General features: G+C 40.2%; 3 protein-coding genes and 1 long non-coding RNA gene across 6 annotated transcripts; 2 read left to right on the top strand and 2 right to left on the bottom strand.

Moving 5' to 3' along the window:
- Nucleotides 1-44,511: 44,511 nt before the first annotated feature.
- Nucleotides 44,512-75,125, bottom strand: ABHD5 (abhydrolase domain containing 5, lysophosphatidic acid acyltransferase). Of its 2 annotated transcripts, XM_074860605.1 has the most exons (8): nt 74,978-75,125; nt 58,047-58,132; nt 57,396-57,768; nt 54,280-54,434; nt 51,607-51,663; nt 50,126-50,237; nt 49,403-49,589; nt 44,512-47,100 (listed from the first exon to the last, which is right to left on the bottom strand). In XM_074860605.1, exons 1-8 carry the CDS (start codon nt 75,100-75,102, stop codon nt 47,011-47,013), a joined length of 1,185 nt encoding a protein of 394 aa, XP_074716706.1. In that variant the 5' UTR covers nt 75,103-75,125; the 3' UTR covers nt 44,512-47,010. The 2 variants fall into 2 exon arrangements, with proteins under 2 accessions (XP_074716706.1, XP_074716714.1); XM_074860613.1 differs by lacking the exon at nt 51,607-51,663.
- Nucleotides 75,126-75,277: 152 nt separating this feature from the next.
- Nucleotides 75,278-89,658, top strand: LOC141939906 (uncharacterized). Its single transcript, XR_012627796.1, has 4 exons — nt 75,278-75,856; nt 77,342-77,510; nt 80,065-80,108; nt 86,208-89,658. It is a non-coding gene; the product is annotated as an uncharacterized LOC141939906 (long non-coding RNA).
- Nucleotides 89,659-95,990: 6,332 nt separating this feature from the next.
- Nucleotides 95,991-220,662, top strand: ANO10 (anoctamin 10). 2 transcript variants are annotated; one of them, XM_074860579.1, is made up of 13 exons: nt 95,991-96,096; nt 99,099-99,251; nt 100,337-100,519; nt 102,491-102,625; nt 104,270-104,389; nt 106,907-107,476; nt 109,859-109,914; nt 111,463-111,537; nt 112,508-112,690; nt 116,055-116,246; nt 118,824-118,952; nt 177,564-177,680; nt 219,775-220,662. In XM_074860579.1, the coding sequence occupies exons 2-13, from the start codon at nt 99,113-99,115 to the stop codon at nt 219,808-219,810; spliced, it is 1,935 nt and encodes a 644-aa protein (XP_074716680.1). In that variant the 5' UTR covers nt 95,991-96,096; nt 99,099-99,112; the 3' UTR covers nt 219,811-220,662. The 2 variants fall into 2 exon arrangements, with proteins under 2 accessions (XP_074716680.1, XP_074716686.1); XM_074860585.1 differs by lacking the exon at nt 95,991-96,096 and adding an exon at nt 98,901-98,997.
- Nucleotides 220,663-226,402: 5,740 nt separating this feature from the next.
- On the bottom strand, nt 226,403-267,025 carry SNRK (SNF related kinase). The gene is made up of 7 exons (XM_074860565.1): nt 266,742-267,025; nt 255,394-255,492; nt 253,349-254,042; nt 238,964-239,105; nt 236,172-236,384; nt 234,938-235,072; nt 226,403-230,273 (listed from the first exon to the last, which is right to left on the bottom strand). The coding sequence occupies exons 3-7, from the start codon at nt 253,935-253,937 to the stop codon at nt 229,055-229,057; spliced, it is 2,298 nt and encodes a 765-aa protein (XP_074716666.1). The 5' UTR covers nt 253,938-254,042; nt 255,394-255,492; nt 266,742-267,025; the 3' UTR covers nt 226,403-229,054.
- Between the last annotated feature and the right edge of the window lie 21,333 nt (nt 267,026-288,358).

The raw sequence follows: 288,358 nt of genomic DNA, 5'->3' as shown, positions 1-288,358 counted from the left end.
GCAATTTAGTAAAGGATAGCAGAGTGAATAAATAAGTTTTATTACGAGTGACACCAGATTGCAGAGTCATTTCAAGTACATTGTAATACTCAGAACACAAATTGATCCAGGATATAAAGTTTCTCGAGAGGCAATGGTTAAAAAATCTTCCAAAATCAAAACAGAACAAGGGTATCGGGACTGCCTTTTGTGCTAGAGAAAAAATACAGGGGTCCAGACTTTGTCCCACTAGCCGTCTGATGTTTGATGGCAACTAAGCAGAGCTGGACTGGTCATCCTTCTTCCAGCAAGCTAAGAAATCCCACAGAGAAAGCTTCACGACTATTATCTGAGGACAGCTGGTTCCCAAGCCCACCACACATCCCACCAGCTGGGGGTAGGTGCTGGGGAACAGGTTAGTGAGCTAGACTGTGTCCATGCTGAGATCCATTCCAGCTCTCCTGGGGCTGTGCCAGCTGGTGGAGGTCAGGCCAGCCCCTACCATGTGCTGGTGACAAGGACAGGAGTGAGATGTGCCATCAGATGGAAGCAGGCAGAGACTGTTCACTGCTCTAATCGTTAAGTGGGTAGAAATTGTTCATTGCCTTAATCTATGCTAGATGACAAAGCACAGCCAGGCAGTGATTTTTACTTCTTTGCATTTTCTGTCTGGGTTTTCCTGCTTCTAAATTTTATACATGAAAAAGGAGAAGATAGGGCAAAATTAAAACAACATCAGCATCAAAAGGATGATAGTCTCTGCATGGATGTCTACTTTTTTCGCTCTTACAGGGTGCTACTTGGATCAGTCAATGTATGTAATGCCCAGGAGTGCCCATTACCAGCAGCCAGGATCCTCTTGACTGGCTGAGAAGAAAGCAGTGGCATAAATGTGTCAATAGAGCACCAGCGATGTGTCAAGCAGTTATAATGCACTAATCAGGGGGGTGGAAGGGAGAAAACCCTGCCAAGACTCAGCCAGCTCAAAGGAAGCCACTTCTAGTGCATGATGTCGGGGTTCTTTCATCTGAGGGCAAGCCCAACAACTTCCCAGGAGTCTCTCAGTAACGAGGCAGTGCCAGCTCCCCTGGCTTCGCTGGGTGGCTCACAGCTGCTCAGCCGCCCTGGCCCTCATACAGCCACCCCATGCTGTCAAGGGATGCCACGGCCCCTGGGTGCCCCAGCAGCAGGGGACAGTGCCGGTGAGCATCAGGACAGCCCTTCGAGCTGCCCACAGGGGCACTGCCTGTGGTTGTCCTCCACCTGTCTGGCCTCACCTCAGAGACCTAACCACCTCTCCTTCTAGAAGCTCAAAAGTGTTGGGCCCGTTTAGAGCTGGGTTGTTTGCCATGAAGTACTACTCACCACCTGATTTCAGAGCTTGCCTGGCATAAGAAAAAGCATTCCAGTCCTTCTGTGGTACTCTCCCTGATTTTTTTTTGTTAATGCAGCACATTTCAGTTGAGAAAGGTGCTTGAAAAGCATTGGTAGGCACAAATAAAAATATACCCATGCGGATGGACAGCAAGGGAAGGAGTACTGCAGTCATGTGCAAAGATGGGGGATACTTCTGCAAACCAGCCCCCACGGTCCTTAAAGATGCTCAAATCCCCCTGCAATTGGCAAAGAAACCTTTGGAAAAAAAGAGATCTCCCCTGCATCCAGTGTTGTCTACATTCCTCTCCTCCACGGTCAGACCAGATAGGAGCAGTATTGATTCATTACTTAAGGATTTTGGGGGGAGATGGCTGTACTGCATATTCCCCATGCTATCTTATCATTAATGCATTAAGGAGCTGAACAAGCAATAAGGGCAAATGGACTTCAAAACACAGGGAACTGTCTCCATAGGGCTCAGACTGATTTACGGCAATTACGTCTTGGCAGCATCGCCAAAGCCCATTAAGCCCCGCACCTGGCTGTAACTTGAACATCCCCAGGTTTCAAGGGGGGACTCACCATTAGTCACCCCGGCACAGCCACAAACCCTCCTTCTCCGTGATGGAAGGCAAGATGTAAAACAATGTGGGGAGAATTAACAAAAAGTTAATAAGCTGCAGAGCACAAATTGATCTGAACTTCAGGGTCGGATACTGTTTCAGATACCAGGATGCTCTGCTGGCCTCCTTCCAAGGTCTGAGGGGAAGGTATTGGAGATGGAGCCTGGAGCCATTGCATTTGACTCAGGTTCTCCTTGTCTATCTGCTTTCTGTTTCATTACCAGAGGAGGATTGGTTGCTCAGCTATTAATTTTCTTTCCCTGTTTTTGAATTTTTATTGCTTTTTAAAAGGTGTTTCTTTGTGACACCATTACATTGGCAGGATAGCTGTGTACAAATCACCCAGAGAAATTGTAGCGCTGCTGGAGCTGACGGAATGGCTTGTGCAAAGCCCTCTGAGGGAGGATGCTGTTTGATCTGAGGGCCGAGGCGTAGGAAAGCCGGGTTTGCCATGTGCATACTGTTTGCACCTGGGGGAGGAACTGATAGTGGGGAATATCACACCAAAAACACAAAAAGGGGGAATACTTCTGCAGCACTGGCGTATGAAGAATGCATAAGGAGTCTCCTGACAGATCCTGATGCTGGGACAGATGAGGATGGGCGAGGTCTTAGGGGGGAAGGCAGCAAAATATTTCATTGCAGATACCACCAGCACGAAAGACCTTCAGAGGACTTAAAATTTACTCAGTGCTCCAGAAGTGTTTATGGCCCACGTAAAATTTACCAGAAAAATGTCAGATGTCAGTGGATTGTATTAAATGTAAATATTATACAACTCGCAGCCTCCGTTTCTTATTGCAGTTTGACACGTAGCTCTTGTGGATCTCCTGTTTGAAGGGAAGTCTCTGGAGGTGCTACTGCTCGGCAGAGGGTTTGGAAAGGTTTCAGCATGAGCTGTGCCAGCCTGCATCTCCCCCTTGCCCCCATGCCATGCTGATGGACCAACCAACTGACGACACTTATGGTGGCAAGGTTGCCTGGTTCATCAGAGGAGCCCACCCCGATATGTCTGCGACAGGCACTGCTGTGACACCAACATCCATCCCCTCCAAACCGGCTGTGTCCTCTGGCAGCACCCCAGCAGGGAGAGGAGCAGGCAGCAGAGGATGCTTTCCTGGGTCCCACCGTTGCTGCCTTCAGTCCCAGGGGCTGAGCTGGCTGGCTCTGCCCCGGTGAGGTGGGCGCTGGCACCGAATGGTGTTTCCTACGGGTGACGTGTGAAGGAAAGAGGGAGAGCACTGGCATTGATGCTTGCTTGGAAGAGGCTCAAGTGCATAGCGGTGATGGGATCGTGCAATCATTAAATGTGCTTGCATTTAATGAAGGAGAAGGCACTTTGTGCAGCCATCCTGGGGGCTTGGGCAAGTCCCACCAAGGCTGAGCATGGACTCGATACAGCTTTCTCCATCAACTCCTCCCCAACAAGCCTGAGAGACATCTGGCATGCTTACATTACTGCTGGACCACTAATCCGTTTTGTTGGATGTTTCACCAATTTAACAAATTACTGCTTCTTTGTCCTGGCCTGTGGAACTCAAATGCTGTGTTGTGCACAGGATATGACTAAGGACTTGGTACATCTTTTCAGTATTAAGGTGTCTTGAGGAGGTATGATGCTGTCATATCAACGTGTTTTTGCAGCTGGGCCGAGCCAGGGAAAGTGAGTCAGTGTAGCGCATTTCAGCCGGTAGCCACAGATGCTGGGAAAGGACTCCGTGCCATGGAAATGATGTTGTGTGTTGCCCTGTTGTTCACTGTGGACATTACTCTCGTGGTACCAGCTCTTACCAAAAAAAAACCACACAGGAATTTTTTTTCTTGCTTGCTCCTCAGAATGTGTAAAGGGAAAAAAAACCCAATGCCAAACACTTCTTGCTACACCTTATATCATTTAGAGCTGCAGTAGATTTCAGTGTATTTTTCCCCGAAAGGATTAGCTTTGATAATACTGTTCCTGAAAAATCCCTCTCCTGTGGTCTCTGGGAAGCTCAGTGGCACAGCACGAGCGCGTACACAAAACACGGGAGCCTGGTCCATTCACGCTGCAAGATAAAGGTGGTTCAGAGTCACACTGCTCCTATAAAAAATGTAAATACGACAGGCTTTGGGAGGATCTCACAACAGCTTAAAAGAAATGTTTCTGGGTTCTCTTTAACAGATAGAAAGATTTTCACTCTATGCTTTAAACAGTGAGTTGACTATTTTTAAGTCAGGAGAATGTATGCTGGTATTATCTGGAAATAGCTTCTGGAAAGCAGTTTCAATTCCTGCAGGCATGTAAACAGGGATGATCCTCAAATACAAATTATATCATGTTTTTCTAACACAAGAGACAAGACTTATTAACAGTTCATTCCTGTGTTTTTCAGGAAGCTGAGGAATCCTGTGTAGATTTGGAGGAGGGAGAAATTTCCTGAATGAGCAAAATCCTTCTCTCTAGTCATTGTTGCAGAGCCATGTTGCGGATTTGGCTTTGAGAACAGATACCTCTTGTGCAGACCAAAGAAGCAAACTCGCTAAAACCATATAATGAGATAAGCAAGTGCAATACCTGCTGATAATCACAACAAGCCGAGGTGCTGTGTGCTTATCGGAGACCTTGGCCTTCATGAGAACAGCAAAATGTTTAGTCATCCCCTCATTGTTAAGCAGCTGAAAGATGCCCCAGCAGCTCACTGTTCCTCCTGGCAGACTTAGGCTCAAGCATGTGCTGCAGTTCGACATTTTGACTTCCAGAAGAGGATTTGGAAAAAAAGGGAAGAAGTTTCCTGCTCAAGAACCCCCCACCAAATCTACCAAAAGTTATCAAAATAATTTTAGGCATTATTCATGTATTTTGATCTGGCTATATGTAAATGTATTTGCTTCTCCCCCGATAAAAACAGCTGGGCATACACCGGAGAATTTCATACAGGATTTAGGGCTTGTGTTTCCCCGTAATACCACAAAGCCTTTCAGACTTGGAGCATAGGAGGAACACGCTGTGAGCCCCCATGGGCATCTCCACTCTCTTGACAGAGAAAGCGCATGGTTTTTCCCATCTCGTTTGACATATGCAATAGGAGCACTTTGCTTTCAATCTGTTAAAGCAAGCGATTGCTGCAGCAGTGAGATCTCCTTGGATGGACACAGTTGAAAGGTTAGCAGTGTTTATTGATTTAATAATTCTCGCATTCTTTCTCGACAGATTATCTTTCCAGAGACATTAGCAGAGGCAGAGCCCAGAAGTGCAGGAGAGCATCTCCAATATGTTAGGAAGGCAAAGGACAAGGGGAAAGGTGATGAATTGCTCTGGTCCTGACCTATTAAGCCCCCAGCACAGATTGGAAGATAGAATAGGAAATCCATGTACCTATTTTCTACAGGGAACGTTTATAAGGACGCTGTTTACATTGACCTTTCACACTGAGGTCGTGCACCACTTCGTATTACATATTGGTTAGTCAATCACCGGTGTAGGCAGCAGGTAGGGAGAGATCACGGCTCGGCACCTTCTTCCCGTGGGAGCTGGTGAGCTCATCAACAGGGAGGAATCATGTGCCCTATTCTGAATCAGGGTAAAGTGCTTTTCTAAAGGCAGAAGAGTGGGATTGCAACCCCAGAGTACGTTGGTCCTGAGTGGCAGCAACTATCTGATACCTGCAAACACACTGTGGGCTTCCCCAAACCAGGCTCACCCAGCCCACTGAAGGGATGAACAGCCAGGCACTACTACCCTGCTTTCCACTGCTTTTTTACCATTTTCATAACATCAGAGGGAATCAATTACAGCCCTTCATGTTTCCTTTCAGCTCCTTCCAGCAAAAAACGGTTTGTTACGTGTGGGGAGGAAGCCCCATACATCTGGCAGCTGAACAACCTTGTTTGGAGCAGGATGAGTGCCCACAGAAGTTTATCACACCTTCCAGCCAGACCATGGCAGTGCCTGGGACCTTGTCCTTTTGCCACTGAGATCGGTCCAAACCAATGTGCTGATTTCCATGATTTTGTTGTATTGACTGAAAACTCCTATTCTGAGCACCTGACCCCTCCTCTCATTGTAGGTTTGCTGTCCTTCACAACAGATTGTAACCAGTGGGTCTTCTGCCCGAGTTTCAAGTTTTGGAGTTGGACTGGGTCAGCTCCTGGGTTGCACTCCTCACACCCGCAGCCATGGGCGTGCTGAGACCTTTAATGGGTTGCTAATTGCTCTGATTACAAGTCAAGACTGAAGAGGAATTGTTGGATGATGAGCTCCCTGGCAGACAAGAAGATACCAGTGGAACATTTTAGATGAATAATTCAGTAGACAGGAATGGGAAATGAACAAATCTTCTGTCTGCTAAAGGGAAGAAAAAAAAGACCAAAGAAAAAGAGAAGGAAAGACATGTCCTGTATGAGCGAGGCAGACTCCTTCCGAGCTTGGGCTTCAGTTCATGGAGGGCAGTGAAGCCTAGCTATGTACAACGGCAGCCAAGCACCATGCAGAGCCTTCACATGATTGCACCATACCTAGTTACAAAACACTGCAAAGCGGAATAAAACCCACGTCTCTGTAGTGATCGCTGCAACCAAGTGAGAGCTCACAGGCTCAGGTTCTCATGTAAATCCCTCAAAGTCTATTCAACTGAAAGAGCATACACTAGTCACAAGCTAGCAAGCCACAAAAGCTAGGATAGAGATTTCACTTTGGGAGAAGGCACTAAAAGGTTTTTTTGCATGTGTTTTTAGTTTTGGGTCAGTAGAGTTGGAAGGTCTTAGCAAAAATTTGTTTCTGCAGTATGAAGAGGAACTTTTTGCAAGTGTGGCTTTTTTTGTCTCCAGACCAGAGGAGAACATGCAAGTACAAGTCCTAGGGCAAGACAGGAGCAGTGAGGGCTGCTTTTGTTTCATACACCTCCTTATATGTGCCAATAGCAGTGGAAAACTTTCTGCCCATTCACAATGCTGGAGTTATGATATCTTTATTTCTGTCTTTATATAGTTTCCAATTACGTCTCTCACCCCCATTCTGCAGATAAAAACTAACTTAATCTCTTCATTAACGAAGGTCTGCTGTCTTAATCTGATGGTGACAACAGCAGCAAATGTTTCAATTAAAACTGCGTTCCACAAAATAGCTTTATTTATTATATTGTCTTCCTTCCTTTGCAAGAGAACTAATTGAGAACAGCCACATGAAGGACTTGCATCCAGAAGTCTGCAAATAGAAATACGCTGGTTACTCTTCCAGTGGGGAGAGAGGCAACTGTCCAAGCTATTAGAGCAAACAGCCAGGGTAGAAAGCAGCAAACGGGAAACAAGTGTGCCAGGAGTGAAAGGCTTCAGCCCAGTGTCCTGAACCATCCCTGAATCCATTACAGATAAATTCTCCACCCTCTTGAGAGGTTTCAGTGCTGCAGGCTGCAGAGGAGTCAATTGGTTGCTACAAAGCTGTCATGGGTAGATGGGTCTGTACAGATGAGCTTTGGCCCTTGTTTTGGCACTGAAGCCTCAGGGCGCTGCCCATCAGCTGCTGCTAGAGCTCCCACAAAGGAGGGCAAGGGGGAGACTTTTATTTTAGGCTCCATTTACTCTACCAGTTCATGTGCATAACTCAGGTTATGTTAACTTCTGCATTTTGCTTCCTCCCCTGAAGTCAAATTGGGTCTCTGGTTCATTTGTACAAAACTGGTATGATCTCATTTGAGACTCGAGGTCTTAAACCCAGGACACAGAGCTTTGCATCCAACCCTTATTTTTTTCTTGGGAAGAGCAGCTCACGTGAGGAGATTACCCTAAAGTCTATGCAGTTCTTCTCACAAGCAAGTTCAAAAATAATTTCCCAGCTTCATTTACAGCTATCTCTAGAGATGTTAAAAGCCTGCTAAGACAAAGACTGGACACCCCTCTCCCCAGTGAAGAAAGATTTGTTTTATTTGGGAGCCTGTTGAATCAGTGAATTGTATATTAAAATCTTTTGTACTGAAAAGCAGCCAAGTTTGCCATTGAGTTCTTTCTTAACAAAAAATAAATGAATGACTGCAGCAAGGTGTGTTGCAATCATTATTCCTGAGCAGAGAGGGCGGCACAGATCCCTACCTGGACGCCTTGCAGCAGTGTAAAGCATGGTCACAGGCATAACATGCAACACGCAGTCACAGAATTTTCTTTCTCTTCACTTCTTATCCAGAGCCTGATAGGCATATCACAAGCACCCTGAAAGGCTGTGGTGCAATTTACCATCTGTTTCCAGATAGTCTTAAATGGGCTTTTTTAATAGGGTGATGGATAAGCTGGTAAATGTATGCTGCTGTAGGTAGAACTCATCTCTCTGATGATGTCTACTGGGATCTAGGAAGACATGATAAGAAGGATAGGATTGAAGTCCAAAGTTTCTGTGTCCACCTGTAGTAAACCCACAGTTTTCAGACGATGCAGGATTCTCACATCTGCTTCAGTTTCAAACACTTAAAGATCATTTATCCTTTGTACCACACGAGCTCTTTCACCATTGCTCACGCTCCTTACTGTCCACTTCTATCCCCGGATATTTGTAATTTGAGCTGCTGTGCTGTACTCAAAGGCTCTCCTGCAACCCAGCCCCCATAGTTTAACCCTTGTGTTTTTACCAATTTATCCATCATGGAAGAATATGACGCTTATGAGGACAATGTTTGCAGCACGGAGGTCTTTGGTGAGGTTGGAGTGTGCCTCTCACTTTTGAGTGTTGGACATCCTTCCTTGGCCATGTCAGTATTATTCAGGAACCTCGTTATGCTGATTGAACCTGAGAAGAGGACAAGGACGGAGTCAGGAAAATGTTGCAGTGTGGATTTGAAATCCTCTTTCAGATGCTTTTTCATCCACAATAAAATATCATAGACTCCATAACACTTTTCCTTATGCCAAATCTTATTTCAGTATCTTAAACAAGAAATAATGGGGTTTTTTTTCAGTGGAAACAATAGACACCCCTCTTCAACTGAGATGGAACTGAAGCTTCAGACCCTAGTTTTGCTCAAGATATAAACAAGCTTCAGATAAAAATTCCCTTATTAAATACATCCTGCGGGATATGGCTCTAGGGCTATAGGTGACAGTCACAGGTACTGTCTCAAGCCTCTTAAACATACGATCCTTCTTCCCTGTAGCTGCATCATCTTTCACTAGTTCTGAATTTGATATATTTGAAAACTGTGTGTGTGTAAGGGAGCACAAAGACAATTGTAAAGTAACAAAATATTAAGGAGAAGGCTTATGTAAAATCTGGGTGATGACAAAGTATTCATGATGCAAATGAGCTTACAAACACAGCCCATCTGCTCTGCTTCAATACTTTTCTGACAATTCAGCACATTATTTATTTGGTTAAACAATTTTCTGACCTTCCTCTTGCTCTCCTTCCCCAAGGAAATAACCTTGACCCTTTTTCTTTGCAGAGAAATCCTTAAGAGCGGCTTCTGAATGAAAACACATTGGAATAAGAGCAAACACCAAACATGCTATAAATCAAAGCAATTCCATGTCAAGAGGGACCAAAGTCTTGCTAAGCATCGCAAAGAGCACTTCTGCTCTTGAGAGGAAAGGGAGACCATTCTTCCAGGTGACGTAGATGGTGGGAGGAAGGGTTCAGTAACAGTGGTAAATAATTCATGGTTTCAGGTGATTTTGCCCAAATCTCTGAGGGGCTTTATGTGCTAAGTCAACCCAGCCACAGTAGAAATGCTTCCTAAGTTGCACTAGGTAGTGAGGTATCCGTTACGTACCCCAGTTTAGGCACATCCCATGTGGCCATGGCTGGCAGCACCCAACATCGCAAGCGGCTGGACCACGCGTGCCCGTCTGGGCAAGGCAAGGTGCAGCCGGGGCGATGCTTAGCTTTCACAGTGGAAAGGAGGAAAGACTCATCACTCAAGCAGAAACATTTTCAGAATCAAGAATATAAAAAGAAAAGAAAAAAAACCCCAAACTTTTAGAAGTCTCACAGCTGCTATTGCCGATCGTGTGTGTGACTCAGAGGGTAGACTGTACGCTATAAATGGAAATGGGTTAGTTACAATTTGACTGATAATGTCTTAGTTTTTGTAAGAAAAATGTCTTTTGAAGAAATACTATAGTGGGGTGGCAAGCTGTACCATATGTTCTTTGCTGCAGCTGACTTTATAATACATCTCAGCTACACTTTAAACTGTATAGCGCTGATTGCATTGTAACTCCTATGTCCTCTGCAGATAAAGTTATGGAAATATAATGATTGCGCTTCAGATACATGCCAGCGCTGCCTATGCTATTTCAAATCATCAGACAAGAGAAGAGCACCTGCTTGCCTAGGCTTTCCCCACATGTTTACCACCTTCTGCACTACAGTAAGGGAGGCTTGCAGGTCCCCCAGGGAGAGTAAGCACCAAAAATAAAAATCCATGTCTGCTGGAGCCATGCTTTGACTGTGTAGTACATTGTGGCAAAGGATAGATGCCTTGTGCCCTAACACAGGGCAAAATCAGTAACTGCTTGGGCCATTCCTTCAGAGGATTAACCAGGAAGGAGACAGCCAGGAGAAAGCCTGGGTGATGCCCTTCTCCTCCCTGAAGGAAAATAGGTCTGGAAATTATAGCCATTACATCCCAAATTCATCTCAAAATGACTTGTCTGTTGGGAAATTCCTTGGACCATCTCCTGGTGTACCTCCGGGAAATGCTGACACCATTCGCAAGAGCTGTGGTCTGGCCAGCACCCCTGTGATTATTGTCATATTAAATTTTGATATTGCAAGAAGGTTGAAGCCATCTGAAATGCTGTGTTGTGGTCTCCCAGCAGTGCCTTGCTGGGTCAGAGCTAGCAGAGCCCTGCCTCTCTCTGTCTCTGGATAAACAAACCGGCAAGATGTCTATCTGTGCTTGAAAGCCTGGCTGTCTTGACATTTGCAGGGAAAACAATTTGTCACTGTAAAGTTGTCTGTACAGGGTGAGCCATAGAAAACGGTTGAAAAATAACTTTCTCCCTGAAGATTTTGATGCATTGTCTTTGGTGGCGATTTTACCAGCAGGCTGCCTTCACCACTGCTTTATGCGTGATATTTTAATGTAGGGCTGGACCAAACAGTTGTCACTCCAGAAAATCTGTTTGCACTACACAATTGGCCTCAGTACTAGTCTGTTCAGGTGCATCAAGGGCTTTAACATGTCTTATGACAGGGAAATGTCTTAAAATCATTGGGAAGTGGCAAGCATCACAGCTTAAGAAGTTCCTAAGTCCCTGTGCCTTACTCTTTGCAACCTCCTACAGCCCCCATTGCTGCTCCTCTACTGCCTTTTGCCATAGGGTTGAAGTGGTCCTGCATGTTGAGACAGATTGTGGCAACCCTTCCCGTGGCTGCCTCCTCCCTGCCTTCATGCAATATTTTATTTTTTTCATGATGCTGCAACTTGGGGACTATGCTAACCTATACCATCCAGGACTGGCCAAAGTCTCAGGCAGGACAGGTCCTCAGGCTATGTTTTTTCAGCAGTGGCCAAGGCCAGTTTTCCTAATTCCCCACATGTCTCCAGCAGGTACTAGGGCGATGTCCCCTGCATGGCTGGGTATATGGCATTAGGCACATATTATCTCAGGAATTCAAAAAGGGGCCATGGCAAGGCAGAGGGCTTGATCTTTCTGTGTCCTCCTAAGCCAGCTTGCCTTGGAAGGTTATCATTTAACCCACATGCTGATCGCAAATCATTTTATATAAGACCAACAGTGAACAAGCAGGAAAAAATGCTGTGAGAGATGGCAAGAGGTGATGGTTTATGCATTGCAACATCGTACACTTCCTTCATATACATATATATATCAGCCTGAATGCATTCTATCTACTGAATGCTTTATGGGATGAGGGATGCACAGGCTAAAGGTTGAAAGGAAAATTTAATATCACATTTAAAAGTGACTCAGTGACTTGCAGAGATAATTCCTGATATGCTGGATGGATCAGCACCAGAGTGAGAGTGAGTATGAGTCAGAGGCATGGGGAAGGGCAGTGAGGGACGGGGAAGGGACTGAGGCCGGGAGAGGGGGGCTTTGAGGGCAGGAGGGCTGATGGATCAAGCCCTTGGTAAGCTCTGAGGGCTTGAAGGATACTGTGGGCAGGGGCTGAGGGGTAAATGAGTGCCAGTGGCCACGGCAGTGGGTGATGAGAAGATACTTCCCATCCTCAGTTGGGTCCTAAAATTCAGGGAAATTACTTTGGGAACAAAGCAAAAATAAGTGTGTGTGGCAGGAGTGCTGGCCCCAGGGAAGGAGCCTCGGAAAAAAAATCCCCGAACAAAGGGTATTCTAGGTTGATTGCATCAAAATAATGTATTGGTGGAGGTGCCATGTGGTGGGAGGAGGATGACAAGGACAAGGGCACCAGAGCCATGCCATGCCTGCAGCCTCACAGTGTGCCATCCCTCAAGCAGTGGGATGGCATCGCTGCCGCTCGCTGTCTTTCCAGTGGTTAGCAGTGTCTGTGAGTTGGAGAGGGGAATGTGGTGTTCTTCCAAGGTTGGACCACTGCAAACTGTAGTGTCCTGGGCATGGTCTGGGTTCTGTCGTGGTAAGACAGGAATGAAAAGGAAGGCAGTAGAGAGCCCAGACCTTGCAATGTACTTACATATCCTGTGGGATCAGAGTCTGAGCTTGAAATAAGAATTTCAGTAAAGTCAACCTAGAGATGGGAGTCTGTCAGCAGGACAGAGGTAAGAAGTTGATTTATTAAAAAAGGCAACACAAAGTTTATGGTCCCAAGTACTGCTAAAGATGATGCCTTACCCATGTCAGCCTCTCAAGGCTTCCCCAGGAGGCAGCTGGGAGACAGCCGAGAGGTGACCCACACAGTGGCCAGCCCCAGGGGACATCTACACTGGTGTCAACCACGGGGAGATATGGACCCAGGCAGACTGACAATGGAAAACGCCCTTATGGAAGAGAAGGGATCTGGAACGAAACCGGGCACTCATCCATCTAATGTTCACATGGCTTGGTCCTTCTGTGGCACAGAAAGGAACTTGCGGGTAGAAATGATGCTGAGGGGAGTCTGCTGCTGCCAGCGGCATGGGAAACACAGCTCGTTCGAGTTCTGCGAGGACCCGCACCACTCAGCAGTAGCCAGGAGTGAGCCATGAGGCCATTTTTGATGGATGATGCTTCAGTGTACAATGTAAATTGGTGAATATTTAACAATTGCTCTGCCTCCTGGCAAGAAGACAGGACATAGGATCTGAAGGAATGAGAGCCCATTGCCTGATGAAGAGAAGACACGTCAGGGATCTGTTTACTTGAAGGAGTCACTCATTTCTGTCTCCTGTGAGGTTATTAGTTGTGATCCACTCCTGACATACAGTAGATGCAATTTTATTGCAGTTTGAGAGTAATTAATGCCCATTGCTCACTGTTTTATGCAACTAGGTGCACACATTTGTTTTAATATATCTCAGACAAAGTACAGTAGGGGAGAATAGTCCTTACAGCGGTATTCACCAAATTTCATCAGAGTACCTGTACTCCTATCCTAATTTCTTTGGCAGGCACAGAGGAAACACAGGATTTGCCTAGACTGGGAAAAGAAATCCCACATTACTATCAGGCCAGATACCAATGCTGTTCCAGACTGCCATATACTATTATCCAAATATAATTTTTCTCCTTCAGCACTTGTGCCAGCAGCAGTGTTGGTGGTGCAGCCTACAGAAAGAGCTGGTTCAGGTCAGCAGAGGGGTTTTGCAAACATGCTGGCAAAGGTGTTTTCCCTCCTCCTCATGAACAAAATGACAGCTGAATCTGGAATTGACTCTGAGTAAAGCATCATTTTGTAGCTCTCCAGGAAACTTGAGTATCAGGAGAAAAGGAGCCCCTCATTGCTACCCTGGCCTGTGAGTTGCCCCTTACAAGACCTTCTGTCCTGCTCCATCAGAGCAACATGCAGAGGCATGTTTGTTCCCTGCTCTCCCATCATTGAGATATCATTTAATATTAAGACACAGAGGACCGCAGACCTCAAAGGTGGCAAGGGAAGATTTACGGCAGAGTGGCTGTCAGTTGCTTTGGTCTAATTAAATGGCTCCTGCCTCCTTGACTCGGTTCCAGTGCAGTGGAGCTTGACTTGTTAAGCATTAGGGAAGCATCCTGGCTGCTCACTGTTACTAATGCCTCAGCCCCGAAGTGTGGCTCTTTGGCTGAAATAAGCTGTAAAAACCTGTCATTGCCTTCCCACCCCCCCCTCTTTGCAGACAGCTGGACATCTCTCCTGGTGGGTGCCTGTGTCTGCAACAGCAGAAGCAGACTTCATGGTGCAAGGTGCACCACGTGCAGGCAGCTGGATGTGAACTAGATGCTGCTCCCACGGGACCACCGCTGCCCCGGACCCTGTTTGAAGGAATAGACACTTCTACTCTTCTCTGCCTCCTTTTTGGAGGGGGCAATGGGGATCTGGCAGTAGAAGGGCGCTCTGGAGGTAAGGACCAGCCCCAGCGGTGGTCCCATGAGGTCTTCTCCATATGATGCCATGCCTCTTGGACAGGGGTCCTTCTCCTCTTTGCCCGGAGCCACCCTGCCTCTCCCACGACACTTCCCCACCTGCCTTGCTACTCTTCACATTTCTAAACATCTGGAAACAGAGCCCACCAAGTCATTCACGACGAGTAACTCACCCAACACCCTTAGCCCATTTTTTTTGTGTAAGTGAAATAAGGAACAGGTCACGGTTTGAGTAAATGTGTCTATTAGCCTCAGTCACTTGAATTATTTTTGATTATGGATTATTATTTGTATCTTGTTAGCAAATTGGCTGGTGTTAGTTGTCAGAGTACATGCCATCTAATTGGCCATTTACATCATATGTTATACCCTCCCTTTCCCGATTGGATGAATTAAATTTCATTAAACAGCAGCCTTCTTTCTCTCTTGTTTGCAGATGATGCATGAACATTTGTAGCTACTTGGCAATTCTGTTGTGAGACAATAAAAGAGCTTTTCAAAATGCCAGGAGAGGAAATACAGCGTGAATACTCTTGCAAATATTTACTTGTGCTCGTATTTGCGATATTTTATTGTGTAATGGATTTAATGATGCTATTTATCAAATAATTATGATTGCTCTCTTTAATGAATTCAAATTTAACTGAGTAATTTCCAGAAATATCTGTCAAAATTAAAAGAAAATTCCAGTTCACTAAATGCACAAGATAGGGGAAACCGTTATAAATTATTATAGCTATATGGTGCTTCAATATTGCACAAATGTGTGTTTCACAATCACCTTAGAGGAAAAATAAGCAGAGAGTTATCTCAGATGCAACAACAAATTAGCAAATAGTAAATCTCCACTTCCTCAATTTGGCGGCACCAAGTTAGGATACAGTGAACTGGTGTTTTCACCGCAAGCAGAGCTGAGCAAAGATGACCACATCCAAAGATCTGTTGCTTCGAGATAGAGCTGTAATAGAAGGTGTATTTTAGAATCCTGAGATGTTTTCAGGGTTTGGGGATGGTTTCACAACCTGGGCTGCCTCATCCCCGCAGCCTTTGCAGCCCTGCCCTGCGACCCTGGCCCCGATGCCACCCCTTTCTCCTTCTTGGGGAAAGGGGACCCAGCAACAACAGGTCTAAGAGTCCCTCAGGCTAAATGCATTGGCCGACCAATTCTGGCTGTGGCTGATGTTTATTCTGTCCAGTCCAAGGAAGCAGACATGGAGACATTATCCTTTCTTCCTTCTTTTCTGCTGTGCATTTTACCTGTGAAGTTTCCAACATCCGCAGAGATAGTTTCTTGCTACCTGATACATCTTTGTTGAAAAACAAGAACTACATGTTGAATTTCAGAGGTATTCAAGAAAACATGGATGAGCATAATGAGACCTTCCCAAGATGGGCAGCAGCCATGCTTTTCATGCTTTTCTTTGAAGGATATTCAAGGATGTGTTCCTGAAATACTGAAGTCAAGGTCAGTCTCCAAGCCCAGTCCCTTTCCTTGGAAGCTGAGGGCTGGACACTTTCCAGTGGCAATGACTTGAAAGACTCCATTGTTGTGGTTTGACCCAAGAGGGCAACCGAGCATCATGAAGCTGCTCACTCACCCCTTTCCTCTTGGGAATGGGAAGGAGAAAATAGAGCAAAAGGCTCGGGAATCGACATGACAGAAATGGATGATCCACCTATTATGGTCATGGCCAAAAGACAGACTCATTAGGGGAAGAAAAAGAACACCAATTTAATTCAAACACTAACAACAACAACACTTAAAAGACAGTGGGAAAGTGGGAAGCATTGCCACATCTTAAAAACACCTTCCTCCCCACCCCTCCCTTCTTCCCAGGCTCAGCTTTGCTCTTGATTTCTCTACTTCCTCCCCTCAGCGATGCAGGGGCAGGGAATGGGGGGTTCAATCAGTCCTGCTACTTCTTTCTCCTCAGGGGACGACTCCTCGCATTCTTCCCTTGCTCCAGCGTGGTGTCCCTTTCATGGGAGACAGTCCTCCACAAACTTTCTCTAACATGAGTCCTTCCCACAGGCCTCAGCCGTTCCCAAGATCCTCCAGCGTGGATCTGTCCATGTGTTGCAATCCTCCCAGCGCTGAACTGCAACACCTGGGGCTTCTTCCCACAGAGTCCCGGCCTTCTTCAGGTGCAGTCACCTGCTCCAGCCTGGGGTCCTCCATGGGCTGCAGGCAGATATCTGCTCCACTGTAGACCTCTATGAGTGGCAGGGGGGCAGCCCTGCTGTCTCACCACGGACTGAGGGGAGTCTCTGCACCAGTGCACCTTCCCCCTTCCTCCTTTCTTCCACTGACCTCCATCTTTGCACAGGTGTCTCCCTCACAACTCTTCCTCACATCTTCAACTCCTCTTCCCAGGTTCCCCTTCTTAAATATGTTATTGCAGAGGTGCAGCCACCATTACTAATTGGCTCGACCTTGGCCAGAGGCTGGTCCAACTTGGAGCCAGGGGAGCTTCGAGAAGCTTCTCACAGGAGCCGCTGCTGTAGCCCCCTCCCCTGCTACCAAAAACCCGCCACACACGCAAACCCAGCACATCTATCCATATGTCTATTAAGTCACTAAGCTGACAATAGTGGCCTGCAGAAGTCCCTCAAAATCTATGGAATCTAGGCTAGGTCTATGAAAAAGAAGCAATGAGGACACATTCTTAGCCTAGTCTGAAGGGATGCCTAGTAAGCATCAGAGAACAGGACCATTTCCAAAACACCCAAGTTTCACTGAAATCAAACACACTCTTTCCTCATCTGATTAAAATGAAGGTACAGCCTTTTTTCACATTGCTATTTTGACTCATGCCTTGTTTGAATATGCAACACCAGCCTCTATTTCCAAGAAATGCAGTAAATGTGTATTCTTGGAGAGCCAAATTTCTCTTTACTAGTTCTGAAGCACTCAAATCTTCAAAGCAAGAAATATTTCCTCCAGCTGTCCATGCATGGAGTTGATTTATGACTAGTTTTCTGTTCAAACCACTGTAATTTTGTGAAATGATAGCAGTATTGATTCTAGCAAGAGTTTCACTTTGCTGAAACTACCAGAGCAGAGGGACTAAATGGAGCCTTGGAGTGAATAATATAGCTTTCCACTTTATCAATTTCATCTGTTTTGCTCCCCACCTTCACTTAACAACCTACATGTCTTCTTTCCTTCCTTCCTTCTTTTCCCTTTAAGACACTGGTCTTTTGCTGTGGTTCACAGCTATCAATGATGGAGCATATTTTCTTACCTGGGAAACTCTGAGCAGCATCAAAATACAATCTGAGCAATGAATAGACTGCTCAACATCTCTGAGTGGTTCGTGTTACTGTGTGGGAAGCTGAATTCTGGCTCTGAAAGATATTGAATTATGGAGGTGAAAGATGATTTTTTTTTTTCAGGGAAGGAAATATTTCTGGTTCAGTTTTTCTTAAAATAACAAGTGAGCAAGAATATTTGCTTAGAAGAATAAGGAAGTTGCTTAATCTGGGCTAGATTCTTCTCTCAGTTACATAGATATGAATGAAGATAAATTTTACTGAAGACAATGAAAATATCTTAGCATAAAACTGGTCTGAAGACCAGTTCCACAACAGACAAATCCTCATCTATGTAGGAAAGAAACACAAGGGAGTTGGATGACATTTCTGGACATCTCAACAATGTCCTATTTTAGACAATAAGTGAAAATTGCAGATGAATTCCATACACATTCCATCCATACTCCCTGTGTGCAGGTGTGGCTGTGTTTCCATTTCTAAAGTCAGAGTGAAAAAAACCAGAAAATACAAATGCTTCAGTGGCACTATTAATTCAGCCATAGGCACAGCATGTGTGTCAGCACAAATCTTCAGTAGCCTAGCCAGCTACTGAAACTGCTGCTTCTGCATTTGCTTTCTCTGTACTTACTTAAAGAAATTTCAGAAAACCAGAGGGCTATAAAGGTGTTAGGAACAAATTCCACTCAGAAAAATTAAGAAAAAGTTAAATATGATATTTTTCTGGGCATACATACAACACAGATTTATTTTTGCAAATGGACCATCCAAGGCTCTGTAAGCACATTAGATGTTTGAAGATTTTGAGGCAAGTGTTCAGGAGAAAACAGGCAAATAGTAGAGGCAGATTTTAGTATGATCAAATAATAGTTTTGATTCTACCACAGGAAACACAGTTTAAAGTAAAGCTGAGACACGCTGCATTTCTCCAAAATGCTGCACGTAATGGTGAGGCTCCGGAATGGGGACGTCACCAGTCAGCACACGGAGTCAGGTTTGAAGGTGGAGGTGGGTTGCTGTCTCCGTGCTGGTGATAAAGAGCTCCATGGTGGCCATGAACCCCACTGCCTGCAGCCCATCCCCTCGGCCCCAGGGAGAGAGAAAGGCAGGTAATTGCTCAGCAGCTCCTGACACAGAGAAAAAAAACCCACATCGTGATGCAGGAGGGAGAAGGCTCCTACTTGAGAACCAAGCCAAGCATGAAATTAATATTTCCTTTACAGTAAAAAAAAAAAAAGAAAAAAGAAAGCCTGTAACACGGGAATAAATGTAAAATTGAGGTGGGAACAGGCTTTGAATCTCCTTGCGAGAAGGGGAATGCTTTGGCTGGTTCATGTCTCTCCTTGTTAAGCAGCACGGTGCTGAAGAAGTCTAGGACAAACCACACAGTTAGATCCTGATACCCAACTTCCCGCCTGGGTGGAATTCCTATAGGTCTTGTATTCTCAGCCCCCTTGGGAAAAATCTCACCTTCGAAGTATATGCAGGGCCCATGCAAGTCTGCAAGCCCCCAGGAGTGGATTAACTCCTTTCTCCCAGCTCTCAGCACTGCTTGCCAGGCCGCCAGCTGCCAAAAAAAAAAACCACTGCAGAAAGCTGATGGGGCTTCAGAAGGGTTTTTCTGGGGACAAAAGGGAAGCAGTGTTGTGCAGGGTTATGCATCAACAGGCATTTTTACTTCTGTGGTTGGATTTCATGAAGTCATTTGTATTTCTTCATCCCTCTGTTTCCTTTAAGGAACCTCTCCAAAATGTCTCATGTTTGGAATGATCAGTGCTGGGACTGACTGAAATCAGGGTGTGTAACTAAAGCCTGGGCAACCCAAGAGGTGCGGGATTTAATCAAAACTGCATCTTGATTAAAAATGGCACCCTTCCTTTTTCCCAAATGAAAATTTCTCAGGAAATGTTATTTTATTTGTGGTTTTCCCCCTTTTTTTTTCTTTTTTTTTTTTTCCACAACCACATCTCAGCAGTGCCCTACCCTTCCCTCCTGTCTGCAGTTTCCTGGGGAGGTGCTCTGCACCCCCCAAACCCAGTGCAGTGTGGCCAGCACATTTCTCCTGGCTGGCTTAGGACAGGAGTGGAGATCCCCACAGCATCACTGATGCTCCCCCGAGGAGGCAAACTCTTGGTTTTGCTGTCACCACCAAGTAGCAGAAGCAAAGCAAGTGAGCAGTGGGGACTGGCAAACACCATGGGTGGCAAGCAGAAATGAAGCCTCCCCCAGCCTGGAAGAGCCACATCCACTCAGGACTGGCATGTTTTGGAGTGTGCTGGTGAGGGCAGGGGCCAGGTAAATATGAAATGTGTCCTGCCTTTACTGCCTTTACCCCCCAAAAGGTGTGGGATGCAGGAGAAAGACATGGCCATTCTGCAATGGAAACAAATGACCCAGCTTTGCCCATTTTGGGCACAACACATAAGGGAAGAAGAGCAAATTACAGAAAATGCAGCAAACTTTTCAGTGCAAGGAGAAAAGCTAAATAAATTCCTATGTATTTTTGATTCTGAAAAGCTTGTGTTTGAGAAATCCAGTTGAAACTAGCTTCATCTGCCTCTGTTTTCCTGCCTCTGCTGGGCTGAGCCATTACTGGTTCATGAGGTCTGATGTGCAACAATGTCATCCGTCCAACTTTTTGGTCACTCAGACATACTGAAGCACAGCTCTGCTTTGAAAAGCCACGATCTCCTCCTAAGTCATCAAGATGCTCCTTCTCTCAGCTAGAAACTTGACATGTCTGTTTAAAAAGGCAAAATAATTCTCTTTTTTCCCTGCAACTGCTATTTCAGAGACAGCCAGTCAGTGCAGTAGGAGGTGGACTCTGCCCACTCTGTGATACCTACTTTTCCCAAAAAATGCTGTGCTGGAAAGGGTCTGACAGGAGGAAGCAACTGGGGTGAGGAGCCACTCGGCGTGTTTGGGACGCCACCATGCTTTGGTCCCTTTCCCTGGCAGGCTGCCACCTCCCTCCTGCCCTGGGTGCACCCACAGGCCTTTAAATTCCACGAAAGCTCTTTGTTTTTGTAGAAAATAATAATTAAAAAGCGGAGGAAAATTCCTCCCTGATTGCTGACACGCTGATGGCAGGACCCCTCCTCCCCGGTGAGTTTCTTTCCCTGTCGAAGCACTTAATCAGGCCAGCCCTGCCGCCTCCAGCAGCCGCCCCCCCAGCAGCAGCGGGTGCCCACAGAGGCAGCCTCGTGAAATCTCCTCATCACCGACAAATGGCTCTGATGATGGCACAGCAGGTGCTGAGCAAGGCCAGATCTTAGTGAGCACAGAGGAGCTTCGCTGGCGGTGCTGGAGCTTCCCATCTCTCATCAATGCTGGCAGGGGGGAGGCTGCTCTGCCACCCCCCTGGGCAGCTCCCTGGGGCTCTGGCCACCGGCTGCTGATGCTGAGGATGCTCAACCCGAGCCATGGTGCTGGCAGTGAGGGCACAGCCCAGCACTCCCCCTTTTTGAGCAGGAGGACTCATAGCTTCTTGGACAGTGAGGAAACACTGGGATTTCAGAAGAAAGGAGGCATCAAGGGACTACTTGTGACACAAACCAACTTGACTGACCATTTTCCTGGAGTTGCACCTCCTTTTTGCTTACAGCTACATGGCTGGGCAGGCACTCGCTGCCCGTCTTCTGGGATGTTGTGCTTTCATGTATGGAGCCCCCATACAGGGCCCTATAACCAATCTGAGTCAATCTTTATGAATGACAGTAGAAAACACAATTTGGGCACAACCCTAGTGCTTTCCCCTTGGTTTCTGTACCACGAATACTGGTGCTTTCCCATGACCCACAACTCTCTGCCCCGGGCATTACCAGGGTTACGTGGCTGCCCTCCCAACTTTACTTGAGCTGACGTGATTACAGACCCTGTCTCCTCTGGATAAATGTCTTCAGTTGCTCAGCAACCTCCACACCAGGATTAAATTAACTTTGATTACAATTACAGACAGCACGAATCAGCCCGCACCATCAGAAGAAAGCAGAGCGCGGGCTGTTTTTTTCTGGAGGATATTCTTCCCAAAGTGCCACTCTCGGGGGGAATTGCATCTCCCCCCACTGCTTTGTGCTGTGTGTGGATGCATCCCAACCCTGACACTTTAAATGCACAGTGGGATTGAGCACAAAAGAATTGATTTATGTGCCTGAAAATATTTCCCTGCACGGGGAAGGAAAGCATAGAGAAGGCATCTTTGCTCTTACGCCGAGGTCCCAAAACTTCCTCTGGTGAAACCGATAGGCTTAAATACAGCTACTCATCACCCCCATAGGGCCTTTGCTGTCACCTTCTCCACATCCTCAAATTAATATATGGGAATGTGCAGTTATTATATACAGCTCCACAGCTCCCTGGAACAGGCTTCCTGGCTGGGGGGAGCAGATCCAAGAACCCTCTGGGTGATGAGGGGTTGCAGGGGACTGACCCTGCACGGATCAGAGCTACTGGGCACGAAGCAGGAGGGTTAAACACCTCTATATGCTGCTTGTGGTCTACCCTGCCTGTACCTGGAACAGAACTGCTGGGCTGGCAGCACTCTTTCATGGTGCCCAGTGTGGTGCCCAGTGTGGGCTGCAGTGGGCTACACCTGGACGGGAGGGAGGGCCTTTGCCCAGGGTCTAGAAAACTGAGGGTTGCCTGAAGCACTGCCCATTTACTCCTGGCCTTGGGGAGGTCAGGCTGATCTGTTCCCTGCTCTTGCACCTCTTCATTTCATCAGCTCCTCTCAGCCAAACCAGAGCCTCTCTTTCCCTGGTTTTCCCACTTCCCCGGCTCATCGCACAGGAGAGCTGAGTGCTGCTGGCCACCACCAGCCCCTACGAGATCCACTGGCATCACGCTGAAGCACCTACTGAGCTGTGTTTCTTCAGGTGAGAGCCTCCCTCAGGTAGGTGGAGAGGAAAATGGTGTGGAGTCGTGTGTCAATGTGGGAAACAGGACTGGCAGCTCTGGTGAGAGGCGTATAAAGCCTGGGTGTAGTTAAAATTGAGGTTTGATTTTTAAATACCTTAGCAGAGGGACAGTGTTTCTTCTCTCCCTGGGTGAGGAGGAAGAGAAGGAAGAGAAGACAGGGCAGGGCAGGGCAGCAGCTTTTGCTCCACTCCATGGTCCCCTGGCCAGGAGACTTTTGCCAGCTTGGTAGGTAAGGGCATTGTCTGCTGCAGGAATTGGCCAGCGGCAGATGACTGCTCCCAAGTGGGAGTGGGGAAGGAAGTGTGGAAGCTCATTACATTTAATGTAATTACTCTGGACTTACAGCAGCGTATGCGACAAAGGAATTTGGCCTTCTCTCTTTTTCCCCCCCTCCCTGCCTTATCTTCAATGATATAACGGTCTGGTCATAGAGCCTGTGATCCAAAGCATCTCTCTGCAGCTTCTCCTTAAACAGGGACACTCCTGACCTTGCACAGGCAGAGGTAACATGGCAGAAAAATTTATGAATAAGCCTAAAATTTGGCCAAGGCTGCTGCTGTGCAGAGGTCTGACGCAGGCAACTCCTGCCCTGGCATCCCCTGCCAGGCAGGTCCCTGTGTTGTCAGAGCTGCTGCCCTCCCAGCTCTGCCAAGGAAGAGTTGGAGCTGCATCTTGGCCATCTGCCTATTGCCTGCACAGGAGGCATGGCCACGGAGGCCAGCAAAGGTTTGTCTTTGCCTGGGACTCACCACCACACCTGCACCACCTGCAAAACAGCTGGAGAAGCATTGGCCAGCATGTCCCAGAGGAAGGTGGGATATGGGGGCTTTTATCCACCCACTCCTCCCTCCCCCGTTCTTGGTTCTGCCTCCTTTGCTTACTGCTGGGGGAGATGGAGGTGGCTAAAAAGCTGTGGCAGTGCTGTCCTGCTCCCCTGGGCACATGTCTCTCCTCAGCACCCTGTGCATCAGGGTTGCACTGGCATGGACCCCCTGGGTCCTGGGTACTGACCTTCAACCTGGGGCTTCCAAGGCTTGTCAGTGCAAGTCAGGCTGGGGCTACCTCCTGTGGGACACCTTCACGGGTGTGGCACTGGGCGGCTACCTGCACACTGGGAAAGCGCATGGTCATCATCCGTCACTGCTCACAGCTGTCTTTCAGTATCTGTGTTCTTTCTCTCATGAGCGTTTTGATGTTTTCTGACACTTTCACCTTCCTCCTCCTTGTGCGTGCCCAGAGGAAAGTGTCTTTGACTCACATTCCCTTTTTACCGTGACACACTTCAGTCCTGCTGCAGCCTGCTCTGGCCACTCACCTGAGCGCAGCGTGTCAGATATGCCACAATTTGTCAGGATTTGCCTTTCCTAACTGTATTTCTTATGAAAGGAGCCTTTGTATAGTCCACCTCTCACAGACTTGGTCAAACAGACCGCTTTGAACTTGCAGTCAAGAAGTTGCAGGTCCACACTCACCTCTTCCTAGGGTCAGATTGGACCTTCACACAGCTTACATTCGGCTTTCTTCTGTCCCTTGCTGTACTCTTTGCAAACACCTCACATACCTATTTGTTCCAGTAGGAAATATTCTCTGTGTCTGATGTGTCTCCAGGAGTGCAAGGTTTATCTGTTTCACGCTGTCAGTTCTACGTTTGCTCGCATCCCTGAGCAGCCTGCTTTAAACAAAGTCCCCATCTGTGTATACTGCTTCTCATTTTCTGGTGCTGGACGGAGCACGGGACACTTGGTCCTTGCAATCTGGCCATCATCAATTTGCCACCTTCAAGCTGCCCTGCACCCAACCCTAATCAGTGCTTGGTAGGAGTGCCTGGAGCCTTCTGCCAAAGAGGCCAAAGGCACACAGCAAAGGTGACAGGGTCAACCTTTTCTTTCATTGACTATCTGTGTTGTACCCTGTGTGTCCTGCTTGTGTGGGAGACACCTCCTACTCCACGTACACACGGAGTCACCGTTACTGTTTGTCAGACAGGTGGTGCAGTCAGCCATGGCTCCTTCCTGCTGCTTCCTCCTGGCTGGTGATCAAGCTGTGCATCCCCCTGTCCCCAGCGATGCTCTGTAGTAACCACCCATCTCTGCCCTGCACCTCTCAGGGCTCTGCTGCAGAAAGCCCCAGGCCATTGTCTCTGCACCAGCAGTGCTCAGAGTCCCTCCTCCACAGCGGCACATGTCAACACTAGCAGATCCACCTGTCCCCAGCATGTCAGGGCTTAGCCATACATATCATTTCTTGACACTTCCAAGTGCAGAAAGTAGACTGGTCGCCAAAGTCAACTGGCTGTGTGCTACAAAAAGAGAGGTTGAGCTATCGCTTGCAAAGGTATTTCTGTCTCAAGGGTTCTTGTGATCCCTTGAGTCATTGCTCCAGCAGCAGTGATGGAGACATCCAAAATGAGATGCCCAGGTGTTATCACTTCCCCATCCTGTGTCTCCCCAGCCATGGAAACACCTTTTCTGGCCATGCCATCCACACGTGTCAGCCTACAGCCTCCACTGAAGGTGCTATCTGTCCTCTGTTTCCTTTTCAGGAGTGAATGTCCACAGCATCCATTTCTCCCATGCAGATAAACCCAACTTTCAGAATATGAAGGACTTTAGGTCCATTTAAATACTTATTTGCTAACACAAAAGCAAGTGCCTCCATAATTTAATATTCTTCTGGAAGTAATTGGATAGAAGTCCTTTGTTTCTTTTCCTCCTGTCAGCTTGCATTTGTTTAATTCGGCTGTTGTGACACGACGTGACAGATCCCATGCTCCGTTTTTACAGATAGCAAAACTCTGGGATTCTTCTTTCTGCATTGTTAGAAATTTATGTATTCTCCCCATTCACTCGTACATCACTATTGTGTCAGATTACTGACCCCCTTAAGAATAAATGCATTTTAATACAGCTGACCCAGAAACCTCCCAGAGGGGAGATAAAGCGTAGCTCCGAGAACCCGTTGAATTTGCTGTAGTTTAGAGAGGAATCAGAGAAGGGTCCGAAGCGGGCAATGGCTCAGTGCCATGGCTATTTCCTATTAACAAGCCTCCCACCATGTCCACATTTCCTGCTACTCACAGCAGTCTGGTCCCAGGGCTGCGTTCGCTTCTCTGGGTGAGAAGGTGATGCTTGCACAGAGTTTTCTGCAATGTTTTCCCGGAGATACAGATGCAAGGGAGGATCAGGCTTTATCCCTGTGCAGAGCAGGCAACAGGTCTGTCCTAGAGACCAGGGATTCTGTTGTGAGGCACAGCAGACACCGAGGGGAGCAAAATTCAAGGACAGGTATTACTCAAGCTCAAAGTCTGCAAGGGCGAGAAGGCGAGGGACAAAGCTGTCTGCAGGGGTTGGGGAGGTGCATTGCAAATAATGCCTCGTACTACATTTGCCTGGCTGGCAATGTTCCTGACACTTCTCTTTAAAGAACATTTTTCAGAAGAAAGGAGAAACAGCAGGAAATTGCAGATTCAACCTTGTATGGAAATGTGAAGCTGCAGAATGCAGGAGAAAAAGATATTGTCTTTCTCTTTCTAGAAGTCTTTAGACATATTTCTCAAATTTCATACAGTGAATCTTGCTCCCTGTTCATTTTAGCAAGTTGTTTTAGAATGATTTTTATAAAATGTATTCAAAGCCTAAAGGACTTGCTCACTTCTGAGGACCACAGGCCAGTAGCACTTCTCCTGCTTTGAGGTTTCCAAGTTGTGTGTTTGGGTCCCTGCGGGGATCTTCAGTTCAAAGGAAATTTCTTCAGATTATAGCTGTGGCAAATTGTTCAGGGGAAATTTGTGTTGTTGTGAATGACTCCAGTTACCCATCATGTTATTCTAACATCTTTCCCAAGCACCACCAGCCTTAGGTGCTTAATCTCTGTGCTACAACATAACAATTACCAAATAAGGACCTTTCCAGGCAAAACTTCTCTTAATTTACAAACTGCATGTTGACTGTTACCCTCAAGCAGTTTATAATGGCCATGTCGTTATTAGCCGTAAGAGGCTGGTCCTGCAGTGTCTCTGGCAATGACCTTGCCCCATGGGAACAGCAGATGCAGGTGGACGTTGGACCCTGCCCATGCGTTTGGTTTGCCACCACAACCAGCCCGGGTGTGCAGGGCATGGGTCTGCATCCACAGAAGGGTTGGAGCCTCCCACCGATGAACTTCCCACACAGCACTTCTGAGGCCACCAGGAAGGTCCTTCACCCCAGCGATACGCTTTGCAGCCACCCTCAAAGGGACTAAACCCTCCACAGCGCTTTCCCTGTTTTCCGCACACGTGGAGGTAAGGTGCCCTCTCCCAACTGCCAGCCCGGACCCTGCAGTCACGAGCTGCAACAGGTCCCTGCTCACACTGCTGGAGCAAGAAGTTGTGGGCACAGCAGGCAGTTACACATGAGCTGGTGAAGATGTGCTTGCCCCGAAGGTGCGGGGACCAGTGCTTCCACACATACTGGGAGCCAACACACCTCGTTTAACCTATTAACACAGTACAGGCTGAGCCTTTCTGCTGTTTTATTGATGATGATCTGCGGTGTAGGGATGAATCAGAAAGAAGCTAAGCTCATTTGCTTGGTCTTCCAGGGTAGTGAAGACTGGGTAGGCTCTTCTAGTCCATGTTTCCCTTCTCTGATGGGATATGAAAACCAAGAGGAGAAAATAGCTGAGGTTTCAGATCTCAGGTTGATTTTGCAGCATGGGCAAAAAAAGAAAGCAAGCTTCTCCTCTTGTCTGGAGCTGAAGAACATTTGCTCTGGAGGCCCTTGAAAGAAAATAAACATGGCGCAATATGGTGTTGTTTGTACAATCAGCTTTCACTTTAAATGGTTATGGAGATCTGGATAGTGCTGATCATGCATGTGAATTTAAGGACTATGCAGTAGCCAGGGTAATATTTCTACAAATGCCTAATTAGAGAATAAAGCAGGCTACAGAGAAAGATGCATTTCTGAGGGCTGCTCTCCTTCTCTGCGGTACAAACAGGCTCACACACATGCATATATATACATATATATACACGAGTTTATTTAGATCTAAGGCCCATTAAACAACCTGGCTTTAAGACTCATGATGAGATTAATCGGGCATGGTAATTACATGTGCTTGAAAATTACTTAGCAATTATACTTGAAGTTACCAAGAGTTTCTATGATTAATTACCTTAGGATTTTAATTCTGAAAGAGGTAAGGACAAGGTTAACAGAGGTCTAGTTTGAAGTCAGTTGAGCACCAGATAATTATCCCGCGCTGATGTCTATTTACAGCATGTACTGCTGCCATGTATCTTCAGACCTGTTGCAATGTAATTATTTCTGTTTTCCATAATATGAAATTAATTCTGCACCATGACTTGGGATTCCCTGCTCAAATCCATGGATTTTGTCAGCGGTCCTGAGAGGGGATCTGACAGTCCCTCAGATCACCTCAAGTGGATCATCCCACTCTCCTTTCCTTATGCACAAAGACATGGATTAAGATGCCAGATGCTGGGCACCTATTTTGGGAATTTTGGGAGTTTTGATGGAAGAAGATTTTAAAAATTCTGTTTGCAGCATAATTCTGTTTGCAGCATTTAAGTTCTTCAAAAATGCAGTGTAAAGGGCTGCTGCTTGCCTGTATCAGCTGAACTGAGGAGAAGATGGAGGGTTGGCATACAGAAGCACACTTTTTTCAGCTACAAACATTTACTCTGTGCATTAAAACCAAAGAGGCTGTAACTTTTCTTTGCTGGCCTCAGACCCCCAGGACATATGAAGCTGTGGTCCTGGTGGGAGTGGGATGGAGCCCTAATGGGGGACCAGGGGATGGTTTCAGTAGCCAGGCTTGGTACACTGGGTTTGCAGCAGCTGTGTGGGTGTCCCTGAGCATGGTGTTAGTCCCCTGGTGCTCAGGCAGGACCAGCACCTTCCTCATGGCAAACAACAGGCAGAGCCTGGCTCATCCTTGGCAACATTGTCAGGGCTTCAACGGAGTTGCACAAGAGAAGAGTTTTGTCTCCGGTGCCCAGGCAGAGGGAGCAGGGGAGAGGTGGGGTTGAATGAAACCTCTGCAGCACTTAAGTTCCCAAGTAAATATCTAATTAGATAAATGTTTGACTTCAATAATAAATGAGCAGAATATCAGGAGACATGAGTACTGGCAAAGTACATCTACGGCAAAGTCTTTACAGTAGGGGCATTTTTTGGCCTGCCCTCCTATTTAAGATCCTCATGTAAGTGGAAAACCATGTGTGCAGATGCTAAGGGTAGGGCATGACTTTCTTTGCTCTTGCTCGAACAATTTGGAGGCACCCATCGGCAAACCCACCCTCATCAATTCTGCATCTTCCTGAAAATGTACTTTTAAGCACCTTAATTGCATTTCAGAGATAACCCTGCAGGCAAAGTGACAGGAAGAGAAACCATATGGAGCAGTTTGGCGGTCGGGCTCTTTGTTTTAAATCAATCAAACATCTGCGGCTAATGTAGCTTTGGGCTGCTCCTCAGGAAACATTAGCCCTATTAGTCTGGGCTGGCAGGAACACAAAATAATATATTTATGGACAAAGCACATGTGCATTACTGCTGGAGAGGGAGTGGAGGAGGAGGAGGAAGAGAAGATCTGTGGTCAGCACTTTGCCTTCTTGGGAGGTCAGCTCCAACACGCAAAGAGCAGGAACGTGGGGTCCTGTCTCCGTGCCCCAGCCCCACACTGCCCACCTCCCTGCCTAGGTGCAGCCTCAAGACCTGCTTCCCCAAGCCCAGAGAGGAAGGACCACCAAAAAGAAGCTGGGTGGCTTCTTACCTTAAAGGAAATAAGGTGGGACGGTGAAGCGGTATCTGTTGCAGTCTGCGGGGGCAGCAATGGGAGAGGAATGCCAAGAGGTGGGGCCGGCCATGGGCTTGCATCTGGCTTCCCCCAACCCCACATCCCCGTAGGGCTGATGCGCCCAGCAAGCAGAGCACAGCACAGGGATCACACTCATCGCTTACAGGTGGAGGCAAGGACTATGCACCTGAGGGAGCAGGGTTTTACCGGGCTGAAACCACTGTTTCACACCAAGGGCTATGAAAGCTGGAGGTGGGCTGATTCCCTGTATAGTGTTCCCTTTTAAACCTAGACAGCCTCCAGGCAGTTCATCCCATTTTCCTCCCATGTAGTGTCTTCATGCATGCTCATGTAACAGCAGCAGTCCCAAGGAGAAGGTGGGAGATGAAAGGGTAGCAAGGTTTTTTCATTTACACTGTCATGCAGAAAAATACGTGTGCATTTGCATGTACATCCATAAATGAGAGGCATGAGGACATATGTTCACCTGCCAGCACCTCTCTAGTCCATCCACTCATACCTCAGTTTCCTGGGAAATGAAGAATCATAACTGAGAACAAGAAGAGCGAGAGCTTTGGGGCTGCTTTGCAGCTGGCCCCTGCCCCTGTGCGGGAGGGAATTTGCACTACAGAAATCTTAAAAGGTGTGAAAATACCGTATATAATCTTAATTAACCCCCCAACCACAGTTTTAGGCTTCCTTGTTTCTATTCCCTGCAGGGGAAAACTAAAAAGCCTATGACCTTAAGGGAGATAAGGTAGAGCATCCGTATTTAAGGAAAAGTCCATCATTGGCATGTATTGATTCCGCCAAAACAAAATGTTCTGAATCCTGAAACCACAAATAATTGTTGAATTTAAAAAAACCCCCAAACTTATTCAGAGTAAGGAGTTGTATATAGGTAGGCTGAGACAAACCTTAAACCTGCCCCTTAGTGACACTGTGAGGTAATCATATAATAATGACATTTCTACTAAGTTTTCAGTCCAGCACTAGATGAGCCTGATTTCCAAAATATGATCTTGTTAATCCTTTTGTATTTCTTTCTGATGCTATCGACATTGGGCAGAGTCAGTGATTTAGGGATGCCTTAACTGTGACTTTCCAAATTTTAAAATGTTTTATTCCATCTTTGCACTTCTTCAGATTATAATGCCAGGGGCTGGGGAGAGGAGGATAGCAGCATGTGCAATTTGGGTATTCTTTTTTTAACCATGCTTCCATAGATGCATTTAACATTAGTGTATCAGTTTGAGGAGTTTCCTCTTTTGTCAGTTGAAAATATCAGACTTGTACAGTGACCATGAAGTGTAAAGAAAACATTATTACATGCAGGAAATGTAATGACTTAAATCTGCAGAATACCAGTTTTATTTACATTTCTGGTCTTTCATGAGCATGCCCATTTGTAAGCTCTGATGCTCTTGCAGGGATGCAGAGAAGCTAAGCTAGTTTTGTAAAGCAGAGCTGCTGAAGCAGGTAACCCACCACATCCCGCAGACCTCCCCGCCACCTCTGCATCTTATGCCCCTCACATGCCCTACATAGTCCTCCTGCCCACATCCTCTCCCATACCTCTTGTGCACAGAAGCCTCACGCAGGGGTGTGGGTGCCCCCACACACCCCATCCTCCTGCTCCTTCCACAGCCCTTGTGCTTTTTCAAAACCTGTGTCAGGTCCCAATGTTTTCAGTTGCACTAAGACCATTCCTGCCCCAGCAAATATCCTTAATTCCAAGCAGACACATATCTCCACCTTCCTCTTCTCTAAAGGAATGGATGAATTGTGCCAACTCATGACCCCCATTCTCCCAGCCGTTATTGCCTTTTCCTTTCCCAAAGGCTGACAATCTTCAGTGCTCAATGACAGGAGAGGGACTCACCTACAGTCCTTTGAGAGCCAGTGAATACAGCCTGTGTGGAATACTTTGCCCCTAATGGAAGGCTGGAGAAACATCTACACATTTCCTCTGGCACATTCATGAGAAGGCAGAAGTCTGAAGACTGCTGCTAAATTTGTCAAAGGATGTATTTTCCAGAGTACTTATAACTCAGGCAAATTATCCAATTTATTTGCAAATTATTTGAAAATCCATCCTCTACTCGAAGGCTAAGTGCTGTAATTCTGCCAGAGATCCACTGCATCTGCACTAGTCACTCACCACCTTCTCCAAATGCAAAGAAACGTCATAATTCTCAGCAGCATCCCCATCATGCAAAACACACTGGTTTGGTTTGATTTTTCCCAGCAGAAGGTTTCCTGGAGTCATTCAGAACTAAGGGGCTTCAGGAGGAAGCTGAGGGATAGCTCATCTGCGAGGACAGGGAAACTGCTGCCAAAGAAGCTTCCCAGTGCGGTCGAGGGCCTCCTGGGAAGGTGGGAAGAATAAGCAGGAGGTGTTTCTGGGATGGAAATATGGCAGAAAGGAGTTTGCTTTGAAAATAATGTGTACCTCCACGCATAGGCCACATAGCATGATGGAGGAAACACAGGGGATAGATGAGGTCTTGCAGCAGTCCTCTCCCAAGTGTCGGCTGCCCCATGGTTCCCTTGGTGACTCAGCAGAGCAGGGGCCTGTGTTTTGTGGGTCACAGAGCAGGATGGGGTTCCAGGCAGCACATGGGGTTTGAATTGACCAAATTTCCATAGCTTCCCACAGAGGATATTGTCATTAGGAGTCATCCTAGTCCATGCTGTCAAAGGCAATCATTATATAACATATATATCATCAGCTATAACAAGGGGAAAGTTTTTCTTTCTTGATCTGTACTTTGTGGGAACTCTTTTTCCAATGAAAGGGTGTGGGAGCTTTTCACCAGCAATGACAGCAACTCAAAGCAAAGGCAACTCCTTCCCTGTGCAACTGAAGGTCTCTCATGAACACCAAGAGATGATACAGCAAAAGATTCAGAGAAGAGTCAGTGTAATTCCAAGTTTAGTTTGTCCTGTCTCCAGCTGCTTGAAAGACTTCAGTGCTGGACCAGTGTCTAAAGTGAAGGACATGGGAAGATATCGATGCAAGGAGAAATTAAGTCAATCGGCATGAAAGTTTGCTGCTGTGAGGAGAGGGAGGTTGCGGCTACCCTTGTGAGGAGTGTGCCTCACAATTAAGAGAAATGAGAAACAACATGGTGACCACATGTACATTTGAAGATGGTTTGATAAAACTCTGATCCATGTTCAGAAACAGATACAGGCGTGGGGAGACCCAGGGGAGGGATGAGAAATCAAGGAGATTGTCCCACTGCCTTCACACCCCTTTGGATGAGATCCATGGTGTCCTCCCTCCAAAGGATGTGCAAGATCAGTATCAAATGAGCTTTGCCCTGTAGCCTCCGGGGTGGGCCCTGTTTGCCTCTTGCCCCTTCATTAGTTGTTCATTGATGAGGCTGTGCTCAGGTGAGCTGCAACAGCCCTTTGCAAACAGGCGGCGAGGAGCCCTGCCCAGCTCACACAGTGGGTCACCAGATAAGATCCGCTGACAGTGGCTTTTTGCATCTTCACCCTGACCAGCACTGCTTCCATGAGCTTTGCAAGATCCATTGTCCAAGAACATAAAGAGTGGCCCTAACCTTCTCCTTAGGTACCAGATCAAACAGTGTTTGTTTCCTTTTGCTTTCAGCAGGTTCTCTAGTTATTAACCATGCAGAAGGCCTTAGGGTTCACCACACTGGTTACTGCAGAGAACGTCACTTGGGGAAGGTGATCTGCACAAGCCAGGGGGCTTGTTTGCTTCTTGGCGTTCCTGTGAGATAAGAAAGACATTGAACAATGGGAACCCAATAATCTTCCTTTTTCCCCCTTGACCGTTAATTTGATTCATAGTACTTTTTGTTTGCCACTGATGAGTAATGAGCTATTTCATCTACACTCCAGATCTATGCAGAAATGATAGGTACACATCATGCAATGTGAAAGACATATATTTAACCCCTTTGCCCAACAACGCACTGCTAATAACGTGCCTTAGAAATAGTGCTGTGGTAGCAGAGGGGAGAAGTATGTTTTTTTTAAATCTACCTTTGATTAGGGACATACATTTTTGGAATGACGGCCTGACAGAAATACAGTGTTACACAAGCTCTCATCATCTGAACCAGCACCCTGGAGTAGCTCATTTTTCTCTCTCTCAAGGTCATTTTGTTATTATGCAATTGCACAAGCAAGGGGTAGAAAGACAAAGAAGGTTTTGATGCACTCCCAGGAGCACAGGGCCTTTAGGACTGCCCATTTAAGTACATATGTTTGAAATATTCCTCACACTTTCGCTCAATTTGGCCATTTTTTGTGCAGCCCCCACGCAGTCTGGGGCACAGAAGTGCCACCTGGCCATGCACGCCGGGTGCCTTGGGGTCCCGCTCTCCCTGTGCCAGGCTGGAGCTGTACAAGGAGGGCATTGTGCAAATACCCGAGCCTCCTTCCCACCCATGTGTATGCCAGGGCATCTCCTTTGGTCCCACCCTGAGCAGTCACAGCCAGAAACCTCTGCACCAGGTCCCTCCAGCCCAGTCCCCTTTCTCTAGCAACACCTAGTACAGCAGAGCCTTGGTGCCTTTGGGACCAGTATAGGCTAGGGGCAGTGGCACCCCAGCTGGCAGGCAGCCCTCCCTCATGCCCCCCGACTCACCCCAAATGCTGGCATGAGAACATATGTGCGGGTTAATAGCAGTGCTGAAATGGCAATGGTTTTCCAAAGACCTCCAGAGCTGACTCACAGGACAGAGCTGAGCCAGAGATGACAGGGGGATAGAAATCAGGGCCCTGACGAGCTTCTCCGTCAATTATCTATTTATTTTGTGCACCATCTTCTCCTTCTGCCTGTTGGCAACGAGGAGAATTCATAAATGACGGTAATAAATGCGAAATGACAGCTAATCTTAATTGACCAAAGCTTCCCTCAAAAGCCTGGGTCGTGCTGGATGTAATATGCTCTAAACATAAAACTATAAGCCAGGAAATTACACTGGTGGTTTTACATGCCTTTAATCGGGTGGGTTTTATGCTGCCAAGCAACAAAATCAAGGTGAGATCTGGCTGTGAGGGGGATATTTTCCCCAAAACGAGAACTCTGTGGTTCAGCAGCCTCACATCGCTCCTCCGTCCCGCTGTCTCTGCTTCCCAAACCTGCAAATTTGGGCTCTGAAGCTGCACCACTTGTTAGGAGTTTATTTTCTGCCTAATCTAACCTCATCTTTCTGGGCACCTGCTACCTGCTCGGTGCAGCCACCACGCCGAGATGCAGCCGAGATGTGCTCAGGGGGAGCCCTGTATTTTGCTGGTGATATTTTACCTTATGGGGTACTTATTTTCTCTCCACCTATAATGCACCACAGACTGTTAATTTTCCAAGAAAACATTTTTCCTCCCAGGAATCAGGTGTTGATAGCAAGGCGTCCCCTTATGTCCCATCAACTCCAGCACATTTCTCTCTGGAAACCAGTGTGTGATGCCTGGAGGCTCTTTGAGGCCAGGGGGAAGCAGGAGGAGGCCAGGCACAACCCCAGCTATTCCCTTCAGGTCAGGCAGGCAGTGCTTGGTGCACCCCTGGCAGACCTCTCCTCCCATCACAGGGTATCCAAAAGCTGCAATATTTTCCAGTGCTCCCACGGGAGCCGTGCACCAGGGAGCCAGGGCTGTGGTGGCTGCTCCCAATTTGGGCTTTGCGGCACCATCTTGCTTCCCAGACTTCTTGGCTGAGTGGGCAGCGCCCAGGATGCTGGGGCTGGGACATGTGAAGGATGAGGGCCAAAGGAGAGGGGAAGGCGAGGAAGAAAACCTGAAGACAACAGTGGTTTTGCAGTCCTGCCCGGTTGTTCCTGCTTGCAGTTTCTTTCCCCTCTCCCCAGTTTGGGCAGGTCCCCTCCCTGCCACCTCCCCCACCTGCCATGCCAGCTCGGCTGGGGTTGTACTGCGGCACTTTCCTGAGAGCATCCCAGAGATTTCAAAACCTCCTCCTCAGCCTGGCAGAATGACTTGCAGCTTTTCCGAAAACTGGCAGGCAGCCTCAGTGCTTCACCATGGGAAGAGGGTTAACTCCTTCCCTCCTTTTCTCCTTCTCTCCCCCCGGCCCAGCACATCGTCCTGCTGGGTTGTCTGGGAACTGGCTGGGAGGAACGACAGAGGAGGAAATAGTTTATTTTTAAGAGCATTTAGCCCTCACGGCTCCATGGCTCAGGGCGACAGGAACAGAGCCTTTCACCGACAGCCTGAGGTTTCAACTGTCTGAGGCCACAAAGATAAAATCATTTGCACATGATTTTTGAAAGGGGCAATTATTGAGGATTTGGGGGTCGGTTGGTTGGGGCGTGTGAAACATTTAGAAGTGGGGAGAAAAGATTTATCCTTCAGACGCTGCAGGGAGGAGCTGGCAGCTGCTCAAAGGGTTCCCAGCCCAAAAGGAGTATTTGAAAGTTTTCCTATTTTCTAGCTCTATGTAAGAGCAACCTGCAGCAGTCGTGCAGCATGGATCCGGGACTCCCGCCTCCTCTTCCTAGCTTTGCTTTGGGCTTGCAGCATGATCTTCTTCAAAGAATACCTGATTTCTTGGTTAATTTTCAAAAACATTGCTGCCTTTTTTTTTTTTTTTTTTCCCCCACAGGAAGCTTTGCAGGTACAAAACCACCAGGGTTCAATGCAGTGCAGCTGCAAACCCAGCTATCCATGCAGCTTTCTGGTTTGCACCCAGTCAACATGGGACCCTGGGGTGCTGCCTCTGTCTCCCTTTGCCCCTGGGCTCCTCTGCACTCCCCACTTCCCTGGGGCATCCCTGGCCCCCTGCCACTGCTCCGGCAGCAATAACTGCCCTTTGCCCTTGGCAAAGGCTGGCCAGGATGGCCAAGGGACCTGTAGTGGGAGAGGTGAGGGCTGAGGAGGAGGAAGACTAAGAGGCTACTACAGCAAAAGGGTCCAGCTCAGTAAGCTGGGCTTTAAACTTTCTCATTCTTCTTTTGCAGACATGATTCCCATTCCTGCGATGTCAAGACTTCAGATTATTGGGAGATAAATTTAGAATAGATCTGAAAAATAATTTAGAGACCTAAAAATAGCCTGTGAGCCTGTCTATCTAGCGACTGTAAAACCAGGAGGGAAGAGAAAGGAGAAAAAATGACTGGGGAGTGTGGGGAAATAGGAATAAACAATTGTTAGAGGGGGTAGCCATGACAGAGAGAAATCTTGAGTGCACGTGTGCTAGATCACTGAGATCAGGAGCCGGACAGCAAGCTATCTTAACTTGTTCCTGCACATATTAAGAAAATATGGCCAGCTATTATGATATTAAAATAGAGAGATGCTATTTGATGTTGTAGTGGGTAGCCCCACAAGACTGCCTGCTGCTTTGCTCTCCGCACCCTGCCCTGGCTGGGGTCATCACCAGTGCCTGTAGCCCAGCGGGACGTGATCCCTGATCTTTTTTCTTTCTTTCCCTGGCAGAGTTGTGGGAAACACCATTTGCCCTGGGCACTGAACCAGACGCGGAGCTGGTGGGAATCCAATAGCAAAGGGGAATTTTTTTCAGGCGCTTTGGGAAACTGAGTAAACACAACTTGGCCAGTGATGGGGATTTGGTGTAGCAGAGTTGGACCTGGGGACCATTGACAGCCCTCAGCATGGTGAGCTAGGTCCAGGGTCCCACCAGAAAATCTAGCCAGGAGCAAAAGGAAATGGAGATGGAGACAAGCAACAATGTATGAGCAAGGTGTCTGTGATGGGGAGAAGCCACCTGCAGCACAGGGCCACAGTCCACACGGGAGGCAGGATCAGAGACAGGCAGCATAGTGCAGGCAGGACTGGGTGCAGCAGCTAGAGTTGAAATAGGTCTCCTGGTCCCCCATGAGAAAAAAAATCGTTGGACAAGGGTATTCAACCCACATCACAGCACCAGAGCCCCCGGGGGGAGTGTGGCAGCCCCCGGGAGGCATGACGAGGAGGTGGCGGGGGCTGCAGATGTTTTCTGCGTGCTGAATGCGAGCTGCAGAGAGGAGATAAATGTCAGTGCTGTGAGCTAAGCCTTGCCTCGTATCGTGCCTTGCTTTTATAACCTCTCCTTTTTAATATCCTGTTGAGACAAACAGCCTGTGCACACGTGCTGGGGGGACCTGCCAAGCAGCTGAGCATCTTAGGGCATCTCAGCCTGAAAGATACTCAAATGTCCCAGAATTTCTTAGTGCATCTCAGCCTGAAAGCCCCCAAAGGAGGACATTTGAGCATCTTTCAGGCTGAGATGCTCTAAGAAATTCAGTATTGCAGCAAGTGCTGGGCTGCCAAATCACTCCTGTCCCAACCTTGGCTTCCTCAGGGGAGATGTGACATGGCCACACGGTGTGGGTTGGGCACCTTGGTTTGGTGGTGACGGACCATGGAGGGCAGGGATTGGAGTGCGACAGGGAGACAATGTTATAGGTGCTGAGATGGTCAGTCCAATGACCAATAGGATGCCACAGACATCTCCCACGCAACCTTTTCAAATGCCACCTGGGCACTATAATGCCTTTGGGTAGGTGAAACATGACTTCATGTGTGATGACACTGCTGGCCACCATGAGTTTGTGTCCTAAAAATGCTACTGGCTGCAGCAACACCACCTCTCCTTCTGTATCTCCCATTAAAAGAAAGGGGGATGTTGCAGCCAGAGGTATTTCTCCTTCCAGCCTCAGCACAAATCCCTGTTTATGGAGGGTTTTGTTAGATGTCCAGCAGCACATGGGAGCAAGGAGGCAGAGAGCAAGAGCCTCTCCTTTACTTACACCCATGTCCCCTGATGACTGATGCCTGGCACACGGTGTCATTTCAATTTTCCCCCTTGAACCATGAATAGCACCCCGTTCCTGTAACAAGCACTTTTGTGGTGGACATGTCATCCCTCGTGCAGTCTGTCACCACACTCCCACGTCTGATTGGAAGGAGGGATGAAGGGATGAGTATGGATGTGGGCCAGGGTGTCACCTCTTCTCACACCATCAGCACCCAGACTGGGAAGGTGGGTACCCAGCAGTCACGTCCAGCAGCGCAATGCCCACGTAGGCTTGGCCATGGCAATAATCCCCTAAACTGTGGGGTGAGCTTTCAGCCTCACAGGCTTGCCCCAGCACCCTTTGGCATCCTGACCAGCCCCATGGTCCATCGTAATAGGGCCCAATCCTGCTCCCTGCCATGGGTTGGTCACCCTCCTGGGTGGGGGAGCCGAGGTGAGGGAAGCAATCTCACCTTGCCCCAGCTCCCATGGTCACCAGCCCCACCAGTAAGGTCTGGTCCCTTCCCCTCAGCAGCAGCTGGTGCAACCCCAGTTGCCCCAGTGAGGGACTGGACTGACTGGGAATAGCCAGGGAGGCACTTTCTACTCCCCTGTCCCCACTTATCAACACCAGGTGCTACTTTGGTGCCTCTCTCAGAAAAAAACCCACCCTTTTAATTAAACACATAGCTCAGACTACTTGTTTCTGTCACTTTGGGGACAACCTATTTTTGCAGAGAGCGCTAAGCCTTTCAGCTGCTTTGCCCCCCCCAGGGCAACGGGCCTTGGGTGTTGGGTCCCCACAGCCCATCTCCACAGGGGTGGTCCCTCTCTCGGGGACAGCGGGGTCTGTCCCCACCAGAGCTGCACAAACCTCAGCCAGCTCTTCCTGCGTCGCTCTGTCCTAACAGTGACATGCAGTGGCGGCATGCTGCAACGGAGCCTGGAGATAACCTTGCGCTTGGCCCACGCTGCTGGTGCCTAACGGGTTTCTGCAGCCATACCTTTATTTTTTTGAACTAATAGGTCAATATTATCTCGATGATGAATTCTGTTCTTGTTTTGTATAGCATTGTTTTTTCTTCGAGCTCCTTTTTGTTACACCCGTGCATGCACACACGCAAGCCAACTACAAAATTTTCTGGGGAAATCCAGCTAAGCAGCAGTAAAGCTGCCACCACTTTTCCTAGGGCACGGCCAGCGATGGGCTGCTGCACCTCCCGGAGCAAGCAGGGTGTATGGAGAGATGAGGCTGGCACAGGCCAGGGGATCCTGGCTGCCTCACCCATACCCCACATCCCACACAGCCCCCACCGTCTCCCCATCTCTCGGGGTCTCGACACCTGCCCGTCAGAGGTTCACTGAAACAAAGGCAGCTTGGCCCCAGCCCTGCAGCCCAGGACAGCGGCAGCTCTCCCCCTCAGCAGGTTGGCAGGCTGCAGCGCCTGCCCAGCCCTGGCAAAGCGTGCCCGTAGCCATGCCCCAGCGCATACTTCTGCACTGCTTACCTGCTGCTGCTCGCAGATCAAGTAGCTAATGTCTAAGCAGTCCCATTTAAACCCACAATCAAATTACAGGAACAAAATTAGAAGCCAGACTGGAGCCACTTTAAAAGTTGCCCCTTATTTAATAATTCTGTCGCAGTTATTTTTCCTCTTATCACCATTTATTCTCATTCTGAGGCCGGTTTGTAATAACAGAGGAGGTTCATTTGTGCTCCCCCTCCTCCTTCCAATGTCTAGTCTTTCTGCATGGGTTTCATTTCTGCCCTCTGAAAAGACATTAGGATAAATAAAACAATGATGCAGTACTACAGAGGTCTACGTTAATGGGACCACACTGCACTCACCCCTTCCACAACCCTCCCTTTCCCGTATGAAAAGGGTGAATCAAATAGATGAAATTCCTATTTCACCCCTGCCCATGCCTATAGGTGTGGAAGAAGAAACTGCAGTGCAACTCTTTCCTTCAAGGCAGCACCATGCAGAAGCAGGAGCCCGGAGGAAGTGCCGGGGTGGTTCGTGAGCACCATCTCCTCTTTAGTGGGGTCTGCACAGAATTGATGGAGGAAAGGAGGCAAGAACCTCTGCTTCCCAACTGATGGAGGGAAAGAGGCAAGAGTCTCCCCTTCCCTCCCTGATCCTGCCATCCCCCTGCGTGGCCAGTGGTGCAGGCGTGGAGATATTGGGGTGGTGGGGACACAGAGCCCCAGCTGGGAGCTGGCTTGCACTGAAGGAGCCAGGGGAAATACTTTTGTAATCATTTGCCTATTAATTAGAGATGTGACTCAATGAGAGGTCGGATTCATTCACCTGGCTGGATTTTCATCTGTCTCTGGATATTGTCAGGAAAAAAAATAAACACAGCTTCTCACTAACCCTTCAGCATTTTTAGATCCCCTGTAAAAACAAATCTATAGCCATTCTACAATAGGCAAACACTGCTGTGTGGTTAATAACTGTTGTCCCCCAAACTACTGCTGAAATCTGCCAGTAGTTAAAAAAAATAAAATAGTTTAAGAAACATTTTGGCGACAACTGCCTCTGTGGCACACCTGAATTCTTGTTTTCTATGAACAAGGCATGACCCTAACTTGCGGTAGGTACCGACTCAGGCATTTTCTGGCAGGAACCATGGCAGGTGCCACACAGCCTGGAAGCTGCTTTGGGGTGATGCACAAAGTCCCAGCATGGTCTGATCCTGCCTGTGCAGAATAGAGTTACCCACTCTGGGGAGATCTCCATCAAGAAAAGCATGAGGATTTGTGGTTGGGGAGAGGCGTTCCCGAGTGGGGGACCTGCTGCATGCCAGGCCTCTTGCAGGGCACAGAGAGGGGCTAAACACTGGTCAGGAGTCAGTGCAGGGGGATGAGTCAGCCAGCAGGTTATCCCCTCGGCTTTCTCTGTGCCTTACCTGTATCCACTATTACCCTGCAAATTTTCTTTGTAGAAACAGCCTCATATTTCTGAAGACTTCAGCTGTGAGCGGGCTAACTGCCAGTGGATTGCTTGGACAGAGGTGTTTAAGATGCCCAAGAGGCTCAAAGGGTTCGTCCTGCGGCTCAGGCAGCTGGATGCAGGGAATTAAATTGTGAGTTGGGAGCGTGCAGCAAGCAGAGCTGACAGCGGCACAGCGCTCGGGGCCTGCAAGCCTGAAAACAAGCCAGAGCCAAGGGCGGGATGGGGCTCACCATCACACTGCTCTCAGGAGTCACCGCGTGCTGGTCCTTCTCCCCCATGCATGACCCTACTACCGGATTCTTCCTTTCACCTGCACACCCTTGCTAAGTGGAGTGTTCCAGGGTGGTTATTTTCCTTAACGCTGTATTTATCAAACCATCTACTGGGGGCACTCACGAAGCAAAACCAGCCACTGGCACGTGGTCAAACACAGGGCCTCAGCATCCAGCAGGATGAGCTGAAGGAGATCGCTCTCACTCCTGGCAGGCGCCGAGGAGAATATGAACCTCGGGTAAATGTGAGCAATAATCCCCTTTTCAGAGTGGTGTTCTAGCTGGGGGATTTGCATTCACTGAGCTGTTTAGCCTCCGTTTTAAGTTTGAGCTCTGAGTGAATGCAAATATCTTTAAATAAAGTCAAAGCAAAAAGGCTGCTGGATATCAGGCAAGCATTTAAATATCATGAAGCTACAAAGGAAGTGATAGCCTCACCTTGCTCCACACACAGCTCCAGTCATTTACACATCAAGTAGGTGAATTCAAGAGTGCAGAAATAGACCTGTAAACATATGGAAATTCTGCTTTTGCACTAGTTCGTTTTCAAAGCACATCTACTTCCTAGCGTGCATTTGGGGTCACACTCCACCTCACAGCCCTCACCCTGCTTTCCAAAACAAGCTGTTTCAGCTTGCTAGCTTTCCTCTACAAGTGAAGCATAAAATACAAGTAAACACCTAACTTTCAGTGTTGTCACCACTTTCACCTTGCTGCTAATTACTATTGCAGATTATGTACATATCCAAGTGTCTAAATTTCAGTGCAGTATGTTCTTGTTACATGTGTATATTTTTAAAATATACATGGCAAATATTTCCATATTTTATATTTCTATATTCTATTGACCACGTCCAAATCTTAAAGTGGAATATTCCTGTGATTGAAATGCGATGAGGCAAACTGGAATACAGCCAAGGCCCTCCACTCCTCTCATTAAAGATGGATTTATGATCTTTAGTGACAAGTCTTGTTATACATCTTGATTTTTCATCTCACCTCAGGTAGGTTCCCCCTACCTCATGCTTCACCATCAGCTCATTTTTGACTTGTGAGAACCCCGTTTCTCATGATTTCCTGAGCGCTGGAGGAGACAGCCACTCTTTAGATGTTTCCCATCCAAGTACCAGTCTGAGGCAACTGTGTCCAGCTTGGGAAATAGCACTTGCAGAGGACAAGCTTTAGTCGAAAGTAGGGATACCAAAACTTTACAGCACCCTGCATAGCATAGATCCCAGCTCTCTGGCCAGACTCCCTCTAGCTGGTGCAGCAGGCATCTGCCTTACCTCAGTAAGCCCTGTTACTGTGCAGCAGCTTTAGCTAGACCAAGTAAAACTGAAGAGAAGGGAGCTCGGAGACAGAAATGCTAGCTTGCTGTCTAGTTCCAGCACCCAGAGAGAAAGCTATCATTAAGACAAAGATTCAGTGTTTTAGGGAGGCAATGAGGAATTAGTTATACGAGAAGATACTTCAGTTTAGCACTTAGCTGGATTACAGATGCAGGCTGCCTGGGGCTTTGCCATCTCCTTGCAGGCACTCCTTTGGCAGCAGGCTACCTCCTGCTCTAGCCCAGGTGGTCACACCTCCCCCAGGCACGTCAGCCAGGTTCCCCTCTCTCCTCGCATGCCACCCCTTGCTCTCTATGCTCTAGGCACCCCTGAGCCTTTCCCTCACCACTTCTCTTATCCTCACCCAGAGCTGAACAAGCTCTTGAAGCAAACATTCACGCCCCTCCCCACTCTTCAGCTGAATTTTGTTTTCAGCCGCATCATTCACCTTTAGCTCTTACTGTTCCTTGCAGTGTACGCTGCCATTCCGGTTACGTGCCTCCGCTCTGTGCACTGGCCCATCCATCACCTGCCTGAAAACCTGAAGTCTCCATCCATTTTCATCTACTGCCACTAATACCAGAAAGCAGCTGCTGCACACACCCATGTCCTGATCTGATCTCACTAGTCCCACTAAAATGTGTCTCTCTCCAGTTACCTTTAGTGACTCACCCTTTGACAAGTTTCACTTGTGTTTCCTACAAAACAAACCCCCAGATGAAGGCTTCTGACAACTTGGGTGCGCCACCATGCTTAAATGTTGCAGGGTGGGCTGACAGTGAACTGGCCAATGTAAAAGAACCCAACAAAATGACAGATACATGGAGGAGACCCATTTAAACAGCAGTTGACTATTAGCCTTAGGCTTCTGGAGGGTCACATTTTAATGAATACTAGCAAGACAGGCACTCCTGAATATGTCTGCCCATACATTGATTCCAGATGTTTTTATTGTATTTAACCTTGTCTTACTCCCAGTCAAAAAGCTGAATAACTGTTATCTGTAAGGGCTGGGAAATTGAGGAACCACAATGGACCACAGAGAGCGTTTCAGACAGAGACTGTCACATCAGTTCAGCAGAAACAGTTGTAGAAACCTTAAAAAGATAGGGTTTAAAAAGAAATGCCAGCTCTGGTTTGATCCCAGTAAAACCAGATGACAGCATTTCTCCTCCTTGGGCCCATTTTTCCAAGCTTAATGCCTACGAATTCACATTCTCCATTTCCATCTCACAATCAGATACAAACGGGGATTTCTTGTGATGGTTGTCAATGTTTTATTATAGAGTCTTATCAATAAATTACTTCTCTGAAAATCAGTTTTTCAGCACTAAAATCTAATCTGGCAGGGTTCAATAAGTAACAAGATGAACTCAGCCATGCAAACAAAATATTACTAAGTTACTTTCATAAAATTTTATCACAACAACCTCAAAAAGAATAGCGAGTCCTGGAGACTTAGACAGTTAATCTTGATTTTTATTAATATTTTGGATTCTTTTTGTTAGGCCCTAGACTCTGGTACACAACTGTCTTCATTTGGATGCTAGGACAGGACAGATCTTTGGATCCCTTTATGCTTGTGATTCTTGCCTTATTTTATAGCGCTGTAATAAAAATAGCACCATCAGTGTTCAGTGCTCACCGCAGTGCATTTAAGCAACTGGTCATCACACTGGAACAGAACTTCTGGAGAAATTGAGCTTATTCCTAGACAGTAATTGCTCACAAAAGGTCTAGCTCCCAAGTCTTTTCAGTATGTGCCATTCATTTTCTGTTCAGCACCCCTTATGATGTTTATTAAAGTAACTTTATTGGGTTATGTTGCACACAACAGAACATTCAGAATTCCATCTTGACCTTCACAGCAATATCTAATACTGCCTGGAAGATAACCAACAAACATTTTCTTTGTATATACAATCAGCATTCTGAGCTTGCAGCTACTTGCTGACAAATGCTTACCAGTTTCAGATACATACAAGAAAACCTAAGAACACTGAAACATTTGAAAATAAGTATTACTGTATTTTTAATGATTCTGGATGGTTTAGCTCAACTTATTAATTAGTCTTGATATCCAGGGCTTAATTACACACAATTTTTACAAAAGCAACATCATGTCTTAATATTAATTAAACATAACATTTAACATTATTTTTTATTGTGCAAAACTTAAGCAGTAAGTCTTGTTAGTACAGTAAGATGAAAAAGGAAGGGATATTTATAACAATATTCACATTCAGTGCACAATTTTTATCCCTACTTCCACCTTTTGCTGTGGAATCTAGAGTTCCCATCAGTAAGTGCTATCTGAAAATACCAATAGTTTGTTTCATCTTTTGTTATTTGAAGGAGACTCAGAATCTATTTTTGCATTAGGTTTTTACACACAATTAAAACAGCAGTTTAAGTTGATCAATACAAATTAACACACCGAAAAGGGTGAAAAAATACATACCGAAGGCATCCACCTAAATGGTGGCATGACTGATAATTTATAGCTTATATTCAAAAATATAACTGATATTCTGATTTTCCATTTTGAACTCAAGATTTTAGCAATTAACAAAAAATTTTCTTTAAAAATTCTGGCATGTGCTAATTGAAAAAGTAATTTAATTTAATATTTAATTTTGATTAAAATCTTTAGCTTGTTAGATATTAAGTGCTACCAGTCAAGGCAGTCACAAGACTGTCTGATGTTTACATAGCACAATATAGATAAATATCTCCTTCAGAAAGAGAGAGATTATGTTCGGCTGGGAACATAATCGGAGTATTTCCTGAATATTTTAGGTATCTTTGCCTTCCACATCATAAATATGTGCAACAATTCTTTAATTTGAGAAAAAAATGCACAGAATTCCACTCAAGCTTTAAGACTGTGCAATCATTAATTCAAATTCTCTATGTATAAAAGTATCAAGAACTCTTCAGTAGTCAATTTAATATTCAAAAGAAGATCAATAGTTTTATGTAAACTTGTTAAAAAACAAACCACCACATAATTTGGCTTTAAAGTGACAATGTATTTTGCTTAATATAATTTACTAAGAATGTGAAGAACTAATATCACACTACAATTTCAAAAAGATGCAGAGACTGGATTATCTCTGATATTGAAATACTCAGTTAAAATATATAATTATATAAAGAATCTCCAAAACATATAATTATAATTGTTACAGTGGTATTGTTCATTCCAGTTATAATCCTTCCTATAAGGAGGCTGCATGTTAACTAAAATACACTAACCTGTTGTAGTTCCCAAGTAGAGAACATCAGTATTTTCCCTCTGCCTCTCCTCCACCCTAATTTGACTAAAAAGCAGACTAGGTTTTGTACCTAAAAAAAAGGGAATTATGCTCCAGATGGCCATTCCCTAGCCCTAATCAAAATCCTGTCAACTTATCTACAATTGCTAGGTTTAGGCTAGTGACAAATCTTCCAGTAAAGTGTTAAAAATAGATGGAGTAACTAACGAGCCCTCTTCTGTATTTTAGATCACTGAAATCTACACATCAAAATATTTATGGAAGCATGAGTGCTGGTGACATCATCGACTCTTACAAACTGAGCCTTCCATAAAAGTTGCACAGATGGAAAAAGATGCCTTGAGATAAATGGAAATGAAATTCAACCGAAGAAAGATTTCCTAATATTGAGCCCCACTTCCTTTGAGACACACATATTTCAGTGACAGACACTGCTCATTATTTTGGCCCAGTGCCTCTCCCAAAATCAGCTTCATAAGCTGTTTGTTATAACTCCAATAAAGAAAAAAAACCACACCCTCTTAAAAAACAGTATATGGAGTTCTGGATTCCAAAATTAAAATGTATAAGTGTTTTCATATTCTTGCTATGAAACATCAACTAAAAAATATGAATGCTTATAAAGAAACCGAATTGCATTTTATACATTGTATCTATATCGATACAGTTCTCTGTGTTAGTGGAGAATTCAGCATCTTTAGAAGTTCAACATGTGCAAAATTCAATTACATTTTGAAGAAAATTCCAGTCTAAAAAGTTATATTTAATTACATATATGACAGGCCAATAATCTAAAAACCAATCTCAAACAAAGCTGTACAAAGTTTGCTTCAAATCTCCCTATACCCCCCCAAAAGGCACTAAGTGGTTTAACTGTGCAAATGGCTCTTAGAAGAAACAGTGTGCAAACAGAGCCTGTTCCAGTAGCTCTGCATTCTTTAATGATTTTCTAGAAAGTATTGCTATTAAATGCTATTTACAGTATGACTTGCTAAAGAACAGAAGACAGTCAGTCCACAGAATCACAGATATCTTTCACTTTCTGATTGAAGTCTTCAGGCTGATCAGCATATACATAATGACCTGCACCAAGGATAGCCTAGAGGATAAAGGTGAAGAAACAAGTCAAAATCACAAGAATGTAATAAACAAATAAATAAATACTGGGATATGTGAAGAACCTGACTTTTACACATTAACTACCTGACACATTATTACTTGAAAAGACAGATTTCAAAACTGGAACTGATCTCTTGCACCCAGCCTGCACTAATGCAGTTAGCACAATTGCTGCCAGGAGGTGGTATCATACAGCCAGAAAGGACTGTAAACGTAAGGAAAAACAAAAGCTTGTTTCATCTGTCAAAGGCACTTTGCTACACAGGAAAAGAGGGTAAAACTTACCACTTGTTCAACTGCACACCTTGTTGAAAAAAAACCACCATTCAAGCAGACACAAGTCATTGGAAAGCAAACTTAGGAGAACGTGCTTTACGTATCAAACTTCTGATTCATCTTCATCCCCTTCGTTCTCCACTCAAATAGCTCTGCCAGGCTGCTCTTTAGTTCTGTAAGCGTTTGCGTTACAGAGAGCATCAAACCATTTGTATTCTCTTATTATAAAAATGATATGGAAGAGACTAAAGAAGGTACTAGGATAAATGATTAAGAATTCAGAAGCTTAAATTGCTGGGGATTTTCTAGACTTGTGGAAGCAGATTTCAGCCCTCCGAATTAACGACTGTGTTAAGCAGGAAACCAAACGATGCGATTTCTGGGGGGGAAACCCCACATTTGGGACCTAGACTATTTCACAGCAACTATGTAACAAAATTAAGGGTTTAAGTAACCACACACAGGGTGGTTACCCTTTTTCTAAAATTTATCATTCTCTGCCAAAACTGGTACAAGCAAGCCATCACCATAGTGTACATACTTGACCTATTTTCTTCCCATTTTATAATCAGGTTAATTTGTAGTTAAAGGTTAATTTGTATTTAAATCTATTCTTCCCCTCCCTCCATTAAAATACTCCCTCTTAAGTCTCTAATTGAAGCCCAGAAAAGTACAGCTATGTTATTGTGTTGAGAAACCCCACAAAGTAAAAATTAATTCGAAATAAACACACATAATAAAACCCCAGAACTTCTGTGGATGGCACTGTCAGTCCATGTCTCAGCCTCAGACTCATGAGAACCCTTTCCCTCCTACGGTTTTTTACATGTCCCTATAATTTCTATCACTCCAATTTACCTTTTAGAATCTTACTTGGCTTGACAAAATTTTAACCCGGAAGTAAACTTTTCCACAATCCCTTCTAAAAGCCACTGACCAGAATGGAAAAATCTGCCTGAATGGTAAATGCTTATCCTAGCAATATATCCTACACTTCTTAACAGTGACTTTTTGTTACAACTTTGTCTCAGGTTAAGCAGTTAAGTAACACTTTCAGTCTGGATGTCAACATTTATGAAACATATTTGTGCTCTTTAACACATGTAAACAGTTCAATAACAATGTCTTTTCTTTGAGTTCCAGCTCTGATGTCAGCTATATCAAGATTATAAAATCTTATTTGAATGACTCGTTATAGTATACCATCATCATCACATATTATACACTTCTGTCCAGATAGATCTAGACATCAATAAGAAGACAGCTGGTGTATTCAAACATTTTAGCACCTCATAGCATTGGTACATATATGCACATTCAATTATCATGGCTGACTGATGTGCAGTGTGTGAAGAATACTTTTAAATTCGTTTGTTTTTATAGAAATCAACAAAAAATGTAGTGTGCACATTCGCATCAGGTTGCAAGTACACACATTTTAGGTGATAATGCCATACCTCTGAACAAGAATGTATTAGCTAGGAAGATAACGTTAAGTAGTTTTTAATGACTTAAAGACGCTTACAAGAACCTAAGCACCAGGTACAAACCACTCTCTTATCAGAGAAACAAAAGCATTATAGACAGATTAGAACAGTTTATGATAGCCTCCTCACTATGTCATACATATATGCAAGTATCAGAGCTGCTGTGGTTTAAAACACAGAGAAAACCCCAGATACTTACAGTGACCACAAAACCTATTTCTGTTAGCACCCTGTAGAGCAAATTATTTTGTAGAGCAGAAGAATGACCTTGCCCAAAGATCTAATTCAGCTTCTAGTGCTACAGTAGGTTTCCTTCTTACTCTGAGAACTCAATAATCTTTTGTCTAGGTTTTCTCTGCTCTACACTTGTCGTCTCTCTCTCTGTTACAGAAATTACAAGTTATTACCCCAGGCTTTAAATCAAAGGGCCAACATTTCCACAGTTGGTATAAAAAACCATAGATACCATTTAAACAAATCCACACAATAAACAAACAACTGCTTTAAAAGTCAACTTACTATTGTCTTCACATATGAATTTGGTCTCAGAGACTGGATAGTGCTGCCAGAATTGCCATCTATACATGAACGCGCTCCATAGACCACAGTGATAGGAATGTCTTGATCCATTTGTGGAATCCGTTGCAGCATCGGCCTTTTTGCCCATCCGTAAGGAATAGTCATGTTCTTGAAAGCTGTTTCCCCACTTCAAGTCATTCAAAAGGGTAAAAACAATTAAGTTTCCATTGGATCTGCCTGTTCTCTACATCGGAGTATCTGTGCATTTTGGTCACACAAAGTGCAATAGTACATGAGGCTGGAATTTTTTACTATTAAGAAAAATAAGTTTTCAAGGTTTGCATGTAATTTTCAACAGAAAGAGCCTCTGTTTTTACAGTACTGGTGATAACACAAGAATGAAATGCCTTATTTTTAAAGTTTTTTAAGAAATTCTTTACAAATTAAACCACTGTAACAATTTTTTTGTTAAAAAATTAGTGCCCAAACTCTCTCAGAATTACCACACAGGTAGTTTAGAAGAAATATAGAATTAGGATACCTTTTACATTTATCAGTTTCTGGAATTCAGAAAAAGTGCAATGCTACCTTTTTCTTCAATTAATACAACAAATGTTACAATTTTTTTAAAAAAAACACTGTTGCCATGGCCATTGGAGGGAGTAACAGACTCTCAGTAAATGAAAGAGACTTCAAAACTTACACTGGGAAACTCATACTCACCTGGGTGACTGTACATTGCAGTGATAGATATATTCAGCCACAGTGTTATCATCAAACATTGATGAATATTTTCGCTTGAAATCTGGTCTTAAACGCTGAACAAGGCTTAATCCTGTTAAAACAGAAAACACTATTAGAGGAGGAATTAGTATAGATGACTTTAGCAGATTGCCTAATGCTTTTCATTACAATCCTCCAAACACATTCCCTTGAAACTTGTGGCTAAACTTCATGACTTCTAAACCAATGTTTTGTTTCACCACTTGTACGTCTTAGAAAAACATGGTATTACACCAAACAGGAATGAAACATAAATAATCTAAAGGATTTTATGCTGCACCAGAAAAGGGGCAATTCAATCCCTCTGAATACATACGGGGAATGTTTGAGAAGGGCCACTGCAGCAACAGAAGAAACATGCAAAGGGGACCAGCAAAAGGACTGAGCAGCGTATCTTCTTGCCACCAGTTTAGTTTCACACAATACCAACACTGTCCTTGCTCTGGCAGCACTGGGTGGGCCAAAAGCATCCCACCTTTCAGAACCAGAAGGCACTGCTGAAAAAGTTGGGCTGTTTTTCTTCCTTAGATATAAGTCTGTGCTCTCCTCTTACAAAACAGTCATCTTCTAAAGCTAGTTCATCTAACTAGTATTTAGTGGAAAGAACAGAAGTCTATGCTGAAAAACGGGTGTAGAAATCTTGACATTGAGTATAAGCACAAGAACTCTCGTAAATTAAGAGATTTAACCTAGGAAAGCTGTTGTCCCTATGCTCTCTTAACAGCCAAAATAGAGAAGTGGGTCCCTTCAGGGGCCAGTTCAGCCTTTCTAAAGTTAAGCTGCTATTCTGACTCACTTCTTCAAGGAAGAAGCCTCTTCAAGTTGACCAGATGGATCTTTGAGACAAGAGCCTCACCAAAGGCTAATCTTAGACTAAGAATACTATTCATCCCTGAAGAGCTAGGCTCGCAGTTTACCACTTGGGTTTATCAATTGAAAATACTGTTGTTAATATGTGCAATTATGATGATGTCACTTCTTCCCACCTGTCTCTGCACAAAGGCATGGTACTATTTATGTAGACCTTGTAACACTGATCTATGCTTTTGTAACCTTGAGATTAGACTATTGCAACACACCTTTATGTATGCTTTAAACCAATTTAGAAAACTAATACAGTGCAAGAGAAAATAATTCCATTATGAAACAGTGATTTCAGTCCTGAAGCGAAGATTTTGCAAACATTCTGCAATTTGCTCTGCTGCTTGTATTTTCTCTATAGAGAGTTCAATTGCCAGACTTCTATCTTTTTCTATCTGTCTGTTTGGGGTTTTCTTTGAACCCAAATGATATAGCTGGCTTGGAGTAAGAGTACCTGGAAGAAAGAGACAATGTGTCTTCCCCTGCTATCAGCATAGCGGCAACAGCATCCCCATTTCCAATCACTAGGGGACTGAAAATTACCACATTTTAGAACTCACTTTCTGTTTTGATAAATGTTCTGTCGGTGGGTCCAATCACAAAACTGTTCTCCTTCCCTGGGAATTTAGAGGGGAAAATGAAACAAGGAGTCAAGGCACCTTGGAACAAAATTTGTAATGAAACCACACTGGTTCCTTCTTGTGATGTTGTCCTTCTTGTAACTGAAGACATCCTCAATCGTCCGGCTGACGTTTTCCATAGTGTCTATGGAAATATTTGTGCTGTTTTTGCTGGGATAGAGTTCATTTTCTTTACAGTAGCTAGTATGGGGCTACGTTTTGGATTTGTACTGAAAACAGTGTTGACAATACAGGGATGTTTCAGTTATTGCTGAGTAGTGCTTGCACAGAGTCAAGGCCTTTTCCACCTCTCACCCCACCCCACTAGTGAGCAGGCTGGGAGTACGCAGGAAGTTGGGAGGGGACACAGCTGGGACAGATCCCAGCTGACCAAAGGGATATCCCATACCGTATGATGTCATGCTCAGCATACAAAGCTGGGGGAAGAAGAAGGAATGGGGGGACATTCAGAGTGATGGTGTTTGTCTTCCCAAGTCACCGTTACATGTGATGGGGCCCTGCTTTCCTGGAGATGGCTGAACACCTGCCTGTTGATAGGAAGTAGTGAATAATTCCTTGTTTTGCTTTGCATGTGCATGTCACTTTTGCTTTATTTATTCAATTGTCTTTATCTCAACCCATGAGTTTTCTCACTTTTACCCTTCTGATTCTCTCCTCCATCGCACCAGGACAGAGTGACCAAGGGCTGTGTGATGCTTCGTTGCTGGCTGGGGTTAAACCATAACAATGCTAAAAGAAATACTAACATTGAAGACTCTGAGTTCCACAAGAAGGGTGCGATCACAGTTGATATTACTGTTGTCCTGAGAAATTTTTAGGCATTCAGCTCTAGGAATGGAATTCAGAAATCCAACCTAAGCACCGAAGCTCCTATACTGTGAGCCTCCTGGGTGACTGTTTCAGTTAAGTGAAGGAAAACATGCAAATCAACTAACTGGAAACTACTCAAAGAAAAAGATGTCTCTTGATTCTGTCTCCCTCCCAGGTTTAAGTATCTGCCTGCGGGTCTCATTAGGTATCCATGTGATACCATTGTGATAGCCCAAAGAACCTGGCTCACATTTAAGTGCCTAACTCATACCTTTGACCAAGAGCAATTGACTTTATAGTGAGGATCAGGCAGCTATGCCTACCCAGCAGCTTAAGCACATGTGCACGTAGAAGGAAACCTGGGTTTGGTTCAGTGCCTTCATCAGGTTGGGTTTGATGTCTACCTCGCAGCACAGTGTTTAACTCACCCTTCTCTAAGAACTATGCTTTACCTGTCAAGAATTGTGCATTAAGTTTGATGACGGAAAACTTTTTCAACATGTGGAATGAGAAATGGATGGAAAATTTTGAAAATTAGTGCCCTCCACAGCAACTTATAAGTGAGGCTAGGTTGGGGATACCTTGACAAGACAAGGTCTGTTTCTGCAACATGGTTTTGACTGCACTTCCTTGCTAAGGGAGATAACTTCAGCTTTGAACTCTTCCACATGGATTGATTTATGCATGCATTTGTTCTTGGATAAAAGGCATTAAATCAGTGCTTATCACTCAGTATGCTCCAGGCTATTTTGTTAACTGAATTAGCATTTTACTTTTAAAAAAAAATAAAATCTGTTCATACAAAACATGTTGCTTGTCTGAAAAGCTAATTTTGTCACACTCCTGAAAACAATCAAATAGATCAGCATATTAAAATATATATTCTATAGAAAGATATTTAGGAAATGGACATGCTTTAAATGTAAACGAAGCCTACAAATGTCACTAGTCTGAATACTAAAAATGATGAAGAGGAGAGTTAATTTTAACATGTGAGGGGCCTGAAGGATATCTTTTTCGAAGCCTCTGCAGCAGATACTCCTGTAGTAGTGAGCGTAATACACAGATAACCTCTTTCCCCTCTAGAAGGAATACATATGGTGAATTGACGATTTGATCACACCCTTCTCCCCACTCCCCACATCAACTAAAACTGCAGTATTTTTGGTCATCCCTACCTAGCCTAGTGTTAGGGTATATACAGTTTATCTAACATCAGTGTTGCTGAAGAAATGTAGAAACATAAAGGATAGACTGCCACTGTAATGCAGGACACCAACGAGACCCACAAAATTTGCTAGAGTAGTAAGAAAATGTCTAATGGAAAGAACCCAATTTCAATGTAACTCCTCTAGGCCAAAGACAAATGAGTTTATGAGAGACTGCCTTCTAATGTTAACCAAATTTGGAAATCCTGTTTGGCCATCAAATTGCAGTTGAAGGGAAACTAAATGGACTGTGACCGGAGGCAAACAGAAAAAAAACCTTTTCACATTCATGCCTCTTTGTCAGCTTCCCCAACAGATGTCCGCATAATCTGACTCACTATAACTGTAGTTTACAATAGTATAATGTAGCTTGCTATAAACTATGATACTAGTATTTCTAACAGAAAGAGCTTGCCCTCCTGTCCTAAAGAGTTCAAATCCTCCCACCTTCTCCTCCAACTCTTTTCTCTGTGGGTGATATGGGCTTGCAACAAAGCTTATCTTAATGGGGTATCTGCCCCATGGTTATGTTTAACGAAAACAGAAATGGTATTTAAGAGTAGCTAAAACTCACCAAAGGGTCCTGCTATCCTCAGTCCAGCTAACGGATTAAATGGACTCAATATAGCTCCTAGTGCTTTGATCCAGATTGGAATTGGTCTCTCATGTTCAGCATTGTCAGGCCTCTCTGGAAAACCCCATGGCTCCACTAAGATAAGATGTTTGACCCTGTTGGCAAAAAAGGTTCAGAGGTTAAGAGTACATCAATTTTTCTTCGACTGAGTATGATGGAAATATGCTATCTGTGGACTATGCAACCTGTTTTAGTCATTTATATCATAGTGACTTACTACCTGGTTTCTGATTCATCAACGGTTTTGCTTTCAATTGCTAATTAGAGATAGACTGAATTGCAACTAATCATACGTATGAACACCAGAAACTCAGAAGCTTATGTCATTAAGAGCAACTCAGTATTCAATACATACCCACTGTCATACACATATGAGAAAAAGGCCAGTCTTGTTTCTATTTTTAAAAACCACCTCATATATATGCTCAGTCAATATTATTTGCAGGAGCAGTTTAATTTGAGAGAAAAGAAGATAATTGCATCTGTTTCATTTAAATAAACTTGCTAAAAGTCTTTCTTTTCAAGTCATCTAAGATCTCTGTTGTAAGAAGAGATGCAATTTATCTGAAAAATCATCTTATCAAAGTAAAATTTGAACTGAGAGAGGCAGAGAAAAATTAGCAGATGTTTTCTAAATTTATTGATTTTAGGTCATGGAAGAAACATCAGAGATACAATTTATAAAACTGTTACTCAAAGGAACCTCAGTACAGAGAGTATAGTAGGAGTCTCCAGCAGATGCAACTATCAATCAGTTCATGCTGTGAGACCCCCTCAAATAAAAAAATCTATTTCATCTTGGTAGACTGGAATTGTCCATTTCCGTTTAATCCCATAATAACACCTACTCTAACTGTCCTAGATACTGACAATTTCTGAAAAAGCGACTGTTAACCACAGTTTTGCATATTTAAGGTGATTTTCCATGCAAGCTTCATCATCTTTACTTTCTTCTTCATGACTTCCTTCTCTTTCAAAGCCATGAGACTAAATATTTTATACAGCAGAGTTCTTAGCACCTAAAATGATATCAGAGGTGATTCTGAAGGCTATTTCTGGACTATAATCAGTTGGGAAACCAAAAATCTGTGTTTGAAACGAGGGGTTGAAAAGGATTAAGCTCACAAAGATGTTCCTTGGCTGTCAGCTCAGCCATGAGCGCATTTGCACACAGCTGCAAACACCAACGGTAAGAGAGGACTGGGTAGAATTTAACTACACAAACCAAGCAGGAGAGATTAGAGGCTAAGGATTGCAAGCAATGAAGAGCCGTCCAGGACAGCCACACATTCTGTGCACGAACTATGGCATTAAACATAATACAGCAAACACATGTGCAGAGTTAGATTTTTTTCATGTTTTCTTTCTTAATACTTTCTTTCCTATTTGGCATTTCTCCTTTTGGTAATCAAGTCTACAACATAATCCAGGATAATGGGAAGTTGACCCTGAGAATCACTCCAAAAGTAGTAGTCCAGAAGTTGCAGTATTTGAAAATCATGACCCATCACCACCTGGAAATATTCTAAATGAGAATCTTTTTGGACTAGTAGCCTCAGTTGTCTCATGAATGACTTTGGTGCAACATAATAAATTAACAGATCATCTAAGCTTGGAGAAACAGATCTACTTTCCTCACAATATGTATCCAGAATCTCTTAAGCCTCTAATGCATTGTTAGATAATCTGGCTGAAAGCTGTGCTATATTTATCACTTCATTCAATGCTGTCTTAAGATCCTACCAGTCAATTTGCTAATTTGATGGTGTTAGTTTTATTTCAGAGAAACATTAGTAATGTGACAGCACAAACTGAAACACCCCCTAATTAATTAACCCCACATAAGCACAGTGAGGCATGAAAACAAAGTGTCACTTCCAACGTAAGTCAGCAGGGGGCAGAAACAATATCCCATCCCACCGGGATAGAACAGCACCATTTACAGATACTTCAGAAAAAGGGGTAAGGAACCTGTAAGTGATCTCTACAAGAAACTAACTACAGTTAGCTAAAAGTTGTTTTATGCCCAAAAGGACACTAGAGCAGAGAGTTGCATTTCTTCACTGCAGTTCTGGATTTAGACACACATCATTTCCAGCTGCACAATGCCAGCTGTCGTCCACTTGGAAAGAAAGAGGGAAAGTGTTTTAGGAAAAAATAATGTATGAATTTATTTCAAAATCTCCAAATGAGAGACAAATAAATGTATATGGTATAAATCGGTGTGGATATAGAAGAATAAGATATGTTTGTATAATACAGAATCTGCCATATGATGTGGAAAGCTAAACTTACATTCACAATTTTTCACAGGAGTCCACTATGACTATCTAAACAAAAGCAATGTCATTTCTTGATACAGAATGACCTCAGTTGGTGGAATCCTAGCTCACCAGGGGCTATATAACCACACTATATCAAAAAAAAAAAAGAGACAAATTATTAGTTTAAGGGAAAAAAAATGGATTAGCTGTGGCCACAATGCGGTGAGAAAATGCTGATGAAATACAATTACTGGACTGCTGCAGCTGGGTTGTTTTGCAAAGAAGAAATATGAAATGGCATACAGACAATTTAAATCAAACAGTTACTAAATAATTTTTACATCATCATGCTGGCACCAGGCTGACTGCTAGCATATTGGCATAAATTACCTAGGGGAATTATGTTCAGAAGTTTCAATGTTATCCATAATAATGGGAAGTTTGGCAGAAACAGGCCTATTTTCCCTTCACAAACATATTTTTGACCAGAAATGTCACAAAACATTCACCCATAAATACAATCTTTGCTATTTATGGCAAGGGGGTACTGAACAAAACCAAAGAGGTACAGAAAAGTACATAGAAAAGCATGTTTACCATATCTACTTATTTCTATTCACCTGGAAACAAACCATACAATTAATACTTTGGGTTTAAAATTCAGTCTCAAGTTTCTTTAAATCAGCACGGTCATTTACTTAATCTATAAAGAGCCAGATTAAATAAAATCTGTGTTAAAATCACTAGTCAAATACAGAAAAGGAATTCCTTCATTCCTTTATTTTCACATACCTTGATGGGTATTTTAATGAGTAAGCAGCAGCCAGGAATCCACCTAGGTTGTGTCCAAGTAAAATCATTTTTTCTAACCCCACCTCCTTTCTCCATTCTTCTATGGATTCCACAAACTGATTTTCTGCTTCCTGAGCATCAGTGTCAAAGTGTGGTCTACTGCTATGTCCAAATCCCAAGAGGTCAAAAGCATGAACGGTCCTGTTCTCACAGAGATCTTCAAAATTGAGAGCCCACAGTCCAACACCTCCTCCAAATCCATGCAGAAGAACAAGTGGAGTTTTATGTGAAAGGTCCGGAGAGAATGTCAGGGTCCATATTTTATTTCCATTAGATATATACACATATCGTTTACTGTATGTGCTTGCAATACCTGAAGAAAGAGTTGGAAAAAAAATTATGTTGCTAGACATGACTGATAAAATATGAAGTACATTCTGTGCAAACCACTGTTTTAAATAGGAGCTCCCTTTCAAAGGAGGGAGCCTACAATCAAATATCTAAATAAGGGAGCAATGAAAATCTAATTCTAAACCTGTTTATTTCATCACAGTGTAAAGGCCATATTTAAAAACTTCTTTGATTATATTTAATGTAAATTTATAGAAGAACTAGTTATATCTATAAATCTTATTAAAAAACAAGACTTACATTTTAGCATTTTGTCCTCAGCCTCTTTAAGGTGTAGCAGTGATGTGGGACACCAGGCAGGAAGCCAGCTGAATAACCATCCTAACCTACAACAACAATACAGAATAAAAATTTCCTGAGAAATATGGTAATTTTTTGCACTATCTGATGCTTTGAAGACATTTCTTTTGCTGTTCTTCATAAAAGAACCCATATAAACTACAGACTATGCAGGACAGGAGTGCGCAGTGGGAGGGAATTCCCTTTCTCCTGACTTGTATAAAGTGGTGTCATGATCGGGGGCGATCTTCAAACAGCATGCTGTTTCTCCACTGTGTCTTCCTTATCAGAGTGTACTGATCTATCTCTGTTAGAGCAGGTTTCTTCTGAGAACCTGGAGACATCAGCCTGCACACTGACCTGACAAACCTGTAGCATGTATCACAGAATCATTGGGGTTTCCAGTCTCCTCTCAAGTTCCCTTGGAAATCTGCCTGCACACACATTACCCTGCATGAACCTACTATTTCCAAAAAAGCAATAAACTGTGTCCTCGCCAGCCTAACCTGAACTGACTCATACCCTAGATAAATATAAAACTGAAAAATAAGCAGGTTTATTCTAACAAAGCAAAACCCTAGAGCCTGCATTACCAACTTAGAAACAAAGTCCCAGAAGAAAACAAACCAGCAATTTCAACTCCCCCAACAGAAGTTGCTTTTCCAGCTGTCAGTTACTATCTCAGTAGTACTAGCTTGACCGTGAGAGCAGGGAGAATGACTCAGCTAGCAGCACTGACTCATGGTCAGTGCTTCAAAGGACACAGCAATTGGGTACAGCTCTTCCTGGGTGCTAATTTATCCCTTGTTTTCAAGCAGGAATCCTCTTTCTCACTCCCTCACCTGTTTTTGAAGTGGCTCAGACTATCAGTGTAAAAGGCTGCTACTGTAGGACCCCAGATCATTCCTTATACGGAAGAGGGTAAGGTCACCAAATTCACAATCAACTGTCTTTCTTTAGCACTTTTTTTTTATGCTGAAATGCTTTCCAGTTAGTTATAGTATTTTCAGGACTGAATGCTGCAAGTATTAGTTGTACAAAAATTAATGTTAGAAGACTATAAGGTTACTAATGTTCATTTTTTCAGTGTATGCAACACATTGATAACAAATTACAGATCTGCCCCCCCCGAGTTCTTCATCCAAAAGACCTTCTCCCCACCTTTTTAAAGGGCTGAGCTACTCCAACTGCATAGCTACTTATGATACAACATGGAAGGTTTTCTGGGGATGCACACTGCAATCTAAGCAGCACTGTTCAGATTCATAGACACATATTAGGGGATACAAGAAAAAATCCCCAAACCACACATGATCAAAATGGATTAATCGACTAATCACCTGTGCCCACTGCTATTCAGTATTACTTACTCCTCTGAGAAACACAATGATGTCTGGCTGTTCTGTAAATAACTTTCCTAAACCACCAGACCGTGGGAATTGTTTTAATGGTGCATTGAGGGACTGGGAAGGGATGGTTGTATGTCCTTCCATGCCATGTCCTCATGCAATCTAAGAAATTAAGGAACTCAGCATCTTACAGGAATGGCCATCCAACTGGTTTGCTTCCACATTAATCTATGCATTTATTTAAAAGTAAGATTTTGAAGAGGTTAAAGCTGGCACCAGCCAAAAGCAATTTCACCAGCAAGTAACGGAAATCTGAGTTTAACAATATCACTAGTTGTGTCCAATGTTATGAATTAGTCTGGTAAATTATTAAACAATAGCTATGTCACCACCTTTCTGAGCCAAACCTTCTGCTAGTTATATGCTCAACTAGGCACTGTCATTCATAACTCCTAGGTCAGAAGCACAGAACCCAGTCATTATTTCTACTAAGCCAAAACTATATGAAACGTTTCCTCTTGGCAAAACCACTGATTTAGCAAAGAAAGTTCTTTCAAGATTTTTTCTTTTTACAGAAATGTACAGCTGCAACATGTTAATGTTAAGACAGTGCAGAGATATGACCACAATGAAATAAAAATGAAATCTACAGTTCACAGTCCCAGAATTTTATTTCCCAGTCTTAGGGAGACACCTGGATACTCAGGAAAAATATTTAGAAAATTGTATCAGAATGGGAAAGTTGTAACATAGATGTTCACTCTTTCTTTTGTTAGTTATCAGTACTGTTTATAAATACTGAGATTTTCATTCAGAAGAGACATCACATTACACATAGCTTGATAAATACAGTCAGCAAGCTGAAACGCTTAAAATAAAAATTATGTTTGCAATTCAGTCATTCTGTACTTGCTGAACTAGAAGAGCAAGAGAAGAAGCTTTCTGTCAAAAAAAGCAATCACTTTCTAGAAAAAGTTATTTTAGAAAGAAAATATTTAGTTACTATATTCAACTTAATCCTTTGGTTTTCCCCCCCATTCCTTCCCAAGATGGTTTACCACATCGCTAGATGTTTCCCACACGTGCAGAACAAACTATTTAACCTGTTTGAATCATTTCTCTGACAGCTTTGGAAGACTGGAGTGTGGCTGTATCATTTCTTTTGTACATCTGTGCTAAACGTGTCTTCTTGCACACAAGAATGTCAATTGCTTTCATGGCCTATCATTTTTATTTCTGTGATATAAAGTTAAAAGAGCTATGTAATGTCAAAAACAAAGCAATGGACCTTTCAAGACAGTGTGCTCACCAGAAATGGAAATAAAATATGAAAGAAAACTAAAGATTCCAGCAGTAGCTTCACACTGTGAGCAACCCACCACCAGAAGAGGCAGACCACGCTCTGCTCTCATCACCCACCACTTCCCAGACACTGTTTCCATCCATACAGGCTCTTTAGGAAGGACAGGCAGGGGAGACGAGGAGGGGCTGTCACCCTCTATGTCAATGACCAGGTGGAGTGCATGGAGCTCTGCCTGGGGATGGATGAGGAGCCAAACAGGAGTTTATGGGTCAGGATTAAAGGTAAGGCAGGGACAGGTGATGTTATAGTGGGGGTCTGCTACAGGCCACCCGACCAGGAAGACCAAGCGGGTGAGGCCCTCTATAGACAGATAGGAGCAGCCTCACATTCACTAGCCCTGGTCCTCATGGGGGACTTCAGTAACCCCAATATCTGTTGGAGGGACAACACAGCAATGCATAAGCAATCCACGAGGTTCCGGGGATGTGTTGATGATAACTTCCTTCTCCAAGTGACAGAGCAGCCAACGAGGAGAGGTGCCATGCTGGACCTTGTTCTCACCGACAAGGAGGGGCTGGTGGGGAACGTGGAGCTCAAGGGCAGCCTTGGCTGAAGTGACCATGGAATGGTGGAGTTCAAGATCTTTAGGGCAGCGAGGAGGGCGCACAGCAAGCTCACTGCCCTGGAATTCAGGAGAGCAGACTTTGGCCTCTTCAGGGGTCTGCTTGGTAGAGTAGCACGGGATAAAGCCCTGGAGGGAAGAGCGGTCCAAGAAAGTTGGTTGATATTCAAGATCACCTCCTCCAAGATCAGGAGTGATGCATCCTGACAAAGAGGAAATCAGGCAAAAACACCAGGAGGCAAGCATGCGTGAACAAGGACTCCTGGACAAACTCCAACACAAAAAAGAAGCCTACAGAGGGTGGAAGCAAAGACAGGTAGCCTGGGAGGGATATAGAGAAATTGTCCAAGCAGCCAGGGATCAGGCCAAAGCACTGAGAGAATTACATCTGGCCAGGGACGTCCAGGGCAACAAGAGAAGCTTCTATAGGTATGTTGGTGATAAAAGGAAGACTAGGGAAAATCTTGGAAGGTAACAGGGGACCTTGTTACCAAGGATGTGGAGAAGGCTGAGGTACTCAACAACTTTTTTGCCTCAGTCTTCACTGGCAAGTGCTCCAGCAACCCCGCCCAAGATGCAGAAGGCCAAGGTGGGGACTGGGAGAAAGAAGAACCAGCCACTGTAAGAGAAGATCAGGTTTGAGACCATCTAAGGACCCTGAAGTGGCACAAGTCCATGGGACCTGATGAGATGCATCCACAAGTCCTGAGGGCACTGGTGGATGAAGTGGCTCAGCCGCTATCCATGCTATTCGAGAAGTCGTGGCAGTCCAGCAAAGTTCCTGCTTATTGGAAAGGGGAAACATAACCTCTATTTTTAAGAAGGAAAAAAAAGGAAGACCCAGGGAACTACAGGCCAGACAGTCTCACCTCTGTGCCCAGCAAGATCATGGAGCAGATCCTCCTGGAAACTATAGGGCACATGGGAAATAAGGAGGTGATTGGTGGTGGCCAACATGGCTTCACTAAGGACAGATCATACCTGATAAATTTGGTGGCCTTCTGCGGTGAGCTTACAGCATTGGTGGGTAAGGGAAGAGCAACTGGATTTGTACAAAGCTTTTGACACTGTCCCACAAGACATCCTTGTCTTTAAATTGGAGAGACATGGATCTGACAGATGGACGGCTTGGTGGATAAGGAATTGGCTGGATGGTCGCACTCAAAGAGTTGTGGTCAATGGCTCAATGTCCAAGTGGAGAGCAGTGACGAGTGTCGTTCCTCAGGGGTCAGTGTTGGGACCGGCGCTGTTTAACATCTTTGTCAGTGACATGGACAGTGGGATTGAGGGCACCCTCTGCGAGTCTGTCGACAACACCAAGCTGTGTGGTGCAGTCGACATGCTGGAGGGAAGGGATGTGCCATCCAGAGGGACCTGGACAGGGTTGAGAGGTGGGACCATGCAAACCTCATGAAGTTCAACAAGGCCAAGTGCAAGGTTCTGCCCATGGGTCGGGGCAATCCCAAGCACAAAGACAGGCTGGGCGATGAGTGGATTGAGAGCAGCCCTGCGGAGAAGGACATGGGAGTACTAGTGGATGGAAAAGTATGAGCCAGCCATGTGCGTTCACAGCCCAGAAAGTGGAAGGTGTCCCTGCCCATGGCAGGGGGTTGAAACTAGATGGTTGTTAAGGTCTCTTCCAACCCAAACCATTCTATGATTTTGTAAGCTTGAAAAGTGAGAGAATGAAGCTCCATGTATGTATATCTTTAACTCCTAGATAGTTATAAGCAACTTCTGCTGAACATTTGTTGAACATCTTTACATGGTAGAGCTTAAGTTTTTAAATCCACATTACAAGCCAGAAATCAAATAAGACTATTCAGCTGTTTGAGTGCATACCTCAGTGTTACAAGAGATGTTTTCAATTCTTCAGTATCATCTGAGCTTTCATGAGCTTTTTGTGGTGTATGTCAAATTTGTAACCGGCTACAGATCCATCAGTTGTCTTGCATGTAATCAATTCTCACCAAGCTAAATAGGATTAATCTAACTGACAGAATGGTAGTACCCGAGTTACCTATTTGCCATGTTCTTCATCCAATTTGACCTAATTAGAGGAGGTGGATGGGTGGGTCAGGTTTGCTATGCCTCTGCCTCTACTTGTTTCTCAGTTTTTTGAAAGTTGCCCTCAGGCAATTTAAGCTGTGCTGTGACAGCAAGTTCTTGATTCAGATTATTCAAGCAGCTAAGGAAAAGCAGTATTATCCTTAGCTACATTTTACACAATATTCAACTATTCTTTACTCCTTAGATGTCTAAAGACAGTAATAATTTATTTTTAAATAATTTATTTTTATTTATTTTTATTCTTTCTTATGCTTGGACCCAGGGAAACAGGACACTTCCTCCAACCAGCCAACGTGTTAGGTCCTGATGGACAGCTTGACCCCTGTGCATAGCAGCTGCAGCTCCATGTTGTCAGATGTTTATGTCTCTGCCCCTTTTGTTTTCATTATTTATTAGTCATCAGCATAGGCTACTGATGGCCCCACTAATCTTCCAGGCTCATACGAACACCATGACTTTCTCCATATCTAATGCCATTCAGTGGGTGTCTCTGGGGCTTTCCCTTAGCTTCTGGTCTCCTGCTCCAGACATGTTACAAGAAGTGTGGAGGTCTGCTGGCAGAGAGAGTGACTTCTCTGAATGCCCAGAAGGTCAACAGCTCCCCACCTGCTGGCCTCTGATTTTCTGGCCTCCAGTACTTCAAAATTTTTCAGGTGGCTGTGGAAAGTGTAACTGACCCCAAATAGAAGATGCAAGGGAGCATCCTACGGCATGCTCTGCCCTACTGATTATTGCTTCTTTTAGCATGGATGTGCACAATGGTTTATGTTACTACATGGCCACAAACGAATATAGAGGTTAAATTCCACTAGTTATGTGCCTTCATAATTTCATGTGTAATGCCCATACGTACAATCAGTATAAAAATGATAGAATTTGGGTTGTCAGTTGCCAGATTTATTTCATACTTTTTGATACAGCAAGCAGCTAAGCCAAATGGATTTCTCCATTACTCAAAGATTCCACGTTTAAGTTTTCTTTTTGTAAAAAGAAAGATAATAGAATGGTTTGGGTTGGAAGAGACCTTAACAACCATCTAGTTTCAACTCCCCATGGGCAGGGACACCTTCCACTAGACCAGGTTGCTCAAAGCCCCGTCCAACCTGGCCTTGAACACTGCCAGGGAGGGGGCAGCCACAGCTTCTCTGGGAAACCTGTGCCAGTGTCTCATGACCCTCACAGTAAAGAATTTCTTCCTTATATCTCACCTAAATCTACCCTCCCTCAGTTTAGAACCATCACCCCTCATCCTATCCCTACACTCCCTGATAAAGAGTCCCTCCCAATCTTTCCTGTAGGCCCCTTTAAGTACTGGAAGGCCTCTATAAGGTCTCCCTGGAGCCTTCCCTTCTCCAACTCTCTCAGCCTGTCTTCGTAAGCGAGGTGCTTCAGCCCCCTGATCATCTTCGTTGCCTCCTCTGGACCTGCTCCAGCAGGTCCATGTCTTTCTCATGTTGGGGGGCCCAGAGCTGAACACAGTGCTGCAGGTGGGGTCTCATGAGAGCAGAGTAGAGGGGGAGAATCCCCTCCCTCCACCTGCTGGCCACACTTCTCTTGACGCAGCCCAGGTTATGGTTGGCTTTCTGGGCTGTGAGCGCACATGGCTGGCTCATACTTAGTGACACGAAATTTAAAATGCGTAAGGTAGTACCACTAAAATTAGGATGTCACTAAAATGAGGATGGATTTAATTTTATGAACAGGTTCAAGTTCTCTATATGGTTCCAGACAAGTCAGCAGTCTCTTTAGCATTTCAACTAATGTAATAATTTAAAATCCATTAAAATTACACATTCAAGCTTGGTACTAGTTTAATGCAGAAATCTTGCTATGAGAGGGAAAGTTGGGGTGGAGAAAGTTTTAATGTAAAGAAGTAAACAAAATACATCCTTAAAGACCAAGATAAACGCTCCCTGTCTGTTCAAAGAATATATAAGCATATAACAGTGAGATTTTATTAATTATAAAATGAAGTAAAAACTACAAAGCAAAGCACATTTAATTGAAAATGACAGAATGCATTACTGATTAGCATGAAATAGGGCTCAAATTTCCTAATTAAATTGGGAAAGTTTAGGAAATTAGAAAAATGTTTATTATGTGAAAGCAACACGCTCTGCATCTAACTGAGAACAAGATGCAGCAAATAAATATATATTAGACTCAAACCTTTGACAGAAGTAGGTGACTGCAGTTAATATTCCGTGTTAGTCTGTTAAGTCAAGGAAAGCCAATTTTTAAAATAAGAAAGATAAAACACACAGAGAAGTCTGTGTGTTAGTCCAACTGTGAGAAGCACCCTTCTTCTGCATTTTTATTCCTGCTGGAGCCAGTCTGCAGTAAACTGGGTGATTTAATGCCTGAATCTCAGGCCATCCTCACTACCAGCAGGTCAGATCAGATCAGATCTAAGGGGTTACTCTTCCCTCCATTTTGCCAATTCAACTATTTAGCAGCTGCTCTCTCTATCAGATTTGTGAAATGATTCAGCTTTAAAAGAAACTATGTTTTAAACAGGATAATTATGGAGACCCAGCCATAGAGAAGTTAAACAGTTAACCGGCAGACCTATTGGGTTTACAAGGTGAAAAAAAAAAAAAAAAAAGACTAGTGAGGCAAGGTGGAGGATGGCAAGCTTTTTAAGTCAGAGCTGCCACTGACAGACAGTAACATATAATCATGACCTCAGTCAGTCTGGATTTAACTGGACAGGGATGTCTCAGAAACAAGGTTCAGGATATGGTTTCATGAGAACTGTAAGAGCATAACCAATTTTAGGAGTCCTTGTAGCCCTTCATTCCTGTCCTCAAAGTGCAGCATGTTCCTCGGTGCTTCAGTTTTCTGAGAATAATGAATACAGTCAGAATCATTCAAGTATACCCAATCTATGTACAGTAACTGTTATTGCAAAGGCTGTATATCCAGGGGTAGAGCTGCTGCATGTACAGTAGAAGTCAGATCTAGTAACAACAACAACAATTTGAACAAAATGTTCCCAGAACAAAAATCAGGCTCTGGCAGTCACAGACAAACATCAGGCGAAGAAAAATATTCCATGTTCCACTTCATGACCATTACATGAAAAGACTAAAAATGTTGTAATCCTCAGGAAAAGACCCTGAGGAGCATATCAAAGAGGCAAGACCCAAACCCAAGAATTAGGAATATGGTATGGGAACAGAAAACCTCAATCCTTTAACAAATGTCTGTTTACCATTTTCATGAGGGGCCAAAAAAATGTATGAAATTGCTGTGAATGGGTTAAAAAGGAAACCAATATTTTTCCCCAGATGACATTATAACCCTGCCTATAAAGTTCTGTTTAGATGAGTTTCGAGCCAAGATGTTCCATGCAATTAGATGTTGTAAAACTCTTGGATACTTCAGTAACATTAAAATAGAATGTTTTGAAAACCTCTGCATAATATTTCTAGGAAGTGTAATGTACATCAGCCCCATTCCAACAAAAAGCCTGTGACAGGTTATTGCAGAATATTGCTACACTAGGGCAGAGGTAAAACAAATGCATTCCTCATGTACTTACTGCATCTTGAACTCTGTATTCAGAACATTCAACATCAGAATTAATGTAAAAATTCAGATGCAAATTTTGTTACTGTCTATATTAACAGTGCTACACAGGACTATCGCTTATCAAAAGTAACTTGAAAATGTAAATAATGAATGTGAATCCATAACCAGTGAGCATTTTCTGGCTATTTTAGTGATACCGAAGTTTACCATGTTATTTAAATTCATTTGAGCAACCTGAGCATTCAGGCAGTGGAGATGACCTACAACTTTGCTTCCTCTCACGCTGAACCTCAGCTATCGGTACACCTTGCTGTATACCTTGCATTACTGTGGCCCCCTCCTCATTTTCTTCTCTATTCCCCAGTACTGCCTTTCATTTTTTTTAATTCATGTGTATTCTTTTTATACATTTTTGTCATTTCTTCCATCCTCTTCCTAGCTATACCCAAAGGTGTCCATTTCAGGGCATGTGCTTTTTCAGTACATACCACAAGAATTAAGTTTATCCCTGGTCTGTCACCCAAGCCTGCCACCTGTAACACTCATACTGCTTACAAAGTAGCTGTGTTAGCACCCAATGCAAGAAACCATTAAGCATGTGTGCAATAACAAAGAAACCATGCATGTGGTCATACAGCTATTACTTATTCCTATTACTGTTCACTGCCATATAGGTTCCAAATCTACAAACGAGGGCAGCGTCCTACTGTCCTTCAATATACCACAAAGTCTCCACAGCCAGGTTAAAGTCAGGCCACAAATATACTACAGACCAGAGAACTAATTAATTCTAATAAGCTTTCAGAAACATTGTTCCTCCCTAACTCACACCACACTATCTAACATACAGGCATTTCCCCTTAAAATATTTATGGTCCACTAACTGCTAATAGTAACCAGCTAAGCAAGCCCTCAGTTACTTCCTTCCATCTCTTCTAAGGACCTGTTATTTTATGTTTTGATTTAAGAGCTAAAAATCAAACACAATCTAGAGAAAAAGTCATACTAGCAACTACAGACCAAGTATGGAAGAATACAGAAATAAAGATGCAGATGCAGGGGAGAGGAAAGGGGGGAGCTGCACAGTCCCACTAAAACTACTCAACCTTGTGACAGAGACCACGTGTGTAACACACAGGTTAGGTACCACTGAGGACCTACATCCCTCTGCCTCTAAACTCACATCTGATAGAACCTGGCATTGCCAAGCTGTTAAGTGTTTTTACAAACAACACATTGCGCATTGCGTTAAGAATTTATGAAGAAAAGCATAATTAAAGAAAAATAAAATTTCCTCTTGGTGCCCTTCAGATGTTACATAACTTTCCACTACTTTCGTTTTATTCATCTACCTAGTGATGCACTTCTGCTGCCCTTCAGATATTGCATAACCTCAACCTTGCTGAAACCTTGTTTGTCAGCCTTCTCATACCTACCATGACAGAAGCCTGCATTTCATACTGTCCCCAAGTTCCATCAAACAGGACAAGAACAAAACATACAAGTAACAGGCACCTCTCATAAGTCTGCACCACTGCCCATCCACACTCCACCTCGCTTATCTTTTGTTTATATTCCACAGTGTATTATGCACAATTCAGGTCACAACTTAAACAGGAGATGGATGTTTTCATTTTGCCATAAGGAGCCATATAAGTACACAGATAAAAGACTATCTAAAGTACATTATTATTTCCCTTAGCTCCAAACACACTATACACAAACTGCACTCATACTTGAGTGTGAATACACAATGAAGATGGGTTGTTTTACTACAGATCATTAGAACAGCATCTACATTGTGTTCCTTTATCACAGTCACCTACGGTGACTAACAGTTACCTATGTCAAACTTCAGGAACTGGTATTCAATGTTTTGGGTTACCTAGTCTCATTTCCACTTCTTGGAAAACCTAAGAAACACACAACCCTTTTCGTAAGAGACTGTTTTGTGTACATGCCTACACTACAAATGCTTTAGATGTCAAGAAAGTGTAAGTAGTCTTAAAAATAGTTAAGAAGTTAAATGGGTCTAAAAAGCCATTGCATCAAGTGTCCCCTTATGGAACGGTATGATATAATTAATAAGCCTTTAGTGTCAATATGACACTTACTAAATCTAATCAAGAAAAAAATTCTACAGTAGTCTGCTAGCACTTAACCCACATTTCTTTTTTTTTCTCATTGCCATACCCTTCTCTTCCTCCCTTCAATATATGAGCCGACTTTCTCAATGGCAATAGGTGCTCTTGCATCTTTTGTTACAGAATGCATTTTTACACCTGTATCTTCCCCTCCTTTCTGTTGTCTCCTATGATCCTGAGCTTTCTATTACAACTCAGAGCACCTTCCTCCTCTGCCTTTCCTCACCATGTTTTCTTGGTGTCACTTAAAATCCTCCTCTTTTACCCTCTTAACCTTATTCTAGACTGACCTCATTCCCTTACACAGCTTCACTGACTCATAAATCTCTCTTCTCCAGTGACCTCTCTCCTGCTGTTCAGCTTCTCATCTGGATCTTTCAGAGCCAATGCAAATGCAGACACTCACCTTTCCTCCCATGCCCTCTTCTCTCTGTCTGTAAATATAAATCATGTACAAAAACCTATCCTGAAAGAATGTCAGAGCTGCAAGTAAACACTCAAAGGTTATGAAACATGAGAATCAACATTTCCTCAACAAGCAATCTTAAATCGCTATGTAAGAGAGAAAAGACACTTTAATAGTTTATCAGTTGACAAAGTTGTTCAGATTCTCCCATAAACCTTCAGAAAAGTCAGGAATCCTCCTGGAACAGACACTAGGTAGTGTAGAGGGGTAGGTCTCTATCTGGGCCTACCAGCCCCCTAGCAGGCTCTAAAAAACTTTGAATATACCCAAATGCAGGCAACACTGGCTAAAGTTTGCATCGTCCAATGACCCATAGTCACCAACACTATGGCAACCCCACAGCTAGTCGCCTCTCTGGATTTATGACTCCACTTTAATTCCCACTGGGGCTACAACCTTTCCTCACTCACAGGTACCCTAATCCGACTTTGACAACTTCTGTAGCAGAGTCTTTGCTTGATACTTGGAAAGTTTCCACTTGACCCACACAATTAGTAGTGGACTTTCTAATGCTGCCTCTTTAACCTGCCTCACCCCCCACCAGTAACTTCCTAAATGTAAATTAAAAGCTACTATATAATTACTGTCCTCCTCCCCCCGCTTCTCATATTTTTCTTTAAAGACTTGAGCCAGATGGCTGATAAATCTAGTCAGATTTTTTTTAATGGGGGATTCCTGTCATAGCAGATGACTTGGTCAGGTAATTACTGAAGGACAGCAAGATCTTCTACAGGATGCAGTGAAAACTCTCAGGCCAGACACCGGAAGTGTTTGTTCTCAAGTGACGGTATCTGTAAAAAACTATGTCTATCTACTGCATACACGAAGCACAAAGCACACATAGCATGGGATCACCTGCAAGCCCAGTGGTGGCGGTGGAAACCACGCATCTGAATGCTGCTTCACTGAAGGCAGCAACCAGTGTTACCACAGGTCACTGGAAAGGAGCATCTGAGAGGATGCCCTGCTGCTCGAAGAGAGGGAGAGACCTTCCTACAGCTCACTGGAACATGTCGATGTGGCCTTTCCTCCTATTGTCTAATATAAGAAGTTGTTTCAGAAAGAGTGGAGGAGAAGACCTCAGCCTAGACCTGTGGCATTCAAATCTCTGGATGTTTCCTAGGGCAGTCTCCCTTATGAACCATAAAGAACTACAAAGAACTAAAGAATTATCTGGAAAAAATCACAAATGTAATTGCTGAATTATGAATTAAATGTATGGGATGCCCTAATTTTACTTTGTTTTCAAACTGTGAAGGATAGTCCAGGGGCCTCACTGTCACCTAATGAACAGATTCTGATGAAGGCTGTGGTCCTTCAGTGACTCTTTGCCAGCAATTCTGTCATCTGATTTCCTGCTAAGCTGAGGGAGCTTGAAGAGTTGTAGGTAAATGTATAAACAGGTCTACCTGAAATGTAAAAATCCCGTTCACAAAGGTAAGTACATCACGTATAACCATGGAGGACCAGTGTGAAATGGGTGAAGCAAATGAAAAAAATTAACAAACAGGAAAGTCTAATCTCTGTGCTAAGCCTAAGTCAAAGAATACCCATAAGCAAGGGGATCCAAAGAGTAGTCAAAACCAAGTAAAAAGAGCTGAACAGATCATCTACTATATACTCACTGTATTTTTTTTTAACCTTTTTCTATAATGTTTGCCTATGGTTGTCAGCCAGGAAAAGCTGAACATTACTATTCTGTCTCCTACACTGTTTTATCAAGCCTCTCACGGGGGCATTTAGATGAGATTCTTCCTTGTCCAGGGACAGGGCCATGACCATCTTTCTTCTGCCACTGGAACGAGAAGATAGCACCTATTATATTTTGCCATCTTTCCCTCTCTCCCTTGAGACTATGTTCGGGGAAAAGAGAGATCTTCCTGATCAGCCCAGACTTTCCCTTTCCAAATTATACAAGGACAGAAAAACTGTTTGAAACAATCCTATAAATGCTTGAAAACTTGATCATACATATACTTTCAGATGAGCACACAAATGTAATGCAAAAGGCATTAAACACTGAAGCTATGACTGACACAACCCTGCCAGTGAAAAAGACAGAATCAGAAAAGAGGAAGGAAACGTCCTTTAAGCTTTTCCCACATGTGCATTTGTGTCTCACTCACTCTTTAAAAATGCAAGTAGTAGGTCCAAGCCCTGCTGTCGCCTGTGCTATAGGAAAGGCCCTTAGAAATAGTCTCCTTTCACAAAGAAAAGTAAGCAGCACCCCGCTTTCAGCAGTCTACCCACAGTTTGCTTTAAAACCCAGGTGTAATGAGCAAAAAAAAAAATCAAGCAAAAATTTCGAGCATTCCTTCATGCTGTAATATTATGTTTTAACATACCACTACTATATCCCTGTGAACTGACCTACTCACAGGCAGACATAGGCTCTATTACTCCTAATAGACTATTTCTCTTTTATTAGTCAAACATCTCACTTCACATAAAAAGAATTCTGTAATACAAACAAGCTTGAAGGATAATACAAAAATACTTGTGATTATCGGTGTTGCGGTGTATCTTTTTACCTATTACTCCAAGCCATTATTCTGTGAGACTACAGGCCACTTACAAGCAATTTGATGTAGGCTTGTAAATGCAGATCCCTTTAAATTTTTGTTTTAATGAAAGCTATTCCACTTATCTCAGAGGGGGAAAACCCAGCATTCCGGTTTGGGGATTTTTTTCCATATATATACACATGCATTTAGTAGCTGCTATTACTAGTTACATTACAAGACATAAGCAGTCCTGCTGAATCCAGAGCGGGTGTAAGCGAATTCAACACTGGTAAAAGGCTTATGCTAGGCTGTTTGCCTCACAGGAAGAAGTGTACATCTAAAATTTATGCAGTGAAGGTCCAAGGCTGTGAAGAGGTTTGGAAATTGTTAGCTCATGTAATTTCTGAATTCATGGAAAAGAAGGATGAGATTTTGTTCTTAGAAGTTTTTAGTGAATTGAGGGGGCTTACTCTGAAAGATTTCACATCAAATGGCCTAATTGTTCAGAACCGGAACACTGACAACATCCTGAAAATCAACCTCCTTTAAAAGCTATCCAGCTGAGTAAACCATGATGAGGAACTTGCCATAATCCTTTTAAAAATTTAGCCTGTGATTCCTAACACGATGTCCAGATCATCTAGCGTTACGATCCTGCAGTCCTGACAGGCTACTGAAGTTGAGAGCACTTGGCACGGTCTCAGCAGCACTCAGCACTCCGTGTGATCAAACCAGACAGCTAATATAGTGCAGGCTAACGCACTGAATGAACATACAAACCAAACAGGTTGAGGCAGAGCTATTTTAAGACTCTTACTTAGAAAACCCATTAATAACAAGAGGCTTTGCAAATGATGTGTATTTTATGTACGTGAATGGGTCAGAAAGAACACAGAAGCAAGAAAGGGACTGTAGTTTCAAATGGGTAATGTTGCAGAAGGGGCAGGGGGAGAGATTATTTTGAAAAGCTATTTTAAGTTTGAGGAAAGGAGGAGAGCACAAAGTTACAGAGTAGATGAAATTGCACAGTGCTTTGAAAGGGAAGCCTTTGAAATTTATACTTGAAAAGAGAATGCTGTGTATATATGGTGATAAAGGCATAACAGGGAGTTTGGAAAAGATGGATTGAGCTGGCGGAGCAGCAAAATATGTAAGATGGAATACCAAAGCCAGAAATTGGAAAAAGGACTAAAAAGAGAACGAGACCGAGAATGCAGGTAGTTTTGAAAGATAACAGAACAGACACATAACATGACAACATGCAAATAGTAACTTCCTTGATACAAAGTCATGAATGCACAGCAGGATTTTCTTGCAAGTAGCTAAAGAATCTTAAGTGGAATTTCTCAAAATAACACAAGACGTAATTACGAGAGAAGGGAGATGGAGAAGAAAAGGCAAGAAACGAGCTTTTGAGGACCAGGCAATCAGCAATGAGATACATCACCTGATGTTTAAAGGATGGAGAAACAGGAAAAATTCATGTAAACAGTGTCTACAAAGCACATTTACACATCCGATGGACAGGATAAAGCACATGTATGACTAGAGCACAGCCAGCTATCTTCTGATAAGTTTTTTTTTTTTTTACTGGAACCATAAAATATGATGGAACAAACTGGGACCAGCAGATACATTAAGTATGTCTGGTGAGCAGACTCAGAGATAGGATGACTGTATTATTCTATAGTGGGATAAAGGAGGGCAGACAATATATTTGAGGGCAATGGAAGGGTATAAGAACAGGTCTGTACTGGAAGCTGAAGTGTACAATGGGAAATATATACTGAAAGACAAGGTATGAGAAGGCACACACGAGTAAAGAATATGTGAAGAAGAGCAGACCACTGATTAACAACTTCATTATTATGGAACTATTTGAATGTACACAGACAAAAGGTTATAGTGTGGAACTACATAATTTCAGGCAGAATAGATATAATGAAGACATATATTGAGAGTGTCAGTAGTTACAAACAAGTATTAGGGATGTATGTTAAGAATGGGGGGGCAGGATAATTTATGCCTGAGGAGTTATTTTGGAAGATGTGAATGCCTTGAGATAGCAAAAGTAAAGAAAAGGTTAGCAGGGATAGCTGGAGATGAGGGAGGCACACAGTACTAGAAAAGGGAAAAGTTAGAGAATATATGTTTGTAATTGAGAGATGTGCTCTCATCTCCTACTTGCATCAAGCATTACACAGAAGAATGATGACACAGTGGCAGAGAGCCTTCCTGTCTGCTCTACACCTAAGCGAACATATAGAACAGATGGAATGAGAAGGTAGGGTATTTGTATATACAGGTAAATTGCAAAAGCACACAAAAGCATGGGATGACAGCATATACAGACGCGTGCATACTGGACTCTGGGGTGACAATAAAGAGTGTGTCCACACGCCAGAGTAAAGATAGAGAAATGTGTCTGTACCCCTGTGGGCAGGTATGCCATTACAGCGGCGGGGCCGGGCACTGCGCAGCTCCTGAGCAGGCGGTGAAGGGCAGGGGCCCGGGGCTCGCACGGGAGCTGCTGCCAACGCCTCCGGGAGCCCGCCCGGGCATCCGTGCGGACGGGAGGAAGGCCCGGCGGGAAGGCGGTCTGCGCGGCAGCACAACATGGCAGACGGCCCACAGAGCCCACGGGAGGCGATGCAGGAGCGCAGAGGACAGGCGGGGCGGCAGCAGCGGCGGCGCTGCGGGGCGGGGAGGCCGCAGCCCACCCGGCCGCGACACCGGCCGCCGCTCGCAGGGGCGGCGGCGAGACAGGCCAGCGGCGGGAGGAGGCGGCAAGCAAAGCCCGTAGCGGCGGGGTACGGCCGGGACGCCCCTAGGGGCGCCCTCCCCCCACCGAGGAGCACCTGTGGGGAGGACGAGGCTCTCCCCGGGCTCGTTCCACTCACCCTTCGCTGGAGGTCTCCTCCTCGGCCATGGCGGCGGCGCGGCGGCCGGGAGCTGGCAGCGGAGGAGCGGCGGCGGCGGCCGGCAACGCAGCGAGGGACAGCGCGACGGCGGCGGCACCGGCCATCACGGGCTCCTCCTCCTCCTCCCACCCCCCGCCTGCCCGCCCGTCGCCTGCGTCATCCCCGCGGCGGCCGCCCACAGCATCGAGCGGGGCGGCCGCCGGCGGCCAGCGCGGGCCCCGGTGCCAACAGCCCTCGGCGGGGCGGGGCGGGCCCGCGCGCCCCCGCGCGGCCGTTGCGGGTCGCGCGAGCTGGGCGGGGGCCGCGGTCGCCTGCCGCGGCGTAGTGTGGGCGCGGGTCGGGGTCCCCCTCGGAGGGGAGGGGTCAGGTCCCCGGGCGCTTCCTAGCCGGCAGCGGCCTTGCCGGAGCACGGTGCCCCGTTTCCCGTTTTTAGGCCCCGTGTCGCCCCGCCGGATGCCGAGACAGCGGCCCAGGCCGGGAGCGCCCACCCGTGAAGGCCTACGGCTTGCCGGGCAGGCAGAGGGCGAAGCCTCGCCGGGGTTCGCCCTCTGTGGTGCTCTGCCGGGTCACCCCGATGCTCAGCGCCTCTGCCCCGAGCCTGGCGTCTGGGGCACGGGCCTGTACGCGTCTACCGCGGGAGTGTGGTTTCCGCTGCCGTGTGAGGTACAGCCCGGCACCGGGCCGTTACTTCGGAGGGGCAGCGAGCGCCCGTGCCGGCACGCGGCTGACAAGTAAAGCGGGAGAAGTAGCAGAACCCAAACAAAAGTCTCAGCCCTTCCCCAAACAGCGAGTGTTGGCCAGCTCGCTTAGCAGGGCCCGCAGAGGCGGCAGCTGCGGTAGTCAGCACTGGGTTTTCAGGTTGGTAGTTTGTTTTTACGTATAAGAAGCAAATGAGAAGCTCTGGAGGTAACTTAAATCTTATCTGTCCCCGAAACGACTACGAGTAGAATGCCTATTGTGATTTTCATTTTCAAGTGTTTTGAAAGACTTAAAGTGCAGTCATGCTTGTGGGGAGGAGAATGCTGGGAGAAAGGGATGTGCTTGCTTTAGACAGCATTTAGCCTCCGTATAGGTTGTGTTATTATTCAGCTGCGTAAGAACTGCATTCCTACTGAACAATCAACAAACCTTAATTGAAATAAAGCAGCAAGGTGCAGTGAGTGGAAGGAGTGGCAAGAAGCTTAAGTCTTGTGTTTCTTCTGATGTGTGCCACTGAGCTGAAGCACTTTAGAAAAACAGATGGAAGATGGATTACTGTTTCTTTTGGTTTCTGAAATCCTTTGATAAAAGGCATAAGGTTAATTTGGTAATAGCTGAAATTATTCTCAGCTAAAACCATTCTGCAATTTTAACAACAGGGATTGTGTAATCTCAACAATCTCAGATAAAGTTTGTTTGGCTGTGTCACAACGGTTTGGCAATCTGACATTTTTCTCTGGAGAGTGTGTTTATTTTTTATTACTGCTCGGAAAGATTTTATCTACGAGAAACGTGAATATCGATGAGTGTAGAAGTATATGATCACTGGCAAACATTGGTAACGATGCTCTCTAGAATTTGCAAACAGCCTGAGACAATAGCTCTGAATGCTAGGAATTTTTCTTCTTAATTTCAATTGAATAGTAAGTTTAAAACCTCGTAAGCAAGATTTACCCCCTACTCATGGAACATGCAAGTGTTCAGACACCATTATATCTACGATTTTAAATCAGTGGTGTTCATACAAGCACTAATTGGTTACACTTGTTTAAGAATGTAAATGTACCAGTAGCCCACTCCCACTTAGCAGCCCTTCTTTCTCTTACTGAGAAATGACTCCGTTTCTTTAGAGCTGATTTGATTATGTGGATAAATCAGGTGTATTTCTGTGTATGAAGAAATGACTGCGATAATGCTGATAGAAGAAAGAGGGTCATGCATCAGTTGGCTGATGTTGCAGTGTAAATGAGTGAAGGACAGCTGTATCATAATAAGCAAATAGTTCAGATGAGTTTTTCCATTTTTGTATTTCAGAGACATTTCTGGATGCTGCAAATGTCTCTGACTAAGGGAATGGTCCCTGCCACTGTTTAATCTCTCACTTCTCTGGGTTTTTTTAGTGGGACTTGTATCTTGCCCTCTTTATTGAATTAGTTTAATGTCATTCTCTTTAATAATAGGTATGTTACCCAATGTTGCTATTATAAACCAGAATATTATTTTCAGATCCCATTGTCTAACATAGATAAGGTTAAAATAGACTTTCCTCTCTCACAGTGATAAAATAAAATGTAAAAAAAACAACAGATGGCCACTTGCGTTGTCGTTATCCTTACAGCTTCCTTTTGGTATACCTTTTTTCAGGGCAAACATCTTTTCCTGCTAGCATCAGAAGAAGCAGCAAGTGCCCTTTGCTGGGAGAAGAAAAGCAATCCAGTTGACCTCACAAATCCCCCTTGTCCTGGACTAAGATTAAAACAAATCAGTCTCCATGCTAGAGAAAGACTCCAGATGACGTTACAGAAGTTTGATGGTAAGCCATCTTGCTTACTCTGGATTTCACATAATAACTTTGAGACTGTCTATATTAGAAGCTGGTTCACAGTAACTGTCATTGCTCTTAGCTGTTTAACATTTGGGCTCTACTATTGTCTATGGCAATATTCTTCAAATACACAGAATTTCTATATTATATGTACTATGCTTGTGATTCTACTTGATCCAACAGAAGTAGCTACTTGTCAGCTAGAACTTGTGATTTAATAACGCACGAAAAGAGAGCAATAGTATTTATCACCTACATTTATAACGACACACTTAGTAAGCTACTTCTCCAAACTGCATCACAAATAGCTTGCTAAAATCAGTCTGAGCAAAAACCATAGGGAAGGTTGACCTGGTCAGGTATGTACAGACTGAGGGGAAAAGGTTGTTTATGCTTGTTATTTATATGAAAGTGATAAAAAAGGCAGCTTGATGAAAGTAACATCTTATACTATGCCTATGCTGATTTGGTAGCAACAACTAAGGTGGCACCCCAGCTCATGAGCAAAGGTGCTCACACCAGTTGCATCCTTGTGGTGTTTCAACAAGCATGACTTGACTACCATACAGCTGCTGTAGGCCCTTAGTCACTTGCTCCCACAGATCCTCCTCCTCTGAGTGTCTACTCCACACATTCTTTGTCCTTTAGTTCAGGCATAACTTCCAGCTGAAAATTTGAGCCTTGCCCTGGTTGAAAAGGAGAGCCACCTTATTTTGACATTTTGTGGGGACTCAGGATAACAAGGAAAAAGCAGAATAAAATTGATTGATTTCTGCAAATGAACCTGTTCATGATGGCAAGAGGACTTTGAAGCCATCAGAAGATGTTCCTGGGAGTTCCTATCCATACCTTGCTGTTACTGGAGGACGGCCATGCTGCTTGGGGAGAAGCCTAACGCTTGTCAGCTGCCTCAGGGACGGGAGTTGCAGGTGTTGGAGCTAGCTGTGGCTAAGCCTAAGTGGAAGCTCAAATGGGGCTGGAGGACTGAAGATTTACACAGCTTTCAGGCTGTGTACGTGAGGAAGTCTCCCAGAGTCCTGTTGTCTGTGTTTCTCTGGGAAGAGCTCTTGGTGTTGCTGAGGTGGGGGAGGAATTCGGACATCAGCTGAGTCTCTGCTGCTTGGTTCTGGACCTCAGTATTATGGCAGTCTGGCAGCTGGTTGTTTCAGCCTTGGATAAGTCAGTGGAGAAAGGAAAAGTCATAACCAGGTCAGTCTTTGGTAATCTGGAGATTCATATTACTGGGCACTCTTAGACCCCAGTGGTCTACAGGGGCACTGCAGCCCACAGGCAGCTTGCTCAGCTTTTTATCTGTCTTATAGCTTTGAAGACTGTCACAGCGCTCCCCTGCAAACTGGAGGGGTGGTTTGAGACCAATGGCAGCATGCTTGGTATGTTCCTACTGTGACTGCTCCATGTTATCCTGTTTTCTAGGCATGCATGGGTGTGGGAAAAGGAGTTTAAAATCAGTGTAGGTTGAACAGGAAGTGTTCAACTACTTTGAGGTCTTCCTTCACGTTAATTTTGCCAACATCTTCCAACCAACATGTCTCTGCCTCCGGTGAGCATAAGGAGGCTATTTCTACAGATGCCCAGGGTTCTGGAAGCTGTGAGGGATGTTGGTGACATGGGAGACCCTCCTTGAAGCAAGGCTAGTGTTTTGCTATGGGCCTTGTGCCTGAGGCCTGCCCTGCATAGGGAAATAATCTGTTGCAGCCTCTTGTCCTTTCACATTCTTGCTGTGCAGGATGGCAACCTTTCTTGTGCCCCTTCCAAGACTCATGTCTGATCCTACTCTAGGAGCGGGCTGGCTGCGGACTGGGAAACCTATGACACTGTGGCCATGACTGTGAGGGGACTGAGTCCTGGAGGGAATGGCTGGGGCAAACGAGAGTCTCTGTGAGCCTGGCACTTGAACAAAAGCAGTGCAGCTGAGGAGAGTTGTAAGAAAAGTTTTGCTGGTTACTTCACCAGGGTCACGTCATGTAAGCTGAGTAAATAGTCCTGATTGAGTTGCTGTTTGCAACATCTCAGAGTGGGTTTGCATTCAGAGCCGCTATAGCACCATTTTGAAATCGTGCCTACAGCAGTTGCGGTAGGAAGTTGAGTAACGGTGTGCAAGAGTCAGCTATAGGGAGGCCAAGAGAAGTTTAAGTGCTCCAAGAAGCGAATGAACTCCAAAGAGGGGTGCCTAGATACATCTTTATTAATATATGAGTATCAGCAACAGCTGAGGCCATGACAGGCTGTGTCGCTAGCCAGAACTTCCATCTTGTCATACTTGGCTATTCCAGAGTACATGACTCACATGTGATTAACCTGAAATTCCCTTCCCGATACAGGAGTGGCTGGGGAGAGACAAGGTCTCATGTTTTCAGGTGGGTGGAAGGGTGCTCCCATCAAGGGTACTGTGACTGTGTCTGCCTGGGTCACAGGCGCTAGCTGTGAGAACCCATGCCGATGAGACATTCAGCAGCATGAGACAGGGCGGGGAAACTAAGCAGTGTCCCTGTGCCACAACCTTCTGTTTTCTCTTCCTCAGCTGTGAATGTGGATACCCTACATGAAGACACAAGCTGGAGACAGGTGAGCCTTCCAGGCTTTCTGGAGAAGTCCACGCAGAGCAGTGAGGCTATTCAAGTTTTGATTATAACCAATAAGAAGCAACTAGCCGAAAAGGTCAGGGTAAACATTAGATGAGACTGTCTATGAAATAGCAGAGTGAGCTAGTGATCTGCAGGACCAGAACAAGGAGTAGGATCAACATGAACGCCATGAAAGTCAGGAAGGCAACCTTCAGTGAACTTGGAGAAGAGGAAGGCAGGGGTCCACTAGGAAGCTTCTATAAGAGGTAAACAGAAAAGAAAGAGTGAATTCACAGGAGCTGCTAATATTAAGAGTACAAATACAGGTTTTCCTTGTGAAGTGAAGTCAGCAACTGTAGTTAGGAAACCAGCTTGGCTAAATCACTCAAACTGAGGAAACAAACCTATAGGGAAGGAGAAAGCAGGTTAGGCTATTAAGTCTGAGAATAAAAGTATAACGGAAGCATGTAGGGACAAAATCAGAAAGACACAAGCATGAAATGAAATGCAGCTAGCAAGCAAAATAAAAAAAACCATATCATTGTAGAAACCCACTAATTGTATGAAGTAGAAGGGGTTCTCTGACTGTAAAGTGGGAAAACTAAAAGGTGTCAGGAAGTCAGTACGTTCTAGACTTCCCTACAGAAGATCAGTAAAATAAGAAAACTAATGCATTAGCCTCATTTAAGAAAAGAGTAGAATATTTAAATCGGATATTTTCAAATGGACCTCAAGTCTCTCTTTAACTTCATCCTAGTGTATTTAAAGATCTTGCTAACAGAATCTCAGTGTCAATAATCAATGTCTTTGAGAAGTTATGGATGTTCGGTAGGATAGAGGGAGGCTGTAAAGTGACAAGCATGGTGGAGGGGAGGGAGGAGAAAAAGAGAAAGTATGACATTATTGATTAAGCAAACTAATTTCAATACATAGTGAAAAATATATTTGTACATCCCTGAAAAATAACATAGGGATGAGTAACTGTCAACAAGAAATCACATCTCAAAAATCTGATTGCCTTTACGACAGCATGACGTATCTTATGGATAGAGAAGAGCTATAGATGCAATATGTCTTGATTCCCGTAAGCAAATTAATAAAGTGTGTTCTGCATTGATCTGCAGCTGGGTGCGTGCAAAGCTTGTTGGAAAACCAGAGTTATGGGTGGTTCTCTATCAAATTGGAAATGTGTATCAAATTGGATTGCGCAGATCCAGAATCTGGTGACCTGGATGAATGCTTATAAAAGGGAAAATGCTTATTGAATTCACATATGTACCAGGCAGGGAAGGAGTAAGTATGCTGGAGGACAGGGACAGAATAAAAAATTATCTTCAATTAGAAATATGAAAAGAATGGGAAGCCTGTCAACCAAAACAGCTGCAGACCTAGGCAAGAATAGTCAACTGGTAGGTAAAACTGGTTAGGTAGCAGTTCTGTACAATAGTAGCTCAGGCTTTGAGTGGTCACAGACTGGGTGTGAGTCAACTGTGGCTTGTTATTGCAAAAAAAGATAAATGTACTGCTGGGATGTATTATGAGGATTAGAGTTTGCAAGACTTGGCAAGGAATTCTGCTTTGCTTAGCAGTTGTAAAGCCAGTTTTGGATGTTGCACATGAAGAAGGATGTGGACCACCTGGAGAGCAACCAGAATGTCAAGGGGCCTAGAGGAAACAGTGAATTATTTCAGATTGGTTAATTAGGGAAGAATAAGATGAGTAGGAGAATGACAACAGTCCACTAATATGTGAGAAGTTACCGATGAGATAGGAATAACCTGTTTTCTGTGTCCATCACAGGCAGAAATTGCAACCAGGATATTTTAAGTTAAGCATTAGGACAAACATTTTTCAAGGGCAGATGTACTGGAAAAAAGACTGCCAGTGGTATGGTCAGGGTCTGTCATTGTGGTCTTTAAGAACAGGCTATGTAGATATCCTCCCTAAATAGAAATTTAGTAGGTGTAGCGGAGCTGCCTGGAGGCAGGGAGGCTGTCAGCATGGCTTTCTGAGGGCCTTTCAGCCCTATGTTTCTATTGTTGCTAATGTCATAGAATCATAGAATGGTTTGGTAAAAAGTGGATCCTGTCCACCAGTACACCCATTGTCCCATGTCATGTCCTGGAGTCCATGCCACTCCACTTGATACTAGTTGAAGGTTTCAGCCCAAAAAATCCTCCTCATAATCCTGCTCCTAGTTAATTTACTGATGAAACACAGTGCAACTTCTCAGGTGTAATCCTGATCTCATCCTAACCCTGTTGCTTTTAAACAAAAACTTGTGCAATGTTTTGAAGTTCTCTTTTCATAAACCTACATCTCTTTTTCAACTTTGAGACTTATGTTATAATACACAACTGGCCAACAGTCCCCAAACATCTGCCATGGGTAAATACAGGAAGTGTCTTATGGGTATTGTACTTGATATCTGGTAAACTCTGAACCTGAGAATTTCCAGTCATTACTCTTGAGAAATACTTTCCTACTGCCAGCTTTTTTTGTTAAAAATATGATTGTTAATACTTCTCTATACTTGAAATAAAAGAATAAATTCTTACTGTTTTCAACCAGATTCATAAAATAGTTTTCCAGCCATGTTGAGTCACAGTTATTTATGTATACAACAGGAGTAAAGAATAATTAACTTTACTTGTGAAATCTTTTGCTTTGTGTGTGTGAAGAGAATATTGAAAGCAATATTTAAAGTCAGTAACCATGTTTGGCTACAATTTTTTAATTGTTGTTTCTTTTGAGAGAAAATGTTCTTTTGTTCTTTTTTAATAATAAATCATTAGGGCTCAGTAAGGCGAAAAGAAATATTTGTTATTTGTACTGATTCTAGCTGGTAGAAAATAGTAGTAGTAGAATGGAAAATACTTCTCTCCTTGGAGTCTGGCCTTTTTAACATAAAGATTGCTTTTGTAAGGCAATGTCAAGATGAGTAACTGCTTAAACTCAGGTTAAAAGTACTTTTTTTTTTTTTTTTTCCACTTTGTAGCCTCTGTTGCTGGCCAGATTCAGCCTTGCAAGGTGTTTTTTTTAATTAGGGAATGTAGTGACAGAGAACCCAGTTATGTCTGTGGTGCACTGTTTTTATTTACAAGAAATGTACACAAAATCCTATTTATCTGAAAAGAGGAAGAATCAAACAACACGAAGCAGATTGTCTCCTTACAGTTTGTTCTTTTGACTTTCCTTTGGTGACATGCAAATGTTGCTTCTCTTACTCTCTGTGACTTGTTTTCTGTTTGCTTGCTGGGTGCTGATGACACACAGATACACCCTGTCCTTCCAAACCAGTCAACATTTGCATTCAAACCACAGTGCTATCCTTTATACTACACTTATTAGTTCCTACCCCAGCCTTGTCATGCTTGTCTGGATTTCAGCCAGTATGTTTTACTGTGTCAGTTACTGATAAATAAAGGCAAATTTAGCATGATTAGATAATTCTGTTCTGCCCACTGTTTTCAGCAGTGCCCACAGAGCAAAGTCAATGGCTACTCCCAGAGACAGCAAAACTACAGGATGAATTTGTATTAAAAATTAAATATGTATTTATGTAATCTTAGTGTTTGAAGTGCTGTGGTATATGGCACCATGTATGCTGATTTGTGTCTGTCTTTCTTCTGGATGAAAATATGCTATCACTTCTGAGGGAAAAGGGCTCTTTCTCCCACTGGTATTTCCCACAGGACTTCAGGAGAGGACTGGCTTTGGAACTGCTGCTTCCCACAGCACCAGAATGGTGCTGAACTGTTGCTGTGAGAGGCAGGGACCCCCGGAGCACAGCTCCTGCTGGGTCTTGAGCTAAGTAGGAGGAAAGGACAAGAGACCCTGCTGCTCATGGAGGCAGCCCTTCCCTTTCCTGGATGCTGTGAATCTCTTAGTTCCAGCTGAGGTCCTAATTCAGCTGTCCCGCAGCTACTATCTATTGTGGCTGCATGATCTGCCTCTGTGTTGGGCTGGGAGCTCACTGCGTTCAGAGCTTGGCCAAAGGCAGGAAAACCTGCAGTTCAGCAGTGGAAGAAATGGCTCCTGTGAATGGCAGAGTTGGTGCATCTGAAGTGGCAGAAACTCCACTTTTACAACAAATGCCATCCATGAGCGTTCAAGGATTTAACAAGACAGTCTCTGAAATGGAGTAAAAATCTTTCGGGAGGAAGACAGTATAACTTTTTTCCTACCTGGCTGCAGAACAGAGTTATTCTTTCAGTGTTACCACATCTCCGCCTCAGGACAGCTAGCCGTCACTCACGCCTCCCGGTAAGCTCCTTGGTGAACAAGTTCTTCAGCTGAACTGACTAGATCCAGATGGGATGCCAACAGCAGCTGTGGTCACACCTTGTCATTAAATCAAGCATATGATTCTGTGTGATGTAGGGGAGTTTTGTCATTGACCTAATTAGGATCAAAAGCAAATCCTAATGGCTGCCTGCAAGACCCTGTAAAAGTTTTGCCATTGTACTTTTGTACCAACTGCTTAACACATCATGACTCCCATCTGCATGTGCACAGAGACCCAATCAACTAGAGCTCTTATCAAGCTTCTGGGGTAAAGCTGATCAAAAATAAAATACTGGACCAAAATCTGCTTTGAGTTATTTTCTGTTTCGTACAAATTTAACTCCATTAATTGTCATGGAATTTCTTTTCAGTTGCACTGTTGGAACCAAGTGCAGAGCTTTCGCCTCAGATGCCTCCCAGCTTCAGAAAATGTTCTGATCAGGAATCTTTTAATTTTTTTCATTTTTCTTGATGTTGAAGTTATTTCACTAACCCTTCTTTATCTTTGCTACTGAATATACATTTGATTACTAAATTTAGTGCTTCTCTTCACACGACCTATTTCTTTTGAGTCTTAATGCTGTTGCTTGGATACGCTTCTGTCTTCTAAGTGAGGCACTTGGTTTCATCTTGCTTTTTTCTGTGCTTTGGGCGATACAAATGGATTGTTACTGAATATTTTTTCAGGTTTTTAAGTGTATTTGGTTTGTCTGGCACCTTGGTTTCAGCAGAACTTTTGTCTTTGCAGGTCTGTGGTTTTATGTGTAGTATATCCTGTGTAACATTGAATAGCTTGCTATTCTTGCTTTTCTTTACAGTCAGTTACAAAAATGACACCATTATGCCAAGTAAAGGCCAATCACTACATAACTTATGGGAATACTGAGATTTATAGATAAATTTCCTTTTTGTATGTGTAGCTGCAAGTTAATTCCTGGAGCACCTTACACGAATTCATCTTTTTGTTTTAGTCCTGGGCTAGTAAAAGGATACAACAGGAATAAAATAAAGCATTTCAGTTTGGGCTGAAGTATTCTTACTCCTGTATGGAGTTTTGCTTATACCATTTTGAAATAGATATAGTAGACTGGAACAAGAAAAAGTTGAAGGAAGGGTGGCAGAGAATAGCTACCATGTGTGGAGAAGGTAAATAGGTTGGCTTAGAGGAGTGACGATGGAATGCAGCACAAGAAAAATCTTTAAAGCAAAGGATGGTGTGGAAAGGTAAATAAGAAGAAAGCATTCATATAATCTCACAATACAAGAATTAGGAGCATCCTGTGAATCAGATGAAAAAATCAGAAGGAAGTACTTTTTTATGTGACAGAAATAGTGGAATGTGATGCTGTTGGAGACTGAGGAGGCAGTACTAAAGGGAATAGGTAGGGTCATGGAAGGTGTCTGCTGGTTGCCATTGAAGATAGTGGCCAGATACAAGCCCCATCTCAATCCTTTGGTCACTGCTTGCTGGAAGCTGAAAAAATGTACAAGAAGAAGGTTCAGAGCGTGTTGCTAGATTTTTGTATGGGTTGTATTCTGATTTATGTAATGTGCTGTCTGGCCTATGCTGCTGCATCTTCACTGCTACTTGTAACTATGCTAACTGGATTAAAGATAGCACACGTATACCTCCCTATGCTACAGGCACATCTTGATTTTTCTGTGTAGGGTGTTTTGGACGTGTAGAGCAATTTGGAGAAGAAAGGGGATACTTCTGAAGTTTACCCTTGTCAAAACATTCCATATGCTTACTGGTACGTGGCTAAGTAATCATACTGACGTGCGTGTTTAATACTGTGTATTTTCTTTGTAGGCACACCCAAAGTTTCGTTATGGTTTGTACTGCTGGAGAAATAATAGAAATCAAGGAGATAGAATTTTGTGAAGAGGGCAGTAATTGATGGTGATGTATTGTGGAAGCACATGCCTGAAATGAGTTAAGTACTTGGACATCCCATTTATTAACAGTATTACCAAATGTTACTTTTATGAAGATGTTACTGTAGGCTGCGTGAAAGAAAATGAATGCATATGCTTGTTAACAGTCAAAATGAGAATAACGTATATAATCACGCTCTTGATGGGTAACTTCTTGTGTAATTGTTGGCTTTTGAGGCTGATGCAGAACACTGCGCTCTCAAGAAAAACAATAAAGTGCCCACCTAACTAGAGAAGCAAAAAGCTAAATAAGCTGCTTAAGCATAGCTGTCTAGTACCATTTTAGTTGCTGTGTGATATAGCTCTCCTGTCCTCCAGCTGTTGCTTCTGAAGGCTGCAGATCTATCATCAGTCTTGTGGTGTATTTGCCAGCCCTCTGCAGATATCTTTGATACCCAGGGGTGTGTCAGGTGGCACTAGATGATGCAGATATTTCTGTGAGTGACAGCTGAAAGGTCACCCAGGGGAGTCTCGCTGACACTCCTTCAGGTAACTGAAGTGTGGAGGAACCTATCTGGGGAATCAATTCCTCACCTAGATGTCTCAGAGCACTGATGTACAGCCCACAAAATATAGAAGTTTATACTTTAGTTACATGGGCTGAACTTAGTGGAGTTAATGCAAATAAACAACATTAAAAATCATGTATATGTGAGTTATGCAAGAGCAGGTTTCACACTGTATGCAGTACAGTACTGGGTACCTTACTTTGATTTTTACTTGATTTTGGTATCTAGTATGGAAGAAACTTTAATAAAGGTCAGTTAAATGCTAAGGTACTTTTTCTTCTGGTCTTTTAAGGAATTGTAATTTCTTTACCATTTTGTTCCTTATTCAGATATGTTCAGATGCTGTTGAAATTGTCCTGTACCAAACATGTATATTTAAAATACCAAATACATGTATATAGCTTTTGAAATTAAAAAACCTAATTGGTGAACTAGCTTTATTACCCACTTTATCCCTCAGAGAGTTGAATAATGACACATGGTGGATAAATCAACAATTAAATGTAACTACCCTATGACAATCAACTACAAAAAAAAATTAACAAAACAATGATTACAGGTTTAGATAAAATCAAGGTATATATTAATATCTAGAATAATCTGAAAAAATTCCATCAATCAAAAAAATCATTAAAGTAATTTTACACAAATAATACTACATCTTACCATAAGAGCTTTGCATTTTTTAAATCAATGTTAACATTTTTGTCAAACTTACATTGTTTTTCTTAGTATTTATCACACAACATTACTTTGGTCATACAACAAGGTACATTGAGACCTCCTGAAAGACCATTTAACTAAATGAGGCACAACTGTTGTCTGCTGTTGAATTTCACCTTTTAATCTTAAAGTGCTCTTTAAAACTGTCAGAAAGGGATGAGTGTTTGATTACTTTGCTAATGATTAAGGAAAAAATCCAATGTATCTGATAACTCAATATTGCTTCTTATTAACAGTTGCCTAAGCAACGGATATGGAAAACCTAAGTATATTCCCAACACGTCTTCTGGCTAGGTGATGCTGATATCTATAGTCTTACAGCATGCTATGTCAGTGTTGCCAAGCGGATCATTACCTCCAGTGTGAGGTACTGTAATTACATCATCTAATACTGCCAGCATTTATCCTAATTCTGCCATTTACCAATCTCCCTGTTTTTAAATGTTAAATGCCCAGAATGTTTTAGATTGGAATGTTTCAAACCTAGGTTAGTGTGAGTTTCAAACTTCTCTGATTTGATAAAGCTCTGCAGTGGCATATGTTCTCGGTGGTTTCAGAGTACACAACTGTATTAAGCAGGAACAGGCCCAGAATAGCCTGTTCTACCAGTTGTTGCATACATCCATATTTCCAGACACACAAAGATTGTAATTTCCAGCAGCTGCTACCTATCTGGTGTGTGAACTATCTCTCCAAACACCATTGTCATATAGCACTAAGGGAAGCCTTTCAGCCCTCACCACCAGCCACTTGTAAGGGCTTGAGGGAGTGTCTTGACTGTGTGTGTTACTTGTGTGCTTACACGGGTGTGTGGACAGTACCTGTGGATGCCTGAAACCATCTCACTTAGTCTGGACGTGGGATTTCAATTCAGACAAGCTGGCTCAGCTGGAACGCAGGACCAGCCTTGCTTCTCACTCTCACTTTTGTTAGTAAGCTGCCAGCTTCAGAGTGATGACATAAATGAGTGCTGACAGTCACCCAGTATTTCCCAGCATTTCCAGAGTGTCCAGAAGAACAGACAAGTTCTCTTACAGTTAAGTGAGAAGGAATCATAGATACTGTTGCAGGTGTGGATTTAATAAAACAACAGAGATTTAATCCTCCCACACCTCAGCCTTAGCCTTCACTGCCTAGTTCCCTGCTGTCATAGAGGGAACCGGTGCTATTAGTATAGCGCTGAGGCTCCTCTCAGAGTCTGCAGTCCCATGTGACTGGGAGAAAGCTGTGGCTGTCTCTAACAGCCAAGGAAGGTACGTCTCTGCCTGCACCGCTGGTCCACGCCGTTGTGTGTCCCAGCCCAGGGAGCCTGCCTACCTTACGTGACCTCTGGGGGAGTGTGTTCTTGCCACGTTGCCCGATATGGCCAAGGTGTGCACCTCCAATGCGTGGTTCTGCACAGAAGAGAGAAGACTTCATCTGTCATCTTCATGTGGAGCCTTCATCCATCCCAATGCTGCAGTAACATAGAAGGCTTTATGTTCCCATGAGTTCTAGGGCCTCACATGCAATACTAGTGGGACTCACTGCGGCTCACATACAGCTTTAAATACACCCACTCACACCCACGCTGGACTAACTGAGATTGTCTGTCTGTACCCAGACACCTGTCACTCTCATTAAATCTGAAGTGAACACAGACTCTTAGTTATATAACATAATACCAAAATACAATTTTATTTTTCCTGAAAAAAGAAAGAAACCCTTAACGGAACTTGCATTCTATACTCTGTTTTCAGTACATGACTTCAGATCCCCCAGGAAAATGATTTTTAAGGGCAATATTAATTGTTAATCTTTACTTGACTTTCACTTGACTTGACATTTGATGCTAAGAATGGAGAATCCTTTTTTAATGTAATGTTTTGCTTAGCTTATTTCACTGTGGTACTAGCATGAAGAAGCAGTCCCTTCTGTGGCTTACAATGGGGCAAATACTACACTCTTCTGCCATTCCATCTTGACAAACTAGACATCTGCTTCAGAAGGAACTAAATGAGGAGAACAGAAATAGGATTCCTGTTTTCTACCACATTGCATTTCTAATTGCTGATTGGAGATGATTTTCACTAAAATAAAGACTTTTTAAAATTAGATTTGATACGTCTGAGTGTGCTTCAAATCAGATTATCGAATTATACACTACAGAAATAAAAGACAAATTCAATGACCTTGATAAAATCAAGGTTTTTCTGTACAGATTTATGGTACTAAATTTTATGTGAACCCCTTCCTACTAACAAAGATAATATACTAGTCTCTAATTAGTTAGAATTTACAGAAAATTTCTTTAAATTTACAAACATTACATCTTTGGTATTTCTGAATGTATACCTATACCTGACAGGTCAGGTTAAACATTTTTTCAGTTTTAATCAGAGTGCCTCATGTTCCCTTGAACTGTCAGAATATACCATGTATCTTTATTACCCCATGCTCTGAACATTTGATGACAGCACTGGGACCCATGGGGACTCAGATGGTGAAAAACTGTACCAGACTTTGCATTCAAGGAACAACTAGATACCAAAAGCACATGTTGAACTAGATCAGCATGTGCAGTCTTTTAACAACAGCATATTCACTCCTCCTTGTTCTGTCAGTACTCTGCTTGCCGGCCCTGTAGAAGAGATCACAGCAAAAGACTTTCTCTTTCAACTTCTCCAATTTTTCTTTAATAGCTAGTATCACTTTAGTGATTGATTTGCAGTGTTTCAGTGATTATTTCAAATGGTACTTTTTTCATTAGTTCAATATTTTGTTCTTGGTGTTGTTGGTTTCTGAGGGGACAAGTTCCACAATTTTGCAAAGTCCAGTATCACATTTATATTTTGCCCAAAAAATTAAGAGTGATTTATTCAATGCTTGCAACTTTTATTTCTGTTTTGGAGTCTTGGATGAGTAGATACCTGTATGCATCAATTGGGGGTGATCTGAAAATGAAGGGGAAGCTGTGTTTCTGAGTATGTAGATGTACTATGTAAACTAGACTGACATCAGTAATAATGACAAGTTTGGGCCCTTAGAAATAGCACTTAACAGAAATAGGATATCTGTAGTTTAACAGATTTAACTAGTTTTGTCATTTTCCAAGCAATGGTGAGAACAGTCAGATGAACAGATGTACAGTTCAGGGGATAGTAAGTAAACAAAGAAATTGTAGGCAGACTTGCAAATGTACCATACAATACAACAGTGTATGAAAGGAAAACAGATCTCAGAGTCTTTAGATTTGAAACTGTTGGGCAGCTGTCAAATCTATGATTGTTTTGCCAGCAGTATGCCAGTGCTACAGCCCTTGCCTAACTGTATAAGCCAATGTATTTCCTTAGAGAAATCAATTTATGACAGTTTGAAGAATCAGCTAGAAAAACTTACACAACTCATCTTTTCATAATCAAGAGCTCCATAAAAGACCAGTCCCCCAGTTATGCTTCAAGTTACTTAAAACAAGAGTAAAATGGACGGTATAAAGTAAAGATGTGGTATCTACATTTTACATAGGTACTTTCATGAAGTTGTCTGTAAGAACACGTGAAATATTTCATGAAGCATGTGCACATCTGATGTAGTTTGGAATGGCTGATGGTATTCCTGCTCTCTGGGTTTGGTTTGCCTTAAAGCCTCATGCTGTGGTTATCCAGCAGCTGAACAGCAGCTGAATTCAGGCACAAGGGGTGAAACAACTGGAACCATTAACTGTGTCAGCCCTCCTACGGCCGTTCCCATTCATAATTCAGAGCCCTCAGAGTCGGGCTGTAAGGAGATTTATCATGTCGTTATCTCTGGTGAGTGTCACTTTGAAGGTAGTGGCTGGAAGGACTTTTACCTAATACTAAATTCCTGAACTGGCCTCACCCAAACCTTGATTAAGCTCTTTCTGCTATGATCATAATTTAGCAGCCTGGTTAAGAGTTCCTTCAGTTCCTAAATCCAGGGAGACATATTATTAAAACAGCTATTTGAAAAATCCAATCTACTGAAATGCTGCATCAGATGGTGCAGTCAGGGACTTCTGTGAGGCACAGCCCCAGTCAGAGCATCATGGCTACTGATGAATCCAGTCTCTGCACGTTTTTTTAGAACATGTTAAATTTTGCTATCTAATAACTCATACCAATTAACCAATTGGCTGCGCAGGGCTGTTTCTAGCTATGGACTAACAAATAAACCAAGTATGTTCTGCCCAGGTGGAATGAACTTTGAATCTTAGAATCATAGAATCATTTAGGTTGGAAAAGACCTTTAAGATCATCAAGTCCAACTGCTAACCTAACACTGCCAAGTCCCATGAAACCATGTCCCTAAGTGCCACATCTACACGTTTTTTAAGTACCTCCAGGGATGGTGACTCAACCACTTCCCTGGGCAGCCTGTTCCAGTGCTTGACAACCCTTTCGGTGAAGAAATTTTTCCTAATATCCAAGCTAAACCTTCCCTGGTGCAACTTGAGGCCATTTCCTCTCATCATATCCCTTGTTACTTGGGAGAAGGGACCGACACCCACCTTGCTACAGCCTCCTTTCAGGTAGTTGTAGAGAGCGATAAGGTCTCCCCTCAGCCTCCTTTTCTCCAGGCTGAACAACCCCAGTTCCCTCAGCTACTCCTCATAAAACTTGTGCTCTAGACCCTTCACCAGTTTCGTTGCTCTTCTTTGGACACACTCCAGCACCTCAATGTCTTTCTGGTAGTGAGGGGCCCAAAACTGAACACAGTAATCGAGGTGCAGCCTCACCAGTGATGAGTACAGGGGGACAATCCCTTCCCCAGTCCTGCTGGCCTCACTGTTTCTGATACAAGCCAGGATGCTATTGGCCTTGATGACTTTTAATTCACTTTCCTTCAATTCATGTAGAAATGATGTTTAACATCTTATGCAGATGTTTTAGCTTTTACCTGCTCCTTCTGGATAATATTTTGAGAGTGGTTTCTCTCACCTCTTTCAGGCTTAGGCAGGCTGATCTTTTCATGCTGTTTCCATTTTGTTTGACAGGACAGGGTTTTCTGCTCTTTGATGACCTAATTTGGAAATAGGTACCTAAGATAAAAGTAAATGTTTCTAATCAGCTAGACACAGTGTGAAATGGAAGAGATGTGTCTTCCTTGTACATTACAGATTAAAATTGATCAGCTTCATCACTCAGGGTTTATGAATCAAAGCTTCCACACTTCGACCCCAACAATTTTCACTTATGTGAAAATTCCTGGCAGGATGTAAAAATTGTGCCAGATGTGACTCAAAAAAATAATTTCCCCTCCATCTGCAGGAAGGTAAAAACATTTTAGTAATGTTTATTACACTGTTGGAAAGATCCGGTATAATCTGACCAAAACCACCGTTGAAGATGGGTAGAATGTCACTGTATTTTACTCTGACAAATACATCAATTTAAAAGTAATTACTAAAATTTAAATGTAATTACCATGTTAGCCTTAAACTTTAGGTGTCCGATCATCCACTTTACACTCAAACCAATGTCCTTAGCTTGTGAATAAAAAGTATATTTCACTGTTAATTGCTCCTTACTTTTACGATAACAGGTAAATCTTAAGAGAATGATTGCTATTATGTGTGACTTCAGCTAAGAGCCAATATTAATCTCATTTACATCACTATATAGTGTATGGTTGTCACACCATACCTATGTCTATGTGCATTTGAATTAATAAGGTTTACTGTATGGAAATGTGCTTTACCTTGTGCCAGCTCTTGATCTTATCTAGCCTTTCTCTGAGTTTATTTAAATCACTAAAATAGAACAAAACAAAACCAGCCAAAAGGGGGTAGTTTTCTGGGGAGCTGGTAAACTGAATGGGCTCAGGGAAGGATCTGGTGAATGCCAGAGTTACTGCAAGTATGGGGCAGAGTCTTAGAGCAATGAGAGCACAGGGAGAAGGAAATGGTTATGGTGGACTGGGAGTGAGATCTCACCCTTTTAGTAGCAGTGAGATGTTGGATGGGCTCAGCTAGCCATTGGATTATACCCAGAATGTGAGCAGAGTTTCAACCAGGTGTAAAAGAGAATTTCACTTCACAGTAGGTTAATGGCTTGTTAATTTAGTTAAGTACTGTGGTAGTTATTAGTCCAGGGAGAAAAGGGTTAACCACAGAATAAAAAACTTCCTCTGCTCTTGAAATTTTGATGGATTCTTTTTTGTCTCTCTTTTTTTTCCCCCTGCCTTACTACAGCTCATCCATTATACTCTGGCTACAGTCTGTATTGTGACTGACAGAGACAGACCATGAAAATGCTATAATCAGCTAACAGAATCACAGGACTGGACTACAGTCACAAATGGATACGAGCGTGGGATTTATATTTAGCTATAGTGGTAGTGCAGCTTGCAATTTAGGGTGGTCATACCTGATCCATCTTTAAATTAGCTAATCCTCCTAATGGAAAATTTCTAGTCACTACAACACTGCTTGGCACAAGGTAATTTACTTTTTGCTATGGTGGTGAGACTGTGTCCACTGCCCTAGCAGTGTATGTGTATGCAGGTTACTTTGTAGACACATCCACCATCTATTTATGAATACTATTTTTCTTTTGTGAACATGAGATTATGTTCTAATCTTTATGCATGGCTAGCAAAATGTGAACCTTTTAGAAATGGAGTGTGTAACAGTTAAGAATTCATTGCATAGCAAGAATGTGACACCTAGTGGATAGATGACATTGAGGAAATGTGACAGTCCCATCAAGGAATATTGACATTAAATGACCCTACCCAGTAGAACAATGAATTTGATACCAGAGAAGACATTGATCTTGAATGACTCTTTGCACGGGGCCCAGGTAATTGGATAATGGTAAGTCCCCACTGAAAGCTCAGAAGTGAAGAAGGTGTCAGAGATTGTTTTAAAAGGATTTTTTGTAAACTACTAGCAGAATGGTTTACATTCTGTCTAAAAGACAGAGACCAAAGCCCATGAGGACTTTGTGGGTACTTACAAGATACATCATAACTGGAGACTTCCAACATGCCAAACACATGAATAAAGTGTGTCTAAGAACCCCCTTTTGTTAAACCCATGTCTCTGTTATTGCCATGTTATCTTCAGGAAGTGGGAGTTTTCACAGAGATACTCAGTGGTGAATAACTTGTTATTCACCGCTGTTTAGGCACTGTTTTAAAAAGTCTGACTGATATATTCTGCCCAAACTAGCTGATACAGACTGCTACTCCTCACTGCATTCTGTAGTACCTGAATTTCAAGTATTCACATATCTCCATTTTCCTGGGTGCCCTAGTCCCTCACTGCTTCATTGGCTATAAATAATAGAAAAACTCATCACCAGAAAGTGGTATTTTATAGCGGGTACAGAATACAAATCAACTGTAAACTGTAAAATTTACAAATTTTAAATCTGTATGTATTTCCAAATATGCTGAAAAGAGCATGTTGAATAATAGCCATATGCTGGAGGAAGGATGATACTTTACCCTCTGGCGGTTACTGTATGGGGTCTATACATTGGCTCTAAAAAACCTCTAATACTGGGGGCTTTTTCCTGCAGCCAGTCCCTGTCCAGTGGATAATCCAAAATGAAGTTGCTTTGTAGCCAAGTGGTTTGCACCAGTCTCATTTACCTGGTAAGCCGTTATGAATCCACCCTTAGTGGCTCAGAGCCGTTTGCTGTTAAGCAGTGCGGTGTATGCCTGCTTGGCGCAAACCACAGAGGTAAACGCTGTGCCAATCCCAGCCGGTGCCTTTCAAAGTGTGAGGGACAGTTTCTGTAATCGCTCTAGATCTGTCTGCGCTGTTCACATCTGTAGGTTGACCTAATTTGCAAGAAACCCCGAAGGCTGTAATATCATACAAAACAAAAAATATTCCGGGGACCTGGTTTAAAACATCATGCACAAGCCCAGCAGGGCAGTGTGCTTTTCTTGCCAGCTTCTTCGGCTGCCGTCCCTACTCTGCAGTCACATTTTGCTCTTCTCGGCTACAAATGGATGTGTGGAATTATATTCTCTGCAAAAATCTTGGTATCAAAATGTAAACGTGTTCTCTTTTGCCTGTAGAAAACGATATTTAGAAGTAAAACTAACCCAGCTGAAGTGCAGGGCTTTTAGCTCGAGCTCCAGATGGAGATTTGGCCTGACAGGAGACCGCACGGGAAGGTGCAAAAGAAAAGGAGGATGAAGCGAGAGCTCACGGTCCATACGAGTGTTGATAAATCACTGTAATAAAAGTATTTTGAAAGCATTATGGCACACGGGACAGAGAAGGGCCGGGCCGCGGCCGATCACCGCCACCGCCAGGAGTGCCCGGCCAGGACCCTGGGCCTCCCCTCAGCCCTCCCGCCCTTGCCCGTGAGCACGCGGACGGGGCGGGGCAGCTCCGCCTCCGGCCAATGGGAGGAGGGGAGCGAGGGGCGGCGGGCGGAGCCGCGGGGCCGGGGGCGTGGCCAGCGGCGGCGGCGCACGTTGGGCCGCCCCGGCGCCCCTCCCGCCAGCGCCGGCCGCCTGCGGCCGCCTCCCGCCTTTCGCCCTGCCCTGCGGATGTGGAGCCGGCAGCCGGCGGTGAGTGGGGAGGGGGCTCTCGCTGCCTGCGCCGCCGCCGCCGTGAGGGGAGGAGCCTCTCTCCTGCCCGCCCACCCCGGCCTGCCCCGCCGTGGCGCGGAGCCGGCGCTGAGCCGCCCCTAACCGCTCAGGCACGCTCGCCCGGCGGCGTTTACGGGAGCGGGAGGATGCTGGGCCCGGGGGCTCTGGGCCTGGCCGGGAGCTGGCCCGTTCCCGGCGCGGTGCCCGTCGCAGCTGTGGGCACCCCTCTTCCCCCATCCCCCCCGCCGCTTCGGGCGGCGCTCGGGCGCCGACCCCGGTGGGCTCCGGGCGGTGGCAGAGGAGGGGAGGGGCGCGGCCGCTGGCGGAGGGCGGCCTGGCGTGGGGGAGTGAGTCACCGGCCGTGCTGGCGGGGGGGGAGCCGGCCGGGCCTCGCCTCTCTCCTCCCCGGTCGTCCGGTTCCTGTAAAAGGAGAGCGAGGCGCAGTCTGGCAGCGGGAGGGCGTCGCCTCAAAGCGGCCGCGGCGAGAGGCGCTGCCGGTTCTGGCTGCCCGGGGTCGCCAGGCCGGTGTCGGGGCTGCCGGGCAGCGAGGCTGCCTCTGCCTCTGCACGGCCGCCGTGCGGGCCGCCCCGGAGAGCGGCCGCAGCTCCCTCGGCCCTGAGGGGTGCGCTGGCTTGGAGACCGCCCCGGGCAGCCACCCAGTGGCTTCGTGCCTGGGAGGTGGACTGAGGGGGCCAGGAGTGCTGTTGTCTCTGTCCCCAGGCTTCTGGGTCTGTCGTAAGTTAGGCTGTGAGTAGGTGTGGAAGAAGAGGCTGAGTTACATCTCGCAGGGTCTGTGCTGGGCGTTGAACTAGCTCCTCTGTGGCACAGGACATCACAAACCAAGTTGGCAGAGTGCTTCAGCCCTGTTCTAGTTTTCGGTAGTAATATGCCAAAAAATAACAAATCTTAGTCACCACGCCAAGCACAATGATTCTGAATAAATGGTAGGAGCCAAGTTTACCGACTAGCATGCTGTTTATACAAAGGCTATGTTCAGAAGGTAACGGTGCTGTGAAGTTATATTCTTAACTAGTAATATTTAATGATTATCTAGTGCCTTTCATTTTTAAAATTCTTTAGAAATTGCAATATGCACAATGTGGCAGGCATTATCTTTTTTTAAAAATAAAACTGATTATGGAAAGTGATGCAGTAAGGTGGAGTGACTTGTCAAGACAGTATAGTCAGTCATTGACAATCGCAGTTACAGTGCCTTATCCCTGATTATGTTTTCTTTTGTCTGATTCATTCTGCTTGTGCAGATTTTCATCTAAAATGTTTTTAAATATTTTATTAATCTAGTGTATTTCTTTTGAAGACATACATACTTGGGTTCAGAGCTTTTAAATAATGCTGCAGAATTGTGTGCGTGTGAACTGGCAAGTGAAACTAACTGAAAACCCCTTTGAAGTTTGGCTTGAAAGCTTTGCCAGACAAAAGCAAATAGACTTGTTTATTATAATATGTGTATGTTTACAGTATCACTGTGTTGGATAATTCATATGAAGTAGTGGAGATTGACATTTTTCTGTGAATCACACAATGTCATAAAAGCTGAACTGCATCCTTATAGCAACTTATATAGAAATTAAGTAATTTTTAGTCTTTGAACAGGAGGAGGGAAACTGCTTAAAGACAGTGGGTAAAATCATTTCTTCAGTGAAGTTAATAGCAAAAGAAGCCCCAAAGCACCAAACCTTCCCCTCAGTTTTAAATTCAGTAAATTCAGTCTGTTATAGGTTTTTTGGTTGGGTTTCTTAAATTTTAACTGAGTAGGTTAAGTGCCAGATTTATCTTTTTCTATCAACACATTTAAGTTGGTTTATGAAGCATGATACAATGTTCTCTCTAGAATCATTTATATAAAAGTTGAAGGCAAAATGTCAACAAGGCTGAAGAGGAGCAGCTGAGGGAACTGGGGTTGTTCAGCCTGGAGAAAAGGAGGCTGAGGGGAGACCTTATTGCTCTCTACAACTACCTGAAAGGAGGTTGTAGCCAGGTGGGTGTCAGTCTCTTCTCCCAAGTAACAAAGGATATGACAAGAGGAAATGGCCTCAAGTTGTGCCAGGGGAAGTTTAGCTTGGATATTAGGAAAAATTTCTTCACCGAAAGGGTTGTCAAGCACTGGAACAGGCTGCCCAGGGAAGTGGTTGAGTCACCATCCCTGGAGGTACTTAAAAAACGTGTAGATGTGGCACTTAGGGACATGGTTTCATGGGACTTGGCAGTGTTAGGTTAGCAGTTGGACTTGATGATCTTAAAGGTCTTTTCCAACCTAAATGATTCTATGATTCTATAAAGGTTCACTTGGATCACTTGGATTATTTACATATAAAGCTGTGCTGATACTCAACACTATGCAGCTGGACTTTGTCACTGAACACGTGGTTTATATCTTTCAACAAGTCATTTAAGTGCTTTGTGCATAATTTGCCTATCTGTATGATAGGTGTCCTGCTCACCTACCCAAGGTGGTATAAGTTTCCTTGGTATGGTTAAAGCTTCACAAGATTAACTGAGAAGGTTCCTCCTTTAACATATAATGTGTTTGTACACTCTCACCAGGAGAACCTTACTGGTTTTAGATATCAGTTTGACTAATGTTCCCTTCTGTTAATGTTTTCATTTGCTAACAAATACACTGTAGGAAGTTGCAAGCTGTTGTTTTTGATGATAGTTTCTCCTTATTACTTTGTTTATTTATTTGCTTACTTATCCCTACTACTTTGCTATACATGGCAACAACAGTTTTCCTACTTGGAGAGTAGTACATAAATGCCACTGAAGTCTGGTAGCATCTTGCCAAGTGACAATTGGAGAGGTTATTCAAACTGCTCTTCCCAGTGGTCCACAGAAGTGGGCACCTGCCACTTAACCACAGTGAGTTACATATATCTGTGCTTAGCAAAGTTTTGTGGTTTTTAGATTGATACCAAATATTTTTTTTAACACTGGCATTTTTGTTTTATTTTTGTACTTAGCAAGCTCTCAAAAGATGGCGGAAAGCTGGTCTTTCTTGGATACTTTTGAGTCTAACTTCAGGCCTCTGGTAGTAATTGAGCTTGCAAAAGGCACCAAAAAGGAAACCATAGAATGGTTCACTAAACGGATTGTGGACAAAAAGGCAAATGGAGGTGAGTACAGTATGACCTTCTGTAACACTTTGAAATCAGAATGGCTGTTGTCATAATCTGAAGGCATACAGAGAATTAGTTTTCAGGTAATTTGTAGTTTAATTATTGTTTAGCCAATCCCACTCCATTTTGCATTTTTGAAGCCATGTAATTTTATGTAAGAGTAGAGCTTCGTGCTGGTGTCATGAAGGTGTAATAACACTGTTAACCCAGTTATTAATGAAAATTTTAGCTTAAGGTCACATGCCTGTTGAGCTCTAGAATCTTTCAATTTTTGTGGTAAAACCTTTCTTTCAACATAGTTTTGATACCAGTTTTTAATTGTCTAGAGCATATTTCTCTGGTTGCTTATGGGAGTGTTGTAAGCCTTGCCAAAATGAAAATGCATCACATCTACTGTCCTGTCCACAAGACTTGGTACCATGTTGTAGAACATAAGTTGACTTATCAGGAAGCAATTTAGTCTTGATAAATTCATGTTGGATTTTAATTATCTTTTTGCTAGCTTGTAGGCTGTTACAAAGACAGTATTTCATTACTTGTTTTAGTATACTTCCAGGAATTGAAGTTAAGCTAATTAATTTGTAATTTCTTAGACTTTTTTTTCTTTACATTTTTTAGAAAGGCATTATTTATGGCTGTTGTAGCTTATATCTTATGGTCAGTGATATTTCTGTGACTACTGGATTTGTGACTACAAACTTGCTGTCAGGCCTCTGTTAGATAAGTCAGGGGTGTTTCTTTTTCAAAAGTCTAGTCTCCTTAAAAGGATAGAGACTGTTTGCAGAAGCACTGGTTGCTTACATGGTGTGAGCGTTAGGGGAGTAGATCCAAACTGTTGCTATTGTTCCAGTTCACTGTGAGCACTTCTACAGAAACGGGGCTAAATCAGGGGGTGATCCTGCAAGATTCTGAATACCACGCGTCAGGTGCTGCTGAAGTCTTAATTCTTTCTGCCCTTAAAAAGATGCCGCTCTCAGTGTTCCTGATACCTAGGTCCAATATGATGGATGCTAAAATACTAGGTTTTTGAGATGTAATTTTTATGTATTTTCTTCCTTATTTTACCTTTCTTTACTTTAAAGGTGCACAACTGCTGGTTAAACCATTGGTCACAGAAAAGGGAGAAGAAAATATTTATCTAGTTGGAGCTTCCCACTTAAGGCTGTTGCTGGGAGCTGAAACTGTGGGTTTGGTGAAGGAATGTAATGATAACTCAATGAGAACTTTTACATACAGCAGTAGAAAAACTTTCAGAGATTTTGCAGGTAAGCAGTTTTAGGGGTCTGTCTTTGTCATTGCAAAGCTGTGACTAAAGATTATAAGCAGTTACACTGCTAAATCTTGCACGGTGTTTCTGTTCCTTGGAGTGGTAACAGTGAACAGAAATAGGAAGAACGAGCCATGAAAAAAATACTAATTTTTACCTATTCAGATATAATAAAATTAAATATTTTTTTTCTTTCACATGGTTCTCACTTTTTGCTTGTGTTTAACTTTATGCTTTTGTATGCTCCAAATAGCCTTTTATTTGTATGAAATATTTTGGTTGAAAATAAAAAAAGAAAAAATGGTCAGTGAACATGAGTGCAGGATTAACAATCAATGTTACAAATTAACAGAGCAATTTAATTTCTGTGACCCAATTTTGAGGCTTATCATCTTATAATTAGCTGGAGAAAATAGAAACATTTTGCTCTATTATATTTACACATCAAACAAAGTTAAATAGTTAAATAACACTACAGAGCCATTCAATGGCATTTGGGCATGATTAGCGAAATCATTCCTTTTCGTCTTTTATTTTGAGGAGGTGCCAACAAAGTAACATTTTCTTTTAAATGTACTACCTGTAAGGTATTTAACCCCCTTATGGTAGCAGAACTCATTTGCTCTCTAGGCAAATGTTGGAGTTCCAGTTTAGACTTGCTGATACTTCTTATGTGCTTATTTTGGTGATGCCTTTCACAGTTTCAATATAAATGTTCTTGGGTCTGTCTGAAACAGTAACAAAGTTGAGTTTTGTTGTTTGTTTGATGCCAGTTTATTCAACATTGCTGCTGTGTGCAGTAACTGTTGCAGTGCCTTTTCTTTTGTGACCTTGCTTTCCTGAAATTAGGAAGCCTTGAGAAGAATTGTCAGTTGCAAAGGTGACATTTCCATTTCTTTTATGCACTTACATTCTTAATGCTAATCTGACTGTCATTGCTAACAGATTCTGTAGTAGCAGCTGGAACTCCAACTACTGTAAATCTAAAAGATAATTTTTGCTGTATCTCCTGGTCTTTTTTCTGTTTTAAAACCCTAATATAATTTTAGTTTTTTCCAGATCTGATCAGCCAATAAAATAGTTGACCGTGCTGAGATGAGGTGAAATATGTGTTATCTACAAAAGAAACCCTGCAGCCTGTCTTGTCTTACTAATATTTCTAGTTCTTCAATTTAACTGATACTGTATTTTTATTTTTGTATTAGAGATTTGTTGCTGATTTAGCTTCTTACTTAGTGTATTTAGGACTATTCCTATAGTTTCTTATTCCTAAGGGGGGAAAAAAAAAATTGTTATCTCAAGGAAATCAGACTGTTTCCTTCATGATAAATTGATGGGGTTGACGATAGGTTTGTTGCTGTAGCTCTTCAAAATTCGGGATTTTTGGAAAGGTTTCTTATTGTTTTACCTTATTTCTGTATTTTTATTAGAGCTAATTGTTGCAATTGTCTTATCATTGTGTTGTACGGGAAATAAAGAGCAAGGTACTGTGATACTTGTGTGAAATGCTTACTGAAAAGGAGATTTGTCCTGACATCTTACTGGTTTTCGTTCTGAAAATACTTCAGGAACTGTATGGCAGAAAGGGGTATGGAGATTCCAAGATTTGCAAATAGCAGATGCCTATGTAGGAGTCTTTCATCAGGGCAAGACCATGTAGTACTTGCTAGTATACTGTCCCAGCCTCCAACAATCAATACTTCAGGGGCGTCTTTGTCTCTTGAGTAAGATTTGTTCTCTTAGTTCACCTGGGTAGTCAGAAATGTAGTGGCCAATATGTGCTAGTTAGAGAAAACTTCTTCCCAAGACATTTATTTTAAAACGTGGAGTTTTTGCTAATGGATGTTGGTTGGCAGTAGTTGTTACATAACTTAATATTTTTTCTGATTCTGGTAATTTTTATAGTTATTTGCTGCGAAGGTTGTCTCCTAATGCTGCGCAACTTCATACTACCTTCTTTTTGATTTAGATGACAATCACAATTTCCTTACAATGGCAGAATGTCAGTACATCATCAAACATGAACTTGAAAATTTGAGAGCTAAAGATGAAAAAATGATCCCTGGATATCCTCAGGCAAAGCTGTATCCAGGAAAATCAATTGGTAAGCAATGTAGTTTGTTGCTTGTAACTCACTGTGTTGATGTAGGATAGTGAAAGAAACTTAATTTTCCTGCAGTGAAGAGAAATCCTTAAGACATTAAAGTCCCACTATTTTTAATCAACTTTGTTTTCTCACCACTCCACAGCAGTGATAGGACAAGAGGCAATGGATGCACAGTGCAACAAGAGTAATTCTGAATAGATACTGAGCAAACGTTTTTCGTGATGAGGGTAATCAAACACAGGAACAGGGCTTTAGAGAGCTTGTGGTAACTCTCCCCTGGGAGACTTTTAGATCTTCACTAGATAAGGCCCTGAGCAGCCCAATTTAAGCTGGACCCACTCTGAGCAGGAAGTTGGACCAGATGATTTACAGAGGGCCTTCCATCCTGAGTCTGTGAGGTTGAGGCTCTGGCCTTATGCTCTTTGCAGTTGGATAATTTTCACATATATTGATGTCATTCATTATTTTTATAATTAGTACCCAAAATAATTGTGTTTTAAAAAATTACGTAATGATATACGTGGATTGTCTTTGTATAAAAATACTGGAATTAGTAACAGTGTTCTAGAGGTATACATTTCACAATACGAAGCAAGTTTTATTTAATTTGATTTCATTTATCCTCCTCTTTGCTTTAAAAGCTCTTCCTCTTCATGGGAGAAAGAAGCAATGAGAACTAGTGCTATTTTTATGGTAGCTGGAACTGGTCCACTGGCAGAGATGCTACAGTTTCTTAAGAGAATTTATCTTAATATTTGTATGTCCTTTTAATAACAGTGTCTTTATTCATTAGTGTTGGTCATCAAAGAAAGAGATCTGTGCATATCAGTGGTTCAAGAATAAATAAATGTAGATGTCAGATGAGTTTACATTGGTAATTTTTATATAGCTAAGGTATTTTTTCTAGTTATGTCAAGTAGATGCTGATGGGAAATGGTAAAAAACTATCTCAAAACTTCCAGAGCCTCCCCTCTCCTGTTCTTGAGTTTATTTTCTTTTTTAATATTTCTGTGGTTGTAACTTCCAGAGCAGTTTGTTAATTGTTTACCCGCACAGGTAGTATTGCTTTCCATAACAAAATATTATGGAATATTTGGTTTGTTTGCAATGAAGATGTGTTGTAATTTATGAATTAGTGTAAATTGATAGTTCAAAAATGGTTTTGGTATGTTTCCCACAACTAATACAACAATGGCTCTTCAATTTAGTGTTTTGTTTTGGTTTTGCTATGTCAGTTTGATTTGTTATGCCTTCCTTGGCTCAGATGGAAGAGCCAGACCTTTCCCCACAAAGCTACACAGGGCATTTCAGTTCTGACCTGTAGCACTTCTTGTTATTCAAGCTGCAACTGATTATATTGCAAACCTATGTAATAGTTAATAGATGTAAAAAGGTTACTCTTTCTCTTCCAGTGGACAGCCCAGTCTTTGTAGGAATAGGTAGAACTGCTTTCTATAATGAATAATTTTTAACTAATGTGCAGACAATTTATTTGGTTTTAGGGTTTGAATGCTAGAATTATTTCAAAGGAACTTTAGGCTTGCTAAGTACGTAATGTAACCTGTTTGCTTGTATCAACTTCACTGTCCTTTGAAGGGAGTACTAGGTACCTCTTTTCTTTTTTTTAATTTTTCCTTCTAGTGAGAAGATTATTGACCAGTGGTATTCTAGTTCAGATTTTCCCACTGCATGATAGAGAAGAGTTGAAAAAGCTCCGTCACAGCTGGTATGGCCGAGTGAAAGTTGGCTATCAACCTTTAGGTATGTGAGCACTTACTCCACTACAAATAATGTGCAGGGTTTCTTCTGGAGAAGTTTTCTTTTCAGTTTGTTGAGAAGACCAAGGGTCTTTCCTAACTTCTACTCCAGCATTTAGCCTCTATAGAAGTGAAACTCCTGTGTGGAAGGTAAGTATTATACCAAGAAGTCTGTTGTTTCACTAAGAGTTTATCTTTTCCCATCCCCAATTACCCATTGCAGCTCACCTCCTCTAACATTGCCTTTCTGCCCAAGTTGCTTTGTTGGCCATTGTGAACCAAAGTTCTTGTTTTAGCCAGCCTTGCTTTTACTGGTCTTGGAATCAACAGAGTGGCTTAGGCTTGGTTAAGGAAGCATCCACATTTCCAGATGTCTTGACATGCACAGTTGAGGTCTCTTCATTGAATTCTCTTTGATTCTAAGGTGGCTGTAGGATAATCTTTTGCGATAATGACTCACGATACAACTGTTCTGGAGTGAAGTGCTGGATGTGCAGGCTGCTGTCTCCTGATTTTCTTTCTCATGGCTGCAGGAGTTCTGTATGTAGGCCTTTGGTCATAGTTTCCAAGTTGGAGCTGGAGGGCAGTTCAGAGGCTCAGTATTTGCACTGTGATCATCTAGCATAGTCTTGAAATTAGACCATTGCTCTTCTACCAGTTGGGCAAGTTTTTCCTCTTCAGCATTTCCTGTGTAACCTCCTGAAACTGTTCAAGACTTGGGAAAGTGGTGGCTCAGAGTCTGCAGATTCAGTGTCTGCAAACTTCCATGTTACAACAAGCTGCACATCACAAGTTCTCCCTACCCGCTAGTAAAGAAGTAATGGACCAAGCCAAGACTGTTTTCTCAAACTGACTCTTGGCAGGAAAGCTCCTCAATGTCTGGAATTCCCAAAGCTATTTTGAATTGTAGGCATGTCAAGAGTGTGTTTACAACTGTTTGTTTTAAGTTCATTATCTGTATGAAGACTGTATGTTGTTACATGCCAGTGTCACTTAAGTATATTTTACACACTGAATAAGCTTAAAATTATTTTTAGTCTGGCAATGTGGAAAGTTAAGTTCTGGATTCTAAACCTGTAAACTTTACTTAAAAATAAGAAAATAAACATTTGAGAGTTTGCCTGATTATTAACCTCTGAGTTTTGCAGATTCTTCACTGAGCTACAGGAAGTTAAAGATCTGACTCGATAATGCCTGCCTTTGGAGTATTGTGTTGGGGTCTTACTGTGTGCTTGTCTTTTGTTTATGCAGGAGAGGGGTTTTTTTGACTGATACTGAATATACACAGAATTTCAAAGTAAATCCCAGGAACCCTGTTATGTATGTACTAATTAAGGGATGTCTTTCATGTTGTGTGCTTGGAGTGTGAAATGATGCTAATGACCTACACTTGAACTTACTTGTTAAGAAAATTTTGAATGAGAGGGATGTTGGAGTGCTGATTCTTCTGTCTTTCTTTCAGACACTTATCTGATTGGCAGTTGTGAATTTCTGCTGTAGTGTTTTGTAAACTATAAGCCATAAGAATATTCTGGTATTGCACATAAGGTTTTGATGTGCTAGTCTATCATGGAGAGTACATTTACAGTGTCAGTTCCGAGGTTGTGATGTCATGGCTGTTTTGTTAAGCTGATGAATACATAGCAATGGCATACAAGCAATCTGGTCTTCCAAGCAGGCAAGGATAAAACAGATTTCAGCATTCTAAACTCTGTTTGCTAGGCATTTCTATATCTTATTATGTGGTCCCATTTCTAGATTATGTTGAATAATACTCCTACATTCTTTTTATTAGTAGTAAGATAAGTGAGATCTTGTCTTCCTTGGAGGTAATACATCTGTCATGAAATATATCCATTAGTAGTGCACTTTTCAGGTCTTTAACACCTGAGCAGACAACCTTGGTGAGTATAGCAGGTATTTCATGTATCCGTTTTCTGCTGAAGGAGATGTCTCAGCCTGGATGTGCTATCTGACATGGTTAAAATACCTTTCCATCTATTCCTTTAGTTCCTTTAGGGCTGGCACAACACAACTAGTCTTTTTTGGCCCTGAGCGGGCTGTAACAGATTTATTTCTCAGGTGTACATATGCCAGGGAGAAGCTGCAGAAGTTAGGTGTCACTTGCTGTTTTAAAGTTTGTTTTTTATTATACCGAATGTCTTCTATGCCATCCTAGCCATTCATTGATAGATTCTGTTTTCAAGAATGCTAGTCTTTTTGGTTTGGTTTGTTTTTTTTCTCTGGGTATCTGATGTTAAGTATTGAGATACTTGACTTCCCTACCATCTGAATAGATCTATATATGTTTATGTGAGTGTATATATGTAACATTAAAAAAAAAATTCAAACAACCTTCTTAATTTTTGGAACATGGGAGAAGGAGGAACAAAGAAGCAATAATATTAATTATGTTATTTAGAAAAAAAATTTGGGCTAAGGGATTCATGTAAAGTCAAGTTTGATATTATACTGACATCTGTGCTAAGTCTAGTCTTAACTGATAAATTTTTCTCTGCAGATGAGATACGCTGCTATTTTGGTGAAACCATTGCTCTCTACTTTGGCTTCTTAGAGTACTTCACATTTGCTTTGGTTCCAATGGCTGTCATTGGGATTCCTTATTATGTGTTTGCATGGGAAGACTATGACAAATACGTGATGTTTGCCACATTCAATCTGCTCTGGTCCACTGTCATACTGGAAGTTTGGAAGCGGATTTGTGCCATCGTGACATACCGTTGGGGGACGCTGTTGATGAAACGACAGTTTGAAGAACCAAGACCAGGCTTCCATGGTGTCCTGGGTATCAATCCCGTCACTGGGAGGGAGGAACCGGTGTACTCGAGTATTAAGAGACAGATACGGATTTATCTGGTGTCCTTACCATTTGTGTGCCTTTGTCTCTACTTCTCACTGTATGTGATGATGATTTACTTTGACTTGGAACAGTGGGCTCTGGATTATCATGAAGAGAATGAGTCTAACTTCAGCAGCTTGATGCTGTTTGTGCCCAGTATCATTTATGCTGTTGTGATTGAAATTATGAACCGTATCTATCGGTATGCTGCTGAATTCTTAACTTCATGGGGTAAGAAGGTTGTTTATTCTTCTTCCTTAAAGTTAGAATTCCAGATGTTTAGAATTTTTCTTTGTTGACTACATTACTGTGAGTCCTTGTTCAATGGAATGCTAACAAAATTTCCTGAAGTAGATTTTTACTGTGGGGTAAAAGAGGTGGCCGTTTTAACTTCTTACATTTATTTTGAGCGTTCTGAGACTGCAGTTTCATGTTTGGTTTAATTTGGTCTGAGTCTAGCATGCTGTCAGAAGGGATGATCTGGTCTTCTTCCTCAGTCTCTCTCTGCCTTTGGTGCAGAAGACCCCTTTCCCTGATTTAGCTCTTTGTTTGGCTGTATTGGCTCTAGTGCTGGCAAAAAGGATGAGATGAGATCATGAGGATGGGAGCTTGGAGATGGATGGCAGGAGGGACTGTCCTGGCAGGTTGCACTCCCAATTTACGTTTGCTGAGTACGTCTTAGTTTACTGACATATCTGTGCACAGGACAGAGACACTGAGATAGTGGAACAAAATCTAAAAACACCAACTAAATGTCATATGAGAGTGTTTGTATATGCTATATTTATAACAAAGACTGAGATTTCACATCCCTATCAAAATATTTTCCTCTGGGCACTCTCAGAGGAGGAGGAATTTTATAATAGATTGCCTTTTTTTCCCCTTGTGCATGTGATTTAACAGATTGGGCCTTATGTTTTGTAACCTAGCATAAGGATAGTGAAATGTTACTGCTTATTTTGAATTTTAACACTTCTATGAACATGTGCAGTCACTTTCAGACAAAGTTAATAGATGAAACTAATGAGGAGTTAACTGGTTTGTCTAGCTCAATATGACATAATTTATAGGACAGAATCCAGATTATTAAAGCTGGAGACCCAGAAGATTAACCTAAGAAAGATTAAGCAAAAGGAAGATCGATGCAGAAGATGAAATAAAAAGAGGTGTTGAAAGGGGGATTGGTTATGCATGTCAGAATGGTTTGCTCAGCAAATTCAACTTGACAGCAGCGGTAGTAAAAGCGAGCAATTTCTTGATTTGTTTATGACTGTTTAAGGATTTTATTTAAATAATATCTTTTAAATTAATATCTAGGTTTCAATTGACTGTTTTTTTTTTTTTTTCATTTTTTTCCACTGTACTGCAAGAAAAAGCCTTTATGCAAAATGTCCAGTTGTGTTGATCAGGTAGACTAAAATGTCTTTAACAGGTAACCCAGTTTTTTTTAACCCAGATTTTTTTGGTTTTAAACTGATGTTTCATATTCAACAGCAACAGCGTTTATGTAACTCACTACACTGACAGCTTCTGCCTTTTCTGTGCTATCAAACGTGTTTATGCTGCTATGCTGTGAATAGGATGAAGAGCTCCGCTGGCTGTCCTACCTCCCCTCCCACCTGACATATTTTCAGCTAATATCTGACTTAAACAGCTAAATTGTTTCCTATGCTTTGTCAATCTGGGGTATTTTTAAGCACACCTCTTGCACCCATTTATCATAAGAACTGATCATTTTCTGAAAGCTAAAAGTAAAGGTTGCATTCAGTCACTTGGAGTGCATCTTCCATGTGTCAGGCCCAACTTCGCACCCCTGTCAGAGTAGAACTCTGCTGTTTTGTCCTGAGCAATGTCCATAGGTGATGGTGTCTCCTTTCAGCCTTGTTGACACAGCTCATGCTGGTGTCCTGCCTTCTCATTTACTGCTTAGGCAGGGCTTTAAAGGGACAGTCTGATAAAACAGCAAATTCATTTCACTTCCCTTTCCTCCCCCATAGTAACCAGCCTTCCTCAAACATCAGCTTCTGACAGTTTATCTTGAATTAACTGAAAAATCTTAATTTTAGAATGAGTAATGCATCTGTTGAACTTTACATACCTCTAGTCTTGCTTTAGAACTTGGGGTGTCATCTAAATTCCTTGGAGATTGATGGGAATATTTCTGTGAGCATTTACTGGTTTTGAATCAAATCTAGTATTGGTTTTTTCATAATGTATTCCAATTAGTTTTGCATTTGTTTTCAGCCAAAGAAAAATCAATAACTAGGCACATTTTATTAAGTGTTAAGAATGATGGATGGTTTTTCTGTTACAAAACGGCTCTTCTGAGAAAGATGTAAAAGGAAAAACCTTTGAAGTAGAAAAAAATACCAGAGTTGTAGCCAAAAATATGTATGTCAATATTGTGCATCAGATCAGCTTCATAGGTTAAGTGAGGTACTGGTACAGTATCAATTCTTTTTCCCATAGAGTGGAGGAATTATTCCCCATAAACTAATTGTTAAGTAATTTTTAGGTGGAGGAAAAATATCTGTTTACTTCTTGTATAACAATGTCTAGCATATGATAAGTGTTTCTGCTGTTTACTAATCAATAATTTTGTTGGTATTTTAGAAAATCACAGGCTGGAATCTTCGTATCAGAATCATTTAATTCTGAAGGTTTTAGTGGTAAGTATGTAGTATAAGCAGCTTTTAAGATTAGTTAGAAAGAGAACTTGTCATGTGTTTTATTAGTGCTTTGCTAGCATTACCCCACTGACCTAGAGTTCAGGGCCAAATACTAGCACAAATATCAGAGTAAACAGGATTTCTGTTGTAGTTGCAGTAACTGCTGGACTGTTTTAGATGCCTCCTTTTATAGTGGAGAGTTGGGTTTTTATTTGTATCGATTTGTTCTTTTATTAGAATTCTGTATATTTAAGTTTTTCTGTTAATTGATGTCTTCAACTGGGAACTATTCCTTTCACTTTTTGCAAGACTTTATGGTAAATCACATTTTTAAAAATTCATGTATTAACTTCCACTTGTACTAACATTCAGACAACTAGTCAGAGGATGCTGGAGATACACGTTCATCAGTCTGTTCCTATGCAGTTCATAGTATATACTGATCTATTTCCTTTGTGGCTCTGAACAAGTAGCTTTTGTGTGTGTGTATGTATATATGTTTGGTTGCTCTCTTAGGTGTATATCCAGATGTAACACTGATTCTAAGCAACTGTACTCTAAATACTGAATTCCCCTATAAGATGTTCAGTAAAAGCAGTTGTAAAGATTGGCTGATTTTGAAACTTAATCTTCATGTTTCCTTTTTGAAAAGATCGTTTAAGTCTCTTCCAGAGTTCCTTTTTTTTCTCTGCATGCTTTTTTAAAAAAATCTGCTTGTTATCCTTTTGTTATTGGTAACCTTTAGAGCTAAAAGTCTTGTATGTATCCTTTATAGCTTTGTCTCTGCCTTTCTCAAAAAATAGCACCATCTCTTTTTTTCCCATAGGAAATTTACTTAAAATAGTTAAAAAAATTATGAAATGTCAAATGTAAGTTCCCCCCCCCCCCCCCCCCCAACTTTCACTTTCACCCTGTGAGTGGTTCTCTGCATTCCCAATATTATCTATGTTGCTCCAGAAAAGGAGCTCCAGCCCTGATAGGAAGTAGGAAACTTCAGAGCTTGATTATGATTTCTCAGGTATAATAACGTGATTATGTCTGATTTTAGAAGTAGGGAATATTTCTCTTTTTCATAAAACCTCTTGAAGTGATTAAACATAATTCTCAACTAACATATATTGAGAAACAGTTGTATGTATTGAGATTTATGTTGGATGACATATATTTTGATAAAGTATTTATTTGAAAAAATAATTTCCCTAAATTAAGAACAATATGTCCCTTTAATTGTGTTACCTATGGGAAGACTGCCAAGAAGAGAAAATTAAGTAGAAGGTGACGTGTTTTTATTGTCTGCATTTCATAATTGAATTGTAGTTCTCTTTGTATACCCTGCTTTAGGAAAGCATTAAGCTTGTCAAATGAAAATCTGAATGAGACCAATATTGAAAACAAGGTTTTTCTGACCTAAGTTTCAAAAACGGTAAAGAAAATCTTAATAGTTTACATTTGCATGAAAGCTATTTAGCCAAGGTAACTGTTAAATTAGATGATATTCTGCATTTGGACTTTTGCCTGAGTACTAATAACAAATACTTCTATTTGCAGTTCAACTTCTTAAACTGTTTTGCATCTCTCTTCTACATTGCCTTTGTGCTGTTTGATATGAAGCTTTTGAGGCAGGTGAGTTCCAAGAACATCTTAAGAATGTTGATGAATCTAGGAAAATAAAGGATTGATTGAAACAGGACTTTAGTTTTTAATTGTTTTTCTATAATATTAAGTTGACAGTGAATATATTTCGTATATATTTTCTTAGAAATCCAGCTTTCATATTTCAGTTCCTCTAGCACAGTTGCAGAATCGTAACAGACTGAAGCAATTCTTTCCCTCTGTATAAATGAGGAACTGTTTTCAAATAAATTGGTTATTCCCTCACACAGATGGGGCTGGAAAATTTTCATTTCCTCCTTCTTTCCCTTTATGTTAGAAAATGGTTTTCTCTGTAGTATTCTTAATGAGAAACTCTTGAGGATAGGAGCATGATTAAGTTTATGACTACAATGAGGAGCTGAGAATAAATAAAAGCAAAAATAATACCAAAAGTTGTCATAGGTATTTTAAATTGGCTTTCTGTTGTTAACATCTTTCATACTCAAATGCATGAAAATTGTGTATAAGGAAAATATAATGAACAACACAACAAGAACTTCAACTCAAGATCTCTGTTCCGCTAAAGAGATCCCTAGCAAAACACTTGACATATCTATACCAAGACATGACATTTGTGTCACTTCCTATACTTTAAGGTAAAAAGCAAGAAGAAAAAAAAATAGAAAAAAAAAGTTCATTGTTTAGCTCTGTGATTGGACTTGGCACATGTTAAATGTGCGTTGGACTTTGTGTACTGTCTTCAAGATACATTCAGATCCACAATATATTTAGACATCTAAGTTCTATTTTGTCCTTTTCAGCATGTAGCAAAGAATGGGAACTAGACCACTTATACTTTCCATATGCTATTGCTAGTTTTGTTAGGCTGGCCTTCTTTTGTCATAGTATAACACCTTACAGTGTTACTAGAACGCACAAAATTGAAAATTACCATTGGTTTATCACAGTTTTATTAATTTTTTTTTTCTTTACACCTAAGAGCTTGGCAACTTTGCTGATAACTTCGCAGATCCTTAACCAGTTTGCAGAATCCTTGCTTCCTTACTGGCTCCAAAAGAGACATAAGAAGAGGATGAAGAAACGCATGAGTTCTCTGAAAACAGATACAGACCTGACATTAGTCGAACAAATCAACTTGGAGAAAGAAATGGGCACTTATTTTGTACGTTTTACTACTGTAAAAAGAGTTCAAAGTTTTATGGGCAGAGACATTAGCCAGTGCAACCTAAGATATTTCTGGCTGTCTGGCCTGGCAGTTTATTTCCAGCTTTATCAATTTTGCTGTTAGTCTTGTTTATACAGCTATATGGTGGAGTGGATCAAGAAACTGATACAGTGCAGGGTCCCAGTTACACCAGAACAAAGGGGTAGGAATGAACAGCTGAATCTGGAGCTATCTTACCCTGTATCACTGGAAGAAATATTTGTGTAATATGCCCTTAATCTCCAAGGGTAGCCTGTTGACTACCAGAATGGGTAGCCTGGAGCAGGGAAGGGGGAGGCTGTTTCTGTTTTTGGTTTTGCAGCAATGCTGGTTTAAACTGTCAATTAAACTATAGCCTGAGAGAGTGTGATCATCTGGCTGGGGCCAGAAATGGAGAGGGTGGAAGAGACCAACTCTTCAAACTAATACGACTGCTGGAAGCTTTTGCCTCTTGAAACTACAGCTTTGGCATTTGCTGTCTTCCTAGTTCCGTTCCTGACCACCTTCTAGCCAGTACAATTTTTAATTGTATTTAACAGGCTTTGTGCAATTCATTACTTGCAGTTCTAAAGGAATTGACAAAGTAGACATCAGTGTGTATGCTAAGGCCTTACAGACTGGCTGACAACTTGCTCGATCAGATGCTGCAAGTGTAGTCACGAGAGTGTTAATACTGTATGATTTATACTTTTATGGAATAAGAATTATATGTAGATAGTCTATATTTTAGGTAAAAGGTAGAGAATAGCAGTTAGAAATTTGATATTAATACTGTATCAGGTTCCTCTCTTCCTGCATAAAGTGCTGTGAAATAGGAAGAGGAAAAAGAAATACTACCTTTGCAATTGAAAAACTGTATAAATGTTAATACTTGCGTTCTTTTGGGAAGGTTGGTATTTCCCACATTTTATATGAAGGGAGATAGATTTAGAGAACATTTTTCTTTTACAATGGAGGACACAGCAGAAATCCCCAAGTTAGTGTCTGAACTGGTAAATCAGCACAGTCTAGCGCCATGTCTGCAGATAGGCCAGCACTGCTTCAAAAGCTGTGTATCGACATCAGCCGTTGGTATGCCTGACCAAATAAGCCCTACTTCTTAGACCTGAGCTGACTTGTGATTCTCAGCTGGCGCATACAAAGCCAGTGTGGTGTCTCTGAGTCACATTGCCCGGTGCTGCTTGTTCAGGGCTGGATCAAATGTATCTGCACCTGTTGTACCGTTCTGCCCTGAATAATTTTCCACGGGGACCCAACAGGTCAATTGTAGAGTTTGACTTTGCCTTGGAGGTGTCCACTGCTGGCCTCGGTTTCAGTGCAGGGTACTGTGTACTCAAGGCCTTAATTTTATTTTCAGTCCAGAGATTTTAATTGTGCTTGTGCTTGGGAATACATGGTATCAGACCACTGATTCGTTAGCAAGCAGTGAGCTGTCAGCATGCAAGAGTATTTCTAAAATTAAATCTGTCACAAGGGGGAAGCATTTGACTATGTTTAGTAACTGAAGAGTTTAGCAGGAGTCTTGACAGAATTCTGTGTTTCAGGCTCTTCTCTTTTGTTTTCCTTCCTTCACTTACTCTTTAACATTTTTTTGTTTGTTGTCTTTCTCTCTCACTTTTCAAGTCTCCATCCCTTAACCCAGTTTAAGATTTAAAAACATGCTGAATTTTTTTTTTTAAATTTCTACTTCTCTAGTTCATTTTCTCCCTGAATTTGTTGATTCTATTTTCTTGATGCCATAGTTCATGTGCTGACTTTAAAGTTTCTTTAACATTGTATCAGACTCCTGTTTTCCTGCACAAAGTGTCATAAATTGAGTAGGAGAAAAATAAATACTTCTTTTCATACTCTGCTGTTCTAAAAGTCAATAGGTACTGGGCAAGGAAATGAGAAGAAAGGAGTGAGGAAGCAGTGGGAATACTGTGCAGTTACCAGAAGGAGGAGCACAAAGGGAAGTGCTGCTCCCTGCCTGTAGCAATTGTCTGAGAAAGTGATAGCAGGGACAGATACGTGACTGCCACTCCAGTGAATGATCCTGCACAAACGTCCCTAAGGAAGACCTTACCAAAATTCAGAGTTTGTACAAAATGTTTCTGTGGAAAAATTTCAATGGTTTTAAAAGTTAGGTAGCTCCTCATGGCCTGGCCTTCAGATCAGTTTGTCAGACTGTGCAACTTGAAAATAAGCTCAAGTGAAAAATGTGGGTAATGATCACCCCATGCTGATTTCTGAGCTTGCAGGCTTCTACTGCCTCTCTCTGATAGAGGAAATAAAAAAAAAAACAAACCACTAGGTTCTGGAGAGGGCAGTCAATTTAACAACTATAATCAGCAAAAAAGATTAGAGAACCATGTGGCTGATGCATGGAGCCAAAACCAATTTTATGGGGCTTCTGTAATAATCTCTGTTACTGTCAAGTCTTTATCATTTCATTTTTGAGAGACAATCTGGGCAAATACAAGATAGCTAGATCCCAGTTTAACTTGGTAGTATTTCACCATCCTTTGTTCACTAAACGCTTTTTCTTTATAAATGGTTGGTTTGGTTCTTCACTTTTATAAATAATTGCTGCAATCATAGAAAACTATTATTAATACTACAAAACTAATATGCAAATATATATGATAACCTACATGCAAATATTTAATCAGCATTTAAGTACGTACGTTCTTGGTTTAAAGATCAGGTGACAGATGTGTTGCAGATTTGCCAGAATGGGACTTCTTGTTTGCATTAATTGTTCCTTTCAGAGGTCAGTGCTGCATTCTGTCATTTCAGCCTTCAAGTGGGCCACTAATTCTGAGTTACCCGTTTTGAAATAAACAACCAGAAATAGCAGAAGAGAGTTGCCTGTCTACCAACCTGCCTTTCTGGTTAGGTCTTTCATGGACTGTCTAAAATACTAGGACTTTTCTTGTCACAGTGCTCTTAGGAGATGTTCTGCCAGTTTAAATGCATGGTGCTGTTTACCTGTACCCCACTGTTCCTTCTGTAACTGTTCCACGGAGATAGTCAGGAACTTGAATGGGATGAATGCATTTATACAATTACTTCATGTAATAAGGACAAGAAGTGTGACTTACAGAAAATGCATTAGGCAAAAGGAAAAACCTTGGCCTCCCCTTATTAAGAAGTTTTGAGTAATTGAATAATTCCAGATTAACTAGGTGGGGTGAGTGCTTGTTGTTGGTTTCTGTCACCAGTCATTCCCAAACAACTGATTTGGGATGAGGAAGCGTGTTTGCAACTATATTGTTAATTCTGTGTGTGTTCATACATTTTTACATGGGTTAAAGTTGTTCTTATTTTTGCTGTTTTCCAGGGTACTTTTGATGACTACCTGGAGTTGTTCTTACAGTTTGGCTATGTGAGTCTTTTCTCGTGTGTTTATCCACTGGCAGCTGTCTTTGCAGTGTTAAATAACATCACAGAGATATATTCTGATGCCTTAAAGATGTGTAGAGTTTACAAGCGTCCATTTGCAGAACCCACAGCAAATATTGGTGTTTGGCAGGTAATTTTTGTGTCTGTCTTTCTATTCACTTGTTTTGAAAGAGGGAGGTGGTGGAGTCCCCATCCCTGGAGGTGTTTAAGAGTCGGGTTGACATAGCGCTGAGGGATATGGTGTAGTTGGGAACTGGCAGTGTTAGGTTAATGGTTGGACTGGATGATCTTCAAGGTCTTTTCCAACCTAGACGATTCTGTGATTCTGTGAAATGTATTTAAGCTGTGTGTTTGACCCATCAGTCACTTTAAAGTTTAGTGGGTACTTTGTTGTCTTCAAGTGCCTTAGGATACTGTCTATCCAACTGTATATCCAAGTGATTTTTTTTGTAGGGTTTTTGACCACGTCTTTCAGTTGCCTTTGAAAAGAAAACAAATCCTTCCTTTAGTCCTTGTATATGTCTGTATTTGTACTCATGTTGCAACTAAACAAAGCAAAGCTGCTAGATACTGCCCAGTACTTTTTACAGCCAACATATTTTAGAAATGATAACATCTGATGCAATTTCAGAAGCATGGAACTCAGCAAGGGTTTCAAAAAAATTGAACAGAATGATAGGTAAATACTTGGATTTCTAAGCCATGCTTGGCTGTGTGCCCTTGTGGTTACTGGTGCTGAAGCTGACTAATTTTAAAATAACCTGGCTTGTGAGCAAGAGCTGGACCTTTCTGCACAGCCTGAACATTGTAGTCTGTCTAAACAATTTCATGCTACTAGTACTGGGTTAAGGATTTTCTGTCCTCATTTGTTTGCCCGTGCAGTCATGCTAGCACCAGCTACTTTGGAGCCTGCTGAGTACACTGAGTCAGTGAGCTGATTCTGACTAAAAATAACCCTGTAAAACTTCTCCAAAACCAGAGGTTTTTCTGGAAAGAAAGGCTATTAAGTTGCATTCAGAGAATTTAGCATTCTGTAATAGCAGTGGCCTGATAAGGAATGTGAAGTAGGTTGGAGGAAATTTCTAGTGGGTGATCCATATTCTAGTTTTATTTAACAACTTTTCTGATATGTAATGGAGACAAAGGGCACAATAAACTAGTGGATTGTTTCATTTGGTGGGGTTGTAAGTGTTGGTACCGAATGAAACAAATGGGAGATGAGAAATGAAATCAGCAAACCTCAAATGAAACATACTCTGAAAACATGCAAACCAAGTATTCTGAGCAATGTTTGTTAGAAATGTACATAGGTATTAATGAAGTCGACTTATAAGAGAAGTTTAAGTCATTAAAATGTGTAAATTATAATCTGATTACATTTTAACATTTCAGCATTTTTCTCAGTCCAAATCCATGCTGCCAACATCTTGATGGCGTAGCTGCATTGACCAGTGGTGTGACCATCAGATAAATGAAGCTGTGGTCATAAGTCTCAAGCATAGCTGCAACTATATTAATAGCATTTGGTTTTGCTAGAATAGTTTGTTCCAATCTAGGGAGTAGGCTGAAAAACTGTAACACTGATGGTACAGTCATGTTGGGTTGTTTTATAGTGTAGGCTTTTAATTGTAGAAATGTTTGCTTTGTGAATTAAAAATAATACCTTAAATTTAGTTATCTGTTTCATGAGGGAAGTTAGAGCATTGGCTGAAAGATTTCTGTTAAAGGAATACTGGAATTATTTTATCAGGTGAGCTGAGTCACCAGCTTGTTGTCAAGGAGAAAGTTACTTCTGCTAATTCATTGTGACAATTGCTACAATTCAATGTCAGTCTTTCTCATTCCAGAGAGGACCTTGGAATAAGTAGCCATTATATTGCAAAAGTAATTGTCCTGCTGTAGTAATATTTTTCAGACATTTTGAGGGAGCTCTGTAGGCAAGAGTTTCTTAGACTTGTGCAATTGCATGCATTTAAAGGTAAATTTTTCTTTCAACAAATTTCAGCTTGTATAACTGGTTGTGATTTTAAAAAGGCACTCTGAACCATCCTTACGTTTTCCTATTACTTAACTTTCAGACAAAACCTCCAAAACCAGAGTGTTCGGACTATTAGTTCCCCTAGGAGTTTTGCATTTTTTCCTTTATCCTGAAAGAAATTGATGTTTGGGAGTACAACTGTAAATGAGTGCATACTCTTTTATGTGTTTAGCTTGTGAGTCCTAAAGATACCAGGGAGAAGGCTGATTTCCTGTCCGCTTCTCTCCTTTAGGATTATTCCAGATTTTTCAGGAGGTGATCTGGCATTACGTACATCTAGAATGTTAGTGGTCTCTGAATAACTTCTCAAGGTCTTTACAGTACCATGGAATTGTGGAAGAATACTGTTTTAACTTCTTCACAGCAGACACACATACATGCCCACAGAGAAATCAAATTAGAGAAAAATTCAGGGTTGCCAGGTGGTCTTAGTGGTATTACAGACCTTGTTGTGGTCTTGTCCTTGACTGTTCTTAAAGCTGATGAAGTCTGGACTGCTTGCCAAACAAGTCCTACTTGTAGAATTCAAAAGAAGAAGGAAAATAAAAAGTTAAAATAGTGGGTCTTATGAGGGTTTAATGAAGAGAGAGGTATTGTCCAGAGCAATTTAGGGATTGGTAAATTAGAGATAATGGTCATAACTATAAATATATTTGTGTTTTATTTCAGTTGGCTTTTGAAACTATGAGTGTAATATCAGTTGTTACTAATTGCATACTGATTGGAATGTCTCCACAAGTGAATGCCCTTTTCCCAGATTCAAAAATGGACCTTATTCTGACTGTGGCATTGGTAGAGGTAAGTCTGCCTTCAAACAGTGCGTGTGTTTTCAGTAGCAAATAACATGAACAACAGTGGAAATGATACCAGGAAGTAGACTTCCCCCCCACATATTGAAAGGAAATCAAGATTTCCCAGTCAAAGTAGTGTTTCAAAGTCTTGCTTTTTGATTTCTTTCTTTTCTGTGTTTTCATGTACTGTGAATGTTGTCGTACTTCTCAGCATTCAGCATGAACAGAACTTAGGTGGCATAGCTTATAACACAGAAACCTCATTTAAGTTACTGAAATAAAAAAAATAGATGTCGGTTTAATTATATCCAGTGGGAAAGACTACAGACACAAATCCTAGAAAATATAGGTGGAATTTAAGCAATAAAACTCGTGAAAGAAATTAATCTGTAGAAAATACATCACAAAGACACAGAATGAATTCACAGTTAAACGTAGAGCTGAAGGAAGCATGCCCAGCAAACCATTAATCTATGTAAATTAATCTTTAACTTTTTTTTTAAGCTAGTGTGGAGTTTCCAGAGTTGTGGGATAGCCCACAAATGTTTGTCAACAAATGCTGTGAAGAGATCTGTGTGAGAGGGAGAACACCACCACAAAGGTCAAACCAAAAGTCCATCTAGCACAGTGTCTTTAAATAGCAGTGAAAAGTAGATGGTTAAAGAAAGAGTAAGTGCTAGGAAAACAATATGATATTTTATCTACTATATCATTTCAGCTTCTAGTCTGTGTAGATAAGTGACTTCATAAGCCAGATGTTGTAACTTTGTAGTTAGTACTGCTTGACTGATTTTCTGCTCGTGATTTTAACTGGTTGCTACATCTGTGTTCAGACCATGGGCTCATTTCATTTACTTCTCTCATGAGCATTTCCATGCTTTCTACCATGCAGGCCACTACACTTGAAGTAACTTCTACCTATTACTTCATTTGATTCTCTCCATCTTAAAACTCAGAATTGCTCCAGAAAACCTCTGGGGAAGTAGTAGTGAAAAGATTGATGGACGTATCTTTCAAATTGTGCATGTGCTCGAAAGCTTGATCCAAAATCTCATTGCTAACTAAGCAAAAAACATGATTGGAGTCAGATACAACTACTTCCAATGTGATTTTATTTTGAGAGATGCCAGAAAGTCTCAGGGCACTTGAAAACTCAAGTGTCATATAAATCAGGATTGAACATTAGATCCTATATTCACAGAATCTGTGATTCTCCATACGTTCCCAAGATACCGTGTATTTGTTGCTTCCATGTATTTCAGGAATTTAATAATGCTATTTCAAGAAACAAAATAACATCGTTTTTGTGAACTGGTTATTTCTCTACTTGGTTTTTGGCCCCAGCATATCTTACAAAGACCTCCTATATAATCTTAATGGGTGTTTCCTGTAAGGCTTATCTGAAACAAGTATGTATGGTGACTGTAAACAGTAGCGATTGTAACAGCATTTGGGTTTCATCTTTTCTTAATTCTATGTAATAAGCACTTGAGTATCATTCCTTTTCAGACAAGAAGGGATGATTATGAGCATTTTATATAATAACTGAGATTGTAGGACTTTGCCTTGACTTTCATCATTATGCTATTTTAGCTTTTCGGAACTGGATTACTTTTCTTGTGGCAAAAAGTCTATGTGTAGTTGTTAAACTGCGTCACCTTACAGAGGTGCAGCAGGAGCATGTACTTTTTTGTTGTTGTTTTTATAGGTGTTAAGCATTATGCAATGAATTATGAGCTTGCTTTGAGTTTTATTTTCCAAGCCTTAAGGTTTGCAGAGTTTAAATATGAATCATGTCAACTGGTTTTCTGAAGTTCGAGTCTACAGACAGCCTGAAACATTCTTCTATTGTGTGTGTGTGTGTGAACGTTTGCATTAACCTCAGTGAGGTATTTTAATGTAAAACTAATTTGGCAATTTAAATGTAATGCTGTAGTGCATCAGTGGACAACATATCCAGAGAGATTGTATATGAAAACTGTATGACTAAATGTAAGCAGTATGGATTTATGGCAGCTTAAAGAGACGGGGCTATTTTTGCCTTTGCTTCCTGGGTATTTATTCCTATCTTACCTGTTTTAATGTGAAGCTGGCTATGTGGTCTCTAGGCAGACCTCTGTTTCTCAGTAGGCTATAGGAGAATACCAGTATTTTTCTCTCTAAAATGAAATTCTGTTTATATGCAATCATCTAGATGACAGGAATTGCAGCATGGTAATTAGGCAGCTGTTGGAATTCCTTTTTAACAGTGTATCTCAAATTATCTATAATACTGTGGAAAGGGAGATTAAGAAAACAAAGGGAAGAAAGTTTGAAGAGAAAAGGTAAATTACTGCTGAGGAAAAGAAAGGCAAAATGTTACCTTATACCAAGAAGCAACTTTGGCGAAGACCACTGATCTATAATTAATTGCATTGTATGAAGAGACTGATGGAGGCTAATGCTGGGTGAGCCAGAGGAGGGTAAAGGCAAATATCTGGTTAAAGAAAAGTCAAGTTTTCTCTTATTGTTCTTCTTCTTAGTTAAAAAAAAAAATTAAAAAAAACCCCAAGCCATAATGTACTTGTCAGAAAAGGTATATTTAAAAAATAGTTTTAATCACAAGCATTCAGTATGCTTGATACTTTTAAGTATGCTGGTTCGAATATATTTTTTTTGGCTGTTTTTGTGTTATTACAAACTATTGTCTGAGAAAACAAAGACAAAAAGCCAACATATGAGTCTTTTCTAGTACTTTTCTGCAGCATAACAAGCCATGTTTATAACCAACAATATCCCAAAAATCACAATTCCAAAAGTGTTCAATGTAAAATCTAAAATTTTTGCAGTCGTCTGAGGGACAGGACATTTTAAACAATATTTAACAACTTCATGGGTATGGGTTTGGTGTTTGGTTTTTTTTGAAGTCAGAGAATAGCTCAGGTCATATAATCTGGCAAGAAGTTTTGTAACACAAATGAAGTTTCTGGAGTCCAAAAGAGTTCTCCGAAGTGAAACACACTTTATATATAAATTTTATTTGAAAACCTATATGAAAATGAACACAACTAACATGACTTTCACTTCTGTTGAAGACAGTTTCCATTGTGTTGATAGTTAAACATGTTCTCAGTTACAGAAATTATTTTTTTTCATCAGTAGTTATGTTTACATATTTGAGGTTAAAACATTGATTACAAAAAGTAGAAAGAAGGGAGAATTACTAGATGCTGTGGAACTATGAACAGCAGCAGTATGGATTTATGGCAGCTTAAAGAGATGGGGCTATTTTTGCCTTTGCTTCCTGGGTATTTATTCCTCTTATTTGTTACACTAGCACTTTCTTTTATCTGGTGCATGATGAATCAGATTAGGGAATTGATCTGGGAGAAGCTGTCTGACTCAGTTTGCTAGTGAAAGGGAGCAGGGCAGAAGCAACTGTGTGTAGAAGACACACAGTAGTGTTGTATGTTTGTGCTGGATTGAATTTGTGGGACTTCTGCACCACTGAGTCTTTCTCCTGTAAGTATTACTACTTTTGCAGGAAGTATCCCTAAACTACGAGAGGAGCATAAATCTCATGTATTGGCAGTATTCTCATGCACCTTTACTATATTTATTAATGATTAAACTGTGCATTTCAGTTGTAAAGAAAAAAAATCAGGATCAGATTATATCACATTAAACCTCTAGGATAAACCTGGTGCATCTGAAGTACATCAGTGTCAAGGTAGGAAAAAATTCTGTCAGATGTGTCAGGGTGTTCATAGAAAAGCATTTTAGATCACGTAGTAGAGATCCAGAAGCACATGATACAGGTGAGTTATTTTACTTTCTGGGGTTTGGTACAGGTGTAGATGAGAATTTTATGGTGTGTTTATGGTATTTTGACAGCAGCTTGGCAGGCAGTGTGAAAATGTTAAGGAACACAAGAAATTTCTTTTAGTAGGCTATGTATGCTTTCACATGTTCAACTGATGGGGTAACCTACTTAAATCTTAGCTGTCATTAAATATTTTTATCAGATTGAAGTAATTGAGAGTCCAGTTGAATATTTATTTATCTGTTCGATGCAAAGCTAAACAGAAAAAGCACTGTTCTTACCAAAGCCAAGCATAGGTATTAGCAATGTCCTTTTTTTCAAAAGAAGTTAATGCTTTTTAATAATAATACTACTAATACTCTTCAAATGGAAACATGTTTACATGGCAACATTTGACATCACTCAGTCCAAATGTAATGAAGTACTGTGTGTGATATTCTTCTAAGCATTCTATACCCAGCCCCTAGAGATTTATGCAAAACAATTGTTTTTTTTCATTAACAACACTAACTCTGGTGCTGTCTAGATTTTTGGTGGGAATACGTGTTGTATCAGCAAAGTAAATGGTGATTAAATAGAATAAAATATTAAGCATTTCATAATAAATAATGGTAAGCATTAAAATAAGAACACTTAATAATAATTTTAAAGTATTAAAACAGTGCTCTTTTTTTTTGAACAGTTGACCTATTTTCATCAATCCAACATCTGCTTCCATGGCAACATGATTTGAACCAGGAGCAGAACCATGAAACTCCCCTCTTTTACTTATGGATGGATGCTAACTGAGTGCAGCAAGTGCAGTTTTCAAACAAAGAAGTAGGTGAATGTCCTTAAAGCAGGAAACAATAAGCCCTTATTAGCATAATTTTAAAATAGTTATATCCCATAGTGTGTTTGGTTTTCCAGGCTTTACCATAGACACATACTTCTGGTATGAACCACAGGTGCAAAGTAGGACATTCCAAGCAAGCGTCTGTGCTCATGTGAAACTGTTCCCAGTCACCTCTAACTTTACACTGATTTGAGGGAAGGAAAAAAAAAAAGGAAATTACTCTGAAGAAATTTGGTGAATAGTTGGAGTGTGTTAAAGCACACACTATTACAAGGTGTGATCTTAATTCTGCAGTGCTTTCTTATTTTTCTTTAAAAATTATTGATAAAGAGTTTTGTTCCTGATGACTCTTTCTTTTTAATGTAGACTCACATAACTTCAAAGAATGCTAACTAAATCAGGACTACTCTGAAAGTTGAGTCCAAGAAATCAGTTGTATGTACAACTCTTAATGATTTTGTATTTTTTTAAACAGTACTTCCATAGGGGTGTTTTGAAGCAATGGCTGTAAAGTACAGCTTAACATGAAAGTATCCTAATCTCCAAAAGTAACTCATTGTGTATTCAGCACTCAAGTGTAGTAAACTAATGGAGAGCATTTATGCAGAGGTGCACTTAGCCTGGATGTTTTACATCACATTGAGGCATCTGGGCATTAGCTTGTGTTGTGGTTTAACCCCAACTGGCGACTAAGCACTGTGCAGCCTCTCACTCACTCTTCCTTCCTCCACCCCTCAACCCCCACAATGGGATGGGGAGGAGAATCGGAAAGGAATAAAAAGTAATGCCTGTGGGTTGAGATAAGAACAGTTTACTAATTCAGATATAATAATAATTATAATGGTAACAATAATAACTGTAATGAAAAGGAAGATAACAAAAAGAGAGTGAAATAATACCCAAGAAAGACAAGTGATGCACACTGCAGTTGCTAACCACACACTGACTGATGCTCAGCCAGTCTCTGAGCAACAATCTGCCCCTCCTGGTCAACTCCCTCCAGTTTATATACTGGGCATGATGTCATATGGTTTGGAATATTCCTTTGGCCAGTTTGGGTCAACTGTCCTGGCTGTGTCCCCTCCCAACTTCTTGTGCACCTGCAGCCTTCTTGCTGGCAGGGTGTGAGAAGCTGAAAAATTCTTGACTTAGTTGTTGCTAAGTAGTGTTTATACTAAAAACATCAGTGTGTTATCAACATTATTCTCATACTAAATCCAAAACACAACACTATACCAGCTACTAGGAAGAAAATTAACTCTATGCCAGCTGAAACTAGGATAGCTTGGAAATACTATGTAATAATGGAGAGCCCTCTTGAGAGCTGTAGTGTAGCCATAGTGTAAAATCTGACCTTACAGTCTACAAATACAATTTTGGGAAGAATGTAATCAGCTCTGGTATAGATGAAATGAGGACCTTAGTGTAAGGGCAGGACTGGCATATTTGTAGTAAATATGGCGAAATAACAATTGGGCCATGTGGATTTGATTTCATGGAGTCCTCAAAAGGATTTGAAATGGGTCTTTATGAGCTTCATAAAAAAGAATATTTAAAAGTCAGCTCTGTAAGAGGCATGGAGTGGAATAAGGGAAGTAACCATTTCTTAAGATTTGTTTTTTCTGGTTGAGGATGAGCTGACAGTCTATTTATCAAAGGCTGGAAAGCAGGAATCATAGCTTGTTAATAAAGCTGAAAAGTTGGTGTTATGTTTAAAAGTGTTAGCTGATCCAAAATCAAAGTGGTTGAGAGTTGCCTAGTACATCTACTTTTCTCTAGAGTTCCATTTTATTAAGTGTATTTCTTCCTCAAAGGCCTCCTGGTGTACAGTAGAAGCTCTTTGAGCTTCTGCTGAGCACTCTTAACGTAGTAGCCCCAACACTCAGTCAGCTCAGCAGAACTTGACAGTTGTTTCTGAAATGATGTGCTGAAGAAACCGGGAAACACTACCAGAGTTGAGCAGTTTGGGTTCTAGTAGATGAGAAGGTGTATTTGTCATCTGGTTCTAGGCATCATCATACTTCGCTTTCTAGAGAAAAATTGGTAAGATTTCTAGCTAGAAATTAGTAAACATTGCATCCTGAGTGCAGTTGAAGATCTTTTGAATTCACTTCCTGGGCAAAAGCAATTTGTTAGGTCAAAATTAAAGTCTTTTGCCTTTATTTCCTTTAAAAAAAATCCTTAAATGTTTTGCAACAGATTTCAGTGCTGTTTTTTCCTGATAAAGCTGGGTTTTTTTATTTTTTTAAGAAACAATAATAGTTGGCTTATTTGTTATCAATAATGTACATGACTCCATTCCAGCAGGGTAGAAGTGAGACATGGTTCTGCATGGTACAGTGTTCTGCATGTGTGAAGCAAACAGCTTTATTAGTGTAGAATTCAGGAGTTTGCGATTTAGCAGATATGTGAAGTACAATTACGTACTTACATAGTAAAGAAACTGGAAAATTGCTCAAAAATAGGCTGCATCAGCATGCACACATATATAAATCCTTTGACACTAATGGAGTTATAACAGTGCAAAGTTAAAGCAAAAGAGCTGTGCATAAAGCGATTTTTTTGCTAAATTACTTCTGTGTTTTTGACAGGTATTAATTTAAAATACAGTAGCTGCAGAGTTTCACATCCAGAATCAGAGAGAAGTCTAGGTTGCAAGGGATCCCTGAAGATTATTTAGTCCAACCTTCTGCTGAAAACAGAACCCTAGATTAGGTTGTCCATGTCCTTGTCAAGATAAGCTAAGACTTGAATACTTCCAGTGAGGGAAAGTTGCTGCTCTGGGCAACCTACTCCATTGTTTAATTGTTCTCATGGCAAAGAATTGTTTTTTTTTCTTATGGCAAGAAAAAATTTCTCTGAAGCAATTTGTGGCTTATGACCTTTTCTCCTTTCACTGTGCATCCTTGTGAGGAGGGCGCCTCCGTCTTCTCTAAAACTACCCATTAGGCGTTGGAAGACTGTGATTAGATCCTCCCCACCTTCCAGAGCTGCCTTCTAAGTGGAGCAAACCCAGTTCCTTCAACCTTTCTTCATATGTCAGGTTCTTCGACCCTGTAGTCTCAGTGGTCCTCCAACAGGTCCCCTCCAGGCTTTCAGTGTCTGTTTTCCAAGTTGCCGGTGCCACTTTTAAAGAAACAAGGAGTGCTTTTTGTGTGGTCTTATCCCCTTATATCTTTCTACTAGTTGCAGTGTGTATTCTTTCTTTGTCCTGTATCTATTTGCTTTTTAATCAGAGAAAATAATCTCTGGGAGCAGTTGTCCAACTCTTAACTTTCTTACTACTGAAATTTTTTTGGCAACAGTCTCCAAGTATCTGTCTTTCCACATGCTAATTCTTTCCTGTGGCAGAGTGTTTTTTCCATACTAATATGCCTACTTGTATACATGCATCTATACTACATGAGGGTGTTTTGTTTATAACCTGAGTAGTTTGTCAGTTTTCAGGTATAAATGTAAGGAGTAGTATTTACTGGTAAATATTTGATGTGTGGTTTAAATTTCTGTTTAATAGTTAAATGTACAGGAAAAAAAATAATAGTTTATTTAGCTATAATGAGAAGTATTAATTAGGAAGTTATACATACAGCTCTTTTTCTGAAATGTTTCATGATAAGGTACAAACTGACTGACAGCCTTACAGTTCCTTTTTGAGAAAATACTTAGGAAGCTTATTCATCATGTATTTTATTTTAGTGAAGCAGGTATCCTAGCCAATACCGATCTGTGCTTGCACTTGTAATGAAAATAGGAAAATGCAGAAAGATAAATGGAAAAATGCACTTTGTGTAATCATTTGGTTCACTGATGTATACATACATAAAATAAGTCTGCAGCATTACTAATTCTGAATGTTAAAAAAGGTTAATCCAAGCTACCAGTGATTTCAGTTAACATATTGTTCCTGTTCAAGCATACCTCTACCTCAGCTGTGAACATAGATGTAATATTTATACATAAGAAATAATGAGATTTAAAAATCTGTTGTCTATTTTCATTTTTAATATCGTACAAAGCAGTGATTTCATTTTTATATTCTATGCTAGACAGGTAAGCCATTGCAGTTTGGTTTATTCCTAGATTTGCAATTGTGAGCCGTAAAAATATTTTAATTTCAGACTGCCACCCTGGCAGAAATTACCAGAAGATGCTGAATTTTGTTGGTATAACACTTAGTGGAGGTTTCTAAAGGTTACTGTAGTATAAAGACTTAACAAAGTTTACTGATTCTTTAGTTTACTGTTTGTATTTTAAGAATAAAAATGAACTCGAATTTCTATGTATTTTATACACATTGTACTTCACAAAAGATTCTTGAAATTGTAGGTTGAGTTTGAATGTAAAGTTATGAAATATTTTATACATGTTGTTCTTCTGAGTAACAGGGGAACAGATTGTTCTCAGGGGTTTTTATTTTCTCACCACAGTGAGAATTTTAACCTTTCAGATGGGGGGAGGATTTATGGATTTGCCTGTGTAAAATTTTACAGATGCTTGCTGCTGAACCAGACTCTGGGGACCATATCAATGAGGTTAAAAAAAAAAAGACAGTTTTGCTGGTTGTACATTAATACAGATTATGTTTATTTCCAAAATCAAAATTTATCACAGATCTTTTTTTGCCATCTACTGGTTCTTTTGAGATACTCATTCTGATTTAGTGTAGATTTTTGGTCACTTTGAATAGTAAAGATTAATGGCAAAAGCTTGTCAGAATGAAACCAAACATCAAAAAATTCAAAGATCTAAGTAAGTTTGTAGCTGCTGGTTGTATTCTGTAGCTTTCTGCTAGCATAGAAATGAAAATGCATATTAACATCTGTCTATTCTTGAATAGTCCAATGGTTTTTTGAAAGTCTCAGAATTTAAAACAGTATTTATGTGTCTTCCTATTTGTGAGTCACTTTGTTTGTCCTTATTGTCTGTTCTTAAACCCTTCTTTTGATTCTCAATTTGCTATGTTGAAAATTGAAAAAATAATCACACAGGTGAATGAATCGTGCTGTTCAAACTGTGTACAAATGCTGAAGTGTGTTAATTATGTGGGTATGTGTAGGACAGCAAGAAATCACTGTATTGCATCAGGTTTTTCAACTTTGATATTTGAAATGTGTTGATATATTTTACTATTGTGTCTATCCCAACTGAAGCATTGTATTTTGACAGTAATTTTCATTCCTCAGTTTAGGGTGATGCAATTCAGAATGTGATTTTTATCTTTAAATAAATACAAGTCTTGGTTGTAAAGGTGAGATTTGGTATATGAAATACAGCTTTACTTTTTTTTAAATAGAATTTTTTGATCCAGTTGAAATAGACGTATGTGCAAAGGAATGGCTGAGCTAGGTCAGATCGTGGGTCTAGGCCAGAATCCTTCCTGCAGCAGAGGCCAAGGGAAGAGTATATTAGTATACTCAACTATGTAGTCATGCTTCCTCCAAATTAATTCTCAGGATCTGGTGATTCGCAGTGTAAACCTTTTCAATGCCTTGTCTCATTACTCAAAATGAGCTGGCCAGAGCTGCATATGAAAGTGTGCAGTGCTTTTATACAATGACATACCACTTTTTCAAAAGAACTTGTATTATTTTATAGTAAAGAGCTAGTTAAGCAACTAGTGTTAATATACTCTTAATAAGGAATCGTCATGTGTATTGGTTCTACCTTGGATTTTTCTAGCTTTTCTCTGCTTTATTTTCAGTTGTCTTTTCTGTGTAAGAAGGACTTTTAATTCTAAATTGGATACTGCCAGCGTGGGTGTGACATTATAGTGGAGATTAAGAAGTTGGTGGTACAGGCAGCCCTCTCACTGGGAAAGAAAACCTGGGAAGTGTCTTCGTAGAAACAATGACAGCAAGAAGGGAATACTGTCGTCTTGCCGTCAGCCAGGTGGTGGTAGGAACGGGGAGCTACAAAGGTATCAGGTGCTAGTTAGCTGAAAGACCTGAACTTTCAATAAGGATCATGGCAAAGCTTTAGTTCATATTGGGGCCCGTTCAGTAAGAGGCAGAAATGCGTGTGTCTTCTGGGATTGTGCCATTCCTCATGAATTCAACATTATCTGGTAGATACTACTGTATTTTTAAACCATGTGTATACTAGTAAGGTTGGATGGGGTGATACCTTAGGAATTCTTCCTGGAAGAGAGTATATTCCTTAACTATGCTAATAAGTGCTTCAGAAGTATCAACGTGGAAAAACAGCAGAAGACTATTTTTTTCTGTTCGTTTGGGATTGTGCAAGGCTGCCAAAATGACAAGACTTCAAAAGGGAAGATGAATAGAGGACAGATCTTTGGAGACAATTACAAGATATTTTAAAGAACTTTGTAAGAATCAGACTTTCAGATCTCTCTAAAACCCACTTAATTCAATACTTGTTTTAATGTATAAATATGATATTTCTAGCTCAAGCCTGATCAGGATGTACAGCTTCCTTGCTGGCAGTTCGAAGTTGAATGGCCAGACAAAAGCCAAGTTAATACCTATTAATCGTCATTGTTTACCTTCTAGTTGACTAAGATTAGTAACTGCTTAATGACAAGATAGGGTATGAACATTCAAAGCCTCCTGGCTTCACAACTGTTCCAAGGTTGGCTTGGCATTTCATGGAGCTGAATTGTTTTGTTTTGTAAATAACATATTAGTTTATTCTGTTAAATTATTTAAATAGTTTTCTGCAAATGTGGTATTGGTAGCTGCCAGCACAAGCCTGAATAATGGCATTTCCTAGAGAATAGGTATAGGATTCAAATACCATATTTCCATATATCTCTGTTGCAGTTTGCAGTAGCATTTCTTGTATCATTCTTACCAGAAGCCTTACTTCTCAGGGACTGTGATGTTCTTCCTGTCTCCAAAGCTTTATATAACTTCTTTGTTTAAGGTGGTATGTTTTGGTTGGTTTGGTTGGTTTTTAAACTGTGTATGGCACTGAAGGATAAGTCCAATTCATCGTTTGTATCCCCATGATTGAGAGTGAAAATGGCTCTGAGCAGGTAAGGGAATCCAAAGGTAGAAAATGTGGGGTTTGCATTTGGGAGAGAGATGGAGAACAGGGGATCAGTAAAACTGTTTCCAAATAGGAGGAGAAAGCCAGTCATACATGTGTTGGAACCTCTGTATTGTTGGTTAGATGTAAACACCTCTTTTCAGAGAGACTCTTAATGATGTAATATTGTTGCTTGCATGTTTTCCAGTTATAAAATTGCAGAAGAATTTGCTTTTATTAAAAATTATTTGCAATAACTTCTAACAGTAGTTTGCAGTGTTAAGCCTTCTGGATTGACTTTTGTATTCATGCTGTTGACTATTACACTCAGTACTGTAATTAGTAGTTATTTATTGGAAATGTGCAGCATGAGTTCTACATTCTCCTATTTAAAAATGAGCTAAATTTGTTGCTGTAGTTTTTCCCCTCCTGACCCTCCATAGAAAAACTTTGAAAGCATCATTTGCTTTTTAAAATCTGGGTTTATAAAAAAAAAAAAAAAAAAAAATCCCTTTGTGTTTTGCTTGCTTTGTTTTGTTTTTTAAGTGTTGAGAACCACCTGGCACACTTAAATGAAAACTGACTTTGGAACTTAAATTGTGCAAGAAAATGCAGTACTGGAATGAAAGGCTGTAGTATAATTTTTTTTTTAATAATCTCTGTGAAAACATTTTATTAAACACAGGCTGAAGATGGTCATGAGTCATGCTGTAAAGTAAATGTCAAAAGAAGTGGGGCTTAATTACTTCATTTTTGCACTGAATTTTTATCTTGTACTGGAAGGAAGTGTCAATCCAGAATTTCACTCTTCTGATCAGAAGAAATTAGTGGAATGATGTGTAATTTTCAAAGGGATTTTTCATTAACTGTAGCAGTGTGCAAGCTGCCTGGTATGCTGCTGCTTTCTATTCTAATACCTTGAACAGTCCTTTTGAAGTCATGGGAGATTTCTAATGCATGCTTATAATCGGTTAAACCTCTACAATGAATAATACAAAGGAGGTACAGTTAGAAGCTGCTGCGAATTCATAAACCATAATAAGTTTGATCAAGGGTAGTTTTAGTCAGAGGATTTGTTGTAAGATAAAAAGTGTGTGTCTGCATGAGAGTGTGTTTGTGTGCATGGTATAGGCCTTACAGATAAATCGATATCAAATATAAGGGTATCTTTTATTAAACTTGAAATACAGTTTTTGATACTTGAGTTTATCTGCATCTCAGTATTTTTTTTCAGAAGTTCATAACCCTTGCAAATTCTGAGTGAAACTTCATTTAAAATCTGGTGAAATGGGAATAAGCAGTTTACTAAAGGAAATGTTTAAATTTTTACTGTTATAGCTTAACAAATAAAGTTACTGAATTCAAGTACTTCCTTATTCTTCTAGCTTCTAAAAGGCTTCATTTTTAAAAAAAGGTGGCTATACTAGGAGTAGTTTGTAACAGATGAATTATTAATGCATCTTGAAGAATAGTATGTTGGAAAGAATTGGTTGCATTTGGTAGTCCTGCTTTATTTCTTGTGTAATTATAGGAGCTGCAGGAGGAACCAAGAGAAATATAATGAGTATTAGTGTGACCTCTTTCCAGTGTTTTTCATGCCAGTTTATCAAAATAGTTCCGGGGAAAGTGTATTACATTTTTTAAAAGCATAAAATGTGTATATAGGGAGGATTTGATGGTTAGCTCCTTACATGTGAATAAGGATCTACAACCCAGACTGTAGAGTCTTCCTGTAAATGCTCCTGTTTCTCTTTCACTCCCTGTAATTACAGGAGACCAAAACTACTTTCAAATTCTGACTGCAAACTGTCCTTTAAGAGTCAAAAGCACAGCTGGTAGTGAGAATGGGGTGTGGCCATATTGCTCCCTGTGGAGACAGCAGGTTAAAGAGTAACACTGGTACCATTATGTTAATAGGGTCGTGATTTGGTCTTCCCTAAACTTGAATGGTCTTGTCATGACCAAATAAACCTAACTTTGGATATGTCAGAAGGAATGAATGGGTCTGACTCTTTAGGACTTCTAGTTTGGATTATTTTGGTGCATATCTTGAAAGTCACATGTAGCACAAAACCTAACTGCTAATTTCCTAGGTACTATTGAGACTGCAGTTCTTTCACAACTGCAAGGTCTTTGTATCAATGTGTTTGGAACTGCAAGTCCTGTATTTGCTGAGGATAGGTAGAGCCTTCTACCGTTTTCTTTTCCTGGTTTTATTAATCTTTCGAGTTGCTCGGGCTTTCCAAGCAACCTCAGGTGCTGTGATGGTTACATTAAGACCTTAACTACCCAGAGAAGTTAACAATAACAGTTACTGAAGAAGAAATGTTAGGGGTGCACCTCTTCATATGGATGCTCTGTTATAGTATTATAATAATTTGATTCTGGTATAAATCTTTACAATGAGAGGTTCCAAGTCTGCTGAGATTTTAGTCTGTTTTCCATGTCTCCTCCCCTCCCTCCCTAAGTGTTTTTGAAGGTGGAGTGAATAACAGTAATGGCAGCCTGCTCTTCCATCCTGCCCTCCCAGTGTAGATTAAACTTTGAGATCTGTAGTTACGCAGTTTAAATACAAAGTAACGTGTACAGCAATGGATCAAAAGCTGACATTGTAAAATGTCTTCTGAAGCTGAAGTGTAAGAGTACCTACAGCTGTGTGATACATTTCTCAAATTTTAGATAGGGAAGCTATATGCAAGAATTGTCTTTCTAATAGAAACGCCTAACAAAAAGACGGCGGGAATCCAGCTTCCTTTGCAATGTCACATTGTATTAATAATTGCAGCTGCATCTTTCTTTGCTCAGCTTCCCTCTGAAGATGTCTGAGCTGCAGAGATATAGCAAGCGATAGGAGCATAATCTTAGAAGCCGTAAAAAGAGACATATGCTTCTTTTGATCCCACAAAGTAATTGTGGCTAATATGTAAAAAAGTTGTATTGTGGCTGCTTTTTAAAGTTTGGGAGAAATCTTACAACTTTGCTGACTCTATTTCAAACAAAAGAAGTCTCCTTCCTTGTCTTTTTCTGTTAGTGCATTGTCTAGAGATACTGCCTTGGTACAATAATACTGATGCATTTCTGCCGGTGCAAACATGTTCTTATGCATGTGTATACATTTTATAACACACAGTGATAGCTTAGATTTTTTTTTTTGCAAAAAATCAAGGCTTAAAGATAAATTCATATTAGATTCTTTGTGCATACTACCATCTATAGCTATAAACTGTCTCTTTGTCATATGTACCTTTCTAATGTGTTTTATATTATAGAATTATAGCTACATCTGGAAAATCACTGTTGAAACTTTGGAGGGCCTGAGGAGGCTACCTAGTGTTTGGGTGTCTACCTCAGGCAAAGCTTGACTTTAAGATGAGAGTGAAGTGTGTGTTGTTCTCCCTCTGTTCCCATCTGTCCTGTTTTTTCATCAGGAGAAAACATGGGTAGCTGTTTGAAAGTGGAGGAGCTACAGTACAGTGTAACAGCTCCCCCAGTCTGGCTGATGGGGAAATGAAGGTTCAAAGTGTTGTGGACCCTGCCCTTAAGTTTAAGACTTTCCAACTGCTATGGTGTTCCTGTCTTCTGTTTTCTAAACCGCACGGACTCATATTTTTCAGCTCTTCCTCACAGGTCAATTATTTCAAAATGCTTGGTTTTGTTCTTACAGGCTTGTCTCTACTTTTTAAATTATGATACCTGAAACCAGATACAAGTGCATAAGTTCTACTACTTCTGAGTATAAAAAAAGTTCAGGTATATCTTATGTTGTGTGTAATGCATTTTAGCATGTCAAAAGTTGTTTTTTTTTTTTCTTTTCTGCAATAATCTTGTACTGAATCTTTTTTTCTGAATTGGTGCTATATATCTTTCAATGTGTAGCTGTTTGTTTTTACTGAATCTCATCTTGTTCATTAGGACTATTTCTTTAGTTTTTCAGGATTGCTGAGTTCTAATCCTGCTCTTCAGAGCACTTGGATTTCTCCTTCCTTGATATCGTATGTGCAGTTCTTAAGCAGATTTTCCTGTTCAATCACTAAAATTGTTACTGAAACTATTGAACTAGGTTCTGATCCACTACAGATCTTTGTAGGTCCTCACAGAGGTAGTCCTTCCAGCTTGACAGTTGCTAATGATTACAGTTGGAGGGCTTTTCTTTTCCAGTCAGTTGTGTGCTTCCCTATTCAGTTATTTGATTTAGAGTATTTTGAGAGTGACACAACTACTATCAATCTTGTTAGAGTAGTTACATTTACTTTATTGCTGCTTCTGACCTCACATGTGAGGTTGTATGCATTTTTGCACTATGGTTTCATTTGTGAATGGTTTTTCAAGGACTTTCAGAAATACACATTGATTTTTTTAGAAATTGGTTTCTAACTATTAAAATTATAACAAAATGTGTTATTCATCCTCTGCCACTGTTCTTTGAATTATAACCAATCAGTGTTATATCAAGGGATGGGCATGACTGTGTTAAACGTGCATGATAAGCAAAAATCACACAAAAAGGTTTATGTAGGCCAAAAAGTTAATAGTTTTTTGTGTTGATGGAGTTTTGTTGGCAGTTGCATTTCCAAATAAGTCGTCTTGTTAAATTCTGCCTGATAGGCTGCAGGTTTGTCCTGGTGAGAAAAGACAGGGGTCTATTCTGTGAACTGATGGTGTGCTGTGGTTTCCTATGCTTGCCTCTCCTCAGAACAGAAAGTCTGAGGTGTTCTTAGGTAAGCAGTGTTTTGTGGAAGGTGATCAGTGACCTCTCCCGGCATAGTGTCCTTCATTATAATGGCATGTGAGATTGCAAATGCACCAAGATACTGTCAGTGAGCTCTTGAGTCAAAAAAATAAAGTGAAAGCTCTGATCTGGCCAAACACCAGATAATTGTGTTTCATTAGAACTGCTGAATATGTGGAAATATGTACCAATTCAGAATGACTGTCCCTTTGGACCATTGTTCATGTAATAACGATTTGCTGGATTGCTGCCTTAAAGAGGACAACTGTGTGGATGGGAGGTTTTTACACATACTTGCTAATCTAAAATATAGCTATTTTATTTTAAAACTAGATAGTGTGCTAGTCTTCTGTTAAGAAAAGATAGTGTAATATTTAGGAATATTTGACTGTGTGAAGACTTGGCAGTGCTTGAAGCTGAGTTGCTACAGAGAAAATATCTGATGCTTTGGCAACATTTTGCCAATCATAATGCGAATTGCTGCCACAGACATAGGTCAGGGTGGGTGGTGTTTCTGTTTTCAGTTCACTGACTAGTATTTAAAAGTAGAGAATAAATATACTTAAGGAAGGGGGAGGAAATGCAGTAGTTTAGAATGAAAGGAATACAAGCATTCATTTATGATTCCGGTAATCAAAGGGTTTAAGTGCTGGTGCATGGTGGAGTTTATTATCTATGTATTAGTATACTTAAAAATTTGAAAAATCTGGAGAATTTGGTGACATTATGCTAAATTGCCTTTGTACCTTTGTTGACAGTTCTGTTCTTTGATTATTACATTTTTATCCCTGGATTTAATAACCAAGCCACACACTCGTGCTTAAGATAACATAAGATTGTCATCTTCAATGAATGGCTTTCAAAAAAGGTTGTAGATAGGCCATTGGTGGCTCAACTTTAGTTAGGAGATATTATGAGAGATTTTTTTTTTATCGTGAAGAGGAGGTGCATAGAAACTCTGAATACGGTAGGTCTATCGGTTCTTTCACCACTAGAGGGCTTATTTGTATAAGAGTGAAAAGTGTGCTTGAGAAGGTTGCCTTGAGACAGCTTTCTGATGCTTCATATGGTCCAAGAAAAACAGAAAAAGCATGCATGCAAGTGTGACATTGAGGAGATGGATATCAGACTGCAAAGTTGAGAATATTATGAACTAGCTAGTTCTTCTAAACTCAGAAAATGAAATCAGAGATTGTATCTTAGTTTACTAGTCATAAGGCTGATTAAGAAAAGATCAGAGAAAATGAATTAAACTAGCCCGTCAAATTATGTTTTTTATGAGTTTTGCTGTTTATTTGACCTATGCTTAAAGCACCTCTTTGACAGAGCCATGCGTTTTTTGATATCAGTTGTATTATCTTGGTTTCTACTTTTCTTTTGCTTTTCATCACAGCTGAACACTTCTTCATTTTTACAGTCCACACTAGGATGCATGATATTTCCTTGGGAATCTGCTTAGTACGGAATGTGCCTCATTCACAGCGCCAGTGAGAATCCTGGTACAAGCAAGCTCTCTTTCCTGTTCATAAAGCCTGAGTTGTAATGGCAGAATATAACATCTCTTCTGGCACTTTCCAAGAGCCTCTCTTTTGTTTTGAAACATTGTTTGGCAGTTGCTTGGCTCGTCAGCACAGAATCTGTGGAGACAGCTTTCGCGAAAACTGCTACTAGCTTTGAGTTTTTGCATGCATATGCACTTAAAATTAATTTTTGCAAAACTAACATTGTTGGTCAGATTCTAATCTTTTGTTTAGAGATCTTGCAAATTCTATTTAATGAGTCTTAAAACGTGCAGTTATTCTGAGTTTTGTATCTGTCATTAGCAAGTATGGAATCCCTTATGTAGGCAGCGCAGCTTCATATTTTCTCAGTGATCTCTAGATACATTGGTTTGGGGGTTTTTTATTTTTTATTTTTTTATAAAAAGTACTTACAACTTGGCAACAGAGCTGTTGATTATATACCAGAGTTCTTGCTGGTTCTGGGGAGTTTAAAGGAAAGTTTGACAGAATATCCCCTTTAGAAAAGAAAAAAGGTTAAGACAAAATTTTGTATTTTAAAACACACAAAGAAAGAGTAGTTGTCTAGTTTTTATTTCCATCTTGTACGCTGATACTTCTTTTCCAGAAGAAACCATCTCTTTGAAAGTCTAACATTCCACACCACTACAAAACTGTTTCTGTGCAGGTAGTATTTTTTCGCATTTGGTGTAGTGGCTTGGTATTACAATGCTGTGATGAAAACCAATGGTGGCATGTATCGTCTTTCCGTGCTAAGTTGGCTCTTAATAGTTGGAGATAAAGATTTGGGGTTGTTTTCTTCTTCCTGTTTCCCAACTGTTTCCAAAAACTGTAGACAACAGTGACTTCTCTCATGAGTGTCCCTGACAGCTGTAAGACCCGGATGCCAAGTTCTGGCTCCCAAGCCTTGACCTCTTCTTTGGCTTCTTTTCTGGTCTCTTGGCTGGCTCCTCTGCTTGTTGCTGTGGCAGCTGCAGAGTCGTCTCTGGAGCTGATCGATGCAAAGCTAGCTTGTTTGGATTCTGCTTTATTGGTGATGCCACTTCTCTTAGCCTTAGATCAGTGAGAATTGCCTGTATGTTTTTAAATATATTCTAAGAGTGAGAATTCTTAAAATTCTTAAATTGCTGTGATTACAAATACTGAATTTTTAAAAAAAATTCTTACTGTAAATAGAAAGTGTTTGGTTCTACTTTACTTGGAAGTAAAAACAGTCTGAATATAAATACATGGCACAAAGAACAGTAATCCTTCATCCCTGACATTTTTGTTTGGCACTAGCTTTCTGGATAGAAAGACAGACAGTACTTTCATTGTATGAAATATTTCAGCAACTTTGTAAAGAGCAAGTATGTCTGAGACATGGTTAAAATGGATTAAACGGGATGTGCTTATAATTTGAAGGCCAGTGTGTATTGAATGTGTGTTACCTATTCGTGCATTTAATATCAGTAGCTATGCATGAAGAGTCTAATCTCGTTTGAAAGAGGTTCAGTAGATTTATTAGAGGGAAGGGGAGAAGCAAATGTGTGAGTGCAGGGCCGAGTGATGTGTCTAAACCTTGTTTTAGGCAACTGTGATTTATGAAAAGGGAACAGTTACAATATCCTCTTTCTTTTATCTCAGCAAAAAGTGAAATTCTAATGCCCAACAAAACTGTCTATTGAAGTGCAGTATCATTAAAATCTGACGTACAGTGAGAAAATACCAATAAATGACTAACGATGCTAGAGGTGAAGCACTACCCATGTCTTCAGCAAAACTATAAAGCAGGACCAAAACCAGTCCTTCGATGAGGATTACATGGTTGTGCATTGGCAGAGGATGTGCAGGGTTTTGAGAAAAGCTGCTGTAACTAGATAACCTCTTGGTATGTTTATTGCAATGCCTGTGGTTGTATTTCAGAGCAGAAGAGACAGTTAGAAACGCTGAGTAGAGGAATGTAAACTGTTTCTGAGCATTTCAGTAAAAAGATGATGGGTGGAAAAAACAGGTTTGACCCTAACTACTCACAGTATATTATAACATAACCATTCTTCCTCAAACCAATCCAAAATAGCTGTGAAATAAACAGGAAGATTCAGAAGGGCCAATACCCCATCCTGCTGGAGGGAACACAAAGAACAGATATTCCTTGTATCAAGGATCATCCATATAAATGACAGTTTGGGTACTGATTACAAGCTGGATTTGGAAAATTCCATGTGTTCTCATAACTTTAGGGACTCACAGTATTTTGAGGTAGTCAGGTGTTGGTTGCATCCACCAAAATATGTAACATGCCAAATCCTTCTGTCTTGCTGCCACCTTGCATCCCACAGGTATGGCCACTGTTGTTTATGAACCTGATCTGATTCCTGAGTAGAGTTGCCCCATCTGAAAGCTCATCTATTTGTCCAGGAGAAGAAAAGTAGTAGAACAGTGCCATAGTGCCTTGCAGGAGAAAATGTAGGAGGACTGTGTAAGAATCCAAACCAGCTCCAGTCTGCAGAAATACTAGCTCAGGAAGAACCAATATCTGTTTAGTTGAGGTTTTCATTCTCACAGCAGTTCCTGACGCTACTGTATACTGAGTTAATACTCCTTGCTTCCATGAAATGGAGAGAGACAGCTTGTCATGCTCTTGGCCTCAGCTGTTTGGGGAGAGAGAGAAAATTAAAGAGAAGTTCAAAATGAAATGTTTGTATGAGTCATTTCAATACTTGAGAGCTTTTTGTAGATAAGGAACATGAGGTGCATAATGGTACAAAGGGTAGGAGAAAGAAAGGACTAGACCAAAGCCCTTCTGGTTGGAATTATTAAAACATATTTGCATAACAGTTAATAATTTGCCTTAATTTTTATGGTATATATTAACTTTCTAAATCTCTCCAGAAATATACACTGTAATTTACACAAGTAAATTAATTCCATCCTGTAGCCACTTTTTAATTTTTACCATTTACAGTTTAAACATTAGTAATAAAAATAAATTCAATTTTGTAAATGTGAAGGCCAAGATTTTACTCTAAGTGCAAAGTAAATCCAGATCTGATTTAGTGATACTTAACTGTGTCTCCTAATGAGTATACAGTTTTGTGAGACCTTGAGTGTTAATTTCTAACACATTGATAGTTTTCTTTTTGTTAGCCAGTTGTAAATATATGTTCCCAAATTAAATTTCTGTCCAGATGCACCTCCAGATCCAAGATGTTCCCTTAATAGCTTAAATCTTCATCCTCTGACTTCTGGAAATCTTTTAATGTGGTTTCAGGTTTTGAATCTCTGTGTTGGTGCATATTTGAATCTAGGTTTCAGCTCTGTCTATGAAGACATGTAGCAGAACATTGCCTTTGTTTTGCACAGGAGAGGCCTTTTTAATGTTGGATGCCATGAATGCTGGGCATTCTTTGAAGACTTCTCTTGTATATGCGATATGAGGGGATTGTTACGTTGCTTAAAGGTTTTTCTTATATTTGTGCTTTTTCATCCCGCTGTTACTGCCTCCCGCTGCCTGTCACAGTGTTGGCAACCACTTCCAAATGTATGCTTTCCTAACTTTATATAACCTCTTCTGCCACTCTGTGTGTGTGTGTTTTTTGGAGGTTTTTTTGGTCAGTGCTCATTCAAGCCCTCAGCTTGAAGCCGTCCTGGCTGTGTGCTCATCTATTTTTATCTGATAATTGGTTTTCCTGCTTGAGGGATTCACACATTGTAAATGAAGGTACTGATTTGCCTTGTCCCTGCATGATCTTTTTGTTTCCTGGTGAATTGTCATGTTGCTTGGTGAAACTGGTTTATTTTAGAATATTAACTGCGGATACCTAGAATCAACTGAAGTATAACTGAAGGAAAAAACTTACATAAGCATGTGAATTTGATAATCACAAAGTTTGTTAATTACAATATGCTTTTTTGTGTGCATACAGAGGAGAATGTTCACTATAAGGACATCTCTATTTTTTAATACAAAAATAATCAATTGATATATGTATTCTTAAAATTGATTTAAACCAGAATTAAATTTCAGTATTTGTGAGTTAGGAAACTGGAATTGAGCAATGGGGTTGTTTTTACCAGAACTAAGCATTAGTCCTTATATTGATGGAAGGAAAATGAGGAATTGAAATTCCTCATTTATCTAACTTACATAATGGAATAAATATAAATATCTTATTTGGGATTTGGTCAGTTTACTGCAGCTAATGCTATCTTCTTCCCATAGAACAGAAACCCTGCCCAAGGCAATTGACGTTATTGACTCGTAGCTCAGGCTCACTTCCCATAGCAATAAGTCTATAGGCAGACTTTTTTTTTCTGGATCTAGCTGCATGTTTCCACTCAATGTTTTCCACTCCTTTGTCAGAGGCAACATCCCTGCTAATCTGTTGTGAGAGTACTCCTATATCCATATCAGTCAAAAGGAGTCATTGTAAATCATACATACTTTTTATCTAACTTGAAATGGATCAGGGGCACATGACCTTCAAATTCTGTAAATGTCATGGAATAAGTAGCTTAAAAATATCACAATACACTTAGGAAATTACTATAAGAAAAAGTTGAAGAAGGTTAGAATGCTGAAATATGTAGAAAATGTGTAGCTATCATCAAATGAGGCAAATTACCTGGATCATGCACTGCACAGTGCATGACATTAATGACCGTAGGAGTTGCTGAACAGGAGCAGTATAGTGAATTTAGCTAGCTGGACTATCTTTTAAATGTGAGAGTTGAAGTTTCTTGCTGGATGGAAATGATTTATTAAAATACCCTTTCAAATGTAACATTATTTTGTAACTTTGTGTCAGATCTTCATATGCAGCACTTTCACTGTGTATTTATTAGAGATGTAGTTTGATCATGTACATTAAATTGAAACCTTCATACGTTCACCACAAAATATTTCAAGTATTGGGTCAAACTAATAATTGCTAAAGCATTCTGTAGTTCCACTTTCAGCATCGTGATGATACTGACATTGATAAAAATCTGTTTGTGAAAACTTCTGCACAAATAGAACAGGATTGTATTTATGGTGAACAAAATAGAAAAAAGTTCATACCGTTTTGTATATTAGTGTTTTTTCAGCCTATTTTTTCCTAAATGGTAAGCTTTTATTTCCCTTTTAAAATTGTGTGCATTATGTTAAAACTCTGGCTAACTCAGTTGTGTAACAATGATATTATTCCAAAGTAGCATACTAATGTTAGTTTGTTTAAACTGCAAAAAAACATCTGTAAGACAGATGTATATATTTTCAAGCTTGTGGTTAATTAGCAAAGGTTAATAAAAAGGAGAGGTAGTATGTTTACAGCCTGTTAGCAAAGTGAAAATATAGCAAGTGGGATTGAAGAGCCACTTTATGGGACAGAGCTAATTATGAAAATAGAGTTTATAATGTGAAAGATAATTTTATAGTCCATATGTGAGTTATCTCCCTAAAATTGTCAGTATATTTTTTAACTGTATCTTTAATCTTTTATTTTCTGAATGTGTTGACTTGGCAGATTTTTTTTTTTACTTAAAATTTTCTGAGTAATGCACATCCATTACTGTTGTGCTGAGTGGTGATTGCCTACACAAACACAGGACATCATTTCAGCAATAGGGTTAAAAGAAAAAAAAAAAGTTAATGTGTTCTCAGTAGCAGCATATTCGTTTTGGGGGTCCTAAACAGGGATTATTCAAAAGAAGTTTACTAACAAGTTTTTGAAGTTCTAGTCCATCATTTCACATTGATAACTTCTAACATGTGTTACCGCATGAAAAAATGAGTCAGATTTTGTTTGAATGGGGCTCTTTACAAATTTTATTAAATGTATTTTCATATATGTTATTTTGCTCTAGCAATTGTTCTTTAACTGTTTCTCTTGTATGAGGAACTCTGACTTCTGCCTGGAATCCTTTTGGTTCTTTCCGAATAACTGCATATGCTTACAACTGTGATCCCCGCTAGAATATGTAGCAAGAAGTTAGTGACTTGGTTTTATGTTACACAGTTTGTTAGGGTACATCCAGGAATACAGTACCATTATCTTCACTTGCAATGTTAAGCTCTACAAGTATTGTTCGTAATCTTTGCTCAGGAGAGGGTTATTTTTCCTTCTGGCTAGAGTTACCTCATACTACTTTCTCCAAAATAACTTTCAAATGCAGAATGTGTAAAAATATGGAGTTAAGTTAAAGGAACTTGTAGGATTAAGTTTGTTACAATGCTTCTTTTCAAATAGCTTCTAATACTGAGTAAATCAAAATGCTGTATATATCTGTAGCTCCAAAAAGAATCTTGAAATGAGAGAGAGATAAAGTTTGACTAGACAAATACCATTGCCTCAGAATTTAGACAGCTATTTCATTTTTGGTTTTGATAATCTTTTTTTTTTTTTCGAGTTTTAGCCCAAGGAAGTTAAAATGGTACCAGTATAATTATTTGGTGCATTAATTATACCAGTGCAATGCATGAACTAAAATTCTAGCAGGCTTCCAAAGTGACATAATCTGCTCTTGTACTAGAATAAAAATATCTACAAGGAATTATACTGAAATAACCCTAGTAGTATGAATGTACACGTTATCCCATACTGGTGTCACTTCTTGATTAGGCAAGCTCTGAACATTTATAATATGTATTTCATTGTTTTGGAAGTTGCCCTTTCACCCTGCTGATTTACCGAGGTACTCGGAACTCAAAACAGTTTCTGCTTGTTTAGTCTTACAGCTTTAAATTCTGTCTGCGTTAGCATTTTAACCATATTCAGGAACCAGATGGGTTTTAGAAGTTCCCTAGTATTGTTTGGGAGGTGGGGATTTTAGTCCAGATCAGCACTAAACTGGAAAATGTATTTGAATTCTGATAACGGATAATTTTTGGATGGTTTCATGGAATACACTAAATGGAGAAAAAAAAACAACCCAAAACAACAACCCAAAACTGTTTCAGTCTAGCAGAACTGTGGAACCAGTTTTCAGAAGTATTTTAATTGTAGAATTTTTGAAAAACAAAGGCAAATTATTACTTTTTTTCTTTTATGCCTCCCCAGACATAATTGATAATTTGCATTCCTGCCTACAGATGTTTCCCTAGTGACAGGATGTTTGGACTGTGGAAAATAAACTCGGTGAAAGTTGACTTAAAATAGTTTTAACAGGTATCCATTTGTGATCAGTGATAACATAGGTGTGATGTTAGAATAAGCAAAATAATCATGTTGTTCAATGGAGAAGAATGAGTCTGTAATGACTTGAAATGAGAGTAATCTGAGCATTTAAACAGTTTTTCTCTCAATCTTGAAAGCTTTTTGAATAGTGCACACAGAACAAGACCTGTTTTATTGTTCAATAGACAAGATGTTTTGCAATACAGTACAACTAGTCTGCTGATCCTTTGAACCAATAATGCGTTTTAAGTGAAGAAAAATGTTTTAATCCTGGGTCAAAGTAGTGATCCCACGTACATTGCTGTATTATCACAGCAGGTGGGAAAATTGCCTAAGCACAAATACATGGTCTGACAAAGACCAGCGTTCTGTTTCATTTTCCATTTGCAGGCATGTTTTCTCCTGTTGATTTAAAGTAGGTGGAAAAATGTGTAATGATGGGTTTAGAATTTGGTACAGGGCAATTAATTTATTCCTTCTAATTATCTGAGACATACTTATTTTGTGGTAAATGATAAGGTTCTTGTGAACTTATAACTCTGCTTTTATAGTGCAGCTAAGATGCTATTTTAAATCCCAACTGTGGGAAGCAAACTTTGGAAAAAATATTACATAAGCAGACGGGATATGATTTGCTCTCCTTTTCCTCTGCTTGACACTGAACTGGCTCTGCACGTCTCCTGTGTATACTCAGGAGTATTTTGAGCCAAATGTTTCAATATTTATATCACATACAAGCAAACAAAAACAAACAAAACGGGCAAAACAACAGAGCCAGGAACCCCAGTGGGGTTAATTTAGCTGCTCTCTTCCTCTGCAGTTCAGATTTAATGTATTTATTTATTAAAGCACAGATTGGTTGTTTTATCTTAACATCTAGAATATACTTTGAGAACAAAATCGTTGTGCAAGTCCATCTCTTTTTAAAGGAAGGTAATGATGAAACAGAAATGCTAGCTTTGATCAGTGCTGTCAGAGTTGTTTTGCAATAGTTGCTTGAAGGTAAAGTATATTTTTTCAAGATGCTGTTCAGATGGATCCCACAGTCGAGGATATACTTCATCCATGTATGGAGGAAATTTTAAGGTTAAAAAAAGGCTTTTGATGAAAACAGCTTGTTTGGTCTGTTTCCCTCTAACATTGCTGCACAGTGATCAGGCTGCAAGGACTAATTTATGTGTTTTCAATTACATTTTTCAAAATGTTTTATGAATGAAAAGACTAACCTGAAGATACAGATATGACCTCTGGTATGAGGAGTCCTGAAGCAGTAGTTCGCTTAGAGGTACAGTGTAGGAAGTTATCATTATCCACTTGTCTTCTGCACTTGCTTCCAGGGACAGGATGTTGGATGTTTGTATGTTCTGTTCTCAAGTAACACAATAGCATTTGTTTTCATAACCTTCTAAAAGCAATTTTCACATTCTTCAATTTTAAAACCACTGTCAAATTGGTAGGGCAAAGGAAGGGCTAGTTTGAGGAGACTCAGAAGGTGATGGTAAAGATAGAGCTTCTCCACCACGTGTTTTTTTTGGGTAATCTGTAGTCTGATGCTGCTGTCAGCACTAACTTCTTCAGAGTGCATTGTTTTAGCCAGGGCAGGTGTTTTTCATGGAGAGCTGTGCAGGCACAACTGAGAAGTTATACCTGTTTCAGTAAGCAGAAACAGTCAAAAGAAGAATGAACTTGGAATGAAGGACAAGAAGGCAGGGGAACGGCTGCCGTGCTTCTGCAGGAGCGACTGCCTTTCCCCAAGCAGTGCTACTGAGCAGAGACTGAGCACTATGGGTTTGAGAAACTTTGCACCAGTGCTCAGGCTGCATGGTGGCAAGGGGAGAAGGGTGCTGTACCCTTGCAGTGAGATGCATCGGTGGGCAGAAGAGACTTTAGGCTCTCTGTGGAAGGGCTGGGGGTGCTCAGAGATTGCAGGATCTGAGTAGGGTGGCATACAGAAGTGTTGGGTAGGAGTCCATTCTGAAAAGATGTAGAGTTTGTTTGCATTTTTGTACATTTAATGCTGAATTCCTCAAAATGCATGAGGTTCCTCCTGAGATCTTGGAAAATAGGCTTTCAAGCCATTTTCTTGGTCTGGTATCTTTTTCTTGATTTTTGAACTTTGTTGGTGTGGCTTTGCTGCTGTTTCTTGTGACAAACTGTTGGTGGTTATCCACCCTGTCCATGCAGTCAAAGGGAGTGATTCAAGAATAGCTTGTAATAAAAGCTACACAAAGTGCTCAGAGGAATTGCTCAAAAAGAGTGTTCTATGTTATGTCAGTATGTAATCAGGAGTAGGCATTGGCTGCTTTTTTGGGAGTATTTATATGCATAAGGGAATGGATGCTAAAAAATTAAAAAGGACATGCAAATAGTGATTTGAAGTTACAAATTACTGTTTGGAAGACTTCTGGTAGTCTCTCCCACTTAGCTATCTGAAGCAACATTCGATAATAGAAAAATCAATTAATGGTTACGTGTGATAGCATAATTCCCTCTCACATCTCAAAGTTTAAAAAAAAAAAAAAAAGAAAAACTGCTTGGTGTAAAAATTTTGAAGCATTGAATTGTGCTAGATACTGTCAAATGTCTACCTTACAGTATGTTTTTCTCCTATAGTTTGAGAATGATCTTAGAGAAGGGGGAAGTTTCAAAAATACTACATAGTTACTAAGAAAACCTGTCTTAAACAGAATGGGCAAATGCTTATTGTGACCCTGTTTGGTAGTTTATGTCTGAAAGGACATGAAAGGAGATGATAAATAATTACAGTGGAGTTATTCCTCTTCAGCTATTAATCTGTAATAAATGATGTTCCTGTGTTTCTCATGTTGCTGGTAACACCATAAGCATGTCAGTTCATGAGGAGTCTTTATGTATACTGGCAATCTTGGTTTGGTTTTGAAAGGAAAAATCCACATGTAATAGCGTTAGAAACAATAAACTGCCTTTTAGAATGCTTGATCATTCCTCCTGTACCAGCTCCTGTAGTCTCTGTAGCGTGTAGTGAAATGTAAAGTAAGAAAATTCATGTGGCTTTCCTGGGCACGCAGTGAAGACAGAGGGCTGGATCTGTATCAAGGTTTATTGCTAGGCTATTACTAGGTCTGAAGAGAGTGCTATAAAATATTCTTTAGCTGGAAACATGGTGACCCTCTGCAAGGTCTGGAAAGTGAGATTGATACTGCTAAAACTTACACTCAGATATATACACTGAAATAATTCAGAAAAGAAATCTTTAACCTATTATTCAGCTTATATTATTCAGAAAATACATTTTCTTTTAGGATAGGTACAAATGTTAAATAGTAATTCATGGTGCTTTCATATATAAACTGAAAACTTTTAACTTTACAGACAGCCCTGAAATTAATTTCATGCTTGTCTATTCTTACCAAAATTCTATTTGCAATAATAACTCCCTCTAATTTTGCTTCATGATTTTTGTTGAACTTCTGTGTTCCCTTCTTCCTTCATTGTGGAGTTGGACTTCAAACCCCTCTCTACTTTCCTCCTTCCTTCTGTTCCACAAGTGGCAGCTGCCTTTGTTTTTGTGGCTATTTCTGTGTACAGTGCTTATATATCTTAGCCTTCATACCTTATCTGACACACAAGCTTGCTTTCATTGAGTCCATAGAGGGTTATTGTATATACTGCTTTCTTAGTATTAGATTATTCTGGTTAACACTTGCTCTGTATAGGAGTGTTACAACAAGGGATCTGATAGTTAGCAGGGCTCTGCAACAGCAGTGCTGGCTATTGCCATATCTTGCCTGTAATACTGCCACAGAACTGGCTGAGTGTCTGCTGAAAAAGGATGAAGAATGAGCTTTTGAAGTGGCAACTTACGCTGTCTGTGGTGAATAGCAACAAGGAACAAGGCCTTACAGAGTGGTATATACCTTACTGCTTTGGAGTGCATTAGTTACTTTTTTGGGCAGATATGCTACTATCATACAGAATTTCCACATTATATATTTATCAGTGTGACATAATTCAGAGTACTCATATATGCTTCTTAAAAGATCTTCTTTGTATTTATAGGTGAATTTTCAGTGGCTGATTTTTGCTCTAGAAATGTATTGCCTTTTTTCTTTGGAAGCTAAAAATTAAGATCTGAATGATATATTTATGGTATATTAAGTAAACAGGCACAGGATATCAGGCGGAGACTCTTGTGTGATACTTGGCGGAACAGAGAACAAAATGTATTGTTTGCCGTCTGTTTTGTGAACAGTGCAGGGGCCAGTCTCTAAAAATTGCTTACTCTCCAAGTTACCAGTGAAATAGTTAAGTAGAAGTTTTCAGAAATGAGAAACTGAATTTGTTATTCCATTGTTTCTTTCTTTTTTAAATAGAAAAATAGCATTTTAATTTCCTTGTCTACTTGGTGTTATGTGTTCTGACACACAGTATTTGATGTTTTGTTTTGAAAAGGAGATTATTCAGGCAGGAAGTTGAACAAAATTAAAGACATTTGATTATTTTAATTTGTGGAAGTGTTTATATGCTTCTTACTTAACACAGCCTGTGCTGTCAGCCTGGAACCTTTCTACCTTTAAGATGTGTTTGGACCATTGCAACTGCTGTGAAACTACTGAATTGACAGATGTGGATTTTTTAGTTCAAATTATTTTAACCAAAACAGCAATAAAATTGAGTTTCAGTAATTACAAATGCAATTTAAATTTAATTCTGTGTGTTGGAATGATGCTTTGTTGGGCTTCACGCGAGTTTTGTCTTTGCAGATGATTATTATTTTTTGCTTTAACTGTCTATGCATCAATTCAAGAAAAATTAAGAAAACTATTTCAAGATGTGTATCTTTAGCATGAGGTCAATTGATTTAACATTCTTATCTAAATATACTACAGGGCTTATTAAAATATAAAGTAATTTGGTGTAAGAGCTAACTTATTAAGAGCTGCATGGTTATTTTACAGCTAAGTATGATTGCTTCTTCCTGTTTAAGAAGATTATCTTCTTTCTGTTTTTAAAACTGTATTGTCTCTCCTGGCTAAAGATAGAAGGAGGACAATTTAAACTTCTGATGAGACAGTATAAGGACCGCTTGAGAGCTTAATAGAAATTTAGTTGATTTTAATTAAAAGTCAATAGAATCAAGTGCACTTACCCACTTTAATGTTACTCCTTTACCATACTGATAATTCACAGATCTTATTTCAGTAGGAAAAAGTAACTAATGGAGGTGACAAGAACTTCATGGATTTTTTTAATGAATTGTGCTCTGCTTTTAAAAGCAGACCAGCATTGAACCTGTCAATCTTCGTAAAGATCTGAGCATCTGTCATGTGCACACATAAATACAGTTACTGTGATTTGAAATCTGAATGTTTACCCTTAGCAGGATAAGGAACTATTAAATAGTTTTTCCCATTGTGAATTTATCATGCGCTGGGGGTTAAAAGGAGTGCACTGAATGAAAAGGCTTGGATAGCCTTGTTCATGTGTGGTGTTGGAAGGCTCTGCCTATAGCTTGTGCCTGAGAGGGCAGTCATCACTTATCACCCAGCAATGCAGTAAGACTTGCATATATTCATGATTTTTGCATGGTGCTGCTTTTAGTGAGTTCTATCTCAAAAAATATATTTCCATCTCAAAAAAGCTTTCATTATAGTTAAACAGGATGTTTAAGATAGATAATAGGTAAGAAGTTTGGAAAAGGAAAATATGTAAATCAAGATTATGTATTTACTGGAATCATTTATGTCATGCATCCATTTTTGTTACTATTTGTTTCTTGTTACCTATGAATTTAAGGAAGTTATCCATAGGAAAGTTTAGCTAAGGTTTTGTGGTAAGTTTTAAAGAAGGAATAGGGAGTGTGGACAAATGTATGGATTGTCCTATAAGAAAATAGGGTCCTTCAACAAAAAAACTCCCTAGTTTGACTCAATAGAGGTGAGACTTTTGAGACATATGCATTTTTATTTCTGTACAACTCTTCAGTGTTTGTGACATTTAAAATATAGCTGAGTAGCTAAATTAAATGCCCTTGCTTTTATTTTCCTAGACTTTTGTAGCTAATAAAATGTAATAGAGGATGCTGGTTTTAGGGGATGCTGAAAAAAAAGTGTTGCTGCAGGAGGTCCCAATTTTTATTTGAAATTAATGTTGGTAGAAGCAACAACTCTGTATTTTGTGTCTGACTGTTAAACTGCCTTTTTTTTTTTTGTAACACTGGTAATGCTTATGCCAGATCTTAAGAACCTCATATGTAAGTTCATGGCTTAGAAGAGAGGATAAATGGTTACTAGAAAATCTAGATCCAGATCAAGACTCTTACACTGCATACAGAAACCAAAGATGCACTGGAGCATAGACAGTAATAGTTAAATTGGTCAAGAGAAAGCAGTTAATGAGAAGATTTTGTTTATCAAAATAAGTGCAGTTCCACATCCAGATCTGCAGGCTGGTGAATATTCGGAAGGAAATGGTACAGAAAATAATGTGACTTCAACACATCTTTCCAATGCACTGCTGATCCAGATAGTGTGAACTGCTGGGGCTACGTAACACATAATTTATGCACGCGTTAGACTGATTTAATGCATTGCTAGTAGTTACATTTTATGAAATGGTAATAAAATAACTTAAAATTGTTCAAGGAAAAAATAAACATAAGGAAAATACTTGGAAGAAAAAACTGAACAGATATTTTACAACTTTTTATAGCTGTATAAGAAAAAGAGATTGAGTTCTAATCCAGATGGAAAAGTAATAATACTAGTCTATTTAAATATTACATAATGATTACAAGGGCTAACCTCTGGAAATCTTCGATAAAAGTATCTCCAAAGGATTGAACAGTTCCAGATGTTAAATCATTTTGTGTGTGTCTCCTTTTACACTGTCATTTCTGTGACTGATTTATTCCATAAACCTCTTCTCAAGTTCTGAGAGAAGTATAGAGGAAGAATAGCACAGAATGGCATGAACCTGAAAGTGGAGCACTCCGGAGTGCCCAGGATGAGACACTTACCCCTATGGCTTAATTTTCTTACTGGGCAATTATCTTTACTTACCTCACAGGGATACTGTGACACTTCATATATCAAATACCTTCAAGATGTTTGAATGATCCTCCTTCCACTAAACCAAGGAGAATGGAAGAGAAAGTCTAAAGCTATTCTTGTCTTAATTATTTACTGCCATGAAGGTTGTTGCCAGTTACTTTCCTGTTCTCAAAGTAAGCATGGCAAACCTTTTATGGTTGTGTAATGCCACTTCTAATATAGAACCAAATGGATGATTCCAATTTATCACCCACTTCTGAAAGGAAAACATAGCTCAGTTTCCCATAGCCATTATAAGGAGGGTCCTTGATGGCTTTATGCAAATTCCAAGTCTTTCACAAAAAGTTGTATCTACAGAGTAAACTGAAGCAGCATTTCCAAATTACAATTTTCATTCACAGATGCTTTATTTCCTATTCTTGATTGCTGTCAGGATCTTCAATTAATCTATGACAACAGAGTCACATTTCTTAAGTTAAAAATAAAATACCTGCACCAATTATAGCTGCATGCAATACCGCCTGAATTCTGGTAGGGAGTTCCAGTCTTTTTACTTTTCTTTTTTACTCTCTGCATATTGAGACACACTCCTGTATGTCTCAGGAGTTGCTCTCATTCCAAAGTAGGGAGATGTTAGCATCCTTCTAACTGGTTAAATTTTCATTATTTTGCTTCTCAGGTCTCTTAAGCAGCTGGTTTGCCTGCTTGTCAATTAATCCTTGAATGGGAGTATATAACTTCTTTTGATTTGGGAACTGAAAGAAAGGATGTCTTGTTAATCTCATGCCTTTTAAAGCACCCTAGGTGCTTATCCCCATTATAGGTGTTTATCCACTCACGTTTTCCTCCTCCTTGAAAACATCCTTTATTGCATATTTTACTAACAGAAGTACAGAAGAATATTGGGAAATGTCAGATCCCTTTGCTTGTTAATTTGACTTTGGGGTACACCTAAATATTTATTACACACAGCATATTAACTGCTTTAAGCTATATGGTATGTTAATTGTTTTCTTATGTTATCCCCCTTAAACCCTACATAAGCAATCCTTGATTATTTTTTTAAATGTATGTTAATGTTATATGAACAGGTGGAATTTGAATTTAGACCATTTTCTAAGCCCCTCCAGGGTAATTGCATTTTACAAGGCCTGTATGATACCTGCTGGAGATTGACATCTTGAATGGTTTGATAAATTTGTCTTCCTTTGTAACTTTTTCTTGGTTTTCAGCCCTTCAGTAAAAGGTGGCTACCTATGCTCAAGTTCACAGTTCATCACATGAAGTGTTTTATCTTACATATGAGTGCTCTCTGCAGATTTAATGTCCTTTCTTTGAAGTTCTTCTTTTCAAATGCATTGAGAAGCTTGGTTCTTTTTAGGAAGTGATAAGTAGAAGCAAAACAACAATAAAAAAAATCCCACCACTTCCATTACTCAACAGCTGTCTATTTCAAAATAAATCTCTTGAAATGTTGCTTTGAGTGCTGCAACATTTTTAAGATTTGAGTGAAAATATATTTCATCTGAAGAACTGGCTTCTCTCAAATTGGTGCAGTACAGGGTCAGCTGTTTTTCTTCTCTGAACAGCAAACAAAATTTTGCATCATCAGACTTCATTTGTGATAACAGGATTGCTAGGTCCCATATCTTACTGAAAAATTGATTATAGAACATAAGTGAAATACTAAACTTATTTTGGAGTCACTTGCTAGGAGAGTCTCTGAATGCTTGGCCTGTTTGTTCATTCTGCTACTATTCCAGTGGTTCCTTTCTACTGCCATCATTTTCAGTCTGTTCTTACTGCTTCCCATGTCCATGTCAGAGAAAAGACAATTTATTTCAGTGTTAATTAGGTGATTTGTGTGTCATTTGAAATGTAAGCAGTTTGGTTTCTAAGTGGTTTTTTAATTATTATTTTCATGATTCTTAATAGTTTTTTATTCTACACTTTGAAGTAAAGAAAACATAGCCTTTTACAGTTGGCTGATTCTTTAGTTAGTACAAACATGCTGACCTGTCAAGACCCTTTCAGCTCAAAATGAAGGAAAGTTCCTTTGCTAGTACAATAAAATTAAAGATTTTTTTCACTATTATGGAAAAAAATGCCTGAAAAAAGGAATTATGGAGCTTTGCAGATTTAATTTTCTGTTGCTGCTGTTTGTAGAGTATATGTAGTGAATGAATATGCAGTATTTGGTATGTTGACATAATGGAGTTACAGTAGATTTCAAGTAAGTTAGAAGTAAAATGAGATTACTAGAGAGGAAATTGAATAATCATTGTTTTTCTTGGTTTAGTCCTTTGGGACTCAATTTTGTGTGTAACATAACCTCTTGAATCTGGCTTTCAGCTAAACAGAAATTCAGTGAGTATGTGATACACAGATGAACATTTTAACTGGATGTTTTTCAAAATGTCAGTTAAAGTTCTGATGAAGGTGATCTTACTTTCCGAGTTATTCTTGTTGGTTTAAAATTAGTTCTTTATGTTGGCCAGCTTCTGTAGAACGTTTTTTACAAGTATTGTTTATAAAGCAACTGTATATAAACTTAATGGTTTGAAGTGTTTATCACATTATACACAGGGTAGACTGTAAGACTAGTGATAATAAGAACATCTTAGATGGTATCAGATTTCCTTCATCAACTACGAGACTGCCATATGACATTTGCACTTGTGAAAGTACTATGTATGAGGGTATAGGTGTACCTTAAAAATGGGTGTTTTGCATAGAATACTTTAGGCGCATAAGAAATTATTGTTTAGCTGGCTGTAGTTTATTTGTATTTAATATTTCTAAAGATGCTAGGTTTTGAAGTCAGAAAACCACTCAAGTTCTCCTACCACTGTCATGATGTCTGTCCTATGATTTTAGTTCTTGCTTTTTAAAAATTTGAGCTTGTAGTAGATTTTCTTTTTTGAAAAAAAACCCCAAACAATTGCTGAAAATTATGCATACCTGTACACAAGTTGCAAAAATTATGACCCTTGGTACTTTGTTATCTTTGCTATTGAAGAAAAATCACCTATTTTACATTTGACTATCTTCTATTTCTTGTCATTCATTCTTCTGTGCCTCCTTAAGTTTAGGACCCTTCTGTTCCCTTTGATATCTCATTTGCATACTTTAATGAAATTACCCTTTAATTTTCTTCTTGGTAGATAAAGGGTTCTTTACTCTGTCACTGTTATTCTTTAATCATTCATATGTTTTGTTTTCTGTGAGCTTTTCCCATTTTTTCATCATTGTTCTTGAAGTGGGGAACACTAGATTTCCTATGCTTTTCCGGTGCTACACTCATCAGTACCAGAGGCAAAGTAATTTTGCTTCTATCTTCTCCAGAGTCCTTTGTTTACCAGGTCAAGTACAATATTGCCATGCTGTCCAAGGAATAATGTTCAACTGATGATTAATCAGTATGCAGATCTCTCTTTGGAGTTCTTGCCTCTGAGGACAGTGATCTCCCATTCTGTACCTGATCTTTGTGATCACTTGTAGATAGAGCGTTTCTCGCTTGCTCTGAGAAGTTTACTTATTGGTTGTATGCAGTCAGCGAAGAGATGTAGTATCTCTGCATCAGAATCTTGGTTTCTTCAGAATTTATTGCTGATTAGGCACCACAGGTTTTTTCCGGAAATTATTTCACTTTTCTTCCAAATAATCAACAGCTGAATATTCTGATCAGTACCAACTGGTTATGAGATGCTTCATGTGCTGCTGCAGGAAAGGTACAGCCATAGTAGGATGGTATCCTCGAGCTTTATCACGTGTCTTTATTTTTAAGCCTGTTTAATTTATATCATGCTGGTGTATTTATTTAATCAAAATGTTGTGTAAAATCAAGTCATGTTTTCAGAAGTTGTAAGTATACTACATCAATTGTTGCTTTTTATCAACGAAGTTTTATAATGTCCTCAAGAACCAATATCCACTTAATGTGATACATTTTATGCCAGCGCAAGTTGATTGGCACTAATTGTTGATTGTTAGTAGTGACAAGAACTTATGACTCAGGCATAAAACAGGTGGTGACAGTGTAAACCTTCTGTGTTGCACTCTGTGTCTGTATATCAAATCCTTCTTGATGTAGTTTTATTTGTAAGCTCATTCTTTCTGATCTTTTCTAGTTAGCATGATGTGTCAGAAAAACAAACGTGTTACTCAGGACTGAAGACACTCAGGAAACTTAGTTGTGATTGTAAATAATGAGAAAACCATGGCTCTGTTGCGGAAACAAGACCTGGCCTAATAATAGAGTCCACCATGATAGAGACAGTCTTTTCATCCTTTCTTTTGGGATTCATGAATTTGCATACAAGGCAGCTCTGACATTGGGTGCGGCATGTAGAGTGGGATTCTTTATTATCTGTAGGTACTTACTATTGTGATGGCTACTCCGAGTTTACCTTTATAATATAATTGTGCTCTTCAATGACTGTAGGTCTCTGTTAAAAATTGCTGATGTAGTTACGGAATGAAGAGTACTGTTGACAAGTAGTGCTCGATTCCAGTTCAAAGAGTTAAGTCTCTTTTAATATGCCATTGTGTAATCTACTGCAGTGGTTCTCAACCTGTGGGTCCGTGATGTTGTCACAGGGGGTCCATGAAGGCTTAAAGCAGGGGTGGGGAACATCCAGCTCGGAAACATTTGGTCTGGCCTGTGGCAAGCACTGTGCCTCCTTTTCCCACAGCCCCCTCCCCTCACTGCTCGTCTCATACTCAGGCCTCTGCCCCCCCGGCCTGCCCTGATGCACTAGTATATTCAGTGCTAGTATAGTTGGTGGGCCCCACTTGAACTAGATGTTTTTTCTCTTAAAGACATTTTCTTAACCCAATGGCCCTCTTTAGGGCCACAGTGGGGCTGAAGTCTGTTCCTGCGAGTGGTGGCCCTGGACCCGTAAACAAAAATATATGGTAACTTGAGCACAGAAAAACAAGGGGGAAGGTGAGAAGAATTGTAAAAACTTTTCGTCAAATTTTAATGTAAAAGTTGGCATCAAATTTGGAATTAGCACGTTAAAATACCATAAAATGGGCCATCCGAGCAAGAAGAGTGTTGATGCTATTATTTTAAATTCATATGGAATCATTGCAATAAAGATATTGTAGGAGTGTGTGCAGTAACAGATTAACTTATTTCCCCTTCTCTCCAAATTTGAAGACCCTTCATGAGAAAATTGAAATAAATATTTGATGCAGTCTAGTGCTTTAAATCTTGAATTAAGTCTTGGTGGTCCGCAGCCATAAAAGGTGTTTAAAGGGGGTCTGTGGTGAAGGAGAGGTTGAGAACCCCTGATCTTATGGCATTTTTCTTTTTGTAATTTTGTATTTTATATTAAATTGGAAAGGTGCTAAAAACAAGACTACATTTGTATTGCAGTGGATTATTAGGATGTCAGTAGAAACACAACAAAAACTGAAATGGATGGATATTGTCAGCATAAATTTATCCATCATTGAGATCTTCTTACTTTCTCAGGAGCTATTGAAACAATTATACTGGTGTGTGGGGCAGGGAAAGCTTACCCTAAAGCCTCAGAAAGCAAGAGAAAAAACTTATGTACTTTTATCATTATCCAGCTACCAGAATGCTCACAGCATCAATACACCATAGTTTTGATACTCTATTTCTGTTACATGCTAAAGTTTTTCAGTTTAGTTTAATGTCGACACACTACAAGGACATGTTATTTACCTATGTGAAGCCATGTCCTTTGGATATGAATTAAATAAGTGACTTTAACACGCAGGTGAATTGTAGATTGGGCTTTTGACTCATGTTTAGAAGAAGGAAAAAAAAAGATATTTTTTCCTGTCTCTTAAAGGAAATAGCTTAAGCCCTTTTCCTTTGTTGCATGATGAGCTTTTTGCAGTAGCAGGTATATTTGCCAACATAACCAAACTCCTAGAAATGGTACAGGCATTCCAGGATTTTTCAGAAGCTCTTATATAGTATTTTAAAACTACTAAAAATTTTAGAACTATTTTAATGGGCAACTTCTCAAGAAAGTTACTCTTTATATATTGTATGGTAGCTATGTTTGCTATCACTTTTTTTTCAGTACAATTTCTTGTTAAAAAGATGACAAATATGACATTGTCAATAGTTCAATTTATTCTGTGCACACAAAGCAGGACTGTCTGGAGGTGACTGTTTGGTTTCCCAGTAGGCTTAGAAACCTTGGACTAATCTCTTTTATGACAGTGCTGCTGTTAAAGCTTCTGAGTGTGTTTAGGCTATAATAATGTCTGCACCATTATTTACCAAAAGAATTCCAGAAGTACATTGTATGAGGCATTATTTGGTAAGACTTTACATGTTTGGTGGGTTGCTGAATGTAAGGAAAGGGAAGGGGGGAAGCACTTGTTAAATGAAATATCTAGACTCTTGTCTGCAGGGATCAATTGACTCTTACCTATTTGTATATTCATAACGCATATCTCTAGCATCATCATTTTTCTCAGCTGTCACTTCACAGCAACAAAGCGACAGCAGCAGTGCCTTAGACATGGCATTTATAACTACCAGAGCAGCAAAACAAAACAAGAAGTCATTCCCTATTGTACTGAGTTTCTTTTGTCTTTATGAAAGAAGAAAGGAATATTTAGCTTCTCAAATATTTTTTCCAAGATTAAAGAAGTAGATGGTTCTCTTCTTCAGTCTGGTATGTTTTCATTTACGATTTTACACACACTTCACTTGCTTTGTTGTTTTAAAACCTGCTGCACTGTATTATTTTCCAAATACAGTAACTCTGTCCACACTGTTTGGTTATGCAACTCCTTTCATGACCTGTATGGCTGCCAGTCAGACTTGATTGACAGTATTACCTCAGACATGCTAGACGTGGATGTGCAGGAGGCACTCTTACAAATTTACCTTCTGACGCCAGCCTGAAATGCATTTTAAAAAAAGTCACGATAGGATTCATACCATTCATAGCGAGGGGAAGTAAAACAGAAACAGTGTTTTGAGATGTGAACTTCTAAAATAGTTTCAGGTGACTGACACCTGTATGCACAAATAAATTCCAAAAGAACTCTGTAGATAATGTTGTTCCCCCTTCTTTAATGTTACGACTTGTGTTATGAAGCATGTGTAACAATGTGTAACACTTTATGTAATAATTCATAAAGGCTATTTTCTGTTAATAGCATGTCAAGGATTTATTTTCAGAAAGTCCTAGTATGTATATTACCTCTCCATTAGGAAAGAATGAAGTAAAAGGAGATGGTAGATGCTAATTCTTATGAGGAGTATTTTGGTTTGCTGATAAACACATGATAATGATTGTAATGCAATTCTCCACTGGAATTTCAAGGCCAGGTTGGACGGGGCTTTTGGCAACCTGGTCTAGTGGCAGGTGTCCCTGCCCCTGGCGGGGGTGTTGGAACTAGATGATCTTTAGGGTCCCTTCCAACCCAAACCATTCTGTGATTCTGTGAATAAAAACTCCTTTCCTTGCACCTTCCCTGAACAAGGCCTGGCCCCTATTTTCAACCAAGACTATTCCAAGAGATTGTGTCATTAGCTTTTGAACTGGTTTTAAAAAAATTTTTTTTTTTTTTTCAAAGAAAGGGTCATAATTTTGAGAGAGTCATCCTTCTATGGCTGAAGTAATTCTTTTGTATGGATTTACTTTCATGAAAATCTATGAATTCTAGCTTGACTTCATTAGAGGTAAAGGTTCTGATTCTGCTATCAAAAAATATCAGTGGACTGACTGCTGCATACCATACAGTTGTTACTAATTTCAAGGAATGGGTGTAACATGAAATCTGAAGATGTAGTTTGGGATTGCAGTAGAGTTTCAAATGGAAATACAATGGAAAGAAGAATATATATATATTAACATAGGGTATTTTTATAGTTAGGGAGTATGTCTTGGAAGGACTCTTCTTCTTTTTTTTTCTTTCCTATCCTCGAAATACAGAACTTCTTAGTTAATGGACTGTAAAGTGGATGTGTCCTGCAGGGCAATTTTTTACCTGAGAGGACTGAGGAGAGCAGTAGGTCTTGTTTGTACTATGAATTAAGCATTTCCCATCTAGTGAGTGCTTAACTAGAACACCTGATCTTCTGAGTGCTGGCCATAAGTGCCTGGCCAGTTGACTTGTATTCAAATTGGTCAGTGCTTCTCTTGTTTAAAATAAAGATTTTAAAAAACAAAACATAAAATGGAAGTGTTAAGAAGATAAATAAATCCTCATTACCCCCATTGTTGGGGTATTAATTTTTGTGGCTTTGCTAACTTGTAATTTTGTAGAATAGACCTAATAAATTGTGATAATATATACCATGTCTAGCAGAGGTTAGTCTTTCAGTTTCTGCTGAAGTGGAATAGTGACAGTTTAGCTAGCCTGAGAGGAGCAGTGATTTATGTGTGTGCTTCCAGAGAGGGGAAGACAGCGACTTCATGAGAGGAACAGGAGGCGAAGTTGGTAAGGCATTTTATCTAACACAAGGAAGAAGTGACACCGTTGCTTCAGGAGGGGCAGTGTCCTAGGTGCTGGCAGCTAGGCTTAATTAATCCTGTTACAGAAGCATATGAGGTGAGACAAAGTGAATTACAAAAAATAGTGTGCAAAATAATTAGGTCTCGGTCTTCACATGTATTAGTGTTGATCTGCTATACTAGGCAACCTTAGGAGGCCAGGACTCCCATCTTTCTTGTTGGTTATCCTCTTCTTGGAAAGTGTCAGTCACATGAACTAGCTCACTGCCGCAGTTTGTTGAACTGAAGAGTGCGGATAACAGTTGCAAAACACTGGAATCAATAGTGTGTATGTGTGGATGGGATGTACTTGGTACGTTGTCAGCTCATGCTATAATGTTTTCTCACCATCTCCTGAGAAGGTTTTAAGATGAAGGTCTGGTCTCATTCATTTTACCCTAAAGGACCGAAAGCTACTTTGTTTTCAGTAGGATGTTACTTTAGATTGATTTGCTTGAGCACAGAGAGTTGTTTTGTTTGTTTTTTTCCTCCAGTGAAGACAAGGTCAAAGGTATTGAAGTAGCTTCTAGCTATGGTGTATGTAGTTCTGACTTGTGTGATATTATTTTAAGGTGTTTGCTTTTGGGATTTCCTTTGTGATAAATCAGATCATAAATATCTGCAACTGTTTAAATAGTAAGAAAAAAAAAAGGGTTTCTATTCTCAGGTGTTCTGGAAGACGATGAAAAAACTTTGCAGAATTCCCCACAGATTGACAGAATTGAAATAGAAAGGAAAAGTCCTTTTAACCAAGAAGCATTTATTTTACTGTCAAACTGGAGGAATAACTCAACATTGAAATGAGCAATAGACAAAATGATTCATTCTATAATACACAGTCAAATAACCTGAGCGACATATACTCTTCCTCCCCTCCCACTCCCTTTTTTGAGGGAGGGCAAAGAGGTTTAGACTGTACCTGTGTTGGTGCTGTGGTATCCAGGTTACAGTAACTTATTTATAGCCCAGTTCAGAAGTTGCTTCACTGTGCTAAGATGGCTTCTTTTGTTAAGATTTGACACTACTGAGGGAACATGTTTAGCTTTATCATTAAAGGGTATGTACCAGATAACAAACTCTGAGTTGCTTGTTTACCATTAAACACTGTCTGAACAACTTGGAAATAATTAAGCATTATGGCTGTATGCAAATGACAAGTCAATGCTTAAAAAATGTTGCGAGTGAGAGCTTAAGTTGCATTTATCAATGAAGTGAAAGGCTAGAGCAATATAGTTCTGTATACTGTGCATATATGATTTTTTTGAAAGCTCTTACTGGACTGCTGCCATAGGATAGAGTTGATTTCTACCAAATTTTACAGTAAATTTAATCTGAAAAAACTGACTGTCATCGAGTTGTTTCTTGTTAATGGTGATAATGTGATTGGTGCATTGTTATTGATATCAGATAAATTTCATTACAGACACATACTTCATATGCTCATCAATGTTGTCTTAGAAGTTTAACAAGTACGGGACTTTCTGAAGGTGTTCAGGCAGTACAGTACTGAAATCTTGGGAGCATCATTAAATTTTAAAGACAAAATATTCTTTTCTGTCTTCTTTTAAACTTCATGAAACACCCTTTTTAAAACACTTCATAAGCAGTACAGTGAATAAGACAGAATGCTGCACGTTGCTATAGTTCTGGTAAACTGGAAGGTTCATGTGTGTTAAATCTGCATAGTTTCAATCTGTATTTGTATATACCTGGATATTTTATTTACTTTTTTAGCCTTGAGTGGTGATTGTTCAGTGCTAAGTAAATGTGGTGGATAAAACCAGAAATATTTTTCAAGATAGACTCTATATGTTAGAAGTTTGGTATGTAGCCAGTTGTGAGTTCAGACTGGAAAAAAGCTTTCATTTACAATATAGGAGTATTCTGGCTTGATGCTACAGGAAGGCTGATATTAGCCGTTTGTTTTGCATCATCTTTTTTTCTGACAAAAGAATCACAGTTATCTTTTCAGAATTGTGTGTCATACTGTGTGAAGAGGAGAGCCTAGAATTATTGATTGGTGTTTATTGTACAGATTAGGACAGACAGAAAGATGTTTACTCATTAGAAGAGTGTGATGGTTCACTGAGCTCCTATCTCACAGGAATTCTGTCACACTTGGATAAAGCCATGGTTTGATTCATTTATAGTCATCGTAAACAGTGTTACAGCTCTGGATTTTATCATCACCTAATGATGTGCTCATATTCCTCTGAGAGCTACCTGTGCGTAGAAGAACTGAATATGCAGCCATAGCAAAGAGCAAGATTTTAAAGTGGCTTTGAACATTTTAAAGGGAGATGCCTTTTGGATATTATATCCTTGAGGCTTACCCTGAAGTCATGTAGAGTTGCTTGTATGTATCTGTGACACTTGTATACATCTGTGACATGGGTAAGGCTGTGGTTACATTTGGTTTTCTTATGGTAGGGCAGGTAGATCTTAAAAAAAAAATGTGTATGTTAGGAACAGTGCATGGGTGAGAAAATGAGATGTGTACTTCTGTAAGCTTTACCTTGCATTTTTTTCTGTGCCTGTAATTGAAAACTTTATTTTTTTATTAGCTAGTGTGACTTTTCGTCGTACTGAAAAATGCATACTGAAATCTTAAAGTAACTTAACTAGAATTTTATTCTTCAATCATTTCTTAAAAGAAAAGCTGTAATGCATTTTTTCTCTGATAATTTAATGCAGACTTGTAGATTTTTTTTTCCTCTGAACTTTTCAGGCCCATTAAATCTTTCTATATTTTCCTCTTATTTACAAATTTTCTCCATCCATGAATCTTAGATTGTAAATGATAAATAACTTTGCAGTATCATATAAACTAGCTTAAGAACTCCATTTACAGAAGCAAAATATATGTAGCATTTCCAAATTTTGTGGAAATGGATGAGCAGGTCTGAGCCCAGAATAAGTCTTTGCTTTGACTGCAAGATCTTTCTTTTCCTTTTTCATCACTGTATCTCTCCACCAGAGCACCCGACTGGAACTACTCAAAAAGGATTGAACTTGAATGGAGGCAACCTTTTTACCTGTTATCTTCATTTTGTTCTTCTATACTTCTTTTCATATTTTTAGATATTTTTGTTTGAACTCAAATACAATTACATTCTTGTAAGAAAGATCCTACTGTTGCTTTCTAATCCGGTGTTCATGACTTCAGTGCTCATAATCAGAAATTGAACTGTGATGGGAGAGAGGAGAAGTTTGGTCTAAATACACTGTCAAAATGTTTGCATAGGATAAAAATGAAATGAGAAAATAAAATACACCCATTTGAAACTATTTTACTATTTGTGTAGTGAGCTTGCTGTTTTTAATTTTGATATGAAAATGAATTTATTTCTAAAATCTGATTGTTGCATTCTGCAAACAATCATTAAGACAGCAAAGTAGAAGGAGCTTCATTTTCCAGTTGGATTTGTGTTCAGTTTTATTTGCCTAGAGTCTTCTAGAGCACAATGATTTTTTTTTTAAGTGGGATTTGTGTTGTTAGGTAAGACAAAGAACATGAAAGGAATAATTTAATATTTCTGAAGTTATTGGTAAAACCTCATGAGAACTCCTGGCTTCATTTACAAGAGTGTGGTAGTATTGGCTTATTGACCTGAAGCACTTGAAATAACTGTCTTAAACATCTCATGCAGAGGCTAGATTCTCCAGCTGAACTACCTGGGCGCTGAAGTAATAATGTTATAGCTAATAATATACAAATGTTTAACAAAAAAAAAGTGATTTGCAGTCTCAAGAAGTAGAATAGTCCTAGAATTCTTAGGACACGAGCCTGATGTGCTGGCGTAGTTGTGCATCCTGGTTCTTGAAAAGATAATATAGAGTTGTCATGAAATGGGGAACCTTAGGTTTCAGCATTTTAATGTAGCCTGCTCTTCCAATTTGCTGTACAGCATTGGGGAAGTGGACTAACCTCGATCTTTTTTTCAGCAGTAGAGTGAGGAGAATAATTTTGCTCTTTTATAACAGATGGTATAAATAGTTTATTTTATGATCCAAGTTCTGAGTGATTTTGTAATACTGTAATTCCTCTTCTAGCTTAAGAGATAGAGTAGTATACAACAACCTGATAGGTAATCAAGAAACTGGTGTTTGGGATTTCTGAAGGCCAATGTAGCTTAAAACATTCACATTTTATGTGAAATACTAAAGTGAAAATACTAATGTCCAGGGGGCTTTACCAGTAAATTGACCTAAATTTTCTGAAAAGGTATGAGACTCCTAATTTAATGTGTCATTTAAAAGCACATTTGACTGCATTAGTCTGCACTGGGAATTCATAGAGTAAATAGACTAAAGGGAGGATAGGTGGAAGTGTGTGGACATGCTGCAAGTTACCTATTTTGCACATCTGACAAGAAAATTATCTCTGAACACCTACTCATCGATTTCACAGTACTGCTTTTACCCAGATTCCTTTGTCTCTTCATTGTTTTTGGTTAGAATGAATTTCTTATTATCTGGGCCTTGGTCCTGTGAAGGTGGAGTTTTGGTTTTGTGTTTGCTTTTCTGTAATTTGAGTTTGAGTATTCGCTTCAGGCAACCCAAGTTGACAAAGAAACTCTCCCAATTTACCTGATTTCAAAGTCTAAGTGTTTGTCTTGGAAGAATAATGATGCTAAAGTCTAGATTACATCTTCAGAAGAATCTTGAGTGTGAGTGGTCCCCAAATGTTTTTTTTGAACCATGTTACCTAATGCTTTTTGAGTGAGAGAAGTTGGACAAAAATAAGTTAATGTAACATGGAAAGATGCAAAGTTACTTAAAACAAAAAAGTTCCTTCAAACAGTGGAAAACCTCCAAATTTCTAAAAACCTGAGCCAGTATAAAAATACGGTGATATACATGTGTAATGTGTTTAATGATACAGTATTTGAAATATGGTAACTGATTTTAAAAGATCAGGTAGGCAGTAAAAAAACCTCATTGCCTGGATGAACACATAAAACCAGAAGCAATACAGCATTTGATATTTCTGTAGTTTACATTTGGCATCCCTGCAAATTCTGAACAGGATCCGGATGCTTTTCAGGTTTGAGGTGACAGGGTAATATGCTTGTTCCCATTGGAAGTGAGCAAAACAATATAACTTCATCATATGTCTGCTGACTAGTAAAGACATTGTTTCTGGCCTGAGAGAGCTAGGTATTGGTGATGCTAAAATGAGTCATTATAGAAATGGCTTTGTAAATTGCTATATAGAGCAAAGTCATCTTGTCTAACCCAGAACCATTCAGTACTATCAAAGAAAGGTAATGACCTTCTGGGTTGAAAGAAAAATATACTCAATTTTTTTCTCATAATACTTTTATGTCATGCTGGAAGGTCTTGCTTTTGAATACTGTTTGCAAAATTTTTCTCTTATGTTTGAGATTTCTTCTCCCAGTAAAAATGCTAGATGAGATGTTAGGATAAGAGTGTAGAGTAGCAAACCTGATTTATGAGCCTGTTATCTGACATGACTTGAATCTGCTAGGATTTTTGTGTGACAGTTTACTACATTAAAAGATAATTCTTTAATTGTTATGTACAAAAACCCACACAACTTCAGGTACTGCCAGCTCTCTCCAACATTCCAGAACAAGTTCTCCCATTGTATTTTTGTTGACCTTTTTGAGTATATGGGGAATATTTCTTCTATACATAAGGATGTGTGTATTTGGGTTATCAAAGAACACTTAGTCAAGGATATAAAAAAGAAAAAAAGATAGAATCTAGGCCAGGAGGTTTTAGGAATTTCTTCTCTCAAGTAACATCTCTTAAAGGACTTCTAAGGAAAAAAGGTGGGGTTGCAGCAAAGTAACATTTTGAACCCTGAAAATTTTGTTCGTTGTGTAGTGAGCTTGCTGTTTTTAATTTTGATATGAAAATGAATTTATTTCTAAAATCTGATTGTTGCATTCTGCAAACAATCATTAAGACAGCAAAGTAGAAGGAGCTTCATTTTCCAGTTGGATTTGTGTTCAGTTTTATTTGCCTAGAGTCTTCTAGAGCATTAATTCACTGTGCTATTAGTTTGTTTCTAGTTAAGATTCATGTGACTCTTGAGGGAGTGTGTGTTTGGATAAAAGATTTGAAGTGCTATGATCTTTGATGATCCATCTCACTTTTATAAACATGTATCTTTGTAAGACAGAAATTGCATTAATTTATCAGGACTGCCTATTTTTAGAGGTGATTGCTGGCCAGGAGTCATCTTGTCAGTTTTGGAGACAGCAGGTCTTGGAGGTGGTAAACTGGCTGGTGTTAGTCTTTGGGGGCAGTGAAGCTGACAGAGTGGTGGTCTATCACAGCTGGTTCCAAGACACACTCTGCAGCAACAGCCTTACCCTTGTGCACCAGGCTTGCCGGTCCTGTACATTTGCATCCTTTCATCTTTCTCTGTATGCTTCCCTCATTTTTCATGAAGAACTCTCCTTACCCACGTTTAGCGCAAAAAAGAAGCAGCATTTTGCTTCATCTAGACACTGAAGGAAAGGCACTGTAGAATACTTTCATTTCCAGCATTTCCTTAACTCAAAGAAGAAAGAGAATCACTTTTCAGTCTGCTCATAAGGAAAATGAATAAATACAAATGCTTCCCAGATTGAGGAAATAAATATCTGCTTTTCACCAGTCTATCTGTGCAGACCCAGGACTGGTTCAAGACTCAAGTTCTACAGGATACATACTTCTGTAATGGCATCCTCCTGGTTCACAGCTGGGCCAGATCGCTACTGCTAGAAGTGAGGTAATGCACTTTTCTCTCAGGTTTCTCTCATTCCCAGGATGAGTTTTGAAGCTGAGACAGAGTCATTTGTGGGATGTGTTACCTATTTTAATTATGAGTAGCAGAGCAGTTGCAGGTACAGTTGATTTCTTCCTTTAGTCCCTGGACTTTTCAGATTCCTGTCATAGCACTGGTCAGCTCTGAGATTCATGTGTGAAAAGTCTCAGCTTCCCACCTGTCTCTGCTTGCATGTTATATTATAGTTACTCAAGGACCTGTTCAGATTTAGTCACTGCTCCAAGATCTTGTCTGACATCTCAGCATTGCCCATTTGAGATGCTTAAGGCATGGCTCATTTCAGAGCCATGTTCGGAATTGCTACTTAATTCATTTCAAATTGAAAGTGGCCTTCTCAGCTGAGATCATTTCAGCCAGAGAATGAGTCAGCTGCAGGTTTTTATGCCTGATTATTCCTATGTGATAATGTTTCATAGCAACAAAGTGATGCTGAGCCCTTGCTGCAAGTTGAGACCAAATGGTCTTAAATTTCTAATTGAATTTGTAAGTAGTGCTTTTTTTTTTTCTTTTAGTCTTGTTCTTTGTAGGGAGATGAGAAGTTATGCTCACTGCGTGTTGCCAAAGCTGTTACACTGCTGAGATTAAACTGTTGGTTTTCTGTTCTGCCTGTAGTTTCAAAGGCCAAACTACTAAGTCTCAGAAAAAAACCCTAAGTATCGCTGGTAGTCCTTTCTCCTCATACATCAGAATTCAACTGAGAACGTCTTCCTGATTCAAACATGATGGGTTTTGAGGTGCCCAAGATGCCCACTGATTTTGTCAAGCAGTAAGCACTGGATTATGCTGATAGAAGTCTAGTTTTGAAGAACAGTACTGCACTGATGGAGCTATGTGTATCCTGGTGTATAGGAGAGTTGCTGCTTTCTAGTCTTTATGTTGAGATTTGCATTCAGACTTACATTCTCAGCTGATAGAATCACTTACTGCCACTGTGGAGACAACATCTTGTTCTTCCTCTCTTCCACTCCCTGTTTCCTCCCACCTCTCTTCTGGAGTCTGTACCTTTTGATGGGCTTTGCATTCCTTAAGAATGTAAGCAGTTCTGGAGGTGTTCCATAGGCTGCTTTTATGTGAATGCATGGAGAGCTAAAGCTGGGACGTGTGTTATTGCTGAAAAACTTGATTGCATGCACATGACCTACAAAGGATCTGCATTAACTGCAGTATTTTGTCTCAAAAGTGAATTCGGCTCACAGTTAAAGATTCTCTTTTTGTCAGTTTGAACAGACCATTTATGTTCCCAACAAATTAAAGCAGGTCATCAGTGAAGGCTAAACTTTAGGTTGTGCTCTGTTGCAGAGATCTGCCATGGCCATAAAATTGATGTGAGAATTGCATGGCTAGCTTCCAACAGCTTTGATGAAGAACTCTTTTATAGCAAGGGGCAGGTACTGGTCTTCCAAAACAGAGACAATTGTATGTAATTTTGTGAATACCCATTCATAGAAAAGACAGATAAAGAGGGCTTGAGGATGTATAGGTCTTTTTTTTTTTTTTTAAAGGTACAGTTTTTATGCAAGCTTTTCAGGAGTTGGCAGCATATCCAAACACCTGCTGCAATGTTTAATTAAAATGCTCCAGCTGAATGGAAAGCTTTTCTTCTGACCTTTATTGAAAAGCAAAGGATTGTTTGACTTTGCATAGTTCTGATGAAAAACCCTCTAGTTTTTACAGGAAAAATGCAGGTGATGAGTTTCCAGTATGAAAATTGTTGATTTAATTTTTCCCTACAGAGTTGTTTTAAATTAGCTAGTTTTATTGTACCCATTTCAATTAATTTGTTTTGATTAAAATTGCACAGGAATAGAGACAAAAATTAATCTGCAGTTTACAGTGTGATATATTGCAATACCGTTATTTTTCTCTGATGAGTCATGCCTGTGACATTTTGTTCATTATTTAACATTGCATGATTCACCTTTTGGTCCAGATTAAAAAATGTACCGTGTCCTACAGAATTTACTTACAGCTTTAAACAGAAGTAAAGGATGCCACTTACAATAGGATGAATAGACAGAAGAAAGCTGTGCATTACACTAAAATTTTGAATCATTCAATGAACATGCATTTACAGTGTGGTGAAATACTATGTTTTGTTTTAAATGTGTTTATTCAGATACAGTTCTTACCTTGGTGTTGTGAGGTGAACAGACTTTTCAGTAGGAATAATGTTCTTGTAAATCTGATTTGAAAGCATCATAAGATGGTTGTATGTAAAGCCAAGTGGTTGCAAGAGAAATAAGCAAGTATCTGTAAATATGCATCCAGTTGGAGAACTTGCTATTCACAGTTAAAGGTAAAAATTTAGGTGTGTATCATCTTTGAAGAATAATTGGTTGAGACTTTGCACTTAAAACTAAACCCCAGTTACATTTTGTGCTACTTGCTGTCAAGGCGACAGAGGAAAAACATCCATTTCAATGTTTAAAATAGTTTAAATTCTAATATAGATGCAACATCACCTTTTCTTAGAATAAACTGAAGAAAAATGTCAGATTGACAAGTCTCTCAATCTCCAGAACCAACAGGCAGTTTTGGGAAAACCATCTGTAAGGCTTACTAAAGTATAGTGGGTTTACTTTCGTATGTGTACATTCTGAGTCTGTCCAAAACTCAACTGGGAGTTTTATACCTCTCCACTTCAGCTTGGACTAGGACAAAATGAGGTTTGGTTGAGGCAGGAGCAAAGCGTTCTGAAAATCTGTGGTACATACAGTAGGTGACAATTTCTGTTTATTGTTGAATTGACTTACAGTAGTTTCAAACCCCTGGCAGAAACAATGCTTCATATCTCCTTACTAATTAATCCCAGGTCATGCAGTCATATCACCAAGGAGGAATTTCTGAGTCCTGACAAACAGAATTCCTTACAATGCATAATTAAAATGACATGTGCTGTAATTTACTTGCATCTTTTTTTCACAGAGAAAAATGTATGGCTTAAAGGTGGAAAGAAGTATAAATTTTGTAGATTAATAGAAAATAGTAAACTTTTTTTCCTTCCTTGATGTGGAACGTTAGGACATTTTGACAATAAACTATACCTGTCAGAATGGGAGCCAATATCTAATGTTAGCAATCAGCTAAGAGGCACTTCATAGGGCTTGGTATTAATCATACTGTCAATTTTAATTCCATGGGCATCCTTCTTTCCACTTAGAATTTATTTCAGAGCATGATCAGAGCTCTGCTGTTCATTACATTCAGCATTAGCTAATTTGGCTTTTGGCAACTCTTATCCCAGTTCCTATTAAACTCTAGCCATAAATTGAGATAAGGGTTGTGCCAAAACATTTCAGGATTATCAGTTGGTAGCATAGAGATGGGTGCATTATCATGCTGCTTTCAAGACTGTTGGGTTACAGCAAAATTAACTGTTAGCAAATACTTACAAGCTCCAAGACAGATGTACACCTACAGTGCTTTTTTTTCATGTCTTTTGAATTGACTACAGAATGAAATAAATGTGAGGAAAAATCGTGTCTTGTAACATTTCTGATAACATTCGTTTGTGTACATTGTAATTTCACAGAGACTTTTGTAGAGACAATTTTGCAAGTGTGCTGTATCATAAAATACTTTGGGTCACAGCATATGCTGTGTTCATAAAACAAGATTATTAGGGTAACTCTTTTTTCCCAAGCTGCAGTCAGTTAGAAGTCTATATACAAGATTGATATCAGAAGTTCTTTTATTTAGAATGCTTTCTTTCAGCAGGTGTTTCTAGAACCTGATGAATATATGATTTCTAGTGATAGACACAAAAATGACAATTTGCTTGAGAGAGGGGAAAGTGTTGCTTGGGTATGTAAATAAAACACACTACCTTATCAGCCCTTGCCCTTCTTTTTTCATACTTCAGTCCTGAAAAAGTAATCTGAAAGTGGGTTTAAAAATTCCAGTGATCTATGAAAAGGCTTGAACAGATATGTAAATGATGAGAAAGAACTGGTGGCTTTTTTGCAGCATCAAATAAGTTGGTGACAGAATTTCTATAGATTTCTAGGCTGCCTCACATCTTAATTGCTACTGTTGGAGAAAATTATGGAGAACAGTTGAGTATCTAAATCTTTCCAAAAAGACTAATAAAACCAGACAATTCTTCAGTTCATTTGTGACTGAATATGGTGTATATCAGCTGTGGTTTAAATGTTAGTAAGACGTAATCTATAAATAATTAGAAAATTGTTTTTAAAAAATGATAGATTACTAGGAAGTATAATGGTGCCTTAAAATGAAAAAATTATCATGACTATGCAATTGATCAGATTACTTGCACTTTCAAGTTTATTAGTATGTGCACTGGCAGAATATTTAACAGATTGCCCCTGATGACTTATGTTTGAAGTTGTATCTGTATACTTCCTAAGGCTTTCCAAGAGCAGGACTGAGTTTCAGAAGTAGGACTGGCTTACTTTGCTTGCTTTCCAACCGGTCTTGTAGAGCTTTTTTGAAAACAGAGGGACAGTACAAAATTATGTAAGGGCAGAAGAGACAAGCTCCCTCACTAGGAGATGATGTTTGCAATATTTTACTGTATTTCTTTTTGCTTTTCTTAACCCATTGCTTTTGCAGTTACTTCCTGGAAACATGAGCACAGAATCTGCTTCCTTAGAGATTATCTTTTTTTTTTTTTTAAAAAAAACTTTCATGTTGTCTTGTTAGTCTATTGCTCAGGAGCGCTGGTCTCGAATTGGCTTTTTTTCAATAGTGATGGTATATGAAGCAATTGTAGTATTTAGAATAAATTTACTTCTGAAAGAAACCAATTCAGTAGCCTTGAGGCATGAGGCCGGTGCTGCTAATGTATGTGTAACAGTATTGAAACAAACTCCTATTCTCCTGCTGTAGCGTAATACTTGTTTTCATGATTGAAATATACCTCAAAACAGTATATTAAAGCCTGGTACCTTGTTCAACATAGGTTTTTACTTGAGGTTTTATAGTGGATTGGTAATAGAAATAGAGAGCAGGATTTCTGCACTAATTAAAACCATTTCAGAAGTGTAAATGTAAGGAGACTCTGTACAAGCTGGCATTCATCTCTTCAGACAGGTGAATTTAATACATGTCACATCCTACCACCCCCAGGAAAGGAAAACACTTACTGTGATTCAACTGTTGAATTTTAAGACCCAGATTCAGCAAATGACCTGGGCATTATTGTTTTATCTACTCTTAAGCCTGTGCTTAAATGTTTTTCTGAACATAAATATATTTATAGATATGCTTAAAACTAAACATAAGCTTAAATACTCTGAGCAGGGCTAGATTTCACAAATGTGCTGGTGCGGTCAATAGGAGATTGACAATATGCTTTTACCCTTCTGATGGTCTGCAAGTTGTTCTGTCTGAAATGTAGCTACCAGTTTTCCTTGGGCAGCCTTTGTGGGTTTGTGTGTGTGCATGCGTGTGTGTGCTCATCATCTAAGAGGAAGAAACAGACGTTCTGTTACAAATTATAAATGGACCGGATAATGACGTCTCTGCTTATGCTTTCTGACACATTTTGCAATAAGCTTCTGTTTAGTTCTATCTATCTCAGCCACATTTTAATGGGGCAGGCTGAAATTCTCCTTCCTGGATGGTCTTTTTTTCAGTTTTGAGTTTTTGCATTTTTACATAAACATCTTCCTCCTTTTAAGAAAGGAGAAAATATATAAATAAAAAATATTTATAAATACATAAAAATAAGATTACTCTTGTGTTGAGAAGATGCATTGTATCTGTGCTCTGAAGTAGCAATACAAAGGTTGACAGAAGGCTTACTCCAGTCTAAAGAATGTGCTTTGTGATGCTCCTATGAGAAAACTGCCCAAACTTGGCAAAGATATAAGTCTCTGAAACATCTTTGGTTTATGTGCTTTGTAGAGACTTAAAGGAGCACAGCAGGTGTAAGTGCATGAACATTTCACCTGTACTGAGCATATTCCAGTTAAGAGCTGAGACAGACTTCGCTGTGCTGGAGTGGCGAGAGGCATTGGATCTGGGGCAGGAAGGCTTCACTTTGGTCCTAGTGTTTCCCTGGAGTTTTGGCAGAGAGGAGGAGAAAGCTGCTTCTGGCTGAAATGAGGGAGAGATGTGTTATGCTGATTTCGGGATAAATGGGGTAGATGGAGCATGCAGATTGTGGCAGGCATCTGTACTGTAAATGTGTGCATACGTATGTCTGTGGGAAGAGAAGACAAAGTCTCAAGTTGAATGGGAGATGTGAAGAAGCCTTGAAATAGGACCAGCATGAAATAACAACTTTTTTATCATTCCCCAACCCCCCAGGAATTTGGACATGTCTGTGGATAAAATGAAATTTTGAAAGGAATATCAGAGATTTTTACTCAGGCAGATTCCATTCCCTTTTTACAAAATTTCCACCATAATATCTGGGATATGAGGTTTTAAAAGCAGCATTTATCAGAGTAGCAGAAGAAGGGCCCTTTTTAAAGTCCCTTAGCTGTGATGATTCTGCTCCATTAGCAAGACTCTGTAATGAAGCCAGTTCAGTCTAAAAGTGGGAAGGAAAGTTTGGTTGTGCTTTCTTTTTATATATATTGCAGAAATATTTGCTCATAAATTTATTTTATTGCTGTCTATTAAAGACAATTTAATTTAATTAAACTTCCCTGAGCTTTATGGAAATTTTCTTTGCCTGTATTGCTCCCTTGACAGAATTATTTTTCACTTTCCTCTCGCCTTTTTTCTACTCTCAGAAAGATGCAAGACCCTCAAAGCTAAAAACTGTTGCCACAGAAAGACAGAAATTTTTTTTTTTGGTCTGTTCTTAGTGTTTGATCTTTGCTTAGTTTAATGTCAGAATACTGTGATCTGGAGTCCTAGCACAGAATCTGATGATCTCCCTGCCTTCTGCTCTGACAGCAACATGATCTTGCAGTGATACTTGCCTTTACATTTGCAAAGGCATTTTGCATATACCAGTAGAGAATAGAGGTTCAAAGGGATGTGCCATCCTCAGGCGTTGGCTTTTGTATAGGGTTCCCTACCTGTGCAGAGTTAGTAACCAGTGACCATCTTGCTTCATAGTATGTACTGCTTCTAGGCTGGACTACGTCCAGATTTCTGATTTTAATTTAAAGTTTTTATAAATATTAGATTCTAAAATAGGCTTTTGATACAAAATTTTATTAAAGTCTCTCCAAGCTGATGTTTGGCATGCACTTTGTCAGCTAACCAGCAACACAGCTACTGCCTATGTTCTTCTTTTTCTTTTCTTTTTTCAGTTGAGTAGATTTTGACAGGAATTGCTGCAGAAAGACCACTACAGAAATCAAATTAGCTGTTCAAAATTCCAGGAATTTAACCCTAATTTGCATTTTCTGGTTTAGAAGAGACGAGGTTGGGGACCCACTGCTGCAAAACACAGCTGCTGCTTCTACTCTTGTCGGTGGCTTTGGAGAACAGAATAGTTCTTCTGGCTCTCTAAGCACCTGGCACAAAACCACAGTTTGATGGCACTGCATTTATCAAGGGGGAGAGACTCATTGCTGTTTCTCTCTGCCTGCTTGGCAGATTGCAAAATAGGAGGGGACTTTGCTGTTGGCATTGGAGAGCTTACAGCTTGTGTGAATGTTATCCAGGGTTTTGCTTGCAGGGAAATAGTCCTGTTGTAATCATGAAGGGCATGTTCTTGGAAACAACGCCGCTCTTTAATGGTTGCAGTTAGAAATAATGGTTGGGTTTGTAACCTGATTTAACAAGAAAAACCAACACCAAAACCAACTCTGAAGAAGTTTAGTATTGGACATACAAAATTGCACTAGTTGTGTAGCAAATTTGGATAAACTTTTGTATATTTTTATAATATATTCATACTAGTGTTAATGTAACTATACTATGAAAGAGAATTTTGATGTCTATTCTGGTGATCTATACTGTACTCTTAAGACATTTCTTTTTTGAAAGTGGATGTCTCCTTTTTGTGGATCTGACTTGCAGGAATGGTACTAAAACAAGATTAAGAAGTCAGTATGGCATATGAATGATATAATGAACATAACTACTTGTCTCCCTACTTCTTCCTTCAGTTTCTTTTGAATAACTACTTACATTTCCTTAGCCAAATAGCAATTCCAAAATGTGATATAAACTGTTAATAAAATTACATACATTTTCTTTTAAAGAAGTTTCGTGAATCACATGACCCACATTCATTGTTTCTGCCAGTTACCTTCCCAATTTTATTAATATTACTCCTAATTTGCAAATAGAAACAGCTGGAGAAGTTGTCCAAGGGAGGATGTTGCTCTGATGTTTTTTTTCAGGTTCACTGGGAGTTACGAGGTGGAACTGAACTGAATTTGCAGTCTGTCAAGTCCAATGTGTTTTTTGAGGTCAGAGTCTTGTACACAGGGACATCCCACGCAGTTCTGAGCAGTTTGACTGATAAAGCTTTGTTTTGATGGGAGGGAAAAGAACATAAAAAAGCCATTCGAGGGGTAAACCAAAGGTCTACCTAAGCCAGTCATTTTTTTTTTTTTCACAGTGGCCCATAGTGGATGCCTGGGAAAGAGGATGACAATAGGGCAAGCAAAAGTACTGACTTTCCCCACCCGTACTCCAACTTTTGAGCCCTCTCTGGCTTGAAGGCTTTCTGCATTGGAGGTTCTGCCTTCATGTTTAAGGCTGTATCTCCTTGTGTTTACAGGCTATGAGTTGTGCTAGCATGGAAACTGACTTTTCTGACAAACAACTAGCATGTGTCAAAGGCATTTTTCAATACATGTGGGTAACAGGTAGCCTACTGCCAAAAAGCCCATCTCTGAAATACTGCTGAACTGCTGAGCTCTGGTTAGTTGATACAGCAATGAAGCTCTTCACATGGTGAAGTAGTTAAAACATGTTGTCCTTCTAAATCTATTTTAAAAATTACAGTGTTTTCTAAGATTAACTGCAGCACTTTTGTTGGTTTTATTTCTGGTTTCCCTAGATGTCTCCTCTCTTCCTTCCTCACCCCTATCAAAAATGGGAAAAACTTAGTCTCTGTCCTCCATAATATTATTTACATTTCCCTGAAATGATTTTGATTTATATTCTTAAATTGTCTGGATTTGCAGCTATTTTGAAGTCTCTGTGTAAAGTTACTAGCTCGGTGTATGTTTTTGAGGCTTTTCAAGAGCCAGTGGCTGAACAATTACAGCTCCAAAATTTGATTCTCTCTCTTTTTAATATGACCAAAAAATACGGGTTTTTTCTCTTTTATTTAGCAAAGTGAGATGAACCCCAGTCCAAAGGACTCTGGGCAGCTGCAAGTTACATTGTGTAACGCTGAGTCTTTTTTCCACTGTAACTTTTCAAACATCCCTGTGCAAATCCCTCAGTTTTGCTAGTTCTGTCAGACTTTTGCCTTAAATGTAAGATTTTGCTCTAATCCTGTTACCTGGTTTTGAGTTACTCCAAATTTGGTCATCTTATTTTCCTGTTTTCAAACTAAAATTTTATCTGTAAATTAGTTATTCCCCTTCAACCTGTGATTCCTTATGACTCTATTCTGCATAGGAGTATTTTTTTTATTATTGTCTTCAATACTTTACCTTCTTCCATGTAAGAGATTCCTCCAGTGCTAGTTCTGAGACATGTTTTGTTGTTACGTATTTCTATCATAAACCAGCATTGTTTGCTATCATTTTTTTTGCAAGTTCCTTAGTAGCAGATACTAAGTTGAATGGGAAAAGAAAATTTGTATGAGTAGAAGAATGTTTTACTGTTGACATAATTTTTTATAATAATGTGGTATTACCCGTTGCATTACAGCAGACATGCTAGTTGCTTCCTTACGCTCTTAATCTGTGTTCAGGTTTTAATTGATGATGTATTAGTGTTGCATTAATTTTTAGCCTTCCTTTCACCTCTTTCAATAAAGTGTCATTCCTTGCACTGTTTGTTTCCTAGACCTACTAACTAGTTTTGTCATACATTTTTAAAAAATAATTTCATGTATGACTCTTCTCTTACTTGTTGCTGTTATCTGATTTCTTGCTTTAGCTCTTATTTATTGGAATTGGTTTATTTAGAGTTTCACCACCACTCCTGTGAAGTCTGTAGTGGTTTTGCTAGCTTCTTGCTCCCATTAATTCCAGGATCTCAGGGATTTTTGGTCTGTTACATTGTTATTCATGTGCCCAAGTGCATTAAGATCATACAGTTCAGCAGAATGTATTTCAGAAAGGAGTACTGATCTGTTGCATTTATTTAAAAAATCAAGGAAATTTGATAAGTAACTTGGACATACAATCTAAATTTAAACATGTCTGTGAGTATTGTTGTATCAGTGGAACTTAAGCACTTGCTTAAAGTTAAGCACATGCCTTATATTGGTCAGGGTTTTCTCAGCTAGAAGCAAGTTCCTGCTTGCAAACATGCAGCATACTCTTAGCTCAGCCCTTGATAAGATTTAATGATTCTTGTTTAGATTATATTTATAGTTGACATAAATGAAGAAATAAAGCCACTGATGCCACAGTTTGGTACTTGTTTTTGTGAGATGAGGGGAATGGTGCATGTTTAAGTGAAGTTTAAAAGCTGATTCAACAGAACTTCATGCTTGTTTTCTCTTTAGTCATAATTTATCACAAAATATTATAATCTTAATTTGGCATCTTATATGTGGAGTGATTCTCCATTTCCTGGAAAGTTTCTGTTCATGAGTGTGCCTCTTCTTTAAAGGTCATATTTTATTTTGTTTTGTTCTCTCCTGATGCTTTCTCAGGAGTGCTTTTAGTTTTCAGTAATGTCTCTAATGCAGAAATTCTGTGTTTGTTCATATGTTTTACAATGTGCTTGTTTCGTTTGTATTACTACATGTGTATGTGTGTGCATGCACATATGTATGTTGTTACAATTGAATCTAATTATGTGGAATTATATTTACATGTGTGTATATATATATGTGAAAATTTCACTATGAAACTACACGTGCTGGGTGCCATAATTCAATTTCTGTGCACCAGTGATATGTTTTAAAAGCTATTATGTTACCTGAAATCACAAATACAAAATTGATTTAGAAATTTATAGTACATAGTGAAAATAGGATTATTATGAAAATAAGACAAACTATATTCAAATTATGAATGACTGTAAATAGAAAAAAGTATGGAGTAGCAGAGGCTCGGTGTGGTTATAGTATGCTGTGTTGTACATGTCACAAAAAAATAATTGCTTATACCTCTATTACTAAAATTTGGAAATAGTATTATGCTGTTCTCTCCATGCTTCAAACTCTATAGAAACAATATTTTTCTTTTTACTTTTTTTCCAGCACTTGCTACTAGCAATAAAGTTTATCATGGCGTTTGTCATTCCGGATAAACCAAGAGATATCCAGATAAAACTAGCCAAATTGGAATTTGAATCTCTAGAGGCTCTCAAACAACAGGTAAGAGCAACTGACATGTAGAACAGTGAAAAGCATTGGTGGCCTGAAGGAAGCTAGGGAGATTCAACTTTTGTTTTAGGTGAATAAACATGTAAATCCCAGGGTTTTGAAAGTCTTGTTTACATTGTATTAAGATTAACTAGCTAAAACTGTTCCACCTCTACCCCACAGGTTATGGTGACAGAGTGGGGGTTGAAGCATCACTGGTAGTACAGTGTACAGCACAGAGTATTAAACAAAGAGAAAACAGCACTGATTTACTTGTACACATTGAGTTGTAAACTGTAGCATTTCAGATACTGCTTCATTTTCTGTTAATCCATCACTGCTTAAGAAGTGGAGCAGAGAGCTGGAAGTTTTAACAGATTCATCTGTCCTTTCAATCCACCAATGTATGTGAGTCAACACCAGGAAAAATGGCCTGCCTTTTCAGACAGCTTGAAATTGCTGGTATGGCTAGTAATGTAGCAACTTACATCTGTTGTGCTTGTGTGTGCAAACATACTTTGTTTATATTGTCACTTCTAAAGGACACTGGGCTCTATGAAACCTCATTTGATCCTCTGGAGGTGCTTATTGTTGCAACACCAGGATTTCTTTCATTGCTGAAATACAATCACAAATCAACAGTGAACTTGGCTCTAATATTAACAGAAATTGTGAACAGGCTGAACATGTTTGAAATAATTGTGTTGAGAACTAAGTATGTATGAGGGAATGGTAATGTTGCCTTATTTTATTGTCCATAAAATATTCTTATTTTAATTCATAAATAAGGTATATTTTACAACATACATAGCAAGCACTACAAAGCAATTTAGGAAAATAAGGAACTAGATTTTTCTACTGACAAATTCTGTTTTGACAAATGATTCTATAGAAAGTGGTGGTGATCACAAGAGATGAAGAATCATATGGGATTAGCTTCAGTAGGATACAGAGATTCTACGGAGCTGGTTTTGCAGTGGCAGCATTCTTTAGGAGTTTTTGACTGTACCATGCTAGATAAGATTTCTAAGCTAGCTTACATGGCTGCAACTCAGGGAGAAAAGGAGAGTTTACAGCCTTTGGAAGAAGGGGCTAGCCACTCACAGTGATTACAAAGAGGCTGTGAGGCTATGCAGGGCGGAAATCAGGAGGTCTAAAGCCCAGCTGGAAATTAATCTGGCTTCAGCAATCAAGGACAACAAGAAATGTTTCTATAAGTATGTCAGTAGCAGAAGAAAGACCAGGGAGAGCCTCCATCCCCTGCTAGACGCAGGAGGAAACATGGTAACAAGTGATGAGGAGAAGGCTGAAGTCCTTAATGCCTTCTTTGCCTCAGTCTTTAATAACAAGACTAGTTGTACTGAGGGAATCCAGCCTCCCCAGCCAGAAGACAGAGACTGGGAGAATGACCCCCCTGCATTCCAGGAGGGGATAGTCAGTGACCTGCTGCATCACATAGACACACACAAGTCTATGGGACCAGATGGGATACACCCAACGGTGCTGAAGGAGCTGGCTGGGGTGCTCGCCAAGCCACTTTCCATCATTTACCAGCAGTCCTGGCTGACCGGGGAGGTCCCAACAGATTGGAAACTGGCCAATGTGACACCCATCTATAAGAAGGGTCGGAAGGATGATCCGGGAAAATACAGGCCTGTCAGCTTGACTTTGGTGCCTGGGAAGCTGATGGAGCAGCTCATGCTGAGTACCATCACACAACACATGCGGGACAACCAGATGATCAGGCCCAGTCAGCATGGGTTTATGAAAGGCAGGTCCTGCTTGACAAACCTGATCTCCTTCTATGACAGGGCGACCTGATTATTGGATGAGGGAAAGGCTGTGGATGTAGTTTACCTTGACTTCAGTAAGGCCTTTGACACCATTTCCCACACTATTCTGCTGGCGAAACTGGCTGCTCGAGGCTTGGATGGGCACATGCTTTGCTGGGTAAAAAACTGGCTGATGGCCGGGCCCAAAGAGTTGTGGTGAACGGAGTTAAATCCAGTTGGCGGCCGGTCACGAGTGGTGTCCCCCAGGGCTCGGTTTTGGGGCCACTCCTGTTTAACATCTTTCTTGATGATCTAGACGAGGGGATCGAGTGCACCCTCAGTAAGTTTGCAGATGACACCAAGTTGGGTGGGAGTGTTGATCAGCTCAAGGATAGGGAGGCTCTGCAGAGGGATCTGGACAGGCTGGAGCGATGGGCTAAGGCCAACTGGATGATCTTCAATAAGGCCAAATGCCGGGTGCTGCACTTGGGCCACAACAACCCCCAGCAGCGCTACAGGCTTGGGGAGGAGTGGCTGGAGAGCTGCCAGTCAGAGAGGGACCTGGGGGTGTTGATTGACAGCTGGCTGAATATGAGCCAGCAGTGTGCCCAGGTGGCCAAGAAGGCCAATGGCATCCTGGCTTGTATCAGAAATAGTGTGGCCAGCAGGGACAGGGAAGGGATCTTACGCCTGTACTCAGCACAGGTGAGGCCGCATCTCGATGACTGTGTTCAGTTTTGGGCCCCTCACTACAAAAAGGACATTGAATTACTCGAGCGTGTCCAGAGAAGGGCAACAAAGCTGGTGAAGGGTCTGGAGCACATGTCGTAGGAGGAGCGGCTGAGGGAACTGGGGTTGTTTAGTCTGGAGAAGAGGAGGCTGAGGGGAGACCTCATCGCCCTCTACAGCTACCTGAAAGGAGGTTGCAGAGAACTGGGGATGAGTCTCTTTAACCAAGTAATAAGTGATAGGACAAGAGGTAATGGCCTCCAGTTGCGCCAGGGAAGGTTCAGACTAGATATTAGGAAGCATTTCTTTCCGGAAGGGGTTGTTAGGCATTGGAATGGGCTGCCCAGGGAGGTGGTGGAGTCCCCATCCCTGGAGGTGTTTAAGAGTAGAGTCGACATAGCGCTGAGGGATATGGTGTAGTTGGGAACTCTCAGTACCAGGTTAACGGTTGGACTGGATGATCTTCAAGGTCCTTTCCAACCTAGATGATTCTGTGATACATATCAGAAAAAAAATGGAGCTGCAGAGACTGGTTCCCCTGTTCATTGTTAGCTCAGATTTTTTTTTTTACACTGTTTTTTACATGAACTTATTCTTTGTGTGCTCCACATGCAGATATATAACCTCCTCTATGCTGTGTTTGTTGTGTAGAATGGGAGGTTACTTTTTAAAACATCTACTATAGCTGCCTGTGAGAAAATGATCTTTTAATTCTGAACAAACAGCCTCTAAACAATACACTGCCTTTTCTAGTTAAAACCCCACAGTTTTGTGTGATACTAGAACATCACTATTGAGGTCAGCACTGTCCTCCATAATCAGCCATAACAAACAAAATCCAAATTACAATTGAATTGAATGCCTGATAGTTTTATTTTGCCTTCCTCTAGTATGTCAGTGTGAAGTTACCAGCTGGTCGTGGATCTCATGTACTTTTTAGATAATATTAAAAGGAACAGGACTAAATTTCTATTTTAGTTGTTCATTCTCTGTTTTCATTTTGTAGACAGGCAAAACTAGGTCATCCACTGGAACCTGAAGCTCAGCTGAATATAGTCACCTTTGGTTATAACGTGCTAACTGGAATATAAATGGAGTCTCTTTCACTATGAGTGTGCATGTCAGCAGTTAGGACTTGATCTCCTATCCTTGAATCTGTGCATTCCCTACAATAATACATGCCTGATTCCTAGTTCTTCAGGGTTGTTTCATTAATTCAGTGGTAAAAAGTGAGTATGAATTTCAGTAAGAACCAGAAGCCTGGCAATTCTCACCTAATACTTCCAGGCTTCCTACAGGACCCAGGAAGAATTTTGGCTGGTTTTCAGGTGCCTTGGTAGGTACTTTAAACACCAAGTGTCTACCATCACCTTCTTAGATTTCCTCTGATTGCTACTGTGCTATGTATCCCATAGACATGTCAAAATTTGGGCTTTTTTTTCTGCTGCCTTAGTTTTTTGAGTGCAAGATACCTGCATTTAAAAGTAACACACTGGCAATGCAAAAAGGTCCTGAAGCATTTATTTTAGAAGCACATTTTCTAGTTCTTCCTCTTGGTACTGAGAGTCATCATGGTAATTTATGCTTTTCAAGCAAGAAACAGCAACGAAGTCCCTCAAAACAACTGTTTAAAAAAACAGACACAGGAGTCTGGGGCAAATGTGTTGTGGAATCATATGTTACGGAGAAACTGGTTTATATACATTTGTGCAAGTATGTGTCACATTCCCTTCCTGATACTATCCAGACATGCATGCTGTTGTATTTCACCATGAGCTTTTAGAGTACTGCTGTCTTGGGATGTAGCTATTAGAAGGGTATTAACACTATCCAAGATGCCTGTAAGATGCCAAAATAGATTATTAGGCTCCATATATAGTGCATGGAGAGAAAATTTCCCAATACAGCTGCTTTGAACAGTTGTATTGATTATGCTTGGGATCCTTAACTTCAGACAGCGTGAGCACCTTTACACTTTCATTAATGCTAAGCTGATTGGTTTTTAACCTAGTACAGTGGGACTGTGACTATTTTGTGTTCAAATCCATTTGAAGACTGAGTTAGTGCCTATTTGAAAGGGATTTTATGGAATACAGTGTCTCAGCTCCCTAATATAGATGATCGATCATCATTAGAGCTTGTTAAAATATCCTACATGATGAAAAATGCCGTAATTTAAAAAAAAATAATTTCATATTGGAATGATAGTTTTGTTTTGAAGTTCTCAAACTTTAAGAAAGGTTTTTAGGAAGTTCTGAAATGTTTCTTTGAAACACTTCTTTACATAGTTTGTGTTAGGACTGTTGAAAGATGCTTGAATGTGTTGTAATAATTTGATCTATTTTGAAAAGACTTTGTTATGATGCACTCGAAGTGTCATAACAAAGTTTGTTGTCATAACTCAAGACAAAATACCTTAATCTTTCTGGATCCAAACTGGGGAATGTGCTACATCTGTAGACTTTACTTCAGGTTTCCCTGATGTCCTTCAGTGTAAAGAATGGTAGAGGAGGCTGGTTAGACTCTATTTTGTGCGGGCTGGGATAGAGAATAAATTAATGTGAACTCTTTAATAAAGAACTAAAGAGAATATGGATCAAGATTTTTGGAAGAGGAGCAGGAACAATTCCATTCACATTCTCTAAAGTATCACCAGTTTCTTTATCACCTGGAAGGAAGCCTGGATGCTGAGCAACTAGAAATGGGTACTGCCTGCTGTACCCTTTCCTGGTGAACATCCTGATCCTTCTTAGGGAAGTAGCTAGCTAGTACAGTGGGGTGAGGTGCCTGAGAGTCCCCTTGCTTCTTTGCAGTACTCTGCTCTGTTGCATCTATTTCTTGCAAGTGTGGAAGCATGCCATGCTCTTTGGTCTAGTTCCTATTTTAAGGAAGATAGACCAGGTCTAGGTGTGCCTGCAAGCATCAAGGGCACAGTCAGTTAATTCTTAAGTGGTTCAGGAATTATGATAGGCGTAGGTGAGTGCCACTGCTGTAAAACTAGTGTGAGGACACTATCTAGCGTTTTTGGGCCAGTGACAATGAAAGCTACACTGATAAGCATTTTAGCTTCTGGACAGATCAAAGCTTAGTGAATAGACAAAAGGCTCTCATGGTTGGAGATGGGTCAGCAGTCTATCCTTATAAAAGGTCTACAAGTTCCAGAAACACAAGATAACCACAGATTAAACAGCATAACTTGCATTTTGTGGGCTAGATTAAAGTCATGTTTTCAGGTATTATGAGATCTTCCCAGTATTACCTTCTTCCAGTTGAGGCAAACATCAAATTAATACCTTCTTTATGCACCGAAACTAGACCCAGGCAACGCAAATGAGAGACAAATTGGGGGAAAATCATTATTCATGCAATTATTTTCTGAATGTGAAATACAGAGAGTAGCAGCTCCAACACGATGTATAACTACTAGCCACTTTTCAAGGAAAAGTAAAGTTTTAAATGCCGGGGAATGCTGTATCTTTTCACAAAGTGCAACTACCTAGATAGCATCACTATTACCTCTGAAAACAAAAGCTTATTGATCTAAAAATGCTTGTGTTTTTTATGGTACTTTTGCATTAAAAAATCTGAATTATATTAACTGGATAAAGATTTTTTTTTCCTTATAGCATCTCCTTCACTATCTCAGCAGAATAAACATAGCCCTGATAGCAACAATAGAGAAATAAATTTTAGTGCAAGAGTTTGCTTTTTCAGAGGAAATACAGGGGAAATAAATCTGTCCATAAGCTGGAACAGAAATGTGAATGTGGAGGATTTTTTGTTCTGTACATCCCTTCCCAGCTCCCTCCCCACCCCCTGCCCTTACCTCCAAGGGGACCTAGGCTTTAAACATCTCATATCTCTGTGCTCTGCCTTCCTTTCTTAGTGTTCCAGCCATCGGTGGCCAGTATCTTTTAAGAGGAATGCCTTTTCCTTCTGATAAGTGAAGCCTTTCAGTGCTTGCTCTGAATAAGTGTGTCCATCTGTTGGATATCTGGTGTCCATCTGTAAATGTTCCACCAGAAGGAGACTCCAGATAGATAACATGCTCATGAGCAAAGGGCCTCATCAGCTGATGGACAGTTGTCATCCATCCTCAACTGCCAGTAATGAAAAGGGTCAAGCTTATTGAACACCAGCCATGAAAATATGCCTCCTTTGTCCTCCCTGGTGTATTTGTTTTCAGAGTGAGATAGAGCAATGTAGTCATTCAGCCTGGGCCAAGTGGAGAAAGACCTTTTGATCTTCCATACGGTATCTCCCATGGTGGTTGTACTATCTACATAGAACAGCTTAGTGACAGTGGTATAGTCTGAATATCCATAAACAACTGCTTCAGTTGCTTTAGAGTGAGATTTAGGTGTTTGTAAGTCAGCACTGCTCCTTCTTAATGATTTCCATCAGAATAACAAGTTTTCCAAAGCAACAGTAGGTGGGACATTCACTAGGATCTCTACAGCAATGTCATCCATTTCCTGATAACAGGTCTCTTGTCTCAGTTCCCTCTGCAGCAAATGCAAGGAGTGAAGAATGCTGTGACAGACCTCTGCATCATCTTGATTGACCAAAAGCTTATTCAAGACATGATAGTGCATTAATTAGATTCTTTTTGAAAGGGATGGTGACAATGACAGAAAGAGGCAGGTATCTGTTTGCCTAGGTGCAGTCACATGGATAGTTTAAACTCTTTCTCCCTCCTTCTACAGGCATTTTGGCATGTAAAAGTTGCTGTTCTCTCCAGTAAAAACCTTCTGCTTCAAGTAATTTCAGTGCTTTAACATTGCAATTCACCGCACTGCAGCAGCTCTAATAATGCCAAACTTTCTAGTTTCTGGCTGTAATGGCTGGACCTTGCTGTTTCCCCTAGGAATAGTATCCACCAGCACTAATCATGTGCTTTCCAGAAGGAATACACCAAGTTTGAGTGGTCCCTGTCCTGCTACAAGTGCTCAGCCTCTCTGGGAAGAGCTTTCGGTAGCTCAGAGCAAAACAAAGAGATTCTACTAACTTAAGGATCTTCTGCTCTGGGCAGCATTTATGCTTGCTCCTTGCACCTCTTCAAGCTGTTGTTCTTGCAGAGATTTTCTATTTGCTAACATGTCATGTGTCTCAGAATATGGCAGTGGGTGTGATGGGCTGATATAGCTGCTTGAACTATCAGTGAGCCTCAGAAAGGACCCTTCTTTTTTGGCAGGGGAAGGAAGAGAACAGGATCTTGGGGCCTTTTTAACCATTCAACATTGGGAGAGCACGAGTTGTTAGTTACTAACATCCTTCTTATTTATCTTATGAAATGGGAACTGAAGACAGTTTTTGTGAGGCTGAAACAAACTTAGTGGATTTCTGCCTCATTCAGTGCTATAATTGCCAGAATTAGAGGGCTCAGAAAAGGACTATCTGTAGTTTCAGGACTACCCTCGAAACACCCGATAATAAAAGCAGAAGTTTGTTCCGTGCTCGCTGGCAATGCTGAGCAAAGACAAGGCTGCAGTCAGACAGGAGGAAAGTAGCTGAAATGAAAAGATTTCATTCAAATAATTAAAGATTTGCAAATCAATCTGTAGAAAAGACTGGTGAAACTTGAGCTCAAACACTGAATTTAGGTTAAAACAGAATGAGATTAAATAAAACACTTGCTTTATGTTTTGACCACAAAAAATCCTTAAAACCAGTATTGTTTCTAAAGAAAAAAAGTATTTTTAACAAGACCTCTTTTTTTTTTCAGCAAAAATGTGTGCCTGTGCTTCTTTGATAGGCTCCACTGGTTTGTGTAATCAGACATAACTCATGGGTGATGTTAAAATAGAACCATTACTAATCATTGTTATTTGCTATAAGTTTTTTTCAAGAGTCCAAACCTGTTAATACAACTTCACAGATGCAGTTTTTCCCTAGAGAACAGTCAGAATACTTTCAGACATGTCAATATAACATTTGCATGTGTTTGGTAGCTATGGGGATATAATGCAAGTAAGATTCATTACGTTTTCATAACACAGTTTTTAAAGCATAGAAAGACTTGCACCCAGTCATAGGAGAACAGATTGTGTTCAAACATAGTTTTGCCAGTGCATTTTAAACATGACTTCCTTTAAAGCTGGACCTTTCTTGAGAGTATGTTTCTGAAAATTACTTTCAATGTAAAAGTGTTAGCAAAACCGAAATAAATGATGATCCTTTAAGAAAAAAAGTAAAATCACAAGCCCATTAATTTGGTAAGAAGGCTTTTGTGTCCCCATTTGTGACTCTTAACTGAAGGTGAGATGACACCAAGTCTGCCTGGTTTGCAGATAAGTTAAACATTTAAATACAGGACCCTTGCAAGCTAACAGTATAAATATAAACTTTTAAATAGATATGAGTATAATGCGATGGTAGCTGATACTTCTGCATGCTCTTAACGGGAACAGAAACAAACAGTGCACCAACTTCCCAGCAGGTGTAACTTTCTTTTCCAACAATCCATTCATTCTCTGTGACTATTGCCAGGGGTAAAATTTTCCATCAAGTTATGTTTCCGTAGCAGCTGAGTCTCTCTGGAAAGATAACCCATTTTACCTTTCTCAAATCCTGACCTAGAGCCTGGTGGTGGAATGAACATCAGTCAGTTTGGTCCTCTTTTTTTTTGCCAGACATCCCAGATCATTGACAAGATACAATCTCAACTAGGAAACCTGGAGTAAGGGGGTAGGATAAAAACTAGGTTTAAATTGTTCCTACTGTAAGAATACTGCAGCTACATCAGGTTTTCATAGTTTCAGAACCCAGAGGGGATCCCAATTATATGTGAACTGGTTTGAATACAAAGGAAGAGGCTATTCCACTTCCCATACAAATGAGAGTAATGTGCACAGTGAGATTTGATTTCAGGAACTCTGGTAACCAGCTTTCAACAGGTCATTCATGTGTCTGTAGTTACAGACTTCTAAATGGTTTCACCTGTTAGTGAGGAGGTGAAGGACTAGAGGGAGAGAAAAAATGAAATCTCTTGTCTTGTAAAAATTCCTTCAAATGAAGAGTCCCACAAGATTATACTTACCATTATTTGATAATGAAATTTTCTTTATAGACCTGAATAGAACTTGGTGATAAAAAAAGTAGTATTTGTTGCAAGCAGCTGTGGAGTCTTACAGGCCTCTCACATTTTAAATATCCTTTTCCCTATGCCACCTCAAAAGATCCCAGTGAGAACAATAAGCCTTTAAAGGAGATGCTAGCTTAATCAAAATAATTGAACTTGACTCTGGAAAGCTTTCTCTATGACCAGGAAGACAGCAAATAGGATATATCTCAACTTCTCAGAAATTATTTCAGTCAAATTTTAGATGTTTAAATATTACCTGATTACTCCCCCACCCCCCTCAAGAAAATCTCTGTCATCCTGTCTTCAGGGAGAACTCTCTGAGACTAACTGGAGATCAAAAAGCAAGAATCCACAGAATTCCTGAAAAAGAGACAAAAATCTAAAAGTGGATTCATATCTATGTGTTGATGACACCTGCACCATGACTGAGTCTGCATGTGCTGTGCAGCCTGATCATGCTGATTCTAAGAACAAGTATCTAATATATATATGTTGCCTACATAGCCACTGGGGTTTTATTCATTTTGAACTTGAAAAAATCTCTGTGCCTACTGATGCTGCCTTGAATACTCATACTTTTTGTTGTATGAGAAATAGCACTCACTGTATGTGTGTGATTTCAGTGAGGTGGGTAAGATATGCCAAATGGGCAAGTCCTTGCTACATATATGGATTGATAATTTTTCTTCTGAAATGAGATGTAATCGCTTGTCTGAATAACATAAAAATAAGTGGCTTGTACATGTAAATTTTGTTTAAATTGCACAGTGTTCATGAATACTGTGATATGTTATATATACGACTTAAGTAGCGCATGCTTTTTGTATGGTAGAGTAGGCCTTATGTAAATAGTTTTCAAACTTTCATCATGGAGTACTTTGTAAAGGTGGTTTCATGGACCATTGCTTCTTGCACTTTCAAGTATCTAATTCTGTACCTTCCCCTAGCATCTAAAGAGTTGATATAGTTGAAAGTGTATTGAGAAGAGTGACTTTCAAAAGACAAGAGAAAAATTACCACTCCTTATGTTCATTCTGTGTTATTTTCCCTATTTTTCAGTCTGTTGTTGGCCTGAGCGTATAAGTTAGAGGTGCGGTATTTTCATGGGTAGGCCCCAGCTTTTTTTTATAATCACAGATATGTACAAATAAACAAGGCATAAACAGTGTTACCAATGTATACACAGATACAGAACATTTTTGCTTAATTCACAAGAGACAGCAAAATCCCTTAGTACAGTCAAGGACTGTGTTGCAAGGTAAGAGACTGCTCTACAGACTTTTTGATCTGTCTGCAACTGAATTCACTCCCAGCACTGCTTTTCCTGATTACTTTCTGCTGCAACTATGGCTTGAGATTCAATCTGATAAGGGGTTTTTTACTGCAGAGAATATTCCCTCAACCATCACAGACTGGACCCTATCCTGCATGGCTTGGATCCCTGTCACGGAAGCAGCAACAATTTTGCAGTTAGCTCTACATTAGTAATGTCCATTAAGATGACTCTTTTTTTCTGTAAAACCTTTCAGCGTTATCAAAGAATTATCTTAAAGCATTAACTTCCCACTCCCTCATCCTCTCATCTAATTGTAGTTGAGGATGAGTGAAATTGTTGCTCTTCATTCTCCAAAGCTAGGCAGAGAAAGGCTGCATTGCAGGAGGTTTCGGGCTTTGCATGCCTCTGGCTCTTGAGGTGTCTTAGGGGGACACCTGCCTGGCAGGCAGTGCAAGTGATTGACTCTTAGTCAGATTACTGTCCCCTAGGAGCCACTGAGGTCTCACAAGCTGGACAACATGTGGCAGCATTTGGGTTTTGGCTTGGGATTTTTGTGCCACTCATAATTTTCTAGAACAAATTAACAATTCATATTTCATTTACTTGTAATTTATGCATGTTATTTGGCAGCTCAGTTTTGTCCACTTGCTCTCTTTTGCTGCTTTTCAAAATTAGTGATAATTCACAAATTTGAATGTAGTAAAATTTGTGCTGAGGAAAACCTTCCAAGTAAACAGACGGATGTGAAGCAGCTTGGTCCAACAAAGGTGGTTTTATTTGTTTTCACTCCAGTGCATTAGAAGGCTTCTGCAAACTCTACATATGTTCATCTGTGTTAGCTGAAAAGTAATCATGTCTGACATACGTATCTCTATTGCACCAGAATAGACACCACCCAGTTATTCATAGATAGTTAGCAAATATGTGTTCTGTGTCAACACCCATTTTTTAAGACTTGCTGTATCCATAATATAAGGAGCTTTGCTGTGATGTCTTAAATAACTTTGCCCTTTACCAATATCTGAATTGATACCTAGACTACATTTAAACATGACCTTTAAGAGTTTGTGATTTCACAGAATCATAGACTGGCATAGTTTGGAAGGGACAGCTGGAAGTCATCTAGCCCAACATCCCCATGTTGAGCTAGTTGGTATAGCTGAAGCTCCTTGTGTGCTAGGAAAGGTCATATTTTTAAGATAAACACTTCCTCCAGAGTGACAGTTTGTCAGAGAGCTTTTTGGGGTTTTCTCCCATTTGCTTTGGAAGATTAAAATAAACAAAATTCAGTATTTGTTTTCTGGAACATAGTGAACTGTATGTGAGACTTTTCTTTGTGAAAACATTCCACGCCTGTGTAAAAAATCAGAAAGCCCCACTTCTGTTATTAGTAGAGAAGTAGGTGCTCTGACTCCCAATTGAATATACATGTGTGGCAAGGCAGCACCAGCAAAATTTAGTCTGTGTATTTCGTAGATCTTGTAAGGAAAGTAATATTTTCACTAATTATTATATAACCATGGTGGAGATACGTTATTCAGTGATGGGCACTGCTTCACTGAAATGAAAGTGCAAGTGATGAGAAACTTTGATCCCTTAACAGAGCATGACAGGTTGTCCAGTGTCTGAGGAAGGAGCAGAGATGGCCTCTGTGTGTGAAGGGGAAGGGAGATGGGTCCCCTTCTCTCCCCATGCCACATCAGGCGACAGAACCACGACCCTGTGTTGAGTCACTTCGCTAGAAGCAAGCATTGGGGTATCAGTCAGAAAGAAGTTTTAAGTTGATTTTCTCTCCATTTCATGTGTATGCCCCACCAAAGCAACCTGATAGCTTCCTTAAGAAGGGACTGGTAGCACTTGTATTCCCAAAGGAACTTGGTTTCAGCCTTTTTTAATCTGTTATATAAGATTAGGAAATTAGAAAGGAGCTGTGATGCCGTACCAAGAATGCAGAAGGTGAAGATGGGGAGGTCTGCAGAGATTAAGCTCTGATAGTTTTTCTGGCTAATACACATTTAAGATGTGTGTGGGAAGAAGTCTGTATCTACCATAGATAGGTTTATACACATTTTGTCCCAGTATCAGCAGTTCTTTTTAATACATGTACAAATGATTCTCTTGAGTTATGTGACAGTCTGAACCAGCAGTTTGTAACCTTTACTGCCTTAATATAGGGGACATTATTTAGTGATGTGAGTCTTGCAAGGCTCCATTTATTTAGCTTGTCAAGAAAAGGATTGAGAGATGCCTTGTTATGTACGTATGTATTTACTAGTGCATGGAAGGATAGTGGAAGACTTTTTAACCTTCTTGATATAAGCGTAATGTGGCCCAGTGACTGAAATTAGAGGTTGCATAAAGGAGGCACAATTTTGTATCTGTGAAAATAGGTGAATGTTGGTCCAGATTAGAAATTGAGTGTATTAGGGACAAAACAAACTTTTATCAAAGATGGTATGTCATCTCTACCAGCAGCCACAAACAGATGTCTGAGAGCAGGAATGCATGGCAACTAGGTTTCTCCTAAAACTCTCCCACTTTTTCCACCTGATTTTTCTAAGCCAGATGCAGTTTCTTTGTATTTAATAATCTTCAGTGATTTTCTGTTCCATGCTGGTCCGTCTCCCTTTGAACCATTTTTAGCTTTAGGGTCCACAGTGTCCTTCATCAGGAAGTGCTACAACTCATTATTCTAGGTGCTTAGGACATGGGCTGATTATTTGCAGATGTCTTAATATATTCTAATCAGGTTTGTTGGAAAAATTCTTCAGCTTTTACATATGAGAAAAGGTATTTGACTGAATTACCATGGAAGTAATGGTTTGGCTTCTGGAATCTGTGAATTTGTGTTTCCATAATTTTATTTTATGGACTTTGTGGAAAACATGATGGCCTGATTTGCTTCTAGGTTGTTAATGATGCTTGCAAATTTGCTTTAAGACAATTAGTGGATGTGCTTCAGGGCTTTAGCTAACTCGTTTTTCCTCAATGTATAGATGGCCAAATAATGTGAATCAGCGCAGAGAGTCCTCTTTCATGGAGGCCAGGTTAACATTTTGCTAACACAATGAAAGCCAGACTGATTACCAAATTTGGGAAGATTCAAGCTGGCAAGGTTCTTGTAGTTTCTGGTCTTCCACTATGGTATGGTACGTGAATCAATTTATCTAATCTGTTCCTTGCTGCCGCAGGGGGTATATTAGGCTCTGCGTGTACTTTCCTGTCCCTTTCTCATGGAAAATTGTTTAATCTGCCACAAACTGGAAAGTCTGAGAACTGTCAGTTTGGTAGTTGTCATTAGGTGAGATACACAGGAGTTGTTGGTGGTTGATCTATACTATAGCCTGTTGTGTCTTTGAAGTACACCAAGCGGTTATGTCACAACATAGCAAGTGACATTGTTTAGTTTCTTAAAATAGCTAAGGTGATGTCTGTGACTTGGGACTGGGACACTTAGAAGTCCATCTTCCAAATTCTGTTAACTTTATAGAAGAAGAAAATATCTCACTGATGAGGAATGGGTTTATATTGCTTATAGTTATTTTCATGTGTGACTCTTTTCTATAAAATTGTATTGTGTATCTAGAATTTTAATTTAATTATAAATTTAAAGTAACTACTACATTAGTAGTTAGCTATATTGGCTTTCTTACTAGAGGCATTTATGTGTAGAAGGGTCAAGAGTTTGTTTCATGACAGGAGTGCTCGGAAATACTAAGAGGTTGAATCTTTCTGCTGTTTGGGTTCTCCTGTGTTTCAAGGGGGGCATTTTACTTAGGGAGTTCTGGCCAGCACCTCCATAATGCATAACCAGATTTCTGCACCCCATGCTTTCTGCCTAACAGTTGAGTTACATCTTTCCTTTCTAACTACTGTACGCCTTTATTTTCTTAAAGGCATCTTTATAGTCACAATAGGCAGTTTTTAAAAGTTCAGCTGAATGTAGGCAGCTGCTTTCCCTGGAGTAGATGCATTTAAAAGTTCTTCCTACTCATATATTGTGTGCATAACGTTTTCCAGCAAACATTAATCATGCTGGGTAGCTTTGAGGGCAAAACTGTTGCACTAAGATAAACATTTCAGAGTCTGCTTTAATGCCCAAAGCCTCTTAGCTTTTTTAGGTCAAATTATCTTGTATTCTCTGACTGTGTTTCTAGGCATGCTACTGCTAAATGCTACTTCTTAAACTCAAATTCTATGTTGTATTTTTGTTGACAAGGTTAAAGAAAGGATATCTCACAATTAAGGTCCCAACTTCAGTGTCAAGAACAAGATAGTGGTTCTACTTTCTTACAGCTGGCACTGAAGAAGAGTGCTAGTTGTATTAGGATTAAAATATTACTTATGCTTTTTGTATTCTGCCAGTGTCAATATAATAATACTGGTGCAAAATGAGGATGTTCCATTACAACAGTGTGCCAGGACTTAAAATTTTTATTGACCAGAATGTATGAGTTCAAGTAATTTACACTTTTAGTTTTCTGCAAGATTTTTTTTACAAATACTGTTTTCTGCAAGGTATAAATAATTATAAGCAAACGTGATTTTTTTTAAAAAAGCATTATGCACTGTGTAGCTATCCTAGAAAAGACAAATAGAACTTATTTTCTTAAAAGCAAAATGCCTTGGGTTTTGCATTGATATCAGCCAAAAAAAAGAACTCAATTGATAAGAATTGTTTTTTCACAGATATTTTCAAAAGTTGTAGCTTTGTTAAATAGATGAGTATTGCACAACAAATTTCCTTTCCTCCTCAGTGAATGCCCCCAGCTAATATTTGCCATCCACTCAGCTAAAGGTCGGATTATTGAGGACTGAGAAGAAACATTTGTAAAAACACGGGTTTCTCCTGCTGTGAAACAGTGGCTATAGTATGTGCACAATGTGATTTTTCTGAAGTTAGGTTTACTGGCAGGGGATATATGTGAAAATGTCCGAAAATCAGAGACCTCATCTGTTTCTGCTGGTAGCTAGCATGATGGTGTTAGTGTCAAGGTGTATGCTCAAGGAGGCAGGGGGAGTGAGACATGATTGTTAGTAGTTTTTTTAAATAACTCCTTAAAAGCTGGATAGTGAGAGAGTTCGAGAGGAAGAGCTGTCGGATAGTCAAATATCTGGGAGACAGTGTGGCTGTCAGAGTATATAAAAGTTATGTAAGGTGTATAAGCACATTACATAAGTGCTCCCCGGTGCTCCGGGTCACTGGCTGCTCTTCCAAAACTAACCACCACGCACCTGAAACCAGCCCAGAAACACAGGCAGCACACTTGGAAAATAGGCATCGACATTATTTCTACAGCAGTGGCAGCATGTTTGCATGAGATACACACATGAGTATATTCAAAAGTAGTATATTGATTTGTAAGAAGAACAAAATCAAATATCCGTAAGGAATGCATTGAATGTTATGTTGGTAAGTATCAGTTTAAAAGAACAGATCACATACAAAAGCTTGTATTGCAGTGGAACATGTTTCCATACTGTGAAATGGTGGGGAGTTTTTAGGCCCAGCAGGAAGGACCTGTTGTTTATATACAGTCCAAATAAGCATTTTCTTGCATTTGGAAAAGAGAATTGCAGCTCAGCTTTTGCTAGCTTTTTTGATATTGCTGGTAAAATCTTCTGTAGATTTAACTGCAGTTGTGCAAAAAAGAGGTGTGAATATTTCTCGCGGGGGGGGGGGGGGGGGGGGGCAGATGGTATGGTGAAATCTGCTGAGCCTTCTCTAATCCATCACTGTTTAAGATCAAGAATGAAAGGTGTTTGATGGTGATGAACCTTTTCCACCCTCTGAAACACATTTTAATGGTAGCAGTAAGAGTTCAACTCCATGCTTCTGTCAGAGAGCTGCAGCACCTTCTTGACAGTGTGCCAGATTTAATTTATATTACAGGTTAAATGGTTGAAATCACTGTATTTAGTAACTGTAACAGATAACAAATGAGAGCTCTACAAGATGATCTTTTCTCCTTAAGATATTGGAAAGACTGAATTCAGCTTTGTGAAGGAGTACTCTTTTTCATCTGCCAGCATCCTCTCAAAAAAATCCCTCAGAGGTGGGGGAAATGGCAAAATACCTTCATACAGGTGGCATGGGGGTCTTTGCAGGGAGCTTGTTTTCATCCAAATGTTCTGGAACACAGATGACATGTCCTCTCCATGGGTTCCAGACATCAAGTGCTGACAGAGCACTACAACGGTCACAAACCAGGAGGAGTATTAGTTCCCTCTGCCCAGAAACACTTTGCTTTGGACTTGGGATATTTGCCATTAAGCTGAAGCCTCTGTACCTGTCAGACATTTAACCAAACTAAACACATTTTTTAAAGATATTTCTTGGATGTTGCATCCTGTAATCAACACTTGTCTTGAAAATCCTAAGAAAAGAGGTTATGCCTAAGACTCCATTATCATGACGCAGACTGTACTAGTACTCTGCTAATATATATGTCCAACCCATAGCCTGATTGCCTCTTCTGCCTGATAGTAATTCACAGAACTGCAGTCGGGATCTGTGTTCATATCCAGCATTGCTGCATCTGGCACGTTACAGTAGGGTTAATGACTCATTGCCAGAGGGGTAGTTCAGCTGTATGTCAGAACCTTCTTCTCCATAAAACAAAGAACAAAATTTTGTGTAGACTGACTTGCTGTGTAAAATGAAGGAAATTCCGTCTGTTGGCAGTCCAATGTTAATCACTAACCTCCTGCAGAAAGCTTTCTGCTATTTCAGTCTGTTGGCTGGTCCTAGAGTAATTGCAGCTCTCCGTTAACTCTACAAAGAAACATTTGGCAGAAGTTGCTGCAGCCTGTTTTACTATCTCAGTGCCATAAAACACATTTTGTCACCTCACAATTTCTGGTGTCTCATTGTCTAGTTTGTGAGCAACCGCTTTTTGCTTTGTTAGTGCAAACTGAGTTTTGTGTCTTCTCCTTGAGGAACATCTCTTGTTCTGACTTCCCACGTCATAGGAAAATTGCTCCATGAAGCCATCCTGCAGTCCCTGTTCTGTTAAGTGGAACATTTCAGACACTCATCCTGTCCACATGGTAACTCAATGCTAGTCACTGGGAGTGAGATCTCTGTGGACAGTTTTTAAAAGAAGAATAATTATTTACGTGTTGTAGTAAGTAATAGGTTGTTCTTCAAGGTGTATGTTCAAGCCTATGTTCATCATGCTGTACTCTAATTCTTTGCCTCAAAAGAGTTTTATATCTTACTGATTCCTTATTGATAAAGAAATGGGGAGCTGGTTGTTCCTTCTCCATCTGGGACTTCAGGACAGTCAGACCACAACGATGGGTGTGTCAAGTGTATCACCAGCAAAATCCATATGACAATATAACTTAAAGAACCAGTTAAAGTAAAATAATGTTTCTGTAGCATTTAGCTTGTAGGTAAAAAGGGGTAAATTAGTTAGCTCAGTGTTCTAGTTCTGTACATCAGTCTGCAGCCAGACTGTTACCTTTATTTGATAAAGAGTCCCCTGACTATGAAGTAAATGTGGTTTGTAGGGATTGCTGTGTATGAAAATGGTCTCCTCCCCTTCCTGCCCTATGCTCTCAAATTTTGTACCTACTTTTCTTCTTATTCTGTCTGTTGTGCTTGCTTCTGAAAGAGTTTTTGTATTCATTAATTTTGGTGTGAGGACTCTTCCAATCTTTTCAGTTTTGCATTTCTTTGTTTTACTTATCTTAATGTTTATGACCTCCATGGGAGAGGCGTCATTAGGCTGTAATGCAGTGAGTTTCATGAACCTGATTTAATAAATGTACTCTTTGCCTTGTTGGAGTTCACCCTGAACTCTAATCAGTTGTTAAGCATTTTAAAGTCCCTGTACAGTGACTATTTTGAAAACATCCATTTATTTGCCACTGAGTGTTCCACAGCTCTACACGCAGTGACAATGGAATTAATCCGGGAAAAGAAATGAGCTGAAAAAAGTCATTTAAGTACTCATGCCAGCCTTGTTCCACTAGGCAGTTTGTTTACATTGATTTTATTAGGACACAAACAAAAAACTAAGGAAGAAAAGAATCTATTCTGAATCGTGCTGTTCACTCATCACAGTATTCAGTATTTGAACAAAATCTCCCAGCCTCTCAACTAGATTAAATTGCATTTAATTTACCCTCATTATACACATATTTTGGTTATAACACTCAAAATACTCAGTTCTTTAAGGCCTTTATTTCAATGAGAACAGAATGTTCTGGTTTGGAAAGAAAGCCTGGTGCAAACAAAACTGAATACTGAAATCTGAAATTGAAAGTGGAGTGAGGTGAAGGAGTGGCAGGAAAGGTAGTTGTACACGGCGCACTCATAAGATGTTCCTTCATTTGATTTTTAATTTCACATTTATACCAAAATCAAGCAATTTCATTGTCTTCACGGTAGAAAAAATGAGTGATTCCTGCCTTCACAGTAATGTTGAAATGTATGTTAACCATGAATTATCTCACTTCTACTTGAAGTATATCTTTATCTTCCTAATATGCTAATTAGGCTCCAGAGGATGTGGTAAAAAAAAAAAAAAAAAAGAAAGGCCAATATTTTGGCAGATCTAATCACAGTTAGATCTAATGAAGAACTCTTAGCCCCCCAGGAAGACATGATCATGATGACTTATTAATGCCTGATCGTGGTGCTATGAAACATTCTTTATACATCAGGGGTGTTTTTCAGGATACTTTTTACAGATGCTCACATAGAGCTTTTCCATACCTGTGTGACAACATGAAAGAACAAACCATGACTGTTGACAGAGAAGCGTGCTGGCAAGGAAAGAGTGACAGCATTTCTTTGGCAAAGCGGTGACAAGACATAGCTCTCTATGTCAGAGTTGAGCAAGTGGATGAGGAGTAAATTACAAAATTCTGGAAGTCAGAAGAAGTTAGTTTCATGCAAAGGAACAGTAAGCTGAAGAGAACGATAATAAAGTCAAAGGGTCAAATTAGAAAGATTATTTTAACAGTGACATTTATGGTGGTTGTTTTTTTAGTGGAAGAGAGGGAGGGATGTGTGCAGGAATAAAAACTCAGAAATTCAATTGACATGGAAATGAAAGAATTTGGTGTTGGGACAGGTTTCACATTTGCGTATGATTCTTTGCTCTCTAGTTACACGTTTTACTTCATGAATGTGCAGTTAGAATTCTTAACACATTTTGGAGATTTGTTTAGCTTGTTTGTGAAGTGAAGAGTAGATTTGGAAAATAATGATCTTGAGGCAATACTATTGGGGAGAAGCAATTTACTGAATAATGTAAGTACTTCTGCAAAGCCTTGGAGACAGAATTCTCAAATTACAGTTTCTAATTCCATGGAAATATATTAACTTGAAATTGTAACCTATTTAATTCTCTTTATACGGAAAAGATTGCTTTGTTTTGGAGGTTTATTAATCAGCAGATATACTTCTCTGAGAGCTATCATTATAATGGTTGTGAAAGCCTCAACTGTTTTCTAAAACATAGGTATTAAAACCAGTGCAGCTTTGCTGTTGGGTCTAAATGGTGAAATGTACAAATCTGTTTCACTTCATTACTTTTTACAAGAGTCAAGAAATACAAAAGTTTTGAGCTGGAATAATCAGCCCAACTCCATTATATTCGAGAGCCTCCCAGTCAAGATCTAGCTCACAGGGTTTTCTGGTGATGTTTGATGCTTAAAATGCCTAATGTTTTGAAAGACATTCTGAAACTTAAACCAGCATTAAATATCAATATCAAAATGGGGACTGAAGGTTTGTTAATGATACAATGTTTGTAAAGTGGGACTAAAGTGACTAGTAAATTGAAGGGAACTTGCCAAACCACAGTTTTGCTCCTTGTGCTCTGGATCATTATTCAAGGTTGCACTGCAGTTTTTATTCCTCACAATATTCCTACCTCAGTCTGTGATAAGTTAGGTGATGTTCAGTGAGTGAGATTGCTTTACCTAAATTTATTCTTATTTTCACTGTTCAGCGGCAAAGTGGATACTTTCTTCTCTGCTTAGAACCAAACCACTGTTCCGTGATTTACATGCTGTTTATTATTCAGGATACACAGTTCATCCTTACACAGTATAGAGCATAGTCTATACTTAAGTAGTGTAAAATCAGAATTCTCTCATTTGCAAATAAATGGTAGTTCCACATAAGTCTTGGATCTTCAAAATTGTAATTACTGTCACTACTTTTTGTTTCTCTGTTGCCTGCTGTATTCTGAGTTGTGAAGAAGGTAGGGATTTTGCAGAAATAATGTATGATAATGTAATCAAAAGCCAAAGTGGGATTTTCAGAAATGGTGGTGGATTAAGCATCTAATTTCCCCTGTCTATCACTATAAATTACGCATGGTCTTTAGAAATTTTTGGAAAGTTCATCATTTCTTCCATTTCAGTTGCCAAATACAAAATGGAACCAATACTATTTATAATCTTTAACCTCAAGTAACTTTTATCAGACTGGCTAAGACTAATTTTTAGGTATACATCCTCCATAACAATCTGTGCAATTCAGGTGTTACTCATAACTGCAAACAACTGGAAAACTTAATATAGCAAATGAAGTACTGTGTCTTCAATGTTGCTAGGCTGTGGAGAGGAACTTGCAGTGGTCTCAGAAGAGACAACACATGTTTCTGCTTTCCTAAATCTAGCTGACTAGCTCTTCCTAAGTCTAGCTGACTAGCTCTTTTATGCTGTAATCATTTGTAAATGCATTTGCGCTGTAAGTCTTGTTTTATTACAAGTTTCTTATGTTTTCCATGTTGTACAGTATGATTGTTTGCAATATAAGGAAATCAGTAAACAAAATTCCAAATTACTTTTATCCTGGGAGGCAAGATTCCATAGTAGTTTAGATTCTGATGAAGCAGCTAGATGTTTAATATACTCTTCTAAAATGTTTTCTATAAGACGCTTGTCTTCAGAGAGCTGTCAGCGCTCATCAAATGCTGCATTTGATGAAAAAAGTGGTTTGATACATATAAGTAGGAAGATGCATGATAATTTATTGAGGTATCTCATCACTTGAATTTACTGTAAATTCAAAATAGCATGAAATGCATTAAAAAATACTCTTAACACTCATTTAGGTGACAGTCCTTCTGCTGTCTGTTTATATACTATATTGTGAATTTTTTGGTAGCTTTTTATGCTTTCACATGTTTCAGAAATTTCAAAGTTGTATAGTAAAAAGACTTACAGTAGCTTCTAAATATAAACAAAATTTAAAAATAAATCCTGCAAAACTGCAACGATCCATTTAATAAAATCCCCATTTTTGTAAATGCCCTGAAAGGAGTGGGTGAAAATAGTGTGACACATCATGTGGGCTTAATCTGTTTCATATAAATTTGCTGTGAAAGCTCTAGTTCGATATAGATAATGTGCAATCTGTTCTAAACATCCAGTTGTACAATAAGGGTAATTTGTGGGAGACAGTTATGGATCTCAAGAGCCCTTTCATCATTCAGAGTATTGAATTAATCTCCTCCTAAATGCTCATTCAGAAAGTGCCAGAAGACTGCTCTGTTTGGTTGCCATGGCAGATATTATTCTCCTGGCTCCTTGGAGAGCTAGATTTCTATAAACTGTGAGTGTTTTCAAGTTTATCAAAGCAGTAAGCTGTAGTTACTCTGATTTTTGTTGTTGTTGACAGTTTGCTTCTGTCTTATGCTTGCATTAATTTTATTCTTTAAAAAATGTTCTAAAATTTCTTTACCTGCTTGCTCTATCAAATAGAACAGTAACTTTCATTTAGAGACAAAAAGGACAAAAAAGCGTTTTGCATCTAGTCTTACAGTCTTTTTAAAATAAAGAAGTCAGAAAATTCAGTACCTGTATGCAGAGAGACTGGTGAAAATGGCAGAACTCTGATAAATGCAGGTTGTAAGCAGGGAAGGGAATGAAAATACTTTTCTCAAGTCTGTACGGGGGCAGATATGTGAAGGAGATTGGACTAATTTCTTACACAATAAAGTTTTTCATTTGCATGTTCTCATGTTGCACACAATCTGCTTATGAGTAGCAGAACTAATGAAGCCTGATTTCCTCGGGATTTATGTTCATTCTTTCCTGAACCTATATACAGCTGCGCACATGTCCTGATTAGACAACTGGCAGCTACTTGCTGGATGGTAGAAAGAATTGAGTTACAATTGTGTTTTCAATGATGGGATGTTGGTTTGGATTTTCCTTCATGCCAAGCTACTAATTTTCATAAAATGAAGAGGCACTTCATATCCTTGAGACCTCTGCAAATTGCTAACTTTTGTTGAAATTGGCTGGTAGCTGGAAGGTTACTTCGTGGTCCCTTCCTCCATGGCCCCAGCCCTTTAGATGTCTGATTCAGGTGATTTTGAAGAGACATGTTGTCACTGTGAAAGTTGCAGACTTTAGGAGACAGTTGTTGGCCACCACTGAAATTCAGAAACAAGCCTGAGCTTTAGAGAAGAATTATTTAATAATTATTATGTAGTAATACATCCTGTCAATTCAAGATATGTGGTTATGTTGTTTGCTTGTCTGGATGTCTATTACAATGTGGATGCACATGTGCTTTGAACACTTGAGCCTGAGATTTTTTTTACTTTCTATGTTTTGGTTAGTCAAAATAATTACACTCAAGGTAAGCCTATCACTAGGGAGACTAACTGGGTAACAAGTCATCAGAGTTTGCAATGAGATACTTGCCTCAGATGACCCAGGTACAGACATCAGTGTTCAAGTTACATTGTTGACCTCACAGAAAATTCTGTGGTCCTGACACCTGAAAAGTAACCCCCCTTGTTTCCTACTATATTAGCAAACTCTTTCCTTTCAGAGACATCCAGAGGCAAAGCTGTTCTTGGCAGTCCTGTGATAGCTGTGCAGCTGAAAGATTCTCAAATCTAACTCCTAATCAACTGTGAATATGTGGGAGGATACTGCTTTGAATTAGTGACAATGTGAATGATCGTATGGACAGTCATTGAAGGGAGGAAAGGAAGCTATCCATTAATAATTGGAGTTGTCAGAAGTGTTTTGTTTATATGCAAATTTACCATTTACCTACTTCCAAGTCCTTTTTAGTCTAGCATGAGGGGACAGGGCAGTTAGGAACTTTTCAGGTACTGGATAAGCAAAACAGTATTCATGCTCTACTTCATTATGAATATGCACCCACAGTGTGAAAATGCGTAAGGATAGCATGTGTTAGACTTCCTGGAAGGTGACGTTTGGTGTGTGTACAAAATGTGAAAATATTAAGAACAAACCTGAGGGGAAGGCAGATACTTAGAGAATTGAGAAACTTGGAGTAGGATAAAGAACTTGAAATGGATGTAGAAAATACATTCATTACCATTGCGTTTTCTCTTTAAATCAGATGTGTTTCTAGCACAAGATTGGGGAAAATGCCATTCTGGACAGAACCTATGTGTAGTTCAGACTGCCAGCAAATCTGTTACAGACCATCTCATTGAAACAACAGCTGAACTATGAAATTACTGAATTGTGAAGTGATTAAACAAAAATGAATATAAGAAGGTCAGTCACACTAACATGAGTGTTTCTTTCAATATGTAAGCAAAATAGATAGCACATAAGTGGAGCAAATGAGGCCTGACATGTTCATGAAGCTTTTTTTTTTTAACCTGAATGTCTGCAACAGTCAACACACAAGCATTGCCTGTTCTTTCATTCTCCTGTGGTGCATCATAAACACAGCATTTCTGCTGCATTTGAAGTCTCATACGCTTCTGTGGAAAAGCAGCAAGACTTGACATTTGGGAAATGTGAGAGGGTTTGTGTTCAAAGAAAGATGGTTAGGGTCAAAGAGCATGTCAGTCTTTAATTAGTATGCAGCATCCTTTTCAGCTAGCATGGGGAATATTTTAGATTCTTATTGCCAAGTGTGTAGTTAATTCATTACGTGCTATGCTGTAAAAACTGCAAGAAATGTGTATTTGCCAAGCTGAAAGTAACCATTTTTTATTATTCGTATGGAGGACAGGATGTTGTACGTTTAACAGATTATAAAATACTAAAACATATTCTGAGGTAATTTAGAAAGTAGACAACAGTGGAGTTCCCTTAACCTTTTCTTCCTGAAGTAAGTATTAAACTGAAGTGTCTGACATATATTTTTGTCAACTCAATATAATATTCTGCTAGGAACTTTGTGAAATCATGGGGTATATGCTGTAGCTTTCTATAGACAGGCATCTATTCATCATTGCATATGGATCAGACTTGGTATTGCTGTGTTACAGAAGCAATATTATGTTGCTGCTCTGTGTTTATTTAATAAGAAACTGAAGTCTCCAATATTCAGAGGGAATTTTCATAAAACCCAGATTCATTTATATACATGGAAAGCATCATGCCATTATATAAATAGCTGTATGATTAAACAAAAGAGTAAGTTTTCCTATACTCTCAGTGCTGGTTCTCTCTGATGTGCAGTTATACAAATTACAGGTAACACGGCATGTGGTGAGAGGTAGCTCATATGCAAAAGAGAACACTGTTTAGAGCAGGTCTTTTGGTGAGATAATGTCTTTTTGCTTCTGAGAAGCAAGCTGTCAGGAGGTTTCAATGGTACTGTTAGGCTCTACATACCAAACCATACTTTCTAAGATGCCAGCTCATATAAAACGGATTAGAGAAGCCAGGAGGAAAATACCTGGCAAAAGAACTAAGTTCAGACAGATACTTTTTAAAGCTTTATTGTATTTTAAAGTTTTAGTAAAATAGATGAAAATTAAATGAAAAAGTAGGACTAGAAACAGAATATTTTCTAAGTTAAGGTACTATAGTACTCCTTTTTTTTCTTTTCTATTGACAGCAAATAAAACTTCAGAAATTATTTCAGAGCATTATGCTCCTCTGTAGTCCTCTAGGTTATTCACCCAGTAATAGGTGTAATGTGCACTGCTTATGGCTATATATCCTGTGAAATGGATTGAAAAGAGAAAGATTTGCTTTCCTGAGAAGCATTTGGAGAATCTGAAGCTTAATAGTTTAGTTGCCCTGTTTGGGTTTTTTTCTCATTTACAGGCTTTGCTGCCTTTTGGGGGTTTTTTTGATTGCTTTAGTTCTTGAGTCTTTTTTAGGACTGCATAACCAATCTATGATTTTTTTTTTGTCTGATTCCCTTCTTTTCTTAGGCATATCTTTTTTCTTTTTATCTGCTTCTTCAGATGATGATAATATTCATATTAGAGCATATTCTTTTTTATTCTACTGCCTCAATTTTTGTTTCATGTGGGAGATCTAGTTGGAATGTGTATGGAGAAACAAGCAATACGTGGTCAGTCATTTCTGCAGGGGTGTTGCCTTTTGTCCAGCCATAGCTGTACTATCTACCTGGTTAGCTGGGAGCAAGGCTGTCAAGAGCAATGTATACTGCAGTAGTGCACGTCTCAGTTGAAGAGTCTGCTGCTGTTCTGTGTCCTTTCTTTGGTCTGTCAGAGCAGAGGAGGAAACACTCAAAACATGACCTTATTTGGGAAGAAATTCTTACCTTGTCAGACACTGAAAGTTTGGTAGAGTATTGGCTTATTCTGGATGAAGAGTACAAGTTACAAAGGAACATCTCCCAGATAAAATTCTGGAATGAATTAATAGGGCAGCTGAGCAGAAAGGATGGAGGGGTGCAGAGAGTAACTATCTCCATTTAGGGGAAGAAAAAGAAGAAAATAAACCCCACCCCAAAACCCCAGGGGAAAGCAACAAAGATATTCACAAAGCAAGGATTCTTCCTTTCAAAGTTGAAAACCAGTTTTTGATACTAGAGCAAGTGTTTTCTTTAGAGATTTTTATGTAAGGACAGAGGCCGATTACATTTGATACCCAGGTAAATGGAGATAATACTAAAACCATTCCAAAAAAAGCTAGGCAAAAAATATTTTGAGTGATATTGCTCTAATGATTGATCAAACTTTCAGGAATGTGACCAATCATGGTTCCTTCACAGACATGTTAGGATGTAAATTTCTATGCAAAGAAAATATTTTGACGGTTTAGCAGACATGAGCATGCGTGCTGACTCCATAGCTTTTGATAAGAAAGAAATAGGAAGAAGTTGCAGGATTTTAAGTCTTCATAACTATTTTGGTAATACTCATGTAGGAGATGGTACATCTGCCAGAATGGCTCACCAAACCCAGGTTTTTAAGATTAAGGTCAGACACTGAGACAAAAGAACTGTGTGTGGTAGGTAACTATTTATATTGCAGTGTTTATGTAGCTGTAGCACTTAGAGGGCTTACACACATTAGGACTTCTGTTGCCTTAGCTCTTTACAGAAATGCATAAGTGTTAAGTTCCTGCCCCAGAGGTCCTTTTGGACATCTGTGCTACATATACCGGTCATTGTCTGCTTGGCTGTGCAGTTTCCAACAGCTTTGTACAGTTCTGCCCACGAACTGCTTTTGGTTACCTAGGAAGAAAAAAGAAGACTTGAAAAACCTTGGGCAGGAACACAGCCCTAGATGTTTAAGGACAATTTCACATGCTATTGGAAGAGCAGGGCTGCCTGAAACAAAACAGGGATTGCTGGATATTTGTTGAAGAGAAGCTCTGTGCTGGTGCCCTTTTTGCTTGATTAGTTTGAAATAAATTGAAAAACTAAGGAATTCTGTTTCCCTGAAGGGATGAGGTTTCTTATCAGCATCTTCTTAAACTGATGGATTTTTTCAGAAGGTCAGAGTACTCCTATATGTATATAAAGGAGTAGTAAATTTGCTAAATAAAGTAAGTTTCTTGTGACTCTTGGTCCTTCCTGTTTCTGACTTCAGAGATGCTATCAAATTAATCAGTCTGTCTCTTGATGGAGCTTGGTGGAGCTTCTTTAGGGAGATGGAGAGTTCTGTTCTTACCACATTGTAGCTAACATTTGGTAACTAGTGGTGAAGTAAAATCTTAAAGAAATGAAAGACAGATGGGTCTGGGTTGATGGAAGTACTGTTGAGCAAATCCAAAATTTAGCTGGTCTGCCAAGTTGAGAAACCCTAAGTGACTAAAGTAGGCCTACATGTGGTAAGAAACCTTTCTTCTGCAGGTGGGACACACCCAGTGTTTCCTTACTTATTTTTGACTCGTTGATGTTGAAATTATTGGACCAAACCATTAATTAGTTCATCCAGTTAGTTCTTTGGGAGTGATCAGTCCTGTTGTTTCTATAAGAAGTGTACGAATGTGTAGTGAACACAGTCAAAACTTTGGAGTAACTATTAATGGGAGCAGTTGCTTACTTTCTGTATCAATCAGTATTAAGCTTATCTCATGAATGGGAAGAATTTTCCTATCTGCCTCAAAACCAAGATTATTTTTAATGCCGCTGTGGAGGTTACATTTTGTTGCATAAACATCTAGTACAAGAGCATTTATATGGATCTTAGTAATTCTGAGCTGCATTTTCTTTCCTATTTTTTTTCACTGATCGGCAGAAATCAAGAAAAGAGTTTCACTCATTCACTACCACAGGATAAAGACTTCTTTTTAGTTGAACCCCTGCAGATTCCATAAGAGAGAAAATTTTGTTAAGGTATTGCATATTTTTCCCAATATTATTTGTGATTATTCCCGTGTCACAGAAAGATCAAGCAAAGTCAAGTTGAGCAGATGGCAGTTTCAATGGGATAAATTTCTTTGATCAAAAGTTAATAAGATTGTAAAATTCAAATATAATTATTGGAAGGTTATTTATATATGAGCTTAATACTTAGTAATATAGAGTAACATATATAATATATATTTTAAATTAATGTTTAAAGGTAATTAGTCTATAGGGTATACTGTCTGCTGATCTGAAGTGTGAATTCCCCATGACATAATGGTAGCAATATTGGCCAATTTCCAGATTTCACAGGTTACAAATGAGGAAGGCATCAGGAGGAGAATTCTCAAGGTAACAAAACCTAAAAAACCAACACATGGCAACCAAAACCTAACAGCCTTCTGTCAAAATTGTTGATAGTGCCCCTTTAAATACAAGCTGATTTAAATACTTACACTGCTCATTCCTGTGAAAATAGCATCATTAAAGTCTTCTTTATTTGTTCTTCTGTGTGTGTGTATGCATTTTTTTATATTTTTTTATATATGTATAGATGCAGTATACAGGTACGGGGAGAGAGAGAGAATGAGAATCTGTGTGTGTAGATGCTACCGAGTTCCTTTTGTAGATGCACTTTTACACTGGCTTATTATAAACCACAGCCTACCATTCCATTTCTTTTTACTGGGCATACTCTTTTCCTTTGATGCATTTCCTTACACCACTAATAATTACCGCTATTTCCTATTAATATGGAAAATTATGCACTCTGTTTGTATGAAAGGTGTTTGCCTTAGATTATTGAAGAAATCTTTTGCTATAGTTGGAAATTATTTTAGGAAAGGATGTAACTGACTGCCACAGGTTTTGCAGTTCTGTTGGTCCTGTAATGATATATGGAATTTTCACTCTTTGCTTTCTGATTATTTCCAGTGCCAAAAAGGAAACATGAGTGTGTGAGCACTGACATATTATCAAGCTCAAAGTGCAGGAAATGGATTTCTGCAGCTTGTTAATATTTTGTGGTTATTTGTCCTGTCCCAGCTTGCATATTTGATTTGCCCTGAAGGATCTGTGGGAAATGTGTGTTCACCTTCCATCTTATACCATCACATAAATTTACAGTGAATTAACTAGGTGACTCACTGGCTAATATTAACTCACTTTACTGATGCAAAATCATATGATGTTTTAAACATTTATTTAGAGTCCTTTGACAGCACTTACTGGCGCTTTTTTTTTTTTTTAAATCTGGTTGGACAGATGTAACAACCTATTTTATAAAGGTCTTACTATAAAATTTATAAGACAACATATATTTTCTGACAAATGGTAAGGTTGTACAATGTTTCTATAGCAATAGGACAGAGTTTTCATGTGCTACAGCTCATGTGTTGAAGAGAAATTACTTTAGATACTTGTGGTTGCATGCTAGATAATATATTTATTGTTGCGATAGATTAAAATTGAGAAATAGGAATGTGATGGTACTGGTAACCCAGGGCACCCAGTAGAAAGACTTTGCAATGTATAAGAAACATTTCAAAGCAAAGCCTTGAGGTTTGATAGAATTAAATTACTGTGGCAATTTAACATGAATCACAATAGCTAATCCCTCAGTGCATGCTGAAGCTGGCACTATTAGTTCTAATTTCCATTAAAGCAAAAGAAGGTCAGTCTGGAACAGTGGCTGGGCTGAAGCAGTATATATCTGTTCAACACATTTATTTCGAGGCTTCGGTTTGTTGCCAGGCTTTATCCAGCCCCTCAGAGCAGAGCAGCAAAGTGGGGCTGTGCTAGTGGTACTTTGTTCTTCCTTTCCTTCCCAGTGCTCCTGAAAAGCGGAGCAGGAGGATGGGAGTGGGAGGAGGAGTGCGGCTCTTCCCACCGGGGAGCTGCCAGCCTCCAGGGCCAGTCGTCTTGGCGGTTTTTCTGCCAGCAAGTTTGACCCTTACCGACCAGTGAATTTAGATGCAGAAGGGAGCAATTCCTCAGTTTGAAGAAATTGGAAGTAAAAATCTAAGGGAGAGGGTGCAACTAGGAGGGTAGAACACAGGACAGGGAATGGACAAGGAATAAATAAGGAAAGGGAGTAAAATGCTTTAATAAAGAAAGCAGAAATACTTGAAAGAAATGAAAAAGCAGAAAAATAAGGAGGAGTGTTACCAAGGCGTATGAAAATTGACTTATCTGTGCATGAGAAGGCTGCATAGATACAAGGTTCATGTTGAAAAAGTTAAAGAATAATTTCAGTATGCTTACTCTTTTTTGCAATTATTCAAGTTTTGTTTAGAAGGTAAGAGTTTTAATATATAGTTCTAAACCTAAAAATTAGTGTTACTAAAATAAATTCTTACAAAATTATGTATTTTACATAATACAAGTAATCTGCTTATGCCTTTATGCATTGTTTTGCATGACATTTAAGTTAACAGAGAGAAACTGGGATTATAAGGTTGACGAGCTTTGAAAATAATAAAATTAAGTAGTCAGAAATCATTCCAGTATTTTTTCCAATCTGAAGCTCATCCGAAAATCTTTTTTTGTAATTGTTCAGTTACATAGTGTAGGGTGTTCCAAGGCACTAAAGCAGATCTCAGAAACAGAGTACATACTAATATTCAGCATATCTACAAATTGTTGTTTGTCTTCATGTTACAAAGCTGCTTAAAAATTCATATCGCTTCAGCCTGAAAATAGTAGCTATTATACAGCTTTAATTTTCCATAGCTTGCTCTTTATTGAAAAATAATTTCATAACGCTTTGCAAAGAAATTGCTAATGGTATTAGAGGCAGAAAACCACAAAGATTTGTTAGGGTCTCTGATAGCAATACAGATAGCTCTGAAGAAGGGGGCTACGGAGGAAGAGCACCTCGGGCACGGCAGTACTGCTAAGGACAGCAATTCATTGACCTAACGCAGAAGAGTACTTCATTGTTCCAGTGAAAAAGAAGACAGAGGGACAGAAACTTTACCAATCCAGCACTACATCACTTCTGAACAAATGCAGTGAACAACCTGTAGCAAAGAGGTTTTCTTCCCACTAATTTGTTGGAAAAAAGGAAGAGTGTTTTCACTTGTAACCTAGGAAGCACATAAAGGGCAAGTGTGGCTTCACTGCAGTAAACGAGAACTTTGCCATTGCCTTCAAGGAAACCAGACCTTTACCCTTTGCTCGGTTGTTTAAAATTACTGCAGGCACAGCAGATTACTTTACAAGTATTGGTATACCTATCATTTGATATACTTAGCTGTTATAACTTTACTCATTTTGAAGAAAAACAGAGTTTTTCTACTACCAAACTACCAAACCAACCTTCTACTCATCTTCAAAATATGTGCAAGCTAATTCAAAGTTTTTTCTGATTCTCCTACGTGCTTATTAGACAATCTTTTGTAGTTCTCTAAGAATAATGCTTTGTATCCAGTTGTGCATCTTCAATGAAAAATGGCAAGTTTAATAAGCTATATGTGTCCTTTGTGTGTGTATCTGCGTAAGGGTTGTGAGATTAAGGGTTTCTCTAGGCCAGACCCCAAAGTGGCAATAAGTAGATGCCTAGGATAGAGCAACGAGCAGGACTAACATATATATCCCCATAATATTTTCCCATCCTCAGCCTGTGCTTAGTTCAAGAACTTTCTGAGCCAGATCAAACCATAAATCCACCATAACTAATTTGAGTAGTTGAAATCTGAATAGGTATATGACTTTATTTGATCAGATAGATATCAATTTAAATATATTTTTAAAAGCAAATCAATACCTGTAACTGATCAATACTTATGCTTAGCCCAGTGTTTAACTACAGGAGAACAAGTAGCCTCTTTTTCCATGTGTGCATAGTCTTTCCACGGAGCAGGGTACTTGGTAGAAGGGGCATTTGCCTTGTCACAGGTGTCTTTGGTGGAAGAAGGAATTCTGTCAGTGGTGCTGTTGCCATTCTGAAAGTATTTGTAAAGGGACCTTTGATAACACTTTAAAGTTGGTAGAATGGATTTCTTCAAAATGTTGGTAAAATTACTGTAACTAGCAATTGGTTACCAGCTCTGTGTTGATTATTTTTCAGTGGTCTGTGAACAGGCAATAGCAGAGTGCCCACAGAAAGTAGAAGAAAGCTTGTCTTTGAAGAGGAAGACAAGAATGAAAATATTACCAGAAATTATATTTTAAGGACAAGTACTTGGGTCAGAAGAGTCTCTACATGGGAGGAGAACAAATAAGATGGCCTAGCAGGTCCCTTCTGTTGCTGGTCTTCAATTCTTTGCCTATTAAACTCTTGAGTATAATTGAAACTAGTTCTTCACCAAATACTTTAAAGATTGAATATTTTTTCCAGTTTTAACTGCAGTGAAGTTTTTTAATACTGTGATAACAATAACTTTGGAATTAAACTCACTTTCCATGCTGATATGGCAGATAAACAGAGAGGCAAATTCCTTCTTAGGAAAAACTTCTTCAGAAGAGTGGTTGCCTTTGCTATGTGTCAGCCCAGCACTTAGTGTGGGAGTCTGATTTCTAAACATGTGGTTTATACTTCCAGTATATTTTAATATTTTCTACTTATACTGTTCAGTTGTTTGTTTTCTCTGGTGTCATCTGATGTATTTGTCAGGCTGAAGTTTCTTGCCGGCTGCGAGAGAGATGGAAATTTTGTACTTGCAGCATTGTGACTGGTGCGTGGTAGCAGGACAGAGCACAGCCATTCATCCTCCGTGTTTATCTGCTTTTTATATCAGATTTATGTCACAGATAGAAATCTCCAAAAATAGTGCCCAAAGTTGGGTTTTTACTTTCATATCAGGAGTACAGTCTAGATTACTTAAATAATTCTCTGTATAGAGAAGTAACCTTTTTTGTTGTTGTTACTAATTTTTTGGAAACCAAGCAGGGCTCTGTACGGATCCACAAATTAATGAATTTGGAAAGAAATGTGAGCCCGGGTTACAACTCAGGCCAGCTGGTCTTGAGCTGGGCCTAGGCGTGCCTTTGTGTTTGCTGGCAGAGCAGAGGCTGGACACGGTGCTAGGGCTTTGGGTGCTTAGGTGTTGGGCTTTGTGTGCCTGGGTTTCAGTGATGGCCAGTTCTGTGGCCAGAAAGTACTGGGATTATGAGGTATTTTTTTGTTGTCTTCTGAGGGTTGGGCATAATTCATTTTGAGAGACCATCTCTGGTTTTCACACAGTCTATTCCCTGCTGTTGCACAGATTACAAGGAGACATGTTCATGCTCTTTGATTTTTTTCCTCTGTTCTTTTTGTGGCATTAAATACTTTAAACTAGTCTTTTGCCTTTTGTACGATAGATTTTGTTAAAGGATTTTGGCAAAAACTGTGTGGGTTTTGGTATGTGTAATACTGGAATTAGACGTGTGGTCTCCTTTGGCTAAACCTCTACACCGTGGGTTTATGCACTCAAGGGAGGCTTGTGTCTATAACCCAGCAGGTCCCTTTCAGCCTTAAGTTGTAAAAAATGCAAGCACGGAGCTCACATATCTTTGCTTCTCTTGAAAGTGTTAGACCGAAACATATATTGTCTCAGAAGTTGTAGCGAGCTGTGTATTTTTGACATCACCTGAGCACTTTTATCATTCAAGCAGAAGAGCGAGGAGGAAGGACTGTTGGCTGTCTCACTGCAGTGCCACCGACTGCCTTAGAGTCCGTTGCCGCTGGTGCTCGTGTTTTTTTCAGACACAGTTTTGCTGGTTTTGCTATTTCTCAGCTGTGCCTCCTGAATCATGAGTCAGGGTGAGTGCAAAGCATGTGAGTTTAAGGAGTAAATTAGCATATACTGAGCAACCTGGTTCTTAGCCAGGCTGTTGCTGCTATTACAGTTGGTATAAGGCTAACGCAGCTATGTCTGCAGTTACACTTCAGTGTCAGGCATAGCCATGTATTAGGGGTTTGTGTCCAGAGGTCTCATTAAACTCTCAAAGCGCAGGGTAATCTGTTCCAAAGGGTAAGTGCCTGCTCAGGGGCATCATGCTTTGCATATAAGCTTGTTAAACTTCAGAGAGGAGAATGGTTTGTTTCACCCGTTTTCTCTTGATTGTAACTAATAACTGCAAACTGGTAATTAACACTGTCCAAAACTCATGATAAAATAAATTTTATCATAGCTCACCCTGAAATCATTAAAACATTGTTGATGTGCTACTAACCTAGGAACAAACTACACCCTTAAACTGTAGTGAAATCTGCGTGACCCCAGTCACTAAATTAAAGAAATGTATGACTGACAGGCACAGAGCTGGAAGGATTGTGCAGTCCACCCCTCTACTCCCATGTTCATGTTGATCAAGGTCATGTCACTTTGGATATTTTTGCATCAGTGCTTTCATAGCTATCCAATAGTTTCTGACTCCAAAATCTATTGACAGGCTGTTTATTGGGTGAGAGGTAATTGCAAAAGCTAAAGGGGAGAGCATCTGCTAGGCTGGTCTGGCATCCTGTGAGTGTGGTTAGAGCACACGCTCTTCCTGAGGCATTCAGACATATTGTTTAACGTTGTGTATTTATCTTTCACTTTGCAACTACATGGTCAGTTATGGTGAAAGAAGTGAATTTTAAGAAATATGATCTAAAACAAGCTAAAAATAATTTAAATGTTCTGAGGGAGTGTCAGAATACATAAGCTATACTTCTGAAGAAAATTCGATGATACTATCTAATGTGGCTTCTATTATTATTTCTGCATTTTTGTACTATCTACTGAACTAAAACAAGGTTCAGCAAAGGGTGACTAATACAGTAAGAATGGTATAATAAGTATTAATTAATACTTTGCAATTTAAATCAGAGACAATATGAAGGAGATCAGAAAAAAACCTTGGAAAAAATCTACTACAAATGGGGTTGCTTTGTCTGCTATGGCTCACAGCACTGTTAATCAGGCACAGTACTCCAAGGCACATATTATGTGATTCTGCAAGTTTTCCTGACTCTGCACTTACTAATTTTGCAAACTTACTGTTTCATTAACACTAGCTTTTTGTATTTGACATTCTGTTATGAATTAGGCATACAAGAAAGGAAAGATGAGAATTTTTTTTTTGCTGTTACCTGCTATTTGTTGTGGCAGATTTCCAGTCTAGATCTGTAGAGTCCAGGCAAACTTCTCTGTCACAGTTCCTGTAGGAACAACTATAAAAATCTCTCAGACTGGAAGGGACCTCAGAAGGTCTCTAGTCCTAAGCCCTGCTCAAAGCAGGGTCAACACCAAATTCAGATCAGGTTGCTTGGGGCTTTTTCCAGCCAAGTCTTGGAAACTTCCGAGCACAGAGACTGCAAAACCTCCCTGGGCCCCTGCTGCAGTGCTTAGTTAACCTTGTAGTCAAACTTAATTTTTTTTCTTACTTTATGACCACTTTGTTTCTTGTTCTCTTGCTGTGCACCTCAGCAAAGAGCCTGTCTCCATTTTCTTGCTAACCTCCTTGTAGATATTGGCAGGTGTCTCAGCCTTTTCTCACAGGGCATGTGCATCAACTCCATGCCCATCTTGTGTCCCATGGCTAGACCTGGTGAAGGGAATCAGTATCCTCCTTATACTGGAGGACCCAAAACTAGACACAATATTCCAGATGCAGCCTAGAGGTAAAGAGGATAATAGTTGAAGTGCTTGGTAACTTTTCAGTCATCAAAAAGTTAAATTATTGTAATTGCTTACAGAGTCCTTTCCATGGAGCTACACAGTTCAGCATTTGTTTCTTTGTTTCTTTATCTTCAGTCTAAAATTCTTCTCACCTCCTCCTAAAAAAAAAATCTGCATTTTGGCTGTTTAATGCTCATGTATGGCTTTTCTTTATAGAGAGTTGCTTTCACTGGTTTGCAGCATCACAGGGCCCTTGGTCTTGGCTCTGGTAAATAAGGAAGCTGTGAAATTGTTCCTACAAGTCTTTTATCATACTACTTAAATAGGGGGCAAACTATATGCTGGAAATCAATAGCTTTCAGGAACTGTTAACGGTTGTACTGGATGAGTTACTGAAAATAAGCACTCAGTGTTATACTGTGGCTGTATGGTATAACACAGAAGTTCTGGGATTTATAAAGAGGAGTATACTAGTACAGAGGGTGTTTATTGTTGCTGTAGACAAGCATCAGTTATCATCTCCAGCTATGGCAACTAAGAGGCTGCTGAAATACTGGTCAGAGTCAGAAATGAGGCTTAAAAGTTACCCTAAACCTGAAGTCCTTAAGCTCAGTTCCCTGCAGAGTGTTCAGTGCCACGCTCAAATACCTTGAGGGAAGGTTTGTGGTTCTAGATAATGAAGTTACCACAACTTTCCACCATTATAATCAGCGAGAACAAATTTCCATTAAATCAGTTTTTACACTTTTACACAGAATAAAATATTAAATGAGGAAGAGGCTTTACTGAGTTTTGAAGTAGGTGTTAATTTGCCTCTCCTATATAGAACTGGCTGGTACTTACAGATTAAGCTGATACTGTTCTTGCAGTTGTCAGCAAACCGCTCAAGGCCCAAGAAACTACCTTTGTTGTGAGTGTACACCACTAGGAAAGAATAATTTTAATATATATCCATATATATCATATTATAATTAATTTGAGAAAGTGGGAAAGATACCATGTAACACTACACTTTCTTTAAGCAGTAAACTGCAAATGAGCTGTTCTACATGGTGAATACAGGAAAAGCAGGAGATGGAGTTGCTGGTTAGAAACATCTGCCTTTGTGTCTTGTATTTAACTATATGGCTGTTTACATGTCTGTTCTTCATATATACAAATATATGTGTACATTGAGTATGCATATGGAACAGCACCAAACCAGTGAGTCATTAACTCCAGGTTTCATTGATTTTTTGCTTTTAAATGCTTCTTATTTTTTAAAATTGTTTTCCTCAGGTTGTTGCGGTTGAATTGTCAGTTGATGTTAACACACGCAGTGATAAAATTAAGAGTAGAGGCTGGGTTACCAAGGCCAAGCATAACTGGAAAATAACAATGTTCTAAGCATTTGACACAGCTCAGCAAGTGCAGGAAATCAACATTAAACAGACAACAAGAAGCGAGGAATGCAAAGAACGTTAGCCACCTGATAAAGTGTTGGCTGTCCCATAGAAACCATATAGGAAAGTTGAGGGTGTTTGATTAGATTGAGTGTGTGTGAAGGGAGCACTGGTAACAGCACAAATGCTGGGTTATGTCTGTCATCCTGTAGTGCCGAAAGAAGGTCACAGATGGATGTGCAAGGTAGGGTTTGTGAAAGGCAGCACATGCCTCTCAGCCACAGGGGCAGAATGGAGCTTCACACCAGGGCAAACAATGTCCTTGCTTAAAGCAGCCCTACTGCGCAAAGCGAGCTGCAAAGCTCGTCGTCCGTGGGTGCTCTGCACAGGGTTTGGAAGCGAAGGTGGGCCACGGTTCTCCTCATGCCATGCAGAAGTGACCTGGATTTCCAGTGAGGCTGTGGCTTGAACAAAGCCCTAGTGCTGCTGGTGGTAAATCCATTGGCAACTCAACTGGTTTTGCTTAGTCGAGGTCTGTGGTGTTACTGTGTATTTCTGTTAGTTCATGTTTGTAGCTTTTTCTTTTTCTTGCATATATTAAGTAGTATTGTTCGTAGCACTAAATCATGAGATCAGACTTCTGTAGACCCTCTAACTGGAGAGTTACTGGTCGTTTATAACTACAGTCAACACCCTCTGTACTAAAATTTGTGTTTCTGGCTGTGAACGCAAAAGGGAAGTAGCCTAATTTCCAGGCTTGGTATGCAACTGCATTTGTGGTGTGAAGTATCTGTTATGTTTTATTAAAGTGCTTTCAGAAAACTTAATGTTGAAATGTAGTAAAATCTAATTAATTAGTAATACCTATTTGTAAACCACATTGAAGAATTTTTGCTATTTCTACTGAAAGTACTGTCTAATTATATTGTGTGCTTTACAAAGAAATTTAAACTTAATAAAATGGAAATAGCAAATCTATTGAATTACAGCAGATAAATATTTAGAGCAACCCCTAACAGCAGAATTTTAGAATAAACTACACTGTAGCCCTGCTACAATAAACTAATATTAGTTTAAACATATGCTTCACGTATATATTGCATGCATGGGCTACTGTTGGTAAGTGTGCTGCATAAAACTAAGGTGGTACGGCCACACAGCGAGAGAGAGATGTGATCCTGAGTGCTGTGCGGAGCCAGGCCTAGCTTGCTAGGGAGCAGGACTGCGTGATCAGTTTTCATGCACCAGCCACCTGTTTTGCAAAACAGAAGCATAAACCTTTCACTCATAACTCTCAGCTGATAATGAATGAAGAATGGTTTCTTGAGCCAACTCATTGCTGAATTATGCCTCTGGGTAGTTTACAGAGGCTTTTAATACCCCTCAACTGAGCATTGTTTTTCTTTCTCATTATGATCCAGTAGGTTTGAAAAGTAGATTGAGAAGTTTTTAATACCTCTTTTTTTTATATTTTTAAAATACTACTTAAAACTTACAAAGAGATGTCTCTTTGATGGAAGAGTAGTTAACTGGGTCCCACAGTGAGCCTGTGGGGCCATCAGAGGCCCATCTTAATCTTAAAATGTACCTTGTCAGTTCCCTTTCTCAGTATCAGAAAAAAAAAATATAGTCCCTTTCCCATTTGTTGTCCTAGAGAAATATTTTCTCAGTAAAAAGGAACATTTCCTTTCGCAGTAAAAGAAAAGAAAATTTAAAAATTCTACAACCTGAACTTGGAAAAGAATTTCACTGTTTAATGGTGCCACTACTCATTGCTTGACGAAGTGATAGCTCTTAGGGGAGCTTGGTGCTGCCAGGTACTGCAAAATATGTTTTGATATTAGAAATTATAAAGAAGAAATGAAACAAGCAGCTCTTGGGGTCCTCACATTGCTTATGATTCATTTCCAGAAATATGTGACTGTATTTGGACTGGTTTTGCCCAGGCTGTGTGTGCCGTGGCAGCATGTGAAGCTATTTTAAGAGGTTTTTCTACTCACTGGCCCACTGAAGAAGCTGTGAAATTTGTTTGTTCATCATATATTTTAGATATAGTAGCATAAAATTGCCAGCATAAGAGAATACTAGCATAAGATTAGCTCAGTTAAAATTAAGAGTGCCTTTAAAAATAAATGACAGTAGTACCACTTGTACAGAATTTTTGGACAGATTACTATCTAGTCATCATTAATAGTCATGTGACTGGTTTTCTTCCAGACTTTGGCAAGCCTTGCAGAAATCAGAGGATAAAAATACCTTTCCAGTTTTCTACCTTCCTCATCAATCCCTGTGTAGTTACAACAATGCTCAGAATTTAAGAAGATCATGCTAAAATATAAGAATCAGGTTTGAATTTGATGAATCATGAACTGAATTAAATTGCTGACTTCTGTATCTTTTTAATATTTTTACAGTAGAGGTAGAGGTGACTTTAATTAAGATGCTGTAGTTTTATACAGACATTTAAATAAGCGAATCAGGATGCAGAAGAGGAATCTGTATTTCAGCATTTAGCTATGGCTTTTTTCTGCACTGTTGCTATGGAGAAGCATATAAATATTTGTATCACAAACTAATTTTACTTCCCTTGTAGATGGCATGGAAATACAGATAAAAATGGTAAAGAAGAGTTATTGTAGGTGGGTTTTATCATGCAGAGTAATGTTTTGGAATGGGCTCAGGCACAGACTAGCGACAAAGGAAAGTTAGAAGGTGCTGTGTTAAAGCAATCTGACATCTTGATGTTACAGGATAGAAATGGAATAGAAGTGTCCACTGTATTTGCTGTTTCCTCTTTTCCATTTTTTTTTTTTGATAGCATTATTACATATTTGTCTTTTTAATAGCTCATATGTACTGGGCCATTGGTATAAAATCAAGTACAAGCACGAAAGAAAGAACTTTAACTCAGAAGCACATGTCCATCCACCACTGGGTGGATGATACGGAAACTACACAGCTGCTTAGGAGTTGAAATTATTTCTTCATATGATCACTCACATTTTTTCATGTCCATGCATATTTTTTTTTCTTTCTTTGTCTGCCAAATTGCCATGAAGGAGGCTGTCATGCTGGACACCAGCCTATGGCCTCCTGAATTCCAGCAGTGCTGTGCATCTCCTTGCCTTTGCTCCTCACCCTGTCCTTGGGACTGGTCTCTGTCTAGTCTCCTTTCTTTGACTGTTGTGTCTCAGTCTCTTTCTTTGGGGAGTTAAGTCACTGTAATTATTTTTTAGTCTGTCAGGGTGGTTTTCAGCCTTCCAGATGTTGCCAGACCCTTAGCTGATAACCCCAGGTGATGGGTGAGAGATGCCTTTGGCACAGTTTAAACTCCACTCTTATTGCCTCTGTAAATTCTGTATTATGAAACATCCTCTTTAACAAGAAGCTTCAGAGTGGCTCTGGTTTCTCTTACTCAGCAGATACTTTTGACGCCTGCAATTGTTATTCTGGTTTCACATTGAGATCTCTCTGGTGATGTCCTAAGATAATGAAAATAAAAACGGTTGACGACAGGAGTGGAAATAACACATATCACCATAGCAGGCTGCTACCTCTTCCTTATATCACAGGATGTTTTTGTTCAATTCAACAGCAAAAAAAAAGGGTAATACAGAAATACTGAATACAGTTACAGCTTAACATTAGTGCAATGGCAGATTGGGGGCAACATTGTGTCACTAGTTCATTGACCTTTTAAGAACCCTTAAAAATGTAAATATTTAAGGCTAAATGACTTTTATGAGTTTTCTAAAAATAAAAAAACCCCTCTACAGTATTGAAGACTTTGCAATGAACTAAAATTTTACATCTGTAAAGAATGTACCTTAAAAATTGCATACCACGGGGCCAGTAGGCAGATTCTCCCACTAACTAAACAAATTGCATTTGTGTCTTCAGAATGAATATCTGCTATAACAAGGAATAATTAATATTTTTTTTAATTCCCTTTGTGTCTGAGATTCTGATATCATAATCCTTCGTTGGGGTGAGCATTCTTCTTATCTGAAGTTTATCTCAAAGAGTTATCGTGTATTTTAATAAACAAATAAGTCAATCTGCGATTCAGAGATAAGCATTCTGAATTCCAGCCTGGTATCGATGTAAGAGCGGATATCCCGTGAAGCCCATCAGCTGAACCCATCTGTGCTCGCTGCCATTGTTTTAGGTAACAGCCAGTGCTGCCCAAGAAGACATAAAGCAGCTGCCAGTGCCCCTACACACAGGCGTGACCAGAGATGGGGGCTGGGGATTTCCAGGCGCAGCGGTGGCGATGCCGGCTCTCACCGTGTGCTGTCATGAGCACAGCTATTGCCTAGGAGTGCCAGAAGACAGTTCCAGTACAACAGCCATTTCCCCTGGCTTTTCGTTTTGTCGTTCTTACAGCAGTTCCCCCTGTCATAAGTCTGAGGGAGAAGGTTTTTTCCTGTATCTGTTAGGCCCAGTAATTTCAGCGTAAGGCATTATTCATCACGAAAAAAATTAATTAACATACAAATTGCATCATAATTTGCTGAGTCTTCTGGTGGGAAAAGCAATATTTGTGTTAAAATTGTGTCACTTGTAAAAGACAGGAATAACGGAGTTGCGTTTTCAGCTGCCAAAGCTCGAGTTAATTTTTTTGTGTAGTTTTTTTTTTCAGTTGGATTCGGAAGTGTCCTGCTTTCATATTTTGCTGTGTTGTGTAATCCGTCATGCTATCACTGCACTTAGCATACCTTTTCTTTTTCCCCTTCTCTCACAGCAAATGAAGCTTGCGGCTGAGTCACTGAAGGAATAAACATGAAGGAAGGAGGATGACTAAAGCAGTCACATGTGGATGTGGGCACTTCTTGAGCGTTTGTTTATGATGATGTGTAGCTCTCAGAGCGTGCACTTTACCATCTATTCAGTAGGTGGCACCTACTTATATGATACTTGGTAAATAATCTTTGCCTGACAATGTAAAAAAAAAAAAAAAATTTTCTCCTGCTCTCTTTGTTTCTTACATGCAACCTTTGTGAGTTTAACAGAAATAAAGCACTACAGCTTATGCTAGGTCTGGTTGAAATCTGCCAGACTCGCTGTGCTTCACGTGATTGAAAACAGATCCTGTGAGTAAGCATCCAGAAGCTAACTAGAGTTTTCAGCTGCAGCTTTGTAAAAGAAAAAAAAAAAGGTAGACAAGTATTTAATTCACAGTATACTGTCCCTTTGGGGTTATTGCCCCGTTTGTTCCTTTATTACAATAGCTAAGTGATCCTGTATGATTTCAAAGACTTGCTTATTAGCTGCTGTTTGCACATAGCAAATGAATTTAAATATTTTATATATTGCATAATGAAATATATAATTGTTCCCGGTATGATATGAGAAATATTTGAACATAAATATTATAAAGTATGCATTATATACTCCTGTGTGCTAGTTATCTAAATAAACCCCAGCTCACATCTTTTCAAAAGCTGGTTAAAAAGCATTCAGCAGGAAACAGATTGCTGATCAGTAATTTATGAAGTGTATTTATTTTTTAATTTACACTAGATTTTGGTATTACTTCCCTGGATCTTGAACTGCAGTATCCTATGAATGGATCTTCTGGTTAAATGAACTGATAGTAGCAGATCAATTAAACTTGATACTTGATATACCAGTACTCGTGTATGTAGTCAATATCTGATCTTTTTCTTGCATTTCACAGAATGGTAATTTTCCTAATGTTCCATTATTTTCTGACAGTAACCGGACCAAAATTTACAGCGTTTGCTCCTGTGACCTTGAGACAGTTTATTTTCTCCTGCTTTGACCTTCATCTTTGATAGATGTAACTTACCTGTATGTGATACTTTTGGAATTCTGATGGGAAAAATCTGCTGTTAAAATAATTAAGGTGTTTGCCTACTTTGCATATTTCAGATTTCTGCCACAGGGCCCGCACAGCAGCGTAACATAACTAAGCCAAAATAATGTATTCTGTCTGGAATTTAAAATTAGCATTCCTCAAACTCTGCAAGTGTGACCCAGTAAGAAACGGCTCCGTTCCCTTGGGAAGAGGAGCAAAACCGTGCTGCAGCTGCTGTCTCTGTTCTTGCTTCTCCCACTGCGCGTCCCCCACGCTGCTGCTATTTCAGGGGTATCTCAGGGGCTGCTGCCATTTCACAGCCTGTTCCTGAAGCCGTGGCAGGGTTGTGGTGCACAGGCTCTGCCCTGAGCAACCAGCAGGGATCTCTGAGGGGAGCACGTCTCCCACCCTGTAGCGATCCCCAAACTGCAGCTTTTTTGAGGAGGGGACCAGCGTGTTTTCCATGAAAGCTCCCCAGCTTTGCAGTTGATTGTCCACTTTGATGTGAAGTAGCTCACGTTTGTTCAGGTTTCACTCGTGCTGCCTAGTCAGTGTTTTTGAGTGAAGAGTTCAGGAGAAGAAAAATCTGTGGGATGAGTTCCTGGTGGAATATGTTCTTCTGAGCTTGTCATAGCCATTTTGAAGGGATTCTACTGATTTGCTAATTAGTGCTGGTTTATGAGCATAAAGTTGGTGTGTTTTGCTGATGGCAACTGTATGAGGTGAGGTGTCTGGAATAACTTTCTAAGATGGGTTAGAAAAGGAATCAATTTGTGTCTCAACTGTGATCACGTGAAAAAAATAAGCACACTGCTGCAAAACTGACTTTGTGGTTGCCCTTGTGGTCCTTCCATTCTCCTGTTTTCTATAGATTAACAGGAAAATCTCTAGTAAGGTTTAAGTACCCGGTGACGTAAGGAACATTAGCTGTTGCCCTTGCCTGGGCAAATCCCTTCACTTCTGCTTAGTTTCCTTATCTATAAACAGGGATAATACTGATCTTTAGGTGGATTCTCCACCTAAAGCTAATAGGTATGGAGGAATTGTGACCTTCCATAGTGTGAGTGAGGGAGAAGTATGGAAAACCTTTATTTTATAGCGATTAGAGTTTCTTCTAGGTACTGGGAGAACTCATTTGAGCACCACAGCTGCTACCCAGTCATGAGAGGGTGTTTCTGTCCTAAACAGCATACCCTTTAGCTTGCTGAGAAATGGTACCTGTAATGGTACCAAGTAATATTTTGTCACTGAACTGAAATTTAACTCCTATTCCTCTGTAGGCTGCTCTTTGTCCTTTTACCAGGGGTTTGCTGTGTTTCATACTGTTTGATATGGGGTTTTGGTTTGTGGTTTTTGGGTTTTTTTCATTCATGATGTCATCTGTTTTTGCATTTGAGAGGAAAAGAAATGTTTCTGTCTTTCTGAAAAAATGTCTTTGTATTATTTTTTTTCTGCTATAGGTGCATTTGTAAAAATTGTGGGATGCTAGGGATGAAAAATCTGTTGTCAGATGAAAATATTAGAAAGAATAAATATTTACCAGTAACTGCCATTCACAAGGTGTGTAATCTGTACATCTGTTTCTAGGCTGGGTAACTGTGTCCCCAAGGCACACAGGAGTGGAGACTTACTTTCCCATCATGCTCAGGCCATCCCCTGGTGCAGAGCTGATATATGAGGCCATGGGTCTGTTTTTCTCAGCGTGTGACAGAGAAGAGCACAGTGGGGGAAAGGGGAGTGTGCACTGAATTGAAAGGAGAGGAAGCCACCTCTGTCAGAGGTGTCTGGTTCCTGGTAAGCTCTTCTGTCATCTGCCTTGGGGTCATCGAGCAGTCTGCATACGGCGATAGCTGAACGTCCGGCCCTTCAGGCAAATAGTGGTGGGTTCATGCAGGGGTTGTGGAAAGCGTGAGTGGTCTCCGAGCAGCTGCCTCAGGGCAGGGCGGTCTTGGTGGGTGATGAGGGTCAGGACACAGTCCGTTACCCACCTGGAGCTGGAGACACCCTGCAGAGGCAGCCTTGGCTCTGGACCATGGGCAGCAGATTGGGTGTGAGGCAGGTCTTCTAATGCCTGCGTCTAAGAAAGAAAACAAGTTCATCTCTGGTCTCAAGCTTTAGGGAGAAACCTAGGATGAGTCTGGAGGCATCCTGTTTGGGAAGACGACTGTGTGGGAGCTGCTGGTACCTATCCATAAGGCTTGAATTTGACATGGCTCTTTAGCAGCAGCAGTAACAGCTAAGAAAGCTGTTTTTAAGGAAAAGGGCAGTCAAATAATTTACTGGTGATACAGAAGTTCTCTCATCAGGTATGTTGTTGGCCACAGGTCTAATTGCATGGGCTGGAGGGATCTGCTGACTCGAGATCACTACTGTACTTGCTGGACTGCAGCACCTCCTGTGAACTTGAGGGCAGCGGAAGAGGAAAATACTGGCATCGTTACATGAGGAAGGGTTCCTCTGGAAGCAGGCAAGCAATTCTGAGTATTTTAGCCTACCTTGACCTGAGGGAATCAATATCGAATCTCATTCAGAGAGACTTGCACTGATTGAGAGGTTACTTCCTTATTCAAATAAGCAAATCCAGGGGGAACCACGCCTGCTGCTGCCATGTGCTTTCTTCATGAAAGCTCTTCCTTGCCTCATCAGGCTGGAGTGCCAGCATCAGGCTGGAGCTGATGGCAGAGCCTTGTGACTAACCTGTCAGCCCTGACGACTGATGCCTGTAGAGAGAAGGGATCTCTCTGCACCTGCTGCTTGATATAGAACAGTGGCGATGGCATCTGTCATCATGGGTGTGATGAGGAGGGTGATCCTGGGCATGGTGTAAGAGCTCACCAGCCCTTCCCGCCGGCTCCCCGGTCTGCAGCGCTGAGCTGAACCGCTCCCAGGCCTTGGGCAGTCAAGCTGAGTGCATGGGGCACACAGAGAAACACAGATCCTTCCCTCCTGCCTCCCCCAGCCCTGCATTTCTCAAGAGAGAGGAGTGAGAGAGAAGAAAGGGGAAGATGTTACACAAGGGTTTGCTGAAATTAATTGCTAAGGAGATCTGACATGACATGTCTGAGAGCCCAGTGAAGTCCTTACAGAAACCCCATCCTTTACAAGTCCTCCAAAACATCAAGTATACTTGCATTTTTCATATGGCATAATTCTTCTACCATCTGGGAAAGTAAATAGAGATCATTTTTTTTCTTAGTATAATAGACTGTACTGTGTCACTAATTTAGGGTTTTTGACTTCTAGAAATTGATGTCATTTGTAATACACACAGATAGGCCAAACTGAGTCAACTTGTTACAAGTAATTACTGTTTGAAGCTCAAAAAAAAAAAAATAGCTGGAGCCTCTGCTTCAAGAAGGGAGCAGGCTCAAACAGCTACAATGTCATTGCTGCAGAGAAGGGTGATCCAGCTGTCCCTCGAAACACTGCACCTATGTGACTTCAGTGAGGGAGCTGTGCTGGCTTCACTCGGTAGGCAACTAAACAAGTGAGTCACCATTATGTGTTCCCAAGTACAGTCACGTCAAGGTGTTATTACTGAAACACCTTTTACTGAAAGCAAGTCATAATCTGGAATTAGTGACAGACAGATCTGTCTGATTCATCCACATAAATTTAGCCAGGGGAAAGGCTGTTGGGGTGGCTTGGTTGTCTCTAATGTTTGGGATGCTCCAGTTTGCCCCTGTTCTTTCTTTGCTAATGAAAAATTAATTTTAAAAAATCTGACCAGTGTGTTATTGCTTGGCCTTGTTGTCTTAAAAAAAAAAAAGAGGAGGGTAGTACAAGATGTGTTAGGCCTGCCCCGTCCTTGGCTGCTCCTTGCCTGCTGCTGCCTCCACCCCTGGGTAGTCCCCAGCAGGGAGGCTCACCAGGGAGGGCAGGGTCCCAGCTGCAACGCCTCGGGGTTCAGCTCTGCACAGCCAGCCAGTCATAAAGCAATTGTATATTAATGGCAGATAATTACATAACCTGTTAAATGCCATTAATCCCAGTAAGTAAGTGTGCCAAACACCCCGTGTCTGTGCCATCTTGGGCTGGCCACAGCTCGCGTTTCATGAGCTGTTAAATCACAGGCCCTGGGTGAAGTCAGTGCAGAGGAGCAGGTTGTGCGGAACTGCTCCAACCAGGGGTCTCGGAGACGTCTCTAAGGGCAAAGGGGTAACATGCAGGAGAGGCGCCAGAAACCGCCCCCTCCCCAGCAGTGCAGGCCCGGTACAGGAACAGGTGCTGGTGGGACAGAACCTGCTCCAGAAGCGCTGGCAGCACTGCTACCCCCTCCCCAACCCCCACTGCTTTTCACTGTACCTTGGAAAAACCACAGCAGGGAGAAGCAGCATCACTCTCCCAGCTACACATTAGGGCACAGCAGTTTGTAAGTGATGACAGGGAGAGCACACACCTGGATTTGAGCTTAGGTGTTTCAGTTGTTCTCTCCCTTCTGTACTGACACAATTTTAGACTAAATGTTCAGGAGCAGATGTTTTCCAGCACACGGCAGTCTAAACACGGCAACATGGGGCAGAGCTGTAAAATGTACACTGTGAAGCACTTGCAGTAAATAAGTGGAATTAACTCCCAGGATCCCGTTACATGCGACAGTAGAAACTGAGCAGAGCCGCATGCAGCCAGAGCTGGGCCTCACACCACGGTTTCAGATCTGGGGCAGTTTGGGTGACAAGGGCTTTGTCCTAAGGCCCCCCCTCTCTTCGTGCAGTCAGCCTGCCCTGCTACTCACTTCTGATGTCTATCAGTGATTTTTGTACTATTACCCATTTTACACTGCAAAGAAGAATAGTACCTGGATTAGGTCTGGACTAAAACCATTCAATCTAGACTGGTGAAACCAACTCACATACATCTTCACCAGAGAAAAAAAATCAGTTTACACACCACCTGCACAGATTTGGCAAACTGGTACACAACCAATCATTGCATCTAACAAGAAAAACCTGAGACAAGCAAAGCACCCAGCCTTCCCCGCACATTACAGCAGGGGTGGGCAGGTGTCCCTCCCATGGCTGTACAGACACACCTGGGCACACACACAGCAGCTGCTGTAACCCCTTGTGTTCTGCACCCCAGAGCTGCCAGATCAGCTCCAGGTTGGCTGAGCTGGGCAGCTGGGCAAGTGCCTCCACCATGTTCTCTAGCTGAACAGTTTGCTAAACCGTTTAAATCATTCTGAAGTTCTGCCTAAGAAACAGCAACCTCAACACCTTTAAACAAAAAGCTATTTTCACAGATGCCAACAGTGACAACTTTTAGGCCCGAATGAACAAGTTTGATCTACGCAAGAGAATAACTGCAAGTTTGCAAGTTAACCTGCAACCACACACAAAGTTGTATTTTTTTGAAGGCAACCAAGCTCACACTTCTACTGCTTTCTGTTTTAATTCACTGCTCTCTGCGGACTCGACCAGCGAGGAACCCGCTCCCAGCAAGTGCATCTCCGCGGGGTCCAGCCCCTGCTGCAGCGCAGGGGCAGGGATGGGGCTGGGAGCTTGTGCTGCCCTTACACCAGGAGGAACAAACTGCATTGACATGCAAATCATAGGTTATGCATCAATCAAGGTATCACTTTTATTAACGGGATTTTCCATTTCTGTCGCACACTGTGAATGTTTATACAATGAAAAAGCCAAACATTGCTGGAAGCAATAAGATCAGCTGATACTTCTGTACCCTCTTAACACACACACACAGATTCTGTCTTGGTGAGAAATTTTTATATTTCTGTTCATTAATTCTGCTTATTTATAATGCTACTCTTAAAATTCTGTGTCAAGATTGTCACATCTTAAATACAGATTAAGTTGCTAGAGGTACATTATTTTTTTATATATATATTTATATACACACATACAGAAAAATACAAGACTAATTGTTTTTCCACAATATTTAATTTATACACTACTGTAACTATATGCAACTTTTAAAGACACGTTAAGGGGTACAAGAAACTGTTTACTTGCTCTAAATAGTTTGGTCCAATATTATCTTAATGTAGTGGTTATTCTCGCCCTTCCTTTTACGTGACAACATAATACAACATACGCCACATGCACAGTCATTCACCTATCAACAAATGGATAAAGGACACCACTCAGACTAACATTTGTACACCCAAAGGTTCAACCAACCACACACAACTATAAGGCTATAATACAACTATGCAGCATAAATGGTCAACACTGCTGTCCTAAAGTGAGCACCATATATACAGTCGTATATAAAAACATTGGAAACAAAATACACCTGGGGTTAGTTAAAAGGTGCCATTCCAAGGCTGTACATAATACCAGGAAAGAGTATTTACAATACTTGGAAAAAAGCTGCAACAAATAAGTTTATTGCCAATGCCCTTTATAAACTCATCTCCTACTCGGATGTTACGCTCACCGTCTGTGAACCACACATCTCATTTCTGGCCCTTGGTACGATCCCTGCTCAAAAATTTCAAGCAAATATGTTCTATGGCTTCACCCACACATCTATTCTTGTAGCTTTTCATTTATAAGTATCACACTGACTAAACTGCAACTAGAGTTTAAAACTTAAAGCAGCAAAACGCTTATCCTTTGCCTTGTTTAGGAAGCAGAATGCAAAAGCCCTGGCTAGGCTAGCCAGGGAGAATACCCCATGCGATTTAGACTCTCTTAGTAAAGTCTGTTAGCGATCAAGAAGAGCTGTCATGAGCTGTAGAAATTATGACCAAGCGTAACGCTGTTCTTTGGTGCTCTGCTCACTCTGCGGTGGACGTGAAATGTGTTGTATTTGACCATTCTGCAAGTGTTACAAGATGCTCAACAGTGTAAACTCCTCTCAGACACCCAACGTCTGCCCAGGGCGCTGCTACATCATACCACCAGTTTCACTAGCATTGCTTAGAAGACCCAGTGCACAGCATGAAAAAATAAAACATTCTTGCCCTTCCCAAAACTAGGAATCTGCAATATATTTTATTCTAGATAATAAAATTCCACAAAGTTAATTCATCTGGTCAAAAGTATCCTTTTGTACAGAAATACTCTAAATCAAGACCTTGCCATGGCAATGGGAAACCTGACAGAAAGGCTAAGAGCTGTAAAATAAATACTTTCCTATATGCTATTTTAAATTGACTTTATGAAAAAGCATTGTTACTGAGGAAAAATAAGTGATGTACATGTGGGGAACAGCTGTATTTTAAGTCTTAAGAAGAGTAATAATGAGAAAAAATGTAAATGACAGTAACAATTTCAATTTGAATCCAATTACCTAAAGGTTTTCCATCCCTTATTGCCTTTTGAACTCTCAGGAAGGGGAGGAGAGGACAGGGGAGAAGGCTTACAAGGTAAAAACCTAAAATATTAAGTGTCATGATATACTAATAACAAAAGTAATTCATACAAATACTTTATTTTCAGTTAGCATGTAAAAACTCAGAAGTAGACTTAATAATTTACCTTTGTTATATTAAAAAAGAAGATTGTCTGCTTGTAATATTAACACATTTCTATGGGAGAAAGCTGCCTTACAAATCTACTTGCCTTTTTTTTTTAAAGAAAACTGCCTCTAGCAAAACAAGATCTTTTCAGTTTGATTTTTGAGCCACAACTTTATCCATATCATAGCTTAAGACAAATAGGTGTGGGTTTAAAAATCATATTTCAAGATCACTAATTTTCAGTGCATCTTTGCTTTGTACAAGCCTTGGAACATCTGAAAGCTCCCTGAAGAGTTTTCAGCATCAAAACATTATTGCTTTGGTTCTGTTTCAGACACATAGAAGTATGCCACATATCACATATTTTAGTTATCACAGAAGGTCAGAACAAGAATTAACATTTCACAAGCAAACAAAAGCTGCTCTGTCTAGTTTTAAGTGCAGAACATGACACTTCTAAGTGCTCCATTTACATTAGGATCCAGATATTTATTTTAATTTAATCCAGATCTTCCATAGTAAAATTATAAATGTAAAAATTACACAATAAAATATTCTGTTTTGTTGAAAAAGAAAAACGTATCAGCTAGCAGCATGCAAAGACCATGCACTGTCATACCATCAAGCAAACACAAAATTAAAGTGTAATAAATAACTGCTCAAAGCCCACTTAAAAATCTTAAGACAACGAAAGGGGGTCCGTGACAAGGTGTTCACAGCTCTGAACAGGAAGAATGATGCTGTCAAGTAGATCGAGCTATTAAAGTCAGGTCATTGTCAAATGACATGACAACAACTGGTTTGACTGGAGGTACACAGCAGCCCCTCCTTTGGGTTCCGCTGAATATTCACAGATATCGTCTTTTCACAGAGAGGTAGTTGTAACACATTGTTTTTCAAGTTCCTGTTCTTTATCCGTTCCAATTCGTTTGCCGTGTCTGACATTTGGTCAGAAAAAAATTTTAGGTTGCCCAACGATGAAGCCTGGTTTGTGCCTCCGCTGGAACTTATACACATTTTCCATGTTGATTTCTCCTGTACTTTTACACTGGAAAAGGACAGATTGTTTTGAGGATCAATAATGTATTTAGTGCTGCTGTGAATCTGCGAACCTAGGCAAAGACTCATTAACTTCAGGCTTTCCACCAGTTCCCCTGCACTTCTAGACGACAGCTGCATTGAGTTTCCAGATCCGGCGCATCTCCGAGTGGAACCTGACGTGTTGTTGGTGCTACCGCTGGAGCTGCCGGAGGGACTCCCCCCACCTTTGCTGTTGTCACCTGGGCTCGTTTTGTCTACCCCTCCGTTTCCGTTACTTGGTTTGCTTTGTCCACCACCATCTCCTTGGCTGCCAGGTGGCCCTTCGCTACTATCCCGCCGGTGCCAGGAGTAAGTAAACCCACTATCTTTGTCTAGGCGTCTCCTACTTTCCGAGTCATCATCGCTTGTTTCTGAGCTACTGCAACTGGAGCCCCGTCCCTGGCTTTTCCGCCTGTGGTAGCGTTTATGCACTGTGCTGGGAGAAGCGATATTCATTTTTAACCTGCTGAGCTTTGGGGGTAAGTTCTCATCCATGTCAAACTCGTCGTCTGACTCACCCTCCTCAAAGATTTGATTGAGGACTGGTGCACTCTTCCTTGAAGTAAGACGATTTGTAACTGAAGGCTTACGGCGCAGGACAACTTGAGTAGACAGAGAAATAGGCTTCTTATCTTCTTCATCCTCCTCTTCATCTTCTTCTACTCTGAACAAGCACTTCCGGCCACTCGTAGTGGGTTTTAAGCTCACTGACGGGACTGCTGAAAGCGCTGGTCCAGCTAATTCAGGAATATCTTCTTTCTTGGCCGAATCGCCAAGGGCCTTGCTTCTGTGGCCGTTGAGAACATTCTCAGCTGTGCGAGCTGGTGACTGAGGAACAGTTGCATGGGAGAGAGGAGAAGCTGTAAGGTCGTCCTCCAGATCTTGGGGTACATCAATTTTCGTTGGCCACGACTGCCTACATAAACAATTATAAAAGATAAAAGAAAGTTTGATTTTCAGCATTTTAGAAAGTATAAGAAAACGTAAGAACTGCACATGAGAAGCACAAGTGCTGCTACACAAACTGGCTTGATGAGTGGCATGTTTGTAAATCACAGCAAGGGAAGAAAAGGAAACACTCTCAGAGAATGTGCATTCCTTTAAAAATGCTGTTATTTGAAAGGAATATCATATATACAAAAGCATAGTTTTGACAGTGACCAACACAATTTCTAATGAAATCTTAAGATTTCACTGCTCTCAGAAAATGAATTAAGCAATAAGAAGATACGATCTGATTCGAGCACAACTTAAATAAGTTAGTATTGCAAACTACTTTTAATCTGAAGCTGCTGTTATTTTTTTTCCCATCAGTATTCTTAATATAAAAATTAGGTTAGAATTAACAGGAGTGAGACTGAAAAGCTGAGTCAGAAGAAACATTCTCTCATTTTCAGTAAGTCTCATTCAGACCAAGCTCTAATCTACAAAATCCCCTTTAATTTTAAACACACATGAATTGAGAACATACATTTATTTATCCTTAGTTGAGCAACTGGAATAATACAGCTGCATGAGTTCAGGACTCAAGCTGCTTAAGAATATGACACTGGAATAAACTGTACATCCAAGTTCAAAATGCATGACTGTTCTAGCATTAGCTCACATCAAAATGAAAGTAACACTTGAGTATAACTCAGTTGTACAGTTACCAGCTGATGTCTTACCTCCAGTATCTAAGGCTAGTATCTAATGATTTGTATTTTACTTTAAATCCTAATATATATTGTAATTTTGCCATAATGCACACAGAATAAATCAAGAATGAAGACTGTCAGTCCTTCCTGTCTCTTTGTATTTCGAAAGCCTAATCCAAAAGGCCAACACCTACAGACCGACAGCATAACACTGAGTAATTCTTCAATTGCTTCATTCAGCATAAGCCCCACATTTCTTGTGGAGACCAAGAAATTTTTTCTAACCTCTCAGAGTATGAGTTATCTTTAAGTTAAACAATTGGCAAGCTTTTTTAAACTTTACATAACTAAAATACTCCAGCATATTGCATGAAGAGCTGTAGTAGAGACCTCTGCTCACATATGGATAGCATATTACAAGACATTCCCAACTGTGTTTTGTGTGTTCTAAAAGAAAGGGCTGCATGACTTAGTAACCCAGTTTAGAAACAAAGTGAAGGAGGAAAGCAGGAGAGGAACCAAAGAATGTTCTACGCCAAGTGTGACCCCACATATGGACAGCCTGCATATGAACACGGAAGGCTCATAGCAACTTCCTCATCTCTGCTGTGTTAAGAGGTCAAGCTGAAGAAACAAGGAAAGCTCAGACACCTCTTTGCTATTTCTATTCTAAATGTGCTCTTTTAAAGTGTTTAAAGTTAACAGAAGCACCTGCACTTGGACTGCATTTGCTCAAGGCTCCCTCTGTAACAGCTGGACAGAAAAGGAACCTGAAGTGCGAGATGCCTGTCTACACAGGTAACAACTGACAACTATCTTCCCAACTGTATGAACTTTGAAGAAGAGTACTTTATTAAAGCCAGCATTAAACTCATCAAGCCTAACTGCAGACTTAGTTTTGAAGTGTTACCTTCAGTTTTGCTGAACAAACCAGTGATACAAAAATCCACCAGGATCCTCTACCAGTAGGACCTGGCTGCCAACACACCCAGGTAAGCCTGTGTAGGCCACTCCCTGGGAGGAGCTGCACAGGCTCCTTCCCATCCCCTTGGGCACTGGGAGCTGCTGGTGCCTTCCCACCAGTTTCCCTCCAGTGAGCGGCTCTGCCTGGAGGGAGGCCACACAACCAGCAGCTCTGACCCAAGCTGTCCAGACAAGAAGTGGAGCCCAGGCTGTGGTCCTCCTTGGTTTGACACTGGCATCCTCCCTTAGGCCCCAGCTGACTCCAGAAACGCTTGGAACCACTGACCTAGTTTTCTGATGTGTTGTGCTATGTTGGGTATTTTAAAACACAAACAACTGTCTGTGATTAACAAATAGGACTTAAATAAATTTGAAGCAGAACTACAAAAGTGACAGAAAATGAAGATCTAAATCTTTCAAGAATTTACCATGCTTTAAGAACAGACTGGTTTGTCAGCAAGAAAAGGAAGAGAGTTCTGTGGCTGTCACAATAAAGGGTAAATATAGTATCTAACAGTACTGTAGTTTCCAGGCAATAAAACTCCTCACTACAGTACATTTATCTCTCATAGCAGCCCATGTTTGCCTCCCTTCCCTTCCCCCCCGCCTTATTCCCAGTAGGCCTGAGGAGAGAGTGGGACAGAAGGGAAACTCCACATTGCAACTAATTTTTTTTTTTTTTAAATCTTTTGAAGTCTCAAAATCAAAGTCATGCACTACTTTGTCATCTTTTCCATTAAGTCACTACATATAAACAGTTTGGATTTAGAACCATCATGAACACAAGCATGGAACTGGAATTCTACCTGGAACCATTAAGGGCAACAGTTCCGTGTCATGAAAAGAAAAATTCATACTCATATGGCAGGCTTCAACTACTCCATTCAGCTTTACAAATTCATATCAAGATTTAGAATCAACAAACTTGTTTGTTCCAGTTCCTCATATAACTGGAGCAGCTCCTTCTACTGAAAGAGTGGCACTGATGCAGAGAAAAAACCTAAACAACTTAAAAGCAGACTTTGGAGTTTTCTTTTGAAGGTAAACTCAAAATTTTCCTCTAATCTGTTTTATAACCAATACTTAATATTAGACACATTTGATGCCCTGCTTGAATTTCTTTTTTAAAAGAAATTGACATCAGAGGATGATCCCTTACCAGAGAACTGCAGAGTGAAAGTATTACCCTTGAAGAGAAGCTCTAACACCATTTCGGTCCTGTAGGCAGCCCTCAGCTGCCTGCAACAATAACACTTCTAAAGTACTTGTAACCACCCAACAGAAGATAAAATTTCTTACAATAAGTAACTATTGAGTGAATGACCTTTTGAGTGCAGCAACAAAATTTCAGTCTACGCTAGTACAGAGCACAGGGTGCAGTCTCACCTGAAGATGACAGACATTGAGAACCACTCTAAGGTTCAGAGGGAAATAACTCATTATTCAGGTAGACGGAATGGTATTTAGAAGAGACGCCTCTGAAAGCCTCCAAAATCTCAGCCTAAATCCAAGGTAACAACCAATGGAGGTGATGCATCTTTACCCTATTTTCCAAAGTGCTTGCCCTTAATTTGTAATAAGTGTCCATTTTTTTCTAGATTGAATTTGAGGTAGTAGTATCTGACTTTTATCGATTAGGCCAAGGAGAACATGGATACACACCAAAAGGCCACCACAGCATTTATGTCCCTATTAATCATTCCTAGTAAATGATTTTACATGGCATGAAGGTTGCACAAAGAAACCTTTGGAGTGAACAAGCTAGTTTGTCTTTCTCTCTAAATCCTCCAGATAGATTAACAACACTGAAGGTAGGCAGCAACTCTAAACATCATCACAAGCACTTCATATTCTTCTCTCATTAAGAGATTAGCTACTAATCATTATTATTGCTAGTAATAGTTACCAGTAATATTTTAGCAAAACCTAAATGGCAACTTTTGAAGAGGCTGGAGGTTAGAAAACAAAAATTAATGGAAATGCCTCAGCACAACCTCCATCTTCTGGGAAGATTGTCAAGATGGGCCAATAAAGTGGGTTTTTTTCAGTACCAGCAGATCCCTATTCATAGTTTAACACAACTCAGGAAATTAAAAACACAATGTTTAAGAAAAGTAACTGTTCAAAACTTACATCCTCCAATACCAATGTACAGGTAGAAACTATACTATTCACCTTGTGGTTTTTTATTTGCTTTTTTTAGAGTATATGCTGCTGTAACTGAAAATATGGGATGCTTTGACAACCGTTTGTAGAGCATAATGGAGTGGTTGAACATATCGATACCAACTACATGCCAGAACCCCACTTGCCCCTTTAGTTTTACTGTGTCACAAGCTGAAGCTTTGAAAATCTCAGGGAACCTTACTATAAGGCTTTTTTAACCATGTTTTTGTCAAGTGGGGAAAAAAAATTAAAAATCTATTGCAATGTCTTTAAATGGCTGATTAAAGCAATTAATTCAACAGTTTTCCTTAGACAACAGGCATATCAACTGACATTAAAAAGAACATAACTTACAGATGTTTGCTCTAAGTTTGATTTATGTTTGGCCCATTAAAAGTCAGAGCTAACAACTAAACCGTAACCTCAAATTCAGAGTGATTTCTCATTTATAACTAATTCCCCATTATCTTGTTTATGGATTATGCAGCTACCTTTTTTCCAGGGATATTACATACACAAATTGTAGGAGGAACTGAACGGCGATGAACATGCCATTTCCTAGCAGGTGTGAAAACTTACTACTTCAGATACAGACTTCAAATTGATTAGTCATTTCCTGAAAGTGGTAGGAATTGAAAATATTATTGGTAACTGATTTCTGAACAGCATCTGAAGCATCCACATCACTTTAAAAGACATTTAAAATTTGCAATGAATAAGTATTTTACTGTTTTTAAGTACTTGAGCAATTCAATAATATTCTTGTTAAGCCAAGTTAATAAAAAAGAAGCCATTTAGGTTCCTAAATTCTCACCTGAACTGAGCTTTGATGTTGCTAGGGCTTGCAGATCTGGTCTGAATTTCTTTCTCTTGTTTTTCTCGCAGAATCCTTTCAGCTAGCAAGAAGTAAGTAGCAGTGATGTGATTGTATTTGTTAGTTTCCAATGCCCTAAGGAAAGTACAAAACATGAAATAAACCATATATCAATGGGTTTTAGAAAACTGGACATGGATCTTGCACACTTTGCTGTACTTCTCACAGCAGGAAGAGCACCTAAAAACAGAAGTGGGTATTTTTGCTGTTTTGATAAACATATCTTGGATTTATTAAAAATAAAAGAGCCACAAAGTCTAGTAATTTCAACTATAGTTCGATGAGGATATCTTTAGAATACCATCCAAAAAAATTAAGTAATTCTTCCCTTATTGAACATTCTTTAAATGATAAAATTGTATTTCATTAATGTCATGCAGCAATAATGGTCTTTCCCACTGGCACATACAACCACAAATATTTGTTTATGCAACAACTGGAGGAAAAACCTTTACTATTTCAGGGCTGTCACATTAAGTTTACAGTAAAATTAAGTTCATAAGCCAGTTAGCATCATTCATTCTAACAGAAAGGATGCCACTGTTATACAGCTAAAAGCTTAAGAAGCAAGACTGCTGCTTCCCTGCCCCATCCTCCAAATGGTAAGATAGTAACAGTTTTTCCAGCTTAAACACAAACACAGAAAAAACAATTTTAAGTCCTTTCTCGACTTTGGGAATACTTTTGAAATTTGGGGATTTTAATCTATTAGAAAAAAACTATGTAGGCTTCTAGCAAGCTCACTTGGTGATAATTACTGTTTTGCATTATACAGGTAAAAGGAATAATATTTTAAATTAACAAAGATTCAGGTATACTGGAAACATATTATGGGACAAATGCTAGAATTTTATCACCTCCAAATATGCATGAGATATGAAGCACAAATAAAAGCATGGATTTCAAAGCCATTAGGTTTACCCAAGATGGCAAACTACTGCAGGAATTGAACAGTGTTCCAACACATTTTCTTGAAATTTCTCCTAAGGTTTTGTCTACTTAAGTATTTCTCATTCTAGAGTATCCTATCACAGAGCAAGATTGTAACATTTTGATTGTTAACCAAATGACTTGATATTTAAACACTGGAGTACCCAGGTTCATGTGACATCCTTTAATCAAATGCACAAAACGATGCACAAAACGAGCTGCATATAGAAAATTGACAACTTACTCCACTATTGTATCTCGGTCTGCAATATCACCGAGAACCATGCGTTGTATTATACTGTTGTGTTCCTCCTCAGACAGATTTTTATATGACACAAGAGGAATATTGTACTTTGTTGCAGGAGATGGGTCAACTCCTTGGAGCCATGCATGGTTTTCAATCTCTTCCAAAGATGCCCTTCGCTTCGGGTCTCTCTGCAACATCCGTGTAATTAGACTGTGAATAAAAAATAAATCTAAAACAAAATGCACTCACGTGTTTAAAAAGCAGCCATTGTAAGAGCAACATTTGGAAGAAATTTTCTGCTGTTGGTCCACATAGACCTTTAGAAGTCTCTACAGTAAACAGTGTGATGGGAAATTATTTATTCTCAAAGACATTCCAAATATTGCTGAGCTGAAACAAACAATTTACTTATTAAAAACTATAAATATCATAAACACTGCAGTTTTCATTTACTATGCCTAGATTCTTAACCTGATTTTTCTGGTTTGTTTGTTTTTAATAGACCTTATAGGGCAACTGTCATAGATGGCCTACAAACTGGTCCGTAAAGTAACAGAAATATAATTTTACATTATTGCTGCTGTCAACAAGATGATGGATTGGCAAGATAAGTAGAAACATTTTATTCTGAAATAGCTATCAGACATTTGATTCTCCAGTAGCCCTGAAAGAACAGTGATCTGTCCTATCCATAGAGAAAAAAAAACCAAAACAAAACACAACACTATCTGGGATGATGAAGTGATGAACCTACTAATGGATTCAGACTGATGTTTACAAGTGCTGGAAAGAAAGTGCATAAATTCCCCAAATAAACAGAGAAAGAAGAAAATTAGCACAGCACATCTCTGTTCACTTACTAGACATGAAAAATTCTTGGGGAAGGTATTTTTGGCTTTGCACAACAAACAGAACATAGATATACAGTTTTGGTGCCAAGGTTTCAATGAAACTTTATTGCTCCAACATGTGGAATGAAAGTTCTGCGGTTCTCACATAAATGCTTTTTATTGTACTAACTATACTACGCCATGCAACTTCAAACTGCAAGGCCACACAAATCAAAGGTATCACACCTTTTTTTTTTTTGTTTTTTTTACTGTGAGATGATGTATGGAATTTAAAATGGAGGTTAATTCAGACTTCTTAAAACTCTACTGTAAAAACAAGGATTGTCACATATATACTTAATAGCTATGGTCTCTCCCTTTACCAAAAGGAAAGGCGGGGTCAGACATGGGAGCCTTTATCTTCTTTGCTTTTGTTACCACTATGACAGAAGGGGAACAAACTCTACACTTCATTTGACTTTTTTTTTTTAAACCACACCTATAGTAAAACCACACAAATGTACTGCATGTGCCTCCTGATTTAAGCTTACTTACACATCCCAAATCAAGAATGCTTTCATTCCAAGCAGGAAGTTTAAACCTTCCCAGAGCCTTTTCCCTAAGAAAACCTAACCTACAGAGGACTTGGGTAACAGATCGTACATTGTTGATGCATCACGTACAGAAAGCAGATCTACTTAGGCCTTTAAGCAAATTAGCAGTAGCCAATATATTAAGCGAGAGGCTGCAAAAAACATTTCCTGGCCTCAGCACAGCATGCAGCATCTCAAGAGATTTATTCGATACAATTCACTGATAAGAGCTCTCTTTTAAACCTCTTCCCGTATTGTATTTTAAGCCTCTTCCTGTATGTAAAGCTCTTCAGGCTGTTGAGAGCACCGATAGCAGCTTTTGCATGCTACTGGAGATGCCAGACACTAATGACAAGACATGAAAACCAGCTATGGCATCATGTTATACATGAGATTCCTGGACCACACAGATGACAGGTGAAGAGAGAAATGGTCATTATGACCACAGCTGTAACAAATTTCATTCTGTGGCAAACAACAGAATCCTAGATGCTGCTCTGGTTTTTTTGACTGGACCAAATGCATTTTTCAAGCATTTATAAAGGCATCTGGACTTTCACATTCAAAATGAAAAGATACTCTATTACAGATTCAAGAACCCAGCCAGGCATTGCAAAATAGTCTAACTGATGCAACTGGGATAATATATTAAAAGGACTGAAGAGGTCATTAACTGATAGGGAAATATGGGAAATATTGGAACATATTAAAAAAAAAGCTCAGTGAACACTGTAGAAAAACAACACATCAAAATGAGTCATGATTCCCAAGTGGCATATGGTATTCACAGACAGAATATTTTTCTCCCTTGATTGCCTAGAATGTTGATTTGGAGTTGCAATTTCAGTAGGAGATGAGCAAAACTTGCTGTGATATCCTTGGGTTTTGACAACTTGTATTTTGAACAGAAATCTATAGGAATCATTATCTTTTTAACCCCTGCCACAAAATACTCTTAGCAACACTCTTGTCCAGCAAGAGTGGCGGCCAAAGCCAGGCAAGTGGTGAGCAGCAGCTTCATTTATAAAATGCATGACAACTGAGATGCATAAAAGAAAGATCCGTTGTGTAAAATCAAAATTAAGTTTCACACAAGTGTGGGAAAAACCCATCAGCAAAAAATAGCATGGGATTAACCTTTAGTAAGAAGGGACAGAAAGAATAAAAAAAATGCAATACTGGTGCCCAAGAAACTACTCAATTGATGCGAAGAAATACTAACAACTAAGCAAAAGCAGTAGGCACATATCATCTTATTAACAGGCACGGAATATTCTACACGCTGATAATATGGTATGGGGAGCTCCCAAAGGTAATGAGAATCCACTTCTATGAACGCTTCCAAGTTTTTCAGTACTCTACTTACTCTTTACATTCTTTGGACACATGAGGTGGCACCGTGTATTTGCAGTCCATTATCATAGTCAGAGTTTCACTGTCGTTTGCTTCTTGAAATGGTGGTTGTCCACAAACCAACATGAAGAGGATGACCCCTAAGCTCCATATATCTGTAAATATATAGTACATATTTTAAAATAACTGTTAAGGAAACAGACATAATTACCATCAAAAGAGTGAAATATTCTTGAGATGCATACTGGTGTTATTACCGCACTTTTGATTATGAGCATTACTTACGGAATTTGCAATTCCACTGAAGTACAAAATACAGTAGGTCCACTGTTTGACAACTTTTCTAGTTTTAGAGGAAAAATATGAACATAATTCATGACTTCAAGGATGCATAACAGTTTGAGATGCGTAACATTTGACAGCAAAGTGTTATATAAAGTTGAAGATAATATGATCTCTCTGAAGAATTCATTACCGTTTTCTTCACAGGTAGGCACAAATTATTAAAGAGATTTGTATACTAAAGACATTCCTTTTTGAAGTACTAGCATAAACTGTTCTCAATATTGTTTACATTTTACTCTATGAAGTAGAGAAATTACAAAGAAAGTCACTTAATGAGACTGAACTAGATATGACTCTCCTTCAGTAGTGTTGCTTCAAAAAATTATTTGCTACTTCTAATGGTAAATAATAAGTTATATCATTTAGGTAAAATTACTTACACTAATCATATTACAAAGTGTGGGGTGTTTTTGTTTTGTTTTGTTTTTTTTTAAAGATCCATCAAACATAACAATTAACAGTGATCTCTACTACACTCTGGGAATCATCTTGTTTCTTTCTAGTTCCTGCGTGTGTAAAATGTTCCCCAATGAAATGGCATACCAAAAGATGAAAAAGCAGCACTGCTGGGCATGAAGCCCTTTAGTTGGTTTCTACTTACTGTAAAAGCTACTATTTAGTTCAAATCTTTATTAAGAGTTTACCTAGAAGAAAATATTTCACAAGTCTCACTGCATTCAATACAGGAAGCTTAATACCGACAAATATTTAATATTGCATAAAAATAAATAACACCAATATAAGCTTAGAGCTTCATCTTCAGCTTCCATGCTCTGGAAATTTCAGTGGCAATTTTGGGTCCTACACCCTAGCATTTCACAGATCTGTCCTCAGTAAAACCAAACAGCCGAACCGAGAGAAAAGGGGAAAGAGGGGACAGCAGCTGGCAGTGGTTGTAAGAAGCAGAGCACACCAGCTCTGTCCTGGATGAGCTTGCAAGAGGGAACCACACTAAGTTACCTACCCAACTGCATCTTGCTTTCTGTGGCCTACTCAAAATACTTGACATGCATTTAAAGCTGAAGGATGGCTACGATTTGATTTAATAATGTAAATCACACACATTCATCCCTAGAACAATTACTCATTTTGCTAGTTACAACCCATTCTTCATATGGTTTAGCTGACAGAGGAACAGAAACACTACATGGTAATTTTCTTTAGAGCTCTAATTTGTACTAAATGTATGCTATTAACTCAGACAATTATATGATTTCTGTTACGCTTACTAGGCCCTCAATCCTGTAGGTACTGAGCATTTTGAGGCTGGTACACCATATCATGTAACCTGCAAATTCAACATGACTATTCACATGTTTAAGATTCAGTAAGTGCGTTAATACTTTGATAGATTGATGCCAGAAAGCTGAATGTTCTGGAATATAGGATTTTTTTAAAGCCTCACAAGACAGAGAGGTAATTTCACCTAGGAGGTACACCTTTAATTTCGTAAAGCTACTTACTCTTTCTCCTACTGTTCAGTTTGAAAGTGGCCAAGAAGTTTTGGCACATAATCTCTTTCACCACACAACAGATTATAAAATTTGCAAGCATATAGAACATGTGAACTCATGCATTTCTATTAACAGTCATCTTTTGGATATCAGTGTCCTTCCCAGATGTTTAACTTCACCTAAAATCTATTTTGTGATACGATCTATCCTAGTATTCTCGTCGATACTCCCCCCCCCAATAAAATGCTTCAAGTATCCTTTCAGCATGAAGTATTTTTAAAAATAGTCCACATAGCAGCGCATGGTAGGTGTTTATTTGAGAAAATGAAAGCATGACACAGCACAAGAAGAACTAAAACAATGTTGATAGTGTGAACACACAGAACTTGAATGCTCCATTTAAAGCAGCACATGGTTGTCTCAACTCAGCTATAAAACACAATTATTTTTCACTCCTCACACCAAACACATTGTAAAAGATGGTAAGTGTGAAGGAAGTGGTAGAGGAAGCTGACAGAAAACAGGAAACATTAAACAAATTTTCGAAGTAACTTCATTCGAAATATACAAACCCTGAAAGAACAATGTAAAAATCAACTGGTTTATAAGAACTGGATTATTCACTGGTATTTCAAACTACAATTATTCAGCCAATAGCCAAGTGCAATCCTAAGCAAAATAGGAACAGTAACAACAGGATCTTGCCCTTCCCAACCTACCAAAAAATTTCACATTGGCACTTTTTCTAAGACACAACACTATGAAATAAAAATTAGTATTTTTATGGGCAGATGTCTCTACAAAAAAAAATTTTCAGAACAGACAACAGGAATGTCTATGGGTCTTGCATGATAAAGTTTTTATTTTGCATGTTTTGAAGCCACTTATAGCTTGACATAGGTGATACTATCAAAAAGGGGAAATCATCTCCTCTTTGCAAAAAGGATCCATAAACTTGAGGGTTAGAAGTCTTACTGGTAAATATTTCTTTGAAATTTAAACAGGTGACCTACACTCCCCACATGCAAGTAAGTTTAAACATGTTGGTTCGCTAGCCTTCAGTGTAACTCAAAGTCCAAGGTTTAGAATCTAAAATCCTCACAGCAGGTATTCCAAAATAATGAGTTGATACCCACCTATAATTTTGAAATATTTAAGAGATCAACAGTTAAATGACTATAGGATATACATATGTAAGAAATACTAATGCTTGTACCTGCTTTATTAGTTTTAAGCCATTTTATACATGCAAAAATCAATCCTCTACCTGCACTTTCTACTCTTCTCTACTGGAGATCCATAGCTGCATATTTTTCAGTCAAATTCAGAAAACATACTGCAAAAAAAGATTGAAAGAAATGAAAATGCTTTCTTCCCTTTAAAGATACAGTTTTTGTTCACCCACTGAATGTAATAACCACAGTACATTTGGGAAAATTCTTGGTTTCCAGAATAGTGCCATCTGGCTGACAGAGGCAAAATTCCAGATCTTTAAGCACAGCTGTCTAAGAAATTATTAAAGGGGAATCAGAGATTATTTTATTATAGTGCTTATTTACCAGATTTTATTATTTTCCCAAACAATACACAGTGCCACACAGATGAATGTTCTTTACCATACTGTTTTGTGCTGCCATAATCAGCTTTGATCAACACTTGGTCAGTACATGCTGCCTGTTCTTGTGCCATACCCTGCTATTGCTGATTTCTGCTCACAAACTGTGTGTAGCAAAAGGGGAATAACTGCTTCTGCTGGGGAGACCACTTCCACCAGCAGAGCAGATAATGACACCTTGATCTTTCATTTCTAAATCCCAAAGAGCATTGATCTGGTCAAAAGCATTAACTTCGACAAGAGAGCTTTGTGAGAAGATTAGAAAGATGTTGGTGCAACAATGAAATAAGAGCTTGACATCTCAACGTAAGGTTTCTAGATAGAAGTAGCATCTCTTTTTAGACCAGCTAATGAATGAGGGAAGGGGAAGAAAAATAACTCAAAGTTTAAGGGAATAGAATTTTTTCTTTAGACCTCCACACACTTGCAAAAACAAAAGTATGTTTTTTTTCAGTGAAGGCAGCCATTATAGTATGTTCTTATTTTGATGTACCTTATGTCAACTCAGAGGAAAAATCCTAGCTGAGACAGTTTTCTGGTTTCACACATTATTAGAAGCTGTAGATATACATTTAAAAACAAATATGACAATATCTGTTTACATTTTTATCCATTCACTGAATGGCACTGGTTCACTAAAGGGTTGCACAAGTGCCAGTGTAAAAAAAAAAGCAAAAGAGAGTGCAGAACAATATGGGCAGGATTTGAATGCAGAGCAAGACTGCTTTTTCAAGACCTGTTAAATAGGCCATGCCATTTAAAAAAAAATCTCACCTTCAGTTCAATGCAAATATGGTTTGACATACAGTATTCACAGTAAAGAACTCTGCAGAGATCTGCCTCTCCTTCACCTTCACACCTCAGCATACCATTTTAAGATAATATATTAGCTATGGCGCTATGTTAATGCTAAAAAAATCATGTTTTAGACAGAACTTTTAGATATTGTAATAAATTTATGACTGGATAGTTTAACCAGATAAAGGAGCAGGTTTTAAAAGCAGAAGTCCTTGGCTTGGGCCAACAACTGAGCATGTATTTTCAGCTATATTCCCTTATCACAGCTCAGAACTTAGGTGCCAGGGACAATTCTGGATTTGAGACCCTTAACTGAAGGAACACAGAGAAGAAGAGGGTTACAGAGACCCACCTTTAGAAGAGCAGATTTAAACAACAGTTTTTCACAATTTCAAGTTTTTTACTACTCTTAGTAAAGAGTAGTTGAAGGCTTTATGGAAACTGCTTCTCCTGTCCAAGGGTCATGTAATTTTGCTCTCTTCAGAAAACTGGTGGAAAAGTCATATGTAGGCTGGACATGCTGCATGCATTTAGCATGCTTATAACCTGTAAAACTTCAAATAAATATGGCGAGTGAAGGCACACTTGTGAACTTCAGTAGCCAAAATTAAGGTCTCTTTCAAAAGCACAGTGAAGATCTCAAGGTGCAGTTTAAATTGAGTACTAGTAACTTGAAACTGCCATTGCTGTAACAAGAATAAAATAAGAGAGATTAGGACTTTTAAAAGGACTAGTAGCTAGCTGCAGTAGAGAATTGTATTGTTTTTTAAAGCCATTAAATAATGTTGATCAGGAAAGGGCTGTTGAAGCAGGATTCCCAGAACCATGACAACCAGGGCTGTGTATACGCAACTTCCTTACATAACATGAAGTCACTGCCATAGAAACCAAACAACGTCATTAGCTGTCTATGCTACGCCTGTCTTAAACACAGGGCAGTCAAACATCTGTTATGTTCAAGTTTGGACGCTGCACAAAGGATATCCATATTCATCTGCTTAGCCACCAAGCTGGACTTCACCATTTCATTAGCCATTTATTGCCTTCTAAAGTTCCTGATTTACTCCTAAAATAAGCACTATGAATTTCAGAAAGTTACAACTTATGTGACATAGGCGATCCTTATAGCTTAAGATTTGCCCAAATTTCTATCATTCCTTGGAAGTCACACTTATATATGCTACATAAATTTGTGATTTTAAGCAGCTAAAAATCCACACTCATTTTGGAATAGACACATTTGCATTTAACTACGTAATGTAAATTGAATCTGCTTAGTAAAGTTGTTTATTTCAGACCTTGATGGGGAAAGATTTTTTTTTTTCCTTCTACCTTAAATGTAGAACTGCTTAACAGTTTACACAGTTTATATCAGTTGATAAGACTGATCTTTCTACAGAAAGTCTGCTTCTTCAGAAGTGATTTGTAATACTGAGTAAATTTAGTCAGGTTTTATACATTTCTCATTGCAATGTTTACTGTAACAGCTGAACATTATAGTTATCTTCAACAAGAAGCCACTTAAGCAAAAAAACCAAATCAACTTCTATGGAGATGACAAATGTTTACATGTTCATTTTGCCACTGCAGAGGTATCAATGGACTGTGGATAAATGATGGAAATGGACCCCAATTTCCAGCATCATGGGCAATTCTTCTAACCATTATCTTAAGACATTAAAGAGAATGTCATCACCACCGCTGCTACAACCTCTTCAGAGCAGATTTGTGGAAGAAAGCCCAATCCATAGAAACCTGTTGAATACAAGCCTTGAAAGAGACTCAGCACTTCAATATCAAGTTCAGAGCTAAATAGGAAAATCTAATGTAAAGATTATCAGCATCTCTGCACTCTCGTTCAGGGCTAGGCAGCATCTGGGCAATATCTGAACACTGTTTTGAATTCAGACACAAAACCCCATCATGAACTATTTTATTTGGATTAGAATTTAGGGGTGGAACCTTCATTGGGCTCAGGAGTAGGTACAGGCTGATAACTCACAAGGATAACAGTGGTAAGCACACTTGTTACAAATTGAAATTTAAGATCCTGTTCATAGCATAGGCTATGGAAAACAGAACGAACACTCAGATTTATAGCATAGCTTCACAGAATTGTCTGAAGAATTAAACAGTTTAAGAGTAAAAATTCATGACAAGTCAAACACTGCAGAAAATGAGACTTGTATCAGAAATCGTGATGTAAAATTACATACTACAGTATAAAAGGATAAAAGCTGGTATCATACTATTGAATTGTTTGAATGGTGCCTGTTATATTGTTGATATACTTGTGCTTCAAAAGAACAAGAAAAGTATTTCCACACCCATATAAGCTAAAAAACTTTAAAAAATTGCATCGCTTGCATAAAAAGTCAGTAGCAAGATAGTATAGAATAACTGTGTTAATGATGTCAGCATTTCTATGTATCACAAGTATTTTTACTCTGCCATGTGCACAGACTGCTGGCAAATCTGGAAGATGCTCAAACTGGACTAGTTGTAAAATTTGAAGATGATTAGTAAAAAACAAAGATTACTTTTTCATAGATACTACATTTTTAGCTGATTGAACTATTCTTCCATTCCTCAACTTTTAATGAAAAAGGCCTTGAATAAAGTTGTGTACTGATCTCTCTAGTTTTCAGAGGTGCCACCGTCTGTTAATTCAACTATTTTTTTTTGTCTTTGTAAAGTGGGATTTATTTTTCCCTTGCAGAAGGCTAAGGAAGAGATCATCCACAATCAATGCTAACATTTTTCAAAATTAACAGGCAGAACTGCGTTTTCTCCTTGTTTCAAAGCACTACAAATCCAATTAAAATTACTATAAGAATAAACAGAGAAGAGAATGAGGAGAAATCTTTTCCTTCCCCCATCCCTCCAAAAAAGAGCATAAATAGCAAATGGCATTTAGCAAATTATTTTCATAATTATCTGTCTGATGAAACAGTCTGTTCTATATATGTTATTTTATTTGACTAAGACATGATCATCAGTAACTAGTCTTATCTTTGGAAGCAATTCTTATTTTCATTCAATCTGGCAACTAGTACTTATTTTTTCCTGAAGACAATAGCACAGCTTTTGCTGGTTGCATAAAACTATTAAAATACAGACAAACTTGTTCTTTACTTTTTAGTAACTGCTGCATCTCAAATTTCAGTAAGGGTATTTTAACAAAAAACACCACCATTGAAAGGTCTTACTGAACACATGCCACTGCCTTTATTCCAAAATAGCCTGTTTTACTCTGATTCATCAATTCTGCATTTAGAAATGCATTCTTTCTCCTTTGGTTTCCGTTGCTTAGCCACATTTCAGAAGTTACTGAATCTACATTAAAAACACAAACAAAGCCAACATTTTCTGCGTGAATTTCAATACTACTACTCCAGAAAATAATTAGCCAGGATAAAACCCAGTATTAATTAGTTAACTGTAGAAGGAAGTTTTTCTCCGTATAAAACATGTTCTCAAAATCACTGGACATATCAAAGTCTATACAGCACATACAGCTCATGTACCTGTTTCACTGCAATGTTTGGGGTTTTTTTGTATATAAATACTAAAGTCAATTTGCTCCACGTATGTAAGAAATCCTTCATATTTTCTGATTGACTATCTTTTCCTACAGGTTTTAGTTGTACAATGTACAATCTGTACTTAATTTATAAAAATTAAGATCTTAGTAGAGCTTTACACATGAATGCAAAACTTGAGCATCTGGTTTATAACTAAGTAGTACACCATTGATTTAGGTCCCACCAGATCTGTGTTGCCAAATTAGTCAGCCATGGGCTGAACATAAGCAATCTGAATATTTGTTTGCAAGATACATGAAATGAAGCTGCCTGGCTGTAGAGATGTATTTATCATAATGAAATCTCGCTCCACAACAGCGGTTTGAAATATTATGAAAACAGTTCTCCCATGAACACAGGGAGATGACCAAGAAACATAGCTATACTTAAGCTACAGTTTAGCTGATGTGGTAGTAACTGAAGACCATCTTGACAGCTTCTCCTCTGTAGTTTCACTTGGATAAATTATTCTTTGCTTCACCCAGCAGTTTACAGACTTGTGCATAAAGTAATCCAGAATAGAACATAAATTATACTTCATAAATATTAGGCAGCACGTTTACTGAGAAGTCATCAGGATCACAGACTCCCACCCTTCGTTACAGCCCCATCGCATCATAACTTCACTTCTGAATACAAGGCTTCGCCTGTACCATGACACCCTCAGTTTGAGGCATTAAAAGTATTTTCTTGTCAATAAAGTAGATTGAGGGGGGACAAGCCAGAATCAAAGGATTGCATATTACATAAAAACTGGACTTCCCCTTTCATTAAAAATAAATTTTACTATCTGCATACAAATTGCCACAGAACATTAAAAAATTCTTTGTTAACATGACATGAATATCCTCAAGACTGAAACTTTCTAAAAGTATTCCACAACCAATTCCTTACATTCGCCCCTTCTAAAAAGTATAAAAAGCTCCTTTTGATAATTTTTTTAATTTGACTCAGTTTTTCCAGCAGTGTGAGATACACAGCACAGCATGAAGAAGGCAGAAAAGCGTGGCCACTAACACAAGTGCACAGGAGGAGAGCAGCACAGAAATACACAAGGTACTCACATCAATTCCTTCTGTTTTGCTTCAAAAAGCATTTGAAGGTGAAAAGTAGAGCACACAATTCTCCTAAAAATGCACCGGCAGTAATACTTGATGAATGTCAATCAAATGAGTTTCTCTTACATGGAAGGTGAAGATAAGTGAGCTAGGCTGAGTTGATCTAACCTAAACTAGCTAACACAAAGGAGGTGCAGGTCCTGCCCTCTTCCCTCAGAACTTTAGTCCAAGCTGCGTGCTCCCTTCACCTCCTTTGCACCAGCTCTTCCACTCAATGCAAAGGGCACAGCTCTGCTAACCCGGCAGAAGTTAAGCCTAAAGAAAATTTAACAGTTTTCAGTCAAGTTAGATGGTAAAATCAGTTCATCAAATGGTCAGCCATGCAACTGAGTACAGCACATGAGGAGGGGTGCCTACAGCACTGACACAAGCAAAACAGAAGGGGAAGACCTCTTACACTGGAAGCAGCTAAGTGTTACACTTTCAGCTTTCTTACATCTTCAAGTTCATTCTATATCTAACTATAATTCTTCTAAAGTATTGCAATACAACATTAAAAAGGGAGATTTTCAAGACAAAACAATCAACAAAAAGCTTCTGTAGGACTTCTTGCTTTTCATTTCTGACAAATTTGGCTATAATCTGATTTTGAGCATACTGAAATGAAACTCCAAAATGCTGTCAGGTATGCTACATGATTCAATAGCATATATGGTTTGCAAGTACCTTACCTTTTTTTTTTTAACTCAAGTCTGTCAAATCTTATATTCAGCATTTTTATAGTGTAAAAGGTCACTGTACATACCCACTGGCCATTATGCTTACATTAGTCACTCAGTTTGTGAATAAAGTGCTATTCACATGCAGAAACATCAAACCTAGCTCCCCACAGGCCACACAGGGTCATTGGGGTTACTTAGCTACGCTCAAGCACCGGGTAAACATGACTGAAGGTTTGAAAGACCAAGCACACTCCAGCACCACTATATGCAAGTAAGAAGCCCTTGCAAATGCTTGAAGCAAAAAGGAAACAAAAGAATTTGGGATCATTCCTACAGAGACAAAGTATCATCATCTCAGGAAAGCAAAAGGTATGTATGACAAATCCTCCATTTCCTTTAATAATCAAAAATGTGTGACTAGATAATGAATACATACATTAATTATTATTTTATCACACTGGCAGAAGATATCCAGGTCTGAGTTGTGCAAGAAAGCCAGCACCTAACTACTAAAGCAATGGATGTTATCCAAGTGGTTGGCCTCTGCAGCTTCCAAGAAAGCAGCAAGTTGGATTTGGACTACAAACTGCCAGTTGAATAGCACTGAGCTACAGTAATATTCTTGTTAGTCATATCTTTTACGAGGAACATCTTGCCACCATTCTCTTGGCGCCACTGTGACGACAGACTGCAATGCTAATTGTGATGGTACCTACAATATTATTTGTGTATTACAGTACCGTTCTAGAGGCCTGTGCTCAACTGTTCTAAATAGACAGTCCCAATTTTACAACCTGTATTTGCCCATTTCTCATCCCCAGAAGGATGAATTTACTCTGCAAATGTTTCCATGCATCTGTGAAATCACATACAGAATACCCAACTACAATAATAAAAGCCTATCAGAAGTGTCAATGTCTTCCAGAATTACTGTAGCCTACACAGCACTTAATACTTTGTAGAGATGCCAAGTAGTTAAAATAGAACTTGCTCTCCTCTGAAAAAATCAACTGATCTGAAAAACTGTAATTAAACTTTATCACCTAGGAAAGAGGTAATTTATATTTATTTAATGATCCGATCTCTGTTGATGCTGGTAGAGCAAAAGGAAAAGTATTACCAGAAGCACGCTCTATTCTTTCTCATCTGTAGCTATCCTCTTTGGAATACTGCTGGAGTTCACTGGATTACACCACTGCTCTAGACAGAACTCTCTGATCTAAAATATGTCCATTTGATTTACGTAATGAACTTCATGTGCAACAACAGTCCTCTCACTTTTCTCTGACTAGAGCAAATTTTAATTAAGTGTGAAAAAAACATGGGAAACTACAAGCAACAGAACTTTTCATTATCTAACTCAGTCAGCTTTTTAAAAAGCCCTGGGAACATATGATCATTGCCTAATATTCCTCTTGCATCATTTTAACTACAGCCTTAAACACAAAAGGAAATGAGAGACCTAAATTAACTAGTTTCTTTTCAAGTGTGAAAACTTTTAAGTAGCATCACAAAGGGGAGATTAATCCTTAAACTAGCTGAAACAGTTACGTTTTCACAAAGCAAGCTTTTTCATGATATTTATTAAGCATATAACTTAATAAAAGACTTGCCCTGAATATTTCAGCTCTTTCTAGCAAGGAAGTGTAGACTCTTTTCCTTTATATACTTATTCTAATATCATTCATAAGACATCAGAAAAAACCATGTTTGTGGCAAAGGTCTTTGGCAAAAAAACCCCATCATATACCTTGATCAATTTTTCTTGCAATATTTTTTTGCAAATAACAACAATTTTCCATAAATGAAAACAGGTGTGGGGTTTTAAAAATATTATAATGAATACAAATATACCTTAACATGCACAGAGCGTAAGCAGGGAAATTCTTTTTAATTTGGTATTTTAGTAAAGCGAGTTGGTTTTCAAGTGGTCAGATGCTCACAAAGGGGCAGGACCATGTAGCTGCTGCACTGGAAAAAGCATGACCTTTCTCATAAGCGACTAGCTTTTGGTTCAGCTATAATGTAATTTCTTCCTAACTGGCCAAAAAATCTTTGCCATTGTCAGTCATTATTATTGCAATATTAATAGCCCTATTCAGGCAACAGCTGAATGAGTTCACAGCACTTCACCACTATTTCAGGCTATATATACACCTTGAACATTACAGGCATCAAAATGTAACTGATGTAATTTCTCTTCTTTTGAAAATGTCTACTTCTGAATCTGTACATACTTCTAGTCCACAAGTATGACCTCATTTTAGTATGAAAGTTTATCTTTAAAGGTTAAGAAAGGCTTGCACAAGCTGATTTCTCAGTTGCATAATTACATGGTTAGCGATAAATTTCCTAAATATAGAATCTTAAAAGAATATACGCTTAAGACTCCCTTTGGTGGAAAGGAGGGATTTAAAGAAGTCCCTAATATTTTTTTTCTTCTTCTCACAATCTTTGCATTTAAAATACACAAATAAGTCATATTTAGAAACCTTACATAGTGTATCTGACCTTTTTACCCACAATTAGAAAAGGAAAATCCAGACTCTTCAAGGTCATTATCTTACTGGCAACTCATAGTAAATTTTGATATTTTTATTCTATAACTATTGTACTGACAGTACTTTAGAAATTTTTTAGTGCATTACAAAGTGATGAAAACTGTGCTACTAAAGAAGTTAGGATACAAGTACTGCAATCCGTCAACTAGAAGTTCTAGTATCCAGTAACTGAGACAGTATACTGGGGAATAAGTAAGCAAAAACTAACCACTGATGTGTATTTAAATATTCTCAGTAATGGAACTTAACTAGCATCCTTAAACATCAGCTAGAAGAAATTAATTTTCTTCTAGTTTTTCTACTGTTCACATCGATCCACTCTATATTAGCCAGACTTCCTCCTCTATGAATCCATTCAACCATTTTTTTTCTAGTACCATTCAGAAGTTTACCTACCTAATTTCTTAGAAAGTCCTCTAAAAGACATTTTGTGTGATGCCACCATTCTTCCATTTATCATTAAGAGGTCCAAAGCGTGCTTTGTTAACTATATAATTCAGTTTGGACCATCTGGTCATAACCCTTCTAATGTTGCTTCCTCCCAGCCCTTAATCCCCATACACCTTTTCTAAGCTTCTTCAGCTGGGCAGCAGTATCAAAACTTCAGTTTTTGCTGATACTCCAAAATTTGACTGCTACTCCATTTTTCAAGAAATATTTCACATAAGACACTGTGTAGAATATTCAATAAATGAACTTTTCTATCTAGTTTTGGAGGCCACTGCAATCAGTTACACTCATGCTTCAGGAAATTCTCAAAATAGAGACATAGAAGAACTCAGGAGTTAGGATCTCTAGTTTGCCACTAATAAAACCAGAACTAACTAATCTAAAACATTTGACTCTAAATAGAAATCATTTTGTCAAGCATCACTGTAGCATCAACATGTATTTGCAAAACCACAAATAGAACAGACATCTAAAATTCCTAATTATAGCACACTTGAGAAAAGACTTTCAAGTCCAGAAAACCCACAGTAAAATATCTGTTCAAAATTAGAAGCCATGAAGTGGCATTCAAATGTTTAAGCAAAGACCATAAGATCTACTAGCTAAAAATATTTATATTAAAAATAATGCAAGAATTTTAGTTCAACCGTGTGCCAGAATACCATGTCAGCATACAAAATTAGCTGATTGTTTACCTCAGGTAAATTAGCAAAAAATTGGACAAGTCAGTCTTAATTTAAACCATCACTACAGCCACTACTATAACCATAGCAAAACACAGAGACATGTACAGAGTCCTAATGGGTGTTAGTAAGACAGTAAAAGTGTCAGATACTGGGCACACGAGAACAAGAGGCATATTGACTACAATAAGCTATTTTTGAAGCATCATTTAGAATTATATGTACCTAAATTTGTTGGAGAAGAAGCAAGTTCTACTTCAACAGATACGAGCAATCTGTATGACTACAGGTCATTATTCAGCGATTCTATCAACATTTACAGCTATTTTTAAAAAAAAATCTCTAAATTACTTCTAATAGCATATGAGTAGACCTAACAGAGAGAATAAAGAGAATTATCTGTAGTAGCCTGTCTAGCACACTCCACTTTCCAGCTAGAAACATGAAGACTAATTTACACATTACTATTTCTCTTACTTTTTAAACAATTGGGGGCAACTGAGAACCCACCTCCTACTTTCAGTTTTCAGACAGGAAAAGGTCAGAGAAGGGGAAGAGGGAGTTAAAGCTTTCCTTTATTTCCTGTCTCCTCTTTTGATAGCCAAGTTAGTACTTAGTAAAAATGGATTCCTACCACCTTGCAGCAGAACATGTAAGCAGCCTGAGCTCACAATGTCATTCTTATATGACTGAACCGAGTTGAAAAAAACCACTGGGCAGCTGTTTTTTTTTTGGGGGGGTGGGTGGGAAGGGGTTGGAGGGTGGTGATGTTAAAAATAGTTTAAAAACAGGCACTTTCCTGTAAAGGGGATGGGTCCTCTAACAAAGCAAGTACAAATATACACATTGCATTCATATTATTATTAATAGAAAAGTGAATTACAATGTATACAATTGCATAACTTCGTACAAAAAGAACTTTTATGCATTTTTGAGAATGTTTGAGTTTCTCCTTCAAACAGAGCTGCTCTGGCATCAATTCATCCATTAACCCATCCAGGTTATAACGCTATTTCTTGCCAATTAGCTGGCTTCCACATATGGCATTATCTTAAAACAGAAAACAGAGTGGTACATCATCATGGTATTTAAAGTTTAGATTACTGGTTGAATTCAAAGAGGACATACCCACTGCTGGTGCATCATATTCATCCCCAAGTAAAATTTCAGGAGCAGAATATGCAAGAGATCCACAGCTTGTGGTGAGCTTCTTTCCAGGCTGAAATTTGTTGCTGAAGCCAAAATCAGTCAATTTCACAAGTCCTTGTTTTTCAAAGAAGACAACATTCTCTGGTTTTAGGTCTCTGTGAACTACATGCAGTTTATGGCAGTAGGATATAGCATGAACTATTTGAGCAAAATATTTTTTTGCCAGATCCTCATTCAGACCTTCTTCATGTTTCATGATGTAATCAAACATATCTCCTCCATCACCTAGCTCTAAGATAAGATAAAGCTTAGTCTGGGTGTCAATCACTTCATACAGCCGTACTATATTGGGATGTTGCACTAGTTTCATGCATCTAACTTCTTGAAAAAGATGTCCAGTGGCTAGAGTGTCCAGTTTGGTCTTGTCAATTACTTTTACTGCTACTTTTTCACCTGTAAAGACATGCCGAGCAAGTTTGACCACAGCAAAATGGCCTCTGCCCAGAGTTTTATCCAAGTCATACAATCCTGCAATTTTTCCATCATATCCTCGTTTGAAGCCTGCCATTCTGTTTCAGAAGACGGAATAATATTCAAGCTCTTTGGAAACGTGATCTTTTCATATAAGAGTATCTGATGCAAATAAATAGTCCATTGTCACTGCCAAGCATGCCTAAAAATAAAGAGACAAGATTACATATTTGTATAAAAATTAGCAAAATTATCATCCTGTAAATCTCCTTGAGTTAAACTGGCACATTACTACAGATGACTTATGAAATTCTTCAGGGGTTTTTGCAGTGTTTGATAAGCCATGCTATAGCGACCAACAGATTTCAGAAATCACATTATCAGTATGCTTGAAAAAAGTGAATTTCAACAGCGCGATAATTAAAATTTCTCTGAAAATTTGGCGGTGTTCATGTTCTTGTGTTAGAAACCCTGCAAGCAACACTTGAAGAAGTCAGTCTTAGAAGGACTCTTAAAACTGGCAAAGCCGAAATCTGTAATTTTTCTAGCTACATTGGAAGTCAACTGGGCAGCACAGAATATTGACAAGAGAAACATGCTTGATTTATCTTATTTTTGGCATATTTCTTCATGTTACAGCATGAAACAGCTCTAATACAAAGTTCTGATGGCATGACTTTGGACATTTACCTTCTCCCTTTTAACAACTTCCTGTTCAGCAAAGCTCAGACTGACATACAAGACTTAATTTTGTTACTCTAATTAGTCTGAGCATTATCAATCAATACTGTAATAACAAATGAACAAAGCTTTACAGGCTAAAATGAAACATTTGGGTTGTATGTACTCTTAGTGCTAAATAAAATGTCTTGTTAAATATTTTGACTGGAGTTATAAAAACTGGTGACAAAAAGTTTGCATGTAGGCTGCATATGTTCAACGGTCCTGGGAATGAGTCAGGAGAAGGGGAAGAAGAGTGGGAAGGAAGGGGAGAAAACTCAAGAGTTCAGCTTATTTGTGCTGTACTCCTGCTTACCATTTAATTTGGCATTTAAGCAAACAAGATCCAACTTACAAAACATTCATATTCAAACCTGTTTTTGAAGGCCTTATGTCCCATTGCCATTTTTTTTCACACACAAAACCTTCCAAAAACTTTTCCTGCATCTTTAACTTAGATTGAGGCTTAAATAAAAATCTGTAGCTATCAAAAAGCTAACCATTTCTCCCACTTTGAGTGCAAAGTAGATAGAAATATGAAAATTAGATGGCTTATTGCCAACTCAATAAAATACAGAAAACATGGCTCTTTAGAATATATTTTCACAGTTTCAAAACTGAACTTCAAAAAGAAAATCTCTGAAAAGGAAGCTGGCAAACAAACAGCCCCTTACATAAGTTATTCTCAAGTCAAAATGTAAGCATTAGATTAAAAACACTCCCTGCTAAACAAGTTATTTCACAGGCAGTGAAACTAATGAACCTGGTTTCATATGGATTCAATTACAAGGTTGGGGGTCCTATGAGGATTCTCTGATGTTTAACAAGCTCACCTTACTGCTTCTCTCAGCTGGAGCCATGGTATAACCTCTTCTCTATCCAGCTGTCTACTTCCACAAAGTCCGTGGGAATTCAGTTTGAGACCTCCAGCCCTGTAAAATTTGAATGAAATCAATCAACTTCTGAAACCTCATAACTTAGACAAGGAACAGAATCAGTGTAACAACCATATAAACATTGGGGTTTGTTTTTTTGTTTTTCTTTAAAGATAATAAATCAAGCTTTAAAAAAACTTCACTACTTCACTAGGTTTTGTGTTACTGTACCCTTTCATTCTGCTACTAAACACTGTGCCTCAAATGCTCTTCCAGAAACCACTCCACTTCACTAGAAGATGCCATAGTATCAAATTTGGCGTTGGCACATCTGCTTCCCAGCACATTCCATACTGCTTATCTTAGAAAACTTCCCCTACCACTTCCAATTAACCATGTAATACCATCCCACCCTTACTCCAGAAAGTACAAAACTAGATTACAGCGTGCTACATTAAACAAAATGCCCCTGTCAAACACTCTCCTACCTGCTAAGTAACCATTAGAGGATGCGTAGGGAAGAACATAGTACAACGGCAAACATAATAAATAACGAAACTCTCCTTATGTTTAAGAGATTCAAAAACTTCTTTACATCAGAGAGCAGTGGCTTTGTGTTTAATAATGCTTGATGGATTCCACCACACCCCTCCCTGTGAAACTGGGCAGGTCCTTTATTAAAGCATGTGAATTTTTAGTATCAAGAACATCCTGCAACAAGGAGTTTAATAGATTAACTATGTGCTGTGAGAAGAACCACTTCCTCTTGTTTGTTTTTAATCTCCTAATAATTTGTGCATCTTCTCATTCACCGTCTGTTCCAAAACAAGAACTATCACACTCTATTTACCTTGCCTCAAGCAACTCACAGTTCTAGCTTCCTCCCTTCCTAGCTTCAGTTCAATCTTGTTCAAGTCCTAGTCTGTCACTTCTTTTACAGAGGTTATTCCACAGACTTTAGCATTCGTTTCACCTTACTCCACACATTTTCTGGTTTGTTCTATACTACTTTCTTAGGCCAATCTGGGTTTTTTTACTATTACTGAGCATTGACAATGTTTCCGCGTAATGCTTTATTATAGTTGGATAATGTTCCATCATACTGACCTAACCCCCAAAATGCAGGCTAATGAGAAATAGTCTGTGTACATATATAAATCACCTGACCTTAACCTGTATGAAGCAGTAGGGGAGATATTAATCAGCTGTGCCCCATATTGTTGTGTCACTCCAGTCTCGATCCTAAAAGGATTTCAGGTATTTAAAAAAAAAAAACACCCCACACAAACACACTTTATAGAACTGGTGTCTCCACAGCCCCCTAATCACTCTTCACTGCTTTTAGATTAAAGAAAAAAAATTTTAAAAGAAGAGCACACAAGATTAAAGACAACTTCTTTTAACTGCCACTAGGATATCACCCCTCCTTACAAATCTGTTTTACCCATAATGCATCCTACAGTCGATACCTTATGCTAAACTACTTAACAGTTTTAGAACCCTTAAACTTAAAAAAACATAAAACTTGTGTCAAAAAACAATCATTCCCTATGCAATTGAAGTTACCAGCAATACAAACTCCAGTGCTCAAGTTTTTACAGGCCATTTCTTTCTTGAATGTTAAGTCAAACCTCAAGATTTACATCTCTATTCACACGAATTGATCACATCCTACAAATCTGGCCCAGATTATGAAACACCTTTACTCTCTAAAGAGGAGACATAGCTTCAAGAGAGATTTTCTATTAAGTCTTGTATTCAAAAACAACACCTGCAGACAAGACAGAGCTTTCTCAGAGCATGGCAAAACCAAAGTTTTGTTACTGAAAGAGGTAAGGAAGATGGAAGTAAAAAAGCCTCACTCAATTTTGACTTAGCTTTTCTTTCTTAAATTCAAGAAGGTTCCATCCGTAGCAGAACAAAAGGGAGGGAGCAAACCCAGCCAGATGTAACAGAATGTAACTTGACTGAATTTAAGTAATTGCAACACTCAGCAGTAAGTAAAGGTTTATACTAATTATTTTGTTCACTTGACACATTCTCAACCATCTTTGTACAAGCTGAACAAGTGATTTATCTCTAAATGATAGAAGACACATAAACATCAACCTGTCAACAAAATTCCAGTAAAAATCAGTTATGCTTAAACCATGGAAAAATACATCAGACAGTAATCAACAGAATGAAAGCTTACAGAAATGGAAGATAAACCACACTTAGTAATGTTGCAGCCCCATTAGCAGTTTAACAAAGTCTCCACAATAACAGAACAACTAACTTTCTGTGGTTTTAAAAACAAATCTTCAGAGATAAAGCTCCCACAGCTAAGCACAAGGATGTCAGACACACACACGGTTTGAAGTGAACATACCAATATTAGTAACTGTTCAGTGGTAGGAAAGGGATGCAAAACTATTGTAGTGCACATAGATACAAACCTTGATTACAATTAAATAGGCTACCTAAAGGATCACAGTTGCTATGCCAATACTTTCTAGAGAAGTAGTTTCTTTTTCTCAGATTCTCTCTAGAGTAAGAAAGCAGAATTTTGAAAGCACTTAAGGATCAACTAACAATGCAGTTTCACAAGGTACCAGCTTTCCAGCTGAAGCCGCTTTGTGACCTTTTCTTTGCAGTTGTCTCCTTAGTTACATCAGTAAAACTTCTGTGCCTAACCATAAACGGAATCACCCAAAACATCCACATTTAACACACCACGCTCCAAAACAGGGTTAGTTTTAATGACAGATCATTTCAGTGATCCAGTTTACAATGTGACCTCTTGAATATTTTTACCAAATGAAGGAGCTGCGAACTGCAGCATGTGACAATCAAAATTTCAACCAGCCATAGCTGGCCAGCAAGCCAAACCACTGCCCGAGGAAAAACATTTAGGAGAAAGTTATATCACAGAAAATATTTACCTGTGTTTCTTTTAATTCACATTATCTAGAGTCCTTTATAAGTTCATTTTTCAGCATTAGAGAGTTTGGGTTTTCTAGCTGGTGAGCTTACTAAACCATTAGCAGCATTTAATCCATTTGGCTAATTATGCAGTTTTCCCTAACTATACCAGAATTCAGCTACACCCCCAATACTCATTTTATGCAATGTAGACATTTACCAGTAAATAGATTCAGAACAGATCCTTCCTTCCATAGAAACTCATATATCCTATCCCACAAAACACTTGCAAACAGCCTCTGTAATGGAGATCTGCAGAAGCTGTTTTGTAATATCACATGCATCCTATTAAGAAGCTTAACAACAGTACTGTGATTCAACCATCTCTGAAAGATGGATGAATAGATCTCTAATAGATCTGTTCAGAAAAACAGCATGTTTCAGAGACCCTAGTTTTTCTTCATGCAATTCATCCTGTCCAAAAAGTTGCATTAGATTATCCATTACACGTAAGACCAGCCTAGTTCATCTTACCTTAATGTGTGTTTTAGCTTCTTACTTTAGAAAATGAAGATTCAAGGTCCCATTTCAACAAAGGGTTACAATACCACCAATGCAAAAACTCCCCTGCATTATCGAGCTAACAGACATGAAAGCTGAAGTAAGCTTCACTGGGACTCGTCCGTCCACAGACGGCTAACTTTCTGTCTCCCTTCGCAATAAATGGAGATTCAGTCAACACAGATAAGAGTCTATGATAAAACAAATTGTACCCTAAAGCAGATAGCTAAACAGATCAAATGAATCATTTCTTAAAAGCACGTTTTCATTTTCTGTAACAGGAGTTTAGCATGTCTAGCTCAGCGGGTGCACACATTATAGACATCCACAAGATAAATTAAGGAAGTTTTACCCTGTTTCTCCTTTTGCTCTCTTTTGTCTCAGATGAATAACAGCATCTATACCAATTATTTACTACATAATTATGTTGAGAGTGAGATTGATGTTACTAGTCTTCCTAGAAACAGTAAACTGAAATTTGACATAAAATGCTTCTGGATCTCTGATCAGTTTTTTTTTTACTCTGAAAGTAATTTGTACAAATCATTAGAATCTGAGAGCAAACTGAAGGAAATACCAACTCAGTATACAAACCGTGCAAGTATAATTTTTCATATTTTTTCCAATATTTCCTACCAATTTTTATCTACCATCCTACTACAAGATACCTTCACAGCCTAATGCATAAGCCTTTAAAAACTGCCTATCTTTCTTACTGTGAGCCACTACTTACACGTGATGATGTTACACCTTCACCAGTGTGTTGATCTGCTTTCCCCAGGTTTTCAATCATCCTTCCTTTTCTATAAGGAAGAGTCAACACGCTAGAAACAGGTACAAAGTGTTGCAATAGCAAAGTGTGAAGAACATACACACTTAATGCATACCATGTGCTCTGAAAACTAGTCATGACTCTATTCCTCCAGAGTATCTGAAACTTTTCAAGCCTCATACTACCCAATATTCCTTGAATATTCAAGACTCACTATGGGACTTAAGATCCCAAGGACCTGTATTTTCCTCTTGTTTCCACGCACAGGTGTCACAGCCCAGCAAAGCCCTTTCTCCTCCACCTTCCTATGACCTAAGCCTTCACAACTATGAAAGGTACTCAGTACCCAAAGAACCGACACTAATCTATACCCGCCCTACAGCCAAACAGTTTGCAGATGTGGCATTGGGGGGGGGGGGGGGGGGGCGCAGGGCGGGAAGCCGCAACACACAGGGGCAGAAGTATTACAACTCAGCCCTTATATACACAATGCTAACTAATGCTTTAATTTCCACTTTGCATGACTGCACCACAGCATACACACATATCTTCCCCTTCACTGATGACAAACCCCATAAGCCCTCCTGCTCCCAGCAAGTTCCACAATAAAACACTACAGAAGATACAAGCACTTCTTTTATTTTCATATTAGGCCTCATTGTCATCCCCCACAGCGTCAGCATCCACCTCATACTGCGTTACTAAAATGTCAAGATATACCAGCAAATTTCTCTACTGTTCAGCATGACTACACCTAAAATGAAGAAGATAAGAGTTATCAAGTAGTTCTATGTTTCAAACATATAAAGAATTAACCCGCCCAATTTAATTGTATTCCTTAGTTTTAAATAGCCCTCAGAATCTTGCTCTGAAAAGATGAGAGCTGCCAATTGCTAATGAAATTTTGCCATTAAACATTGGGAAGCTTATAGTGAAATTTTAGCATTTCATTATTTTAGAATGTATTACAAGCATTGGAGCTACTGATGCCTAGCCTTAACTCTTCTTGGAATCCAGAAATAAAACCAAAACGCTAATAAGAATGCTTCAACTCTGAGGTCCATTATTCAGCAAACAGCCAGCAGCAGAAATATTTGGTAGGCCAATAAACTTAATAAAACATTGCTCCTGGACCCATAAACAAAAGGTTGGGGGAGGGAGAGGTAGCATTACAGATCTGAGAAGAAATAAAAGTTACTAACATTACTTTGTAATGGAAAATTATGAGTCTGCATGACCTGAGATCTAAGAGCAAGACTTTGAGGCAGCTCTGATGTATGCGAAGAATTAAAGTTAAAAAATATGATGCATGATTCAGGATATTGTCAACTGAAGAATACATTTATTTCTTAGACAAGAAATACTTCTAGACCAACAGATTGCTGTCTACCATCCTATTTTCTTGAAGACTAGTACAATCACATCAAGCATGGAAAGTTTAAGCTTTCCTCTTTCACACGGGTTTGCAAAGCTGTGGTGAGTGGTTTGCAGAACACTAGCAAAGAGCAAACTAAAATTTGCGAACTGCAGTGTAGAAATCCCACTAGGCAGTTGCTATCTTTGTGAGAATCATCTTCAATAGAGACAAGTGAAAAAAGGCCACTGCATCTGAATTGGTCCTTCAAGGTCCCCCACTTTAAAAGTCAAGAATGTATATTTCCTTTTTCTTTCACAAGCATGTGAATGAGGAAAAAAAATACAGCCAACACTGAAGTAGGTATATATTGCAAAGCAATACCAAGCTGGTAGTAGTAATAGCAAGATTATGATTACAGACTAGACACCAAAGCTATTAAGAGGACAGATGTGCTAAGCGTGATCAAACTATGATCCATTGACAAACCCATCATTAGTAGTCACTGTTATTGGTTCCAACTGCCTCCAGTTGCAAAACGTGTCAAAAGCCCAAGATACTTTCTTAACCATGCTGATCATGACTGCAGCTCACAAGGCACTTTCTATTTCTAAGAGGAGATACTACTCAAGACAAATGCAATCTGCCCTATGGATTGGAGAACCTGGCAATAGCTTTACCCTATTTAAAGTCCTCACACCAGCCACAGATCCAAAAGTAATTAATTTCATGTTGTCTATTTTCCTCTTGTGCCTACTCTTAGTTCAGTGTGTAGCTAAACAAATAAAAAAAAGTAATAATACAGACAGGCACCACCACCCTGTTCACATATCAGATGCTTCAGCAATATACTGCGTAAGATCTAAAGCTGCTCTTAAAGTATTATTGCAGACGAAGAGAAGAATATCAGACCTTCCCAAATGGCCATGTCCCCTAAATTACCTTCTGCAAAGTAGTATGCGATAACATCTTTTGAAAAGGACTTGCTCCAAATGTTGTGATATCTGCTAGTATTTTCTTTTTGTATCTGTAAATCAGTTATAAAACTCTGTTCAGACCCTGTGATGTCATGATATATAAAAAATCAGTTTCAACTGAAGTGACCATGTTTTGCAGTTCCCACTGAAAGAAAAATTTCCCCTTAGCTACAGGAAATTAGCATGGGTATCTTAGTTACAGACATTCATAAACCTAACCAATCGAGATCCGGTATCAAAGAAGCCTGAAGATCACAGAAGCTAACAAGCTTTTCCGTCAACCATCTTGAAAGCAACAGAGGGAACTCATGGTAGTTGGGACTCCCTGGCCCAGAATGACACTTTTCCAAGCTTGATAAGCAGTACCCAAGTAGCTTCTAAAAGGCTTTAATATCAACACAATTAAATCTCAACACATTTTCCTTTTTTCTTTTTTTTTTCTCTCCTAAAATAACTAGGAACATCAAACTGATGAAGAAATACTTTGCATATCAGACAGAAGTCACATTATTGTGATTCATGATGGTATCACTATCTTTTAGACAGGACACTATATCTTTATTTCCAGAAAACCTACTGCAGGAACTCAGCATAAAACAGACAACTCAGATTTCTATTCCACCAATCTGGACTCTTTCAGAGGAATCACTTCATCTACTTCATGTTCATGAATTCTCAGAATTGTTTCACCTTTTTCAAATGTCTATTTATTAACATTACCACATAATTTTCTCATGCCAGACAGCATAGCAAAGACCTTTAACGGGAGCTCTAAACATTTCACCATTAATCAATGAACACTTAGGCCACTTCACTGTGGCTTAACATTTTAATAAGTTACCACTGTTGAAATACCTATCATCATCTTTGTTGCATGAATTCAGAATCACTATTTTTATTCTGTATCAAGGGAAGAGAAAACATCACACACTAGCTCAAATATGAGTATTCAGATGCAAATTTGTGTACATACTGTTAGCACCTATTACAAGCAACAATAATTTCTATTAAATTTCTTGAGAATGATCTCTGAGCTCAAACATCAGCTTCATTTGTTTAGCAATACATCTAGTAACGTAAAACTTAAGTACTGAATTGACTTAAGTTGCCTCTGAGATGCTGACATTTTCCATCTAGTATACAAACTACTTAAACCTCAAGAAATGGATTGACCCCAATCTACAGTTACTCAGTTTCAATACTTTATCTTCATTTATAGCATCTTAAATTAGTTCAAAACAGGCAGACACCTGAAATTCACCACACTTCAACATGAACTAAAATTATAAAAGTCTAGGGTATCATCTTATCTCTCAAGTAAAGTTGGTTTATGTCCAGTCAGTAACCAGGTAGGGGGCTGCTGCTGAAAACACAGAATGATATATGAAGAAAAGATTAAAAACCAGCCGGTCAAATTCAGTGCAACATTCATGCCCCAACACTGTTGCAGAAGATCACTGTACAACTGAGAGATTCAGCTTTTCAGAAAGCAAATGTGCTCTGGTTTATATTTCACAAGTGTAAAAACTAGACCGTACTTTTTCCTCATTAAGATCTTAACACTGGTGACTTAATTAACTTACATGTACTAGAACTCTGCTAGGGTAAGCTATCCTAGAATTCTAAGTGAATATACAGTTTTTCAAATCCTCTTAAGCTCTTACATAATACTGTTATGTGTATTAAAACAACAGCCACTTTACATTATTACAGAAGCTGTAGCATTCCAGTTAAGTGCTTGAAAGTAGCGTGACAATGAAGATGAGCCTCTTCAAGGTTTAGTAACCTTATAGGTTACTAAAGTTAAGAACTTATGCAATTTAATATCAGTATATTCATCATAAACTGCAGTTCAGCCCTATACACAAAAGGCAGTGTCCCTGATCTGAACCATGTTCCACTTATTTTAAGACATAACGAGAAAACACTATTAAGAAGGAATGGATGGAAGTTCATCCAGAAGTTTTACAGCTACAGCATTCCAGTAGAATTTTGAAAGCAGAAAAATTGCACTTCTTTTCTTGGATTTTGTCATGAGACACACACATATGGAGGAAAAAAGCTAGCTGCACCAGCATACTGTGCCCTTGAAAGCAAGGCAGGCAACAAAGTAAGACAAAGGCACTAGTTTGGCATTACAGTTGCTTGTGGAATAAAAAGGGCAATGACACACTGAAGGTGTAGCCTGCAAAAGAATTACTCAAATATGATATTGAAGGCAGGGAGTTAGAGCCTTAGAAGAGATCGGGTTGATCAGAACAACGCACAAGGAAGACAACTACTGCAAGTACAAGAATATCTGCAGTAGCATCTTAACGTGCATATTCTTAACATGCTATTTGTTTAAAATAATCAGAAAGCAGTCTATATATCTACAGTGCTACCACCCACACCACATGGGAATATTAGTTCTCACAGCAAGATGATTCAAGGAACATCAGAAACTTGTACAGAAATTTCAGTATCCAAAACTCAATCGGAACTTTCTTGCTTCTCAATCATGTAAAAAGAGGAGAAAAAACCAAAACCTAAAACCAGTTTATCACAAAGTCCACTTAAGATGTCATCTTCCCTTCTCCCTGTTTTTGTTGGAAGCCTCAGGTATGGATCACAAAGATTCCCTTAAAAGAGCCAGATGAATGTGCTGTCTTAGATGATACCTTGCATACCAGTCACTACACTCCAGTATTCAGGTTAGCTGCTTTTCCCAATCACTTGAAAAATCATTCTACCACTTTTCTGGTCATTTAGAACATTCAGGAAAAACGTGAAATAAGACCAGACTTTCTCCTCCTTAGACTTTATTGATAAGACCTCAAATCTGGATTTTTTTCATGCACTAGAAGGGGCAAATATTAAGTCTGTTTAAGTTAATATTTCAACATGTTCCACAAGGTAAAATTTGACTGCATTATGTAGCAATGACTGTTAGTTTTTGTAAGTTTGTTTCAGATTCCTTCTTTCTAAGGATCAGCGATACCACAAAAATAACTACCAAGCAAATTCCCACTTTCTGTGACACAGCTATGAAAAAAACCCCAACATTCATTAACCCAGTTCCTAATGGTGCATGCCTTGCAAGAACTGCTTAATTCTAACATAATAAACGTTTGCTTGTAAACACTTTTATATAGATTTTATTTTGCTGAGATTCATTAAACTGGTCCTTCCCCAGAGCCTGAAGATCTAAATATATCCGTAATAAACAACTCCAAAAAACCAGCCTATATGACTAAGTAGTGACTGCACTACAGAGGGCAGGCGTAAGCAGATTTGCATGCAATCCATTCATGCTAGATGGCTGTAAATCATACAATACACTTCAGCTGCTCCAGGAACTGCAATGGTACCGTTGAGGAAACCACTTCTTTGCGTATCTACTCTTAAAAAGCTCTTGAAAGCAAGATGATCAGTAAGAAGCTATCTGTGCATAAGCAAAAACCCAAAGCTTTTTGTATTTCCATATCCCATGTAAAGCTTTCTCCTTCGCAGGTGTTCTAGCATCACTTACCAATAAAAATCTCCAATTTGAAAATAGGTCACATTTGTCACCAACCATTCTCAGGCCAATATAGGCTTTTTCCCTAGCGGATGTTCTCTGATACTTTATTCGGTCTACTTAGTTTTAAAAAAATAAAAAAAAAAAGAGAGAAAAAACCCACCACCAAAACCAACCACAAGTATCTGTCCTTCAGTTATTACCAAGACTGTGCATCAACCACAAACACCTTTAAAAGTCATCTTCCATAAATTTAACTAGCGGAGTGCCACAGCCCACCCAGCGAGAAGCACAAAGACCTCTACCCAGGACTTATCGACTTACCCGACCGATTTCTACAGTAATCTCAAGGCACTCCATCCAATGCAATATAAGCGTATCGACAGGCGCAATACACGCATTAACAAAGAACACGGGAAACTTGCGCTTCCAACCTCTGCCAGGGGCCCGCTCCAGCTCTGTATTCAGAGCAGACCTGTTGGCTATGCCCCTGGCTCCGGGGGGCAGGATGCACCGTCATTCCCCCGACACGCACCCGTCACCGCACCGGCCCCCTAACCGGAGGGCTTTCGCCTCGCTTCTTTAGCCTCCCCCCCGCTCCCCGAGCGACAGAAAATACGCGGCGGAGCCGGCGAGGCCAGCAGGGTGGCGACGGGGCAAACTCGCCGCCACTTTTCCCGCGGTGCCCGTAACGTTGCTCCGGGGCGGCGGGGGGGGGGGGGGGGGGGCGGCGAGGCCACGCACGCGGGCGGGCACGGACACGCGCGGGGTCAGGTGTCACCCGCGCGAGCGGGACGCCCGGTCACCCGCGCGCCCCGCCGCACGCGCCGCGGGGACGCCGCCTCGGAAGGGGGGGGGGGGGAGGTAAGAGGGCTCGCGTCGGGCACCCCCGGGCTCTGCCACCCCAGGGGGCACAGGAGGCTCCCGCCGGGAGCCCGCCGTCCCCGCGGGAACACCCGCTCCTCCCCTCCCCCCCCGCCAAAATCCCTCTTCGCCAGCCCCGGGCGGCACCGACACACCGACCTTCGGCGGCCGGGAAACGTCCCCTCACCGCCTCCTCCTGGGCCGAGGCCGCCATTGGGCCGGCCGGGAGGAGGTCGGCGGGCGAGGCCGGCTCCGGGAGAAACGGAAAGGCGAAGAGAGGGGAGGAAGGGAACCCACCCCACCCCACCGGGCCGGCCCCGGTCTTCACCGGCCCAAGCCCAAGCCGAACCCGGCCCGACCCCGCCGGCAACTTACTGCCTGCAGCAGCGGCGGCGGCGGCGGCGGCGACGTCGTCTCCTCGGGCCGCCGCGCCCCGCGCCGCCCCCTGCATGGGCAGCACCCGCCGCGACTGCCCCCGGGAGCGGCGGCGGGGACGAGGAGCGGCGGCGGGAAGGGAGGGGAACGGCTCGGAGAGCCCAGCGGGAGAACCTCGGCCGGGCCGCAGAGCCGCAGGGTGCGGGGTGGGGGAGGCGGCGGCGGCTCCTGCCCCGCGCCTGGCTGGCTGGCGCGCGCTCCGCCGGGCCCTGCCGCTGCGGCGGCTCCGAGACGCAACTGACAACAACGGCAGCGGCAGCTCGCGGGAGCCGTTGGGAGGGGGGGAGGCGGGGCAACGGCCACCCGCGCGAGCCCGCGGGCCGAGCGCCAGCGCGCCTGCGCGGCGGAGAGGCCGCGCCATTGGCGTCACGGCGGGCCAATGGGGGAAGGGAAAGGGCCGGCGGGGCGGGGCAGCCAGCGGCGGGTGGGGAGGGGATGGGAAAGGGGAGAGGGAAGGAAAGGGAAGGAAAGGAGAGGCTGCCTGAGGGGAGGGCGCGAGGGAACAACTCAGGGGACAGGGGGGGTGAGTTGGCTGGCCGGCGGCGGCACTCGGAGGCAGGGCTTGATTCTGTTCCTGCCCGCTCCGGCTTCCTAAAGGTCCCGGCTAATTCGCCCTGGAAATGGCAAAAATAATGGCAAAAATAAGCAGGGAGGGAAGGTCTGAGGAGAGGGCGAAGCCCGCGGGCCCGCTCGCCTACGAGTTCGCCACCCCCCCCCCTCTCTCTCTTTCTCTCTCTCTCTCTCTCTCTGGCGGGGATGCCGGCCCGGAGGGCTCGTTAACGTGGTGAAATGGCCACGCCTGTGATTCCTGGCTGATCCGATCGCAAGTGAAAGGGGTAGAATAATGGTGTATTAATGAGAGTGTAGAGGTGGTGCCCCTTGGGCCCTGGGCAGCGATGGTGTGAGGGCAGCGAGACACGCTGCCGTTGGATTCCCCTGTGGGGAGGAGGACGGGATTAAGATCGATGGTGGAGGTCGGCTGGAAGTGGGAGCAGCGAAAGGAAAGGATGACATTGAGGCTAGTAGGAGAAAATAGGCCAGGGAATGAACCTGGCAGGTGTTTTGGAGGGAAACGGGTGCACATGTAGTGAAGGAGAGGGAAAAACCTTGAACGGTTGTGCTACAGAAGCATTCATGCTCCTGCGTGAGGAGGCATGAGCAAAGTGGTTGCGTGGAGCATCAGAAATAATGCAAGACTTTCCTCCTGAGATCAAGGAAAGAAAATCTTTGAGTAGCCAGGGAAAGGAAAGACTTAAAAGTGGCACTTTGAAAAGTGCCCACCTTTTTTTTTTTCAAATAGAAATGGCCAATCAAGATCCATAGAGAGAGAATAGAAAACCTCAATATAGTGAAGCCCAATTTTATGAAAATGTTTGATAAATGCTTTTCAGTTTTCCCCATGCTTTGACAAAATTTAGATGCTGTTCCTTCATGAATAGCTTACATTACACTATACAGCAGGGGATATTGAACTAACTTGGAATTTCTTAGGTTGAAGCCAATCATTTGTGAATAAATTAGAAAATACAGTTCAGGAAATGATTAAACTGAAATAGTGTGAATCATATGTAGTAAAAAAGACCTTATGACTTCATATTTTAAGGTTTCAAAAGAGAAATGAAAAAAAATACAAGATTTCAGGATATGTTGATTCTGATCACTGCTTCCTAAGAAGAATGAGAAATGCTTCATTTTGTCATCATTTAGACCATTCAGTAGGCCTGATTCTCTACTCTTACACCAATTTGACATGAATAAAACACAACTGATTGCTGAATTTACAAGATGGATGTCCCGGCTTCGGCTGGAATAAAGTTACTTTTCTTCCTGATGTAAGAGATTGCAATAACCAGCCCATCACCTCTGGCTGCCTGATCACCACTGAATTCTCAAGTCTGAGTTTGCACCAGTGTGCAGCACACACCTCTTGGATTTCTGAGCCTACTATGATCAGATGACGCCTAATGTTTATTGTTCTGTAAAACTTAAGTCTAGATCCTGTCTCTCACTTTCTTGTTAACAGTAGCTACGGTTTCCACCTGTTTTTCTGTTTGCATTTCTGTTGCATGTTGGAGAAGGCACATCTTACAAAGACTGTATACTGGCAAAAGTTGTTAATGATGCTTTGGTTTAGTGCTGCTAAGCCTCCCTTTGCAAAATATTTTGGCCTAAAGGACTTTTTTATATTTGCTAGAAATCACACTATCCATTGCGCTGCCACGCAGGCTATCGCGCTCAGATGTACTCAACCACTCAGTGCGTGTGTGTGTTTGCTTGCTTATGTGGGAGAACAAGTGGATGGGAAAGGGTACATTTGCAGAAAAAAACCCAAATGTTCTCACCTGCGATATTGCTGTTGTGAGATACTATACTTTGGGTCACTTGTGTAATACAATAGTTCTTCTACTCAGTGTGATGAGTCTTTGTAGATTAATATGTGTGAGATGAAAAAGAAGTAGAGGGTCAAGAATATGTGCAGCACTTAAGGGGAGGCAACAGCGACTGGAAGGAGTCTGACAGTCACAGGGGACTGGAATTCAGTACAGTCTGGTTTGCCTTTTTTCAGGCAGTTTTATTACTACTCACACTAGATCGCACACTGCTGGGGTGAGACCAATGCTGTTTGTTTCTCCAACAGGCCAATGTAAATCTCCTGTCACATATACAGTCACCTGCATGGGGCTTTGTCTTCCGTGGCACAGGGCCTCGTTTTGGTTTTGTGAGGTTTTTCACAGTGAAAACAATTAATGTGGTAGCTATGTGCCTGTAAAATCAGACGAACTGCAGCTGGGTTGCTAGGGGAGGTCAGCACTATGCTGCTGCTTTTGGTTGGCCTCACCTGGCTTGCCTCGCAATAAAAGTGCCATGCCTGGTCTCCTCCTTGTCCATTTTAAAACAAGATAGCTGATATGCATTAGCTATGCCACAGCAAAACACACCTCATCTGTCAGTCATTAGTCTGAATGTATTTGTCTAGGAAAGGTGACAGCAACAGCCTCGTGCATCTATTTGAGAGATTGCTCATGGCACATATGCATCCAAATCAGACCAGACGACATTCCTCTTTGTTAAATCCAAGCTGAGTCTACTGTAGAAGGGAAATGCTAGATAATATTTATTTTTGCAGAAGTCTAACTGGCTTACATTAGAAACAACCTTATTTTATAAAAGATACTAAACGTGTAAGCCGTCTGTGAAAAGTATGGAGTATATAAACACATGAAAAATTGTTACTCTGCAATATTTGAGGAGGGATGTGTTTTTCAAAAGATGAATCATTATGGTTCACCTGTTTCAAAAATTAGGCTAATAGTTAATGTAAATTATTTTGCACCTTTCCAACAGGATGTGTTTGAAATGCAAGGTAGTGAAGATGTTGGGATGTTTCAAAGTGTGTGAGGCTTAACTAATGACTTTGGACCAGTCTGTCCATTCACCTTAGTAATTCCCAAACCCACTGGTCAAATCTGAATTAAAGGGGTAGATATCTCCTGAATTACATGTTTTCATAAGTGTCATGAAACTAGGGCTAGGTACTGGAGAGTAACCTTACCTGTACTCCCTGTACTGCAAAAGCTGCAGTGTGAGCTCACCCTTTATTAGTCACAGGAGAATCTGCATGGATGAGAGTGGCTTTTTCCCCTCAGGGTGGAAAAAGCTTCAGTCAAAATTCACACTTCATTAGGCACTGGATAATCTGAGCATGAGGCTCAAATCCATAGGCCTCATTAGTTCCCTTTCATTATTAAATTATTAACAGTTTCCCTGACAAAGCAGAACAAAGCAGCTGCCTTTGGACAGATATAGAAGAGTACAATTTATACTGAAGCTTACACAGGACGTTCAGATATTACATTTCTTAATAGCCTTGGTGCTTGCATTTGAACGTTCTGTACATTTCCACCATCAGAGTAGCTAACTCAGGTTTCTGGTCTGATGCAGAAACTGCTGCAGATGTCCAAAGGAATCACATACAATCTCTTTTCTGAGGTCAAAGCTCAACTAGAGTTAAGATTTGCAAGGGATCTCAAGGGCAACAAGGAGAGCTTCTGCCACAACTCCAAGAGTAAAAGACTGAAAAAAGGAAAAATGTGGGCTTGTTCCTGAATAGGGCAAACGATCTAGTAACGATGGAAACGGATAAGGCTGTGGTACCTAGAGCCATCTTTGCCTCAGACCTACCCTCAGGGTCTCCCAGCTCTCTGTGCTTAGGATTCAAGGAGGAGAACTACCAGCAACGGGTGAGGATCAAGTCAGGGATTGTGTGGCGGAGCTCAACCCATAAACATGCATAGGATCAACTGAGCTGCATGCAAGGGTGCCGAGGGAGCTGGCTGGTGTCACTGCAAGGCCGCACTTTTATCTTTGAAAGGTTATGGAGATTGGGGAGGTCCCCAGTGACTGGAGAACGGCAAATGTTGTGCCCGTCTTGAAAAAAAAGCCCAAAGGGAAACTGTTGGCTGATCAGCCTCACTGCAGTCCAAGTGGAAATCCGTGTCTTCTTGGGACACATTGCTGGGCGCAGGGAGGAGGTGGTCGGGAACAACCAGCATGCATTTACGAAGGGTGAATCATGCCTCAGCAACCTGGTTGCCTTCTGTAATAAAATGACTAGATTTCTAGATGAAGGAAGAGCAGTAGATATCATTTACCTTGACCTTTTCAAGGCTTTTGACACCATCTGCCACAATCTTGTATCCAAATTAGGACATTATGGTTTGGATGGATGGACAACCACATGGGTGAAAAGCTGTTTGGATGATAGGCCTCAGAGGACAGCGGTTAACAGGCCGTACTCTATCTGGAGACCAGTAAGAAGTAGAGTACTGTAAGGGTTTATCCTGGAACCTGACCTGTTTAATGTTTTCATCAGTACCTAGAGGAGATGACAGAGTTCCCTCTCATCAAGCCTGCAGATGTCAACAAATTGGTGGGACTTATCAATATGGTCAAGGGTAGAACTGCCATTCAGAGGGACTCAGGCTGGAGGAATGGGATGACAAGAACCTCATGAAATTCCACCAGGGCAAATGGTATCTGGGACAGACTAACACCCTGCAGGGTACAGGTGTGAAAGCACCTTTATGGAGCAGGGCCTGGGTTCTTGGGGACAGTTGGGTAAGCCCAAGCCAGCAGGCCTCTGGCAGCGATGAAGGCTGACAGTGCCCTGGGCTCTGTCAGCAGGAGCACAGCCAGGAGATGAGGGAAGTGATTACCACCCTCTACTCAGCACCCAGACCACACCTGGAATCCTGTGCTTTTCCACCACCACATAGTTGCTCCGCTGTGCTGCAGGTCTTTCCAAAAGGTAGAGACCTCCCTTGAGGAAGGAAGAGGGGCACAAACACCCACCCACAGCCTGTACCAGGGGAGGAGAGACACAAAGCAAAGCCAGGGGTGCTTTAGTGCTGTGGAGGAAGAAGGTGTGTGCTTCCTGCTATGGGTGGAGAGCAGTGTTTCCTGCTAGTGCCAAGGACAATTAGAGAGTTGCTGCCCACTGTGAAGGAAGCGCGTATCGCGTCCCCTAACTCCTCACTTGCTTTTCAGTCAAAGCAACAAATCCAGCTGGTGACACAAATAGCAGAGGCAGTGATGCAAGGGACAGGGGATCCTTGTACTGACAGGAAACCTGGGATGTGGCCCAATCTGACTTACCCCAGGGAAGGGGGACAAAAATATCAGACTGAGACCCAGCGTGCAGCCTCTCCAAGTTCTGGTTAACACAGAAGTAGTGCAGAAACTTCACCCTTCACACAATAACTTTGTCCCACATCTAGTTCTAGTAAGCTGATGGCACAGTTCACAAGCTCCCGCTTCACTCAGAAAGGAATGGGACATTAAAAGAACATCAGGCATAGAAATGATGAAGTCAGGTATGGTGTGGCCTCCTAATGCCTCAGTTTGAAAGGATAAAAATGTGTGAATCTGGAGGGGAAGGTAGAGGCACAAGGTCTGTGGACATGCCGTTAGTGTTTTAGGTGATAAACTAATTAAACATAGTAAAGTTAGGAGTGGTTCTAAGGCTAGTGATTTGCATTCCTTTTCACTTATGGTTTTGGGCTTGGCCCAAGTTATTTAGGGATTCCTAGTAACAATTCTAGAAGAGTCAGGGTAGGAAAAAGTGAGTCAGTTCCAGAAAAAAAATTTCCTTAGTGCTAACATGTTGCTTTATAGTAGTCAGGAGTTTAACTCAGAAGTACTCTCTGTCTTTCTCTGTTCTGGGAAAGGTTGGGAGGCCTTTGTGTGGGACAAAGTGCCAGGTTTCCTCATGCAGGTGTCACGCTGGCTGGGGAGGACTTTGCCTGAACTGGGTTCTCAAAATCCCCAATCATATTGCCAAGGTAGAAGAATAAAGAATGCAGCATTGACCTGGGATAAAGAAGGGAAGGTAGGTTTTAGAAAAATGGTCCTTCTGAAGAACAAATCCATGGTGAGAGACCCTCTGAAAATAAATGGCAGAAAGGATTCTTTTGATTTCTCTGAAATACAGAGTTTAAATACACTAAATGGTAGGAAGTATAGAATATCAGTCATATGTTTGCTGCCAATTAATTTGCATTAAAATCAAAATTAGAATTCTGATCATGTGACAGATTACTCAACCCCAGTGTTTGCTAACGAAGCGTAAGTGCTAATGGCTAGGATATGACTTATATTCCACCGTGCCACTTTAATGGATGAAATAAGACCGTCATGTCCTAAAAAGCTAATATTTAAAAGCTTTTTACAGTATTATCACTGTTACTTATTTTTAGGTATGTTCAAACATATATTACCTAATGAAGGGTCCTTAGGAATACATACCCCTGATTTAACAGCAGTAGTTCCTTCCATGCACTTACATGAAAACTTAATTGTATCCAGGGCACCACAGAAAATAACAAGATGCAATGTGGAGACCTGTAGCTGAAGACCTGTAAAACCACATCTCAACAATGTAATGCCATGGATTTAAAAATAAGCAATTTCTTGGAAGGAAAGCTTGACAATTGCACCTTTGAGGGCAATTGTAGTCATGGAACAGCAGTAGTCATGTTTTACATGGTGAAATGTGTTTCCCTGGAATAACTGATGTTCATCCAAAAGGATAGTGTTGCCATTTTTACAAGTGCAACATTTTAGTTTTGAAATGAAACATTTCAAAAATTCTTGTCAACAAAGAATTTGGGGGTAGGGGTTTTTGTTTGATTTTTTTTTTTTTTTTGTTCTGATGAATGCCATGCTAAATACTTACACATTTGCTTGTGGTGCTGCAGCAAATGCAGTCAAAATGACCTCTGCTAGTGCAGTAAAAGCCAATGGCAAAAGCTGTGTGGTTAAGTTCACCCCCTGGAACGAAGGGCGAAGGGCAGAGCCGCTTTTCAGGGTTAGCAGATTTTAAGCTGCACATTCCCAAGAATTCACAGCTCCAGTCCTGGCTTGCGCTTCCCCACTAGCGCTGCGGAAAGTGTATCCACTTACACCTCATCTTCAATCTGGCCTGTGCCTTAAAGCCCAGGGGACAGTCTTTCTATTTTTTTTTTTTTTTTTTCTCTTTTCACCCAGTCTTTCTTTCTGTACTCAGTCTTCCTTTTCTTTAGGTGGTCTGAGAAGAATGCTGTGTGTTTAATTTATCAGATTTCTGATTTACAGAGTTACTAGTGGATGTATAGACTTTTTCAATTCAGGCTGGAAAGAAAAAAAACGCAGTTTTCTTATAATGACTTTGCTTCTGACACTGAGTAGGTGCACCAGAAATTGAGGTCTCTGGGAGAGATAAAGAAAGGAAAAAAACATTTTCACAGAAAATGTATCTCGGAAAAAGGAAAGAGAAGAAATAGAAATGAGGCTTCAGAAACTTCTGGTTTATAAGATCTGTCTCATAATGTAGTGGTTGGAAACTCAAACAACACAAAATAGCTATGCTCACACAATGCATGATTATTTGAACAACCAAGAGGCTTACCATGTTTTATACAATCTTTGTGCTGTTACAGGCAGTTGTATATGTTCTTTAACATTCTTCCCGTTTGACAAAGAGAAACGATATTGGAGCCACGTTTTGTTTTTTTTTTTAAATCTCCAGGTTTAACTCCAAATGAAAGGCAACCCCAAACATAATTGAATGCAGAACTTTAAATTCCATTTTCATGCTTAAACAATGACATTCTCTTGCTCAACCACTGGTAAGTAACATTTGTTGTCCATTTACAACTAGGGTATTAAAAAAAGAAATAAGATGTTGTGGTTCCTAATTAGAACATTCATGTGGAAGGGTTGCCAATCTTCAAGATAAATACATGGACTTCTCTGTGTTCCTGCAGTAACTGTTTTACAGCTGAGATGGATTTGTCACTAACATCTCTGAAACGATGTCGATGTTTTCTTGAAGTCCTACTGAGCCTTTTCCCGCAAACAGTCTGACTGAGAATCAAAGGGACCAGATTCTTTGAGGACTGAAACTGAGCAAGTTATGTCATGAAGTCACTGTTGTGCTTGTTCTCTGTTCCAGAGAAAGATCAGGATTAGTCTTTCTTTAGACCCACAACAGGAAAATGTATGCTATTTCAACTTCGTTCACTCCACCAGTCTGAGGACTGGAAACTCAAGAAAAAAAAAAGGGTTGAACTTTTTTTCTCTGTGTTTGATCATGGCCTGCGAAGCAATGTTTGTCCCATGGCACTATAACCACATTCATTGTAGGACTATTTTAGAAAATGATTGAGACTATTTAATACTACTACAATGTATAAATGAGTCTATATTACTCACAATGAACATATGCTTTGCTGTATTTTACTCTCATGTCAATGCAACCTCATTATTATAAACCAAACTGAGGATTTGACAGACTACTTCAGTCACATCTTGCTCACTGCTCCCACTGTTCACTGTAACACACACAATGTGTCATTTGTAAAAAGAACAAACTCCAACAGATGATTTTACTTCATTTAACAGCTGAGCGCATCTCGGTGTAACATGGAAGATGTTTTACCTTTTTTGTTTTGACTAACAAACTTGCTAGCTAGCTCATGTAATATTTGTGAAATTATAGCGGATTGTTAGAAATGTGTTTAAAACAGTTATAATATTCAAGCTCTTCAAAAGGCACTGCACAATCTTATCAGCAAGAACTAAATACTCTACTTTGAGAAATAAGAGGCACATTCCTTATCTGTTGTTTGAACAAAGAAAGGGTGGGGACATTTCTCAAGCAATCGCCCATTTAAAATGTTTCCAGATGGAATCACACCTGATGGTTTTACACCGTAGAGTATAAATTACTGCAGTGAAGTGCATTTCGTAATGGAGCAAAATAGAAGGTACCTAAATGTACATTTTTGTGACTGGTAATACATTTGGTCATAATATCTTTCACGTTGATAAAATATATTTGGGGTGCAGCTTGGAGAAGATTTCTTAAAGACACAAATTTCTTAACTTTTTTTTTAAATTACTCATTGCATTTTTTAGGTTTTTTTACTGCTTGTTTTAAAATTACCAATCTGTTTGTTTTATCACGTCTCAAGGAAACACAAGCATGTACATGTAATAAAACTGTTATGATACTTGTTTGTGCACTTTGCATGCTAGCTGACTAGGCAAGCAATTATGCTAATCTAGCTGCTAAATGTATTTATTACTTGTGCTGGAGTTACAGCCACACCTGTCTGCCCTATCTCATACCAAGGCTTAGGAGTTCAGGAACAGCACTGCTTCTTCAATCCATGGAAGACTGTAAGAAAGTTCATACATGGCAGACCCTTTCCACTCCAACATCTCAATCCTCAAATATTTGATCTTAAGGATATTTGATCCACAAACCATTGGGAAGGACTCACTGCTGAGTCATAGACAACATTTTGAAATCACTATGACTGCTTTTCAGTCTTTGGTGGATCCAGGGGCTTGTTCTGAGGGAGTCAGAGAAATGCAACTGGAAAGAAGTTCAATTGTGTCGTGTCTCACATAGTTGTGTGGGAAGTTCCGGTTCTGCTCTTACCAAAAGGGTCTTCACTTCTTGTGGTAAGAGACAAAGGATCTGCAAAGAGTTGGGAATCATGCTGCCGCAGAAGGCAAAAGTAATTGTTTTCTTCTCCTCACATTCCACTCGTGGGTCACACATACGGTCTTAGCTCTCTCCCGAGCAAACCCAATGAGGGTTTGGAGGTGCTAGGATACAGAAGAGCAAGGTTTAGGAGAGGTTGTAAATTGTATTTCCCAAGAGATGCTAAATTGGTTATTTTGTCTAAAAGTCAAAGGAGGCAAGGCAGGCATCTAATCTTAAGGCCCAGTTTTGTCAGGACTAAATTCCACATAAGTCTGACTACTTAGTGTTGACCACTGGTGGCTCTGTGCTCTGAGCCTTACTCACATCTCTGGAATAATTACTCAGAAGCCTTTGGGGTGCCAGCCAATGGAAAACAGTAGGCATAGGGATTTAGATGGAATTTAGGCCAGCAGAATCTGGGACTAAGATCAATATTTAGATTAATTGAAGGTGTTATTCACCCCTCTCTCCCCTCTCATTTTGGATAACTGGCAATCAGTCTTTTCTTTCTTTCAGAGGTCTGAACGTTTATGCAACTGGGAACAAATCTATCCCAACCTCCTCTAGGCTTTCCACAATTAGTCCTACCAACTACACTCCGGAGTTGAATCACATACCTTCTAGCAGCAATGTTCAGAGCACAACTGAGTGGCTGTCAGCTGGCCAAGCTTGCACATGCTTTGGAGTGCATCTCTGGTTTCCTAGGGAACCTTGCCCGGGTCCTTCTGCGATGTTCCAAGGCACCCAGGAGACATTTCATTACCACCACTGTTCATGGTTTTGTACATCCCTAAGTAATCAACACATCAAAGGTGCATTTGCATTTTTTATTCATACGTTTCTAAAGCAGTAAAATGAATTGCTGACCATACAAAGCTGATTGTACTTCTAGCTGTAAAACTCAAGAGCCTTGCTCAGAAGTTTGAAATTGAAACTCTACCTTATTCGACTCACCTACACTGCAGCATGGGGCTACTGGCCGGTATTGCTGTTTTCCTTATTATGTTGACTGGCGTGCCACTGTTCACCCAAGCAGCTACCCGTGGCTTTGCTCTGATTTATTTATCTGCTATTGTTCAGGACTAGTTATTCTTCAAAGATCCAAATCTCTCTCACAGCCCATATTTCTAGTGTCATCCTGCAATTGTTAACAGCTTACCTCTTACCTTCCATGGCAGGCCAGGAGGCTGAACTTTCTCCAGGGAACCTTTAATGCATACACAGTATCTTTGCTAAAGAATAGGTTATTTATTTCTTAAAATGAAAAGAAGAGGGGGAAAAAAAGCATTGGGTATTGAGAATATTGGTTAAAATCTTTTTGTGAGCTTTTCCTTCAAAACAGAAAATACTTTGTAGAGAGCAAATACTTCTGGGGAAAGCAAAGGTTTAATTAGAAGATTTTCAGTCAGTCTTCATATGCATTCATTCATCTGTCTTTAGAGACTCAGAGACCCCTGTCACAGATGTAGACTTGATATGTACCTTATCTTCTCTTCTCTACACATACTGGTCACAGATGTCTGAATACTACATTTTCCATGGCAGGCTGAGGCTTTAATGCTTTCCCCTGGAGGGGAGATAAGAGCCCGAACACGTGTAGACTGCATTACATTTTCATTTGTAATCAGCAATGTGTAAAGTTTCTAAAAGTTGTTGACACTCATATGATATATTCTATCTCCACTGGAGGGGTAGTGGACGGGGTTACATGGTCAGATACCATTTTGTTTGTAAAGAACTCCTCTCCTTTTATCAACTCAGAACTGTTCTCCATCACTTCCATCTCATGTAATGAAATATGCAGCCTTATCATTTTCCAGTCTTATTCCTCTTTCTTATCATTCATGTTTAATGTATTTCTACCTTCTATTTTGTAGCCGTTTACATTTTATTGATTCTTGGGTGCAGTTCACAAGTCAGTGATTTATTATCTTTCACTTGTCTTTATGCTGACAGGGAATGTTGCGATTTTTCTGCTTCAGATATAGTGTGAGGTAAAAATGCTTATGGCTGGAACCCATAGAAATATATACATTTAAACTGTGTTAATTGTTATTACACAGATTTTTAGAAAAAGAGAGAAGGAAATTCATGGTTAAGGGTGACACCCCATTTTCTGCTCACGAAACTTGGTATTGCAGCATATGCAATGGATTAGCTGTCACTGGTTAGAGGGCCATGCAATGTCTGACACGAGAGAGGACATGAAGGATTCAGGCCAGATTTTTTAAAGTTAGGTGCCAGAAGGTGGGTATCCAAGATTTTTGAGCCAATGATTAATTTAAGAGCCTCTAAGTTTAAAAATAGGATACAATGGCATGTGTGCATAAAAATCAAATGTTTAATTTAACAAAAACTGCTGAAAAATGAGCCAGAATATCTCCTGCTCAGGGTGGGGTCTGGAGCAGCACCATGGCCTTATCACTTTCCAAGTGCAGATGCTGTGGAGGGGGAGCCGAGGGGCAGCGACATGAATAAAACCATGGGAGGACACACGACATGGGACAGGGACCAGCCTCAGAGAACTGCTCAGTTCCCTGCTGATGGCAGCAACGGGGAGGACTGGTGTTAGAGGTTTGCCACTCCTTCCACACCGGGCATTTCCAGAGCAAGGGTCAAATCCTCCTGGGTGCAGTGCAATTTGTCCTGCCCTTTGCTCCTCCCTGCTTTGTAAATGAGGGGTTTTTGGGCCAGAATAGGAAAAATTGGCTGCGGTACTGCAACTATGTTGACAATAAGTTCCCTTTCTCTGGCTCACCTGACAAGGTTGGTGCTGTTGAAAACCTCACAGATTGTTGGTGGAGGACCGAGTTCATGATGAAATGTCTTGGCAGAAATTACGCCTGGCAAAAGTGACTTATTTGCTTAGGAAAACTAGTCTTCTCCATTCCTTGTGGAAGATGTGTGCCTGCCATTTGTTGGTTTGCACACGGAGTCTCTAGGTGGGTTCCCATTGCACAATCACAAACCAGCAGTTTCTAGGAAGTTTCTCATTTTTGTCTGGCCAGGATGTTGCGACAGCGTATTTTTTCCCCATAGTGGGCCTTGCTATTGCAAGTCAGTTACTTATTGCTTCACAGCTAAATTGCTGCAACGTGCTCATCTTTGGGCTACATCTACAGTCAGTCCAGGACCTGTAGGCATCTACTCTCTTCCTAAACAAGGTATTTTACCATGAGCAGCAATCTTACAAGATCAGCTGTTGGTTTTGATGTGAACAGCTTGCACGGGATTTACTTGCCACATCCCTTTTTTGCTGTCAAAGAAAAGGATAGAGGACAGATTGGAGCTCAGGATAACGGAAGGACGCTTTCTGTGAGGAGCTCTCAGCTTTGGCATTTGCTCGAGGCTGTTTGGGGGCTGTGGGGAGTGGGGTGTTAATGATCAGGACAGGCTGTGAGTCTCTTCTGTTTTCCCAAGATTTCAGAAAGGACAGGGCTAGACCTGACAGCATTCCCCAAATCTCTTGTGTTTGGAAAGATTTTTAATAACATGACTGAAATACAATCCTGTGATCTCCCGTTGCTCATCATAAACACTAGCGTGGCTCTCACCAGGATTTTATGCCTTGTACCCACTACGCTGAGTCTACAGGAGGTTCTTCAGGTGCTCTACACCTAAGCACATTGCAGCACTTGCCTTTCTCTCAGCCTCTCTCACATATTACTTGGCCACAGGATCTCTCTGTCTTTCCCCTAGAAGAAATGGGACTTTGTGTAGAAATCGTATGTCCCAGGCCTACAGCTGCCCAATTTGGGCTGCTCAGCAGCTTAAGCAAATTCCTGCCTTGAGCTCCAGTGCTGCGAATGCTTGAGGGTTCCCAGCTCACCTCTCTGGCCACCCAGGACAGAGAAAACAGGCAGATTTTGTGACTATTCCTAAATTAAACAAGCACTCTTTCCTGGATGGTGTTTCTTACTGCCATAGTCAGGGGCAGAATATGAGAATGGGCAAGACATTTCTTGTGTTATTAGGTCCTACATCTGGCAAAGGATATGTACTGCTCTAGAAAAAATCCAAAACCTACATAATGCCAATAAGCAGCTCTACATATTTCCCTGTTTAAACTGCCTCCCCACTTGATAGCATTCTTTGGGTTTAAGTCTAAGGATTCCTGAGTACATAGGATCCTCCTCTCTCACTCCTCCCCACAGAGTTCTGCATCCCTTTCTCAGCTGGTTCAGCAGCTAAACCAAATTGCTCTGCTCTTCCTGTTTCCTGTCAAGTTCCTCCACATTTCCGTAAATCTCTTTAAGTCTTTCAAGCTTTGCAGTATTTAAGATACCAGGTTAATACCTAATCACTTTGTCCTCCTTCTAGTGGAAGTCTCCTCTTTCAAACATCCTCCCTCCAAACAAACTTTGCAAGGTCCAGCTTGATGACTAGATCAAAGGAAAAGAAAGCTATAGATGAATGGTCACTGCACCTGACCTAGAAATCTTAAAATGCATATCCAGTGGATAAAGGAGGGAAAAAAGAGGGTTTTGGTGAGTTGTCCAGAACCCTCATGAAAAGGAACAAACAGAACCCGCTAGGAACTGGAGTTTGTACAGATCATATGCAATTATTTAAAATAAAAAGAAATGTACCTCCTGGTATAGCAACCTGAAGACCTTGCCCAAATCCTGCTATTGATTTTACACTCTTGAACTGACAGCTGTTGAAAGTCAATATTGCTCCAGTTCTAGAAAGGGAAGGAATCTTTTGGTCATTTAACAATGCCCAGTTAAATCCAATACATTTAGCTACAGACACTTTAAATAGGGCCCGTGTGTCTGTTTGTTGAGGTCCTCCTGGATAGCATGGAAAATGTGGAATTTTGAACTAGATGGGGAAAAAAATAGAAGATTCCTTAGGGCATCTCAAGATGGAAAAGAAAAAAGAAGAAAATAAATTCAAGGCACTGTTGCTCTGTTGCTGAATGAGGCCACACTTCATACTGTATGTGGATAAAAGACAAGACAATTTCCCACTTCCCATTTCTGTTTTGTATTGCCAGGTTAATTGTTGTCATTGTATTCCCCACAAGAGAAACTTCAGCAGTGGTGCCAAATAAACCAGATTAGTGTTCAGAGGCATTTGCTGGAAGTAATGCCAAATCCATTCTTGATCCTAATTATATGAAATATGCTCCAATAATTTTCCACAAGGTGAATAAAAATAATGCCAGAACTGCCGCTTTCACTAAAGCTCAATTAGGAGGCATTCACTAATCCCAAGACATATCATAGCTTCTTCTGTGCAATTATATTCTCCTTTTTATAAACTGATGTTTACCTAGAGAAGATGAATATTCTAATTCCTGGCACCAATACGAGAGTGATATCGGGAAAGAGAGAAAAACATAGACAAGACCTGGCCCATATCCCAGCGTTAGGCAAACCGACCTTTGGTTTCGATCTCCACAGACAAGCTGTTGCGTCTGTACAATTTCAATCAGTACACACAGGAGATAAACACTCAAATACAATGTTCATTCCCGAATCTAAAAGAAGAAATGAAAAGCCACTTAACTTAAAAATAAAATCAGATTAAACAAATTATCCTTTGTTAGTCACGGAACATTTCCCACAGTGTACAATACCTTGTTCTGCAATGAATTTCCGATTTCATGATGACTGATTTCCAGCTGCTGACTAAGAAAGAGGTATGTGTCAAAAACAGGCAGTCACTACCAGCAGTTGCAAATTCGTACTTTTGTTCAAACTATTGAGAATTCATTGTAAAATCTAGAGGTGTTCTGCTATTATATAAGCACAATGAAATATGTTTTGATTGCATTTGAAAAAAAATATAATTCTGTTACAGCTAGAGTTGAAAGCGGATGGACAAACACATTTACCAAAACAATATGGTACCAAATCACGTTCATAGTCTGTAGTTGGCTTATATAATAGTATCATCTTGCAGTATTCACAAAGCGCAAAACATCCTTATTTTTCATTTAATAAAAAACCCAGCTTTCTCAGTTTAGAGGATTTTACTAATATGTAACCTTCGTGTTCTTCCTTCATGCCTTTGTTTTCGTGGGAAGTCTCATGAACACCAAAGCTAATATTACAGAAATAGATGTTATATTTCATGACTTCATTTACCCTCTTTCCAATTTTGAAGTTTCTTCCACCTCTAAAACTGCTGGGGAAACTGTATTTATTGATTGTCTGATACAGAATCATAGAATTTCTTAAGCTGAGACTCATAAAGATCATCGAGTCCAACTCCCTGTTTCTCACAGGACTACCTAAAACTAAACCATATGACTAAGAGCATTGTCCAGATGCTCCTTGAACTCTGACAGGCTTGGTGCCATGACCACTTCCCCGGGGAGCCTGTTCCAGTGAGCGACCACCTTCTCAGTGAAGAACTTTTTCCTAATGTCCAAGCTAAACTTCCCCTGATGCAGCTTCATACCATACGTTTGCTAGCCCAAGCTCTGACTAAATTGTGGAATCATATAATGGTTAGTGTACGACAGAGTGAAACCTGACATTTAAAGATGACAACAAAATTGTTCAGGTGGGTTAGTGACTTCATGGTCAATGCATTCATATGCTCATGGCATACTCTCTGCTGCTGTCAGAATTGATCTCTCAACTTCAGCTGATAGGCACAACGGTATCTCCATAGCTCCATCCGCCCCAGTGGGATAATAGAGTACGTTGGGATTAAGGAAAAAGCAGATACGCATCTCTCTTTTCTCCACGTATGCTGAATTCTGATCATACTTCCCCACCACAGCTCTCTCAGGATTTGACTAAGCAGATGATGCACAGTAGCTCACATCCATTCAAGCTGAAGTGCTCGAGCAGGCTATTGTTTTCCCCTTGGCAAAAATCCAAACAAGATTTCATTAGCAGTTGCTTATCAGGAATAGGGACAGAAAATTGTTGCGTCTCTGCTTGGAGACCAGTCCCTAAAATCCAGCATGACAGGCAAGGCCTTATGCATGCACTGCAGAGGTTTACAGCTGCGGTGTCTCCTTATATTCAAAGTGTGAAGGCTTTTAAGATTGCTGCTGCTGGACGGTGTAATGGGTTTTGTTCCACTGACTGCATTATCTCCTAGTACAAACTAGAACCCTTTTTTCCAGGAGCTCTGGAAACTTGCCAGCAACTTGGCAAAGCTAAAGCGGTGATAAAAGAGGGTTTAAAAAGTCTCCTGGGTGAAGTCTGAAGGAGATGCACAAGAAAGCCAGAGCATGAGGGGAAGGGGCTAAACTTGGCTCTAGGCCAAGGGATGCAGATCTCACAGCCGGTACCCCTTGAGCTGCCCCTTTTCCTTCCTTGCCACAGGTGCCCGTGCCACAAGTCCCCGTGCCCAGGGACTTGTGAGGCAGGACAGAGTTAAACAGAGGGAAGCTGCATTTCAGAAAGGGCTTGGGGTTTGGGGAGCTCTCTTGTTTGTTTGCTTTTAATGAGCTGTTTTAGGATGCTGTGAAAATCTAACTGTGTCTCTGTATTTCCTCAGTTTTTCTCACAAAATGTTATCTGGAACGTGGGAGATAGGGGATATTTATAATCTGTGGGCTGAGTCTGAGGAATCAATACTAGATCTTGAGGGAAATGCAGGTTTCAGGGCGGAAGCTGACAGCGAGAGGGTTTGCGGGGAGGCTGTATGATCAATGGGCTGTACCTCACTTCTGTTCAGGGGCTTGTAACACCTGGAACACACTGCTAGGACTCCTGATTTATAGCAATCCAGTGCATGTCCAAGGCAGGTATGTTCCTAGCCCCTGTTTTAATGTATGTATAGAAGACATCAACATACAGAAGAAGGCCAATGGAAATGTAACCTTGGAAACAGGTCCATGGCAATCTAGTAGCAAGACTCCAGAAGGGTTGCGTGTGTTGAGAAATATTCACCATGGGTAAATCTTGCATCCCTTCAATATTCTGTTTAGTTAGTTAATGATGGTAAAGCTGTTCCTGGAATCTGAAAAACATACATGCATAAGAAGCAGTATCAGTATGCTGTGTGATGATATTAATTGAGCTGGCCAAGCGGCATTGTTGTGCCTCTGTGAACTGCGTGATGTAACTTGCCTGCACTGGCGGAGTTTACTGGAGGCTATACTAGAATCAGGGTATGAAAATGTATGCAGGCATGAGACAAAGCAGTTTCAGTAAGCATGTTCTCCATTGGAGCAAATGCAGGTGATTAATGGAGCTGTAAAATGACCTGGGATGAGGAGAATGTTGTCTCTTCCCAGTGCCAGGAACAAACATTTTCTAGTTGTTGAGATGGAGTGTATATGTCAATTAATTACCATTTTTCAATTAATTGTTACTGCGACATACCTTTCCCTAAAGAAATTACTGAGCAATACAACCAGAACTCAAAGTAGATCTGTCACACCTGAGAAGGTAACTGACTGCATTTGCAATTGTTGCTTCCCAGATGCCCCACATTTCTTCAGGTAATGGACAGAAGCACAAAAAGGGTAATTAGAGATAGACATCTCTGTTCCCAGGTCTCATTGACTGACACTCAGCTTTCTTCTTACTTTGTCAAATTTGCTCAGTGTGATGCTGATGGTTTTGTTAGCCAGTGGTCTCAGTGGAGCTTGGAAAAAACCCAAATGTTTGCATGGGCTGTGTATTTGCAGTGTGATGGGAACTAATGGAAGCTGTCTTTACAGAGCCTTCAGTGGTCACTGGTTGTGATTAAAACACTCCTAATGAGCAGCTCTTGCAGGCCCATTAGAGAAATGGCCTGCCAAGAGTAAGCCACTTTTTCATGTTGCAATCACTGTATATTCATTTTCCTATCCAGAAAACAGTGCTTTATTTCTCCCTTCAACAGGTGAAGCCTCAGCTTGGATGTTCTATCATATAAATGCAATATTAATAATTGCTGTAAAGACACTTTCTCCCTGGAACTTTGTGAGCTACAGATGCATTCAGTGGGACAAAATCATGCTCTCTTATTGTGCCATGTTCTATGTATTCACAACCCTACTCACAGCACCAGAATTTAGCTTTCTGTACCTTATTCTATTTACCTGGTCACCCATCCAATGAGTGGGACCAAATAACTAATAGACTTAAGTTCCTTGCAGGATACCTGGTAGAAATAACATTTACCTTCTTCTAATAAGCAGTGAAAGTTGTTGGAAGAAAATTAAAGCCTGAAGCACTCCTGGTTTGGTGTTGCTGTTTCAAAGTATTTTTGACTCTCCACTAACCTTGGAAGTCTTCTCAGAGGAGCGATTGCCTAAATTAGAATATCTATTTCACATGAAATATTGGGAAAGGAGAGGAAGGGTTATATTAGCTGTTTCATTAGAACTAACTCTCAGGGTCTGTATCCCAGCCTGCAGCAGAAATGTCAAGAGGAGCAGCTGCTAAAGCACACAAGCCAGCAGAATATTTCCATCTCTGAGCAAGGCAAAGGGAGGGGCGGGAGGGGGGGAAGCTGAGTGGATTGCATAAGATGTGAACATTGTAAAGTAGCGATGAAGGACTATATGTCAGTAGAGATTGAGCTGAACCCTTTATCTGTCCATTTCCAGAGATTAAGCGCTGTTTTCTTTGTGAAACATGCAGACCTTTGATAGTGCAAATGTGCCATTGCTTTTGGGCTTTAGTGTGCTTCCAGCAGAGTACACTGTCCACCTCAGCCCTTTGTAATACAAGTCATTATTGGCATAGCTTTTTCTTACCTCTCTGGCTTCACTAGATGCCAAATAAGCAAACCTCTTACCCTATTATGCTACTTAGTGTTACCAAACAACTCTTGCTAGCATAAAAGTAGAGCAGATGAACTGAAAAGAACAAAGAGGACAGTCTTTCATGGGTCATTTCTTACACTTCAACTTACATTTCACTTCAACTTACAACTGCTCCCTGACTAGGTGGGCCATCAGCAATGTCATTAGGATTTATCTTTTCTGTCATATATTTCTCTGCCTGCATGAAGTCAGGATCCAGGTCTTCCTGGGAACTATTGTGCCTAGTATTTCTTCAAATATTGCTTAACACTAACACATTGTACTCGTAAAGTATGTGAAAGGGCTGGGTTGTTGCTATGCCTTTTTAGTTGATGTCAGCATGTTGGACTGGTGTCTCACTGTAAAGCTGTCATGGTAATATGCCAGGCTTTTGAAAAAAAAATTAAGAAGAAAAACATTGGCACTTAGAAATGCATGCAAAGCATATAACAAACCATGGTGCATACTCACTGCCAGTACATACTTTGTCTCATCCCAGTGTCATTCCCCCAGACTTGTAGAAGGATTCATTAATAAACATTCAAAGGGGAGAAGGCAGAGCAGTATGTGAATTTGGGTATTTTCACATACTTCCACGTGACTGAGCCACTGCTTTTTGACAAGCTAGGTTGTGGGTGCATGTCTTCTTTTAGCTAGCTTGAGAGGTCACTGCCTGTAGCTCCTTGTTACCACATCTCCTCTAACCGTCTACTCTGCTTGCTGAGTTGGTAGTCTGGGCATTTCATAACCTCTTTGGGACCATTTAAACTGATTAGGCTAGTCCATTTGGTGGGAGAACTTAGCAACTGTTTGCCTGAGCACCTTACCGAGAGGTGTGAACAGTGGACGCCAGCAGGGAGGCTGTGGCAATCTGGGGCTGAAAATTTTTTTCCTTCAGCTGGGTTGTGGTAGTAAGAGGTGGCATGGGAGCAGTATTTTAAGCTGAGACACACTCAGCTCCTAGACCTTTGCAGTTGAGAAAGAGAACATTACTAGAGGGTCATGATTGCCATGAGCAATTAAACTGTACCATAGCCACTTACCACAGCTCAGGCTAGTTTGTGGCGACTCTGTCATGATCAATCTTACTTACTGATTTTCATTTCCTATTAGGTCTTGGGCCACTTTCTAGGTACGTTGACCCCTGCCTATTCCATTTGTATTAAATATCCTTACTGAGCTGCCAGGAACCCACTGTTACCCATTCAAATGTGCAAGAGCAACATCGTGTAGGAACTTTTCATTTTACAGAGTGAATTTGCTTAGACTAAGAAATCATATTGCAATTCAGACTTGCTGTACCATATCCAACATTACAGCAAGCCTTCTCTGCAGCATGTGGTATAAAGTCTTGGTGATTCATGGTTGGGTGACTGTAGAAAGGCTTTTATTTTTTATCTAAATTGGAGATACCTGTAATATATCTTCTCTGACCAATAAATTAATTACTTTATACTCAGTACAAATATAGAACTGGAAGGGCCATCTGGGTTCTTTGACTGGTTCCACACAGTCTTGGGCAACCAGGTGATAGACATTTATGATCCAGAAAGGTCCATAGAGCATTTGCTTTTCCTATGCATTATCTGCCTTTCGTATAGATCAAATTGTTTGTTACTGTAAAATGACTACCTAAATAGACATTACGGCTTAGAGATGACAATCATTTAGCCTGACTTCCTCATAAAGCTCATCCTAATGCTCATTCCTGCAGTGGAGGAAATTAATCTTTGCTATTAATATTGTCTATTAAAGCTAGAATTCAGATCGGTCCATTTGCAGTCCTTATTAAATAAGGACCCCTGCTGGTCCTTA

Source organism: Strix uralensis, chromosome 1 (assembly GCF_047716275.1).
Source record: "Strix uralensis isolate ZFMK-TIS-50842 chromosome 1, bStrUra1, whole genome shotgun sequence".
In the NCBI taxonomy this organism is placed as follows: domain Eukaryota; kingdom Metazoa; phylum Chordata; class Aves; order Strigiformes; family Strigidae; genus Strix; species Strix uralensis.
The sequence above is the reverse complement of the archived record's forward strand: the minus strand, read 5'-3'. Positions and strand labels throughout refer to the sequence as shown.

What these genes read in the sequence shown, in the direction of transcription:
- SNRK (XM_074860565.1), bottom strand. Translation starts at nt 253,937, where the DNA reads ATGGCAGGCTTCAAACGAGGATATGATGGAAAAATTGCAGGATTGTAT. An exon ending in ATATGATGCACCAGCAGTGG is followed by an intron (nt 239,106 to 253,348) that starts GTATGTCCTCTT and finishes ATATATTTACAG; the next exon opens with ATATATGGAGCTTAGGGGTC. An exon ending in GTGTCCAAAGAATGTAAAGA is followed by an intron (nt 236,385 to 238,963) that starts GTAAGTAGAGTA and finishes TTTTATTCACAG; the next exon opens with TCTAATTACACGGATGTTGC.
- ANO10 (XM_074860579.1), top strand. Translation starts at nt 99,113, where the DNA reads ATGGCGGAAAGCTGGTCTTTCTTGGATACTTTTGAGTCTAACTTCAGG. An exon ending in TAATTCTGAAGGTTTTAGTG is followed by an intron (nt 109,915 to 111,462) that starts GTAAGTATGTAG and finishes TTCTATTTGCAG; the next exon opens with TTCAACTTCTTAAACTGTTT. An exon ending in CAAATATTGGTGTTTGGCAG is followed by an intron (nt 116,247 to 118,823) that starts GTAATTTTTGTG and finishes GTTTTATTTCAG; the next exon opens with TTGGCTTTTGAAACTATGAG.
- ABHD5 (XM_074860605.1), bottom strand. Translation starts at nt 75,102, where the DNA reads ATGGCCGGTGCCGCCGCCGTCGCGCTGTCCCTCGCTGCGTTGCCGGCC. An exon ending in GAGGAGACCTCCAGCGAAGG is followed by an intron (nt 58,133 to 74,977) that starts GTGAGTGGAACG and finishes TTGTTGTTGTAG; the next exon opens with GTTAGGATGGTTATTCAGCT. An exon ending in TGCAATGTACAGTCACCCAG is followed by an intron (nt 49,590 to 50,125) that starts GTGAGTATGAGT and finishes AATGACTTGAAG; the next exon opens with TGGGGAAACAGCTTTCAAGA.